Raw genomic sequence first — 252,490 nt, forward strand, 5'->3', positions numbered from 1 at the left:
TGGTGGGCTGACCCAGAAGATTGTTCTGTACAGCAGAACAATACGGTGGACACTGATATATGAATTAGCTAGAGTTCCTCCTGACGGAATACTATGAACTTTTAGGGAGGTCGGGTTTTAAAGATTGGATTAACTAATATAATTACTGCAGCATTTTCTTGTGCTTGTTATTCCAATTAATGTAACTAACTGATAAAATACGGCAACACACTTTTCTTTAAAAAATTAACTCAAAATGATGTGTCATTAATTTGGCAACCTTAAGTGGTAAATTGCTATTTTATAAACATTTATCATGAAAAAGTCCTTACATTGAGATTTAGTGCATTGGAACATGTTGATCTTATTTTCTTTTTTTTAAACTTTTTATTTTATATTGGAGTATAGTTGATTAACAATGTTATGTTAGTTTCAGGTGTACAACAAAGTGATTCAGTTATACATATAAATGTATCTATTCTTTTTAGCTTTGGGAGCCAGCTATGAGAGGCAGATTCTTTTTTAACTTTCTACAACACATGTATTCTTACTTCTACGTTTATGAATTTGAAATTCAGTTTTATAGTATTTTTTGCTTTTATATTTTTTTCCTCACTTCAAACTACGTTACCATTGGAATGAAGATGACCAACCACTAACTTCTGAATATCATTCTGATATGGTTATCTTTTGGTCAGTTGCAATAACTATTTACAAATCGCTACAATTTTTTTAAAATTATAAAATTATTTTGGGGGTGACGTTGTGAGAACTACAACTTTCTAGAATAAAATATGTCTTAATATTTCCTTTTTGATTATTATCACCCTGGAAATCAAGAACCCAGAGCCATAACTTTTGCCTGCCTTCTTCCTTTACACTCAAGAATTTCTTTCTTACATAGTAGAGTTCCTAGCTTTGAAATGAGTAGAAATTTTTCACGATGAAAAGAAATATTAGAACCGTATTGTCTACGATTTATACTTTTACTGCAATAAAATAACATATATATAAAATAAATAAAATACCATATAACATACCAATACCAATAAAATACCATATAAATAGAATACTATATATATATATATATATACACATACACACACACACACACACACACATATATATATATACACACACACACATATGGTGTGGGTAAGTGGAGGCTAGAAACAGGATTTATTCTGAGTGCTAAAAAATTGTAATAGTACTTTTCAAAACATGAATGGCATTCCTGATACATATCCAAAAGATTATAATGCCAGCTTTCAAGACCCCATGTGAGTTTGGTCATCCCCATTGCCAATGATGTATGCAGAAGGAATGCATATCTGGCAATGTAAATATTAACCATACCTGGGTGGGAGATTAGTATGAATTTAATTTAGTGCTTGTTGCTTCACTGTGAATCAAAGGAAATGAACAACTTTTTCTTTCTATAACACCTGCCTTATTAGGAACACATGCAAATAACTAGCCTGATAAATTAGTTCCATGTAATTACAAATATCAAATAAATATAAGCTGAAAGTTTCACTATAATTTAAAATAATGGCCCCCTCAGTCCAAGAATGAGAATGAATATGTAGAAAAAGAATTCATGCTATTTGTCTGTATAGAGTGCAGTATTTATTAGGAAGGAAGAAAGGAAGGAAGGGAGAGAAAAAAGCTGACACAGAATATATTTTGTGTTGGAAATTAGTCACATTCTTCCTACTATTCTGTTTTCCATATAGACAACAGAAATTCAGGGATACTGGAAATCTACAAAATCTATCAAGCCCTACTTATTTCCTTTTTTTTCTACATACATTATCAAACCTTCATAAAGATTAAAAAATATTATATATAAATTATATATATGATCCAGAGTCCCATATGATATGTCTAAGTCCCTTAAAGCACAAGAAATGAATGAAATTTTTCTTGTGATAAAATAGGTACCTCTAAGACATCTGATGTGAAAGCAAAAAAGTAAAGTCTATGGAAATTGACATTAATAAATAAGAATATCTTAAGAAAAGTCAAATTACTAAAAATAAACTTAACAATGAGAAAATTCAGTGAATAGTGGATGTGAAATAGAGTATGGCCATTCTATGTTTCACAATGCAATCACCAATTTAATCCATCCCATAATTTAACAACTTAGCAAAAATATCTCACTCTTGTTGTTCTTTTTCTCTGTCATGTCAGCTAACATGTTCTTATACTCAGAAATCCTCAAATATAGTTACATGTGAGCTCATTCAAATTCAAAACATCAACTTTTAAAAAGTGCTGTCTTCGAGATACTCTTTGGAAACAGACGAGATACATGCCACTCCTAGAACCTTAAAATGCTGCAGATAGAGGCTTGCAGAATGGCTAGTATGCCCTTCAACAACTGAAGATTTTTCTGGTTATTTCAGAAATTCAGTGGAACAAATAACCTTTCAAATGGCTACACTGCAAGTAAATATCAACATCTAAATCCCAATAATGCGATTGGATTTATCAAGAAGATGAACAATATTCACAGTTCTTAGAATATTGGAACTGAAAAAGTATATAGATCATCTAATCCAAACCTCCTGATGTTATAAATGGGGAAATTGTAGGCCAGAAATGTATTTTTTATTGTATGCTTTTTTCCAAATATAAAATATATAATTGTGAGAGTCTTTTCAAATACCTAGTTTCCAAACAAAGTTTTTAAAAATTGTGACTAAAGAAAAAGATAGATAATTATATTTTATGTAAACTCTACTATGTGTAAATTTAATTTAAAATACCAGCAGATAAAGGGAAACTTTATAATTAAATAAGAATAGCAAATATAATATAAAATCTTAAAAATTTAGATGGCTCATTTATTTGGTCAGATCCTACCACTGACCAGCTGAATTTCCCTGTGGAATTTCCTGAAACTGTCTATATTTCAGTGTCCTTATATGTAAGAATGGTCGTAACGATAGTGTCTAACAGTTATTTTGATGTGAATGTGATGCATAATTATCCATGTAAAATACATAGCACAGTGCCAGGAAACTGGCTAATAATACTAGTGTAAGCCACTTAGTGAGGTTTTACTGTTTTCACCTCCTCTATTCTCTTTCCCCCAAGAAGTTGAATTATAGCTCTTGTAATGAAAAGTTTAAAGGAATGAACTAATGCTGCTAAAAGGGATCGTAAAGTTGGTCTATCCCAACATTTCTCAACCTTGGCTCTAGTGACATTTTGGGCCAGATAATTCTCTGTTGTGAGGGGATGCACATGGCAGGATGTTTAGCAGCATCCCTGTCTTCTACCCACTAGATGCCAGTATCACCCACCCATCCCCAGTTGTGACAGCCAAAATGTCTCCAGACATTGCCCCCCCAAGAAAAACAATCAGTTGAAAACCATTAGCGTAAATATCAGTTGAGAACCACTGATCTAAGCTGATCAATGATGTTTAATAGATGAAGAAACATCAAGGTCCAAATTAGTCATGTCCTTAAAGCACCACCTGAGAGTTGGAACTAGACCCCGGGTACTGTGACTTTAGACTAGATCTCTTCTGAAATATCACATTGATTTCTCAAATAAAGCTTTAGTCTGCACTGCTAACCAGTTGCAAAGAATAAGACTCAGTATTAATGGAAGACAAGAGGAAAGCAAAATTCTTCAACCCTGATTTTATTTCAAGCTTCTCTTTCAGAGAAACGATATTCAGCCTGAAACATTATTAAGAAAGAACTGAAGACCAGTAAAGGTGAAGATATTGTTAGAGAACATTCAGAAATGAGGTCGAATCTCTTGGAGATCTTAAAACACTAAGAGAACTTGTAAATGAAACACAATTAATGAAACACAAATCATAACTTCAAAGGCAAAGGAGTTATGAAAACTACAAAGACCATGTAGCTTTGCGTTAATTGTTTTTAGAACCTAGATCAGATTATTAAAGTGTATTTTGAGAGCACTTAGAAAGGAAGCAGTAACCTCTAGGAGGTGAGATAAGTTCTCAAGAATTAGTTACAAGACAAATTTTATTTTCTTAGAGGACAGAGAAATCAGGTACCCCAGTATCAATAGTGTTTTTAACAAGAGATTTGACAAGCTCTTGTTAATTTCTACACTTCTATCCTATATTGAATTATGATCTGAATATAATGGTACAGCTTTGATTCCCACCTGAGGGGTCCCAATCAATGGAGAAATGCTCAATAACCTAGGATCGGGTAAGGAGTCAAACGTTACTAGAAGAGTGAGAAAAAAACTAAAACTATAGTAGTTACTAGAAGAAAACTTTAGTCCAAAAATCCAATTATAGAAAGCTAGAATGTGAGTGATAACAGACGTGAAAAAAGTCATAAAGATTTTATTTCATGAACCAACAATATGATATAGGCCATATCAACTCTTGCAATTATAGCTGATCACATCAATAGAATTTTGGTTTCTAGAACCAAAGAAATATTAGCCTCACTCTAATAGACAACACACTTCAGGAATGAAATAAGCAAAATAGATTGTGTTCAGAGATGAACAACCAAGAAGGCAAAAGGAGTTAAAATTCCTTAATATGACAAATGGTTGAAATAAGTGCCCAGGATTACCTGGGAAATAGAAGGCTCAAACAGTACCAGATAGTTATCTTCATATACTTAAAGGGACGTGAGCAGGGAACTGGACTTACCAATACAACTCCAATAATTAAAGCCAACAGGTGGAAGCTACAGGGAAAGGGACTGCAACACAACCAAAGAAAGGCTTTTCTAAGCTTTGAGACACTAGGATTCCCTTGTCACTGGAAGTCTTGAATGTCCAAACATCAGCATTTTGCCTACATAAAAGGGGATGTTACAAGAACTCAAGCGTTAAGATTTGATGTTTAGGGATTCAGAACAAATGACTCTTTCATAAGCTTTTTACAAGTTCTACTGAGTTCCTATAGAAAGTGCTAATATGTGGTCCATTAAAAAATAGCTTTTAGACAAATGTTCGGAAATGTTGCATATCTTATTTTGGTCATGGGGACTGATACTTGGATTAGCATTTTAAAGGCTTTGAAAAGCCCTATTGTATTCATGTGTGTGTGTGTGTGTGTGTGTGTGTGTGTGTGCGCGCGTGTGTGTGTGTGTGTGTGTGTGCTGCATTTAGTCCTGTATATATACTTGCATCTAGTCCTTTAAGCTAAAGTTCTCAAATTTATCTGAGCACCGTCTCAGTTTTTCAAGAGACACGTTGTAACATCTCACAGAATGGTTTCCGCTAAGCATTTCAAAAAGCCCACTGTAGATCATTAGTCCCAGTTATGGACAAATCTGTTCCAAATCCAATGCTTTACTAGAATAAATGGCAATGTCCCATAATTTCAGGCATTAACCAGGGTTCTAAAATTGATTATCAATCTCTTATTCTCACTCATTCAAAATATATGGTCTAAATAAAAACAAGATATTGAAACTTCATATCTCTGAAAATAGAACAGGTTGTGTTTTGTTTGGGTTTTCACTTTTGTTTGGCTTTGTTTTGAAGCCTGTCACTTTCTGGTTACAATCCTAAAGGAGGAAATCTTTTAAAAGTGATCAATTGTCAACTGTGAGAAGCGTGCCAAAGGTTAACTAATTACAATCTTTCTTGTGAAAGAATGCAAGATAGAAGCCAAGCCACCTGGGTTCTGGTGCCAGGCTGCTGATAACCAGCTGTGTGGACTTGGCATCCCATGCTAATGGCTGCCAAGGGGATCTCTTCATAAGCAGGACTTTCCCAGCTTCTGTCGACGGCCAGTGAGTTAGGGCTCATCTCTGGGCTTGATTAATTACCCCTATTCAGAATCTGGGGGCTAGCTTCTCGTAGTAAACAACAAAAGTAACCACCAAAGCTTCCTTTTGTGAAAGAACTTATTATATTGAACAAAAAATTCATATTAAAAGCAGAAGGAAGCATATGGCATATTGAGTCTGGATCCTTTGAACTTCCAGATTATTCCACCTCTCCTTGAATTCTCCTTCACTGAAGTGTGACCCCTTGTTATACTCTAGATCCCAATATGTTTGATTCTGGCAATGGAACTTGGAAGAAGGGACGAGTTTTCCATTATTTAGGTCAATGGAGATCTTTACCTATGAGTCATCCACTCCCAAAGTTTTTTTGTGTGGCTCTGTTATTATGGCTTCTGTAATGAATGGGAATTTGAAGTCTATTACTGGCTGAAACACTAATCGGCTTCGGAAGTACCCAAGTCTGGTACCGGCTTCACCTGTAACTTTGGATGGCATCACAAATAGGACAGAGAAAATGGAAGTGGGAGAGAGTGCTGCAAAGAGCAAAACTAAAAATATTCAACGGGCTTTTCTCAACGGATACTCTTGGGCCTGTCACTTCCCCTCTCAAGACCTCTATTTCCTCCCATAGATTAATGAAATTGGAAAAAGCAATCTTTTAAACTCCTTCGAGGGATAGGAATCACATGTCAATCATTGTATGGATAGAGATTAAAAGTGCTTTAAATAAGCTTCAGTTTGAACCTTAAAGCTTTTCAAAACTTTATTTTTCAAAATAGGCTAAAAAATAGCCCAAGGGGGATTTACTAGTTGACTTTCTGGAAAAAATAACAGTTTAAGAAGCTCTTGAAAAAATTGGAAAGCTGATGGTAGATGAAAATATTTTATCTATGTCAAATGTTAAATTTACTGAATCTATAATGGTACTGTGGTACTGTCAGGAAAGAAGCCCAGTCTTAGAAAATGGCAGGGAGTAGCAAGTTTGCAAAAGAGTTATCTCAGCAACTAAGCAGTTCAGCTTGTTATGACTCTCTGGATGCCAAAAATAGACAATGTGACCCAGTGGTTCAGAGAAAACAGTTTACTACTCACAGCACAGCAAACAGTAGGAGCATCAACACAGGAGTGCTTGTTCCCTTGCCCCCATGTCCCGTGGAGTGACACAGTAGACCCTGATCGTCACTATGCACACAGTTGATTGCACCACACCTGACAAGCCCAGAGCTAGTGCTTCACCACCTTTTGTAGGAAGCAGTAAACAAAGCAACCTTCCTCCTGTAAGAGCAAGGAATCTCAAATTGGTCCTACTGTGGTCCTTATGTGGTTTGGCAGTGAAGGGTCTTACTTGACTATGTGGCTATAGAAAGTACTTGGAGTCAGAAGATAGTAAGGCCTTGCAGCTCAGCTCCGTCAGCAAGAATGTACAGGGATGCCTGATGAGCTGCCTCCCACAGCAATGCACCTGTCAGCTCCACTTATTCTTGGCTCAATTCAGTTTTCCTAGGATTATGCCACCCCATCAGCAATTTGGATTAGACATACGGATAGAGGCTAGGACCAAATCTGTCTCGTTTATCTCAATAAATACGTGATTAGGGTTATTGTCCGTAGGATCCCTATCAACAGGATCAGGTCAACCTGCACTTTTGACCTCAGCCATGTACTCCCAGACCACAGACTGCATTGATTAAGTCCCAGAGAGGGCGAACAGGTCTCCCTGCCGATACTCACGTAGCTTCTTTCTCGTGATGTGCTTGGATTGCACCACAATATTGTTATTGATAGCGTGGATGCCAACACAACAGGCGTGGTTGGCAACCATACTTACCGGAATGTAGTCAAAGGCCAATCAGTGACTCATTTACAGTCAGGGAGTTTAGCCTGGCCTGTTGATTTCCTATGGCATATTCCACCTCATTGGCTATGGTAGCTAAAGTCAAGGGTGAGTGCCTGGCCTACCTCTGGAAAGTGGACTCCGATACCAGGGAACAATACTCACAGTACTGTATGGCACAGGGATTCATGTATCCTTTGGGTAGCACAGTCTTCTTTATTTGAGGGCCTAGCGAAAGGAATGTGATCCAAGGAGTGGTGTCATTGCCAATAATTGCGGGGGGTCAAAGAGGCACTAAGCCTCCCGTCCCCACGACTAGTAGAGAGGTATCCTGTAGCACTCTCTCTCCCGTGTAACGAACATATAACTGAAGGGGGCAGGTTATTCCAATTCTAGATTTGTTGCTGAACGTGATTTGGATCCCAATTACATTGATCTGGATAATCCATAGGAGCAGGGTCACCAAATAGTTGTGGCCTTGATAGCCACACATGGCATGACCCAAGGGCACTCAGGTATCTGGAGAAGCTTATGAATTGGTATGAGCTTAAATGAAACAAGATTGCCTCTATCTGTGTGTGTTTGTACACGTACAAGGTTTTCACATTTAGGAGCTGCATTAGGCATAGCGCAAGACCAGCCAAACCCACATGAGTTCCTCTGACCTCACAGCACACAGACCGGGGTGATAAACCCCGCAGTAGGTCAGTTCGGCAATCAGAGCTGTTTCGTGGCCAGTGGACCATGTGATTGCTTTGCCAGTCTGCGGGGCTGGAATCTGGAGACAGAGAGAGCATTAATCATTTCCCCCTCCCAGCAACACCAAAGCCTAAGATATTCCTGCCGCAGCTGAAGTGGGGAATGGTGCCAGGAAGACTCCTAGGGATACCCCTCATGGAGGCTGCCTCCTCTTACAGAAATCTGTGGTTCAAAAAGCTCCAGGGCTGGGCTGCTCTTGCAGTGCCTCCAGTGCCGCATGCTGCTTAGGTCCTCAGCCAAATTTGACAGATTATCTGATGAACCTGCAGACAACTAAATGCGTACATAGACAAGGCACACATTGTCTCCAACAGCTAGACAGTGAAATGAAGTGCTGAGCTATGTTTCTTGTAATGGAGAGTCATAGTGCAAATTTCTTTATTGCCTCTGGAAGCCACTTTCGAGTCATAGCCCACCCAAGGTTTTGACAGCCGAGGTGCTTCATTCACCCTCTAAGAGCATAACCTTCCTCACTCCTTCGTCAGCTCTGGGTCTAACAGTTGCTCTGTCTGTTGATTGAAATGCCCCTGGGCTGGCTTCCTTTCCCTCTCACTAAGGGTCTGTAAGTTGGTGTTCACTGTAGGGACATATCGACCTCTGGATGTTCCTGGTTGTGACTTAAGACTGAATGCATTTGTGCTTTCCTCCATGGCGGGGCCTAGGGTGCTCTCCGAGTCCCCTAGTCCACAGGAGAGCAAGCAGCAACCATGGCACCACTTGGGAAGCTGCTTAGATTTTTTTCCCGCACCACTCAGCCTCCATCCATCAACTCAACTCATGTTTAACAACAGGTAGGACAGGGTGGACCATTCACTCCCTGTCTCTGCACCACATGGGCCAGAACATTTGCCACTAGCTCCCAAGGAGTTTCTTCACCTCCTCAAATCTCATCCATGAGCCCTTGTCTTTTCTCTTTCAATAAGTCATCATCCATCTTGACACACTGTTTGTTGTACAGTTTGGGAAGAATCTCATCCTCTTAGAAGATGACAAGAAGTAACGAGACTCCAAAGGAGATGACTGAGCAAGCAAACAGGTTGTCTTGCCACAAGTCCATAGGGGCCCAAAGTAGATTAAAATACTTAGGTTATTATAGCACAGTGAGCTGTAGAAGCTTTAGCTTGGTAGATTCTCCCTGCTCCCAAGTCCCACGGGGTGATGCGATGGGACCAGATGGTGGCTGCACACACAATGGGTTGAGTCACAGTCAAGGAACCCATAGCTAAAATCTCAGTCCCTTTGGCAGCAAGCAATAAACCAACCTCCCAGGAGTAAGCAGTCCACAGTGATCAATGCTGTGGTCACCTTGACCTACTTAATCGCCTAAGTTACCACTGTAGGAACCGTTCAGGGTCAGAGATTGGTTAGCCTTACAGTTTGGCACGATCAGCAAGGATGAGCAGGGGCATCCAGGGCTCCTACTGCCTCTTCCACAGTGATCACATAGTGATCACTCTATTCCCTATTCTTAGGAAATATATATTGAAATATTGAGGGATCAGTTTAGCATCAAATGGTTCAATAAGATAATGTGTGTGTGTGTGTGTGTGTGTGTCTTTGTTTCTGTTTGGAAGGAGAAAAAAAGAAGAGAAAGCAAATGGTATAGTGAAAGGGGTACAATCTTAACAGTAGGTGAATCTGGGTAAAGGGTACACATGTGTTCTTTGTACCATTCTAATTCTTACACTTTTCCTGAAGTTCGAAAGTTACCAAAATAAAGTTAAAGGAAAACAATTCTCATCCCTTTACACTTACTATACAAACACCTCCTTTCTTCTCAACAAAAATGTTAAAAACCAGGACACAGCAATTATCTGTTAATTATAAAACTTGTTTCACGTTTATAATCCTCCTCCCTTATTTGAAAATATCAAGCCATAATTTTGCGTGTGAACAAATGTCCCATTTTTGCTCAACAGATACGCTAGCTTTACAGCAGAGGTGGGGACGGGGAAACCTCTGAACTTCAAACCAGTTGCTTCAGAAAAAAGAATCCACTGATTTGGAGAATTTGGTGAAATATAAAATTTCTTTACCTAGAAATAAAGAATGTAAACAGTACTACAAAAAGAGATGTTGCTTTTCTTTTGAAAGTTTGGTCAAATCATGAACAATTTGAAGACAAGGAGGGAAGAGAGTCAAGGACAGAGGGAAACAGAGTTTGGGTTAAAATATATTTTTTCAAGAACCCATCAATAACATCTCTTTCATGACTAGTGTATAATTCCTATTCATTTGTGTGTACAAATGCAATAGCATATTCATAATGACCCAGGAGATTAAATAACGTCTTGATATTTAGGAAAAACTCTGAAAGTTGCAGGTGAAAGTATACATGAAGGTTCTCAATATAATTCTGCCACATAGAAGATGCCCAATAAATGTGCACTGCAACCCTATCTGAAACATTCACTGTCTTTGCTCTTTCTCGACTTTCAGCTAGAAAATCTGGAAGCAGAAACCGCTCCACTACCTTAACTGGGTCTCATGCCATTCAGACCCTCACTGAGCTTAGAAGCCACCATCTATGTGGAAGCAGGTCACAGCAAGAATGTTGGAAAGCTCTGGTTTCCTAGGAAAGTGCCTGCTCTGAGTCATCAAAACTCCTTCCTCTCTGGCCACTCCATTCTGCACATGAGAGGGACAACCAAACTAAATCAAGCACTAGGAAGGAAAGAACCAAACCACACTGAGTTTGCTTGTGTACATAATCACAAGGAAGATGCCCAAAGGGACCGAAACGTGCTGTGGTATGTGCATTGAGGTTACCATCGAAGATGGCCCTTCTGCATGTAATATTGTTTTCAAGCAAACATTTACAGTCTCATCAAAGAAAAACCATTAATTACTAAATTCACTGTAGTAACATGTAAAGTAAACGCTACCTCTGATCAAAGCAACTGTTGTGGAATTCCAAGACTTTCCAGTCTTCTGTAAGAGAATACTTTGCTCTATCTTGACCTTTAATGTTAACCTTAAAATTATCTTCAGTTAAGACATAACTTCCACCTTCATGTCTTGTTTTGTATTTTTTTTTTAAATAACATCTCTTACCTAGCTCCATTATTGCAAGGGAAGAAATTAACATGAAAGGTAATCTGAAACCCAGTAACGTGTCCACTGCAGAAAGGTTGGTTCTTGTGCACTGTGAGTCCTTCCCGAGAGTCATAATGGGAGATTTTCCACTCTTAGGCTTTCAGTGGTTTTCTCCCCAGTTTTAACTGTGCGGTTTCTTTGCTCCCATCCAAGTGTTCGAAAAGGTAATAGTGGGTCGATGAGCTCATCACTTTATCCCTGCAGGAAGTCAAGCACTAAAATGTACTCTTTATTTCTCAATAATTTCTCCTTACTACATGCTCCCTTTACATCGTATTTTCTTTTTTTAAAACTCTGCTCAGAATACTTATGCCTTTTGAATCAGCAAGATAAAATGACAGATGTTTTTAGTTGATTTTCAGAACAGTTTAAACTTTTTTAAAAAAATATGGATCCAGTCAGCTTAATCTCAAAATAGAAAGATTCAAATGACCGTGGAGAAAAATCGGTGATCTACTTTTCACTCCTCTGTAGTTACCTGGTCATGAAATGTTAACAATGACCCAAGAATATTTTCCTGAATATTATGTTTCTATAATGTCATCACCAATATGTTGGTCTTTTTGATCTTTGCTACATGTCAAGGTTTCCTTTGTAAAATGTCAGTCTTCTAAGTAGTTTCTCTAAGACAATTCGTCTCTTTGGTTTTCTTTGGCATGAAATACAGTTAGAGATTTGGCAATCACCCATTTTATTTGATCTATATAGACAATCAAATTAGATGGCCCATGACCTAAAGCTCTCCACTTTGAACTTTTGTCTGCATTGATTAAATGAATCAAGTACACTGTAGTTTCCTTTGAAGACACAGTAGAAAACAGGGTGCCAGCTTCCCTTATAAGAATATTCCTGAATCTACAATCTGCCAGTAGTCTCAACCTTACAATCTGCATTCATTCTTCAATCTAACAAGGCACAAATATGCACCAGATATACAAGGGCAATGTTTCAGGAAGACAGCTGTTGTGGATTGGAATAAATGAATTTACTATCTCAGATCCTATAGGTTGTAGTCATGTGGATCCAGCCCACATCTCTGTTGGATGAGAAAAAAAAAACAAAACAAAGGATAAGTGTTTTAGTGTTTCCTTCTGATGAAGTCTTATATTTGCCTCTAACAATCACCATTTCTCAACTATAATGTCCCAGAATGGATATGCATTATTTTTAAATTTTTTACATTTCCTGATCAAAATAATTAAAACCAGGACTGTGAAAAGATTTAGAAAGTCAAATAAATGCATTTGTTTATATACATTATATACATATATACACTACTAGAGCTTCCACAAGTAAAAGGGGTGATTCAAACGAAGCACAATAAGGGAGAATGAAATATTTGTACATAAGTCATTGGGGAGGAAAGTTCTTATTTTTAATGGGCCATAATAACATGAGTTTTCTCAAGGGATTACATAGTACAGCTTTCTGCTCATAAGGCTGTTTCTCAATGATCATTATTTCTGCCTAATGACCAGCTCTTAGTTAAGACATTCTAAAGTGAATAATACAGTAGTGTGTTTTTTATATTTTTCATTCAAAATCATTTTTTTATTTTCATGGAAACATTTCTCCTGTTCTTTTTTTTAAAATTTTTATTGGCATATAGTTGATTTATAATGTTGTGTTAGTTTCAGGTGTACAGCAAAGTGAATCAGTTATACATGTACATATAACTACTCCTTTTTATCGTAAATTTGCTAGAACTACATTGCAATTCCGTGGCAAATAGAGAAGTAACAGCCCGGACTCGGTTGGATGAACTAAAGCTTCTTAGAAATCAAGATTAAGAAAATGTAAAGTTCTGCTTTGTTCTTTGTTCTTTTATTCTTTTATTTCACCCTTGTCCTTATGCATGGAATTTCTTCCTCATTGGGCATTTCAGTAATGCCGACTCTAGATACCAAATGGAAGTTTTGCTTCTTCACCTGATTTCTTGCTGTGGAATTTCTCATCTCTAGTACGTAGTGGCCTTTCCTCTTTGGTCTCTACCTTCACTGTTATTTTGCTCTGGCATCCTTCTCTCCCTGGAGGGAGGTGAGGCTCAGCTGGAGCAAAAGTGAGTCACCAGGACTTTACTGCCAATACCCCTATTCAGGGGAGGGGATCCTCGGAAGGGGATTTGATCACACGTTTGTTTTAAACTTTTGCTGTAATATTCTGGATCCACCCTAACAATCTGATGATGTCAAATAAAAGAGTTTAGTGGAGAAGCTAAAAGGTTGAGCTTCAAGGTCATCAAGATCCACGTCTGAAAACATATTGTGGCATTTTTTGGCTTTGTGGCTTTGAGCAACATATTTCAGCTCTTTTACCTTCAGCCTTCTCTTAAAAGTAAGGCCTTTGGTAGCACCCTTATGGGGTTATGGTCAGGATCAAGTGAGGTAACGTATATAAAAATCTAGACCTACCATGTAGCAAATGCTCCCTATGTGGAATGAAAATTATAAATGAAAACTATCCATGTAAAAAAAAAAAAGAGAGGGAGTAACTTGGTGAATTCATTGGGAATCACCTCTAATCACCTTTGGCACAAAACCCTGAGAGGGATCTCTTTTAAGAAAACAGGAAGCACCTCAAGCAGAATTTCCTGTGATAGAAGAGCATCCCAACTGTGCCATCAGAAGAACAAGACTCTTAGTTTGGCCACTTGAAATACTTCTCAACGTTGAAATAGACAGTTGGCAGTTTTAAAATAAGGTCATCAAAAAAACAGCTTTGAGTTGGTAAGAGAATATTCATTTCCTTAGATAATATGACATGTTTTGCTAAAACTGATATCCATTCACTTGCAAATTTCATTATTGAAAAAGCACACTTAGCTTATTTAATATTACCCCCCAAAAAAGATGCTAATAAAGTTCTATTTTCAGCGTTATCACAGCGGGCCTTTTATGTCTCAAGATACAGGCAAAAGTTGAAATTCAGAAGCACAGATTCTAAACCTAGTAGAGAAATGTAACTAAGGTACAAAGAAAGTACCTCTGAAAAGATTCTCTCTGACCACATTTATTACAAAGACCCCAAAGCTTTCAGAGTCCTTACTTAAGTCAAGTATATTTTTTTTGAATTTTATTTTATTCAGTTTTTTATACAGCAGGTTCTTGTTAGTCATCAATTTTATACACATCAGTGTACACATGTCAATCCCAATCGCCCAGTTCATCCCACCACGACCCCCACCCACGGCCGCTTTCCCCCCTTGGTGTCCATACATTTGCTCTCTACATCTGTATCTCAATTTCTGCCCTGCAAACCTGTTCATCTGTACCATTTTTCTAGGTTCCACATATATGCATTAATATACGATGTTTGTTTTTCTCTTTCTGACTTACTTCACTCAGTATGACAGTCTCTAGATCCATCCACGTCTCTACAAATGACCCAATTTTGTTCTTTTTTATGGCTGAGTAATATTCCATTGTATATATGTGCCACATCTTCTTTATCCATTCATCTGTCGATGGGCATTTAGGTTGCTTCCATGACCTGGCTATTGTAAATAGAGCTGCAATGAACACTGGGGTGCATGTGTCTTTTTGAATTATGGTTTTCTCAGGGTATATGCCCAGTAGTGGGATTGATGGATCATACAGTAATTCTATTTTTAGTTTTTGAAGGAACCTCCCTACTGTTCTCCATAGTGGCTGTATCAATTTACATTCCCACCAACAGTGCAAGAGGGTTCCCTTTTCTCCACACCCTCTCCAGCATTTGTTGTTTGTAGATTTTCTGATGATGCCCATTCTAACTGGTGTGAGGTGATACCTCATTGTAGATTTGATTTGCATTTCTGTAATAATTAGTGATGTTGAGCAGCTTTTCATGTGCTTTTTGGCCATCTGTATGTCTTCCTTGGAAAAATATCTATTTAGGTCTTCTGTCCATTTTTTGATTGGACTGTTTGTTTTTTCAATATTGAGCTACATGAGCTGTTTATATATCTTGGAGATTAATCCTTTGTCCGTTGAATCGTTTGCAAATATTTTCTCCCATTCTGAGGGTTTCCTTTTTGCCTTGTTTATGGTTTCCTTTGCTGTGCAAAAGCTTTGAAGTTCATTAGGTCCCATTTGTTTATTTTTATTTCCATTACTCTAGGAGGTGGGTCAAAAAAGATCTTGCTGTGATTTATGTCAAAGAGTGTTTTTCCTATGTTTTCCTCTAAGAGTTTTATAATGTCCAGTCTTACATTTAGTTCTCTAATCCATTTTGAGTTTATTTTTGTGTATGGTGTTAGGGAGTGTTCTAATTTCATTCTTTTACATGTAGCTGTCCAGTTTCCCAGCACCACTTATTGAAGAGACTGTCTTTTCTCCATCCTATATCCTTGCCTCGTTTGTCATAGATTAGTTGACCATAGATGGGTGTGTTTAACTCTGGGCTTTCTATCCCATTCCATTCATCTATATTTCTGTTTTTGTGCCACTACCATATTGTCTTGATTACTGTAGCTTTGTAGTATAGTCTGATGTCAGGGAGTCTAATTCCTCTAGCTCTGTTTTTTTCCTTCAAGGCTGCTCTGGCTATTCGGGGTCTTTTGTGTCTCCATACAAATTTTAAGATTTTTTGTTCTAGTTCTGTAAAGAATGCATTGGTAATTTGATAGGAATTGCATTGAATCTGTAGATTGCTTTGGGTAGTATAGTCATTTTCACAATATTGATTCTTCCAATCCAAGAACATGGTATATCTCTCCATCTGTTGGTATCATCTTTAATTTCTTTCATCAGTGTCTTATAGTTTTCTGCATACAGGTCTTTTGTCTCCCTAGGTAGGTTTATTCCTAGGTATTTTATTCTTTTTGTTGCAATGGTAAATGGGAGTGTTTCCTTAATTTCTCTTTCAGATTTTTCATCATTAGTGTACAGGAATGCAAGAGATTTCTGTGCATTAATTTTGTATCCTGCATCTTTACCAAATTCATTGATTAGCTCTAGTAGTTTTCTGGTGGCATCGTTAGGATTATCTATGTATAGTATCATGTCATCTGCAAACAGTGACAGTTTTACTTCTTCTTTTCCAATTTGTATTCCTTTTATTTCTTTTTCTTCTCTGATTGCCATGGCTAGGACTTCCAAAATTATGTTGAATAATACTAGTGAGAGTGGACATCCTTGTCTTGTTCCTGATCTTAGAGGAAATGCTTTCAATTCTTCACCATTGAGAATGATGTTTGCTGTGGCTTTGATGTATTTGGCCTTTATTATGTAAATAAAGTATATTTATATGTTCAAAAGTGAAAAAAAGATCCTCGTGATAAAGCTTGGACTAAATGTTTCATTCAAAATGCATTGAAATGATAAGATGTCTGCTGCATCTCATTTAATAGAAGTAATCAGTTTATACAGACCTCTTCTCTGTATACTGGCAATTACCAAGATGAGGTGGCCCACAGGTGACTTTTCCAGCTTCAGCCATGAATACTGCAGGAGGTGATATTATCCCTTGGGGTTTTCCAAGCTCTGCAGTGTTCTAGCCAGAGCAGACTTAGGATAGGACATGGTAGCCTCAGCTTCTTGGCTTCTTTACTGACCACATATGTCTCTGCTATGGCTGTGCAACTGCAGAAGTTGGTCATAATCAAAAACACTATCCTCTTCATAGGCTATCCACCAACAGGAAATGAGTGCCTTTAGGAATCCTTACTGCCATTATAGAAGCAACAAAATTCTTGCCTAGATTCTCAACATAATTCTTTTTTCAAGGGCCATATTGTTTGGGTTAGGCAGGAGATGGGAACAAGCATGAATCTTCATCAATGTCTTGGCTTAATCACTGTATTTTCCCTGGTGTGAGACGCTTCAGGATTCATAGTCACAGAACACGGCACCCAGATTATACTTAAGACCACTGTCGTTAGTTGCAGGAAAACAAGCTCAGGGCTCCCGCTGATTCTGCATTATGGTGAGTTGTATAATTATTTCATTATATATTACAATGTAATATTAATGGAACTAAAGTGCACAATAAATGCAATGCACTTGAATCATCCTGAAACCATCCCTTCCCCCCAACCCCGGTCCGTGGAAAAATTGTCTTCCACGAAACCGGTCCCTGGTACCAAAAAGTTGGGGACTGCTGCTATCTATCAGACCAGAAGCAAGACCCACTGAAACCACATCTGAGTGCAGACAGCTGCACTAGATAGTTTTACAGCTCTGTGTTTCTGGAAAACCTCTGCACTTGTGGCAATAGCACAAACAGCCCTATGTTAGTGTAAAAATTTCCCAGTGTTAAACATAGCAGCTCCCAATTTTTCAATGGAAGCATAAATATATTTATATTTTTCAGATAGTATGTCTTCTTCAGTTTTGGCTTTGAAAGAATGGTTCTTGACACATGAGTTACAAGTATATATCTTATGAAAGGAGATACAGTTTTCACAGTAACTAAATTTGCCTCTGTCTGTACATCTCAATGATTGCACTTCTAATGATTTGCTGTCACTCAAATCTACCTCATGAATCAAATATGCTTTGCTTTTCACCCCACAGTCATGTGCATGAAGTCTAGATCAGTGCAATCAAAAAAGGGGGTGCCTATTACTTATGTTCGAACTAATAGTATCCCATTCTTAGCAAGTCTTTATAGACTTACATTGTCTATAAAGAAAAATGCATATTTGTTTAATGGTTTCAGAGAAGGAACACAGGGGTCCTTTTGGAGACAGTGAGGAAAATTCACCTTAGTATTGTCACATGCCCTGTAATAAGAATGTTTAGCAGCAAAAAATCTCCTGGGACAAGGTGGTTTTAAACATTACCTGCAAGTTCCTTCTTCTTACCTTGCAATTTGATTTTTAAAAGAACCTAAATCTTGAGAACAGGCTATCATATTTGTTGTCAAGTCTCTTTTAAAAAATTTTTGTTGTTTTACTTAAAATACATAAATGTCTTATTTAATTAGCATTACCCACTAATGTTAGAAATTTTTCAGTGAATCAACAAGATTACAAAACACCAAATGGAAATGAGAGGAGAAGTAATCCAAGCTGAGGGAGATATAAGAAGGGGATAGGAGAGAATAAAGGAGGCAACTCTTTTCCTAAGAGTCTGGGTGAAACTGAGCATACTCACATACACTGGACAACATGACTGAGCTTCAGAAATTTAACACAGTAAAAATGTTTTAATTAATGAACACCAGAGAAAAGGGAGAGGAGATTACATTTGTGTGACCTGATGATTGTGATTTCACCATCCTCAGTGGAGGACAAAGCAGATAAATCTCTGGGAAGAACAGCAATTATTTTTTTCCCATTTCGAGGAGGGCAGAAGTATCCCAACCCTATGTGATATTTGCGAGATCCATATGTCTCCTGGGCGCTCCTTTCTCTGGTTCCCTCGGAGATGGAGGGAAGCTCCTAGATGGAGCTTTGGGGTTGCAGAGATACTTTTCATATTCCATACCCGGCTGTGGCCATCATGTCACCACCCCACACTGCCATGACACCCAAACAACCAAGCCTAGAGATCGTGGCTTTTCTGGGCTGCAAGAAAAGCCTGGGTGGATTTGGCTTCCAGTTCTGATTAGGAAAGCCTAGTTACAAGCAGAAGGTCTTCATTAAGACCTCAGAGGATCTCCAATCACAGGTAAACCCATGGATCCTCCCAGTTTTTGAGTGACAGATTAGAGTTCTTACTTTTTCCAAGTAAGGAAATGTAATTTGCATGAAATTTCCATTATAGAACGCAATACTGAAATGCAGTATCAAATTCTATAGCTTTCCTGGTAGAGTAGTACATGTGGCTTTTCTCTCGCTGTGGTCAAGATATCATGCTCTGATGTCCTGACCACGTGCACGTTATTGTCTAAGCTTTTTGACAACCAGAGACTTCCAAAAGAGAAGAGTTCCCATTTATAAAGTGAATTTGAATAAAATGGTCAGTTAGGTGTTTCAGAATGCCTGCTCCTCATTTGTTGACCCTCGGAGACTTTTTTGTTAGTTGGCTGGTTAGCTAGATGGTTAGGGGGTTTTTGCTGCTGCTGTTCAAGATTTTTCAGGTCTCTCTGGAATGCTTGTCACCACACAGATACATACTCCTCTATTCTCTCTACTGAATGGATTTCCCTATGCAATGACCAGTGTAGGAGGTCAGCATCACAGGAATAAAGTGGAAAATTGCGATTACCTTTGCTGATGGCTTGACATCATAGAGGAGCCACCTACATCCATTTCACGAAACAGTGGCCCCCTCCTCTACATAATTTTGATTTTAGAACTAGTCAGAATTCAATCTCCAATATCCTGTCTAACACAGGAAACCCATCTTCTGAATCTCTTCTGCATCTCTGCAGGTGATTCCTATCGCCTGCTCCGGGGCCTCCGCAGGGGACCATTCAGAAACAGAAAAATAAAAATGTCTTCCTGTTACTCTCTTTGGCTGTGAGACAATTTGTTCCCATCTGCCCCCAGGCTCACCTAGCACTCTGACTCAGCTGGAAGCTGCTACCGATCACTGCTGTATTAACTAATTTGCTTTATGGAAATTCATGGCCCTTATTTCTCAAGGGAATGGAAAAACCAGTAGACCTCCTACCAGCTGGGTACTTTCCGTGCAAGCTCCTGCATCTACATAAATTAAGTTCAAATAAATTATTTCAGGGTTTACAAATTCAATATTGCAGATAGTAGAACCTGGCAGATGTTCTCAGGATCCCCTTGCTACCTGTGAACCAATCATATAACTTCTACGTGGACTGGGGAAAAATAACAACAGTAAGGAAAACTTGGGTTTACATGAAAAACTGACCGATGATTTTGCTTGTTTGTTGTTTTAATAAACTCCATCCATTTACTAGTGCGGGTGGGGGGCGGGGAGTAAACCCTGATTACATGATTCCTTTTTCACTTTTATTATGAAATCCCTCCTTCTCCAAGAATGCACTAAATCTTATCATAACCATTTCACATACCAATTTCAGTAGGAAATTGGGAGATCGATTTGGTTAGTTTTCTTATTGATCCTGAAGATCTTTGAAGCAATTCTGCCAGTTGCTTTCTAACTGGCTGGTTTCTCACTTAGAGACAAGTGAACACTGAGCAATTAAAGACACCATGAGAAAGAAAAAAAAAAAAAGGCTGCCTTATACTTCCTGCAGAGCTGAGGGAGAAGAGAGGGGAATGCCTGTAACAGCCATGCTATCTCTGACATAAATTGGAAAACCAGAAGTGTTTCCTCTAGCCCTGTTTTTGCGTAGCACACAGATATCTTTGTAAATAATAGGAAATTAATGTTAGGTTGGATCTATAAACTAAGTCAATTTGACTCTGTTATGTTAAAAGAGCATAGTTTCAGCCTGTATCCATATTTCAAAGTATTTGAAATCTAAGAAGTTCATGTCAACATGATATAATATTGGAGATGTCCACATACAAATATTATTTGAATTTGAGTGCCCCTGTTTGAGGAAATGCCTAATGGAAAAACTAAAACATCAATCATACTTTTAGATTGTATTTTATTTCTTGTAAGAATATCCACATACATTTGAAAGATAGTTCTACGTATATTCTCAAACATATTTATTTAGTTCATGGCCTGATAACATGTGACTCCCTAACTGTTAGGAATAGCTCTGCAGCCTCTCGAGGATCAGAGAACCCTGTGATTTTTTAAATGGCTAGTTTGGATGAAGTTTCTGTTATCAATCAGGTACTTTACAGTATAACTACAATATAACCTTTAAAATAGCTATCATTGGCACACACACACCCCATAGCAAAATGAAGCCTTGGAAATTATATGGTAATTGTAATCAAAATAGAAAGCAATTAATAAAATGAAATTTATCAAAAATGTAGCTCCTTATTTGAAAGTCTAGATTCAATAAACTACTTGTAAACTTAAAATGAAAATTAGAAAATGCTTTCAACTACACATTCTCTATTTAAATCTTAAGTTGAACTTTAAATGATGCTATGGTCTCCACCCAAACCATCAATTTCAATGAAAAGCTTGAATGGTCATCAATTCTGAATCCATAAAATTCAATGCTGCTGTTTATAATTTAATACTCCCACCATAAAAAATTTCTGCTCTATGAATATCAGAATATAAATTCCCATTAATTTAATGAGAAACAAATTAGGAATATTGGCATATATATTTTCCATTATATGTCCCATTAAATGTGAATATATATCTCATATAAGTGGAATATATATATTTATATAAACTTACCTATATATTTATATTGGCATATAAATTCCCATTAGTTTAATGGGAATTAAAGAAGAAATGCCAGTTTCCACTAACTCATCCTTCCCTTCGTAAAACATTTTCTGAACTTTTCATCTACTGACGTAATTCTGGAAACTTAAAATAACAAGTTTCTTGTTTTCATTTTGTTCTGTTAAATGAAAAAAAGAAACCACTTTGCAAGTGGTGCTTTAAAAGAAAAAAGAAATTGAAAAATCTGCTCTATCAAATGGAGAAAAAAGACAAGTTTAAAAAAAGTCTGAATCAATATTAGGTGCTCTGTCACTTGTTATTCAATTTTTTGTAACATTATTGACACATTTTTGCTTTCTAAAGGTAATTTCCATTAGAAAAGAGAAGATGTATGCCGTATGTTTTCAATTACATTTGAAATTCAGGTAACTAAAAACATTTAGTTTATAAAAGTAACCATAATGTTTCTGTGGGAAAAATATCATAAAGGAATATGTTTCATTAAATGAGATTCTCTGTAGTTGACTTAGTTCAAATATTTTTAAACAAGTCCTTGCCCACAAACTGCTTTTCTCCCCAGCAATAGAAATGGTAGCAGAATTGTTACTTCCTGTTTCTATAGCTTAAAGTCAAACCTAACATAAGCAATCAACTCAATGCATGGATCTCATTCAAGTGGCTCCCATCCAGGGTCTGAGAGAAGAGCAGAGTTGATCATTTTCCTTGAAAGTGTTGGGAGTAAAAGAAAAGAAACAGATCTGCTGTTCTGCCTATGGATTCAGCTTTCCTGCAGCAATTAATTGTCTAAAGAGCAAGTAGAAGAAATGCCAACTAGTAACATAAAAAGACAGTCTAGAATAGTTCATGTTTTACAGATTTTTGTATCCAAGTAATGAAACCATAACCACATCTTTTGAAACATACCATGAAATCCATAAATTTAACAATGAATACAACATGCTTCCTGTATTTATTTTTCAGATCTTCCTCCCGTATCTGTCTTCATCACAATAAGACAAAAGTATTGCCTGGTATCTGTACTTCACCTATGTGACCCTGCCAGGAAAATAGAGAGATATAAATATACTGTTGGTTACGGTAACACACACAAGAGAACGTTTTAAAAATATACAGCATTCTTTTCATTTTGATGGTCTGGTAGTTTCTCTTTAGCTTTTTGTTTATGTTTTGGTTTTAATTAGTGTGTTAGTCCCATCAGAATGTCCTTTTCACTGTTGAAAAACAAATATTTTCACTTGCAGTAAAGACCAAGCTATCATTTAATGCACATTTCCGAGTAGGATAGGATGATCAGCTGTAGCTTTCAAAAGAATGATCTGTCACATCACAATGGTCTCATATGCAGATCAAAATGTTGACCCGTACATCAAACAGTGAGCATATCGCTAAATTAATTTTACATTATTCCTATCTGACAGTTTAAGATAATTGTGTGTAAAAACATAAACTTTTGCATTGTATTACTCTTGTGACGGAATATATATATACATTTTGGTCTATATTGTGATTTTTTTGCATGTAATGTGTGATGATATATATGACCAATAAAGAAAACCTGATAATAACAGAAATCTAGAATTTCCTCTTGTTTTTCTCATTCACACATAATAACTGGCCTGTTTAAAAAGAATATTCTCCAGGTAAATGTTCCAATGTACGTAAAGAGCCTAAGAATCAGACTAACAGATGACTTTGATACTGAATAGGCACTTAGAAATGAATGAAAGAAGTGGGCTTTTTCTCTTCACGAATTACTTCTATTTTTAGAACTAAAGTGTCCCTAATCTTAACTTCATGACTCCTTCAGCTAGAACTGCCAACCAAACTGTACAAAGAGAAAAAAACCCTCTGCTGTAAAGTCCATAGTTGAAAATAAACAAAGTTTCATTCACTTCTAGTCCATTCTTTGAAATGAATTCAACGTCTTAAGCAACGAAATTCTTTACAAGAAACAAAAAGTTCAACGGGGTGAAATTTAAAGCATACTTTAATTTGTTAGGTATGATCTTTTGAATGTAGAAGCAATCTTGACATGAAAACACTTTATGGTAAGAAAAAAGTATTTCAAAATAACATTGGATCACTCCAGATTATATATTAAAAAAGAGTTGTAGGGCTTCCCTGGTGGCGCAGTGGTTGAGAGTCCGCCGGCCGATGCGGGGGACACGGGTTCGAGCCCCGGTCCGGGAAGATCCCACATGCCGTGGAGCGGCTGGGCCCGTGAGCCATGGCCGCTGAGCCTGCGCGTCCAGAGCCTGTGCTCCGCAATGGGAGAGGCCACAACGGTGAGAGGCCCACGTACCGCAAAAATTAAAAATAAAATAAAATAAAATAAAGAGTTGTAAACCTGAACATTTTGAAAAGAAAAACCCATGTCCAAATCCCAATATGTGCAAACATCTTCTCTGCATAGCATGACCAGATGCAACTTCTTCATTCACAACTCTGTTCTCTGCTGAACACCTCTGAATGGTGTCCTATTACCTAACAATTAAAGTCCAATCCCTTTGCGTGACATCCAAGGGACTCCGTACTTTGTGTGAATATACCACAATTTATTCATCCATTCACTTATTGATGGACAGTCAGGTTGTTTCCAGTCTGAGACTATCATAAACAATACTAGTATATACATATCTTCTGGTGCACATATATCAATATATGCGTTTCTCCTGGGTACGTACCTGGGGATGGAATTATTTGGTAAATGAACACCAAATGGTTTTCTCAGGTGACTTCACAAATTTACTCTCCCTCAAGCAGTGTGTGAGAGAGTTCCACTGCTACACAGCCTTGCCAATGTTTCATTTTGTCAGTTTTTAACAAATGTATTTATTAATTTATTTATACGTATTAAGCGAAGAAGGAACAGTAGGCACAGTATTCACTGTTGTTTCCATATGGACATCCAACTGGTCCACCACCACTGACTGAAAAGACTATTTCCCCTCTGCACCGCAGCATACCTATGCTGTAATTCAGGTAACCTTATATGTGTGGGTCTGTTTACGTTTACTCTGGGCCATTGGTCTATTTTAGATACCATAACTTTACAATGATTCTTGATTATCTAATAGCATATGGCCTCCTTTGTTCTTCATCCTCAAGATTGACTTTGCTATTCTTGGCCCTTTAAGTTCCCATACAAAGTTTTGAGACAGCTTGTTGATTTCTACAGGAAAGGCCAAAGGCATTTTGATTAGTATAAAGTGTTGCCTACTGGAAATGGCTTATGACTGGGGCATAGGGTTTGAGAGCTGAATGATGGAAGAAGCTTTAACTTTGGCTAAAGCCAAATTTTAAGGGACTTGGATGTTACGTAAGAAATGTATACTTTATTAAGTCAGATGACTAGACTGGCATTTTTGAAAGATCACCAGGAAGCAGCATCCATACCCAACTCCATCCACCGAAATTCCCAGACGCCTACCTTGAAAGTAGGGTTATGTTCATACCCAGGTGCTGAGAACCCGAAAGCAGAGAAGTTGTTTCATGCCTAGTGGTGGCGGGGGAATGTCGTCCCCTTTTAGAGTAAACACAGCCAGCAATGTGCTCCTTTCCAATGCGCCAACATTCAGTCCGAATTTTGGCCTGAGAGGCAGGAGAGGCAGGCTACCCTCTCTGAACCACTTTATATCTGCAGGGAAGACATGGAGTTCTCTGGGATGTTGAGGTGATGAGAGCAGATACAATGGCTCTGGTACTTCAGCTGTGCCCAAATTACCCATCCTCTTCTCCACCCATCCCTTCCCCTTCATCTAACTCCCAGACTGAGGCAGGGAACATTCTCAGCACTAAAAGGGCTGGACATAATACATCCAGAAGCCACATTGTGTGCAGTAAAATGCACACAAAACAGCAACTCGTTAAAAGATATTCAACCATGACTCAGGTTTCTTCCCCTCCAACTTATTGACCCAGATAGCAGGAGCAGTCAGGCAGTCCTACAAAAGTACAGACAGTTCTCTCTTCCAGAAACTGCCTGGCTGAGCAGCTCATTTAAAAATTCGTACGCATTTTTAGGACAAGAGTCAAAGGAAAACACTCTTTGAGAAGAGGAAATGGGAATAGTAGCTAAACCACTTATCAAAAATAGATGGCAGGAACTATCTACCTAAATTAAATTTTATGTTGAAAAGAGAAGACCTCTGAGCTCTTCTTTATTTCCCACCCATCCCCTACGGGATCATGGGACTTCCAGGGGCAGTTTGATGGCAGACTGAACCTTAGATCATTTCTTTAGGTCAAATCTGTACTCCACCTCTTGACAAAGCTTTGTTCACTGTGTGTATCATGGAATTGATTGTAGATGTCTTTTGCAAAACCAAAATAGACCATAATAACTAGAAGTCTATGAGAACAGATGTTTTCCCTTATCAATTCTGTGTATCCATCCTAAGGGATATTGATAGCCTGAATCTTTGTCCGGATCTAAGGAGAACTTTAGTTCTCTTTTAATTTCTGTCTTCTCCCTTGACATGTGCAAATTTTCCACATTACAGCAGTTACCTGATGAATTTAATCCACCTCCATTTCCGTGAGTAGGACCGACAGACACACAGACGGACACCCGAGGGCCACTTGTAACCCTGACGGAAAGAGCTGCACTTACCCGTTTCTCTTTCTTGCTACTTTTTGTTGTTTGTTTCTTTGTGTTGACTTTGTCCCTGGCATAATTTTCCACTCTAAGTCAAACAAGTCTCCTACGTATTGTGTATGTTTAAAACGACAGAACTATTGCTTCTTCATTTGGAAAAAAGAAAAGATTCAATCTTTTATCACACACCCTTTTCAAACAAACGTCACAGATCTCTCCGTGGCACGATCGCTATTTTGGGTACCATCACCAGCTCTCGGCATCGTCCGACCAGCCGGCAGCCCAGTGATGCTGCGGTTCGCCCCCCTCAAGCCAGGAGCAGCGGCTGGGACGGAGCAGAAGCTGCCTGTTAACGCCAGAGCCTTGGAAGCAGGAGCCCTCCGTCCGGGTTAGCACTGGAAACACCCAGCTTTGCAACGGGAAATGCTCCTCAACCTTTTAGAACCGAGTCCGGTACTAAGGCTGACGTCTCTCCTACAACAAATAAAAGTGAGACGAAAGGAAACAAAGGTGAGAGAAGGAGAAGTAGGAGGCCCGCACGGCCTCAGCCCATGCTCCTCCGGAAGAAAGCCACTCACCTTTCCAGAGGGTTCTGCGGGTCAGAGCTGAGCGGCATGCAAACAGAAAGAGGGCTTTGGCCTTACTGTGAATTTTTAAATGTCATCGTCATAACACTATTTATTTACAGGTAGTTATTTTGGTATTTAATTTTTTGTTTAAAGAGAGGAAAAACCCCTGTGTTTTCCTAGTGGAATGAGATGGCTCAGAATGGTAGATTTAGGCAATTTTAAAACATTTATTAGTTCCCTAAAGACCAAATATGATAAGTCTTCTAAGTATTGTGTGTCAGTCCACGGTATGGAGCTGTCACAATGTTATTACAGATAATGCATATTAAAAATTATGACATTTAGGGCTTCCCTGGTGGTGCAGTGGTTGAGAGTCCGCCTGCCGATGCAGGGGACACGGGTTCGTGTCCCGGTCCGGGAAGATCCCACATGCCGCGGAGCGGCTGGGCCCGTGGGCCATGGCCGCTGAGCCTGCGCGTCTGGAGCCTGTGCTCCGCAACGGGAGAGGCCACAGCAGTGAGAGGCCCGCGTTATGACATTTAAATAAATAAATAAATTCTGTCTTCTCCCTAGTGACAGGCTCCATGGTGGCATATGAAAGGCTTGGACCAGCCACAGTGCCCAATGTTTCTGAGCCACCTGGGCCTCATATCCAGGCCTCCAGTGCCTCTCAGCTTTGGCAGGGACACACGGATGCTCCAAGACAATGAAAGCAGTAGTTGGAGCCCCATTCAAACTCTTCCTATTACAGCCTGATACTGGAGCAGTGCCAAGCTTCCTCACTGAATCTAGACATGCCCTTTCTTAGAGGAAAATCAAAGCAGGTGTATTAAAAACACCAGGATAGAGGGAAAATTGAAAGAATTTGATATTTAATATTCCCTAAGGAAGAACCAATATAATCATAATAGAAAAATTCAAGCTCACTGGACTTTCTTTTTTTAGTGTTGAGTATTTTCACTATTTTAATTTACATATGGAAGGTGGGGATCCACTATCTTTTGCATGTTTAGAACCTATAAAGACATAATTCAGTTCTGCCCATGCAGAAAGCCTGAGACGTTACACCCAGAGAGACGTGGTTGGTCACATGGGAGTGACTGAATGAATTTGTTGGGACCTGGTTATCATTAAAGAGTGAGAAGCCATATCAAAGGGATCCTATGCACAATCTTACCTGTGTCACAACCTGTCACCAGTGCTGTTTTCCTGGGATCCTGCTTCTCCATCTCTCTGTCACCACTCCCCCCTGCCTTCCCCATTCCTGACTGCACCAGAGTTCCATTCTGAGGCTGAATATTTAATGTGAAAAATACTCTGCCCAAGGTAGAAGGACAGAAGTAGAAATGAGAGAAACCTCTATAGGAATTTATGACATTCGCCTATCCTTGACTCTTCTAGTAAAACAATGGTATCAAATTTCAGCTGAATAATGTAGAAAGAGATGCTACATATGTAGCCAAGTGATTCTGCAGACTAAGCTCATCTAAATCTCTCATGCTGACCTTTTGCTCCCTCTTTAGAATGGCTAGGGGACCTCATGTCCCACCTAAACCTTCAGCCACTCAGCCCCTTTCCTGAGTCCTCTTCCCCCACTGGCCCAGCATCCCCATAGACAGAGGCCAAGCCACATTCTGAAATGTAGGCACAACACAAAGGTACAGCTCCTTAGATTCCAATATGTGGGGAGTGCAATGAAAACCGCTACTGCTTTTCGGGATCCACCCATGCGATGTGAATGGAGTGAGCTTTGAAGGGGTTCCAACCTGTTCGCTCACGATAGGAAGGCAAAAGAGTGAGGCAAGCAGAGTAGTAGGTAGCTGCCCTCACCTACCTGCTGAAAAAAGTCCCCACGACTAGTTGGGAATATAAAGGGCACTCGTTTTAAAACTCTTATAATGATAATAAAGATATAATATGGATATCGTGAACATTCACCAAGTGCAAACTACAGTTGTTCCACTAAGTGCTTTATAATTATTATTTCATTTAACCTTGACAACAACCTTCTCAGGCAATACCACTGCTATCCCATTTTGCAGATGCGGAAATCAAGACTGAGAGATTATATTCTCCTTAGTAAACCAGGGAGTGAATGATCTCAAAAGGATGCTCTTAACTTTCACATTATACTACTTCTTTCAAAAATTATTTCCCAAGCATATAGGTAACATTCAAATGAAATATAAATAAAAGCCCATGATTGGAAAAATAAAGCTAGAGGTGAGCTGATGGTAAGGAGAAGAATTACAGCTATCTACAGTGATAAAAAGAATTAGATAAGAGTATATTTACTATTTAGAAACGTATCTGTCGCTGAATATGTTTATTTTCTGTGGCAGGTCTTGTGCAAGATTAATGAATTATTTTATGGTTAAATAAAGAGATAAACCTTTATATATTCAGTTCTTTATGCCAATAATTTTATTTTCTAATGTTAGAAATACTTTTTTCTGTAATTTGGACAGACTAATTTAAACACACATTAATTAGCAAGTGCTCTATAGCTGGAGTATTGGGGGTTATTGGAAATTCAAAACAGAAGATTCTGGTCTGTTTACAGTCTTACTCCAATTATCTTACAAATCCAAATGGGAGTATATGGTCTTTATACATACAACACAGAATGGTACAGATTTAGTCATAAACCAAATAATATAATACATGTGTTAAGTGCCATGAGAGGTCAAAGAAAGAAAAACCATTTCAGCCAAGTTAGCCTGGAAAAGTAAGTAGGAAAATGTGGGTAAGATAAAGCAAATAAGTGTGATGTGGAGATCAATGGATAGGATAATGTATGACATTGGAGGCAGAGGGATTCGCAGGAGCCAGGTGCAAAAGAAGAAATGACTAAGGCTTCCCTGGTAGCGCAGTGGTTGGGAGTCCGCCTGCCGATACAGGGGACGTGGGTTCGTGCCCCGGTCCGGGAAGATCCCACATGCCGCGGAGCGGCTGGGCCCGTGAGCCATGGCCGCTGAGCCTGCGCGTCCGGAGCCTGTGCTCCTCAAAGGGAGAGGCCACAACAGTGAGAGGCCCGCGTACGCCCAAAAAAAGAAACAAGGCAAAAGGCTCAAAATGGAGTCGCTTGTGCTAAGCCACATGTCACCCAACCAAGACTGAAATACAGATTCTGCTCTCCCAGAAATGGAATCTTAAACCAGTCACTTAGGAATCACCTGATCAGCATTAATAGGTAATCTCCCTGACAAATCCCCGCTCTCCCCTGTAAGGAAGGTAACCTTGCAATAACCAACCCACTTTTCTGCCTAGTACAACTTACTTGTCCTGCTCCCCTCTGCCTACAACATCTCTTGTCTTGTATAGCTCTTTGGAGCTCCTCTCTATATGCTAGGTTGGATGCTGCCCGACTCATGAATAAAGCCATTAGGATCTTTGAAATGTATTCAGCTGAATTTTGGTTTTGAACTCTCTGAAGACCCAGAAGTCAGTGCCAAGACCCATCTCGCTACTGAAAGGCCCTGGAATTCTTGAACAACATATAGTATTCATCGTGTCCAGCTATCATCAGGCATAGTGCCGAGCGCTAGAAAGAGAGGCATAAAAAGACTTCATCTTCTCCTTCAAGGGGCTCAGATCCCAGTGTAAAAGTAAATTAAAGCAGTAATGGTAATGCAATGGTGTAGTAATTAAAATTCTGAGCTTTCGAGTCACGGACCAGGTTTAACCCCTCACCCCTTCTACTCACTAGCATTTCCTTAACCTCCCTGAGCCTGTTTCTGCCAGGGCAAAATCATTAGTAACTGACATGAGGATTAAATTAGATGATATGCAGAAAGTTGTCAGTAAAAAAAAAAAAAAATGACAGTTACGTGGCTTTTGATAGTGTTAATATTTTAGAGTGCCTTCATAAAGAAGTGATTCTCATCCCAGTTATTCATTTAAATCGTCTGATTGCTTTCAAATAAAAACTACCAATGCCTGGGCCCTGCTCCAGATGAATTATATCTGTTAACTGTCTGGAGGTGGGGCCTGGTCACCAGGACACTTTAGAAGTCCCCAGGTAATTCTCACACGCATGCCTTCCAGGCTGAACACACGGAAGAGACCTTTGGGAGCTTTGCCCATGTGCTTGGAGGGCAGGGAGACAGCGAAGGTGGGCATCCCAGAATTGATGAGTCCTGCCTTGTGCAGCAAGTATCAGAATCCCGCAGAAAAGATGGGAAACATATCAGATGTGTAACAGACATTGGAGAGATCACGAGCAAGGTTATACTTCTCCCTTAGGGGACATAAAAATGTGTCCCCTTCATGGTACATCTCAAAGTCATTGAGTTCTCCCCTTGCAATCTCTTGCCTCTGACTTTTCTTCCAACTAGGAGCAAACTACAAACCAGAAAATACACAGAGGTCAGCAGCTGCAATGGAAAAGGACAGCAATCAATAACAGTGGCCCCTTGAGCAGCCCCCTGGCCATCTTCGCTCTGACCACGTTCCCTCTCCCTCATCTGGCCACTGGAGTGTCAGAAAGAGCCCCTAAAGTGGAGGGCGGGGTATACACTGGGAACATGCTTTTTATTTAGTTAGTTATTTATTTATTTACATCTTTATTGGGGTATAATTGCTTTACAATGGTGTGTTAGTTTCTGCTGTATAACAAAGTGAATCAGCTATACATATACATATAGCCCCGTATCCCCTCCCTCTTGCGTCTCCCTCCCACCCTCCCTATCCCACCCCTCTAGGTGGTCACCAAGACCAAGCTGATCTCCCCGGGCTATGCGGCTGCTTCCCACTAGCTATCTGTTTTACATTTGGTAGTGTACGTGCGTCGATGCTACTCTCTCACTTCATCCCAGCTTACCCTTCCCCCTCCCCGTGTCGGAGCACGCTTTTTAGTTTAGAATTGTCCTGAAGGAAAGAAGGGGTGTCATCATGGCTGCAGCTGTGTCTAACACAGCCATCAGTCTGTAGTAGGCTAATACATTTTCAGAGAAGCAGTCAGAGTAGAAAACACTGAAGGACCCCAGCAAGTGTGGGTAGCCACTTACATCAGCTCTTAACGCCTAGCTTGCTAGAAATTTAATCAAAAGCTTTTCATTTTCTCCAGTGTATATAAAATGAAAAACATGATGTGCAGACTGAAATGGCCAGCAACAAGGAACACTGATCCCACGTGTTACATTTCCCGGTAAGGATATCTCTTGGCCAAAGTCACACTTGAACCGGTCCTAACCTGCAGGAAGTTGGAGAAACCAGTGTGCAGACTCCAGTAAGGACACTCCAGCTCTCAAAGAAAACCAGCACAAGGGGCCTGAAACATTGATATGCAAGTCACTCTCCGGCTATGAGTCAGTTTCTTCTTGAAGCAATTAGCAGTTACCAGCATTTAGTCAGTGAGCAGGGCTCAGGCAGACAGACACTGACAGTCTGTCATTATCACAACAAAAGAACTACAGCTTTTATCCTCCCCAGAGGAAGTAAGATTTTTAAGAACTCCAACTTTCCATCTCACACTCTTCCCAGACCTATGATTTATTTCATCATCAACCTTAAAAATAAAGTTCAGCCATTTATTTATGAGGGGCTGCTCACAGAAGGGCCTCCGGAGAATTACATTCAGCCTCAGAAAACTCTAGAAAACTGCTGGACACAGAAACAGAGGTTTAATAGGTCAACTCCCAGGAGGCGCCATCTCTACCTTCGCCCCAATTGACTACAGTCTGGGAAAGGGCACCCTTTCTTCAAACTTCCTGCAGACCGCTTCCCTTTCATTACACCCTAATGACTCAGCTGCTGTGCTGGTGTGGTCAAAGCAATCGTTATTTGCCACATTCTGATTACAGGCCAATATTAGACCCTGTAGAAGCACGAATGAACAAATGAGCCATTTATGCTCTCGGCTCTTGAGTAGTAGAACCTACGGTTTTGTCGGAGCTTCAGTAATGGAGCCAAAGTCAAACTGGAGTCACACTAAATCCACCTCCAGCTACAGCTTAGTGGGCATCAATTGGCTGACTCATCCGTCTACTTGGTTGCTTAGTGCTTCTTCTGAAGTGGATGCTCTCTGATGGGTATGAACATTCAATACAAAGATCAGGTTCTCACATCTTATGCCCTCTCCCATGGGTAGATCCTCAAGCTTCTCCCCCAGGCCTCTTTGTCCTCAGTGTCACTTGGGCCACCCCTCTCTCCACGCAAACTGGATAACCAGTCGCACTGCCTGAAGCTCTGACTCCTCGGTGGTTTGCTGCTCACCACCGGCTTTCAGAGTCACCCGTAAGTGAGACGGTAGGGCAGCTGAACAGTTCATTTTCGGCTTGAAGTAACATATAAAGTCAACCCACCAATTACCTAGGTTCAGGCATTTTCCTCTTCTGTCTGACAATGAAAACTTCCCATGGGGTCAACGTTACACTAAGGGAGATGACTGCGCGACAGTGACAGGTGGCCGAGATGTCCGATTCACCTGTTTATGCCATTTCCTTGTGCCCTCTCGAGCTGCTTAAGCCCAGCCTTGGATGTGCCACTTCCATTTTACAATAAATTACTTCTGGGCCACCCTGAAGTTATGTCTAACAGTACTCACCTCTTGATGGTTAGTTCTGGCTGCAAAGCCAGCAGATACGCCATGGCAGGACCTTGGTCCAGAATCCTAGGGATCTGTGCCATGACTCTCATGTTGAAAGCTGTCATAGACTCCACATTATTTCTTTCTGTGTTGTATAAATCTCTACTACCATGGGAGCTGCCAAGTCGTATAGCCCAAGCAAGAGAAGGACTACTTGCACCACAGCCTATTCTCACTGTAGAGCCCATTCTTGTTCTGGGCTCTGAAAGCTTCCCCTGTCACTCAGTGGATAAAGTCAGAACAATCCTCCCAATTACAGGATGTGTTGCCTTCAAAACTTGAACAGTCTCACCAAGCATAACGCTTCATTCTTATTGGTAGTAGTCTAAGGTATGATGTTACCCTTTGCTTGAGATGTCCTGGTTTTCCCCAAGCAATTGGACCCCTAGATATTTCACGTATTTAAAAAGATAATGAATCTTTGTAGGGTTTATCTATCACGCTCTGGAGTTCCTGTGTCAAATCATAGCCTCTGAAGCACCTGCCACTTCTTGTTCATCAAGTTTTTATTGTTTATTACATGATGTCATCGATATGGTAAATCAATGTGATTTTCTGTGGAATGTTCCAATGGTCTGGTTCCATTTTAACTATTTTGTGACAATAGCAAGAGAATAAACATAGACCTGGGGCAAGACCATAAATATGTATTGTCATCCATCTCCTATAAATGTAAAATGAAGGATATTGAAGAGAATCCCCTTACCCAGCCAAGGTCTATGTACTTGAGGCTGTAATCTGCTCTAGTAAAGGGACCACATCCAACACCACAGCTACAGTTGGGGTTATAACTTGGTTAAGTTTGCAAGGATCCACCATAATTTGCCATGATTTATCTTGGTTTTTCAGGAGACAAACTTGTAAATTGAATAGGTATGAGTGGGAACCACTTACCCCTGTACCTTAAAGTCTTTTAGGGTGGCACCAGTCTCTGCCATTCCCCTTGGATGCAATGTTGATTTTCATTTACTATCTTTCCTGAAGAAGGCAGCTTCAGGGACTTCTATTTGGCCTTTTTTTTTTTACTACAGTAGCTATTACTGGTCAAAGAACTGACATGAGAAGTCTTCCAGCTGCTAAGCATGGCATTTCCAATTGTACATTTAGAAATAAGAGGGAGTTCCCTGGTGGTCCAGTGGTTAAGACTCCGCGCTTCTACTGCAAGGGGTGTGGGTTCAATCCCAGGTCAGGGAGCTAAGATCCCACATGTCACATGGTGTGGCCAAAAATTTTTTTAAAAGAAAGAAGAAAGAAAGAAAGAAAGAAAGAAAGAAAGAGAGAGAGAGAGAGAGAGAAAGAAAGAAAGAAAGAAAGAAAGAAAATAAGAAAGAAAGAAAGAAAGAAAGAAATTAGAGGACATAGGCTATTTATCACTTGGTGTGTATATGCCCCACCCCTCCCGTAACCCATTGGCCATATTATTTGGGGGTGGTTCCTGAGAATTTGTACCCTGTATCCAATTTCCCTTGAAGGTATTTCTACATGTTGTTGGCTTCCCATGTATTTTTGTCTCTGGGGTACCATTTTCTATTAGCAGTCTCCAAAGATCCGTATGGTCAGCAGCAGACCCAGGCTGTCACTATGTCCATTACAGTAATTCTGACTACATTGCTTGTGATTCTCAAGTGCTGCCATCTGGCCTCGGCGGTCATTGGCCACGGCCACCCTGGTTGAGAATGAGGGACATGCATGACGTCCTGGCTAAGTGGCTCTCACTTAGCTGAGGACGGTTTTCTGGAAATGGGGGACGCAGCTAAGTGCAAATCCTGAGGCATGAAAGCTCTGGCCAAGTGAAGGGGTATGGGCGGGCATCCACGGTGTCCACGACAACAACCTTTGGTGCTAGGATAAGAACTGGCAAAACAGCCAGGCACCCTGCTTGCCTGGGAATCTTGTCCCTTCCCCACACCACCTGCTCTGGACAGAACTGCCGACACACACTCAGCAGAGACTTCGGTGTAGGCAGAGTGCGTATGGCTTCCTAAACCATGAGACCGGATAAACAGGCAGACCAGCATCCAGGAATTACCTGTAAAGACAGGCTTGTTTGGGTGTTTTAAGAGAAAAGGAAAATATAATACTCGGATTGTGATTTATGAGGACCAGGGCCTATCGAAATTCTATGCCTGTCAGTACATTTGAACACCATCACGCTCTCACCAGAGTCTCTGCGACTCTTTCATGGGAGAGGAAGCTGGGACTCGTCCAGAGCGCTCAGCCAGTCTGACGTGGCCCAGAGCAGCTCATGAACCTAAGATTCTGAGGCTACTCAGTTCTCAAAGGTGACATTCTCATGCTTTGTCTTTAAATGCAGGCATTATTAAAACTTGATCTGATGGTGAAACTACCGTACCTGTCAAACCTGTGTATGTGTGACTTTAAAACCTAGAAAAGTCTTCCCCTTTCTCCTCGTAAAGATGGAATTACTTTCCCTGCGGTGAACATACTTTGATGAAACCAAATTCAAGCCACATGGTATGACAAAGGATTTCATGCTTGTCATGAAAATTTAGACGTCCTGGAATTTCTGGAAGAAATTGATGGTTCAGGGGGACTAAGCAGGATATTTGAAATGGAGGTTTACAGTCAGCAGAATGATGACCATGACTCACTGGACCTGAGTCTATGTTACAAAGGGGAATAAGGGTTGCAGGTTGTATTCAGGTTGCTGAAACAGAGAAGCAACCTGTTGCTACATTATCCAGGTGGGCCCAATGTAATCATAGGGTCCTTAAAAGAGTCAGTCTGATACACTACCAAACGTAAGGTAGATAGCTAGTGGGAAGCAGCCGCATAGCACAGGGAGATCAGCTCGGTGCTTTGTGACCACCTAGAGGGGAGGGATAGGGAGGGTGGGAGGGAGGGAGACACAAGAGGGAAGAGATATGGGGATATATGTATATGTATAACTGATTCACTTCGTTATAAAGCAGAAACTAACACACCATTGTAAAGCAATTATACTCCAAAAAAGATGTTTAAAAAAAAAAAAAAGAGTCAGTCCGGGGAAGGTGTGACTAGAGAGAAAAGGTATAGGGAGTTACCTTGCTGCCTTTGAAGATGGAGAAAGAGGCAAAGAATGTGGGTGACCTGGAGAGGGCAAGGAAATGGATTCTTCCTTGGAGGTTCCCGAAGGAACACAGTTCTGACCACACCTTGATCTTAGCTCAAGGAAACCGGTGTCAGACTTCTGAATCCACAACTGGAAGAAAACACAATTTTCAAGCTACTGCATTTGTGATGATTTGGTACAGCAGCAATGGAAACTAATGCAAGATTGTTCTAGAAATCAAGAACGTACTGTATCAATGCCTTTTGCTAATCTCTTTGGTCTAGAATAATTTTTACTGCTTCCGTGTGGGAGCCTGGACAGATTTGGTGGTGGCAGATGGAGGAAAAAGAGGATGGGCCTCAGCATGTAAAGTGAACATTTGGAGAGAGAGAGGAAACAAAATAACACTTTGTGTAGACAGCAAACAAGGAGGTGTGAATCAAGTTCAGTGCAGGCTAACTTCCTCTCATCAGTGGATCCAGAATAAAGGCAATTTATTATGCTACTTCAATATTTTCTTTGTTCCTTTTTCACAGAGATATCTTATGTATCTTAAGGAACTTATGTGTTACTGGTTGTAACTTTTATAATCTTCAAATTTTTAAGATTCTCTAAACAAAATGTGGGTGCCTAGTAACGAGTCAAATTGTGTGCACCGACAATTGTGAAAAATATAAATATCTCGGTACGAAGAAATCTGTAAGCTGAAGACCATTGGAGGAGGCCACATCAGTTGTTGTGGAAACAGATTTCCCAACATAATTAAATCTCTCATTTAATAAAAACATCGATCGTCTCGAATCAATTATTTTGAGGCTGCCACCAGAGGGCGCTATAACCCTTTGTAGACGATAAAAGCCCAGCCATGCCACACTTCCCAAGGAGTTTTTATTCTGAGGAAGCAACATTGCAGGGCAGAAAACGAACACCACTGGAACATTTCCAATGTTTTCCAGGTCATTTTACTAGATCTATTTTCTCCTGTTTTTATTTTTATCTTACAAGTCATCCTCAAACACACAGAGCAGGAGAAATGAGTCATGCCTCTTTTTTCAGTTCAGTCAAAGAGGGTAGAAGACAGAACAAAGTACAGTGAGATTGAACGTATCATTCCTACATTAACATCTTGCCCCCAAACACCATGCAGTGCAAAACGTCACATCCCCATCATGCAAGGGCGTTAAAATGGTGGTTTAAAATCCTGGGCTTAAACGTAAAATAGGTAGCTAGTGGGAAGCAGCCCGCATAGCACAGGGAGATCAGCTCGGGGCTTTGTGACCACCTAGAGGGGTGGGATAGGGAGGGTGGGAGGGAGGGAGACGCAAGAGGGAAGAGATATGGGAACATATGTATAACTGCTTCACTTTGTTATAAAGCAGAAACTAACACACCATTGTAAAGCAATTCTACTCCAATAAAGATGTTAAAAAATAAATAAATAAATAAAATCCTCGGCTTTATTAACAGATGCTCGACGTCTCCCTGGGGCATGCTTCCCCTTTGGGCTCAAAAGAAATATCAAAACAGGGCAGTGAAGTCTTCTCACAGCAGGAGAAATTGAACTATTTTTTAAAATATCTATAAATATCTTTTTTTCTTCTTCGTTTTCGCTGTGGTCTGTGGTGATGTGAGGAAGAATAGAGATGTGCAGAGGAGGTAAGAACATCACTTCCTGTCTCACAACATAGAGAAACATGTAGAGGTTCATTATCTTGTTTGCTGAGACGAGCAGCTCTCAGTGCTGGGTGGAAGGATGGCCCATCCCCAGTCCATTTCCTATGAGTGGCTAAAATCTAGTTTCAGGGGCTTCCATTTTTAGTGACATATTACAAAACCATAGGCAGGACAGTCACCTCACATTTCTAGGATTCCATTCCTCTTATAAGTGTACAAAAAAAAATTGAAAGGTGAAATACATTGGAAAACCCCAATCAAATATCAAATTCTATTAGACGAAGAAGAGATGCATCCTAAAACTTCATTTGGACACGGCAGCTTTGCAACATAGAGTGACTGTTGGATGGGCACCTTGTGTGCCTAAATTACTCACTCAATCTTCTGTGTGGCCTCATCAAAATATTATCTTTCAATCAGAGTATCGTACAAAGAGGTACGTGTCCATGAATTTAAATATGGCTGGAATTGGTATAGCACCTCTCTTCAAAAGACTTAAAAGTATCTGGATCGTCTCTATGATATTGTTTGTGGCTTAGAGGCTGTCTGACGAAATTAGCATAATTACATGAAAAGGAATTGAGAGGAAAGTTAAGGTCCTAACTCTTAATCACTAAGCTCAGTCTCTGGCATCTCCTGACACATTTTAAAAGGAAAACAAAATAAATGGATCCCTTTCATCCAAGGATCTCACAGCTCCTAACAAGCAGTGTACTTTACAGAAGGAAGGAAAGGAAGCAGAGTGATGTTACACCCCAACCCACAGCCAGCCCAGCAGCAGGTCACTGCAGGAGGGACAGTAACCTTTCAGGCCATGAGGAAGAGACTGTACTCAAGGAAAAGGGGCCTTTGGGTTTCCAGTGGATGACCTCGCAAAAGCTACCACGGCCCTGTGCCCATTGCAGCGCGATGGCACGTACAGTCCAAGTCCAGCTGCTGCGTCCCCACAGCCACCGCACAAGGCAGAGGCACACGGAGGAGGGAGACTCACAGCAGCCGTGCCCCTACTTCCTAGCACAACGTAACACAGAGTGAAAGCATCCTCAGAAGGGAAGTCACAAGTGAGCAGGTGAGTTTGGTCTAGAAGAGCCGGGTGCGAAATCGTGCATCTCAGTTTAACTTTCGTTTGGGAGGTTCTGCATAGTAACTGTTCTAACTAAAACAGCAAAACCATCTCGACGAACTTGACTTTGAAAAGTAACTGAAAAGCTAGACTGAGTAATCTCACGGATCTGTTTTGCCTTTAAGTTGGAGCGGTACCAATGGACTTTAAAAGGTCAGTTAAATATGTATTCATGAAAAGTCAAAGTAAAGCGTTAGAATATATTTGCAAGCCCTGGCCAAAAGCTTTCGAAGCACTTCACTTTAGGAAAAACTGGTTTAACGTTTATAGGTTGGTGCTGGAAACCAAAGAGAAAAAGGTAGAAGAATGCCTTATCATTCCATCCTTCCCTCTGCAATTATTTCTCCTTTTCTCACCACTTTGGTTACTTTGTGAATCCTAAACAGTCCACCTAATTATGGGAAGAATTAGATGCTGCTAATTACAGAAAGAATCAATGCTGATTTCTAGAGTAAAGAGATTAAAGCACTGGCCTTCAAACCAGAAACTTCAGGGTCCAGTCTGAGGACCTAGATGTTTGCTTCTTTCTGTGCCAACAGTAAACTCACAGAGAGCCAGGTTCCCTCTTCTGCAGGGTCTGAGCCCTGCCCAGTACGCTCCAACTGTTGCAGGAGCACCTAAATGTTTACTGGGCCAAACTGACTTGCATGGCCTTTCAGAAGCTTCTAGTATTACAACTTGCTTCCTGGGTTTTTTTTTTTTTTTTTTTCTTAATGCTAAGGTTGTTTTTTGTTTACAAAGTATTAAGACTTCTTAGTAAAGCTTAGGGAAAATTTCAACAACTATTTCCATTTAGTTCGCAGATAAAATTCAGGGGGTTATTTCCATTTGAATGTCAAGCCACACACTTTGACACTATAAAGCCAACGATGTTGTGTTGACAACTTGCTAGGGGTTAGGCCAAAATGGGTCTTTGATGGGTTGTGGTTATTCTTATGGTGAAGTATTCACGGTGATTAGTGGGTGAAAACTTTCCTATTGTTTCTCTAATAAAATGAGTTCTCTTAAACGGTAAACCCCAAAATTTCTATTAGTCTTCCATCAAAAGACTGCATTAATTGTGCTTCATCTGGTTTAGGATACGTAGGCATAAATGGCATAAAACTTAAAGTATATTTACTAGAAGGGATAATGTAAGAGGAAAGTCCTTTTCTGGTTAGGAGGATGGTTTACAACAGATAGAAATCTAAGCATTCTGGAGAGAGAGAGAAAAAAGAGAGAAAGAAGCAGAGAGAAAAGCCAGAAAATAAAGATTATTAATGCATGCCCTACATTTATCCCACAAGATTTCCTGAGCATTCCTCAGACATTATAGTGCAACATAATAACTCCAGTGAATCAATAGTATTCCTATTTTTCTCAAGCAAAAAGTATATACTTTGAAACATATACTGAATAAAACATATAATATCATCTTTTAAGACACTAGTAATTTGAACTTCTATAAATATTCTTAAATAACAAATATATTTAGCTATTCACATAGGACACAAAGTGACACATAAACATACAAAAATAAAACAGTCATGTTTTAACTCTTTTGTTGTTTCTGTTGGGTTGATTTTTTTTAGACACTAAAGATACTAAAACAATTCAGACACCAGAATCATCTTGTCAATATTGATCCTGGGGAATCTGGATGTACATTTATTTATTTATTTATTTATTTATTTATTTATTTATTTATTTATTTATTTATTTTAGGCCATGCTGCACTGCCTGGGGGAATCTTAGTTCCCCAACCAGGAATTGAACCCAGCCCCTTGGCAGTGAGACCGCGGAGTCCTAACCACTGGACTGCCAGGGAAGTCCCTGGTTGTACATTTATACTGTGCATAGCTACCACACCCAAGGGCAAAGGCAGTAAACATTCCTCGCTGGACATATTACTATGTCCTACAGTGGTTTAGAAAATCTCAGAGGGAATAGAGGTGTCCAAGTGTAATGAGAGAGTTTTCTTTAGCTGTTCTGTGGAAAGGAAACATTAATCAGATCCCTTACCCAAACTGGATAAAGTCTGAAAATATTAAGCTGTCCTTTGAGCGAGTGGAATATAGGACACGCCTCCTCCTTGGGCATTCCCGCACACCATTTGCTATGAAGTATTTCTCAACACGTGGAAAAGGCACCACCATTCTGGACCAAAGGCAAGCGATTTGGGTTCCACAATACCACATCTGTCCTGCCCCGGTTACTGCTGTAGATAGCATTCCTCCACTCAAAAGATGACTTGGGGAACTCAGCTACCCAACCAGATGGAATATATACATTCTTCTTTTGGAAAACAGAGTATTTCTATGAAGAAGCATCCCTGGTAAAAAGTGATCTTTTGTCCATGGAATGTTGTCATTCTCTTGAGAGCAACAAACAGAGGTGACAGTTCTCACATCCCATCTAGAACTTAGCATGGCCGGGGGCTCCCAGAAGGAACACAGAGACCATTTGCTCATCTGGACTCCATCCCTCCAGCTGGAATGGAAGCACTGAAACTGGTGATGCAGCATCAGTGTTTGTCTTCACCCCAGTTGCATCCCTAGAGGAGGAGCTGGTGCTTCCAGGAACTGGCTTTCAGTTTTCCTTTATAAGGAAAAATGTTAAGCTACTACAACATCTTGAAGAGTTGCTTTGGGGTAAGATGCGGGGGGGAGAGCATCCTGGCTTGTTCTCAAATAGAATTTTCAATGCAGGCAGAGGAAGGTGGTTTCTCGAGTCCCTGGAGGGAGACTTCGGGGGTAGACGTAGGGGTCCTCTGCTGTTGATGCTGCTGGTAGATATCCTGGATGAGCAGGGTGTTCATGACCTTCCACTCCCTGTACTTTCTGGCTGTCAGCTTCGGATCATCCAGCAGCTGGTTAATCATGGCCAGGTCATGTTCTTTACACTATCCAAGTAGAAAAAAGAGAGAGAGAGAGAGAGAGAGAGAAGAGGGTGAGATGTGGTGACTATCTTAATTTCAATAAACCATCTTCAGCCCTTTTAGAAATAAACGCACATATATCTTGACCGTAAAATTATCAAAGTGTTTTTACATATTAATATTCAAGTCCCTACAACAACCTAAGAGATACGGCAAGACATCCATTTACATAGTCTGACCACAAAGAAGGTAGGCATCCCACCCAAGACTTAGGGGAAGAACTAGGCATATAACCAAGGTCTCCTGTGTCGCTCTTCCCTGATCAATCCACTATTCCACACTACAGTCATATTTCTATCTCGGTGTGAGCTTTATTCCTCCTGGAATGGCTAATTGTATAATCATGCCGTTAACCATCCAAGCTTCACTAAGTAAAGCTGGGACATAGTACTTTTCCTAAGACATAAGTCAGTACAAAAATATATCTTTTTAGAGACAGAGATAGAGATAGAGATAGAAATAGAGATAGAGATAGAGATATATATTGGATCCGGCCCAACACTGAAATAGCCCACTTAAAAACTCATTAGTTGCCTTATGCTTTGCATATATCTTACCCTTTTTCCTTAAGAAAATCCCTTTATCAGGGAGCTCATTATATTGGGATAATCCTATTCCTTATGCCTTGATCCCAATACATTCTACCCTTACATAATGAAATATATATATATATATATATATATATATATATATATATATTTTTTTTTTTTTTTTAGGGATTTCCTTGGTGGCACAATGGTTAAGAATCCACCTGCCAATGCAGGGGATACGGGTTTGAGCCCTGGTCCGGGAAGATCCCACATGCCACGGAGCAACTAAGCTCATGAGCCACAACTACTGAGCCCGTGGGCCACAACTACTGAAGCCCATGCGCCTAGAGCCCGTGCTCTGCAATGAGAAGCTACCGCAATGAGAAGCCCGTGCACCGCAACGAAGAGTAGTCCCCGCTCGCCACAACTAGAGAAAGCCCATGCACAGCAATGAAGACCCGATGCAGCCAAAAATAAATAAATTTATTTTAAAAATATATATATCTTTTTATTTATTAAATTATACCATTTTTAATAAATTTCACACATTTAATATATACAGAATAAATATGTAGGCTATCATTTTATTCAAAGAAAAGACTATTAAACTTCCATCCAAATAGTGCATATTTCAGTGATGCTAGTAGACAATCTATTCATATTACTTCACCTGCCTCCTCTGTAACCAATGACACATTTCCGAAATGTCTGTCTCAGGTTAGGGGATTTTTCTGTAGTCAAGGAATGGAGTGAAACATAAGATGTATCAGCCACCACATTCAAAAAAAGATCTCTCAACCTGACACATTTATCTCAAATCTATTCCTGTTCCCTTCATCCCTGTGCACATAACCCACTTTCGGATACAAAGTCCACTATATCACACTTGATCTGCTGCTACAGCCTCCCAAGTGAGGTTCCTGCCTCCAGTCCCCACTTTGTATCCACCCTCTGCCCGACAGTGCAAGGGGTCCCCCTCAAATTCCAAGTATTCTTAATAGTTCCCCTTCATGCCCAAGGTTCCGTGGACATGAGCCCATCCTCCACTCCCTTCTTCCTTTCCTCTCTAAGAGTGTTGATGTGGATTTTCTCCCCGACATGCTGCTACTTCATACCCCCGGGATGTGCCACACAGAGGACCTTCTTCACCTTCCTTCACCTGGGGGACTCTAATTCCTTGAGGGACCTTCACATGGAACATTTCCCAGTTGTTTTTTTTTTACTGGATTTTACTACAACTCATAAAGATATACTCACTTCAGGCATCATGCTCTCCAAAAAAACCTCTGAACCCCCAGACTGAACTGAGAAGCTTTTTGTATGTTCACGTGCCTTCCAATGCTGGGATCCAGCCCTCTTAGAACTTACCATGTTACGCTGAGATGTTCATGGCTCTGTCACGCCACCTATTCTAAAGCTTCTTAAGGAAGGTGACAGGGAACATATTTTATTCATTCCTGTATTCCCTGTACCTAACACAGTCATGAATGACAGGTAGACATTCAATGCCTGTTCATTACTGAACTAATCTCTCTGCCTAGATCCAGGTCAGCATGTGCTAAATATTCACAACTGTGCTCACTGGTCAAAGTTCAAATTCATGGCCACTGCCATTAAATGGACTTTCACTACTATCCAATAATTGTGTTTTCTTATCCCTTTTCTCTTCCCCTCTCCCAAATGACTATTTCAAAACTTCTCATTTCTACTCAAATCTCCTCCCCAATCCTCCCTTGTAGCTGATGACCCTGCTCTTTATTTTTTTGGGGAAATGGAAACCATCAGAAAAGTAGTTCTCCCAAGCTCCTAGCACCTTCTACTACATCAGCACCAATATAAGCTGCCTTCCTTCCTGTTCATTTGGGTGAAATATCTGTGCTCCTAGCGAAGACCGATCTCTCTACTTGTACAAGTGCGTCCTCTCTCACATTCAAGAAATTCACTTCAGCAATTCTCCCCTCTTTCCTGTGACTCGTCAATTTCCTGTCTCCATGCGATCATTCTCACGGGCGTACAAGCATGCTCTCATTCCTCCCATCGTAAAAGCCCTCCCTTGAGCCCACTTCACTATTCCTGCTAACGTTCAGCTCTTCTCTGCCTCCAACGTCCTTGTGCCCGTTCTTTCACAGAATGTCTCCAATCAGGCTTCTGCCCCCATCCTTCCACCAAAACTGCTCTGGTTAGGGCCGTCTATGACCACCACGCTGCTAAGTCCGATGATCAATTAGTCATCGTCTACTTACCAACAGCATCTAAAACTGTTGACTACTCCTTCTTGAACACCTTCATCATGTTGCTTCTGTGACACATTTTCCTGAATCTTCTCATCCCAGAGTGACCGCTTATTCTCAGCCTCCTTTGCTGGTTCCACCCAATCTCTTAACACTGGTATGCCCCAGAGCTCCAGATTTAGTCTATTCTCTGTTTTATTTACATTCATGCTCTTGGAAATTTCACATACTCTCTTCCCCTCTCCCTACACACTGAGGGTCCCAAATCTACCTTGCCAGCCTTACCATCGCCCTGAACACCATACCTGTTGATCCCTTCAGCAGCTCCACTTGGGCGTCTCCAATATAACGTATCCAAAACTTACTTCCTGTTATTCTCAATACCCCCATCTACTCCCAATACGTACTGAAACCTGCTCCTACCATAGTCATCCTCAAAGCACCTCATAGCAACTCCATCTTGCCAGTTGCTCAGGCCAGACACTGGAGTTGTCCTTGACTCCTTCTCTTACTCCCAACGTAGCAGAAAATTCGGACGGTTATACCTTTGAAATACGTCAAGCCATGGCACAGCTCTGTTGAGAACTTTCCAAAGGCTTCCTATCGCACTGAGTTGAAGCCAAGGTGTTTCCAATGTCAGTGAGGCATTACAGGCTATGATCCCCTGCTGCCCCTTGGACCCACGGCTCTGCTCCCCGTCTCGCCTCCCCACCCCATTCCAGCCACACTGACCTCCTTACCCGTCCTTAAATGGACCAGGCACACCCCCATCCCAAGGAATGTGCGTTTTTGTCCCTGTTACTCGAAACATTCTGCCTCAGGTAGACTGAAGGCTCACTCCCTTTCCTTTTTCAGATTTTACTCAAATTCTATCTTTTAAAGAGGCTTCTCATGCTTATCCTAGTTACAAATCAGTCCCTCAACATTCCTTATTCCCCTTCTCTTCTATTTGCTACCAAATGTATCATCACCTAGCACACTACAAATTTAATGTATTTATTTTGTTTATTTTTTTCTCCACCTAAATGTAAGCTTCATGAGGTCAAGCACTTTTGTCTGATATATAGCCAGGTGTCTGAAAGAATGACTGACACATAGTAGACTTTCACTAAATACCTGTTGAAAAAAATGAATATATCAAATAAGAAGTGAATGAAAGAACTAGTCACCCATTTGCCTTCTAACCTCTTTTGCATCATGAACCCTATTTAGAGTCTGAGGAAATCCTCTCCATAAACGGACAAACAAACAAATATATATATAATTATATATATGATATACGTATTATTGAATATATCTGTATTATATCTACATAATATATAATATGTTATATAGATATATATTACAGATATATAGGTAGATACAGGCATAGGCATAGACATAGACATAGATATAGATATAGATATATCCACACATTTGCATATAGTTTTAGGGATTCTAAGAATTGGCAGCATGTATTTTATCCAAATGAGGTATCTGCTCATGCATGATCCCAAACATTAGTGGCACACAAATGTATTTTCTGTACTCTACAATTAGCTTTAACTTACATTTTATTTGGGGTGTTTTATTACATTTTCTTGTTTTCTTCTTTTCCTATTTCTAGATTGGTCAGAGTAATATTGATTTCGAGGGAAAAGTACCATACATATAGTAATCTGAGTGGTGAGATTTATAATTTTAAAGCAAGAGAGCAAGGGTGTGGTGATAAATGGAGATCAAAAGATATATTTGGGTTTCAGGAAGGAGAGAAAATTGTGCAGTAGGAAAGTAACCAAAGTGGGATATGAAGCAGGTTGGCCAGGACCCAGAAGCAGAGGGAAGAAAGGTTAGTTAATAAGGGGGTAACTAGGAAGGATTGCTGGTAGAAAGTCAAGCAGGACCAAGAGAGTTTTCTTTCTTCTCTCTGAGTTCTCCACATCTCTACTTCTTTTCCAAAAAAAAAAAAAAAAAAAAATGCTTTCATTCTATAATATTACCATAGTACTGTTCCTATGAAGATACTTAAGGGGTGTTACTTTGTTCTTAAGAAATTTTGACATCTGTGCAGAGAGAGATCCTAATATTTTATTGAAAAAAACTAAATAAGATCTTTGCAGATCAACCAAATTTGGAAAATTGATTTTTTTAAGGCAAAAATGAATTCACCACCACTTCTAAAGGGGATAAAAGGTTTTAGGAAAGGGTCTCTTCAACTAACACTTCTCAAATGGTTTTTAGCTCTAAAAAATTCAAATTTCTTACCATTCAGCTCAAGTCCATGTTAGTTCTTTTATGGATAAAAGAAAAAACTGTAGATAAGAATAGAGAGGAAGGAAATTAATGAAACAACTTAACCCTCTGCACTCCTTCCTTGACTCGGCACCCTGGGGTCAACAGGCATCACGCAAAGGCCCTGCTTCTCCCCTATAGAGCAGCAGGCTCACTGGATGCTTTGAACCACTTTGACAACATACTCCTGGCTTTCTGGCAGGCGGGCAGGGTCTGGTAGGGGTTCTGAAAAATAACGTACTTCCATTCTTCACTCCAAATATTCAGTACATGGCTTGCTTAAGACCTAAGCACTGGAAATGTGTTCTACCAGAGCAGGTGGGAAAGAAGTGTTCGTTCCTCTTTTGACACAGGCAAGAGGAATCTTGGGAGAAAGTTTCAGTTGGACCCATTAATCATTCATTTAAAAATAAATACAGGCTTAGCCAAAAGTCCGGGGATGTGGAGCTATCAGGAACTCCTAAAGGTCTAATCTAAAGGCCTTTAGTGTGTGACATGATAGTTTGCTCAACTTTCTAAAAGAATTTCCATGAGGAGCATTCATTCCAATACAGTCCCAGTGAGAGGATTTTTCTTCATTTCTGGAATGTGCCTATTACTAATACAAACATTATTATTCAAACAGTTTCCTTGCTTCTGCATGAAACTGTTCTTTTTGCTTGTCCACACTCCGGCTTTGAAGTATTTTTTAAGTAAACATTTATATTGCAACGTAACACACATAGAGAAAAACGCGCATATAAGGTTTGTGCTTGATGAAATTATCACAAAATGAACACATCTGTGTAGCCACCATCAAAGTCAAAAAAGACTCTTACCTGGAATCTCAGAAGCTTTACTTGTGGCCTCTCCCAGTGCATATCCTCCCCTCCCCCTCAAAGGCAACCACTATCCTGACTGCTTTGAGTTTTAAAGACAGTTAAAATAATTCTGATAGCTTTGTGACATGAATGAACATGATGTACCAGATAATCTTTCTCTAATGAATAGGTTGATGTGCTTTTCTCTTTTTTTTCAACAAGGTCAATTTCCACATCATCATGTCCTCCTCGGAGGTTCACAGGAATACGTAACATGGGGTGCATTTCATCAGCCCCAGCGTAAGGGATCTGTGGAAAGGTCTTCTTTCCAGAAATGTTCAGAGAGTGCAGTTCTTCAGCTGGGTGGGGTAGAGAGCCCCTGAGATGGCCCCAATGTTCCTTGCTCCCCAGTACTCATGCCCTTCTGTAATTCCCCTCCTTGACTGCAGGAAGGCTGACCTAGCGACTTGCTTCTAATGAACAGAATACTGTAAATGCGATGTGATGTCACTCCTGAGATTGGGGTATAACCCACCCTGCTCGCTCACTCTCGCAGCTTTACTGCTCTGCAGGCAGCCAGCTTCTATTTTGGGAACTGCCCTATGAAGAGACTCACATGGGAAGGAACTGGGGGTGGCCTCCAGCCAACAGACAGTGAACAACTGAGACCCTCAGTCCAACAACCTGCGAGGAACTGAATCCTGCCAACAACCACGTGAGAGAGCTTGGAAGCACACCCTCCCCCAGTGGAGGAATGAATGCAGTCCCAGCTGATGCCTGGATTACAGCCTTATAAGAGACTTTGAAGCAGAAGCACCTAACCAAGCCACACCCAAATGCCTGACTCACAGAAACTGTGAAATGATGAATGTCTATTGCCTGTAGCTGCTAAGTTTGTGGGTATTTTGTTGCCTAGCAATAGATAACTAATACCTGGGAAGAAAAGAAAAAGATGCTGAGTTCCTCAAGCCTGTGGCCATAGTGCATGGAGAACAAGACGTCACAGAGAACCAGCTGCGTCGGTAAAACCTTTGAATTCTTTGTACAAACCTGCGCTCCCAGTTTCCAAGCCCCTGGCCATGGTTGGGTGAAGGTCCAGAATCCTGAGTTTCCTGCTCTTTGGAAAGCTGAGACCACCGTCTTTCTCCTTCTAGAAGTAGCCGAACTGTCCAGGCTCTCCTTAGCCTCTATTCCCTACTTCTCCCAATGTGGGCTGCAACATCTCATCCACTGATATGCATCTGCCTAGGCCAGCTCCTCCTCCTTGAACGCACTTCCTTCTCTTCCTGATTTTCTTCATCTCTTATGATGGGCCAGTTTCAGCATCTCCATGGCATTGTCCCTAATGGCCTCAGGTAGGCAGCTGTTTCCCTCCTCTGGGCTACCAAAGCTGATATCAACTATAGCACTTATCACATCTCATAGCAATTGTTTTCCTTTATGTTTCCATTGTCCAGTGGGGTCTTCTCAGTGGTCCCAGTGTCCTAGAGTAGTGCCTCATACATAGTAAGAGTCGGGAAGTATTTGTTCAATAAAAAATGTATTCACTCGTATCAGTTATCACAAATAAGACAGTAAAATCCCAACACAGTATGGCATATTACACTGGATGACCAAACACATTTAGCAACTCTGTAAATACTATGGAATACAACATATATGACTTTGAAATGAGTGCTAGTGATGTCTTTCATCATTAAATGCTAGGCAATTTCCTCTACGTTTGGGTTTTCTTTGTATAAATAAAATACACCTTTGCCTTTTATTTTTCAGCCTTATTTTTACAAGGCTCACTGGGACATCTGACTGAGAGTCACTCCACCATCTTTTGTAGCCTTGTCCTTTTGATTGCTGATATTTCTTCCTGGAGAGCGATTCAAATTCATGATGCAAAAGGACACGTACAAAACAGCATTAAATTGCGGGTCTACAAGGCTTTCCAAAATCTATAAATCTTCTGCTAATTCAGGACTGTTTTACAAAGCATTCTGGCCTCTACTTGTTTGTGCTATAATCTAAACGTGAAAGCAGGATGCTTTTGTTATAAAGAACCATTTTAGTTATGGGAGGCCATGAACGTAGCTTCAGTACATCCTGTGCCCTGTCCCTTATTCTCACTGTGGAAACATCTGCTCGTCTGCTACCGTGAAGTGTCTGTTTCCCACTGCCCAGCTCTCATGGTGTTCTTGGCTCCAGACTCAAGAGCTTAGCATCACGTAAGTCTGCTATATCTGAAATGTAGAAAGTTTCTTCTGGATATAGTATAAAAGAACAGCACCGTTTAATGAATCAGGCAAAATCCCAAGATCTTATTAAATTTTACTGTGTATTCTCACCAGTTGACTATCTCAGGCTCTCAGCAACATTTATTATTCCAGGTAGTAGGGCACAAAAACAAATTACACATGATCCTTGCCATCTAGGAGCTTAGTATTTGAAATTTTACACCAGAGTGAATGCAAAAATCAAGGCCTATTGTAAAAACAAAACAAAACAAAACAAACAAACAAAAAAAACTGCATTGGGTGCTACTGCGTGAATTTCCTACTGTTTTAAGAAGGTCAAGGGTCAACTCACCCTATTGAGACTGTATTGGCTTTTACTGCCTTTCCCTACCCTCCACCCACACATGTGGTTAGCATAAATCATTCTACAGAACCAGCATCTTCTCACGCCACATCCACAGAGTTCATCCACAGTCCGAAATTTCTTACCTTTAATGTGCTATTCAAAGTTCGGATTTTGTGGAGCTTCTCATTTATGGATGGATTTTTGCACCGCTTGACAAAGGACTTTCTCAACTCCTTTTTGGTTGAAGGTCGCCGGTCCCCAAGAGGAGATAGACTAGCTTGCTCTAACGATTTGTAGAGCTTCTCCATTTCATCATCTTCAGACACTTTTGTCTCTTCTATTAAAATAAATAAATAACAATAAACCCAGTTAATCAAGGACAGAACATTTGACATGGTCCTAAAACAAGGCCCTCCTGATACCTTGATCTTAGACTTCCAGCCTCCAAAACTGTGAGACATAAATTTTTATTGTCTAAGCCGCTCAGTTGGTGGTACTTTGTCATACCAGGGCCATGTTCCCTTTGAAGGCTGTAGGGAAGGATCTGTTCCAGGCCTCTCTTCCAGCTTCTGGTGGTTCCTTGGCTTGTGGCAGCATAACTCTAATCTTCACATGGTGTTTTACAGTGTGCATGTCTCTGTGCCCAAATTTCCCCCTTTTATAGACACCAGTCATATGGATTAGGGGCTCACCCTATTGACCTCTTAACTAATTACACCTGCAAAAAATAACCATTTCCTAATAAGGTCACATTCTGAGGTCTCAGTGGTTATGACTTCAACACAGGAACTTTGGAAGGACACAATTGAACCCATAATAGTACACAGTCTAACCTCCCAAAATTTATGTCCCTCTCACATGCAAAATACATTCACTCATCCCAACATCTCCGAAAGTCTTAATCCATTCAAACATCAACTCTAAGTCTCAAATCTCACCCAAATATCATCTAAATCAGAGACTGGTGGGACTCAGGGAATGATTCATCCTGGGGCAAAGTTCCTCTCCACCTATAAACCTGTGAAACCAAGTAAGTTCTCTGTTTCTAAAATACAGTGGTGGGGCAGGATAACCTTACAAACCAGTACACACTCTAAAGCTTGAGAACCATTGTCCCAGATCACGTTTTAATGTCCTTCCTAGAACTGTGCTTTGAATGAAGGAATCCACCTGTGGTCTGTGGCTTTCAGCAGATAATAATAGTTCCTCATGCCACACACCTCCATTCTCTTTGTTAACCACACCTTGCCAGCCTCAGCTCAAATGCTTCCAGGAAAGTGACTCCACCCAGGATCCGGGGGGACCCCGGATGTGCTAGGCTAAGCCAGCGGCAGTTCCGTCATGCTAGCCACAGTCATTCATCCAGGGATGAGCACGTGTCTCAGATCAGGCCCACTGGGGCCAAAGAGACTCAATTCTGAGACTTTGGTTTGGGGCATCAGGGAATCAATTTCTCTGTTTTCCTAAACTGAGTGGTGTGATTCCAGAAATCATGCCAAGAATCATGAGAATGGAGCCAATCCATAGGATCCAACTGACACATGGATTTTGGTGATACCATTACTGCCCTCTTAGCTTATGGGAGCCAGTACATTGCCTTTGTTAAGATATTCTGAGTGTCGTTTTCAAGCATATGCAGCTGAAAGAGTCTCAAATGATATAGAAAGTTACTCAAAGAAAACCATCTCTTGATGCTGCTTTAATTTCTTACTAAAAACTTCAGTCCTTTATTCACTTCAGTCTGAAAATAATGTTGGGAAGGATAGACAATAAGATTGTTTTCTACCAGGTACTTCCTAGTGTCTATGCATTTTAGCTCCCATCCTGAGAACAAGCTTGATAGAGGATCATATAGGAAGTATGGCCTTAGAAGAACTAGAGAAAAGGTCTCACCAAAGAGAAAAGCACATAACAGTAGTCTAGGAGCATCAAAATTAAGCACACTCACTTACTTTACAGTTTACTCTTATAAGATTAAGTGCCTTTAGCCAATAGTTTTCCCCCTTCTACTACCAGAAAGTCCACAGGTGTGCCCAATACTCTTTCATAAAATGAAGAGCAAAGATGTTGGGCTAACTTTGCAACTAAATTAAAGTATTGGTCAGTAAACTTCTTTGTTCACTACCACAGTATTATCAAAAAAGGAGAAAATATTCAAAACACAATTAGACTTTTTGGCTCAGTCTGTGCAGACATCAAAAGTAGGTTTTTGTCAATAAGCACGTGAAAAGATGCTCAATATATCAGTCATTAGAGAAATGCAAGTCAAAACCACAATGAGATACTATTTCACACTCACCAGGATGGCTAAAATCAAAAAGGCACAATAAGAAGTGTGGCCAAGGATGTGGAGAAACTGGAACCCTTAAAGTTGCTGGTGGGAATATAAAATGGAGCCACCACTTTAGGAAACCGTTTGGTAGTTCCTCAAAATGCTAAATGTAGCATTTTAAGTTACCATATGACCCACCCATTCCATTTCTAGTTATATACTCAAGAAAATTAAAAACACGTTAACACAAAACTTGTGCATGAATGTCATGAATGATATAGACAAAAGGTGCGAACAGCCTAAATGCTCACCAGCTGAGTGGGGTAACAGATTGTGGTACACGCATGCAATGGAGTATTAGTCATTAAAAGAAATGAAGTACTGACACATACTAAAACATGGATGAAACTTGAAAAATTCTTTGAAGTAAAAAAAGCCAGTCACAAAAGACACATACTGTATCGTCCATTTATAATGAAATGTCCAGAATAAACAAATCCATGGAGACAGAAAGTAGATTAGTGGTTGCCTGGGGCTGAGGAAGGGACAAGTAGGAATGGGGAGTGACTGCTAATATGTATGGGGTTTTTCCTGTGTGTGGTGCTAAAATGTCCTCAAATTAGATTGTGGATCTAGTTGCACCACTCTATGAATATACTAAAAATCACTGAACTGTATGTTTTTATGTGTGAATTTTATGGTATGTGAAGCATATGTCAATAGAGCTATTAAAAAGTAGACTTTTATAAGATTATCATGATAACTGATGACACTTGCATAGGAGAAATACTAAGCATGGCAACAGTCCTGGAGTTAAGCTGGAGACATCAGAAAGTCTTAAGAAATCTAAATAAAAAGACATCTGACTCTTAGAGCGGAACATTAGCATTGGCGGCTCTGGGAGTTTTCAGTCCCACAAGAACACAATAATTGTACACATCATTTTTTTACAGATAGGCAGGTGGGGACTCTACCTCAAATAAAGCCTGAATACATAGCTTTTAATACCACAGTATTTTTACAGTAATATATATTTAACAAACCTCAAGAAACAAACCAAACAAGTATACAACAACAGAATGACTTCTTCACTTCCTCTGTGTTCACCAAGCTGCTCAGTTGTGCTGCTAAAGATTGCGATAGAAAATAAAAATACTTTCGACTAACACATTAATTTGTAATTATGTCAGAGTAAAATGATTATATTAAGATCTTATATCTAATTCAACAATATTAAATCAGTAAAGATGAAAATAAACTTTAGAATCTTGAAATAACATGGCATAAAGTACATTCCCTAAATGAAAAATAAAGAGGACCGCCTCTTTGGATAATTTTATTATTATTTAATATATTTATATCAATATATATTACCTTTAAGTTAAAAATATCAGAGATTATCGCCCTTCCACACACATATTCCTGTCCCTATTTGCCTTTTTTGTATCATAATCTGAGAGATATACCACATATTGCTAGATACTCATGGGAAAGACCTGTGATCTAACCTCATCCATGACCTAAATGGGGATTTTATACTGTTTTACTGTTACTAATGGCTGGTGCCTAGGTCTTCACAGGACAATAAAATGAACATCCAGTAATAATGGAAGCGGATGATAACAGGATCATAGGACAAAAAAAAGACCCAAAGGGTACAAGCACACAAGAAAACACAGCTTGCACCTGACCCCAAAGCCGAGGTGAACCGAGTCCTTCCTAACGGTTGTATGGAAGACTAGCGCTGGCTGGCTAATCCTACAGGGCTATCCCTGTACCTTTCAAAGGCTTCTCAATAGATTAATATTTTAAAAATCTCCATTTCACCTTTTTTATGTAAATATTTTTCTAAATTCTAACATCATATTGGGAAACACTACATTGTTCCCTTATCTGAGCAGATTATAAAAAGAGCAAAAAAAAAAAAAAAAGATTGGCAGAAAAGACCACTGGTCTCTCTCCCTCTGGAAACAGAAACCAAGTTAATTATTTCTATCTCCCTTGTGTTCTGTGGCAAAATGAAAGACTTTTGTCTGACAATCAAGTGTTTTCAACGCAACTGTTATCCTTCCTCTCAAGTGCATATTTTAGTCTCTTACATAAAATAACAGGACTTTAATTTCCTTCTCCACATAAGGCATCACGCCTCACGAGTTCTTTGCCAAGGAAGATGAAAACTATTTTTATTTTATAGATGAGAAAAAATGTGGAGATTCTTGGAAAACAGTAAGTGATCTTTCCAAAATGTAAAGCAGTGTGGAATGAGGAATAAAAGTTTGCTTCCACACTCTGCAGGCCCAGGCACTTCGGGAGCAGTCTTCTCCAACTTTAATAAGCAAACAACCACCTAGGGATCTTGGTAAAATACAGTTTCTGATTCATTCAGTCTGGGATGGCGGGCACTGAGATGCTAAATTTTTAAGGAGCTCCTAGGTGACGTCTGAAGTGCTGGTCCATGGACATACTCTGAGTAGGAAGGCTAGACTGCTTCCCAGCAATTAGTCATGCAGAAACAGCCTCAGCTCACCAGAAGAGAAAAGGACTGAAATTACAGCTAGAAAGTTGAGACCTGTCCAGAAAGCAGCATCTATTTTCTCTGTGCCATATCACAGCTTTTTTAAAAATCTGGCTTGCTCAAGGGAGGGTTCGAGAATCCCTGCTCTAAAGCATCAGTATCTCAATATTGTTGAGTTGGTAGGAATTTGAGGTAAATGTTAGTGACCCTTTACTTCTGTTAGACTGGCTCAGAATGTCTGGAGGGGTCAGTCTAGAAAACGTTCTCCAAACTTAGGTCAATAATCTAATGATTTAGACTCAATAAAGGGATGATATATTTTTAAGAAGATCTTTCTTGTTGACATTAGCAAAAGACAAAACACGGAAGATTCAGAAGGAGGGGAAAGATATGAGGGGCACTTCATGCCAAGAGCAGTGAGGCAAGAGGAAGAAGAAGTTACCCCAATACAATTTCACAAGCAGAAAATGAAGGTTTGGAGCAGATAAATGCCCTTACCTTTTCAAGATGGTGCTCTCTTGTCCTTATGTCTATGGTTATAATCTAGTGTGATCTATAATTACTTGCAAGACATCCTTATTTTTGCCTTATAGGAAATCCTCAGTGTATGCATTTAGAGTTACATATTTCAACATGGCCATTAAATCCCTACTAATAAACCTTTTCCCAGGAAGTGATAAAAATGCTATACAGTTGAGATTATATTTCATTCCACAGAGGACTGAATGTTCTGGAAAACTTATGACTCATCCTTGATTCCTCTCTTTCCCTCACACGTTTGATCCCTTTATTAAGTTCATCCATCACATATCTTTGAATGTCCACTGTGTACTCAGGCAGTGCAGCTGAAAGACTAGGGATAGACTAAACCAGGCAACAATCCTTTATGAATCTTACATTCTTACATTGTATGTTTATAATATATCCCAAATATGTGTATTTTTTCTGCTCCCCACCCCATTGCTACCACCATTTCATTGTTGGTCTATTCTGACAGCTACATTCCTAATATCCATTTTTCATACAGTGAAGTGATCTTTTAAAAATGTAAACCACACCAAAACATTCCTCAGCTTCAGTTCCTCCAAAAATAGCTCATTGCACTTAGAACAAAATCCAAATACCTTAAAGGACCCACTGGTTGCCACATAGCCAGCTGCTACTGAATTCTCCAGTATCTTGCTATGATGCCCCTACCCACTGCTCCAGCCATGCTGGATTTATTTCTGTTTCCTGAACCGCAAAATTTGTGCCAGTCCTATAGCATTTATACTCTACTTTCTCTTTGTCTAGGGCATTTTGCCTACTATTGTTTATATGTGTAGGTTTCCTTGAGAAATTCAGGTCCCAGATCAAACATTGCCTCCTCATGGAGATCCTCCCCCAACCAGTCATCTAAATAAAGGTCCTTCTTCCTACCTCCATTATTATATACCCTTACCTAATTTCCCTTATGGAACTTACTCACTACCAGAAATTATCCTGTTCTTCTACTTACCTGCTAATTGTCTCCAAACCCTGCCAAAACAGACATACGCACCAGACTGTAAGTTCTATGCAAGAGGGCTATTGCCTTTGTTATCTTCAAAAAGCATCTCCAAATGCCAACAATTGAGCCAGAAATATAATACCTCCTCAAAACATATTTGTTAAACCTTCACTGTTTGGTCAAAATTTCCATACTTAATCTCATTCTCACCTCCTTCATATATCCATACATAATAAACACAGCAAGCTAATTCTGGATTTGGATTCTTTAAAAACTCAGTAAGTAAACTATTCTTACTAAATGTCAAGTGTCTAGATAGAGTAAAAGTAAAAATTAAAATTTGTTTTTGGTTAGAGAAAAAGGGAAAGGACACAAATTACTAACATCAGAAATGAAAAAGAGGGTTATCACTACAGATCCCGTGGGACATTAAAAGGATAGTAAGAAAATGCTATGAGCTACTCTGTGCCCACAAATTTAATAACCTAGCTGAAACAGACCAATTCTTTAAAAGAAACAAAACTCACACAGAAGAAATAAATGATTTGAATAGGCCTATATCCAATCAATAATTGAAAAACTTTCTGATTGAATCAATAATTAATAACCTTCTAAAACAAAGCACCAGTGCCATATGGGTTCACTGATGAATTCTACCAAACATTTAAAGAAAAAATTATACCAATTCTCTACACTCTCTTTCAGAAGATAGAAGCAGAGGGAATACTTCCTCTGACTCATTCTATGAGGCCAGCATTACCCTAATCATCAAATCCAGACAAATACATTTCATTGCTGAAAACCAATATACCTCATGAACATAGATGCAAAATTCCTCAGCAAAATATTAGCAAATTGGAGAATAAAAAAATTTTACACCATGACCGAGTGGGAATTATCCCAGATATGCAAGGCTGGCTCAACATTAGAAAATAAATTAATGTAGTCGATCACATCAATAGGCTTAAGAGGAAGAAGGAAAAAAAGACATGATAATATCAATAGACACAGAAAAAGCATTTAACAAAACCCAATACTCATTTGTGGTTAAAAAAAAACTTCTCAGTAAACAAGGAATAAAAAAAAAAATTCCTGGCGGCTTCCCTGGTGGCGCAGTGGTTAAGAATCTGCCTGCCAATGCAGGAGACACGGGTTCGAGGCCTGGTCCAGGAAGATCCCACATGCTGCAGAGCAACTAAGCCCGTGTGCCACAACTACTGAGCCTGTGCTCTAGAGCCTTTGAGCCACAGCTACTGAAGCCCGTAGGCGCCTGTGGTCTGCAACAAGAGAAGCCACCGCAATGAGAAGCCCGGCACCACAACGAAGAGTAGCCCCCACTCGCTGCAACTAGAGAAAGCCCGTGCACAGCAACGAAGACCCAACGTAGCCAAAAATAAATAAAATTAATTAATTAATTTAAAAAAGAAAGAAAGAAAATTCCTCAACTCAATACAGAATATCTACAAAGAACCTACAGCTAACTTCATACTTAATGGTGAGAAACTAGAAGCTTTCCCACTAAGATCAGTAATAAGGCAAGGATGCCCCCTCCCACTACTCCTCTTCAACATTGTACTGAAAGTCCTAGCCAACACAATAACACAAGAAAAGGAGATAAAAGTATACAGATTGGGAAGGAATAAATAAAACTATCTTTGTTCATATATGACATGAATTTGCATCTGGAAAAGGCAAAACTATGGAGATAATAAAACGATCAGTAGGCATTGGGGAAGGGAAGGATTAAAAGGTGGGGTACAGAGAATTTGTAGGACAATGAAAATACTCTATATGATACAGTATTAATGGATACACGTTGTTATACATTTGTCCAAACCCACAGAATGTAGAACACTAAGGGTGAACCCTAAGTTAAACTATGGACTTTGGGTAATTTTGATGTGTCAGTGTAAGTTCATCAGTTTTAAAAAATATACTACTTTAGTGGGAGGAATATTGATAATGGAAAAGGCTATTATGCGTAGGGGCAGGGGTAGACAGGAAATCTCTGTACCTGCCTCTCAATTTTGCTGTGAACCTAAAATTGCTCTAAAAATTCAAATCTACTTTGAAATATTTGTCAATTGGCTGCTTACTATAGTTTTGTAGTTTGAGGCAAATAGAACCTTATTTGCCTTGGCTTTAATTAAGAAGAAATAAAATTGTAGGGAGAGAAATTAAAAATTAACAACCAAAGGGTAGTGCAGGAAAAGATGGCAAAGGCTTATGGTGTTGTCTAGATAAGAAGGATCTACCTGTAAAAACTGATCTCATAGTTTCCATTTCTAGTTGAAAATTCAGACACGTGCTCATATCATTCTAGTTCCTTGCTCTTGATGCATAGGGTGACATATATTCAGGAGTCTCCGGAACAGCCAGGAAGGGCCAGGAGGGTATAATCAAAGAGACAAACAAATGAATCTGAGACCATTAGGTTGGGAGCATCTCAAAGGACTGCACAAGATTCTTCACAGAAGTAAAGTGTAAACTGCAGGTGTATGCGTTCAAGAAGACTTGCAGATCAGGGACGTCATTCTCAGACCAGGGGCACACAGAATATTCCCCAGCTTTGTGTAAAAATACCTGGAGACAAATGAAAATGGAAATACACCAATCCAAAGTCTATGGGAATAACAAAAGCAGTTCTAAGAAGGAAGTTTATAGTAATATAAGCTTACCTTGAGAAACAAACAAACAAACAAAAATCTCAAATAAACAATCTAACCCTGTACCTAAAGGAACTAAAAAAAGAACAAACAAACCCCAAAGTTAGTAGAAAGAAATAGTAAAGATCAAAGCGTAAATAAATAAGAGACTAAGGAGTAGAAAAGATCAGTGAAACTAAGATCTGATTCTTTGAAAAGTAAACAAAACTACTAAGCCGTTAGGCAGATTCATCAAGAAAAAAAGGACTCAAATAAAAACAGAAATGAAAGACAGGTTACAACCAACACTACATGAATACAAAGGCTCATAAGAGATTACTACTACAAACAAATATACACCAATAAAATGAACCTAGAAGAAATGAATAAATTCCTAGAACATGCAAACTCCCAAGACTGAATCGGGAAGAAATAGAAAATATGAAGAGATTGATCATCAACAATGAAATTGAATCAGTAATTTAAAAACTCACAACAAACAAAAGTCCAGGACCACACAACTTCAAAGGTGAATTCTACCAAACATTTAAAGAAGAGTTAACACCTATTCTTCTGAAACTATTCCAAAAAAATTGAAGAGGACAGAACAGTTCTGAACTCATTCTATGAGGCTAGCATCACCCTGACACTAAAACCAGACAAAGATACTATAAAAGAAGAAAATCACAGGCCAATATCACTGATGAATACAGATGTAAAAATCCTCAACAAAATATTAGCAAACCAAATTCAACAATACGTTAGAAGGATCATACATCGCGATCAAGTGGGATTTATCCCAGGGATACAAGCAAGGCTGGTTCAGTAACTGCAACTATAAGCAATGTGATACACCACATCAACAAATTGAAGAATAAAAACCATATGATCATCTCAATAGATGCAGAAAAGGTTTTGACAAGATTCAACATCCATTTATAATAAAAACTCTCAACAATGTGGCTATAGAGGGAACATTCCTCAACATAATAAAGGTCATACATGAGAAAACTACAGTCAACATCATACTGAACAGTGAAAAGCTGAAAGCATTTCTTCTAAGATCAGGAACAAGACAAGGATGTCTACTCTCACCACTTTTATTCAACATAGTATTGAAATCCCAGCCACAGCAGACGAGAAAAAGGAATCCAAATTGAAAAGGAAGAAGTAAACTGTCACTGTTTGCGGATGACATGATACTATAGGTAGAAAATCCTAAAGATGCCACCAAAAAACTACTGACCTCAGTTATATGTGGAATCTAAAAAATAAAACAGGGACTTCCCTGATGGTGCAGTGGTTAAGAATCCACCTGCCAATGCAGGGGACACGGGTTCAAACCCTGGTCCGGGAAGATCCCACATGCTGTGGAGCAACTAAGCCCGCGTGCCACAACTACTGAAGCCTGCACACCTACAGCCCACGCTCCGCAACAAGAGAAGCCACCGCAATGAGAAGCATGCACACCGTAACGAAAAGTAGCCCCTGCTCGCCACAACTAGAGAAAGCCCGCGTGCAGCAACGAAAACCCAATGCAGCCAAAAATAAATAAATAACTTTATTTAAAAAAGAAAAAGGTTTAAAAAACAAAACAAAAACAGACTCATAGATACAGAGAACAAATAGGTGGTTGCCTGAAAGGAGGGCAGGGTGCGGGGGGGGGGAGGGTTAAATAAATAAATGAAAAGGATTAAGAGGTACAAACCCCAGTTAATATAACAATTAAATCATGGGGAAGTAACATATAGCATAAGGAATATGGTCAATAATATTGTAATAACTTTGTACAGAGACAGATGGTCACTAGACTTATCGTGGTAATCATTTCTAATGTACACAAATGTTAAATCACTATATAGAATACCTGAACTAACATAATATTGTTCATCAACTGTATTTCCCAAAAAATGAGATTAAGGTCTGAGGACTACAGTTGACCTAGTTATATTGCATAAATTTGCAGGTAACCTAATCAGCATTATTTCATGACATCATCCAGGGATTCTTGGCCACTTGACATGAAGCAGAGAAAGCAGGTAGTGAGTCACCCGTGCTTGAGATTAATGCCATTGAGGTCAAGAATTATAGATTCAAGATTTTTCCAGTAGTAAATATTTACTCCCATTTTCAAATCACTTCTCAAATTATAGTTCAAAAAATAGGATCACTAGGAAATTTTCTAGGGACTAAATTAAGTAGCAGAGATACAAAAACCAAGATTGGTCTTCACCTTGATAGACATGCTATAGAACCCCTCAAGTAAACCTCTCCTTTGTTTCTTATTCCCACTGCCACCCCAGCTATTACACAAGCTTCCTAACTCTTCTAATTTCCTTTGTCCCCTTACACGTTTCTACCCCCGAATTCTTAAGCTCATGTAATTTTTCTAAAGTACACCTGCAATTACATGATTACCCCGATTAGAAATCGTCATCTATTATCTATTGAAATAAACTAACAACGAGCCCAGTATTCAACATCATCCAAATTTATTTTCCATTCCTCTTTTCCATGGCTCACCTCTCTACCTGCAGACCTTCCCACTCAGATCTTAGATCAGCTTAGATCACTTAGATACGATCTTCCGTATTTTGAGTTCCTGCTCTCTTTCAAATCCCTCGAGTACTTTGTATGTCTCTGTGGCACTTATTTTACTCTGCTTTCTTTTGTTAAATGAGTCTTATTCTTCCCACTCTCCCCATTACACATTAAAATATTTTAGACCAGAAATTGTATCTTGCTTGTTTTTGTATTCCTATTAGCACAAAGTACATGAGTACATGTTAGGTACTCAATAATAATAATAATAATGCTTAATTGAATGGAGTTCATTAATCAACTTTTTCTTTTATTATTATCTTGCTTCCTAAAGAGACATACCTCATAATTCCTACAGCATCATCTGAGGTAGCTAGCTAAAATAATGTAGCATCTGTACTGTTTGCCCTAAAATTGTGTAAAATTTTTGGTAATTGTTAAATCCTAAAATCTGGCTCATTCATGTTACTTTCCTGAGATGTCATGCATGAGCTAGTATGTATATATCTTCATTAAAAATGCATTTTTTTCAACGTGATTCCCAGGTCCATTCTGTCTGTACTTGTACTTAACAATTTATTTGCATAAATTGGGTATTAGTCTTGTTAGTGGTTATTCAGCTTGTCAGCACCCAGGGTAGGGTCACCCCATTCATGGAGTAAGTATAAGTCAAACTGTCTCCACATTGCCAGCATAATGTAAGTAGAGAAATACAATGTGAGTCATCATCACACAGGCATGAATCATGGGTCAAATAACCTTTCATTAAAGAAAGAAACGGTATAGAGTAAAACTGAGCTGAGATGAATATTCCATTTAACCCCATCACCTCTTACCCCATTACACTTTGTGGAAAGACTCAGTGAAGAGTCTGAAGAGCTCTGAACTCCCAATGTCGAAAGGCAATAGAATGCAATTAACACCCTGCATTGTTTAAATAGCTTACTTTGCAGGGGAAAAATGTCTAAAAAGGTTTAAATTCGGTATAAAATTCTAGCAACCACGATTTTAATCTCATACCAACTGCAAAATATTTCTCTCATTGTCTAAATAAAAAGAAGGCTATAATACATTCTGTCTGCTTGTTTCAGGGCTCAGTTATTAACCTTTAAGAATTTTTTCTAGGATAAAAGCCTCTTTCTCCAGCAAACACATCTTGAAACTAGGACTTAATCTAAAATCCTAACTCCTGTCATGGACCATGTCGGAACTTCAATCCCTATTATAAAAAATGCTGAACAATATTTCAAACACAGGAATTTCAGCACTTTTCTTTTTTTTTTAATTGGCAGCTAAAATAATAATAATTTTTAGAAGTCACAAAAATGAAACACTACCTTCTTTTCCAACACACAAACACACGTTAAAAAAAAAAAAGAAAGCACAGTACTCAATCTGATTACTCAACAGCACGTCATCGCAAACGCAAGCGAAAACTGGGTTGCTGTTTCCATAGCAATGACTTTACGTGGTTTAACTCTGCTGGGAATTTAACCAAATCCCCAGCAGCGGGAGAAAATCATCAGCAAAAATTTTGTAACATATGGCAAGTGCCAACAGATCAGTGAGGGGAAAAATAGTTTTATTTTCTCTTCCTTTCTACTCCAAGGAATACCTTTATGTCAAGCTGTTTGAAGAAGCATACAGATATTGTTGGTCACTCTGCACCTAACTCAAAATTTTAAAATACCTGGTTTCTTCCTTCTTAGATTAAAAGAGCTGTTGGTACTCAGCCAGGCTCTGCAGCACACTCGTGCCCAGAATGACATTAGACATGGACAAGAATTGTGTGCATCTTCCCATGACTATCAGGTCACTCGTCCTAAAGGAAAACTCAATCCGCGGCGTTATCTCTTGAGAACGAATGCAAATGGAATTTTATTCTCTATTTTGCTTTTGAAGCCATCCTCATCCCGGGGTGCTGTGTGTGTATGCGCACGTGAGTGTATGTGTATTTGTGCATGCATGAAACAAACATTTTAGTTCTACCAATGGCCCAATAATTAAAGCCAGAGTTTTTAGCAGGAAAATAATAGATATGGTCCTCTTCATTATTTTCTTTAGTTCCACCAGGCCTATATCTGGAAGGATCTTCTAAGTATCAAGTTAGAGGCCATCTAGTTCAAGGTACTTAAATTCCCTCTTCAGTGTATCTTCATAAGAGAAAAAATTGTAATCGACACACAACATGCAATTAATACCCAGTGAAAATGGTTGTCTCAGAATGAGTAAACACCTTCAATGACGAGGAACACATTACTTTCTAAGGAGCCTATTCAATTTTGAACAGTTCTCAATGTTAAAAAGAAGTTTCTTATGCTGAACCTAAAATTATCTCCTTTTTACTTGCACCACGGGCCTCAAAATTTGCATCAATTTCATACTTCCACAGAGGTACAAATTAAGCCCAATATCTTCATATCAAAACACTTCACAAAGCTGAGGCCAGCTTGAGTCTACTGCCTTCCATTCTGTACAGTCCAATATTGATCCCCCTGCCCCTACCTCATTCACCTCTAAAAGTAGGTTATTTTGGCAATGCCTTCATTTACTCCATTTTTTCTAACTGTAAAGTAGATAATTGGCCTAAATTAGGGGTATCAAACAAAAATGACATCAGAGGCCAGGCAGGTAACTCAACTTATGTTGAGTTGCCTTATGTAAAGCATCTTCACATAAGGTCACAGGGAGCAGTGACAACGGACACACGCGTCTGTAGTCTATGTAATCCTTGGCCTAAATTACTCTGATACCAAATATCAAATTAATAGGGTAACTATGAAAATCTGAGAACTTAAAGAAACTTTCCCTGATTAGGCTGGGGGAGAGGGGACAGCTGTCACCTACGTCATCAGGCCACCCAGACTGGCGATCATGGGACTTTAGCCAGTCAGCTTCCCCTCAATGGTGCACTGAAAGAATACAGATCAAACTCGTCATTCTCTCATTTTTAAGTATCTGCTATCAGGTAAACTTGTTTTACACTGGAATGAGTAAGGCACGGACCATCAGGAAAGACCCATCATGACTGAAAACTAATCATTTTTTAAAAGTTAGTCTGAATAAAAGACAAGGACCAACAATCATGGAGTATTAAGAAAGCTCACACTCTTCATTTCTATACTCCAATAAACTCTTTAATTTGCTAAGACTTAACATCCTTTTCTTCAAACACATAAGCTGTGCTCTCCTTCGGTTCTAAAGTCCTCGTGCTGCCCCACAAAGTGCACGTAGACTGTCTGTCCTCCTGCTCACCACGTAGGAAGGCCCCTCAGGAGCTGACCTGTGAGGACCCAGACCTCATCTGTGCTTAAAGCCCAGGGAAGGTGGTAGCTCTGCGTATGTTTGGAACCATGGTGGTGATGTCATCTACAAAATGTCGATCTAATCACCACAAGCTCCGGAGCACAGCACATGGGACCAATAAAAACCAAAACAAAACAAAACAAAAAACTCAAGTTTTACCTCAGATTGGTGAAAATGTATCATTCTTTTCTGAACACGTCTCATAGTTGCAAGCATGTGCTTGGTGACACTTACAGCGGGTAATAAATGGTCCTGAAGCTGGAGTTTTCTACATGCGATCTCCTCTCCTCTACAGAAGTAGCCCCTGGACTTAGCCCCACTTGACCATTTAATTATTGAATCATTCGTGACTTTAAACATTCTTTTTACAAGCGACGTTAGCATTCCACATCCACATACAAATATTCATCCTCGAAAAAGAGTAAATTGTTTCTTGGTTTACCTCTATCTGTCATCTCTGATCCAGCCGGCTTGTCTGGGGCACAAAGATGATCTAGGTTGCTACTCAATGAAGAAGCGTCATCACTGGATAAAGAGTTCAAAACTCCACTTTCTGATGTGGCGAAGCCGGTTTCCAGGGCCCTGCGACCATTTGCCTCCGAGGGTGCAGGTGAGCGGGCCTGCACAGCGCGTGTCACAGACCGTCCCACATCTTCAGCGGCAGACGAGATGTCAATCACGTCCATCCAGGGCAGTCTTTCTCTAGATATGGGGGAAGACAAACTGCTGGGTGTCTTTTTTATGTTTTCCATGGAAGAGAAAGAACGCGATGTTTCATTCAATTTGGGTGAAGACGAAGATGCCCGCTGGGCAGCCTGTTTTTCACAAATAAAAGCAAAAGAGAATAAAATAAATCATGATTAAGTCAGCATTCTCTACTTTTCATTTTCAAGGAAGGTATTCCAGCGTTTCAAAAAGTTGCCAATAATAAAGGAATCAAAAGAAAAAGAGATGGTATTTATACCAGTATTACAGACACTATGATCCCATTTTCCAAAACCAATCTGTATAACTTTGAATTCACTGCTCTAGGATCTGAAAAATCTCCATGTCATGAATTACCCTACTCTTCAATGCTCTCCAGGTAACTAAAAGACTCCTTTGAGGAATTCATTGGAACACTGAAGGACGCTTTGAGCAAAAAGTAGATTGCAATCTCTCACTGAATTCTTACCAATTGAGCAAAAAATCTTGAGAAAGGTGATTAAGAGAGGGAAAGCAAAAGCTGGAGCCAGACGGGAAGCAAAATAATATTAACTGAGTGGAAGACCAGTGATGTGGGTACAACACATACATTTACACCCTCAAATATTTGTCACAGTTCCTTAGCACATGACCAGTATAAGCTCATAACTGCAGGGTTAAGTGAAATAATGTTAACTCATTCACTCTTCAATAATTTTAAAATATCAATAAACTTTCACCAAAGAAGACGGGAATACATATGCAGTCTCCTCATTCATTAAAGGGAAACCAAAAACTATGAGAAGTGGGTTGATGGTGGGTGTAGGATCTTCTGAAAGCAGCTCCTGACATACAATCCAAGGGTGAATGCCAATCCTTGGCAAAATTTTCACCAGTCCATGGAGAAAACATCAATGCAACATCACCAATGTCCTCTCTGGGTAAGGACTTCATTTATTCTGAGATTTTATCCTTGTTACATTTTGATGTTAAAATATATGCCTTCATTTGGAAAATGGTAATGGTAGCTATTAGCTTTTGTCTTTTGGAGATTTTTTTTAATGTTCTCCATAGCAAAATAAAGATTTGGCAACTATATGTTGTTCCTCCATTTTTAATTTCATTGGTCAATAAAAATCCAAAAAATCTAAACACCAGTGCTCTAGGGGTCACCCTATATCTCCAATGGCAGAGAAGGCTTTTTCTGGTTTGGTTTCATTATGTCACCCTATGAGATACTCCTGTCAATTTCAAGCATTCAGATCTCCAAGGAAGCGGAGGAACTGGTAGGGAGGAGATTGTTAGAGGGAAGAAGCCAAAGAGCAAAGTAGGCTCCTTTCCCCAAAACCTCAGCATCACTGCAACTAACTCACGATAGTTGACTTTGTTCCAAATTAATATGTACCCAAGAATTTTGCAGGTTCTAAGCTCTGAGTTCTGATGGAAAAAGTCAGGAAGTGTCCGATGAGTGCCTAGCTGGCTGCATGCTAGAAATGGGTTGTCAAATAAGCAATAAATCCACTTTTTAGTAGCATGACACTAAAACATCTAGTTAAGATACTAACTCATCACACACATCTTCTTAAAAATAATATATTTGGCATGACATGAAAACTTTCCTTTCAGGAATGTGTCAAAAATCTTTCAAACCAGCTGCCTTCAATCACCCAGACCACTTAACTAGGAGATCCAGATCTGTAATTTACTAAATAAAACCCTAGCTACCCAGAGGAGGTAATGCACCCCCTACCAAACTGTCCAAATAAAGCCAAGACTTGTTTACTCGTTAGCAGGATCAAAGGAATAAATGTTAACAAAAATACCCATTCAGGCCCAGTCCTGACACAGTTCCCTATTGTGAGCTATTTTAGTAAAACTTGGCTTCAGCGGGATCAGCTTCCTTTTCTGAAAAGAGACCAAACACGAGCTTTTCCTGTTTCTCCTGCTGATACTACTGTAATTTGATTATAGCAAAATGGGCTATTTGTGCCAAAAAGCTGTTGCTGCAGCACTTTCCATAAGCCTTTTTAAACCTCAAAACTCTGCTTAAAAGAATGAGGAAAGACACATTCAATGAGCATCAGAAATTTCAGGGGAGTGTATTTCTGCTTGTGGTACTCCTCAAACACACAGCCAATGCTTCCAGCCCACTTTCTCTAGCACCACGTAGCACGTATAAAGTTGGTTTTCAAACGGAGAAAAGAAGAGCGAGGGGTGGAAAAAGGCATAAGGAAAAGAACCAGAGAGAAGGAAAAACAACATGAGAAAAGGATGGTGTGTACCAGGTCAGAGGGAGTTTTCGTTAGAAGAGAGATTGACACAAATTAAAGGTTACCTGGAGTGCAGTTACAGAGGATCGATAGGGGAATGTGCTTTATAAACCCTGTGGTTTAATAAAGCTAAATCCTGCTTTATTATTTCTACCATTCTCTAGCTATTCATAGCCATAAGGCAAACAGAGAACCTTTAGCTCAGTGCCTCTAGGAACCATCCAAATTACACACCCAGAAAACTCCCCACTGCAAATCACATGAAGGTAGAAAGGAGCAACAGTCTCTCCTCTCCAGCCCACTCCTGCATGGCTCACACAACCCCAACCTTCAAGGGTCAGTTCAAGGGCCACCTCCTCCAGGAAGCCTTCTCCAGTGGCCTCAGGGCGAGGTAGGTATCTTTTCCCCGTGCTCCTGGGCTTACTTCTATCACACCAGGTAGAGTATCATTTTATTTGTCAACTAATACTGTAATTGCTGATGGATTTGTTCCTCTTTTTCGGTGAGTTACTTGAGAGCAGGCTGCTTTTAATCATTTTTGCATCTCCATTTTTTTGCATTTGTGCCTGACCTTAGTAAATTAATAAATTAATAGCTAGTTGGTAATAAATTAATGCTACAAAGACTGGTCTAGAAAACCAGCTATGTGAAGGCAAACAGCCCAGAGCAGTTCAGTCTCTTACTCAGGAGCACCCTGAAGTTCTCTGTGAAGTTGCTATGGATGACTTATCCTAACCCTGGGACCCAGGGGTGACCATTACTGACTGCAATGCAACTACTCCTGCAAAGTATTCTCAGAATCTCAAATAAAATTATTTTATTTATCGGACATTAATAATTGTATGTGGTTTCATTTATTTCAGAACATTTGGGCTTCAAATTTTTATTTTTTTAATGAGAAAATGAAAGACATTTAAAAAATCTTAGTTTTAATGAGGAGAGTATGTACATGATTAAATAAAAGAATCAATATTGCTTTTCTCCATCTTCTGTATAAGAGATTTTTATTCATCGAAGAAGCTTAGCTCAAAAGCTGATTAGCTCTAAAATTCTTTTCTCTGAATTATTTTTAAAACACAAGTTTAACATGGGGAAAAAAAGAGTTGAAAATGGCCACCAAAAGTCTGTAATTAGAAAGGAGTGAGTCAGCATAGAAATCTTAAGCAACATTAGTCAAAGAATATGAAAAAATAAAAGACTAAACAAAATACAACCAAATGAGAAAAAAAGGAAAGTACACAGCTGTTCTTTCCTTCCATTGGCCATATTAATGAAAACAAACTAACCAATTGCTGTTAAGCCCTAGGAGGTATTGTGTTTATAATTCCACCATATGCTAGTAGAAACATTCTGAAAACCCGAAGACTTTGTATGGTATACTGCCCCCTCTGTCACTGGCCTTCTGCATGACCTTGGGCAATGAGCTGCAGACCATCCATTCCTCACTCCAGTCTTTAGTATCCAAGCGGCCTTGGAGAAACCGCTTTACTTCCAGGTCCTAGCTTACTGACTTCCTGCCTCTACCATTACCCAACCCCTCCCTACCCCAGTCCACCCACCAAACAATAGCTAGAGTACTTCTAAAGCAGAAAATGCATCACAGTATTGTCCTGCTGAAAATCCTCCAGTGACTGTCCATCATGAGTAGAATATCCATAGTCATCATTATAGCCAAGACAACCCACATGGACCCCTACCTACCTCTCCAGCAGCATCTCCTTCAACCTCCCCTTCCCTCTCCTTTCCAACCACATGGTCTTCTTTCTGTTCCTTGAGCACATCTCTGGTTCCTTCTGCCTGAAAAGCTCACTCTGTGGATTTGGGGCTGGCTGACTCCTTCCCATCACTTCATTCTCAAGGCAAATATCACCTCCTTAGCAGGCTCTTCCCTGACAGTCGTAAGCAAAGCAATATCCTCCCCAACCTCAACCCCAGCCACTCCCTAGAACACTGCCCCAGTTAACGCTTCTTCATAGCATTTATCAGTACTTAGACTGTTTGAATTACAAATTATTGTGACTTTTCTTCAACTTAGAACTTAAGATGCTCCAAGGAAGAGACTGTCCAGCTCAGTTCAGCATCCCCTTCTTTGAAAAATACCTGGCACGTGGTTGATACAGAAAAAAAAATTTGTCAGTGGTTTGTCTGTCTTAGATTATCAGAAAGAGCAAATGAGAGAACATAAAAGATATTCGTAATAAAAGGTAAACTTAAGCTTGCAAAGGTTACTTAAGACAGTTCTATTTACTTCTCTGGCACTTGACTTCATTTGTAAAAGACGGGACTTCTATGAGTCGAATGAAGTCATCCTTCTGAAAGCCAAGTGAAATCACTAGACAAGTGTCAAGTAACTTTCTAATTCACATGGGGGAATATTTGTATAGCTGCAGATCTGTGGAGGAAGTGGAGGAAGTGACAATCATCACCCACGCGCCCATTTATCAATCCATTAAATAAATATTTAATTAGGTTCAAATATGTGTTAGACAAGGTCATAGACGTTGCGGGTAAAGAAAAAGATATTGGACACTGCCTCTAGCCTTAAGAATTTAATCATTAGATAAATAAACCAGATACACAAAATCTATAATTCAAGGCAGAGACTAACACCATGAAAAAAGTATCCCAGAAAATGCACTATAGAAATATAAAGAGTTTAGAAGAAGGAAAGATCCTCCTGTCTCAGAGGACCAGGGAAGGTTTAATGAAAGAAGTCACATTTAAACCAGTCTTGAAAGATATTTAGAAGGTGGAATTGGGGTGAGAGTGAATGGTTCCTGCAAGTGGAGAAACTTTGTAAATATAGGTACAGGAGCAGAAACGTCTGGAAAGCTTTGGGGAAATAGGGGGCAGTTTACTGGGCTGATGAAAAAGGAGGAATCAGCAACAAGACTGTCATGGCAGTTAGAAGTAAGCCCAAGGGCCTGAAATACCAAGCCAATGAATTGAGGATTAATTTGATAAGCAATGAGGATTCACTGAAAGGTCTTTTGTTGTTGAATCAATTTATCAGAGCTGCACATTAGGAAGACTAATTCGGAAGTGGTTTTATTAAGAGGAAAGAGAGATTAGAGACAAAAAAATAAAAAAAGAGGCTGCTATTTCAAAATAGCCTGGGCAAGAGCTAGTGCAAACCCCAACTGGGGCAGGGGCAAACAACATGGAGGCCCAGGAGAGGTTGCCGGACAGCCCCTCTGCCTGTGACTGACGGCCAGAAGATGAACTGTTAAAGCAAGAGGCGAAATGTAAAATCTAATTTTAGAAAAATCTTAAAATCAGTTAAGTACTCAACCATAGAGCTTAAGAAAATGTTTTGCATCTTGAGGACAGAGGGTGAATTTTTCTTTCTACCTTTTCTTTGTAAGTATATGTACTCACTAACAACTTTTCATCCAACTATCTCACCTGAAAGCACTTCTATTATTTTATCATAGTGCACGTATCGAAAGAACATGTCTTTTAGTAAACAACTGTGCAAGAGCCATCCTACTAAGATTAAATTTGAATTTCTAAAATTGATTTTACCCCTTTTTGTGTTTAATCTTTGACCTCTGGCCAATGGGCCAGAGTACACAGGGTTTTTTTCCCATCCTTTGGATATAAAGGAATTGTACTTCTGAAAAAGCATCAAAATATAAGGACTAGGGCTTCCCTGGTGGCGCAGTGGTTGAGAGTCCGCCTGCCGATGCAGGCGACACGGGTTTGTGCCCCGGTCCGGGAAGATCCCACATGCCGCGGAGTGGCTGGGCCCGTGAGCCATGGCCGCTGAGCCTGCGTGTCCGGAGCCTGTGCTCCGCAATGGGAGAGGCCACAACAGTGAGAGGCCTGCGTACCGCAAAAAAAAATAAAAAATAAAAAAAATAGAAATAAAAAAATATATATATATATAAGGACTCTCATGTTAAAATAATCTGCATGAGCTGCTTAAAACTGGGATATTTATCTTCTCTCATATCTGATCCATCTGTAGGTCTACCTTCCAACTACATTCAAAATCCAACCATTCCATTTCTCAACTATGACCTCATCCCAGTCATCACATTCACTACACTAGATTACTGCACACTCCCCCTTAGACTTCTTTGCTTCTATACTTTCCCCCTATGCCACGGGGTCTCTCCCCACAGCAGCATGAGTGGCCCTTTTAAAATGGAGATCCAGTCACATCACTCTTCTGATCAAAACTTCCAAAGGCTAAGGAACTCAAAACATCAAAGTCCTTAATGGTCCACAGGCCCCATACATATGGACACAATTATCCTCCAACCTCATCTCCTGCAACTCTCACCTTGGTTCACCCTGTTCCAGCCATACTGTCCTCTTTGCATTGTCATCTATGCACCAGGGAGATCTGGACTCTAACTGCTCCCTTTGCTTGGAAAACACCTTCCCTGAATATCCACCTGGCTGACTCTTACACCACCTTTCAAGAGTTTTGCTCAGATTTCAACTCTCACTCAGGCCTATCCTGGTTCCCCTATTCATTGTCACAAACTGTCCTGACCCCTTCAGCTCCACTTCTTCTACTGACCTAGCAGACAATTTACTTATGTTGATTGTTTATTTTCAGTCTCCCTCAACCAGAAGTTTGGCTACATGAAGAAATGAATCTTTGTTCATTTACTGTTGCGTCCCAAGTACTATTTAGAATAGTAGCTCTCAATAAATATTTGTTAAATGAATGAATAAGCATATAAGCACAGCTCAAGTTATCAGACACTTTTTAAAAATTAAACTTAGGGGGAAAATATCTGTAACAAATTTTTAATGATCTTTGATCTCTTAAATCACTTTATAACATATAAAATTAATGAGCTGGAAATGTAATTGAAGTCAGTTCCTTTTTTGCTCTTTTGTGAGTTTCAAGGAATCACAGGTAGTGATTTCCACAAAGGATCTTCCAAAGTGAAACCTACAGAGTTCCATCTGTTTTGAGCCTGTGGAAAAACTCTCCATTTTTAATTTCTCTGTAAATAAATGGATGTTCTTTTCACTATCCATCCTGTGGAGCTTTCTCAAGAAGGAAAGACATAAAGAGAAATCTGTTGTTCACTCAAAGGAGACCCTGTAATGTTCTTTATTCTCTGCAGAATGTGGTCCCACCCATTAGAAACAGGTCCAAATTGGTCTGGTGCTGAAGTCTTACTGTTTATCTTTAGAGCAATCAAAATGACTGCACACAGAATTAAACTTTTAGTTCGAGATTTTATAATTTTCCAGAATAGTATGATCTTATACTTTTGAATTCATCACTCCAAAATGAAAGTTCATTACCCAAAAATTTTTTTAAAAGCAAGAACTTGGGAAAGGTTTGGGTGTTTTTGGTTTTTGTTTTGTTTTGTTTTGTTTTCTTGCCTAGGCTTGTATAGCTCAGTCATGGCTAGCCTATGCCAGATTGAGCCAAAACAATAAGCTGCTTCATGCTCTGGATAAAAGTCAGCACGATTTTTAAAATTTCATCTGTTTAGATAAAAAAGCTTAAATGTTGTTTTAACCAAGTGTCTGGCATGTCTGTTTTTCAGAAACAAGAGAAAACAAAATCTGCCTGGGAAATACATGAGCGGGAACAACATACTCTGTTTCTAAGGAAAATAAAATCTAACTGTTCAACATTTATCTATTTCTAATACATTTCTTCAGAAAGAATAATGTTAGCCTTAGTGGTCTTCAAAAAAATGCTTAACTTCTTAGAACTTTAAGGAATAACATTTGATTGACGTTTAGAATGACATTCTAAAGAATGCTCCCAATTCAATGACCTAACCTACTGGTCTCACATCCATCCCTTCATTTATTTGTTTGGAAACAAGCATTCTCTGGGCTCCTACTCTAACATTATGTAAGACTATCATTGTATAATGCAACTGAGCCATGATCCTTCATCTAAGAAGACAACTTTGTTGCTTTTACTTTCATCCAGTAGAGTTCTAGATGGCCTGACAATGTTCTTTGTAATCTGTGATATAGTTTGCCATTATAAAACTGAAAATCACAGTATTTTAGAACAAAACTAAATCATATAAGAGACAGACAAAAATGGAGAGACACAGAGAAACAGAGATGAAGGCAAAAAGAAACTAAACAGAAACACAGGGTTCTCTATTAAGCCAGCAAGGCACATCTATTTCATTTTTTCCAAATGCAGAAACTGATTTTAAAAGAAGAGGTAGACTACTTCAAGGGAAAACTATATTAAGAGAGGCTATACTGTAAATCTAGTGCACAAATTGGTCGACATTTTACCAAAGTTTAATTTTATTTATGTCTTGCTTAACTTTGGCTAATCCTATTTAATAGATTTTTAATAAATATTCATTCAATAACTATTTATTTCTGGTCTCAGCTGCTTGCCAAATAAATTAGAAAAGTGACCACAATTCCCCACTGGCAGCAGATAAAAACAGTAGAAGTCATTATTTAAATGATATTAACACCTTAAACCCAGGAACTGGCAAATAAAGATTGAAAACCTTATCACACAAAACAGAAAATTCTGGCAGAAGAGGTCTGGTAAGTGAAGGAGTTTCAGTAACCTATTAGAACTTATAGTTATTCGGGTCCATGGATGAACGAGTGTCATAGTAGAATGGAAGGAGCATATGCTATAAAGCTAGACAGACCGGGGTTCCCATCTCAGGTGCTCCATTTACTGGGGGTATGACTAGGCCATTCTACCTCTCTGAACCTCTGTTTCCTAATCCATGAAATGAGATAGTAATATCTATGTCCTCATGAGCTGGGAATAGGAAACAATATGTAAGCCAGAAACAAAGACACCAACCACAACGGACGTGATGGATAAACCTGACACATAGAAATCAAGAGCATCTGTCAACAAAAAGAAACAGAGTTTAAAAAATATAAAAGCCATAGACTGGGAAAGAAGATCTGCCTCATTTTTAACTGACAAAGGACTAATGTCCAGATTAATAAAGAAATCCTATAAATCCAAAATAATGGTAGTAAGACAGCTAAAAATGTACAAAAGACTTGAGACACTTAGCAGAACAGAAAATCCAAATATCAAAAAAAAACATGAAAAGATGCTTGACCTCATTAGTAATCAGGGAAATGCAGATTAAATAATACTGCATTTCAGGGTTATCTGAGGGAAGTAAATGATTATATATTTAAAGTACCTATATAAGTGCTGGTATATGGTAGGTATAAAAGCCATAAATCAACCTCGCCAAAGATCTCTGCTTGACTCCTTCTACATGCCGTCGCTATAATGTCCATGAACATCCAAATATAAAGCAACTCTCCATAGTCTTAACGTCCATTAATAACCTGAACTTACACTGGATGCTTCCAAAGCTTAGACTCAAGCTTGGACTTCTCTCTAGTAAATAGACTGAATCATTCCATACCCAGATTTAATGCACCAACCCCACTCCTGGCTTCCTGCTCTCTTTCTGATTCTAATTTTCTCTTCATGTTATTGCCTTCATCCCCTTTACATTCATTTTACATCGTTAGAGTGCATGCACCTAGGCAAGGTATTTTCAATTCTTTCTGAGAACAAGTAGGATATAAATAAACGTTATAAAACAAATCTTCGCAAGCACTGGCCCATTACCTAGAAGTCCTTTGCATTACCATGAACCCTCTGAGCATAATACATCCGTGGGTCACACATAAATGCACCGAATTTGTCATATAAATGGGTTGCTATGGAGAAGGCTCAAAATCAGCGCCCTGAGAACTGCACTTGCTCTTTGGCGAGTACCTTAACTTAGCGTCCTCTAAAAATGTATTAGTCAAGGTAGTTTCTACCCAACTGGAAGGAACGACATCCACACACTTGATCGATGACCAACAGACCAATTACGACGGTACGTACCAAAGGAGAGAGAGTCTCCGCAGAGTAATGAGGGGGTCGTGTCTCGACAGCTATCTCGGGATCTTCCTGTTCACTCTCACTGTAGCATTCTATAACAAAAAGGAAAGCGCTGAATGTTTCAGCACGGTCATCACTTATTCCATAATGCATGAGCAGAGGTTCTTCTCCATCTGGCTATTGCATTTCCAACCCAATTCAGAAAGCACTTATCTAGTGAGCTACCTGATACATAAGACTTTCCCTCTGTGAGGGTTTCTGCCCTCAAAGAGTGTCCAATAAGCAGAAAGACGACTAACCATAGCTCAGGGAAAATGAAACTAATTCCTCAAAAGAGGTGTGAGTCATACACTAAGGGAGCATAAGATCAGTAGTGATTAATTTTGAGCATAGGAATCTTAATGAGCTGAAAATGGCAGGATAAGTAAACCATCAATGGTGCACACAGAGTAATGGGAGTACCAGGCTGAGGACACAGACTGAGCCAAGTATTCGGAGTCCCCTACGGGACAGGGTGGAAAACAAAGCCGAAAGGTTGCTTGAGGCCATATCATAGAAGGCCTTACATACCAGGAAAAGGAGAAGGGTTTTGTGTAGTTACTTTTTGCTCACAATCTATAAATATACTTCAAATATATAATGGGTGTTTATTTTATGGAAAAGAAGACCAAGGAGATGATCAGGACACTGGTTTCACAGTATTGCATTACGCTTCTTTATTGTTTTAAATCAAGTTGCCACTTTTTCATTTCTAAATTTAAGATTTTATGATTTTGTTCTCCAAAGATATAACTCCCTACTTACAATTTCCAAGTTTTATGTAGTCTGAGCATTTCAGAAATAGTGTCAGCTCTGTGACCCTGGCACCTAAATCCTCTTTCTTCTCAATATTAAGGAGTAACTTCATCATTAAGAAGAATTAGACTCTTGTAGCTTTTGAACCCTGAAAGCTAAAGACTGAGCTAAAAATACAGCCTCTGTCCCAATCTGACATTCAGGCTCCTGGTACAAACTTAGGGTAATTAGTCTCAGCACACACCTGGTGGAAATACTAAAATATCAGAGAGGAAACAGTGGGCTGAAAGTTATCTGTCTCGAACATGACGAGATCATGTCTATGAGTAAGAATTCAGTAAGTGGGGCAATAAAACATTTGCATTGGCAATTGGTTGAGATCCCAGTGAAGCCTACAGCTGCTAATGTGTGGGTGAAGTGTGAAAAGCGTTCTTAGCCAGCATGGGAAGCTCTATTCCATGTTGGTGAGCCTGTGTGTCTATGTCTGTCTATACATATTTTCAGATAATTTTAAATAACAAAGTATGGTTCATTAGAACAAGACTACATAGAACATGACATTGTATTTTCACCCTATTCTACTATTCTTGCTAAATTTTCAGAAATTGAAAATAGAACATACCTTCATCCTTTGTAGTGGATTCAAGATGGATTATAGCTGATCCAAATTTGTTTAACCACCTAAAATTCAAGTAGAAAATAAATGTTTGACCAGAGACACTGGTTCCCAACATATTCACCTTTACGCTAGACCCTAAAGGAAGGTCTTGTACCAGACTTTATAACAAAATTAAGTCATAGTGCTATGGTCAGTCTAAACATTTCTAGAAACAGCCTAAGTTTGTGGTATGGAAACCTAAGACCTCTGGTTTCACAATACTGTCCGTACTTAGGGCATTCTTTGTCAGGTAAGAAATGAGGTGGCCCATTATACAGCCAGTTAAAGTGGGCAACTACATTAGATATTCTAAATATACGAATAAATATACATTTTGTAATTGTGTATTTGAAATTCTCGTCAACCATCAAAATGAATTTCTTAACTTGACCTTTAAAGTTCTATCTCTTTAATTCTTAAAATGTAAGCTTATTTCACACACACACACAAAATGAAGATGATCTATTTTTAAACCACAATCTTTATATCAATCAGTAAAAAGATCTGGCCAGAGCTTCACAGTTATTCCTAAGCTGGGGAAAATTTCAATTTCTTGAAAAATTTTATGTAAGGTAAAAATTGACAATGTCTCATCTTCCACTGATTTACCATTTATTGGCAATGAATTTCAACTACCCATCAATAATGAAAAAAGAATTAGACAAACCTTAAGGAACACAAACTTGGCTTATGACTTCAGGCCACTGTAGTTCCTTTTCAAGGGTTCAATTAGAAACTTATTTAAATACACAAAAGACACAAAACGTATCTATTTCATATGTTCCTAGCTATATAACCTTCTATTTAAAGGGAAAATATCATTTTGGGGTAGAGATAATCTAAGTGATTTATTTCCCACTTCTTTCTAGTTTTCTTTATTTTTAAAAAATATCCCATAATGTGTATTCATCTTGTTTTGAAACATAAGTAGCCTAAGTCAATCAATATCAACAAAATGATAATAATGCTATGCATTTATTGATTCACCTATATGGTTTATTTTTTCTAGTCCTGTAATTCCTGGTAAATTACCCAGCTACACCCCTACCATAGCACAAATATTGCACATTCCCAAGTCTGCAATTGTCAACAAATTAGGAACCCTTACCCAACCCTCATTTTGCCATGGTCTTGCTGTATTGATTATTTTTTAACAGGAAATATGTAATAAATTTTATTTTTAAAAATAAATAAAATAGAACTGCCTACAAGACGGAAGATGAGCTCCAGCCTCATTTAGAAAGTCCCCTTTTGCACCATGATAAACATGAGTCCTCATGGCCACTTAAAACTGGACCAATACCTGGGCCCAGATCATGCCATAGGAACTGAAAAATGCTCATCAAGACTCAGTAGAAAAATAAACAAAACTAAGAAACAGAAAATGACCAAAAAAGTACAAATGGCTCAGGCTCAGTAGTATTTTGGGAAATGCACAGGAAAATATTTTCCACCACTAGATTGGCAAAAATTTTAAATATTGCTGATTTCTATTAGATTTTAGGAAAAACATTCTCATCCTTTGTTGAGTCGACCATGAAAAACTGGAACAGCCAATATTAAGCAGGTAATTTGATGATACTATTCAAAACATAAATTTTCATCCCCTTCGCCCAATAATCCTAGTTATAAATATCTATCCTACAAAACACACCTTCATGTACATAAATAAATGTGGAAGAATATTAATTCAATAAGGCTTGCAAAGGCAAAAAGAAAAAACTGATACAATATAATTGTCCATTAACAGGAAAACAGATAAAGTATGGTACCAATTCCAAAAGTACCATGTTATTAAGAAGCTAATAAAAAGACTGAGATGGGGTGGGGGGCCTTGTAATGGCCTGGAAAAATCCTAACATACTATTAAGTGAAAAAAGCAAGTACAAAACAAAGTGTTTATCCTGATTCAATGTGCTTCTAAAACTATATATTTGCATATGTATTATACAAGACTTGGTATGCAAAGAAAAGCCTCAGAAAGGACATAGTCATATTGTGAAAAGTGGCTTTATCTTAGGGAAAGAAGTAGAACGGGAAGGTAAAGTTGGGGGAATGGGAAGGTTTTCACTTTACATACTTCTGTATTACATGGTTCTTTACAAGAATATGTTTTATGCATTACTCAACTAAAAGAAACACTTAAAAGTACATTTCTAAAAACTGATCAGGTAAAGCACAATGAATTTAATGGCTCACTAATTCCTAGTTTATTCCTGATTTCATAATTGTATAAGCTGACCCTGCCCGCAAAACAATCATCTCAAAGTGAAATAGACAAACTTCTTTTTTTTAACATAACAAGACAAAAAAATAGATGAATTGAGAATGCCTGAAATAAGAAAAGACGTTTCTAAGTTCCTTTCCAGATATAGCAGAAGAGTATTGAACAGTAAAGCAGATTCCTCTCAGCCCTTACCCAAAACTCATATACCTTTAATTGCCACCATCAGTTACCTGCTGGGAAAAACTAGCGATTGTTCAGAATCTTGTTTGTTTTCTTTCTAGAACCCACGGGGTTGGAGTACCTCCTTTGCTAAGCACTTTTTTAAAAAAACATCCAGGCAGTAGCAAACTTTCTATTTGTGTCTAAATAGATGGATGCACAAAAAGACATATTTACATAAAAGAAGATGACAGATGTTTCCTGGGAGTTTGTTGTATGTTAACTGGATGAGAATGTGTGTGTTGAAGAAGCACAAGTGTTAAGAAACTGATGTAGAAATGACATTTTTCCCACAAACACCGTCTGAGAAAGGCAGCTACCACCAGTCTTTGTTTAGAAACCAACCCTTTCATTACCTTTAATTACTCACCCCTATACTTGTAAGTTGAGGGTCCCTGCAGAACACACAGTGCTTCTATTAAACTTAACTACCTTTTCCTTCATCATCACTGAGAGAAACGTCACCACCCAAAAAGGCAGTTTCCCAAGGAGGCGAAATTCTGAAACAGGATCCATCTCTCCAAATTCTACTCCCTCCTTCCCTAGCACCTCTGCATCTCACTAAGAAATACCCAGATGCACTCCGTCCTAGCTTAAACAGACCTCATCAGTAAGAAAGGAAGCTCTTCAGGGGCTACTGCAGAATAAAGCTTTAGGGCTTCCCTGGTGGCGCAGTGGTTCAGAATCTGCCTGCTAATGCAGGGGACAAGGGTTCGAGCCCTGGTCTGGGAGAATCCCACATGCCGCAGAGCAACTAGGCCCGTGAGCCACAACTACTGAGCCTGCACGACTGGAGCCTGTGTTCCGCAACAAGAGGCCGTGATAGTGAGAGGCCCACGCACAGCGATGAAGAGCGGCCCCCGCTTGCCGCAACTAGAGAAAGCCCACACACAGAAACGAAGACCCAACACAGCCAAAAATAAAAATTAAGTAATTAATTAAAAAAAAAAAAAGCTTTAAACCCTCCCCCCACCCCTGCGCCTACTCTTGTGGGAGAAGTTAACTTTTGGGATTCTGCATTGTTGGCTATTAGAAAAACCATCTTCAGAATAACAAAGCTTAATAATGACATTATAAATGAAAAATTATGATACATTAATTGTGATACATTCAGGCACAGACAAAATGGGCCATTTATTTATGAGTAGCCAGACGGACAATTTTTGAGTATAAAGGTCACTGAGAGATTCAAATATATGGGTCATGACACCTCACATTCAAATTTCAATTTTACATCTTGTTTGTAAGCTGGAAAGATAAACAAATACTAAAATAATTTCAAGTAAAATTAACAGATCTTCACAGCATAGACAGGCCATGAGATCTTGGCTTTCATGACTATAAAAGGCTTTGGTTTAACAGTCAAATAGGCAGAGTGTGTAGCTAATAATCATGCAACTGTACTTGCCATTAGATAGAGCTCTGCAAAGGGAGTATGTTGAAAAGTGAAGATAAATGGACCAGAAATGTAAACAAAAACTGGAGGACTGGGTGGGCAGGGAGCTAAATAACTCTGATGTGTGATTTAGAAAGCACATCTGCCTGAAATAGAGCTGACTCAGATAATCTTGTAAGGGTCTCACACTTTTACTGGCTTAAAATGTGTTTCACCGTGTAGGTAGAGAAATTCTCTCGGTAACAAAACCCTTCGCAGTCATTGTTTTTCTGGTAAACTCAGTCTTACTCTGCCCTTGTTGGAGAGAACAGAACGACTCTGAAAGAACCAGTCCCAGAACAGGATGGGAAGGATGTGGACCGGAAGAAAGTTGGAGATACAAGAAGCTGTTTGGGAGAAGCCAGGCACCAAGGGAGCCTATGGGGGTGGGGAGAGGTTGCTGACGGGCAGCCCTGTTTCACCACCATTAAAGCTTAGAAAGAACCACTTGGGATTGATGGATGGCTCGGCTCCGGACTGGCACTCACTACTATATGATTCCAAGGACCGCTGGGCAAGACATTAAGCTTTCCACGCACCTAGACCTTGCTAGTCAATAGGACTTAGCGTTACCAACGCAAATAAAAAGAGAAATAAAGAGCTTTGACTGAGAAGTTTTTATCTCCTCCTTTTGTGTATCTGCTATTATTTTTCTCAGATGCTTGAGAAAGCTGGTGGGGGGTGGGGGGGGAGTTAAAAGTCAAAAGGAGGATAGAAACAACTTCTTTCCTTGTCCAAGTAAATTAAAGACTTGTTTGGAAGACGCCGTTGTCAGTACCTTGCTTTGTCATTTCTAACGCAGGGTTCTCTAACTTTCTCTGGTAAAGAGCAATTCCGCCCTCATCTAAAGGTTTGTGGTGGCGAGATAAACGCAGGGAACAGATGAGAATGTTTCTAGGGAGAAAAGGCTTCCCTGGGGATATGGTGTAAGGCATTCTGTGTGTGTGTGTGTGTGTGTGTGTGTGTGTGTGTGTGTGTGTGTACTCCTGCTCACACATGTTTAGTAAAAAGCAGCTTTTTTTTCCTTTACATTTCTAAAGCAAGAGGCCAAAGAGAAATTACAGAGAACAGATAGATAAGAAAATCATTATGTCTAAATAAATTAATATGAGGGGTGGGATAAGGAGGATGAGAGGGAGGCTCAGGAGGGAGGGGATATGGGGACACGTGTGTGCACATGGCTGATTCGCTTTGCTGTACAACAGACACTAACATGGTATTGTGATGCAATTATACTCCAATAAGGATCTATTAAAAGATAAACTGATTAATTAATAGATATAAATATATAATTAAATATAAAAATATAAATAGATTAAACGATAAGCTCTGTGAATGGAGGGATTATGTCTATATTTTTCAGGTCTAGAGCCTGGGATCTGCTGCAAGGAAGCGCATAATAGTTATTCCATACATATATATTTTTTTTCATACATATATTTTTAATTAATTAAGTGAAAGTAATAAGAAACACTGAATCCTGAGACTAGGACTTAAATAGAATGCCCTCTGATGCCTCAAGCACCTTAAATATATAGAGCCTCATCCAAATAAGAGCCACTGCGATCACACTGTAATCTAAACCAGCAGGGGATGTCGCAAGACGAGTAATACGCTACCAGTGTATTCCACTTACTTAAACTGAGCAAACAGGAAATGGAGTTAGGGATATGTATTTATATTAGAGGTACTCTAAACAAAGATGTTTTGCAAAATTTGGGGATAGAACATGGAGAGATGATAACCATGAATCATCATGATAATCACACAGCACCTATGAAATGTTGCAGAGATATTTTTCGCGTAGAATTCTGAAAGCTGTGAGATTGGTTACACAATTCTTTCAAGCCTTTCTCCCTGTGATGCTGATTCTCATATTAACATTTTCTTATAATGTCTTCTATTCCTTTCTCAACTTAGTGGTTCCCTCAGAAGAATCTTATTACTTCTTCCTAAAATAGCCATTTTGATCTGTGTAGCTCTCCAAAATGCTTCTAAATACTAGAAAAGAAAGCAAGAAGACTTTATAACTGCTAAGGAGATTAATCCTTAAAGCAGCAGAAATAAAAACATAATAATTGATATGCACATGTGCTTAAAATTCAGACACCTGACCAAAGTAATCTATTCCCATAAAGATTGGATTTAGTGATGTTTCTCTACTTACAGGTTCATTTCCTGCACATTCTCAGCTGCAAAATAAAAGGTCTTGATCTGTGGATGGCTGATCTTAAAAGCACTTGAAGGGGGAAAAGCACAGACACATAAGAAATTAGAAGTTAGTGTAGTCAACAATGTAGTCGAAAGTGAAACAGTCAAATATAAGTATGGTAACTTCATCTGCTTTCTTTGTTAATTTACAAAAACAGAAGTTTTAGTTACGTTAAATACCCACTGTCTAATCTCTATTTTATGTAGAGAGCAGAGGGGTAATTCATCATGTCAGGACATCCAGACCAGGACTGAGTCGTGGCTGATCAATAGTTTCTATTTAAAACATATGGATATATTCTTTTATTTTCATTTGCTGTTTTGCTATAAACAGACAATAAATTAAAATATAAAGTGATAGATGTATCACTTCAAAATACTCAGATCAATTCCTTCAAGCAAAGTATTCATTCAAATTCAATCAAGCATATACAATAATTGTATTTACAGAAAAACAATCAAGCATAAAACTTCTACACTGTGAAAACACATCAAAAACTTTATCCAAGCTATTCTCTATTAGTAAAGGAAAAATATAAGGCAGATTTTTCGTTTAAAAGAAAAGTATAGAACATTGAAGATAACAGAGTATTTCCCTTTTACCATTTAGACAGGAAGTCCTGCTGTATGGGCCAGAGATTTTGTAAATGACCAGTGTGGTCAAAACCACAGCCTCGTGTATCACTAAAGATAGGAAGCTATATCAGAATGGCAAAGACCTAAAGCCAACACCAGTTTATTCATTAAAACTAAATTAATCAATTTTTGCCACTAGGAACACAGGTCAATAGGGAACTGCCCCACGCTAATAAAACAGGAAAAGATGTCAAAAGCAGAATAAAGAATAAGTGAAAGGTGAAGAGGACTCATATGCAAAATGCAGCTGGATCCTATCATGGGAAGAGCACTTCACTGGGAGTCTGGATAGCTGGTCTAGAGTCATGGGCTGGTGACTCTTGGTTCCTGTCCGCTCTCAAATCTTTTGGACTTCAGTTATATCAGGGGGCTAATCCCCAAGTCTAAGACATCTCATAGAATTCAATTTTCAAGGATGTTACTGACAATTTCATGAACTAAGAAAAAGAAACTGGTTTTGTATCATATCTGCAGCTCTGGTGACTCCTATGTAGTCATCCTCTTTACAAGGACACAGCCTTGACATCTCGTCACCCTGCCAGTCCTGGATGGCAGCTTGCTTTTCACTGGATCACAGACACCATCATTAACAGCACGCCCTGCCAGGGCTCCGTGGGGTTTTAAAATCCATCTGCTCCACAAAATGAAATTCCAGAAAACAAGAGGTTAAAAGCTTCTATTATTGTTTGGGGTTCCAACCCATAAAGTCAAAATTCTCAGGCATTTGAAGTCACCATCATTAACTTCCAAATCACCTTATCACCTGAGGAACATTATAAAGAGATGTTATCCTGGCTCCATATTTTGTGGAAAATGATAGACAACTTACTGCTTTTTCTTGCATTCAGATGCTCTCTCTACAGTGAAATCAGGCAGGTTGATAAATCCATCAGCTTTCTCTGCCTGAAACAGATACATACACAAATATGAATAAAAGTGTCCATCTTAGCAGTTCACTTATTGGGATCATATATGTTGAATAGAGATAGAGTAAGTGAAATGGAGGTTTGTCAAAAGATACCCCTCTGGGCTTCCCTGGTGGCACAGTAGTTGGGAGTCCGCCTGCCGATGCAGGGGACACGGGTTCGTGCCCCGGTCCGGGAAGATCCCACATGCTGCAGAGCGGCTAGGCCCGTGAGCCATGGCCGCTGAGCCTGAGCGTCCGGAGCCTGTGCTCCGCAACGGGAGAGGCCACAGCAGTGAGAGGCCCGCGTACCACGAAAAAAAAAAAAAAGATACCCCTCTGAATCAGCATTGGACTTATCCTAGATACATATTTTTAAGAGGAATTAATATTCCTCTGATAAATCATCCAGAATCTTTCCCTGAGAAGTAACATGGCACAGTTTAGGGACAACCAATGTGTGGCACAAGTAGGACCTGCCCGACCCCTTTTTGTCTTCCTAGAAAACATCAGAGCTCACCTATCAGAGCTCCACTTCCTGCTATCCTCAGCATCTTTCTCATCCTACTTCTCTCACAAGCCACAAGCACATAAGAAGGAACCTAATTAGCACGCTATTATATGGTGAGCAGAGGCCTGACTTTGGAGTTAGTAAATTGAGGTTCATATCATGGATCTACCACCTACTGGTTGTAATAGGACTTAAGTGAGCTCAGACAAATAAAACACTTAACAGATACTGAACAAACATTTTTCCTCTCCCAAGTCTTTAGGAAGTTCCTTGGGGGTTAAATCACAGAGCCATGTCTTGGAAAATCTCAGTTCCATAATCAATTCCCAGGAGTTTTTTCTATAAAGGAAAGACAGCAGAGGAAAATGACACTTTTAAGGATGTAGAATGAATGCCACTTTAAAACACCAAGAATTTTACAGGAGATGTAATCATTGTTCCACCTCTAAAAATGTCTTAATCTTTACTTTATGAATAAAATTTAACTGAACCATAGGAGGCTAGATTGCTTATCATAGACAGAACTCAAATCTTCCATCTACACTGGTGTCTCTGAATGGAGAATTACAATCCACAAAATTAAACATAAAAAGAGTCAGTTATTGGGAGATGAGTAAAAATTGGTTTTAAAAATACAATCTTAATTTTTAGAGTCAGCTAGCTATGAAATCAGCACCATGGGTGCTCTTCATCTGTGTTTCTTTCCCTTATCACCAAATAGGGTGCAACTTGCACTCTTTCTTCAGAAGTATTAAACTGTGAAACTTCCAACCTTAGCCCTGTCCTGTCTTCTCTCTCCTGCACGAGTCAACTTATCCAAACTCTTCACCTGAAGTGCTTTCTTCTTATGAAACTCAAAACTCAATTCGAAAGGGCACTTCCTTCTTTAAAAATTATACGTTTTTTTCACTCCACTTATCTCTCTTTTGATGTGTTAGTTAATTACTGAATGGTGGTTTCACCAATCCTATCTCAAAGAGAATGTAAAGAACTTGAAAAGAGACTGGGTACATCAACTTTTTCTACAATGCACAATGCTTCTTGTGAACTCTCAGTTAGCATTATATAAAAGTATAGTGTTTAGGGCTTCCCTGGTGGCACAGTGGTTGGGAGTCCACCTGCTGATGCAGGGGACACGGGTTCATTCCCCAGTCTGGGAGGATCCCACATGCCGCGGAGCGGCTAGGCCCGTGAGCCATGGCCGCTGAGCCTACGCTCCGCAAAGGGAGAGACCACAACAGTGAGAGGCCCACGTACTGCAAAAAAAAAAAAAGTATAGCGTTTAAAATTTATTTTATTGAAGTATGGTTGATTTACAATGTTGTGTTGATTTCTGCTATACAGCAAAGTGATTCAGTTATACATATATATTGATACCCTCTTTTTCATATTCTTTTCCATTATTGTTTATCACAGGATATTGAATATAGTTCCCTGTGCTCTACAGTAGGATCTTGTTGTTTATCCATTCTACAGATAATAGTTTGCATCTGCCAATCCCAAACTCCCAAGCCATCCCTCCCCCACCCACACTAAAAGTATAGTTTTAAAAAACGATGTTAGGCTCCAGCAATTTCTCTTTTAGATATATACTCAAAAGAAGTGAAAACAGGTACTCAAATAAATACATGTACATGCGTGTTCATAGCAGTATTATTCACAATAGTCAAAAGGTGGAAACAGTCCAAGTGCCCATCAACAGAGGAACAGATAAAAAAATGGTGGTCTATCCATACAATGGAATGTTATTCAGCCATAAAAACAAATGAAGTACTGATACATACTCTAACGTGGAGGAACCTCAAGAACATTATGCAAAGGGGAAGAAGCTAGACACAAAACATCACATATTGCATGCTTCATTTACATGAAATATCCAGAATAGGTAAGTTTATAGACAGAACACAGATTAGTGGCTGCCAGGGGCTGGGGTGGGGGTAGGGAATAGGGAGCCACTGCTTAAAGGGTATGGGTTTTCCTTTGGGTTGATGAAAATGCTTTGGAACTAGACAGAGGTAGTGGTTGCACAATACTGCCAGTGTACTAAATACCACGGAATTGTTCATTAAGGGATGGACAATCTCATGTAAATCTCACCTTGATTAAAACAACCCTATGATAGGCTAGGGTATTTTAGTGTAAATTCCTGCAATTATTTTAGAAAGAGTAAAACAATTTATATTCATCATTTGTTTCTACTTCCTCCCCTCATTCATTTCTATGCCCACAATTCCACAGAAGGGGTAGTTACCATGAACCCCAGTGATTTTCATGCTGCTAAATCCCACTACCCTCTTAAGCCCTCATTTAATTGAAGTCTAGGAACGGACACTCCAGCCCACTTCCTCCCTCTTGAAATGCCTCTTAACAACACATTCTGCTTCCCCCTTTCTCCTCTAACTACTCCTTGCTTTCTTTCATAGGGTCTTCTTCCCCGTCTGTTTCTTAAATGTCAGTATTTCCCAGATTTCTAACCACAGACCTACTCTCTTCTCATTCCAGTACTCTCCACAGGGAATCATACACACACCCATGACTGCATGTATAACCATTGTACACACATATCCAAAACCTATACTTCAAAATACTTCATTTCAATCCTGGTGCTTCTGTCCCAAGATACAACTGCCTAGTGTACCTATTCAATGGGTGTTCCACAGACCCAATATTTGTGCCCCCCCGTCCCAAATTCATATGTTGAAGCCCTAAACCCTAAAGTGACGGTATTTGGAGGTGGGACCTTTGGGAGGTAATTAGGTTTATTAATTTATTTTACTTTTGCTGTGTTGGGTCTTCATTTCTGTGTCAAGGCTTTCTCTAGCTGTGGCAAGCAGGGGCCACTCTTCATCACGGTGCAAGGGCCTCTCACTATCGCGGCCTCTCTTGTTGCGGAGCACAGGCTCCAGACGCGCAGGCTCAGCAGTCGTGGCTTATGGGCCTAGATGATCCGCATGTGGGATCCTCCCAGACCAGGGCTCAAACCCGTGTCCCCTGCATTAGCAGGCAGATTCTCAACCACTGCGCCACCAGGGAAGCCTGGTAATTAGGTGTAGATGAAGTCATAAAGGTGAAGCCCTTACTAATCCTACGATGGGATTAGTGCCTTTATAAGAAGAGGAAGAGACCAGTGGTTCCCCCTCTTCTCCCTACTCCTCCTCCATCTAAGGATATGGCAAGAAAGCAGCTGTCTGCCAACCAGAAAGAATCCCCTCAGCAGACATGGAATCTGCCAGAACTTGATCTTGGACATCCCAGCCTCCAGAACTGGAAGGAACAAATAGTTGTTGTTGGAGGCACCCAGACTATGGTATTTTGTTATGTGACAGCACAAACTAAAACTCTCCCTACGAGTGGAAAATCCAAAACCAAACTCATCATTTTACTCCATGAAATGCCTGCTCCTCTTTGTCCTGTGCTCTCCTCTTCAGTGAAAGATACCACTTTCTATCCAGGTGTCCAAGAATAAAAGGAAATATGGAAGACACCTTTGATGCTTCAATCTCCTTCTCAGCTTCTGTGCAAATAACCACTAAGTTGTATCATTGCTGCATCTGCCACAGCTCTTTAATGCATCCCTTATCCACCACCTCCTTCAGACCACCATTAACATTCACCTGAATTACTGTAAAAGTCTTCTAAACCATTATCCCTCTCTCTAGTTCTGTCCTTTCCTCTGATTTAGTGTCCAAATCACAATCACAGCAAATCTTCACTCCATGAACTTCTTCTTTCATTAAAATCCTGTATGGTTCCCAACTGCTCTTAGACAAAGTCTAAGTGCTTTAGCAGAGTATAAAAGGTGCTTCATGATCAAGCCCTGCTTAATAACACAATTTCATTTCCTCCAGGGTCCCTACCCCTTATTCAACCAAAATAAACAAAAAAATTAAAACACAGAGAAAAATACTTCCATTGAGCTGAATTACAATTAACACCCAATTTATAGCATTATTAGTCTCTAGACAATTTTTTTTCAGTGCAAGAAGTCCATATTAAATGATAACAACACAAAAGCCAATCAACAAAAAACTAAATACAGATATATGTAAAAGATAAATTGTAAGTCTTCATCTGGGTGGATTCCTTTCCTGCAAAACAGAGATGGCTGAGATTCCTTCAAACAAGAGCCAAAATGAATATGAGTAAAAGATGCTTTAGGATTTCCCCAGTAATGTTTCCTTTATGAGCAAAGGCATTTTTCATTGTACCTAAGACATTCAAGGTGTATTCAAAATCACAACTGTGTCAAAAATTGTCTTTGCTTATTTGACTTGCAAAAAGTGCCTCAAAAATGACAATCACAGTGGGAAAATCCTAAGGAAATGACAGTTTTCTCCTCTTCTTCCTCCTTTCCCTCCTCCACCCCCTCAGATTCCTTGTTCCTTATTGTATTAATTAAATAACTTTCTCAAACGGAATCCTTTCTCTTCAATCATTCCTAAATTTCTGAAAAGTTACTTGAAATTTCTGCATCGGTACCTGCAATTTTTTCTCTGGATTCTAATGTAATAAAAATCTTGTTCTCTTACCAGAAGTATCAAACCATCCTTTGGTCACTGGGCAAACTTGTCTTACCAAATCTAGTCTTAAATTCTGAAACAAGACACTGCTCTTCACTTTGTGATGTGATGTTCTACAATCTTAAAGGTGTTGCTCCTCATGTACCCATCCATCCACTTTACCCAGCAACTCTGATTTTGTTCAACTCAGTGAAGTTTCATCTGTAGCTGGTGCATTATGCAGCATTAAACACATATGTTTATCAAAACCTACTAGAGAACGGACTTGAGGATATGGGGAGGGGGAAGGGTAAGCTGTGACAAAGCAAGAGAGTGGCATGGACATATATACACTACCAGACGTAAGGTAGATGGCTGGTGGGAAGCAGCCGCACAGCACAGGGAGATCAGCTCTGTGCTTTGTGACCGCCTAGAGGGGTAGGATAGGGAGACGCAAGAGGGAAGAGAGATGGGAACATATGTATATATATAACTGATTCATTTTGTTGTAAAGCAGAAACTAACACCATTGTAAAGCAATTATACTCCAATAAAGATGTTAAAAAAATAAAAATAAATAAATAAAAACTGTTTGTGGTTATACATTCATTTATTCAATGAATATTTATTGAGTACCATTTCTTTGTGTCAGGTACCATGTCAGATACCGTGTCAGATATTTGGGCTTTATCAGTGGACAAAACAGAGATCTCTACTTTCAAGGAGAAAAGAGACAATAGCTCAACAAATGAACACATAAATTACATAGCACACGGTAGGCAATAATTGCTATGAAGAAAAGTAAAGGTGATCTGGGTAAAGGGGTTCTGACTGCAATCAGGGCTGGATTCCTTCTGCTCCTAGGCTTATAATGCCCTTCCTCCCTCACTCCCCTAGATATGTCTCCACAAATCAACTTCGGTGTGACCTTCTCCAAAACTTTTTCCTGCTCCTCCAAGCCTGGAACTGTGCCCTCTTCTTTGCACCTCAACCCCAGCGGTGGACTTTGCTTACCATACTTCTCTTAACTGTATTTAGTTATCTAGGTATTCCTCTGGTTCTCCAGCAGATGGTGAGCACTTTGGAGGAAACAATTTTGTGTTTATGGTTATATCATTAATTCTTGGGACAAGGTACGTGTTCAACACATGCAAAATAAAGAAATGAGTTTTGTGAATGAATGAATGAATGACAGAAACATGGTTTTTTTCCTCTGACAAGAAAGAAAGTGCTAAAATGAGATGCAGAAGCCACTTTGGAAAAACACTGGGCAGTTTCTAAAAAATATAAACATACAATTACCATACAAGCCAGCAATTCCATTCCTAGGTACCTACCCAAGAGAAATGAAAGCATATGCCCACGCAAAGATTTGCATGCAAATATTCATAGCAGTACTATTCATAATAGCCAAAAATGGGAAACAATCTAAATATCCATCAACTAGTAAATAGTGTGGTATATTCATACAATGGAATACTGTTTAGTGAACAACTGACACGTGCTAAAACATGGAAGGGTCTTGAAAACATAATGCTAAGTAAAAGACAGACACAAGAAATCATGTAATACTGTATGATTCCTTTATATAAAATGTAGAGAAAAGGCAAATCTACAGAGACAGAAAATAGAATAGTGGTTGCCTGGAGTTGGGGGTGGAAATGGAGATTCACTGTAAATCAGCATAAAGGATTTTATAGATATGATTGAAATGATTTAAAGCTGATGTATTATGATGTCTCATCACTCAGTAAATTTACCAGAAATTACTGAATTGTAAATTTGAATAGGGTAATTTTATGATATGTAAAACATATTTCAATAAAGCTGTTTTTAAAAACATGAGATGCAGGAAAAGTTTGGGGAGTAAAAAACAATGAATGAAATCCCTCCTGTTTGGCTATCAGTAAGACTTAAATGAAGGTAAAATATGAGGTCTCTGACGATCCTGCTGATGACTCAACATGATTTGTTCAAACTTTAGACACAAAAGTAGGTTAATATTTCTTACTTGCTTCAATTTTGGACTACAGGAATTTTAGAGTCAAAATATTTTACATAGAATTTGCCACACTCAGACATATTTTTAAAAATTAATTAAGATAGGATATCAAATTTTAATATTTAAATGCAAAATAAGTGTTCATTGCCATCAGTAAAGTTTGGCTTTTTCATACTACAAACCTTGCAAAATAGATAAAATCACTTCTTAAGGGACTACATATGTCAGAAAGGTAGAGACGAGACCTAGAAAAATAAGAATGATATATATATTCCAGAGGATAAGTAGGTCAAAGAAGACCAAACCAGAAGCAAATGAAGTATAATACAGGAAATTATGTATTTCATGGTGAAAAACAAAGAGTATAATTATCGCTCTATTCTCAGTGGAACTCTATTTCCTTGATTCTGAGAAATCTGATTTTTTACATTTCAATAGTTCTGAAATCAAGAGGCACGTTAGAATCTAGATGAATTTTCATTGTACCATTTCCCCCAAAACCCTGTTATTAAATAAAGTATGTGTTTAAGTGAATAGAATCTTCAGTTCAAGGAAAAAATTAGTTTAGAAAACAAAATATAGATTTCTTTGTAATATGCTTTTGCATTTATGTGTGAATATGGATTTGACAGTTTTGGAATTACTTTAAATAAATTTAAGGGAAGTTACCCAATGAATATCAGAATTAGGAGCTTTGCAAAGCTCCAGTTCTCCATATAAATCCGTGGTTTGCTCAGTTCTGCCCTGAAACCCCCAGTATGTTGGAAACGAGCAAAATCTAAACTCTAAGCAGAGCTGTCCATTCTCATGTCACTCTGGAACAGTTGTCACTAAATTCTAATGGCCTATAATTTTCTTTTTTTTGCAGTGTCTTTGTCTGGTTTTGGTATCAGGGTAAAATGTTGGCCTTATAGAATGAGTTAGGATATTCCCTCCTCTTCAATTTTTTGGAATAGTTTAGAAGGATTAACTCTTCTTTAAATGTTTGGCAGAATACCCCTGTGAAGCCATCTGGTCCTGGAGTTTTGTCTGTTGGGAGTTTTTTGATTACTGATTCAATTTCAATACCAGGAATTGGTCTATTCAGATTTTCTATTCCTTCCTAATTCAATCTTGGAAGATCGTATGTTTCTAGGAATTAATCATTTCTTCTAGATTGTCCAATTTGTTGGCATGTAACTGTTTGTGGTATTCACTTATGATTGTATTTCTATGACATTGGTTATAACTTCTCCTCTTTCATTTCTAATTTTGTTTATTTGGGCCCACTCTCTTTTTTTTCTTAATGAGTCTGGCTAAAGGTTTATCAATTTTATCAATATCTTCTAAAGATACAACTCAGTTTCTTTCAATGATCTTTTCTACTGTTTTTTTAGTCTCTATTTCCTCTCTAATCTTTATTATTTCCTTCCTTCTGATGACTTTGGGTTTTGTTTGTTCTTCTTTTTCTAATTCCTTTAGATGGGAAGTTAGGTTGTTTATTTGAGATTTTTCTTCTTTTTGAGGTAGGCTTACATTGCTAAAAAACATCTCTTAGAACTTCTTTTGCTGCATCCCATATATTTTGAAAAGTTGTGTTTCTATTTTTATTTGTCTCAAGGTATTTTCTGATTTCCTCTTTGATTTCTTCATTAACCCATGGGGTTTCTTTTAGTAGCATGTTGTTTAGTCTGCATGTGTTTGTGGTTTTTCCAGTTTTATTCCTGTAATTGATTTCTAGTTTCATACCATCGTGGTCAGAAAAAATATTTGAAATAATTTCAATCTTTTTAAATTTATTGAAACTTGTTTTGTGGTTTAGCATGTGATCAATCCTGGACAAAGTTTCACGTGAATTTGAAAAGAATGTGTATTCTGCTGATTTTGGAAAGAAGGTTCTGTGAATATCTATTAAGTCTATCTGATCTAATGTGTCTTTTAAGGTCACTGCTTTCTTATTGATTTTCTGTCTGGATGATCTGTCCATTGATATAGGTGGGCGGTTAAAGTCCCCTTGCATTATTATATTAGTGTCAATTTCTCCCTTTATATCTGTTAATGTTTGCTTTCTATATTTAGGTGCTCCTGTATTAGCTGCATAAATGTTTACAAATGTTATAACCTCTTCTTGGATTGACCTGTTTATCAATACATAATGTCCTTCTTTGTCTTTTGTTATAGATTTTGTTTTAAAGTCGCCTTTTTCTGATATGGGTATTGCTACCCAGTTTTCTTGTCCATCAACAGATGAATGGATAAAGAAGATGTGGTATATATATATATGTGTGTGTGTGTGTATATATATACACACACACACACACAATGGAATATTGTATATATTGTGTATATACATATATATACAATGGAATATTACCCAGCCATAAAAAATAATTAAATTTTGCTATTTGCAACAACATGGATGGACCTGGAGGGTATTATGCTTTGTGAGTTAAGTAAGACAGGGAGATACAAATACTGTATGCTTTCACTTATATGTGGAATCTAAAAAATAAAACAAATGAACAAACATAGCAAGGCAGAAACAGACTCACATATACAGAGAACAAACTGGTGGTTGCCAGTGGAAAGAGGGGTGGGGGAAGGAGCAAAATGGGTGAGGGGGATTAAGAAGTACAAACTACCTGGTATAAAATAGATAAATTACAGGGATATATTGTACAACACAGAGAATATAGCCAATATTTTATAACAACTTTCTATGGAGTATAATCTATAAAAATATCAAATTACTAAACCATACACCTGAAATTAATATAATATTATAAATCAACTGTAGTTTAATAAAAATGAAAAATAAATAAATAAGTAAATTCTATTGGTACACAGACTCATGACACTAAAGAAATTTGAATTATATCCTCTAAAATACAAGGTAAAAATAAACTGAGGTGAAAGAAAAGGTAAAATCAATTTTTAAAGTTCTAGCTCTATGGAGAAACAGTCATTCTCATTACACTGTTAGTGGTAATGCAAAATGAAACCCCGTAGAAGGAAACTGAGCAGTAACTAACAAAAATGCATTTACCCTTTGACCCAGAAATCCCACTTCTGAGATCTGTCCTCAATATAAATATGTTAAATGGCATATGTATTGCAACATTATTTGCAAGAACAAAAGACTGTAAAGAATTCAAATGTCTATCATCAGGGGACATTTGAATAAACTATGGCATCTACATATAATGAATAACTATGAAAAATGACATATATACATATAATCTCCAGGACAAAGCAAGAGAAAAAGTAGGGTACAGTACAATAGATACAGTATGCTAATTTCATGTAAGAAAAGAGAGACAGGATACCCCTCAGTATACATACTTGCCTATATTAGTAAAAAGAAACAGTAGAAAAAAAATTTTTAAAGAAACATAAAAGGAAGGAGGAAAGTAGGTAGAGGAACGGGATGAAAGCAAGGCTTACCTGGTTGTAATTTGTAAATAGTTTTGACTTTGGAATTGAGTAAATGATTTATATTAAAAAAAATAAATAAACCAAAAACAAACAAACAAAAAAGAAGCAGTTCCAAAAATTTAAAACAAATAGAAACAAATGAGCCTAACTGAACACAAACATGGTGACATAACCCCACACAAATAATAATAGAGCACAGAATTTTGAGTATACATATTTAGTGGAATGCGGTCTAAGAACGTTTAGTAGTGACATTGTTACTATTTTTAGATAGTTTTAGTAGTGTTTCTTCCCCTCAAAAAACTGCATGAAATCTAAAGCTTCCCTCCTTCTCTTCAGATGACAGATTATGTGATGCTGCTTTGTTCTGATAAGCAACTCGACTCCCTCTTCCTTTCAGGAAAGGAACTAGGAAGATTATACACCAAGGCAATCTCCATTTTACGAGTATTACCTGGGCCTGCAGGCAGAGAGCTGAGCGTATTAGCACTGGGCTATGACAAGCACTGCAAGGGAAGAAGAAAAAATAATTTTTTGTTTTGTTTTGTTTTGTTTTTAGATATCAGAAGCAGGCCTGGCAGTGAGAATGCTTGAAACCCTTTTAAGAAATATAATAATTATAATAACCTTGAGTAATATCTAATAAAACCTTAACATTTACTGAGTGCTAAGCATATGCCATCTAGGTACTATTAGCCTTTAGAGAACAATTAATCATATTCAAGTGCCAGAATTTAAGAAATGGATCAGTTTTTAACCTAGACATCAAACTAGATTGGCATTATACAATAGGAAAGTTATGTGATGTCATTAAAGTGACAAAACTCAGACCAGAAGCCAGAACTCAGTTAAATAATTCTAGACAAAAATTTCTTCAGTCTCAGACAAGAGCTGAAATAGAAGAGAATCTGCAGTTGACGGATTGCATGGAAGGAAGAATCCTGGATTTGAATCAGAGTATCTTGAAGCAAGCCACTTAATGTGTAATTTTAGGCCGAGCAACTTAACCTCTCGGGCCAGCACCACATGGTGGATCTAACCAGAGTCTTCAGGCTAACTAGAGTTAACATGAATCTATGTAATACTGTAAAATTGTCAGGGCAATACATAATTTAAGATTTTATTATTAATGATAAGAATTGGGAAAAGGCATGGAAAGAAAATAAGAGGAGGAATGACCCAAAAAGGCAAAAGTGAAGTAAAATAAGTTTTTCACTCTGTCCACTGTCAGCCGAGCCCTCTGAGTAGCTCTTTCTGTGTCTAAGCTCCCTGTTTCCTCTGTGTCAGATTAATTGCTGTAAAAAGTATTTTAAATTCTTTGGAGAACAATAATGTTAGCAAGCTCTCTGTATCCTTCATACCTTATCTGGGGTATGCTTTTATTAAAATGTTATTGCATTGGGGTTTATCTAGCATTACATTATGAATATAATGAGATTTTCACCCAGAAAGTCTTTCTTCTTACAAAGAGACGTTCTACATAGAAAACATTCGGTAAGTGTTCTTGGTTAATAAACAGAAAGACCTGATTTCCTACAGAACCCACAGATTCCTGGCATTCATCATAAAAAGGGACTGAAGGTGTTGATGGTGATAATCATGATGGTTCTGAAAGGCTGACGCTTCAGCAAGGGGGATAGAAGAGAACTCTTAAGGAAGCAGACCGCTTGCAGCCGATGCTGCTAGTGACCCAGCCACATGGATCACCTGGGGCACACTGGCCAGACTTCACTGCCAGTCCTTGCATCTCTTTGTGGGAGGACTTCTCTGGCTGCCAGATTCCAGTTCCCCACCTGTGCAGAGAGGCATTGCCCCCAGGACAAGCCCTCAACCAATGACCACTGGGGCTGGGTATATAAATATTCCAGTGCCCCTGTCCCTTGGGAGGAAAACTTAGAAGCGCATGTTTTTCTCAGGCTCTCGGAGTTCCCCAGCAAAATTAAGTTACCTACAGTCATAATTTGCTTGCTCAAGACAGCTTTTTGGTTTTTTTTTTCTTTTCTTTTTTTTTTTTTTGCGGTACGCGGGCCTCTCACGGTTGTGGCCTCTCCCGTTGCAGAGCACAGGCTCCGGACGCGCAGGCTCAGCGACCTGACTAACAGGCCCAGCCGCTCCGCGGCATGTGGGATCCTCCCGGACCGGGGCACGAACCCGTGTCCCCTGCATCAGCAGGCGGACTCTCAACCACTGCGCCACCAGGGAAGCCCTCAAGACAGCTTTATCAGCTAACTTTCCACCCTTTCTCACTTCCTTATTCCCTTTCCAAGTATTTATGGTATCACTACCCAAATAAGTTACTTGAACCCAAATTCTCTTCTCAGGGTCTGCTTCTGGGAAATCTAAACCGAGATGCTATTCCTCTCACTGAAAATGTCCTTACTCGTGGTTCCTGCTCAGGAACAGCCCATCTGCTTGACGCCATAATCCCTCTTCATTATTGCCTTTTAAAAATCACCCAAGAATGGGACTACTTCATTATCATATTAGGTCATATTTAAGTGGTGACCAAGAAGTGACTGGCATCTTACTGTATGATTTATAAATCAGCTCCTCTAGCTAGCCATTCTTACTTACATTCTTCCATTCTCTCCCTATGAAATCATATTTTAAATGAAATTAAGTTACTAGTGAACTTTCTGGTAGTCTGACATAAAAGATAGTCATTATCTTCTGAAATATTTTCAGAAACAATTAAGATGGAAATCTTAGCTCAGAACAATCTTGTGTTGTTTTTCTCTGTAATATAATATCCTCACCACAGGGCACAAGCCTTAGTACATGAGGCCATTCGTGATCTGCCCCATGCAGCTTCAACTCTCAATAGTCTTTTAGAAGCCTGAAGACCCTAGAGATGCTATCACTTTCCCCTACGTAGAGTTGGTCTTTTCAGCAACATGGTCAGAAAAAAAAGAAAGAAAGCACTAAAAAGGAAGGAAAAGTTTTTAATGAATAGGAAGACATTTGATTAAATTTCGCTATTACAGAATAAATTGTATCTCTTGCTTCCCAGTAAATTTCATCTACCATCCATGGTTAGAGCAGGAATGAGGGAGGAGTAAATAAAGGAACATCATTTAAGAAAACTTGAGATCTGGTGCATTTGCTTTCAATATTAGAAATTCAAGAGAAATAAAAAATAAGGTTAGTTCTTTGAAAATCACAGTTAGTATAGCACATAATTGTGCCTTCACGCAATGCATATTAAATCTTCGAATACTTCAGAAACTTTCAAATCTCTTCAAACTGTTTTCATAAGTTTCATGAGTGCCAGTAAGTTACTACTGAGCCACAACAAAACAACTCCAAATGGGAAAAGATAGTTTTCCAAAGAAGATATATAAATGACCAAAAGGCACATGAAAAGATGCTCAAGGTGATTAATCATTAGGGAAATGCAAATCAAAACCACAGTGAGGGCTTCCCTGGTGGCGCAGTGGTTGGGAATCCGCCTGCCAATGCAGGGGACACGGGTTCGCAACCCGGTCCGGGAAGATCCCACATGCCGCGGAGCGGCTGAGCCCATGAGCCATGGCCGCTGAGCCTGCATGTCCAGAGCCTGTGCTCCGCAACGGGAGAGGCCACAACAGTGAGAGGCCTGCGTACCGCAAATAAAAACAAAAAAAACCAAAACCACAGTGAGACACCACCTCACACCAACTAGTATGGCTACTATCCAAAAACAAGAACAAACAAAAAACCAGAAAATAACAAGTGTTGGTGAAGATGTGGAGAAAAGAGAACACTTGTGCACCAGTTGTGGGAATGTAAAATGGCCACCATAAAAAAAATAGTATGGCAGTTCCTCAAAGAATTAAAAATAGAATTATCATATGATCCAGCAATTCCACTGCTGGATATATAACCAAAAGAATTGAAAGAAGGGTCTCAAAAAGACATTTGTGCACCCATATTCATGTCAACATTATTCACAATATCCAAAATGTGGATACAACCCAAGTGCCTGTCAACAGATATGAATGGATAAAAAAATATGGTATACACATACAATGGAATATTATTCAGCCTTAAAAAGGAAGGAAATTCTAACACATGCTACAATACGATGCAATGAACCTTGAAGACATTATGTTTAGTGAAATAAGCCAGTCACAAAAGGACAAACACCTTATGATTCCAGTTATACAGGGGACCGAGAGCAGTCAAACTCGTAAAGACAGAAAGTAGAATGGTAGTTGCCAGGGATGGAGGAAGGAAGGAATGCGGAGTTATTGTTTAGTGAATACAGCGTTGCCATTCTGTAAGATGATAAGACTTCCGGAGATCGTTGCACAATGATGTGAATGTACTTAATGCCACTGAACTGTACCCTTCAAAATGGTTAAGATGGGAAATTTCACGTTATGTGCAGTGTACCACAATTTTTCAAAAGTAAACTCTAAAAAATGTTAAGTTACTCCTCTGAAAATCTTTGTCAGTAAAGGATGAGAATGCATTTGCCACAGTAAGTTTCCTAAGATTCAAAATAGGAAAATATCAGTGGTTACTATGCTGTTCGTGAGACCACCTCTTTCCCAGGGAACAGCCAGCTATTCATGTTCCTATTTCACAGGTAAGGAAGAAAGCCCAGAGAGGGTTGGGGATTGGCCTAAGTTGTTAAGTGGCTGCAGCGTCACGGTGGGACCCATCGTCCTGATTCTGAACCCAGGGACATCTTCGACTATAGCACGTCATTTCCTTGTGTCCTTATTGAAGACATTGTTTCAAACATGTTTTAAGTGCTGACTCCTTTAAAAAAATATTATATATATATATATATATATATATATATATATATTTCATTTCCACTGCATAGCTTCCTTTCCAAATGTTCCTGAAACACGTTTTATGGGAAACGAAACACAGCAGCACAATGACAGACGAGTTTATCAGCTAGCTTGTCGGTAGAAGAAGCTGGGCCCTTGGTCCTTAAGAAGCTTGCTCCAGGGGGATGATAAATGTTCACATAATGATTTCTCAGGAAAATCCTCAAATCTAACCAAAAGTTCAGCTCATCCCATGGGGCACTTCTCATTCTATTGCTCCGGAAATGCGCAAACAGCCCGTATCACTAAATCACGTATTACCTAAACTCTTCCTCCAGGTTAGGAACTACTGTGCTGAAGAATCCCCCAGGGCCTCCTAGTTCACTGTCCTGTTTTATGGCTTAAAATCACCCTTGACACAGGGTCAGTAAGCGTATTTTTAGAATCTCCAGCACACGATAGCCATTGTCACCAAGAAAACAAAACACAAAAACAAACAAACATTTCTGGTGTCTGAAAATCCTTAGCACAATTCTTCTGCATACTAAAATCACAATATTATGTAAGCACATCTCATCTAAAGAATATATATAATTGTCTTTCTTTATATGATTTTTTTTATCACTTTAAGATGCATTTGATTTTCTCAAATAACACTCTGAATTACGTAGGGACAGCATTCTTGGTCAAAGTGTACTTGTAAGAAAATGGATGCATACAGAGTTACATCACTGACCTAGGATGACACAACTTAGTACGAAAGGGCAGGACTAGAGTCCTGGTGACGTTTGTCCTTCCTACCCATGCTGGCGAAACTCACCTTCCTGCCTGCTTGCTTAAAAGAATAACTGAGTTATACACACACACACACCTATCAATATATTTATACACATATTAGTAATTATATAAACACATATATTAAACATACATAACTATAAATACATACTGCTTTATATTCAATTTAGCATATGTGTGCTTGTATATTCTATTTTCTGTTAGGTATTTTAAATGATTTTAAAATAACGGGATTTCTGATTTCAAATTCTATGGATTGATAAACTGTGATATATCCATATGTAATACAGCCATTAGAAATGATGTTGTGGATATATATGCATATTGACATGAAAATATGTTTGTAATATATTGCTTAGTGAGAAAATCAAGTTATAATTTTATTTTTGGAAAACACAGAAAAATGTTTGGAAACAGATACATTAAAATGTTTACAGTGATCGCAGCAAGGTGGTGGGATCCTAATTCATTTAAATAAATAAATGATCTTAATTCATTTATTTCTTTCTGTCTGCCTCCATATCTGTCTGATATTTTAAAGCATTTTCTTAATTATTTAAGGCATTTTAAAAATTATTTAAATTTTCAAGAAGGAAGAAGCTGGATCCTACCAAAAAAAAGATAAAGTAATTTAAAAGAGAAAGGTTGTGGAAACACCAGAAACAGCACTATGCACTGCCTACCAGACGAGAGAAGATAATGCTGCATCCCCCTGACTGGGCATTTCAGTCACTGTTGTGAGCTAAGAAGATTATCCTCTGATACAGCCCAACCTATGTCATTAACCCTGGCGTCCTCTTCCAAATCAGCAGTGCCCGAGCATACCACAGCCTCATGAGAACAAGACAGCAAATGAAACATTTCACAGCCTTGGTGTTTCACAATTGCTTTTGCAAAGTTTGGGAAGAATTGAAAGGAAAATAATATTGGCAACATAAGCAATTGTTCCCACACTGTGTGAATTTAGCAACAAGAAGTTATTAAAAAAAAAAAAAAAAGCCTGCCTCAGCTATTGACTGCCCTGGTCATAAAGATATGGGTGGGGAACCATTATTGTAGAAATACATTCTGGAACCTACCAAGGAAAATAAATGTTAGGACATGGTGATAACATCATAAACAACAAATAAATTAAGCCAAAACCAAACATACTACGATGAGGTATCACCTCACACTGGTCAGAATAGCTATCATCAAAAAATCTACAAACGATAAATGCTGGAGAGGGTGTGGAGAAAAGGGAACCCTCTTGCACTGTTGGTGAGAACATAAATTGATACAGCCACTATGGAGAACAGTATGGAAGTTCCTTAAAAAACTAAAAATAGAACTACCATATGACCCAGCAATCCAACTCCGGGACATATACCCAGAGAAAACCATAATTCAAAAAGATACATGCACCTCAATGTTCATTGCAGAACTATTTACAATATCCAGGGCATGGAAGCAACCTAAATGTCCATCAACAGAGGAATGGATAAAGAAGATGTGATACATATATCCAATGGAATATTACTCAGCCCTAAAAAAAGGAACGAAATTGTGTCATTTGCAGAGATGTGGATGGACCTAGAGACTGTCATACAGAGTGAAGTAAGTCAGAAAGAGAAAAACAAATATCATATAATATCTCTTGTATGTGGAATCTAGAAAAATGGTATAGATGATCTTATTTGCAAAGCAGAAATAGAGACACAGATATAGAGAACAACGTAAGGACACCAAGGGAGAAAACGGGGGTGGAGGGGGCAGGTGGGATGAATTGGAAGATCGGGATTGACATATATACACCCCTATGTATAAAATATATAACTAATGAAAACCTACTGTATAGCACAGGGAACTGTACTCAGTGCTCTGTGGTGACCTAAATGGGAAGGAAATCCAAAAAAGAGGGGATATGTATACATATGGATGGTTTTCTTTGTTGTAGAGCAGAAACTGACATGGCAGTGTAAAGCAACTATACTCCAATTTTAAAAAAACGTCCATTTTAAAGATCTTTTCACTCACCTGAAATTATGAGGGAAGTGACAGAATTCAAAAAGTCCTCAATAATTCCTATGTTCAGGTTTTCAAATGGTACCTAAACTGTCCCATTTACCCCTTTCACCCATGTGGTCATCTTGAAGTAAACTGCTCACTTACAGCTGCTGAAACATCTTTTGCCCTGTGTGGATCTGTCATCATTTCACTTTCTCATATTCCTTTCCCATACAAACTCTAGAAACACAGGCTGGCAAAGAGTATATCAGTTTTACTTAATTGGTTTGAATTGTCTTCACTGAAGAAACTTTTCTAAATATTGGAATTTTGTTCGGGATACACACAGAAGCTGGTTGTTAGCCGAAACAATGAATATGGATATCAAACACATTAGAAGCCCATAATTCATAAAGCATCTCATTTTGTAGAACTCTCAGAATATATTAAGTGTTCAAAATGCTTTGATTAATTGATTTATATAATTAGTTGATAAGTAATGTAATAAGCAATTTTCTCAAAAAAGGACTGGTGCCTACCCTGTGCCTACTGGTTCTAGGCTCTACGGACACAGTTTAAACCTGAGAGGTAAAGAATACGCCCTCAGGTGTTTCCATTATAATGGGAAAAGAAAACAAGAATAAGCTCTGATTGCACTATAAATTCCTACAGATTCTTTTTATTTAATCTACTTTTTTAATTATTAATTTTATTTAGTTTTTGGCTGCATTGGGTCTTAGTTGTTGTGCGCCAGCTTTCTCTAGTTGTGGCGAGCGGGGGCCACTCTTCGTTGCGGTGCGCGGGCTTCTCATTGTGGTGGTTTCTCTTGTTGCAGAGCACGTGCTCTAGGCGCGTGGGCTTCAGTAGTTGTGGCTCAAGGGCTTAGTTGCTCCGTGGCATGTGGGATCTTCCCAGAGCAGGGTTCAAACCCGTGTCCCCTGTATTGGCAGGCAAATTCTTAATCACTGCACCACCAGGGAAGTCCCAGATTGTTTTTTCAACCTATGCTAAACTTGCTGAGACACTTTTCCCAAAATCTATGCTGATAGGTGATTAATAATGAAAATTAAGAAAACTTAAATGTCTCTTTCAAAGGGAGAATTAACCCATTTCTTATTTTTCTTATGCTGAAAAAAAAAAGGTGCTCTATATTTACTGAAACTTTTAGAACAGTTGTCTCATGAAAAGAGAAATTCTGGCTTTCAAGTAACATTTTCTGCAGAGGTATATTCAGTTCAGTCTAAAAACTGATTAGGTTTTCTCTATAGAGATTCTCATAAAACCGATTCCAAGAAAAATCTCTTCCAAATCTAAGATCCTCCAAAATTCATATGACCTGCATATACAGCTAAATACTAAAAACATCTGATATAGTCCCGGTTACTTGAACCTGCAGACTCGTGGAATCATTCAGACGGTGAGGGGGAAAGACAATCACATTAGGGCAGGCAGGTTGAATTCTCAAAGAACTGAAAAGTCTGCATAATATGTATTAAACCACATAGTAACCCACAAACCTCACCAGTTTACCAAAAGTTTTTATGAAATAAAGAGTTGGTGATTCACCTTTTCTATAAGAGACCCAGGGCTCCCTTGAACCACTGATGCAATAGCACAAATGGCATCAATAAATGGTTACTTCACTACTAAAGAACATGGCTTTCTAGTAATTTTATCCAAAGAAAGAGTGTACAAAGCTAAAATAGACCAGAAAAGTCAATGACATTGAATCTAAATGGAACTCCACACTTTTAGCCACGAACTTGTCCTTCCTCAATTTTCATATTATTTTCCCAGTCTCCCCAGGCTCCAAAACTTGGAGTCATTCTTATTTTAGCTTCAAATGTTTTGTGTCCTATATCAAGTGCTCAACATACCTTGCCCTTTCATATTGCGTAGTGTGTCCCAAATTTTCAGTTTCCCCTCTACTCTAGGAGTTCATGTCTCAATACTTGCATTCTGTCACCATCTCTTAACTGACCCTCTGGAAAACTCCTTTATTCTCCAATACATCCCCTTTATTACTGCTTGGTTAGTATTTTCACATTCCAATTTCATGAGATCAACTTCTCAAGAATCTGCAGTGGCTCCCTACTGCCTACTGGATCAAATCCACATTCCTGCCCTGTGCATTTGAGACCCCATTTACCAGCCCTGGCTCACCTCTAAATGGAGAAGCCATGCAGCCCAGGAAATAGCCTGGCTTTGGTGTTGGTGGATCTTGTTTTTAATCCCAGCCCTGTCATATACTCTTTATGCAACTTTGAGCAAGTTACTTAAATTCCCTGAGCTTCATTAAACTCCCTTGAAAAATGGGAATAATACAATCTATCTTGCCAGGTTATTATGAGAATTCAATATAATACCTAAAACAATGGGTTGGCACAGCTCATGTATATTTTCATTCCTTTGTTCACATTAGTCCCCAGACAGGAATGCCCACACACTACCTCTATCCTTACAACAAACAAACAAAACTGCCTTCCAAGGCTGATCTTAAGAGAATCTTCTCCATGAAGACTTTCTACAGCCACTGCAACCCACAGGAATACTGTTTTTTGATTGGTGAAAATTATGTTTATCTAGTAAAGAAGGCTGGCCTCTTTGACCAAGGAAATGATGCAGCTTTGGAAAATGATAAGAAAAGAAAAAACACACCTTCCTAGGTAGAAAGGAGAAAGAATCTTCCAGGAATAAAAGTTGCTTGGCAGAACTCTCTCACATTCGACCCAAAATATTTTCCTTACCCCTGGAATCTCCAGAATTCATCTGTATTGCTCAATCTCAGAGCCATATTTTTCACCAACTTTTCTTTGATCATGTCACTTACATAGGTCTTTTCCTCTCCACCAGTCTTATAAGTTCTTAAGAGAGAAGAATTGTAGTCTCTCATTTATTTTTAATTCTACGTTTACAACAGTTAGCCCAAATTATTTTTAAGTCCTCGATAAATACTGGTGGAAGGATATGTAGGTGGGTGGGTAGGTGGATGAATGGATGGATAGATGATAAACTTTTCATGTTGGGCTCACTTAAGAAGAGACTTTTAATATCTGTTATCTGTAACTAATATTAAACTGTGCTTTGTAATTAAAGCCTAAATTGTTCAGGCAATGCCTCCAAATTGTATACCAGCATAATGCATTTGTTCCCTTGATGTATTTTGATCGCTCACATGTGCTCTTGGATAAAGTAAGAAAATACACCACTAAGATGAGTAAATGCTCCTTGAGTAGAAATATTTAAGAACCTCACTGATTTTAAGTGGGTTGTATAACATAATATATATAATATTTACTATATGATTGGTCTTGGGTATAAATAAAATCCACAATATATTTCCCAAGGAACTATGCTAAATTTTAATTAAGAATTCTTAGAAAAGAAAAATAAGAAGTTATAGCAAAAGAGGGAAATCTAAAAACTGAAAGATATAAGATAGTTTTAACAAGTAAGTAATCACATCTTAAGGACCTATACTGTCACTATTTCATAGCAACATGCCTGAAGGAAAACAATAATTCAGAACTTTGCTTCTCCTTCTCCAGAGAGAAGATATTGATCCCAAACATCAGTCTCCAGCTGTGCCTGAAATCCAGGTGAGATGCTAGAGTGGAGGGAATTCCCTGGGAAACCTTTCTCTCTTTCAACGTTTCTGCCCCCAGCCTGGTGATCTGGATGAATGAACCCTTGTCTTCAGCCAGAGGCCATGGCTAGAAAGAATCTAATAAAATAAACTCTGATAAGATGTTAGCAAAACGGGAACTGCTGTGTGGGACCTATTTGGGACCGTGAAGCCCTTCTACCAAATCTCAAATTGGACCTTTTCCTGTATTTTTAAGAACAGACGTGACTATACGTGACTATTTTTAAAAGAGACATAGTTTTGCTGGAAAATTATTTTCCAGCAAAAGCAGTCCTGGGGCATTCTCTGGCACTGAGACAAAGCGGCTGTCTGCAATCCAAGAAGAGAGCCCTCACTAGGAATCAACCATGCTGGCACCCTAACCCTGGGACTTCCAAGCCTTCAGAACTGTGAGGGGAAAAAAACTGTTATTTAATCCACCCAGTTTACGGTAGATTCTTCTGGCATTCAGATCTTAAAAGGGAGAAGGTCTTGAGCTTCTGTAAGACTCACTGGTTATAACTGTCTCTTGCTGGAAAAGATGATCTTTCACTAGAGAACTGCAAGTATCATCTTCACCTGCTTAATGGGAACAATCCCCAACCCATTTGTTGCCTGAATGTAAAAAACAACAACAAAATAAGATACCTTCACTCTAACAAGAATTTAGCAAATCATACCAAGGATTGTGCTGTGTGATACGAGGGATCGAAGAAGGAAGACAGTAAGTAGTCCACATAATTTTAAAACAGATTTTTTTCCCCTCCATATAATTTGAAAGCTTCTTCATTCGACTCTGAGAAAGACAGGGGAGATTGGTTCAAGATGGTGGAGTAGAAGGACGTGCTCTCACTCCCTTTGCAGGAACACGAGAATCACAACTAACTGCTGAACAATCATCGACAGGAAGACACTGGAACTCACCAAAAAGATACTCACATCCAAAGACAAAGGAGAAGCCACAATGAGATGGTAGGAGGGGCACAATCACAATGAAGTCAAGTCCCATAACTGCTGGGTGGGTGACTCACAAACTGGAGAACACTTATACCACAGAGGTCCACCCACTGGGGTGAAGGTTCTGAGCCCCACGCCAGGCTTTCCAATCTGGGGGTCCGGGAACGGGAGGAGGAATTCCTAGAGAATTAGACTTTGAAGGCTAGCGGGATTTGATTGCAGGACTTCGACAGGACTGTGGGAAGCAGAGACTCCACTCTTGGGGGGAACCCACAAAGTAGTGTGCGCATCAGGACCCAGGGGAAGGAGCAGTGACCCCAGGGGAGACTGAACCAGACCTGCCTGCTAGTGTTGGAGGGTCTCCTGCAGAGGCAGAGGGTGGATGTGTGTTACTGTGAGGACCAGGACACTGGCAGCAGAAGTTCCAGGAAGTACTCCATGGCATGACCCCTCCCAGACTCTGCCATTAGCCCCACCAAAGAGCCTGGGTAGGCTCCAGTGTTGCGTCGCCTCAGGCCAAACAACCAACAGGGAGGGAACCCAGCCCCACCCATCAGCAGACAAGTGGATTAAAGTTTTACTGAGCTCTGCCCACCAAAGCAACAGCCAGTTCTACCCACCACCAGTCCCTCGCATCAGGAAGCTTGCACAAGCCTCTTAGATAGCCTCAACCACCAGAGGGCAGACAGCAGAAGCAAGAACTACAATCCTGTAGCCTGTGGAACAAAAACCACATTCACAGAAAGATAGACAAGATGAAAAGGCAGAGGGCTATGTACCAGATGAAGGAATAAGATAAAACCACAGAAAAACAACTAAATGAAGTGGAGATAGGCAAGCTTCCAGAAAAAGAATTCAGAATAATGATAGTGAAGATGATCCAGGACCTCAGAAAAAGAATGGAGGCAAAGAGTGAGAAGATGCAAGAAATGTTTAACAAAGATCTAGAAGAATTAAAGAACAAACAAACAGAGATGAACAACACAATAACTGAAATGAAAAATACACTAGAAGGAATCAATAGCAGAATAACTGAGGGAGAAGAATGGATACGTGACCTGGAAGACAGAATGGTGGAATTCACTGCTGTGGAACAGAATAAAGAAAAGAGAATGAAAGGAAATGAAGACAGCCTAAGAAACCTCTGGGACAACATTAAACGCAACAACATTCACATTACAGGGGTCCCAGAAGGAGAAGAGAAAAAGAAAGGGTCTGAGAAAAAATTTGAAGAGGTTATAGTTGAAAACTTCCCTAACATGGGAAAGAAAACAGCCATCCAAGTCCAGGAAGCACAGCGAGTGCCATACAGGATAAACCCAAGGAGAAACATGCCGAGACACATAGTAATCAAATTAGCAAAAATTAAAGAAAAAGAAAAATTATTGAAAGCAGGAAGGGAAAAACTACAAAAAACATACAAGGGAACTCCCGTAACAGCTGATTTCTCAGCAGAAACTCTACAAGCCAGAAGGGAGTGGCATGATATACTTAAAGTGATGAAAGGGAAGAACCTACAACCAAAATTACTCTACTTGCAAGGATCTCATTCAGATTCGATGGAGAAATCAAAAGCTTTACAGACAAGCAAAGCTAAGAGAATTCAGCACCACCAAACCAGTCCTACAACAAATGCTAAAGGAACTTCTCTAAATGGGAAACACAAGAAGAGACAAGGACCTACAAAAACAAACCCAAAACAGTTAAGAAAATGGTCATAGGAACATACGTATCGATAATTACCTTAAATGTGAATGCATTAAATGCTCCAACCAAAAGACACAGGCTTGTTGAATGGATACAAAAACAAGATCCATATATACGCTATCTAAAAGACACCCACTTCAGACCTAGGGACACATTCAGACTGAAAGTGAGGGGATGGAAAAAGATATTCCATGCAAATGGAAATCAAAAGTAAGCTGTAGTAGCAATACTCATATCAGATAAAATAGATTTTAAAATAAACAATGTTACAGGAGACAAGGAAGGACACTACATAATGATCAAGGGATCAACTGAAGAAGAAGATATCACAATTATAAATATATATGCACCCAACATAGGAGCACTTCAATACATAAGGCAAGTGCTAACAGCTATAAAAGAGGAAATCGACAGTAACACAATAATAGTGGGGGACCTTAACACCTCACTTACACCAATGGACAGATCATCCAAACAGAAAATTAACGAGGAAAAACAAGCTTTAAATGATACAATAGACCAGATACATTTAATTGATACTTACAGGACATTCCATCCAAAAACACCAGATTACACTTTTTTCTCAAATGCACACAGAACATCCTCCAGAATAGATCACAAATCTTGATCACAAGATTGTGATCTATCTTGGGTCACAAATCAAGCCTCAGTAAATTTAAGAAAATTGAAATCATATCAAGTATCTTTTCTGACCACAATGCTGTGAGATTAGAAATCAATTACAGGGAAAAAAAAGTACAAAACACATGGAGGCTAAACAATACGTTACTAAATAACCAAAAGATCACTGAAGAAATCAAAGAGGAAATAAAAAAATACCTGGAGACAAATGACAATGAAAACATGATGATCCAAAACCTATGGTATGCAGAGAAAGCAGTTCTAAGAGGGAAGCTTATAGCTATACAAGCCTACCTCAAGAAATAAGAAAAATCTCAAATAAACAATCTAACCTTACACCAGAAGGAACTAGAGAGAGAAGAACAAACAAAACCCGAAGTTAGCAGAAGGAAAGAAATAAAGATCACAGCAGAAATAAATGAAACAGAAACAAAGAAAACAATAGCAAAGATAAATAAAAGTAAAAGCTGGTTCTTTGAGAAGATAAACAAAATTGATAAACCATTAGTCAGACTCATCAAGAAAAAGAGGGAGAGGACTCAAATCAATAAAATTAGAAATGAAAAAGAAGTTACAACAGACACTGCAGAAATACAAAGCATCCTAAGAGACTACTACAAGCAACTCTATGCCAATAAAATGGACAACCTGGAAGAAATGGACAAATTCTTAGAAAGGTATAACCTTCCAAGACTGAACCAGGAAGAAATAGAAAATATGAACAGACCAATCACAAGTAACGAAATTGAAACTGTGATTAAAAATCTTCCAACAAACAAAAGTCCAGGACCAGATGGCTTCACAGGTGAATTCTATCAAACATTTAGAGAAGAGCTAACACCCATCCTTCTCAAACTCTTCCAAAAACTTGCAGAGGAAGGAATACTCCCAAACTCATTCTATGAGGTCACCATCACCCTGACACCAAGACCAGACAAAGATACTACAAAAAAAGACCCAATATCACTGATGAATATAGATGCAAAAATCCTCAACAAAATGCTAGCAAACAGAATCCAACAACACATTAAAAGGATCATACACCATGATCAAGTGAGATTTATCCCAGGAATGCAAGGATTCTTCAATATATGCAAATCAATCAATGTGATAAATCATATTAACAAACTGAAGGAGAAAAACCATATGATCATCTCAATAGATGAAGAAAAAGCTTTTGACAAAATTCAACACCCATTTATGATAAAAACTCTCCAGAAAGTGGGCATAGAGGGAACCTACCTCAACATAATAAAGGCCATTTACAACAAACCCACAGCAAACATCATTCTCAATGGTGAAAAACTGAAAGCATTTCCTCTAAGATCAGTAACAAGACAAGGATGTCCACTCTCACCACTCTTATTCAACAAAGTTTGGGAAGTCCTAGCTACAGCAATCAGAGAAGAAAAAGAAATAAAAGGAATGCAAATTGGAAAAGAAGAAGTAAAACTGTCCCTGTTTGTAGATGACATGATACTATACATACAGAATCCTAAAGATGCCACCAGAAAACTACTAGAGCTAATCAATGAATTTGGTAAACTAGCAGGATACAAAATTAATACACAGAAATCTCTTGCATTTCTATATACTAATGATGAAAAATCTGAAAGAGAAATTAAGGAAACACTCCCATTTACCATTGCAACAAAAAGAATAAAATACCTAGGAATAAACCTACTTAGGGAGCCATAGATCTGTATGCAGAAAACTATAAGATACTGCAGAAAGAAATTAAAAATGATACCAACAGATGGAGAGATATACCATGTTCTTGGATTGGAAGAATCAATATTGTGAAAAAGACTATACTACCCAAAGCAATTTACAGATTCAATGTAATCCCTATCAAATTACCAATGGAATCTTTTACAGAACTAGAACAAAAAAATCTTAAAATTTGTATGGAGACACAAAAGACCCTGAATAGCCAAAGCAGTCTTGAGGGAAAGAAACAGAGCCGGAGGAATCAGACTCCCTGACTTCAGACTATACTACAAAGCCACAGTAATCAAGACAATATCGTACTGGCACAAAAACAGAAATGTAGATCAATGGAACAAGATAGAAAGCCCAGAGGTAAACCCATGCACCTATGGTCAACTAATCTATGACAAAGTAAGCAATGATATGCAATGGAGAAAAGACAGTCTCTTCAATAAGTGGTGCTGGGAAAACTGGACAGCTACATGTAAAAGAATGAAATTAGAACACTCCTTAACACCATATATAAAAATAAACTCAAAATGGATTAGAGGGGCTTCCCTGGTGGCGCAGTGGTTGGGAGTCCGCCTGCCGATGCAGGGGACGCGGGTTCGTGCCCCGGTCCGGGAGGATCCCACATGCAGCGGAGCGGCTGGGCCCATGAGTCATGGCCGCTGAGCCTGCGCGTCCGGAGCCTGTGCTCCGCAACGGGAGAGGCCGCAACAGTGAGAGGCCTGCATACCGCAAAGAAAAAAAAAATAATGGATTAGAGAACTAAATGTAAGACTGGACACTATAAAACTCTTAGAGGAAAACACAGGAAGAACACTCTGACATAAATCACAGCAAGATCTTTTTTGATCCACCTCCTAGAGTAATGGAAATAGAAACAAAAATAAACAGATGGGACCTAATGAAACTTAAAAGCTTTTGCAAAGCAAAGGAAACTACAAACAAGACGAAAAGACAACCTCAGAATGGGAAAAAATATTTGCAAATGAATCAATGGACAAAGGATTAATCTCCAAAATATATAAACAGCTCATGCAGCTCAATATTAAAAAAACAAACAGTCCAGTCGAAAAATGGGCAGAAGACCTAAATAGACACTTCTGCAAAGAAGACATACAGATGACCAAGAAGCACATGAAAATCTGCTCAACATCACTAATTATCAGAGAAGTGCAAATCAAAACTACAATGAGGTATCACCTCACACCAGTTAGAATGGGCATCATCAGAAAATCTACAAACAACAAATGCTGGAGAAGGTGTGGAGAAAACGGAACCCTCTTGCACTGTTTTTGGGAATGTAAATTGATACAGCCACTATCAACAGTAGGGAGGTTCCTAAAAAAACTAAAAATAGAACTACCATATGTCCCAGCAATCCCACTACTGGGCATATACCCTGAGAAAACCATAATTCAAAAAGACACTTGCACCCCAATGTTCACTGCTGTGCTATTTACAATAGCCAGGTCATGGAAGCAACCTAAATGCCCATTGACAGACGAATGGGTAAAGAAGATGTGGTACATATATACAATGGAATATTACTCAGCCAAAAAAAGGAACGAAATTGGGTCATTTGTAGAGACTAGATGAATCTAGAGACTGTCATACAGAGTGAAATAAGTCAGAAAGGGAAAAACAAATATCATATATTAACACGTATATGTGGAACCTAGAAAAATGGTACAGATGAACCGGTTTGCAGGGCAGAAATAGAGACACAGATGGAGAGAACAAACGTATGGACACCAAGGGGGGAAAGTGGAGGGGTGGGGGTGGTAGTGTGATGAACTGGGAGATTGGGATTGACATGTATACACTGATGTGTATAAAATGGATGACTAATAAGAACCTGCTGTATAAAAATAAAGAAAATAAAATTTAAAAAAAAAAGCAGTCCTTATTCACCATCCCATTTCTCAAAATTCCCATGGATAAGGTAAATGCTGATGATTCCTAAATCTGATTTATTTATGAAATCAACAAATATTACTTGAGTGCCTAGGAAGTATCAGACACTACCTAAGGCGCTAAAGATATACTACGGTCTTTCTCTACAGAGATTATTATCAATTATGGAAAACAGCAAGTCTAACAACATGTACGAAAGAGGAAGATAAGTGTAATAAGTATAGGTTGCTATGGGAGAAGAAGAGGCAGCCTAATTTGGGTCAGGGGAAAGGTAAGAACACCTCGAGGATGCGCTATTTAAACTAAAATTTGACTTACGAGGAGGAATAAGCTTGATGGAATTGGGTGGGAGAAAGACTGTACAGCATGAAGGCAAAGAGTTTGCTGAGCTGAAAAACAGCATATGCAAAGGCTTAAAGAGACAGCCAGCATATAGGACATTAATAAGGAATTAAAAGCAGTTCTGTAGTTGAAGCTTGGGTGGAGGTGGGGAAGCTGGGGAAGTAAGATAGGTACAGGTCAGGAGACGCCCAGGAGCCAGGAAATGAATTGGTACTAGAGGCAAAGGAAAACAACTGTGTGGATTTCAATCCAGGATTTTAAACAGCCTGGATTTTTAAGGCTGTTCAACTTGAATATGGTTTTGTAAGACATGGCATAAATTCTTGTGTGCTGCATCACATTTTATGCACATAATATGGGGTGTGAAAAATGGTAGATGAGTGTCTGGACTTGACCTTTCTCAAGGAAATCTGCGTAGTACTTTTTAAAGCAGCAAAGAGTGATGGAAGAAGGCAGTACACCATGCGTCAGTTACTAGGTAACAACAATGACAAAATGCTGAGAGAGGTGAGGATGATGTCTCCTCGGGTAGTGTCAGGGAACAAGAGAGACAAGCAAAGGGATCCCATGAGCTCACTTGTACTTGCACAAAAGAACGGCCCCACGTTTCACTTCTAGAGTTGTTCTCTCCAAACCCCATTGAACGCAGACAATAGGGGAGTTGAACCACATCGTTTATCCTGGTCCCCGCATGGGGTCAGGTTGGCATATGACAACAACCGGGGGCTGAAGAGTCAAAGGGGCTAAAGAGGATCTATTGTACCCCTCCCCTTAGGACTTGGGTCACTTGAAGAATGTACACAAGTTCTATGAGTCTCAGCCTTCCCAACTTTCTAAACGTGGTGACAACTGCTACCTTGGAGGGTATTTTGGAGAAGTTAAAAAGAGTGTGTACGAAAGGTGCCTCGACTCTCCCTTGACATACGGTAGGCATTCGATAAGAGGTGGCTCTGGCTGTGATGCTATCAGCTCCATTACCATATGAGAAAGCATGGGGAACAGGGAAGGTAGAAGAAACAGAAGTTTGTTCTTAAGACATTGGTGCCTTGGGAGCTACTCTGTTGAATCTGAATTCCTTGAGTGGCAGAAAGTAAATAAATATTCTCAGCCTGAGGGTATGTGTTCGGCAATTATTTCACAGTTGATATTCACACAGATAGCAGGACTATGACCGTTAATTAAGTATTCACTGAGTAGCCTTTTCTCCCCCAAACAAACATGTAATTAAGATGTCAGGGTGTGGGTGCGTGCGCGCGCTCGCGTGTGTGTGTGCGCGCGCGCGCGTGTGTGTGTGTAGTGATTATTCCTCTGTAACACAGAGTCATAGAATTAGGAAGTTGAAAGGGTCCTTCTGTTACATACCACAAGTTTAATAGAATAATTCTGTGGCCAAATAACAGTCAATTTATTCTCCATTCAATGTTGCTAATCTAATTCTATTCGAGTACGTGAGATTCCTAATGCCTAAAATAGGTAATTCATTGCTCTTCTAAGAGAAACTTAAGCCAGATGAACTTATGAAGCCAAATAAGCCAAATCTGTAAGTATGTGTGGTTCCGAGGGGGCTCGATCCTATGAAGACAGGAGCAGTACCAGAACATACGTGCAGAATAATGTGACTGAATGAGAAAATTAATGCCATGCTTATATCTGAGTTTTGTTACTTCCCACAGATGTGTCATGCTCCATCAGCACCCAATCCTTCCAACAGCCTCAGAAAATTCCTAGAGAGCTATTAAAAGGTAAATCAGTAAGCCCTCTCATTTCATAGAAGATGCAAACTACCACTTGCACAACTAACCAAAAGCAAGAGCCTAAAATATTATAAATGAGAGGGAGAAAGTTATATTAACCATAATTAATTAACCTTTGTTAAGAAGGAAGCTGTATTTGTTCAGGAAAAATCCCTTAGGATAGAAGGTGAGACCCCAGCTCCAGTTTGCCTTAATTTGGGTAAAATTATTCCATGGTATTCCTGGTAAATGTATCCAGGAGGGGAGAAGAAAAGAGAGAAAAAGAAGATAGTGGAAGACTGCATACTCTGCAAGGTGTTTCTTTCTTGTGAAGCTCCCAAATATTTGATAAAATTGTTAAAACTCACCAAAAGCTCAAAAATATATATTTTTATAAAACTCAGTGAAGAATTTTGTTCCATGTTTTGGGTGAAACCAAATCTGTAAGCTTAGGAACAGGGGACAGGGGAGGGGGAGTACAGAGAAAAGCACAGGGGAGGATGCTTATTCCAGGGCACTGGAATTGGATTTGGGTCCAGTTTAATCAAATCCTTACAGGACAGGTGCCTTGGATTATGTGGGTACACAACTTTTTGATTAGTGGCCAGTGAATGTAAATTTATTGACTAAAAATTTCAGCCACAAACTACACGGGGCACTTATTTTACATTTATAAAGTTATTTGCCCTAAAGCTCTGTTGCTTGAGAGATGGGCATACACAAGTCATTTTAAAATAATGGTATCACGTAAAAAGAATTCTTCTGGCTTGTGGTCAATTTTTAAATGATTTTCCCTTAATGGATTAAAGGACATCCATTGCTGACCTTCACTCTACCACAAAGAGAAACTCAGGCTCTCCTGAGATCAGCAAATGGCTACTCGGTGTTCATGGAGAGAGTTCCTTTGTGAAAGGTCTCTACTCAGTATTCGACAAATATCTTTGTTTTCAGAATGCTTCAAGCCAGGAAAGATCAGTACACATTTTAACAGTAACTTTATTTGCAGCCCTTTCCAACAGAAAACTCGCCTGCAAAGCAGACCACGAAAGTGAAGTGCCTATTACAAGATAAATGAGGCAGCTTTCTTATCAAGTGTTGTCCAAGCATCATTAGTTTAATGCCTTCACTGTACATGCCAAAGAACGAGAGATGACAGTCACCAACACAATGCCGGCACACAGGTTAGCGATTCCAAAACCAACCCACCTAATAGAGAAGGTCAGAGGAAAAGAAGATAATAAAGGAGGAGAAAAGAAAATAGCTTCCTGTGGACTGAATCAATTTACACCCCAATAGGTCTTAAAGTTGAGTCCCTTTTTTTTAAGTAGAGATCTTAACAATGTCAAGTTCCCATATCAAGGGCTGTCCAAGGAAATCCTGAAATGATTAGCATCTACCATGGAAGAGTAACATTAACAGGCCCTGAAATCCTCCTTCAATAAGGATATATATTTGGATGCCCCTCTTCAACCAAAGATTAGTCAAGCAGGATGGTTTTCTCCTCCATCAAGTATAATAGAATAACCTACATACCTACAGAAACAGTTTCTAGAACTTATTTGTTTCTTTGCCCTGTTCCAAGTCCCAGAAATAAAAATGATCTTTCCCATGGGGTTCACCTGCTCCACAATGATCTTTGACCCACCCTTTGTGAAAGGGTCCTGGGACAGGAGGAAGACAGCGGACTCACCATTTGATTGCTGTACCAGTACAGTGATGATCCCTTCAGGACCACCCAGAACTTTTTCCATTTGTTGCCTAGGAAAGTTCCTTTTTCCTTTTTCTTACATAGCCACCCTTGGCAGTCAGCGTGCCCCAGGTCTTTACATGATATCCTCCTCCGACTCATGGTGAAAAAACCTGCAACAATTATGTGAAAAGGTAGGTAACATCGTACCCTGATCTATGTGTTCGCTGTTTACCTCCAGGGAGTTGGATTTTTGTACCAAGATTTATGCAAAGCAAATGCAAAAAGAAAGTAATTTATCGATTTTATTTTTAACCATTCATTTGGTGCTTAGAAGGTACAAGATATGATCAAGGAAACAGTGAGACTCACATGCAAGTCTTAGTCTAAGAATATTCTTCAATGGAATAAGCTGAAAACATGAAAATCATGAGTCTGGCAGGCACATCACTGCACTAACACAGCTCGTTTCAACAATAATAGCAGTAGTTATGCAAGAGATGCCAAAGGGTTAATGCCCACCTAGAAACACGGCCACTTCCCCGACTCAGTGCCAGTCTTTCTAAGCTCTATTGACATACCACGGGGGATTAATCCAAATGAACAGCATGCCGTCATTTCTTAAAATCGATCCAAAAGAACCCCAAATTAATCTGCCATCCACCTTCTGATATTAGCATTAAGACAGACAAAAATCAGATCCTAAAGAAGGCATCCAGGAGAAAAGGACTCTCACACACACACAAACGGGATAAAGAAACAAAAGATCTAATTACCTTTAGTTTTCTTTCTCTGCTTCTGACGCAAGGGAACCTGCTGGAAATGCAGGAAGGAAAGAAAAGAGGAAATTTCTGATTGTGTTGTAACATTTGTAACGAGAGAAAGAGGGAGGAGGTGGCAGTATGTATGAGCAGGATGGAAGCTAAAAAAAAAAACTCTCCAAGCAGAGCTAAAGGGGAGCTACTAGCTGAGGCACAAAATGTGCTAATTAGAATCAATAGACATGGAGCTGCACCTGAAAAAAATACGTAACAGCATTTATCACTAATGTTTCCTGTTTCCACCCACAGGCATCTTTCTCACTACCGCTTTAGTTATGACAGGACACCGTTCACTCAAGTTCTTAAAAATAATAAAAATATTTCCCTTTTTATTTTTTGTGAGAGAAGACAAAATTATGTTGTGCTTCTTTTTGTGCCATTTCTAAATAACAGCAGTTTAAATAAACCTGCAAGATAACCATTGCAATGTCACAATACTACAGGTTCACATCAGATTGTTAAATTCATGGTCCTGCTAATACCATGGGGTTGCATCTAAGCCACATGAAGTAAACATCCCAGAAAAAAGAAGTTCCACAACCTCTTTTGGTGAGATCTAAGTACCTATCAACCCTCCTTATCAGGAAATTCTTATTTACATCTAGATTTAAATTACATATTGCCTTAAGTATCTCTGAATGTTTCTCGTATGTTTTATGGAAGATAAATTAATTGCCAATTTCTATTTGATACTAGCTCTTCAGATATTCAAATCAGACAAAAGACAATCTGAAATACATGTTTTTCACAATACATTTTAAACAATTCATGTAAAATCATCAGACTATCAGCAAAAATAGAAAACAGAAAAAAAATGCTTTCAACGGCTCTGTGTGTGTGTGCAGAGAGAGAAACATTTTAGATTAAAGAAGTTTCATTTTTTCCTCCACAATATCTAAACCGAATTTAGTCAAGTTTAATTGACTTAATCTTTTCTGGTAACAAGTGGAGAATTTGAAAAACATTGTACATAATTGAAAAGCAGTTCTAAAAATTGGTATGCAATCTTATTACAAGATTTTATAATGTTATTTTCGATGTACCTGGCTAGTATTCTCCATATCTAACTATTGATCTAATAGCTACAATGGTTCTATGATATGTTTGAAGAGGGAATATGACAGAGCGGAAATAAAATGGGATTTTAAAATCCAGAGGCCTGAAATCAACTCACGGTTGTCATATGTAGTAGCTGTGTTACTCATGGAAAAATCTGTTTATTACTCGAAACCAACTTCCTCATTCGTAAAATCAAGATATTTATAATAATTCCAATCCTGTAGGTCTCAAAAATATTTAACAGGATTGTACCTGAAAATGCACTAAAAACTAAAAATACTTTATGTGACTATGTACTATAATACATGATTATAGATATAAACAAGTACTTCATATCTAATAAATAAAAATTTCCTAGTAATTTTCAAGATAGGTAGGATTTGTATTTCCTTCAGCAACAATGATGAAGTTAAAGTGCTTAAATTGTATTTCCTGGGAAATCCCATACCGACTTTTTATTTTACAAATGTTAGAAGAAAATTTTATTCCTTAAGAAATTAATCAGCCTTGTGAAAAACGGACATGACAAACGCAATAACTGCTCTAAATTTTAGTCAAGAGTAGACATGCTAGAGTCATGACACACAACTAAAATTTAGGCATTTTTGACCAAGTTCTAGTCTCAGCTCCGCTTCATAAGATATCTCCCACACTGACCTGCATCTTGGTCTAAAATTCCCACCATTCCTTCAAATGGTCTCCTGGAGTCTTTTCTATAGGCAATTATCTGAGGTCAGCAAAACCTATTAACAAAATATATTAGCCCAAATATCTTATTTGCATAATGTATACTATTTGGATAGCTAGAACTTAGTTGAGAGCCAGGACTAAAGGTGAAGAAGAGAGTAAGTCAATTTAGATAGTAGGAACACTTTTAGAAAATCTGGGCTACAGGAGACCCCAGGAAGCACTCAAGACAAACTAAGAACCAGGGGAATAGGGAGAAAAGGGAGTTGTAGACAGAGGCATTCCTAGAACGTTCTGGCCCCATGTGAACAAGGTAAATCACATTAGCTCATACAAAAAGAGCAGCTCTGATAAGAAGAGAGAGAAGTAGGAGAGGACAGCTGTAGGATCTGTAAAGGGAAGCATCACCCACTCCAAGCCTCCTGACTGGGAGCCAGTGAATCTCCGCCATCCATCGCTTATGGGCTCCCAGTGCAGCAAGGGCTCTCCAGCTCTACCACCCAACCTTATGGCTGGTTCTAGAGAAAGCCCCCTATCAAACTGTAGGCTCTGTCTCAACTTTGCCCCAAACCAGGCCTCTGTCTACGCTAGATTCTTGCACCTGGGCTGGATGAGAAGTGGGGCTCTAAGCAGGACAATACCTCAAGCAATGTGAGCACCCAACACCGAGAGGACTTTATTCAGACTTTTTTAAAGGGGGGCTGGGAGTTTAGTCATCGAGTCAGCCCTCCTCAGACAGTACTTCTCCTAAGGCAAATTATTGTAGAATCTATATAACTGTTCAAACTGTTTCCCCCCAACCAGAAGCAGAACTGCATATTATAGAAATGATAAATTAGAGAGAATTTCAGTTTCACTTGAAATATACGAATTTGAAACCTAAATTGGTTTACATGAAAGAATGAAAACAATCTTGAGAACTTTAGTGAGTTTGAGATACATCTAACCCCTCACAACAGGAAATGGAACCCACGAACTAGTCAGTTTCATAAAGATCTTACATGTGGTTTATTTCACTAGGTGAGTGACAAAAAGCCAAGCAAGCAGTGTGCAGTTTATGAGACAGTTTTTCCATAGGGAATTATAACAATCATAACAAATATCCGAAGCCTAATAAGATATTTTTCTCACACAATTTTCTTCCCATTGGCATGTTGTAGGTAAAACTGAAGAATTACCCCAAATTCTGAATTTGCCCTAACTTGGTTCTAAAACTTGAGAAAATTTTCTCTTTTAAATAAATATTTCCTTTTTTATTGAAAAAGACTATTTTTCTTTTACTTTTTAAGGTGGTTAAAAAAATTCACTTGGCCATTAATCACTCAAAATCACACGCTGTATAAACTTAAAAAGGAACCAGTGTAAAATATACAAATGGACCTCCTCTGATATTGAATGATGGCGCTCACAACCAAGATCAGGGTAATTATTATATTGACTTCTAATATATATAGTAACTATTAACTCTTACAGGTACAATTTACCCCCCATGATATATTAAAATTCACCATAAAGTGGTTTGTCATTACATCAAACTTCACAATGGTCCTGGTATTAAGCAAAATTATATAGTGTTATGCTAGTCTTGATTTGTGGCATTTACCCAAGTTCCATGGTGTAAAACTTCACGATTGCCAATTTTAGCACTACTTTAACGAAGCCACAACAATTCCTAAATATTTTAGATCCAAGCCAGCTCCAGCTGATAAAGCTATTAGGCATGTTTCTCCACAAACACCTTTGCCCCACAAACATCTTTCCTCCTTCCTGGCAAATTAAACTCAACTTTGTAAAGAGAATTTTAAAGCTTTTATACATTAAAATTTTACCTGTAAAAATACATGAAAAACTTGCTTAGTTTTTTTCAGAAGACTAACCACTTTAATATTACTTAATAAGTGAATATGAAAAGGAAATCTCTAATAGTGAAAAATGAAGACAGATAAGAGACTTTATAATAACAATAGACAGTAATTGAAAACAATGATAGCTAAGAAATATATATAAAGCTTATACTCATATAATGTTTGCCATAGGCCAGTCACTGCTCTGAGTCTTTTCATAAATACCTGGATTGGATTCTCACATTTATGGCTTAGGTGCTATTATAATGCACATTTTACAGATGAGGAAATTGAAGCAAACAGAGGTTCAGTATTGTGCCCAAAGTCACAAGAGTAAATGGTAAAATGCAAATATTTGTTTCAAGAGTAAAATTCACAAAGTAGTAGCCTTTAAGGTATTTGCTTTGGTTGTTGATGTTGTATAACGGAGGAGGACAGAGAAGCAAGGACTAGAGTCTGAGGGGAAGCTGGAAGCAATGGCACTTTCTACACAGAAGAGAAATTCGAGAAATATTATAAAAGAAGGACTAGGGGGCTTCCCTGGTGGCGCAGTGGTTGAGAGTCCGCCTGCCGATGCAGGGGACACGGGTTCGTGCCCCGGTCCGGCAGGATCCCACATGCCGCGGAGCGGCTGGGCCCGTGAGCCGTGGCCGCCGAGCCTGCGCGTCCGGAGCCTGTGCTCCGCAACGGGAGAGGCCACAACAGTGAGAGGCCCGCGTACCGCCAAAAAAAAGGAAAAAAAAAAAGACTAGGGCGAAGGGGAAGAAGAAAGAGAGAGGAGAAAAAGAAGGACGGACAGGGAGCTGTGGGGGAAGAGGAGGAGGAATTTAGAACATGGTAAGTGAGGGAGAGCAATGTGTCAGGGAAAGAGTTTCTAGCTTAAGCAATGGGATAAATGACATCAATATAGAGGACACAGTCATATATACTGAATTATAATATAGTCAGTAATAAACATACTGAGTTTGATGTACATAAGAGGTATCTGATGGAAACAGTCAGTATATATAGTACTTAAGGGTTTAAGGATTTGGAGGAAATCTGGAATAAAGACAAAATTAGGAATCATCAGGGTACAGAGAGTGGAAGTCTTCAGTTTGGATAAGATAACCCAGATGTGCAGAATGTCAAAGGGTTGAAGTCAGAATCCGAAGGAAGACCAGTATGTTTACACGGAAGCAGCAGGAAAGGTCTAGGAGACTAAGCAGAACAGCACAGGACAAAAGAAAACCAGCAGAGGAGCTGCCACGGAAGTGAGGGACAGATTGAAGGGAAAGGTGAGCCCAAACCATTAAATACTACCAGTGTCAAAGAGAAAGAAAAAGTTACTGGAGACCTTGGCAAAACAGTTTCATTGTCGTGTTGGCTGGAAAACAAATTCCAGTGGGTTGGGGAGGAATGGGAATTAAAGAAGTCAACACAGCACTGAAGACTAGTCTCACCAGAACCTTGATTGAAAAGAGGAGACATGATAGTAACAGGAGGGCCTAGGGCCAAAAGAGAGATCGTCACGTGTTTTTTCAAAACCACACTCCTGTGCTTATAATCTCTCCTGCGGTAAATTCCAGATACACACTTACTCACTGATAGTGGAATGTGGAAATTGAAAAGCAATTTAACAACATGGTATCAAGAGGCTCAACTCTATCATATCAAGAGGCTCAACTCTATCATATCAAGAGGCTCAACTCATTGAGCACACATCTCTTCCTTCCTTCCTTTCTTTCTTACTCTTTGATTTTACTTTTAAGGTAATGAAATCTAAATACACTCATGTCTCCCTACGTACAACTTCCCTTTTCCATTTCCCTCTCACTCACCCCAGGTTACACTAAGCTGAATGTGATTTTTATCATTCCAATGCAATTTTAGTATTTAAGCAACATTCACAATACTATAAATAATAGCATTAATGGAGATACTTAATTTTTAGTATTGTGTTTTTGAGATTTTTTTCCATGTTGAGACAAGTAGCTCTAATTCTAATATAGCACTGTAGTGAATGAAAATGACACAATTTATTTATCCATTCACTTATTGACCCACATTTAATTTACTATCACAACACTGTTGCAATTAACAACTTTGTATAACTGCACTGTGCACCTCGACACGTGTTCCTCTGGGCTAGAGTATTTATCTGAGAGTGGACTTCGTGGTCATAGGATACGTGCATCTTTAATATTGCAGGTATCCCCAAATTGCTTTCAAAGTGTCCTACTTATAATCCCTCCTGCAATATATAAAACCTTTAGTTCTCTACAACCTGGAATATGTTTTGGTCTTTTCTTTCAAAATTTCAGCAATCTTTCTACCTGTTTCTTTTTTTTTTAACTATTCCATTATTTTCTGCTCTTAATTTTCTGTCTTAATTTTTAATCTGTTTATCTCCCTGTGCCATACGTGTCCTGCATAAATTTTTCAATTTACTAACACTCTTTTAGAAAGTATCCAACGTGGAATGTATGCCATTTACTGAGCTTTCTATTTCAAACATATGGTTTCTTTTCCAATACCTCAGTTTTTTCAAAGCCCACTTGCATTTTATACTTTTTCATTTGTGCCTGCTTTTCTTTCAAAATTGTACAAAAGATTCTTTGAGCTTCATATTTAAAAATTTTTGTCAGGCTTTAAAATGTTGTTTTTATGTAAAATAAAGTTATACTTGAATTTTGTATTTGAGAGTCTATCTTTCTTAGCATTTCTCAAATCTGTTTTGGACTTTTAAGTTTGCAGAATTGTGAGTGGAAGGGCCTTATGTTCTCTCCCCCTCCCTCTCTCTCTCAGTCTCTCCCTCCCTCTCTGCTCCCCTTTCCCCCATTATGGCCGCACCTCCCTCCTTATCCATTTGGACGTTGCCTCCACCTGATGTGGAATTGGTCCTACAATCAGGTCCTGACGCCGTCATGGGAACTCCTGCCTATCCAGTTGCTGGTCTGGCTGGTGACTAAGTTTAGCTCCTGATTTTGATACGTGTCCCTATTCCTCCCTTCTTAGGCTCTCAGGTAGCTTGTGGAATTGTGTAACCCCAGGCAGTGCTTCAACAACTGTTTTCTCTTCTCATCTTTAGCCCCTTTCACAAGTGGGGGAGCCGCCATTTACCACTGTCATTGAGAAGTGAGCGTAGGGGCTTCCCTGGTGGCACAGCAGTTAAGAATCCACCTGCCAGTGCAGGGGACACAGGTTCCAGCCCTGGTCAGGGAAGATCCCACATGCCGCGGAGCAACTAAGCCCGTGCGCCACAACTACTGAGCCTGCGCTCTAGAGCCTGCAAGCCACAACTACTGAGCTCGAGAGCCACAACTACTGAAGCCTGCAAGCCACAACTACTGAAGCCCATGCTCCTAGAGCCCATGCTCCACAACAAGAGAAGCCACCGCAATGAGAAGCCCGTGCACTGCAAGGAAGAGTAGCCCCTGCTCACCGCAACTAAAGGCCGTGTGCAGCAACCAAGACCCAACACAGCCAAAAATAAATAAATAAATTAAATTAAAAAAAAGAAGTGACCATAGCTCCCTCATATTTAGCGGAGCGTTTTCCCACCTCCCTAACCTGGACCAGGAGGCAAACTGCTTCCTGCCTCCAGATGAGGTAGGTGCCCAGCAGGCCGTAGCTTCAGTCATGTTGCCACTTTTTAATTTCTGATCCATAGAGATGATTACTGTGTTTTTGAGCCTAACTGTGCTTTCCCTGTTTTCTGTGTTTCTCTTTGTCTATCATTGCTCTGTATTTACAGCAGAGTGGAGTGTCTACGTGTGAACCTGCAGAACCATTATTGAATGGAAGCCAGTCATTTCATGTATGAGATTCCATCTTGAAATCACAGTTTAAGTGACAAGCAAGTCCTTTCCCACAGTAGCTTCAATATCCCACCAAGACATCTGTCCAATTCCGCTCCTGGCACCTTAGACTTTTTTCTATCCTAGAGAAATGTCAGGCACTTTAACAACTCCATACTTCTGAATGCTTTATTCTCTTCCCCCATTTTTTCATCTGCTTAATGCTTACTCATCCTTTCAGATCGAGGTCAAATGCCACCTCCACCATAAAGCCCTTTCTGACTTTAGAAGGCATGAGCTCTTATAAAAATCTTACATTCACCCAGTGTTATTTATTTGTAGTCACTGTAACAATTGATTTATATTATTTCCCAAAGATCTTCATGGTAGGTACTATTTTTACCTTCCTTTTCACAAAAGGAACTTCATCTCGGTGTGCTTAAGTAACTTCCCCTCAGATCACACATAGCTAGTAGCAGAGCCAAGACTAGAACCCAGGCCAGTCAGGCTCCTACGCCTATTGTTTAACTCAGTGTTACTACTTCTTCTTTTATATTCCACAATGCTTTGCTGATGCCTCTTAAATGGATATTATAATCTATCTGTTTATATATCTGAGTGGTACATACATGGTAGTAACACAATCCATATAATAGTCCAACCCTCTATCCCACACAGCTACTCAATCACTTCCCCTGTTAATGTTGCTTTTTATCAAATCTCTTTTATCAGCTCTGTAGTTGAATGACGACTTTGCTTAGAGTCAATGATTGGCCAAGCATTCAAGACAGAATTGAGATTCTTGAACACGTCATGACTTCAAAATCTAGCACCTAGAGTGATGCCTGACACATAGGAAGCATTCAATAAATATTTACCAAAAGATTAACTGGGTCTTGTATTAAATTTTACTTCCTATAATGCCTTAATAATAGTGCCTGGTACAAGTGGAGATTTAACAAATATCTGGAAAGCCATCTCTACTGTTTGATTACTCAGAGCTGAAAAATACCTCTGCTAACATCAGCAGAGAAAAGCAACATAAAAGTTGCTCCAACATCTTTCTTCCCCCAGAGAGGCACATACATAGAGAAAAGCCCCTGGGATCAGCTGACACTAAGTTTGAACCCACCTGGAGAGATGACCCTTGGCGTTTCCTTGAAGGTAAAATACTATTTCCTCAAAAAACACAGTAGCTCTCCAGCATCCTGTTTTAACCATATCCACCAAATACTAAGAATCAGGAACCCAAGAAATAGGAAGGCATGGGGTGGAGGAGAGGCGCTGGGAGGAGGGACACAAGTTTTCCAGTGGTAGCTAACAAGCCCTCACCCAGTCATCTGTTCCCCAGATAGCTGTCATGCACTTCTCCACTCGAAGTCCTACTTGGGACAGAAAATATGCAAAACAGTCTCCTGTGTCCAAGGCAGCATTGGCACAGCCAATTCAACATAGAGTTCTGTTGATGGAGCCTAAAAAAACAAGCTGCCAACATTTCAGCTCTTTCTAGTTGATCAAAAAGGTGGAAAATAGATTCCTCACTTCATCCCTGAATATCACCACATCCCTGAGACACACACCATGAGCACAGGGATGGAGTGCGGGGCAGAGCAGGTTCCCATGGGGGCTGGAATCGTATCTGGGCTGCTCACAGCACACAGTACACATAAAGACCAGGCAATACATGTTCTGTGAACAACGAATGGAGAGCTCTCTCTTGTGAAGCAAACGCATCGGGGCCCATTCTGCTGTTAGATCACCACACAGATGACAGTCCAGGCAACAGCAGATAACCCAGACCTCAGGGCCAGAAGCAAATGTCCATTCACATTCAGTGAGCTTGTCCTAAGCAGCAGAAAATTGAGCAATGTAACCATGATTTATATGCAGAGACTTTCGTTCCAGGAAAAAGTTTTCACTTGACCTTTTTTCCAGGCAATATTTACTGAAGGAAATTTATTTTAAACAATTTTCGGGAAAACACTGTCATAAAGTTTTGATCTAAGATGATTCTGACATTTCTTCCCCACTAGAGCAATCCCTGAAAGTAAACCCTGAAAGCTTTAGGTAAAAGAATTATGTACGATGGTAAAAGAGATGATGTGTACATTCCCTCTGAGCCTTGTCATCATTAAATTAAGGCTGTTTTCCTTCTCTAGGTAGAATGTTGTTACTAAAATCTGAGACCAGAGAAGTTTCTTAACCAAGCCTTAAGATTCACATGCTGGTCGTTATTATTTATTTACCTATCTATTTATTTTAATAAGAAACTAATCATAACCATATGACCCAGCAATCCCACTCCTGGGCATATACCCTGAGAAAACCATAATTCAAAAAGAGTCATGCACCACAATGTTCATTGCAGCTCTATTTACAATAGCCAGGAGATGGAAACAACCTAAGTGTCCATCATTGGATGAATGGATAAAGAAGACGTGGCACATATATACAATGGAATATTACTCAGCCATAAAAAGAAACGAAACTGAGCTATTTGTAAGGAGGTGGATGGACCTAGAGTCTGTCATACAGAGTGAAGTAAGTCAGAAAGAGAAAGACAAATACCGTATGCTAACACATATATATGGAATTTAAGGGGGAAAAAATGTCATGAAGAACCTAGGGGTAAGACAGGAATAAAGACACAGACCTACTAGAGAATGGACTTGAGGATATGGGGAGGGGGAAGGGTAAGCTGTGACAAAGTGAGAGAGTGGCATGGACATATACACACTACCAAACGTAAAATAGATAGCTAGTGGGAAGCAGCCGCATAGCACAGGGAGATCAGCTCGGTGCTTTGTGACCACCTAGAGGGGTGGGATAGGGAGGGTGGGAGGGAGGGAGATGCAAGAGGGAAGAGATATGGAGACATATGTATATGTATAACTGATTCATTTTGTCATAAAGTAGAAACTAACACACCATTGTAAAGCAATTATACTCCAATAAAGATGTAAAAAAAAAAAAAGAAACTAATCATAAAAGAAAACTAAGCCATACTGATTTGGTGTATAATGCTTAATCACCACAGTATAATGTACGGAAAGCCTTATAAACATCAAGAATTACACAAATGGATGTTTAGCGATTGTACCAAATTTAATCATTTATGTTAAAAATTTCCCAAAAAGCTACAGGTGACCCGGATCCTATAGGTGATTACCACCACTTACTGCACAACTACTAAGTGCCAAGGACCAGAGATTCAATGGCAAGCAAGTTCTAACACAGCTTCCAGTGAAACCCAGACGAAAGAGAGCTGAACAAGGATAATGAGGTCTGCACACCATTACAGTGCTTACCTAGAACTGGGGAGTCAGGGCAGGCCCTCCAGATAAGGACCTGCGCCTAAGAGGATGTGATACAGAGATGCAGGTACAAGCCAGAAGGCATTGACCACCGAGTGCAGGTAGGTTTTGGACGTGGTCACCACATTCAGAGTGGCCAAGCCACGTCATGTAAGTTATGTTTGAAAGTATGAAGTTCATCTGAGAGCCAAGGGAAGCCACTGAACAGACAGAAGCAGGGGGGTGGCAAAATCACATCTGCAGTTAGGAAAATCCACCCTGGCTGTTGTGAGGCGGCAGATAGAAGTCGGGGGTGGGGTAGTTGAGAGCAGGTGCAGAGAGAGGCAAAGAGCCCAGTGAACAGAAGGAAGGGCAAGCGTTGCATCTGCGAAGACGGAGAAATATTTAGGAGGGAAGACAGACAGAACTTGGTGAGTTAATACTTTTTGATTCTGTGTTGAAGCTTTAGCTTTGAAAATTCTGCTCTTTCCCTTCAGAGGAGAGAAAACCGGAGGAAAGAAAAGAATACCAGCAGATAACAGCAACTCAGCTTAACAAAAAAAGAGCAATGCTTTTTGACTATGCTATACTATAATACACTATAATGAGATTTCAGATGCTTAGAATCTACTTTCTTGAACAGTTTTATTAGCACCACTTCACCATTATCACCCTGCCCCGACCAGGTGGTCGGCTTCTCCTCTTCGTACCCCAGCACCAAGCAGAGAGCTCAGCACATGTAGCTCAATACATGCTAGTTTAGTGGAAATGAGGTGTAATTCGGGATGCGATTAGGCCAAATGTGTCACGCCTACCAAAACTACCTAGCATAAAAATAGGTCTCCTGTGCTACATTTTATTTAGAGAACAAATGACAGCAGAAAACTGAACTAATGTTCTGAATGGAAAGATAAAGTAGGGTAACCACTGAAAAGCAGCTGGAAGAAATGCTTAAGAGAGACATTAAGCAGTACTGCCCAGATGTTGATGGCTGTGAGATAAAAATAACAGGTAAATAGACACACAAGGAGAGCTGAGCTGATTGCGTCTAGGAGTGGAGAATGGCTCATGAAATGAGAAAGACCCATAAAGAGCCAGAGTTCCCACCAAGAAGAACAGAATCCACTTGTGCCCAGGACCAAGGGGAAGCAGGTTACCTATTACAGCAGTAATAGCTATAGATTGGGGGCTACAGAATGATATGTTAGTCCTTTGGTAATCACATCTGCCATCTTTGTTCCAAAACCCAAGGCTGTACTTTTTTTTATAAGATGTGGAGATTTTAACTTGTTTCAAGTCACAATTAAATCTCCAATTCCCACCTATTACAGTGGTTGACACTTGATAAACTCAGGAGAGGTAATCAGTGAGCATTAAATGAATGTCTCAATGAATGAATGAACGAACTTATTCATTTAACGTCCTTAGGTGGTCTCTTATTATCTTAATTTCCATTCTCTTAAACATATAAGATGAACTCCTTCCAGCTGGAAGACTACATTTTTTCTTCAGAAAAAGCAAAGCAGTGTAATAATTAAACCCTCCATTACCTTTCTCAAGGATCCAACAGTCCTAATTCTTTCTTTTCATATCTTTGTTCCACATAATACATACACATGACACATATGCTTATAATCCCGTGCATTTTCTTCTTTTTAAAACTTTTCATAAACTTTGGATATTCTGAACCTTAGTCTTCCTGACTCTATCTTTACAGATCTCTGACATCCATTTGCTTTTGCCCTTGACCAAACCACAGTGAGGGCTTCCCTGGTGGCACAGTGGTTGGGAATCTGCCTGCCAATGCAGGGGAAACGGGTTCGTGCCCCGGTCTGGGAAGATCCCACGTGCCGCAGAGTAGCTGGGCCCGTGAACCATGGCCGCTGAGCCTGCGCGTCCGGAGCGTGTGCTCCGCGACGGGAGAGGCCACAGCAGTGAGAGGCCCGCGTACCGCAAAAAAAAAAAAAAAAAAAAAGTAAATAGCTAGGAGTCTTAAACAAATGCTTGGTGATCATAAGAAACCCTCAGACTCTAACAAGAGGATCATTTAATTCCATTGTGACTAACCAAATGGAGGACAATAAATAGCTAGCCAAACTTAAAATCGGCCTAATTTTTTACTCATTCATCAAACTGACAATTAATATTTCAAGTCTGAAGTATTCCAAAGGGTACTTACAAGATCACTGCCATCAGTAGCCATGTATGATGTCAAATTGATAGAAACAAAAACTAGAAGAAAAGAAAGATTTTCAGTTAAATGTGGGATTAAATTGTTCATAAAAGCGTATATCTCTTTGACGGGAAGAAGGGCATTTCTATTTTGATTGATGAATTTCACAATAAAAGTGATTCATTACATTACCTTTTAATCCAGAATAAGCCAACTGTTTAAAACTGAGTTCATAAAATAAGCCAGAATTTCATCTGCACATTTGTCAGTGTTTTTTTCAAGTCTACAGCAAGATGTATCTATTTTTTATCTACTTAATATTGTATAATACATAAACGTATATCTTTGAAAAGTGAAAATATTTTCATCTTCATGATGAACAACATAATGTAAGATGCAGAAATATTTGATCCATTACTATTATTCTGATTGTATTAATTTAACAATTTCAAAAATGTAACTAATCCCTCTGCCTCAGAAGTCTCAACTTTAATATAAAGATGAGCCCCTTTTGATGTACTGCACTTTGTAGTGGATTACCTGAAAAACAAGACACTCTGGTTTCAAGAAAAGGAGATGAAAACAAAAAGAAAAAAAATCTCATATCTTCAGACTTTGACAAGCGAGAAACTTGGTAAACATCCACAAGCCACTGAAACTCTCCCCAAAGCAAAGAGCTTTTCAGTTCTTCCCAGTGACACCATAAATGCAGATCCATACCCCATGTGACTTTATTTCTTATACCAATGGTTCCCAAGTTCTGAAAGATGTATACCGCTTTTTTATGTCAAAGATGCCATATTTATATTACATAAATATGAATAAAACATTTATTTGTAAAATGCCAAAGAGAAAAACCACAATAAAAAGACCGACCAATTTAATTACTTAATTTTTAAATTACTTGTTTAAAAAATATACTAAAATATAAATAGAAAATCAAACCACAAGCTGACGAAAATATCTGCAATATACATTTAATACATGAGAATCATAACATAAAGAGTCCTTACTCACCAATAAGAAAATAATAAGCAGACTGGGAGATGAAGATGGTGAAATAGAAGGACGTGGAGCTCACCTCCTCCCACAGATACATCAAAACTACATCACATGTGGAGCAGTTCTCACAGAACACCCACTGAGTGCTGGCTGAAGGTCTCATACAGCCACAGCTGCAAGAAAGACCACCACATGACTGGGTAGGATGAAAGGGGGAGAAAAGGAAGCAGGGCAGGACCTGTACCCCTGGAGGGAGTTGTGAAAAGTTCCCTCACCATGGGAACCGCCCTCACCGGCTGGGAGATCAGCCAGGACAGACAGGAAGCTTCACGGGCTCAGAGGTGAGGGCAGCAGCCAGCTTGTAGAAGGCAGGACAAAGAGAGACCTGCACAGAAGGTCCTGGCCACCTCACTGCGTGCCCCAGCCTGAAACGCATACCTGCTGGAGTGCTCACCGGTGGCAGCTGGGTTCTGATACTCGGGCTTCAGCAGACAAACCCAGGGAGAAGATTCAGTTAGGCCACGCAGAGACAGCCACAAGGGCCTCAGGAGTGGTCCAGGTCACAGCTGGCGGTGTGTGAGGGCAAATAGGAGCCCTATTGTCACTGCTAGTGCAAAGGGAGGGGCATGGTCCTGTCACAGCAGCCTCATTCTCAGCCTGCTCACAGAGGATGCAGCCCCAACTCTGGGCACACACAAACACCTGCAGGTTGCCCACACACAGAAGTGGGGCTGAAATCTGAACTGATTCCTGGTGGGTGCGTGACTTCCACGGATTTACGCCACTGGCAGATTTGTGAGCACAGCGCCTGAGAGACTTGCAGCCTGATTGCCAGCTTTTCCTCTGCTGAGATGGGGCAAAGGGCAGTTTCAACAGTGCACTTTGTAAGCACGCACAAGGGTGAGAGGCAACATCACAGAGCACACGTCTCAGTGGACAGCTCCTGCGGGGGAATACCCAGTGGCTCCTTTCCCAGCGAGAGTGCGCCAGTCCCTTTCCCAGTGGGAGTGCACCACAGCTTAGAACCAGATCTGAGGGCTTCTATTCCAATAAGTGGGGATCAGGCCCTGCCCCCGACAGGGCTATGACAACCATGGAGCAAAGAGGAGACCCCTCTAACATCCAGTGCAGGCTTTGGCCACCACAACATCAATCACACCCTCTATCAAGGGGATAATGGCCAGCACACACTGAGGAAAGATGTGGCAGGCATCCATACCGAAAACAGCCCTAGCACGAAAAATATTAGACTCATACAGGACGCTAAAAATATTAGATTCAAATAAAAACAGCCCTTCAAGACCACGATAGATAACTGTTTCTCCTAAATTAATAGAGTCAGAGAAATATAAGTAAAATGAAGGAGAAACCATTCCCAATTAAAAGAAATCCCCAGAAAAAACAAACAATGAGACAGACCTCTCCAGTTTACTAGACCCCAAGTTCAAAAAGGAAGTAATAAAAATCCTGAAGAAATTAAGAAAGACTATGGATAGAAGTGTGGATCACTGTAATGAGGAAATAGAAACTATAAAGAGGACAATTAAAATTAGACACCTCAATTGCCAAGATGAAAACTGAGCTAAATGCAACAAATAGCAAACTAAATAATGCAGAAGAGAGAAGAAGTGATCTGGAAGATAGAATAATGGAAATCACTCAATCAGAATAGCAGACAGAAAGAAAAATGAAGAAAATGAAAGCAACATAAGACCTATGGGATAATACAAAGCGTGCCACAGGAAGATCAGCTCAGTGCTTTGTGACCACCTAGAGGGCTGGGATAGGGAGGGTGGGAGCGAGACGCAGAGGGATGAGATATGGGGATATAGGTATATGTATAGCTGATTCACTTTGTTATAAAGCAGAAACTAACACACCAATGTAAAGCAATTATGCTCCAATAAAGATGTTTAAAAAAACAAAAGCATGCCAATCTACACATAACAGGGATCCCAGAAGGAGAAAAAAGAGAAAAGGGGACCAAAAAAGTATTTGAAGAAATTATGGCTGAAAACTTCCAAAACCTAAAGAAGGAAACATATTCAGGTACAGGAAACACAGAAATGAAATGAACTGTCAGAAAAAAAAAAAAAAACTCTTTTAAAATCATGTCAAAAAAAAAAAAATACCTAGGAATAAACTTGACCAAGGAGGTGAAAGACATACACTGAGAACTATAAAACACTGATAAAGGAAATTGAAGATGATTCAAAGAAATGGAAAGATACCCCATGCTCTTGGATTGGAAGAATTAATATTGTTAAAATGACCATATTACCCAAAGCAATCTACAGATTTAATGCAATGCACCCTATCAAATTACCCATGACATTTTTCACAGAACTAGAACGAATAATCCTAAAATTTATATGGAACCACAAAAGACCCAGAATTGCTAAAGCAATCCTGAGGAAAAGGAAAAAAGCTAGAGGCATGACACTCCCAGACTTCAGACAATGCTACAAAACTACATAATCAAAATAGCATGGTATTAGCACAAAACAGACATATGGATCAATGAAACAGAATAGAGAGCCCAGAAATAAACCCACACACCTATGGTCAATTAATCTTCGACAAAGGAAGCAAGAATATACAATGGAGAAAAGACAGTCTCTTCAGCAAGTATTGTTGGGAAAGCTGGACAGCTGCATGTAAATCAATGAAGTTAGAACACTCCCTCACAACATACACAAAAATAAACGCAAAATGACTTAAAGACTTAAATATAAGACAGGACACCTTAAAACTCCTAGAAGAGAACATAGGCAGAACATCCTCCACCATAAACTGAGCTTGGTATTAACAGATACACACTACTACATATAAAACAGATAAGCAACAAGGTCCTACTGTATAGCATAGGGAACTAGATTCAATACCTTATAATAACCTACAATGGAAAAGAATCTGAAAAACTATATATACATATGTGTATATACATATATATGTATAACTGTATCACTTTTCTGTACACCAGAAACTAACACAACGTTGTAAATCAAATATACTTCAAGAAAAAAAACCTAAAAATTAAAAAAATAAAATAGAGAACTAATAAAATAGCAAGTGAAGGAAAATTCAAAACATAAAAATAAAAATGACTAATGTTTAACCTCATTAGTAATAAAATATGTGCAGAGTAAAACAACAGCCTAATTCCATTTTCATTCTTCAAGATTGGCATACACAAAAGAATGATCAGAAGCCAAGTTTGCTGGAGGTGTGTTGAAAAGAATAATTTGTTGTTGGGATGTCAAATTATTACAGCCTTACTGGAGGGCAAGATGATGTTGATGACAGTGGTGACAACCTCAATGGCTGCCGACATTTGCTGAATCTTTACTATGTGCCATCAACCATGCTTAGTACTACTTAGTTTTCAATATATTCTTAATGAAAAAGTAGGGTAAAATATGTCCTATTTAACTTCATTCAATTTTTATTATAAAAATGTGGGTTTACATACATACAACTCAAACATCAATGCATTGGGGAAAAAAGTCTGAAGAAATCCACAGCAAAATGTGTATAGTAATTATGAGTTATAATAATAAGTTATTTTTTATTCCCATACCTATTTATTTTCCTACAATAAGTATTTATTTATAAAATGAAGATGTTCAGGTAAAATACTACGAATATTTTTTGATTCTGTATACTAATGTATTTTTAGTATCAATCAACTGAACAAATACATAATAAGTAAAAGCTAGTTTTAATTCAGCAGCGCTTTTAGGCAAAGAGGCTTGCAGAACTTGTAGAAGTTAAAAGCGAAGCTTGGAATTGGTCTGGACTGAACTTAAATCCCAGCTTAAATACAGTTTACTCTGTAATCGTGGGCAAATAACTGATGCTTTGAGACCTCAGGACTCCCATCTGTGAAATGTGGGTAAGAATTGTATTTTCTTCTTAGGATCAGATAAGAATTAAATGAGAAAATATCTTTATAAGGCTCACATGGGGCTTAACATAGAATAAATGCTCAATAAATTATTTTATTGTCATAAAACATACTCATTCCCTAAGCAAGCATTTATTAAAGGTCAATTATATATACTCTTTAAATAAGTTGTAAGGGATCACAGTGTAACCTTTCCTGACTCTATGCAGATAGCTAATTGGCCCCTCCCCTATAATAACATAAATTGATTGCATTTATTAAGCAGTTACTATGTGCCTGGCCAATTGATGATTTCATATATCATGCTATACTATTGTTAGAACCACTTTATGAATAATATACTATTATTAGTCCCATCTCTTAGATAAGGCAATTTAGAGGAGGAAGTTAATAAATAGGTATTTCCAAATTCAAACCCAGACTCCAGAGCCTGCTCTCTTAACCACCACAATATTATCCTGGCTCCCTCAAAGTCTCCCACTAACTCCTAATGGCCTTGGTATTGTACCATGATGCTCTGGACAGGTCTCCCTGGTTTGACAATGACAATGTCAAAAAGGCAGAGGCCAAGACCCAGTCTTCTTTATGCCCCATGTTCTAGCCCAGTAAGGCACACAGCTTAGACTGTACCCTCAGGCAACTTTATTTTTTCAGTGGAAACCTAAACCCCTTCACTCAGCCAGTTTTCTAGTAGTAAAACAAGCACAGAATTGACAGGAGATGATGGAAGACAAAGGGAAAAATTCACCTCTAATTCTTCTCCTAAGCATTGGGATAGGTAGACAATATACTTCTTCAGTCACTGATATTAAGCCTTCTTTGGAACTCGAGGAATATTTCCCTTGTACATATTGTACCTCTTTACCACTTGACTATCTCTTAAATGCATCCATTCTGTCTATACCCATTGCTACCATCCTAGCAATTGGACCACTTTTGGACCACTGCAGGAACATCCTAGCTGATGGCCTGGCTTTCCTTCTTGCCCAGAGTCATGTTTTTTCAATGCACATCTTAACTATTCATCTCTTTCCTTACACTTCTACAACAGCTGTTGAGTCTTGAGATAAAGACCAAAATTATGAAAGGAAGGCTTTGTACTACCAGGCCTTTGCTTCCTTCTTCAACTCCAACTTGGATCATTCCCATGTCTCTTTCTTTCCATCTCCCTGACTCACTAGATATGTTTTAAATTCCTTAAACATGTTTCTACCAATCTCAGAACCTTTGTGCATGCTCTTCAACAGTCACCAGCCAAGATGACTTATACCATCTAATCTTTCAACACTCAGACCAAATATCATTTAGTCAAGAAAGCTTTCCATGATCCTTATTAGAGATCAATCTCCTTTTGTTTGCTCTCATAGTACCTTATCTTTTACTTATAGAAGGTCTCATAGTTGTACACAATTATTAATTTTGCAATTAGTTCTTTAACATCTGACCTCCCACTATAGTATACCTTGTCTAAGGGCAGGCACTCTGTCTTACCTTTTCTGTTTACTGCTGTATCCACAGTCATTGTATACCAGGTGATTAAATACACATTTGTTGAGCAAATGAATTAAAAATACAAAAAATGAAAGTACTAAACTATAGATGAGTTTCCATAAAGAAAACATATGAATTACAAATTTTTTCATTTAGTGAAATAGTACTGTCATGAATATCCCATGAGAAATCTTCCCAATCTGCAGAATATGGAAATGAAACTGTGTTAATTGATGTCAAACCTCCCAAATCAAAGAGCAAGAGGGTAGAAATAATATGCAATCACTGGTGCAAGGAAGCATAGGTGAGGGGACCTAGGAATGAATGTACCTTTGTGAAGGCTATGGGAGTGTTTACTTAATGATTTTGGAGTTTTGGTACTTTGTTCCCTGAGGTAGTTGACATATATAAAATCTAAAATTTCGCCAAAATGATTCAAAGATAAATAATATGTAGCTCCAAGATTTGATAAAAATATTTATAAAGCACACCATAAAAGTAACTCATGAAAAATAATAATAATGCTGGCAAAAGTGCTCCGGAAGTAATAATTTTTCCATTTTCCCAAACTTTCTGAGAATGTCAGTTTGAGCAAGGTGCCCATGAGTGAAAGAGTTAAAGGAAGAAGTAGTAGTTATCTGATATGTCTTGATAAAGAATTTTTGTATAGTTCCCAGGAATTAAAAACATATAAGAGCCTAACGACAGGGTAACAAATAACATTGTAAATCAAGTTCTTTGCTTTCAACAAAATTGAAGAAAAATCTACTTTAAGTCTCTTAATCATTAAAAGTAGTTGTTGTGGGTTTCCCTGGTGGCGCAGTGGTTGAGAGTCCACCTGCCAATGCAGGGGACACGGGTTCGTGCCCTGGTCCAGGAGGATCCCACATGCCACGGAGCGGCTGGGCCCATGAGCCATGGCCACTGGGCCTGCGTGTCCGGAGCCTGTGCTCTGCAACAGGAGAGGCCACAACAGTGAGAGGCCTGCGTATCGAAAAAAAAAAAAAAAAAAGTAGTTGTTGTGATAAATCACCATAATATTTGGCATATCCTTGGAAGGAGTCCAAAAAGTGCTCCATTCCCATCTATTTATTTATGTGAAAAATAGTTTTAAGTGCTCAGCATACATAAAAAACAATACTAGGATTAAAATTGGTTCTGAACTCTCATTCTAGAAGTAAATAATATTCATGGGTATGTTACATAATTAGAAGGAAAGCTTCATCTATGTCATTCAACAATGCATTTTCAATAAAAAATATTTACCTCTTGGGCTTCCGGGAAGATGGCGGAAGAGTAAGACGCGGAGATCACCTTCCTCCCCACAGATACACCAGAAATACATCTACACGTGGAAGAACTCCTACAGAACACCTACTGAACGCTGGCAGAAGACTTCAGACCTCCCAAAAGTCAAGAAACCCCCCACGTACCTGGGTAGGGCAAAAGAAAAAAGAATAAACAGAGACAAAAGGATAGGGACGGTACCCGCACCAGTGGGAGGGAGCTGTGAAGGAGGAAAGGTTTCAACACACTAGGAAGTCCCTTCGCAGGCGGAGACTGCGGATGGCGGAGGGGGGAAGAAGCTTCGAAGCCGCAGAGGAGAGCGTAGCAACAGGGGTGTGGGAGGCAAAGCGGAGAGATTCCCACACAGAGGATCAGGGCCGACCTGCACTCACCAGGCTGAGAGGCGTGTCTGCTCACCCGCCGGGGCGGGCGGGGCCTGGAGCTGAGGCTCGGGCTTCGGTCGGAGCGCCGGGAGAGGACTGGGGTTGGCGGCGTGAACACAGCCTGCAGGGGGTCGGTGCACCACAGCTAGCCGGGAGGGAGTTCGGGGAAAAGTCTGGAGCTGCCGAAGAGGCAAGAGACTTTTTCTTCCCTCTTTGTTTCCTGACGCGCGAGGAGAGGGGACTAAGAGCGCTGCTTAAAGGAGCTCCAGAGACGAGCGCGAGCCGCGGCTAAAAGCGCGGACCCCAGAGACGGACCTAAGACTAAGGCTGTTGCTGCCGCCACCAAGAAGCCTGTGTGCGAGCACAGGTCACTGTCCACACCTCCCCTCCCGGGGAGCCTGTGCAGCCCGCCACTGCCAGGGTCCCGGGATCCAGGTACAACTCCCCCAGAAGAACGCACGGCGCACCTCAGGCTGGTGCAATGTGACGCTGGCCTCTGCCGCCGCAGGCCCGCCCCGCACTCTGTGCCCCTCCCTCCCACCCCGGCCTGAGTGAGCCAGAGCCCCCGAAGCAGCGGCTCCTTTAACCCCGTCCTGTCTGAGCGAAGAACAGACGCCCTCCGGCGACCTACACGCAGAGGCAGGGTCAAATCCAAAGCTGAGCCCCGGGAGCTGTGAGAACAAAGAAGAGAAAGGGAAATCTCTCCCAGCAGCCTCAGAAGCAGCGGATTAAATCTCCACAATCAACTTGATGAACCCTGCATCTGTGGAATACATGAATAGACAACGAATCATCCCAAATTGAGGAGGTGGACTTTGAGAGCAAGATTTATGATTTTTTCCCCTTTTCCTCTTTTTGTGAGTGTGTATGTGTATGCTTCTGTGTGAGATTTTGTCTGTATAGCTTTGCTTCCACGATTTGTCCTAGAGTTCTATCCGTCCGTTTTTTTTGTTTTGTTTTGTTTTGTTTTCTTAATAATTTTTTTTTATTTTAATAACTTTATTATATTTTATCTTACTTTATTTTACTTTATCTTCTTTCTTTTTTCTTCCTTCCCTCCTTCCTTCCTTCCTCCCTCCCTCCCTCCTTTCTTTCTTTCTACTTCTACTAATTCTTTCTTTCTACTTTTTCTGCCTTTTATTCTGAGCCATGTGGATGAAAGGCTCTTGGTGCTGCAGCCAGGAGTCAGCGCTGTGCCTCTGAGGTGGGAGAGCCAACTTCAGGACACTGGTCCACAAGAGACCTCCCAGCTCCACATAATATCAAACAGCGAAAATCTCCCAGAGACCTCCATCTCAACACCAGCACCCAGCTTCACTCAACGACCAGCAAGCTACAGTGCTGGACATCCTATGCCAAACAACTAGCAAGACAGGAACACAACCCCACCCATTAGCAGAGAGGCCGCCTAAAATCATAATAAGTCCACAGACACCCCAAAACACACCACCAGACGTGGACCTGCCCACCAGAGAGACAAGATCCAGCCTCATCCACCAGAACACAGTCACTAGTCCCCTCCACCAGGAAGCCTACACAACCCACTGAACCAACCTTAGCCACTGGTGACAGACACCAAAAACAACGGGAACTACGAACCTGCAGCCTGCAAAAAGGAGACCCCAAACACAGTAAGATAAGCAAAATGAGAAGACAGAAAAACACACAGCAGATGAAGGAGCAAGATAAAAACCCACCAGACCTAACAAATGAAGAGGAAATAGGCAGTCTACCTGAAAAAGAATTCAGAATAATGATAGTAAAGATGATCCAAAATCTTGGAAATAGAATAGACAAAATGCAAGAAACATTTAACAAGGACCTAGAAGAGCTAAAGATGAAACAAACAACGATGAACAACACAATAAATGAAATTAAAAATACTCTAGATGGGATCAATAGCAGAAAAACTGAGGCAGGAGAACGGATAAGTGACCTGGAAGATAAAATAGTGAAAATAACTACTGCAGAGCAGAGTAAAGAAAAAAGAATGAAAAGAACTGAGGACAGTCTCAGAGACCTCTGGGACAACATTAAACGCACCAACATTCGAATTATCGGGGTTCCAGAAGAAGAAGAGAAAAAGAAAGGGACTGAGAAAATATTTGAAGAGATTATAGTTGAAAACTTCCCTAATATGGGAAAGGAAATAGTTAATCAAGTCCAGGAAGCACAGGCAGTCACATACAGGATAAATCCAAGGAGAAATATGCCAAGACACATATTAATCAAACTATCAAAAATTAAAAACAAAGAAAACATATTAAAAGCAGCAAGGGAAAAACAACAAATAACACACAAGGGAATCCCCATAAGGTTAACAGCTGATCTTTCAGCAGAAACTCTGCAAGTCAGAAGGGACTGGCAGGACATATTTAAAGTGATGAAGGAGAAAAACCTGAAACCAAGATTACTCTACCCAGCAAGGATCTCATTCAGATTTGATGGAGAAATTAAAACCTTTACAGACAAGCAAAAGCTGAGAGAGTTCAGCACCACCAAACCAGCTTTACAACAACTGCTAAAGGAACTTCTCTAGGCAAGAAACACAAGAGAAGGAAAAGACCTACAATAACGAACCCAAAACAATTTAGAAAATGGGAATAGGAACATACATATTGATAATTACCTTAAATGTAAATGGACTAAATGCTCCCACCAAAATACACAGATTGGCTGAATGGATACAAAGACAAGACCCGTATATTTTCTGTCTACAAGAGACCCACTTCAGACCTAGAGACACATACAGACTGAAAGTAAGGGGATGGAAAAAGATATTTCATGCAAATGGAAACCAAAAGAAAGCTGGAGTAGCAATTCTCATATCAGAAAAAATAGACTTTAAAGACTATTAGAAGAGACAAACTGATTCACTTTGTTATAAAGCAGAAATTAACACACCATTGTAAAGCAATTATACCCCAATAAAGATATTAAAAAAAAAAAAGAAGAGACAAAGAAGGACACTACATAATGATCAAGGGATCGATCCAAGAAGAAGATATAACAATTGTAAATATTTATGCACCCAACATAGGAGCACCTCAATACATAAGGCAAATACTAACAGCCATAAAAGGGGAAATCGACAGTAACACATTCGTAGTAGGGGACTTTAACACCCCACTTTCACCAATGGACAGATCATCCAAAATGAAAATAAATAAGGAAACAGAGGCTTTAAATGATACATTAAACAAGATGGACTTAATTGATATTTATAGGACATTCCATCCAAAAACAACAGAATACACATTTTTCTCAAGTGCTCATGGAACATTCTCCAGGATAGATCATATCTTGGGTCACAAATCAAACCTTGGTAAATTTAAGAAAATTGAAATTGTATCCAGTATCTTTTCTGACCACAACGCTATGAGACTAGATATCAATTACAGGAAAAGATCTGTAAAAAATACAAACACATGGAGGCTAAACAATACACTACTTAATAACGAAGTGATCACTGAAGGAATCAAAGAGGAAATTAAAAAAATACCTAGAAACAAATGACAATGGAGACACGATGACCCAAAATCTATGGGATGCAGCAAAAGCAGTTCTAACAGGGAAGTTTATAGCAATACAATCCTACCTTAAGAAACAGGAAACATCTCGAATAAACAACCTAACCTTGCACCTAAAGCAGTTAGAGAAAGAAAAACAAAAATACCCCAAAGGTAGCAGAAAGAAAGAAATCATAAAAATCAGATCAGAAATAAATGAAAAAGAAATGAAGGAAATGATAGCAAAGATCGGTAAAACTAAAAGCTGGTTCTTTGAGAAGATAAACCAAATTGATAAGCCATTAGCCAGGCTCATCAAGAAAAAAAGGGAGAAGACTCCAATCAATAGAATTAGAAATGAAAAAGGAGAAGTAACAACTGACACTGCAGAAATACAAAAGATCATGAGAGATTACTACAAGCAACTCTATGCCAATAAAATGGACAACCTGGAAGAAATGGACAAATTCTTAGAAATGCACAACCTGCCAAACCTGAATCAGGAAGAAATAGAAAATATGAACAGACCAATCACAAGCACTGAAATTGAAACTGTGATTTAAAATATTCCAACAAACAAAAGCCCAGGACCAGATGGCTTCACAGGCGAATTCTATCAAACATTTAGAGAAGAGCTAACACCTGTCCTTCTCAAACTCTTCCAAAATATAGCAGAGGGAGGAACACTCCCAAACTCATTCTACGAGGCCACCATCACTCTGATACCAAAACCAGACAAGGATGTCACAAAGAAAGAAGACTATATGGGCTTCCCTGGTGGCGCAGTTGTTGAGAGTCCGCCTGCCTATGCAGGGGACGCGGGTTCATGCTCCCATCCGGGAAGATCCCACATGCCGCGGAGCAGCTGGGCCTGTGAGCCATGGCCGCTGAGCCTGTGCGTCTGGAGCCCGTGCTCCACAACGGGAGAGGCCACAACAGTGAGAGGCCCACGTACCGCAAAAAAAAAAAAAAAGAAGAAAAAGAAAACTATAGGCCAATATCACTGATGAACATAGATGCAAAAATCCTCAACAAAATACTAGCAAACAGAATCCAACATCACATTAAACGGATCATACATCATGATCAAGTGGGGTTTATTCCAGGAATGCAAGGATTCTTCAATATATGCAAATCAATCAACGTGATACACCATATTAACAAATTGAAGGAGAAAAACCATATGATCATCTCAATAGATGCAGAGAAAGCTTTTGACAAAATTCAACACCCATTTATGATAAAACCTTGCAGAAAGTAGGCATAGAGGGAACTTTCCTCAACATAATAAAGGCCATATATGACAGACCCACAGCAAACATAGTCCTCAATGGTGAAAAACTGAAAGCATTTCCACTAAGATCAGGAACAAGACAAGGTTGCTCACTCTCACCACTATTATCCAACATAGTTTTGGAAATTTTAGCCACAGAAATCAGAGAGGAAAAGGAAATAAAAGGAATCCAAACTGGAAAAGAAGTAAAGCTGTCACTGTTTGCAGATGACATGATACTATACATAGAGAATCCTAAAGATGCTACCAGAAAACTACTAGAGCTAATCAATGAATTTGGTAAAGTAGCAGGATACAAAATTAATGCACAGAAATCTGTGGCATTCCTATACACTAATGACGACAAATCTGAAAGTGAAATCAAGAAAACACTCCCATTTACCATTGCAACAAAAAGAATAAAATATCTAGGAATAAACCTACCTAAGGAGACAAAAGACCTGTATGCAGAAAATTATAAGACAGTGATGAAAGAAATTAAAGATGATACAAATAGATGGAGAGATATACCATGTTCTTGGATTGGAAGAATCAACATTGTGAAAATGACTCTACTACCCAAAGCAATGTACAGATTCAATGCAATCCCTATCAAACTACCACTGGCAATTTTTACAGAACTGGAACCAAAAATTTCACAATTTGTATGGAAACACAAAAGACCCCGAATAGCCAAAGCAATCTTGAGAAAGAAAAACGGAGCTGGAGGAATCAGGCTCCCTGACTTCAGACTATACTACAAAACTACATTAATCAAAACAGTATGGTACTGGCACAAAAACAGAGATATAGATCAATGGAACAGTATAGAAAGCCCAGAGATAAACCCACACACATATGGTCACATTATCTTTGATAAAGGAGGCAGGAATGTACAGTGGAGAAAGGACAGCCTCTTCAATAAGTGGTGCTGGGAAAACTGGACAGCTACATATAAAAGTATGAGATTAGATCACTCCCTAACGCCATACACAAAAATAAGCTCACAATGGATTAAAGACCTAAATGTAAGGCCAGACACTATCAAACTCTTAGAGGAAAACATAGGCAGAACACTCTATGACATAAATCACAGCAAGATCCTTTTTGACCCACCTCCTAGGGAAATGGAAATAAAAACAAAAATAAACAAATGGGACCTAATGAAACTTCAAAGTTTTTGCACAGCAAAGGAAACCATAAACAAAACCAAAAGACAACCCTCAGAATGGGAGAATATATTTGCAAATGAAGCAAATGACAAAGGATTAATCTCCAAAATTTATAAGCAGCTCATGCAGCTCAATAACAAAAAAACAAACGACCCAATCCAAAAATGGGCAGAAGACCTAAACAGACACTTCTCCAAAGAAGATATACAGACTGCCAACAAACACATGAAATAATGCTCAACATCATTAATCATTAGAGAAATGAAAATCAAAACTACAATGAGATATCATCTCACACCAGTCAGAATGGCCATCATCAAAAAATCTAGAAACAATAAATGCTGGAGAGGGTGTGGAGAAAAGGGAACCCTCTTGCACTGTTGGTGGGAATGTAAACTGATACAGCCACTGTGGAGAACAGTATGGAGGTTCCTTAAAAAACTACAAATAGAACTACCATATGACCCAGCAATCCCACTACTGGGCGTATACCCTGAGAAAACCATAATTCAAAAAGAGTCATGTACCAAAATGTTCATTGCAGCTCTATTTACAATAGCCCGGAGATGGAAACAACCTAAGTGTCCATCGACAGGTGAATGGGTAAAGAAGATGTGGTACATATATACAATGGAATATTACTCAGCCTTAAAAAGAAACGAAATTGAGCTATTTGTCAGGAGGTGGATAGACCTAGAGTCTGTCATACAGAGTGAAGTAAGTCAGAAAGAGAAAGACAAATACCGTATGCTAACACATATATATGGAATTTAAGGGAAAAAAATGTCATGAAGAACCTAGGGGTAAGACAGGAATAAAGACACAGACCTACTAGAGAATGGACTTTAGACTATGGGGAGGGGGAAGGGTAAGGTGTGACAAAGCGAGAGAGAGGCATGGACATATATACACTACCAAACCTAAGGTAGATAGCTAGTGGGAAGCAGCCACATAGCACAGGGAGATCAGCTCGGTGCTTTGTGACCGCCTGGAGGGGTGGGATAGGGAGGGTGGGAGGGAGGGAGATTGAAGAGGGAAGAGATATGGGGACATATGTATAACTGATTCACTTTGTTATAAAGCAGAAATAACACACCATTGTAAAGCAATTATACTCCAATAAAGATGTTTTAAAAAAATATCTCTTGTAGTTATCATTATCCGTAAAAATGTGTAACATTCATATTGTTTGTTATGTACCAATAAGAATTATAATAATAACTCATTCCAAATGAAATCATTTATGGCTTAAAGAATTATGTCACCTCAAATTTTTTAAATTAATTTAATTTTAAATATATATATAGTTGAAATGTATTACAGAATTATCAATTTTTAATAATAATTTTATTAATTATTATTAATAAGTATCAGTAAATTTTCATGCATAAAGATATTATATAATTGAACAAAAATCTATGGAGTACTGGAATCAGAAAATGAGCTCCGGGGGAAAAAATAAAAAAGAGCTATGTAAAATCTAAAACTTCAAATATTACTTTAAAAAAATAGCAAGACATGTCAGATTTCGGTTTATATTGCCTAAGTTATATTTAAAGAGAAATGTTACCTTTTTCGCTATGAAAATTTATAATATGCCAGAAATTACATCTTTCACATCTATTTAAACATATGATAAAAACTCTGAGTGACAATTTAAACTGTGAAGGAGCACATAGGGTTTCCATATTATTTTATGGGTACACAACCAAAAAAAAAAGCTTTAAAACTACTGCACACACATGGATTATGGTCAAACAGATTTCACTCTGCCACTTGCTAAATGTGGAAACTTAGGAAAATCACTTAACTTCTATAAATGGTAAGAGCTTCACCTCTTAAACAGAAATGATAATAACCAGCTGATAGGGTTTTTGTGAGAATTAAGTGAAATCTCATATGGGAAACACGTGGATGCTCAAAAAGAGGTAGCAATTACATAGAATGGGAGCAATTACCTAGAAACAGCTTTGTTATAGAAAACTATTCTTCCTAATGGACTTAGCACACAACTGAAGGGTCTGAGCCAGGGTGACAGCAGTTTTCATCAAATAAAATAGCGTTCACACTTGGAAGTGGATTAAACTCCCTAGCCTACTCTCCTCTAGACGTTTTTGGTACCGTATTTCAGAGTTTAAGGGAATAGTTTTCTCAGTCATATTTAGACAGTTACCTTCTTTAAAGAACAATTCCTTAACACACCACAACATGAGACTTAGCCAAAACACTGAGGTTATTAATACTTTTTCAGTTAGTACAATGACATAAAATGTATTTCTGATAAGCTCTGTAACTGAAAAGTAGAAACACATTTCATTACCAAATGCATAATAAAGCTAATTTCAAAGAAGAGATTTTTTTCCTTAATATATACTGGTTGTTATGGACTGAATGTTTGTGTCCCTGAAAAATTCGTATGTTGAAATCTAATTCCCAGTGTGGTAGTATTTGGAGGTGGGGCCTTGGGGAGGTAAATAGGTCATGATGGCAGGGGCCCTCATAAATGAGATTAGTGCCGTTTTAAGAAGGGGTCAGAGAGCCAGCTCACTCTTTCCACCATGTGAAGATACAAGAAGAAGAGTTAGCAATCTGCAACCCAGAAGAGGGCTCGTACCAGAACCTGACTGTGCTGGCACCATGATGCCAGTTCCAGACTCCAGAACTGTGAGAAATGAACTTCTGTTGCTGATAAGCCACCTAGTTTACAGTATTTTGTTATAGAGGCCCAAGATGACTAAGACACTGGTGAAGAATCAGTCCCTCTCATTTTACACAAACAAAAGTTCATTCTAGCAATTTATTTTAGAAACTGTTTGGTAAATCAGTAAGTCAGAAATATGGATTCTGGTCCTGTATCATCTTAAAACCAGAAAATAAACCAAGAATATCAATATGCAACAAAGGCACTATTGATAAAGCAGACAGTAGATAGTATAACTGGTATTTTTTTTAAAAACTCACTAAAGGCAGTTATAGGTTCAATTGATCCAAAAGTAACTGTCTTGATTATTCCTCAGTGAACATTATAATCTTTGGGATGATGCAGCAAAACAAGTACCATGCCTACTGTTTTAAAGATTTTTTAAAAGAATACAATTTATTGTGATTTTGAGATAATTTTCCAATTGAAAGAAACTATGAGCCAGGTTTATTCTCTTTTTCATAGAGCCTTAAGTGAAAACAACAAAACTGAACAAAAATTTAAAAAATCAACAGATTAATTCACATGCTTATCCTTTAACATTACAGTGTTAGCATTTGACAAGACATTCTCAGAACAGTGAATGGATTTATGGACAATCCATGAGGCAAACAATGTGCATTATCCTTAATCCAAAAACTAGAGCTCTTTGGAGCCAGAAGATGCAGGTCATTATAGAGGCAGAAGTCTCAATCATCGAAAAGCATGGAAAACATGTAACAACAAAGTGTAGACTTAACTAACAATGAGAACTGTCTGTAAGCATCTTCTGTTAAGTGATTGTCCATCGTAGTGATGCCACAGGAAGCAGGAGAGAAAATTCATCTTTGCTCAGATATGAAAGCAAAGGACATGAAACAATCCATTAGCTTTGCTACTTAGCAGGAAATCTCTTGTTACGGCAGAGCAGGAGAGAAGGGAGCAAAGTGCAAGATGACCTTCCTGTGAGTACACCTGCAGGGATGTATGGGGTGGGCTGGCCTGGGGTTGTTACTTTGTCCAGGAAATTTACGAAATGGAAATATTTATCCAAATTATTTCAAACTTTTTCCTTTTTAATTTTAGCTCTATTGTCATTCTGTTCCAATCCATCTCCTACACGCTTTAAAAGTCTCATTCTTCCTCTGTCATTTATTTTCTCTTTTTTATCTTTAACTTTTCCGCTCATTTCACTGCATTTCTTTTCTGCAGTCTCTCAACTTTGAGGATAATCTGACAGATGGTTTTAAGAGCTGCGACTTTTTTAAAACAGAAACTATAATAAAATTATTTTATTTTCAACACCACTGAAATGCCGTGATCCATCATCTGAGGAGATTGGCAGGGTTCTTCCTTACTCTCCTGCATTCCCACGTAAGCTGTCAGCCCTGACAATCAAGGTTTAGACATAAAAATCCACAAATCTAAGGGGGGGGGGGAAACCCCTTCTTTCAGCCAACAATGTCAATCTCTATTCCCAAAGGATCATTTTACCAAAGTAACAAGCAGGTGGCAAACTGTAAGCGATCAGCAACAATCTGCCTCTTCTACGTCCTGGAAGAACCTGCACCAAAACCAAACGGCTGCTGGACCTGCCCCTTAGGGAGGCACGAAGCTCCCTCGCATCTCTTGCGGCAGGCGTATATGCCCGTGTGCAGCCTCCAGAACCCGAAAGAGTCACAGATTATGGTCTGTGTCCCAGCATGCCCTTAGGGCTCTGGTAAGGGGGCAGGGCCCTGCCAATCCACCTCCGGGCAGTAGCCAGGCGCTGCCCATGTGCGCCCTGTGCCCATTGCTCCCAACCGAGGCGCTTTCCCTTCACCAGCTAGTGAGGTCGACCAGATGCCCAGAGACCACCAGAACTCATTTTTGTAGGGTTGGTTCTGTTTCCGCAATTGTCTTAAATTCCACAGCACCAGCCCAGTAAGTGATTGATCCCACCAGGCCTCCAGAATCGGCCCTCTTCAAATTATTTATAAAGGTAGGGGCCCTGCAAAATATGTTTTCACACCTCCCAACACACACACACACACACACACACACACACACACACACGCCATAGTAGCAGCTTCGTGCACCAATGCAGATAAAACCTGCAAGGCACCTGCCTCCTAGACCAGTGACAGATCCAAGGCACTTCTAGGAGGCAGTCATTCTAAGATCTAAACTAGCTGTGTGCTTAGGTTGGATTTAAAAGATTTGTGATGGAAACCCAAGGAACCTCTTCACCGATTCGTACTAGCCTCAGGATGCTCCATCAAGTGGGGACAAGGCCGCCAGGGCTGTGATGAGGCCACAGGCAGCGCTGGTAGCCCACAGGCAAAGCATCAGTTATTAGGGCAACAACAGTCTGTCCCATAAGCACACCCTGGTTGTCTACAATGGCAGCCCCTGAGTAACAACACCTGATTCATAAATTCACTTCACTCCAGCCTGTGTGGGGTGAGAGCAGATACAATGCACTAAGATGGGCCGGACAAGAATGGCAAATGATCACCCTTACCTTTCGGCCATTTGCAGCCCTAAATTTCTCCACATGAGTTAAATTCATATTTTTGCTTTCTGGAAGAGAGTACATGTTTCTGCCCATGAACTCCAGACTGTGTTCACACTGCTCCGAGGCAGCCCTTCACTTTAACTCAGCTTTGCCAAACAACCCTCCACTGAACCCTCTTTTCACTCAAAGGAATAGGTGTACCCCGTGCAGCAGTGGCCTCTGCTACAGGACCATTGCAGGCTAGAAGGAAGCCAGAAAAAGAACTATTACACAGCTGCCTGTTGCTTGCACCTATTGCTCTGCAGTTGGAGCAAAACTTCCCCTTTTGTCTGGCTAGCTCTTTCTTGGGAAATACCACTTTGATGGGCCTCATGATTTTGCAAAATGAGTGCCCGAGGCCCTGTCCGACAGGAGAAGTAGTGACCGTGAGGAACTAACCTGCTGTGCATCATAAGAGGAAAGGCTGCCTTTACCAAGAACAGGGAGACTTCTCCTGGAAGCTCTTACAATGATACTCGGCAGAATTATAGCAAATTATTTGCAGTCTTCACATCAACTCTGTAATTTTTTCCTTTTTTTTCTTTTTTTCTTTTTTTTTTTTTTTGGCCACACCGTGAGGCATGTGGGATCTTAGTTCCCCAACCAGGGAGCGAACCCTCACCCCCTGCATTGGAAGCATGGAGTCTTAACCACTGGACTGCCAGGGAAGTCCCAACTCTGTAAAGTAATATTACCTATACTTTTACAAGTAAAGAAACTGACATACAGAGCAGATAGACTAACTACCCTACAGAGCTAGCAAGTCATAAAGTCAGAACTCAAGCCTTCAGACCCCAAGCTCAGGGTCCTTTGGACATTAACAGTGTTGCCTCTTATAATAATGTTGCCTTTTCAAATTCTCCTTAGAAGCATGCTTAATTTTTCTGCAAACAGTAAGTCTCATCACATTCTTAGAGAATGAATTGAGTCCCAGAATTCTCGTAGACACTGCAGGCCAGGCATACAGTAGGCACCTAATAAATACCTGTTGATTTATATTGACCCTGCCTGTATTTTAGGACAAGTTAGAGAAGGTAAACAACTTGCCAAATTGGAACAATTCAGAGAAGCCTTATGTGACTCACCACAGTTGACATCTTTTACTCAAAGTGCTACATATGGGACCACAGATCAGCTGCCACTAGGTGATTTTGAAGGATCTGATCCACAAGGAATATAGTTTCTGGAAAGAGAGACATTGGAGAGCCAAATGCAGCTTGTTTTGGAATTGAGCACCCTTGCCAAGGCTTCATTTATAAATAATGTAGGGCTAACTTCCTGGTTGCAATCCTAAATGGGCAGGCTACCTGTATCAGGTTGCCGACAACCCTGATGCAAGTACCTGAATTCTGTGTCTGCTGACAATTCCTGGTTAATGTCTCCAAAATTTTTTTAAAGCAAGAATGAGAGCTCTAGCCAAGATGCCTCTATTTATTAAAGAAGACCTGTTAAATTAAAGCCATTCTTAAATACCCCAAAACTGAGACATTTGTTGACACAGTCCACGCAAACTATTGCCTGCAGAAATAGATTAGCTTTCTCTGGAATCATAACATGTATGCAAAGAGACACCTAGTGGACAAACACGTAAGTACACTGTTTAGCTTGAGACCAAAGACCGAAAGATCATTCTGAAAGATCATTCTCACTCCTGCTTTTGATTTCAATAGAGCATTTTTTAAAACTACTAGAATCATAAAGCTGGAAATCTAAGCTTTAAAAAAGACTATTTTGTGTTTATTTCTAAAGGAAATTTTTGCTTTTTACTGTTTTTTAATTAGATTATCATACTGCATAAAGTCTTGAGAAATAACACAAAAATTAGAGTAGAATGTAATTGGCCAGCCACTTGAGTTCACCTTTCTCTGAACTCGCGTGAGCTTATTTTTTTTGTTTCCATCTCTTTATAGACTTTGTGTATGAGATTTTCCATTTGTCTTTGGGTTGTTTTATTCTTGCTTTCAATTAAGTAAAGCCAAAGACGTTTTTTCCAGCCAGCTTCCTGTGGTCCGCCCAGCTTCCTGTGACCTGCCTGCTCTCTTCATTTTGCACTCTCTCACCCACACCTCACCTACACACTGTTTTATACCCATCTTCTCACATTCAGCTTACATCTGCACCTGCCACCCTCCCACTGCCCTAGATGACTTTAACCTCAAAAGTCTGTCATCACAAGGAAACAAGGAATTATTTATTTTTTCCTGACACCATTTTACTGAAATTTGGATTATGTCAAACGTTTAGAGGAGAAAGGTTTTTTTAATTAAACAGATAAGTTTAATTTCAATGGGTATGAACTCACAGACCCCAACCCATAGAATTTTAAATCTGAAAGAGAAACACTTGTTCTCAGGGAAGCCAGATTACATTTACAAAGTCCAGTCACTCTAAGACTTTTGGGCCAGGAAAAGCCAAGCCACGTGGAGAGTCCCAGAACAAAGTGCTAGGAAAAGGAGGACCTAAGGAACACAGACGTGTGGATGAAAAAGCGATCTTGGGGCTTCCCTGGTGGCGCAGTGGTTGAGAGTCCGCCTGCCTATGCAGGGGACACGGGTTCGTGCCCCGGTCCGGGAGGATCCCACATGCCGCGGAGCGGCTGGGCCCGTGAGCCATGGCCGCTGAGCCTGCGCGTCCGGAGCCTGTGCTCTGCAACGGGAGAGGCCACAACGGTGAGAGGCCCGCGTACCGCAAAAAAAAAAAAAGTGATCTTGGAAGAGGATCCTTCTGTCCCAACCACTCCCGCTAAAACCACATGAATCAGAGAAGAACTGCCAAGCCAAGCTCTTCTCAAATTCTGTCCTGGGCGAAACAAAGAGGTCCTCACTACCATTTTCAGTAAGTAAGGTGGTCCTTCTTTCTTCCATCACATATTTGATGGTAATATGTTGAAACCTTTTCTTGGATATTAGGAATAAACCAAAGATGCTGAACACTGTATCAGAAGAGCTCATTAAAAATTAGTAAGCATTACAATAATTTAAAAATAAGAAATTAAGATTGTCAATATTTTCAGATGATATGATTTTACATATGAAAAAGAATCTACATGTGAATTATTTAAACTAAAAAGTGGATATAGAAGGGTTGCTAGATACCTGCCCAATATGTAAAAATCAATAACTTTTCTACATGCCAGCAACAGATAGCATGAAAATAAAATTTATAAGAAGATACAAATATAACAACATAATTAAGTTCCAAATACATTAGAATGACTCTAACAAAAGACATGTAATACTTCTATGAAGAAATCTATAAAATATTATTGAAAGAAATTAAAGAAGATATAAACAAATGGAAGGATATGTCATATTCATTAATTAGAGGACTCAAGATTGCAAAGATGGAGCTTCCCTGGTGGCGCAGAGGTTAGGAATCTGCCTGTCAATGCAGGGGACACGGGTTCGAGCCCTGGTCCGGGAAGATCCCACAGGCCGTGGAGCAACTAAGCCCGTGCGCCACAACTACTGAGCCTGAGCTCTAGAGCCCACAAACCACAACTACTGAGCCCATGTGCCACAACTACTGAAGCCAACACTCCTAGAGCCCATGCTCCACAACAAGAGAGGCCACCACAATGAGGAGCCCACGCACCACAACAGAGTAGCCCCCACTCGCCACAACTAGAGAAAGCCTGCACACAGCAACGAAGACCCAACGCAGCCAAAAAATAAAATAATAAGTAAATTTTTTAAAAAAGATTGCAAAGACGACTATGGTTAGTGCTTTTTCTTTGTTGTTAATTTTATTATCCTATGGCCAAAAGGATATTATCTTACCTTTTCTTCTAGAACTTCTGTTGTTTTGCCTTTCATTTTAGATCTATAATCTACTTGCAATTGATCTTTGATTCTGGTTTCAAATAAGGGTTAATTTTCATTTTTAAAATTAATAACCAATTGTCTCAGTTTCATTTACTGAAAATACTGTCATTTCCCCATTGGTTCTAATCATAAAGGAAAAACTTGGTAAGTTGGAACCCACTAAAATTAAGAATTTCCGTTTACCAAAAGACAACAGTAGGGATTGTAAAAGCAAATAAATGAATGAGAAAAGATATGTGCAGTACATATAACCTATACAAGGCTATATACCAGAATGCATAAAGAATTTCTATAAATCAGTCAGAAACAGAAAAACCCAAGAGAAAAATGAGAAAAGACTTAAGAGCCGTTTCACAAATGAGGATATCAATTAGCCAATATATGTATGAAAAGGTGCTTAACCTCATTACCATTCAATGAAATACAAGGTAAAACTGTAAAGAAACATCATTAAACACTGGCCAAAATCATGAAATTTTAGAAGACTGACAATAACAAGTACATTGTAGAGCCAAAGAAAACACTCAAACAATGCTGTAGAGAGCGTAAATTAGGACAACCGTTTTGGAAAACTGTTTGGCAAAATCTGCTAAAGCTGACCACATGCATAGCCTATGACCCATAAATTTTACTCTTAAGTGTACATGCATCAGATATGCACGCACATGTACACTGAAAACATGTATAATAATGTTTCTAGAAGCTTTATTAATAATAGAGAAAATGTTAAAAAAATAATCCAAATGTTTATAAACAGGAAAGTGGATAGATTGTGGATTAGTCATACAATGGAATACTACTTAGCAATAAAAAAGGGGAAACTCCATATCTCACAGTCATATAATATTGAGAGAAAGAAACCAGACACCAAAGAATATACACTGTATAATTATGTTTATATAAAATAATAAAACTGGCAAAACTAGACCTCAGTGTTTAGCAAAGTACACCTGGGTCATTAAATTATACAGGAATGCAAGGCAGTAATTATCACAAATGGCAGGAGAGTGGTTACCTTTAAGGGAAGGCAGGGATTATTTATTAGAAGAGGCCAAGAGGTGATTCGGGGTATCCCAACAGTATCCTATTTCTTGACTCAAGTAGTAGTTACAAGAATTTTTGCTTTGTGATAAAGCATCAGGCTATTCAAATTAGTTTTGTGCAATCTATGAATATTATATTTAATATAATATATGTTATATTTCAAAATAAAATTTATTTTAAAAAGTAAGATTTAGCAGTATGTTATCTAAAAGAAGAAAAAAAGAAAACAAAAGAATATGAAATGTTAAAATTTAAAAGATGGAAACAAATCTACAGGCAAACATGAACAGAAAGAAAGCTGTGATGACAATTTTAATATCTGAAAATATAAAATTCATGGTAAATATACATATATATTTATAACAAAAATACAATCAGAAAATATAACCTTCATAGACATATAAATATATTGCCTCAAGCAACCACAACTCATAGAACTGGAAAGAGAAATATATAACTTGACAATTATAGTTGAAGATTATAGCACACATCTCTCAGATATCAATAGCTTAAGCAGACAATAAATAAACAGAAATGTAGATGACCCAAATGACACAAATTAGTAAATTTAGACACACAGAACTCTATACTTTCTATACTTGAGAAACAGAATAAACTCTCATTTTCAGCACACATGGTATATTGTCAAAAATTGACAAAAGTACTGTATTACGAAGGAGGTCTTGATAAATTTCACAGAACCAGTTTAACACAGATTATGTTCACTGGCTGTAATGCATTAATTATAGAAATTAATAATGAAAACATAGCTTTAAATAGTCTACGTGTCTGGAAACTAAATCTTGCACTACTAAAAAAATTGTATAGATAATCAACAAGGACCTGTGTATAGCACAGGGAACTCCACTTGATATTTTATAATAACCTCTGTGGGAAAATAATCTGAAAAAGAATAGATATATGTACATGTATAACTGAACCACTTTGCTGTACACCTGAAACTAACACAACATTGTAAATCAGCTATACCCCAATATAAAATAAAAATTAAATTTTAAAAAAGAATTAAGGAAATCAAATGGGAAATATTTAAAATTTATCACCATTGAAAACACTACCTATCAAAAAAGTTTTAGGAAACACAGCTAAAGCATTTTTCAAAGGAAAATTTATACTTTAAATGCATTTATCAAAAAAAGAAGGGTTAAAAAAAATAAGTTAAGAGCTTAACACATGAAACGAGAAAAATAGCAAAATAACAAACCCAAGATAGAAATAGTAAAAATAAAGGCAGAAATCAATAAAATAGAAAAATATAGAGAAGATTAATAAAACACAAAGTTAATTCTTTGAACAAAAATTAACAAAGTAGAACTCCAGCAAGACTGGTAAAGCAGGAAAAGCTAGATACAAAATAAAAACTTCTGAGTTATACCTCTTAACCTGCCAATTATTCAGCCTGAAACTGTTAACATCAAAAACTTTCATTTGGATGCAGGTAAATAGTTAAGAAAAAATCTAATATAGAGAGATTACCCAATTATCCATCTTGCAACCTGCTCTCCTGAAAGAAATAAAATATTCTTTGCCAAAGACTAACATTTTTTCACACATTGATCAGTGGGCGTAAAAATCTAACTGAAAATGAAATAAATTATTCATAAAATCAGAGAAAATTATTTTCCCCATATTTTTTTCCAGGCAAAATTACTTAACATTTAAAAACTAATTATAACATATCAGACTACTGTATACATGCAAAATTCAGAATCAAACAAATTGGAAAATTACTGTCAGGTTTCAGATCTGCTGCTTTCTTCCACCGATTAATCTTAGGCCCTTTTAATACAGACCCCCATTTCTCAAAGCTCACTAGAAGAATCTTTTATTGGTTATTTATTAATTTTTGTCAGACCAGCTCCTTTTACTTCAAGGAATTGCCTCTTCCCCTCCTTGAGGCACTGTCAATCATATGGTCCCACATTCCCCCAAACAGGAGCAAGCATATGGCTTAGGTTTGCCAATCATCCATTCATTCGTCAGATATGTATTGGCTGACAGTTTTATAGCCTGAAGATACAATATTGAACACAATAGATAAAACCTCCTGCCCTCATGGGGCCTACATTTCATGGGGATAGACAAATAATTAATAAGATAAGTAAGTAGAATAAATGGTATATTAGACTGAGATAAATGGGGAAAAATAAAATAGGGGAGAGTATTATAGAGGGTTGTGATTTTTAAATGGGTAGATAGAAATGGACTTACTAAATAGCCGATATTAGGGTAAAGACCTGAAAGAGGTGAAGAAATAGCCCATGGCTATCCAAGGGTGAAGCAGCCCAGCTTTGGGGAACGGCCAACGCAGTGGCCCCAGAGTGGGACTGGGAAGGTGTCTGGCATGTGTGCGGCATAACAAGGAGGCCAGCATGGCTGAGGCTGAGGGTGCAACGGAAGGAGAGTGGCAGCAGATGAGGTCAGAGGGGTCATGGGAAGTCAGATCATGCAGATCTGACTTGGTCTTGGTGGTCTTTTTTTTTTTGAGTTAGGAATTAATATTAATATTAATATTATTTTTATTTTAAAGTCAAGGAGAGATTTGAATTGAGAATTATGTAAATTATTTAAGGTCATACAGCTAGTAGGTGAGAGAGCCAGGTCTGAACTAAGGTCATGTAGAGTAACAAAGAGCAACTGATTCTCCTTTATTAACATCACTGATATAAATCTACCTCTCTTTCATTCTCACTGCTCCAAAGTGTAGTTCAGCCCATCATCAGTTGGCCTAGACCACTTTAGTGGATCTCCCTTATCTTGGTTTGTATGTCTCCATTTCATCTTTAATACTGCTACCAGATAAATCTTTCTAAGACCTGATCATGTCAATTAAAAACGCTTCAAAGGCATCTCATTAACTATATGACGTGCTACAAATTTGTCAGTGTGGCCTTCCATAAGCTGCATCCATCCTCTCTCTTGTATCCTCTCTTAGATCTTGGTGGTCTCTTAGGCAATGGTTGAAGACTCTAGCTTCCCTTGAATCTTTCCAGGCAAGCTTTGTAGGGTTTTGATCTGACAAACACATTAACAGCTCTGGCTCTAGCCAAAAGACTGATGGGAGCAAGGATATAAATTGAGAAACCAGTTAAGAGGCTCCCACAGTCATCCCGAGAAGATGTTAGAATGTCTTGAGCCAGAGTAGAAGCAGTAGAGGGGATAAGAAATAGATGAATCAAAGTACTTATCCTCTTTGACACAATGACCAGTTCAGAAAGGAGTACATGAACCTACTCAGGCTAATCAGGAAATTCTGCCCAGACAATTAGGAAAAAGACTTGTCCTTTTTTCTGGGATTTTAGTCATGAGTGCAATGCAAACCCAGAGTTAGCAGTAGCCATCTTGGTTACCTGGTGGAGAGAATAGAGAATGAAACCAAAATAGTGGGAATCAGAGCTCAGAGAGAGAGGGAAAATAATAACCTTCCTATGCCACAAAATGCTGAATCAGACATATTTTAAAAGATGTACACCTGAATATGTCTTGTGAAATTTCAGAATTCCGAAGGTATGCAGAGAGGATAAAAAGGTATTTATCTACAAAGAAACAAGAATAAGAATGACATCAGATTTCTCATATGCAACATGGAATGTCAAAGATGTTGGAGCAATGCCTTGAAAGTTCTAAACGAAAATAAATTTTCTACATAAAATTCAATATCCAGTCAGACACACAATCCATCATGAGATTAAAATATCTTCTCAGGGAGAGACCTGAAAGATGGCGGAGGAGTAAGACGTGGAGATCACCTTCCTCCCAACAAATACATCAGAAGTACATCTACACGTGGAACAACTCCTACAGAACACCTACTGAACGCTGGCAGAAGACCTCAGACTTCCCGAAACGCAAGAAACTCCCCACGTACCTGGGTAGGGCAAAAGAAAAAACAGAAATATAAGAATAGGGGCCATGGGCTTCCCTGGTGGCGCAGTGGTTGAGAGTCTGCTTGCCGATGCAGGGGACACGGGTTTGTGCCCCGGTCCGGGAAGATCCCACATGCCGCCGAGCAGCTGGGCCCATGAGTCATGGCCGCTGAGCCTGCGCGTCCGGAGCCTGTGCTCCGCAATGGGAGAGGCCCGTGTACCGCAAAAAAAAAAGAGAAAGAATAGGGACCAGACCTGCACCTCAGGGAGGGAACTGTGAAGAAGGAAAAGTTTCCACACACTAGGAAACCCCTTCACTGGCAGAGACGGGGGGTGGCAGGGGGGGAAGCATCGGAGCCACAGAGGAGAACACAGCAATAGGAGTGCAGAGAGATTCCTGCACAGAGGATCAGTGCCGACCAGCACTCACCAGCCTGAGAAGCTTGTCTGCTCACCAGCCAGGGCGGGTTGGGGGCTAGGAGCTGAGGTTCCAGCTTCAGAAGTCAGATCCCAGGGAGAGGACGGGGGTTGGTTGTGTGAACACAGCCTGAAGGGGGTCAGTGCACCACAGCTAGCTGAGAGGGAGTCCTGGAAAAAGTCTGGACCTGCCTAAGACGCAAGAGACCATTGCTTCGGGGTGCGCAAGGAGAGGGGATACAGAGCACCGCCTAAACAAGCTTCAGAGACGGACGCGAGCCGCGGCTATCTGCGTGGACAGCAGAGGCGGGCATGAGAATGCTAAGGCTGCTGCTGCAGCCACCAAGAAGCCTGTGTGCAAGCACAGGTCACTATCCACACCTCCCCTCCCGGGAGATTGTGCAGCCCGCCACTGCCAGGGTCCTGAGATCCAGGGAAAATTTCCCCAGGAAACACACGGTGCGCCTCAGGTTGGTGCAACATCACACTGGCCTCTGCTGCCACAGGTTCACCCCGCATTTGGTGCTTCTCCCTCCCCCCGGCCTGAGTGAGCCAGAGCCCCCTAATCAGCTGCTCTTTTAACCCCATCCTGTCGGAGGAGGAACAGATGCCCCCAGGCGGCCTACACGCAGAGATGGGGCCAAATCCAAAGCTGAATCCCAGGAGCTGTGCGAACAAAGAAGAGAAAGAAACTTTCAGCAGAAACTCTGCAAGCCAGCAGGGAGTGGCAGGACATATTTAAAGTGATGAAAGGGAAAAACGCACAACCAAGATTAATCTACCCAGCAAGGATCTCATTCAGATTCGACAGAGAAATTAAAACCTTTACAGAAAGCAAAAGCTAAGAGAATTCAGCACCACCAAACCAGCTCTACAATAAATGCTAAAGGAATTTCTCTAGGCAGGAAACACAAGAGAAGGAAAAGACCTACAATAACAAACCCAAAACAATTAAGAAAATGGTAATAGGAACATACATATTGATAACTACTTTAAATGTAAATGGATTAAATGTTCCAACCAAAAGACATAGACTGGCTGAATGGATACAAAAACAAGACCCGTATGTATGCTGTCTACAAGAGACCCACTTCAGACCTAGGGACACATGCAGACTGAAAGTGAGGGGATGGAAAAAGATATTCCATGCAAATGGAAATCAAGAGTGTTGGAGTAGGAATTCTCATAACACACAAAATAGACTTTAAAATAAAGACTATTACAATAGACAAAGAAGGACACTACATAATGATCAAGGAATCAATCCAAGAAGAAGATATAACAATGGTAAATATTTATGCACCCAATATAGGACACCTCAATACATAAGGCAAATGCTAACAGCCATAAAAAGGGAAATCGACAGTAACACACTCATAGTAGGGGACATTAACATCCCAATTTCACCAATGGACAGATCATCCAAAATGAAAATAAATAAGGAAACACACACTTTAAATGATACATTAAACAGGATGGACTTAATTTTTATTGATATTTATAGGACATTCCATTCAAAAAACAACAGAATACACTTTCTTCTCAAGTGCTCATGGAACATTCTCCAGGAGAGATCATATCTTGGGTCACAAATCAAGCCTTGGTAAATTTAATAAAATTAAAATCGTATCAAGTATCTTTTCTGACCACAACACTATGAGACTATACATCAATTACAGGAAAAAAATCTGTAAAAAATACAAACACATGGAGGCTAAACAATACACTACTAAATAGCCAAGAGATCACTGAAGAAATCAAAGAGGAAATCAGAAAATACTTAGAAACAAATGACACTGAAAACACGATGACCCAAAACTTATGTGATGCAGTAAAAGCAGTTCTAAGAAGGATGTTTATAGCAATACAAGCCTACCTCAAGAAACAAGAAACACCTCAAATAAACAACCTAACCTTACACCTAAAGCAATTAGAGAAAGGAGAACAAAGAAACCCCAAAGTTAGCAGAAGGAAAGAAATCATAAAGATCAGATCAGAAATAAATGAAAAAGAAATGAAAGAAACCATAGCAAAGATCAATAAAACTAAAAGCATGTTCTCTGAGAAGATAAACAAAATTGATAAACCATTAGCCAGACTCATCAAGAAAAAAACGGAGAAGACTCAAATCAATAGAATTAGAAATGAAAAAGGAGAAGTAATAAGTGACACTGCAGAAATACAAAGGATCATAAGAGATTACTACAATCAATTATGTGCCAATAAAATGGACAACCTGGAAGAAATGGACACATTCTTAGAAAAGCACAACCTTCCAAGACTGAACCAGGAAGAAATAGAAAATATGAACAGACCAATCACAAGCACTGAAATTGAGACTGTGATTTAAAATCTTCCAGCAAACAAAAGCCCAAGACCAGATGGCTTCACAGGCAAATTCTATCAAACATTTAAAGAAGAGCTAACACTTACCCTTCTCAAACTCTTCCAAAATATAGCAGAGGAGGGACACTCCCAAACTCATTCTACGAGGCCACCATCACCCTGATACCAAAACCAGACAAAGATGTCACAAAAAAAGAAAACTACAGGCTAATATCACTGATGAACATAGATGCAAAAGTCCTCAACAAAATACTAGCAAACAGAATCCAAAAGCACATTAAAAGGGTCATACGCCATGATCAAGGGGGTTTATCCCAGGAATGCAAGGATTCTTCAATATACGCAAATCAGTCAATGTGATAAACCATATTAACAAATTGAAGGAGAAAAACCATATGATCATCTCAATAGATGCAGAAAAAGCTTTCAACAAAATTCAACACCCATTTATGATAAAAAATCCTCCAGAAAGTAGGCATAGAGCGAACTGTTCTCAACATAATAAAGGCCATATATGACAAACCCACAGCCAACATCGTCCTCAATGGTGAAAGACTGAAAGCATTTCCACTAAGGTCAGGAAAAGACAAGGTTTCCCACTCTCACCACTATTACTCAACATTGATTTGGAAGTTTTAGCCACAGCAATCAGAGAAGAAAAAGAAATAAGAGGAATCCAAATCAGAAAAGAAGTAAAGCTGTCACTGTTTGCAGATGACATGATACTATACATAGAGAATCCTAAAGATGCTACCAGAAAACTACTAGAGCTAATCAATGAATTTGGTAAAGTAGCAGGATACAAAATTAATGCACAGAAATCTCTTGCATTCCTATGCAGTAATGATGAAAAATCTGAAAGAGAAATTAATGAAACACTCCCATTTACCACTGCAACAAAAAGAATAAAATACCTAGGAATAAACTACCTAAGGAGACAAAAGACAAAAGTTTTTGGTATGCAGAAAACCATAAGACACTTATGAAAAGAAAGATGATACAAACAGATGGAGAGATATACCACGTTCTTGGATTGGAAGAATCAACATTGTCAAAACGACTATACTACCCTAAGCAATCTACAGCTTCAATGCAATCCCTACCAAACTACCAAAGGCATTTTTCACAGAGTTAGAACAAAAGATTGCTCAATTTGTATGGAAACACAAATTTTCTTTCTTGAGAAAGAAAAACGGAGCTGGAGGAATCAGGCTCTTGGATTTCAGACTATACTACAAAGCTACAATAATCAAGACAGTATGGTACTGGCACAAAAACAGAAATGTAGATCAATGGAACAGGATAGAAAGCCCAGAGATAAACCCACACACATATGGTCACCTTATTTTTGATAAAGGAGGCAAGAATATACAATGGAGAAAAGATAGCCTCTTCAATAAGTGGTGCTTTGAAAACTGGACAGCTACATGTAAAAGAGTGAAATTAGAACACTCCCTAACACCATACACAAAAATAAACTAAAAATGGATTAAAGACCTAAATGTAAGGCCAGACACTATAAAACTCTTAGAGGAAAACATAGGCAGAACACTCTATGACATAAATCACAGCAAGATCCTTTTTGACCCACCTCCTAGAGTAATGGAAATAAAAACAAAAATAAACAAAGGGGACCTAATGAAACTTAAAAGTTTTGCACAGCAAGGGAAACCGTAACAAGACGAAAAGACAACCCTCAGAATGGGAGAAAACATTTGCAAATGAAGCAACTGACAAAGGATTCATCTCCAAAGTTTACAAGCAGCCCATACAGCTCAATATCAAAAAAAAAAAAATCAAAAAATGGGCAGAAGACCTAAACAGACATTTCTCCAAAGAAGATATACAGATTGCCAACAAACACATGAAAGGATGCTCAACATCACTAATCATTAAAGAAATGCAAATCAAAACTACAATGAGTTATCACCGCACACCAGTCAAAATGGCCTTCATCAAAACATCTACAAACAATAAATACTATAAAGGGTATGGAGAAAAGGGAACCCTCTTGCCTTGTTTGTGGGAATGTAAATTGATACAGCCACTATGGAGAACCATATGCAGGTTCCTTAAAAAACTAAAAATTGAACTACCATACGACCCCGCAATACCACTACTGGGTATATACCTTGAGAAAACCATAATTCAAAAAGAGTCAGGCTTCCCTGGTGGTGCAGTGGTTGAGAGTCCGCCTGCCAATGCAGGGGACATGGGTTCGTGCTCTGGTCTGGGAAGATCCCACATGCCGCAGAGCAGCTAGGCCCATGAGCCAGGGCCACTGACCCTGCGCGTCCGGAGCCTGTGCTCCACAATGGGAGAGGTCACAATGGTGAGCAGCCCGTGTACCGCAAAAAAAAAAAAAAAAAAAAAGAGTCATGTACCACAATGTTCATTACAGCTCTATTTACAATAGCCAGGACATGGAAGCAACCACAGTGTCCATCGACAGATAAATGGATAAAGAAGATGTGGCACATATATACAGTGGAATATTACTCAGCCATAAAAGGAAACAAAATTGAGTTTTTGTAGTGAGGTGGATGGACCTAGAGTCCATTATACAGAGCGAAGTAAGTCAGAAAGAGAAAAACAAATACCATATGCTCACACATATATATGGAATCTAAAAAAAAAAAAAAAGGTTCTGATGAACCTAGGGACAGGACAAGAATAAAGACTCAGACGTAGAGAGTGGACTTGAGGCCGTGGGGAAGGGGAAGGGGAAGCTGGGACGAAGTGAGAGAGTGGCATGGACATATATACACTACCAAATGTAAAACAGCTAGTGGGAAGCAGCCACATAGCACAGAGAGATCAGCTCAGTGCTTTGTGACCACCTAGAGGGGTGGGATAGGGAGGGTGGGAGGGAGATGCAAGAGGGAGGAGATATGGGGGTATATGTATATGTATAGCTGATTCACTTAGTTATAAAGCAGAAACTAACACACCATCGTAAAGCAATTATACTCCTATAAAGATATTAAAAAAAAATGATGGTGACTAATGGGTCATGAGTAACAATGTTTCAAAGGCAGTTGCTAGGTAATTGGAAGTGGTAGAAAGTACATACTGGGGAGAAAAGTGATTATTATTACTATTGTTTCTTTGCTTCATAGAAAAATAATAGCTCTTGAATTAATATACTAATATTTTCTGAAAAATTACTACTATTTCATTATACCCATGGAGTCACAAAAGAAGGTATTCTTGATAGATAGCTATGAAAAGAATGCTTCTCTTGTATTCTCTGGCAAGTTATAAGCAGAGTTAAACTAAACAAGTGATAGGTGTCCCAGTGAGGAACTAAGACATTCTTTTTGAAGCATTTTATAAACAGGAAATTAAAGGAATAATGAGAAAAATTAGATATATATTTGTAGAACTCCAGTCTTACCTAGATCATTAGGGATGAACTTTAAAGATGAGAACATCTTAAGATTATTTTACTTTTATATTGATATAATAATTACTAAATATAAATATTTCATTATAGTCCTTAGTAAATTTATATTAGTAAACGCCTCATTTCTAGAACTTTCAATTTACATATGGGCATCTAAACCCATAGTTGCTTATAAAATAGATTCTTCACATAATTATAGTTCTATGGTACTTTGACAGTTTGGTATGTCCCCAACCACTAAGGGGCTCAAACAAGATCATTCCATAAATACATTGCTTTACTAAGCGGCTCTCCTACTGAAATGTAATCGCCGTCAAGAATCCGTTTTCAAGGGAAATCCAGAGGACCAAATACAGTTGGTTATTTATGAATACCATTAGCTTCTCTCTGCATTAATCCTAGCCTCGGGGTAAATACACCTAGGCTATTATAATTTGGTTCACAAATTAGAATAACAAAGTGGAGTACGGGCTGTTCAGGTCATGAATATCACCAAAAGAAAGAATTAGTTTTGAAGAGTTCTCAATTACATACCAAAAAGTTATGCACTTCCTCGTTCCAGGTCTGTTGCTTCTGATCTGTACAAGAAAAAGACAAGAAAGAGGTCATCAGATTTCTGCCAGGACTCAACTGCCTGGGAGGAAGTCAGAGTCCTACCACATCAACCCCAAGAAGAGGCAGCAAAAGAGTAACTTTTGCTCATCATCATAATTACCCAGTGTCTCTCCTGGAGAATGAGACAGAAAGTTGTATCTCATAGAAAATAGGAAAACTTGGGTAGTAAGCTAGCAGGAAATCGTTAAACTGAGATTCCCCCAGAATTGAACGTTTTCTAAAAGATAAAATGAAAATAATATTCTAATCTCTTGAACATTCCTCAAAATACATTTCCACTTTTCCTTTTTTTTTAATTTTTATTTTTTTTTAAGTATAATTAATTTACAATGTTTCAGGCATACAGCAAAGAGATTGAGTTATAGTATAGATATATATTATGGTTTTTTATTGAAGTATAGTTGATTTACAATGTTGTGTTAGTTTCAGGTGTACAGCAAAGTGATTCAGTTATACCTATATAAATATCTATTCTTTTTTAGATTCTCTTCACACATAGGTTATTATAGAATATTGAGCGGAGTTCCCTGTGCTATACACTAGGTCCTTGTTGTTTATCTATTTTATATATAGTAATGTGCACATTTTAATCTGAAGCTCCTAATTAATTCCTCCCCCCCCTTTCCCTTTGGTAAACATAAGTTTGTTTTCTATGTCTGTGAGAATATTTCTGGTTTGTAAGTAAGTTCATATGTATCTTTTTTTTAGATTCCACATATAAGCATTATCATATGATATTTATCTTTCTCTGTCTGACTTCACTTAGTATGATCATCTCTAGGTCCATCCACATTGCTGCAAATGGCATTATTTCATTCGTTTTTATGGCTGAGTGAGGTAGGTATTTTTTTTAAGAGTTTTTGATATGGACCACTTTTAAAGTCTTTATTGAATTTGTTACAATATTGCTTCTGTTTTATGTTTTGGTTTTTTTGGTCACAAGGCATGTGAGATCTTAGCTCCCTGACCAGGGATCGAACCCGCAACCTCTGCATTGGAAGGTGAAGTCTTAACCACTGGACCACCAGGGAAGTCCCAAGGTAGGTGTTTTTAATCATCTTTTCTTTTTGGATGGAAATCTATCCAAGTGTATATAGCCAGTAAGACTACTTCTGTGGCCAAAATTTAAGTATAAAGATACTGTAAATATCATACTGCAGTAAAAAACCCTCTATTTTCATGTCAAATGCATCTAGACATCTTTTTTTCTCTCCTACAACCTGCACTCCACATTGTTCACACTGTGTGGCTTCAAGTTCCAGTTTTGTTATTTTAAATTGAAAAGTAATGTGACATTATGTTTTATCTAAATATTTTCCAACTATAATGATTTGAAATTATAATAGTTCACCAGAAACAATGTAAAAGTAGATGAATGTTAGCTGTATTGGATGCCAAGTCATCGACTTCTGTTCAAGTTTGTCTTTGCACTTAGCGTACCTAGTAATAAACCAGCTGTTTCTTTCTCCCCGGAACAAGATTTCTACTTCCCAAAACAGTGAAAACAGCATTGTTTCACATTGTAGTAATTAGCATTTGTACAAGAACTTCATAGTATATTAAATTCGTTTTAAAATTTTTCTTTTTACTGTTGGACCTCACAGTCCTGGTATTGTTTAGTTGAGGGCCAAATCAAGAAAATTTGGGGTATCAGTGTATGTAACTTGATCACAGCCAGCAGAATGAATCTCTAACTAGACATTCCAGCCAGAAAGAACACAAAGAAGTTTTCCCATCCTCTAAATCAAGAGAACTGATAGGGGTAAAAGCCAGACAACTTTTATAGTAATACTTAAATTTAAAAAGCAATGCCACCCACGTCCAGGTAAATGTGACTGCAGGTGCTTATCTGGGTGGTATTCAGACTCAGATTACTATCTAAATCATTTTGAGCTTGGGAAGATCTTGTAGAAATCGGGTGCTATTTTCCACTGATTAAAACCACTTTACCACCTCCAGAAAGCCTCATGCTGAGAGGACAGATCAAGATCCGTTTACTCTAACACCCATGCACAATTTCTCTAACACTCAATGATTTGAATATCTCATTTCAAAGGAAAAGAGTAATTTCAAATGCCTGAATAATGAGAGTGATATTCTTGTCCTTGCCTAGTGCACAGTTTCATAAGGAAGCAGAAGCAGAATCCTGAAAACACCCAAAGCAGGAACAAAATTCTCTTTTCAACTTTCACAGAGTTCTGCAAGTGTAACATCATTTTCTTTTGAGGAAAAAAAAAAACTATAGCCCCTCAAAAGAAAAATCTATATCTTAGCCCTAGGAAAAGCATTATTCTTCTCCTTCACTTGAATTCATTTTCTAGGCCAAATACAGTAAAGAAAGCTGCATGTGAAGACTAGGCCTTGAATACATAAATTGTAGCCAGACAAAAAGAGTGATGAAAAATGTTTCAGCAGTGAAGTCTTTACTAAAACATGTATCATTCATTTTGTGCCCCACCAATCCTCAACAGACTCCTATTGTCTTCAAAGAACAATAAGAGAAGCTGCCTGCAGCTAATCGTTGTAATTTCCTAAGAAATAAAGACTGACGTCTATTGAAAAGTATTCCAATGATGTCTTTAAAAATGAGTCCAAAACTGTTAAAATTACTACCTTAAATACTATATTAACCTCTACCAAGTGTTATTAGTTATTCCCACGATCTTCTTAGAGCAAAAAAAATGACATTCGTGCCTAATGTTTTTATTCAGTAAAAATTCAACTTGGAGATGCCACAATCATTTTTAAAACTTTGCTCAAGTTCAATGTACTTAAGGTGTAATCTAACCCTTTTCTATTACATCCCGAGAAGTAATTTCTCTGATTAAAAGCAAAAACACTGGCAAAATCCATTTTATTGCATCACATAAAATCAAACTATGCAACCACTTGAAAATAAGTAGGAGATAAGCAGAGAGAAGGGATCTCACAAAAGCAACGATGATGAAAATAACAATAGCCAAAATTTATTAAACCCTATTTATCACTTTGTTTGTGCTGGCATATGCTAAATGCTGTACACGCATTAATCATTTAGTTTTCACAACTCTGTGAAGTTGGTGCTGTCTTTATTCCCATTTTACAGATGAAGACGACTGCCCTGAAAGATGCAGCTCTGGCTGGCATCCTCTGCTCTGTGGACAGCTACCACCCCAATGCTCATCGGAGGCTGCCCGCACTACCCCCAACCTCCTCTAGACACGCCCCCCAACACACACACACACACACACACACACACACACACACACACACTCTCACACACACACACCTGTTTCTGATCAGTACTTTGATGAGCACTCTCCACAGTGACATATGCTTTTCTTTGACCGTATCTCTCTCCCTCCAGAACCCACAGACACCCTAGAAGAGTGATTGTGCAGGGAGGGGTAGAGAACAGGAAGGATCTGGGTCAGGAACCTCTGTACCCACAGCCCTGCTTCCTCCCATGCTGCCAGACTTCCCTCATCTTAGCTTTTGCCAGGCACCCAGGGCTCTCCCTCTAGTCCAGGTCCTTTTGGAAGCCTTCTGTCCATCAGTCAAGTCTGCCATGTCTAAACCAAAACTGCAGATAAGTTTAGCCCCTCTTTCGCAGGGTTCTTGGACCCCATGCAGTACACCTGGTCATGCCCCTGAGTCCTTTCTGAAGCTACTTGGCTGTTCACCAAATGCTCTCAGCCAGCCAGGAGTGACCCTGCTGTGACATGCACACGTGTATTAGCGGTTGGTTGGCTGCAGCCTAACTTTGCCAGTTGTGTTGGCCAACTCTCATCCTGACATGGTTCAAGAGACTACATTCCAAATGATTAGCTACATGAAGGAGGTAAAGTTCATGACTCTCAAACTTTCCCGTGCTTTGATTATTGATATGCTGTCAACTCTATGTACATTTGATGAGAATGAAGGGAAGCATGGGGAGAAAGAAAAGAAAGGGGAAGAGAGCAATTTGATGGTGTGTTATTTTAGGTCTCTGACCAGCCAGCGGGCGGCAGGAGGCCAGGCATGGGAGGCCAGGGAAAGAAGCTGCCACAGAAGCGGATATAAAGAAGACAGGCAAACACGAAACACAAAAGTCCCTTCTCGGCTTTACCATTCCCTATTCTGCTTCTCCCAGAAACCAAAACCACATATTTTACCTATGTCCGCCCTCCCTAAAGCACCATCACACTCCCCAGAAACTCCCATGACTGCAGGTTCATTTGTGTCACCTCCTGCACCTAGAAAGACTCCCCTTCTGTACCTCTCACTGACAAAAATGTGTATTCCACCTACAATGCTAATTCGTAAATATCAGCATCAGTGGTTTAAAGACAAAGGAACATTAACGGAGAAGAGGCTGCCAGGGACCTCCCACCCACCTCCCACCCACCTCTCGATGCTGGGAGGGAGGGGTGGAAGGATGGGATGCACATGCTAAATGCAGGTTATACAAGAAGCTTTCCCCTTCTCTTCCCTATTGGTCTAGAGTCACTACATTTCTAGTTGTTTGGTACTTCTTGCAAGAGCAGACTCCTGATTCACCGCCTCTACCATAAGCATATTTTTAAACCCAAAGTTGACAGGCACTTCTGACATGGTGCCTATTATTGAGTGTTGGAAGGAACAAGGTGTCTTCGGGACCCTTGTTCACCATGTCCTTACTCCAAGGTTGGCTCTGCCAATAACTACAGCATCTATTCTACTTTTCAGAAAATGAAGTTTTTGATATTAAAAAAATACATATTTGCATTGTTTTAAACTTTAAAATGCAAAAGAAAAAAAAGTTAATAAAAGGAAACAAAAATCACCCATAAGCCCAAACTCCAGAGATACCCGCTCTTAACTTGTGTATTCCTGCTCCATTTTCTTGTATCCATTTGGAAAATTTGTGATGTAACAAGGGATATTCTACATATGCAGCTTTGGGTCTACAAAGCCTAAAATTAGAACTCTGCGCGAATGGGGATTAGAGCTAATATTTGAGCTACTTGACAAGTCACATTTAGATCTTTTAATCACAGCAGAGACCCTGACATTCCACTAACTTTATCGGGCATATATGAGATTTTGGACAGCACCCTAATGCTCTCAAGAGCATTCTTTTCTTATCTCAGCTGTTGAGCAGGAGGTCCTAGGGTACAGAATAATGTAAAAGTCCACATGGACATTTTCACCATTTGAAACCAGCACATAAAGCACAGAAGTGCTTTCGAGAACAAGACCAGTAACTTATAAGGCTCAAGGATTGGTGCCATCTCAAATATGCATTGTTTAACATTTCTGTGTTCTTTGGGGAAAAAAGCTACATAATGACAGAAAGCAAAGATTGTTTCACTCGAAATTCACTGAAAAACGTGGGATTCAGGATCATCTGGCTCTATTTTAGAGAACTATAGAAAATTTTTCTTAGAAAAAACTTTGAGGTCATATTAGAAAACATATTACAATGATATTTCATATACACACCACTTTGATTTAACAATTTTGCAAATTGTCCCCAAAATATCTTTTTAAATTTGGTTTGTAGAGAACGTCTTATTACTAACAAAGCAAATTTAAGCCGGCAGCTTAACTTTAACTTCCCAAACATTTCATGAGTTATTATAGTCAATTATATCATCTCCAATCAAGAAGATATTTTTATTTGTTCATTCAAGAAACAGACTGTGCCCAGTTAATTCAACTGAAAAAATGATACAAACCCAAAGAGAGCAAAGGAAATACAGGGCGGCCTTCCTTTAAAGAATGAAGAACCATGAAGGGTCTCTTTTCCTTTCGATAGAAAATGAGTAATTCTTACTCAGGTTACCAGGGTCAGCCTCTCACAAACACACACATGTGTAATCTAAGGAAGAAAGATTGCCAGTGTTTCTATCTATTGCAGTATTCACCCCCAAAGTTCTCAGGAAATACTATTTCTTTCACAGTAAGGTTGTGAATCATCCCTGCCTTAAAATGCTATTGTCAGTGGTTCTCCTTCTGAAACCTTGAACAAGCAATCCTCCCATGAGAGCTTCATGAACTTGGGTACCTGCTCTATGCCCAAGAGCAGGCAGAGTTCTACGCAGGGAGGAGAGACTAAGGAGGATGCAGAGAGCCTGGGTGAGCTGAGCAAGTCCACACTTACTGGTTTCACCTTGAACTGCAGGCCATACTTTCACTCAAAGAAAAGGTTCCAAAAAAAAAAAAAAAAAGAAAAGGTTCCATGACTTTGAAAAAAATGTTTTTTAATTCTTTTGAAAATTGTGAATCTATACTATTCTCATTATTCTATGTCTGAATAATTTATAAAATTCATAGTTGGATTACTACATAAAAAATGAAAACCCGTTTCTAGAATTGTTATAAATCAGTTGAAGCTAATGCAGATGTATTACGCTTCTGGTCTACAACCTCACTGCTCATTTTCTAAGCCTCCATGCCTGGAGGAGGGCGTTCCTCCCACTATGATTTCTGGTGTTATGTATTCCTTCCCAGAAAGAAAGAACAGCTCCTCTGCATCTCCATTAAAAATAAAATGCAGCTGGGACTTCCCTGGTGGTCCAGCAGTTAAGACTCCGAGCTTCCACAGCACGGGACACGGGTTCGACCCCTGGTCGGAGAACTAAGTTCCCACGTGCCACGTGGTGTGGCCAAAAAGTAAAAAAAATTAAAAAATAAAATAAAATGCAGGTTTGGCCTCTTTGTGGGTAAAGTCCAAAGCAGAGGATATTTTAGGTTAAACATAAGCAACGTGTTCTTATTTATTCTGATTCTTCAACTGAGTCTCTGAAAATATTTATTTCCAACTTATTTGAACATAGGTATTGAGAGAAGTGGTTTTTTCTCTTAAACAAGCAAAGTAGATACTCCCCCAAAACTATAAAGTCAAAAACAAAAACATGGTGCTTCCCATAGGCTTTGAAGAAGCAGAAGTTTCATGCCTTTACAACTCACTCTTCTCTTGGATGAAATAGACACTTCCCTTCAAAATAAAATAAGAATTCTTGTATTCGAAACAATAGCTTTTATTGTTGCAAGCTAGGAGTGGCTTTAATGGAGAAGTTGCCTTGATACCTGACCCCTGAAAAGAAGACTACAGATCAACAATTCTAAACCCAAAGTGAGCATCTTTGTTAGACTTAGCTTCTCATGTAATCTGCTTATAGTCAATATATCTATAAAACAAGTTAACTCGACCAATTACCAAAGCCTATATTTTGTAGCTCATTATCTTGAGGCAGTCACCAGAAAATTACATCAGTGAATTAAAATAGTCCATGTGTGCTGAACTAAGAGTTTTAGCGTTGAAATGATCATATGGTTCTAGATCTTCCAGGTTAAAATCACTGAAGCCATATGCTATTGTCTATGTGTCTATGGCCTTAAACAACCTTTCATCTGTGAATTGAAATAAATCCCATACTATTCCAAGTGGCTTTTTCCCATTCTGATCTTAGGCTGGTGTGTTCTGAGATATTTGTCTTATTGGGGCCTATGGTAAGATCATACCCCTGCAACTGGGAATGAGATCTTCCCAGAAGAGGGCATATACTTCCCATGTCTACAAACTTGGAAAAATTGAGATTCTGAGATATGGTAAGAAAATTTTTCCTCCTCCTTCTTTTCTTGGCCTTGCTCTCTTGAGCTTGAACTCTAAGGAATCTTACTAGAAGGCTCTATGGAGGTGCTGCAAAGATAGCCACAGCCATATGTAGACAGCCCTTGGAGTAGGCTGTGAGAGAGGACAACAAAAAAGCTCTCACAAGGGTGAGCTGTGGCCTATGATTTCAAACAGCAGGCATATAAGGAGGGATATACCTGCTTTGTAGTTACTAGGATATATTTATGTTTCTTACAATCTCTTCTTTGTACAGTTAGATTATAGCCAGCTGTCAAGTGTGGTAATAACTTCCAGTGACACTCTACTTTCCATTGGCCAATTCACCTGGCCCAGTGATATGATGGCTCGGGACCAGAGATCATATTACAATGTAAACAGGTCATGTGTCTCCCTGTGCCTATGGGTAGTGGAGGGAAACAGGGTTTCTAATGAACAGAACCAGAAGTAATTTTGGGGGGAATTCTTCCTAATTTTGTAGGTCACAGGTGAAAGAAACTTGAAAGAGAAATCCTAAAATTTTACATTACCAGCAATAAACTGTGAAGGCAAAAGAGGTTTTTCTGAACAATCAATAAAAAACAATTCTGATCAACTTATGCTAGACAGACTGGATTACTTTTCTATGTTCTCTCAAGAAAAATGACTATAAAATCATTATCATGTGAAGAGGCAACAAAAAACATGCAGCTAAAAACGTAGGGGGAAAGGATTTTAGAGATATGTCAAGCAGCTAATTTTTAAATGGTCCTATTTTTCTGACTAATGTGCTATTTCTGGTATTTTGTCAGCTTTTTAAATTTTGAAATTTATTGTCATTTCTGTCATGTGTTTTAAATACTGAGTTTCTTTACAACTTTGTAAGTTTGTATCGCATTTCCTAAAAAGGACCCTCGAAATTGTATAAGCTTTGGGTCTTACAAAATCTGGGTCCACCCTGTTTATCTCTGATTTCTCACATTACAGCTTGGTCTCAACTGGGCTATGATACATGATGGGAGGAGGGGTTGAGGGGAGGAATTGGGGACTGTGACCATATTTGGGTCGTCATCCTGGGACCATGAAATGGTGGTAGCTAGAAATTTGTGATGTTTCCAAAGGGCATGAGAATCTTGGGTATAAGAATTCAGGCTATATGATCCAGGCATCCCTCCAACCTTGAAATATTAGCATTGTATTTAGCTAAATGTGCTTGCAGCTTTCCCGTTCTCCAAGTTATTAAAGCATTTGTTTAATCTGCATCATAGAATAGCTGCATTCCCATGCTTGCCAAGAGCGTTAAATCCAACTGGCTGGTTCTCAATCCATGTCAAATGCTCAGTTACAGTAAACAATATTTATATGATTAAAGGCGTATCTATTACTCTATATTGCAGAGTTATTTATTCTCAGAGTACTGAGAACTCAGGAGGTCTGTGATTCCCTGAAATTGAATGCAGAATTTAATGTGTGTCTGCATTTATAGCTTTCATCAGCGTCTCAAAGTGGTCCATGACATGTAAAAATTAATAATCACTAATCTACATTTCAAGAATAAGTACCTCCAAAGAGGTGGTACTAAAAGTAAATAAATAATACTTTATACCTCCAAAAGGTTAAAAAAATTTACACTAGATAGTTTAAAATCCATTTCTACATGTAGTTGGGCCAGTAGAAACATATGTTGGTAATTTACACTGAGAAATTATAAGAAATAGCCCAATAAAACAAGGGAAGTTTTCAAAAGTACTGTTAATTTCATTCCTCAGTGTATCATTGCTATGGACTGAATGGTGTTGCCCCCAAAATTCAGATGTTGAGACCCTAAACTCCAATGTAAAAGTATTTGGAGATGGGCCTTTCAAAGGTCATGAAGGTAGAAACCTCATGATGGGTTTAGTGTCCTTAGAGAAGAAGAGAAAAGAGAGAGATTGCTCTCTTTCCACCCTGTGAAGACACAGCAAGAAGGTGGCCGTCTGCAAACCAGGAAGAGAGCCCGCACCAGAACCCAGCCATGCTGGCACCTTGATTTGGGAATTCCCAGCCACCAGAACTGTGACAAATACTTGTCTGTATAAATACCTGTCTATATATAAATACAAATACCTGTCTATGGTATTTTGCCAAAACAGCTCAAGCTAAGACAGTCATTATGAGGCAAAGCATATAGAAGAATTTTTTCTCTAGTTTTAGTAGAGAAAGAGTTTGGCATCTCAGGAGATGTGATCATGAATCTATAACTGTTTTTTACTCATCGCATTGAATGTTAAACTTAGAACCAAATTTGCCATTGTACTCTAGTAAAGGTCTAGAACTTTCCCACATACACTTTGTATATTAACTTTACTCCAAAACACCTTTTACATTTCATACCAACCTTTTCTTTTTTCTCATCCACAATCTTGTAATTTTATTACATTTTGCTGTATGTATATATGCAATTTGCCTCAAATCCTTTCAAAAACAAGGCAGTTTATAAGGAAGAATATAAATGAATGAATGAATGACATTTCCATTTGAGAATTAAAAATATAAATGTTCAGGGCTTCCCTGGTGGCCCAGTGGTTGAGAGTCCGCCTGCCGATGCAGGGGACATGGGTTCGTGCCCTGGTCCGGGAAGATCCCACATGACGTGGAGCGGCTGGGCCTGTGAGCCATGGCCGCTGAGCCTGCGCGTCCGGAGCCTGTGCTCCGCAACGGGAGAGTCCACAACAGTGAGAGGCCTGTGTACCGCAAAAGAAAACAATAAAAAATAAAATAAAATAAATAAAAAATAAATGTTCATAGCTGTATTGGGAATTGTATACAAATATTTATTTGAAGAAATTTTATCTCAACAATGCTCATAATCCTATGAAAATGATTTTCCTATTCCAGGGGTCCTTCATTTGGGGGTCCAAGGGTCCTGTGAACAGAATTCAGGGAGTCTGTACACTTAAATGGGGAAAATATATCTTCATTTTCACTGATCTCTAACTCAAACTTAACATTTCCTTCTAATATAAATACTGGCAATAAACCACCAAAGTTTTATCGGCATCTGTGATTTTGTTTCCCATAGAAACAAAATGAGGTATTCTCATCGCCTGTATCATTGTTGAAGGTATCTGTAAATATCATTTATGCTCCTTATCAGTATTCAAATGTCACCAGACTTGCTGCTAGACTGTTATTTAATGCATTAATAAAGAAGCACATATATTACTATATCATACATTTTTTGATTATTATATTTTTATATATTTGGTTTCTTTGTCATCCTTTGTGTTTTGTTTTATACATTTAAAAACATTATTCTGAAAAGGAGTCCACAGGGCTTCTTCAGACTGCCAAGAGTGTGCCAGCCATTAAAGAAGTCAAAACTCTGAAAAACACAAAGTGTTTAGGCAGCATTTTACAGAGTGTTTGCAAATATCTTAGTGAGAGCTATACTATGACTAGAGAATGGTGGTTTCTCTTAATTAAAGAACAGTGGCATTCTCTTTTAAATAAGAGGGAATATTAGAAGCTGCACGAGTCTCATAGTCCCTTTGACAATAAAGGTCACAATCAGCCCCCATGCAATAAATCCATTCCTTAAGTCTGCATTTATAACTTCTGAAAAGACATTTTACATTTGTGAACCTTTGGGTCAGCATTTCTATGACTGAGAGAGACAGACAGTTGACTTAACATTTTGAACATCTCTTAAGAAGCAGTACATTTGACTCAGTCACATTAAGACATTATCCAAGCCCCTTCCTTTTTTTTTTTTTCCCTTGTGAGTCAGCCTTCTTTTGAATTTTTATCAGACCCTTTGGTACTTTTAGCACAACTGGAGTAGGGCAAGAATAAGGAACTAAAACAAAAGGCTGTCAGTTTGATTACTCCACACACACTTGAAAATTATTTAGTTACTGTTGTGACATTCACAACTAGGACCTGATACAATGGAGTGCATGTGATTGTGTGGGTGTGTTGGGGGGAAGAGTATACATGTGGTGACGCCACTCCACAAAGGCCACGGGCACGGGCCTTTGTTCCTGCTTCCCAAATTCATTTATCAGGTGAGGGAGTCAGGACCGACTGGGCAGATTTACTCTCACCCCCAGTACTCTGTACTGCAACTACCACCAGAAGTGGGGAGTGAGGCAGCATGGCGGGTCCTGCAATGGTGGAGTTTATCCTTTCTCTCTCTTTCAGGCCAACAGGAGGGTATTATACCTGGGCCACCTGCCCCTATTCCAGTGAAAGCTGTAGCTGGAAACTGAAGTTCATCGTTAAATGCTAAGGCACCAGCTCCTCTGAGTACGCATCACTTTGCATAACTAGTACGTTTTCCAGATGTCTGATTTCTTACCTTTTAAACAATGATACTTTTTTCATGTTAGTTATTTTACACAACCGAATGTATTATACTATATACCTCCTATGTACTTAGAAAAGTAGCCCCAAATTAGTTTAACCTTATATTGGTGACTCTGGGTCAACATTGAAAACATCCACTCTCTTGCATGAGCGTATTACAGGTGTGAACTAAGAATGCCGCCTGCCATATCAGTAAACAAAGGATGTTGCAGCCATCGAGCCATCACATTACAGCCTCCCCTACGGTGAGCCCTGAGGGAACTCAGGATGGAAACAGGATGCCCGCCATCTAACAGTCTGCTGCTGCAGCCACCCACGACGGTGAATGCTGAGGAGGCTCAGGATAAGGAAGAACAGGATACTGGCCCCCGAGAGCTGAGGTGCTTATCAAAGGAATGATTTCAGTGAGCCCAGACTCTTGCATCTCCCCATAAGTATAAAAGTGCTAAATTCCTTAATTTGAGATACCTGGTTTTCTTTAGTTAACAGTAAACTTTCAATGTTCCGACTACCTGGTCTTTGTTGCAAAAACTCCTATATATCCTGGCTCCCCACCTTGCCTCTTCGGAGCAATCCCTCAGAGTGATCTGAGAGTCCTGTCTCCTGAGCTTGAAGTCCTCAGAATGTCTGCTGAATAAAACATAACTCTCAACTTTTAAATCGTGCGTTTTTTTTCAGGTGACAAAGGGTAATCCCCAGGATCCACTGAGGGTCTCTGACCATAATTTGAATTGATGCCGAGATGTTTGAGTTCTTAACAGCTGCTTTTTCTATTTTTGGTCTAATCCTTTCTTGTCAGACATTATTTCTTCCTGTTTTCAGTAATCCTAATGAAGAAATTCTTGTATGCTCCAATAGATTTGGAAGCCAGATATGCAGTAATGAAGAGACTGAGGGCTTGAGGGCGTTTTGAATGTTATAAAACTACGGTGCATGAGATTTACTATTTGTTGTTTATGATATCTACTTGAGTATTCACAGAGTTTTACTTATTTGCTGATTCTTTGCTGTGTGTTGGATGTGTGAGTTTATGGTATAGATAATTTCCAAATAAATGAGGTTCAGCTACGTTTGGTTTTCTGTGTCAGTGATCCAGAGAGGCCACCTTGCTCTCATAGGTATGTCTATATACCAGCTCAAAGAAATGCTCATTGCAGTTTTTGGCTGACAGCAAGCTTCTGCTGTTGAGTTAAAATCTCCTTAATCTAGTAACTGAAATATTTACAGACCTTGACTACACAAACCGTGGGTCCTGCTGTCAGAAATCTCTGAGTCACTCACTCATTTTCACAGAGGCAGCAAAGCCCAGTTTTCCCACTTCCTCTTTCACCCATGCTTTATTTGTCTCATTTAGCTGTAACCACACCACATGGTGGAAGGACTCTGAACACGTATTGAAATCCTGCTTCTGCCTCCAGCTAGCTGTGTGGGACTTTGGGGAAACTACTGTTCATACCAACTCTCAATTCCTCCATCTGTTTAGTGATTACAATTTAGAACTCAGGGTGTTTGTGAGGATGAAGTGGCATAATTCTCATGAATTTACTCAGTTAGATGCCTAATAATCGTTTCCTCTCTTTCCCCATGTTCCTTTATTCTCCTGTTTGTTTAACTCTCAAACACCCAATTATATAGATCACCTTCAAAACACGTAGTTGTCATCTGCAGTCAGTGTTGATCAGCAAGCTAACAACTTTAGTCATTCTTAACAAGTCCCCATCAGGTTTTGAATGAAGCTGTGTGACAGCACTGTCACATTGTCTTAGGAGCATATACAAGTCCATGTTCATGTCTGTCAGCCCTTACCCAAGTGTTTCTTGAGGGGAAGGTTGGCATCTCATTTATCTTTTCCTTCCCAAGTCTTAGCCCATCACCTAGGACATTAGCAAACATTGAACAAATGAAAAAAAGAATGAAGAGGACTTCCCTGGTGGCACAGTGGTTGAGAATCCACCTGCTAATGCAAGGGATGCGGGTTCGAGCCCTGGTCCGGGAAGATCCCACATGCTGCGGAGCAACTAAGCCCGTGCGCTACAACTACTGAGCCTGTGCTCTAGAGCCCGTGAGCCACAACTACTGAAGCCCACACACCTAGAGCCCGTGCTCCACAACAAGAGAAGCCACCACAATGAGAAGCTCATGCAACGCAACGAAGAGCAGCCCCCGCTCACCACAACTAGAGAAAAGCCTGCGTGCAGCAACGAAGACCCAACACAGCCAAAATAAAATAAATAAATAAATAAATATTTTTTTTAAAAAACAGGTTCTCGGACCTCGTTGTTTCTGGAGATTCTGAGTTAGTACTTCTGGAGTGAGGCCCAGGTACTTTTCTTTAAAAAAAAAAAAAAAAAAAAAAAAGAATGAAGAACCATTTCGATATCTTGAATGAAGTTCTGTTTACATTAGGAGATTCCTAATCTGGTAGAGTCAGTAGCTGGAGATGAAGCCAGAGATCCTGAAAAACAAGAGGCCAAGTTGACCAAATCCATAGACAGTTACTTACCGATGGCTCTCTGCTAATCTCCTAGCACCACATAAGGTTATAACATTAACCTGGGAACTTGCCCACCGTATCTTCAATTTGGAAAAGAAAATTAAAACTCTTCATTTGCATTTCTAGACAGAGTCAGTCTATGCCTAAAATAGTCTTCTATTTTAAGTCATAAGAAAATTAATGAGAAGGCTGAAACTTCCTGGCTGTCTACTCAGCCCTTTCCATCTCAACATTTACCAAGACAGGTGTCTTTCTTAGGAGAAAAAACCAGCTGCCACCAAATAACCTGGTTTACCACCCTTGCTTTTCATGTCCTCGGGCTCCCTTGTCCTTCCCTTATTACCCCCACCCCTTGGTATTTTCTACCATGCACTATTCGCCGGACATTTTTCCATCTCCACAATTGCCAGGCCCATCTGTCTATGCTTCTCCCCGTCTCTCTACCTTCCTCCTCTTCCTGCATCTATCTATCTTGCACATCTTCAAAAAGTTCCACTTCTTAAGTGTAAATAGCTTTCTAGAAGCTTCAGCAATGTTTAGGGGGGGAGGAAAAGAAAAGGCAGTGAATTATAGAAAGAAATAAGAACAGAATGAGAAGAGGCCAAAAGGTATGATGAATGTGCTTATATTCCTTTCTGAAATATTTTAATGAGGGCTTCAAATTTTTAATTTTACCACTTAATTCATCTTTTTACCAAACTTATTCAGAAGTCAGCCTTCCTTCCCAAAGCAGTTTTTATATATAACAAAGAATAAAGCATACTTCATATTAATTTCAGACTTCCTAAGAAAAGACATTTGGAAAAGAATTATAAATATACCAGCCCCTATTGCAATACAATGGAAAGGTAATATGCGCTTGTAATTTCTAGATTATCCATAGGTGGTAATACTTCTGAAGGTTCTAATTTGTTGTTAAGTTTTACAGGATGAGAATATTTAGTTGTGATATCTGCAATTCAGGAACACAGTCCATTAAAAAATGAGTTACACAGTCCTTCACAGTTCCCATTTTTAAAGTGTAAATATGTATAATTATTTTAAAAACATAAGGAACTCCCTTACAAGTATGTCAAGACATCTTAGATGAGAAAAATTTTCTAATGGGACACATGGGGAAGAAGGTTAATGTATGCTAAAACATACCATTTCTTCTAAATATGATTTTCAAAAAAAGAAAAATTAACATTTATTAAATATTATGTATCTAGTGCTATCTCCTTTCCGTTCCCCAAAAATTTCTCTCAAGTAGAGCTCTTCTCTGAGCTCTCTGAGTTGAACTACCCAGGATTCCAAAAACCTCTTGTTCACAGCCCTGATCAATATCACAAATTTGTATTTATATGTGTGATGTAGATTAATTCTGCTCTATGGAAAACAGTATGGAGGTCCCTCAAAAAATTAAAAATAGAACTACCATATGATCCAACAATTCCACTTCTGGGTATTTACGCAAAAGAAATGAAGACACTAACTTGAAAAAGTATCTGCACACCCATGTTCATTGCAGCATTATTTACAATAGCCAAGATATGGAAACAAACTTAGTGTCCACTGATGGATGAATGGATAAAGAAAATGTGGTATACAGTTGTCCCTTGGTATCCGAGGGGGATTGGTTCCAGGACCTGCCGAGAATACCAAAATCTCCAGGTGCTCAGGTCTCGTAGTCAGCCCTCCGTATCCATCCCTCAGGTTCAACCAACCTTGGATCATGTAGTACTGCATGTACTTATTGAAAAACATGTGCATATAAGTGGACCTGTGCAGTTTAAATCCATGTTGTTCAAGGGTCGTCTCGTGTGTGTGTGTGTGTGTGTGTATACATACACACAATGGAATATTATTCAGCCATAAAAAATAAGAAAATCCTGCCATATGTGACAACATGGATGAACTTCAAGGGCATTTTGCTAAGCGAAATAAGTTAGACAGAGAAAGACAAATACTGTATGGTCTCACTTATATGTGGAATATAAAAAAACCTCATAGATACAGAGGACAGATTGATGGTTGCCAGAGGTGGGGAGGCAGGAAGGGGGCAGGGGAGGGCAGGGAAGGCAGCACCAGTGGAGGGGACGGGGGAATGGGTGAAGGTGGTCAAAAGGTACAAACCTCCATTTATAAGATAAATAAGTCCTGAAGATATAGTGTACAGCATGGTGACTATAGGTAATAATGCTGTACTGCATATTTGAAAGTTCCTAAGAGAGTACATCTTAAAAGTTCTCATCACAAGGAAAACAAAAATGGTAACTATGTGTGGAGATGGATGTTACCAAGACTTATTGTGGTGACCATTTTGCAGTATATACATCTATTGAATCATTATGTTGTACACCTGAAACTAACATAATGCTGTAAGTCAATTATATCTCAATTTTTTTTAATGAAACCCTAAAAACAAAAGAATAGACTATGTTTAGAATTTCAGATTTTAATCCTCAGCTACCCATGTTGTGGGTCTTGAATGCCTTTGAAAATACAATGAAGCTACAGACCTTCTTCCAGAAAAACACAAAACAAAACAAGAAAATGATTGTTTGTCCCGCTGCTCTATGGTGGCAGTGATCACATCTGTTTTGCTTCACCAGTTAAGCCTCATCACGGTACCTAAAATGTAACGGGACCTCAGGACTTGTGTTTAATGACTGCCTGACTGTTGGAAGAAACCAACAGTTTTTTCTACCTCCATACTCAACACTTCCTTCCTCCTTCCATCTCTCACTCAACCACCTTGCCTCCCATGTCTCAGAGGAATTAGAGACTATTCTTAGACACTTGCTGCCCTTCTCTTCCTATTGAATTTCTCCACCATGTTGGGGAGCCAACCCCTCCTAGTTCAGAGAAAGCATAACCTTTTTTTTTAACCGTGCCCTGTGGCTTGGAGGATCTTAGTTCCCAACCAGGGATAGAACCCAGGCCCCTAGAAGTGAAAGCACAGAGTCCTAACCACTGGACCGCCAGGGAATTCCCACGTAACCATTTTTAAATCCCACCAATCTCTAAAAAAGAAATCCCTTTCACTAAAGCCACACTTAGTCCCTGTTTGTTTTTTAACCTTCCCTTCATCAAGCTTCTTGAAAGAGATTTGTTTTTCTTGCTCCAATTCTCACCACACACTTGGTTCTCAAAGACCTGCAAGTGGACTGCAGGCTCACAGCTGCATCAGGATGCTCACAGGTGTATCAGGATGCTCACGCCAAAACTGGCAGGCATTTCCTCACTGAAGAATTCCATAGGCACTTTTCAATCCCTTGCTTACAAACCTCCCTACAGCATGGGATCCCGTCTTGATGTTCCCTTTCCCTTGGCTCTCAGGACTCTACTTTCTCCCATCTTCCTGTTAGCTTTCCTCAGATGCCTTGCTCGCCCTTGTCTCCTTTAATCCCTTAAATATTGATGCTCCCTGGGGTTCTTTTCACATCCCTACCTTCTCATGCTACATTCTATTTAACTGTCACCAATGCCAAAGGGTCTCAAAACCGTATTTCAAGCCAGAATTACATTCTGAGATCCAGAGACATCCATCTGATTGCCCACTGGCCATCCCCTATTTCCATGTACCAGTTTCCTAAACATGTAAAAAAAAAAAAAGAATTTATCATCTTTCCCTAAAAATGTGATCTTCACCCTCATCTTGATGAATGGCACCTGTCTCCTAATCTAGTATCTTCTTACTTTCTCTATTTTCACATTATCAATAAATTAATGGATATATTCATTTCTAAGTATAAAATAACTTATTGTTCAATTAAATTATGAAAATATTATTTATATTACTTTTACATACATATTTTTATTTACCTTATGACAACAAATCGATGTCATACTAATGTTTTAGAGAAGCTAAGGAATAGATAAAAGGTCTTTTAAATTAACACTATATAATTAGCCTCCAAAATGTCTTCAGGGGCTATAAAAGACTGTCCTATTTAATATTTGAAACATTTACCTTTATTATTTGTCTATACTATTATATCTATTCAGGGTAGGCATTTTGAGTTAAATCCAGTCCCTGTTAAGCTGAATCCTTATTCCAGTTAATAAGGTTTTTCTGTGTTATTATGTAAACAAATAAATTCCAAAATGATGTGTAGTTGTATGTATGCACTTATAAAAGAAACAGAAAGCCCTAAGGAGGCAGAACTTCATCTTCTGTTCCTGTTTCTGCCTCTGCTACACAAGATGGCCTCTGCTACATCACCTTGATATTTCCTCTGACATTAAGAAAGAAGTTAAGCCTGCTCTTTGGCTAATAAACATATCACTTACATTTGTATACTCTTTAAAATGTTAATCCAATTTCATTTTGACCATAAAAACAAATCCTTGGAGGGGCTTCCCTTGTGGCGCAGTGGTTAAGAATCCGCCTGCCAATGCAGGGGACACGGGTTTGATCCCCGGACGGGGACGATCCCACATGCCGTGGAGCAACTAAGCCCCGTGTGCCACAACTACTGAGCCTGTGCGCTAGGGCCCTCGTGCCGCAACTACTGATCCCGCATGCTGCAACTGCTGAAGTCCACGCACCTAGAGCCCATGCTTCACAACAAGAGAAGCCACTGCGATGAGAAGCCCGCGCACCACAACGAAGAGTAGCCCCTGCTTGCCGCAACTAGAGAAAGCCCACGCGCAGCAACGAAGACCCAACACAGCCAAAAATAAAATAAAATAAAAATCCCTGGAGTAGTAACAGCTTGTTTTAGATGGAGAAACTGAGCAGAGTCAGGAGAACTTGCCTAAGGTAAATGACAGCAGAAGAATCAAATGAGACATTATGATCCTGAGCCCAACCAACTTTCAAAAAACATGCCCAGCATATTGAAAAGATGAATGGGGTGATAATGTATATACAAGTTTGATCCAATCAATAGAAATACAAAGGTATATATAAATATACATATATACACACTATCAACAAAGATACTAAAGACAAACTAACCAAAGATCAGATCTATCTACCTGGAAAGCATTTCAACATCTTCTCACTTTTTTAAACCTCTCCTTTCTCTGGTATTTCTTTCTCTAGTCTTAGTATCCTAAGAATTCTTTTGCCTCTTTGAGCATTAAAGGAAAGCTCAAAAATGTATTAACTGCTGTGCTTCTAATTGAATTCTCATATGCTTTGATCATCTCATCAGCTGATCTCAAGGCTTTACATGAAAAATAAAACATTCTGAAAAGTTCTCAGGTTTGTAAAAGATAAAATGAAGTAAGATCAAGACCACAAAAGAAGGAGTTCTTGAAAATACCTTTTATCCCTAATGGTCTCAAGGATAAGCTCTCATTGAACAGGGTTCCTTTCCCATCGGGGTCCCATGGACTTTGTAATTATGCATTTATAGAGTGATTATTTGATTAATATCTGTCTCCACATTAGACTGAAAGCCTCAGGAGAACAGGAGCAGTGAATGTTTTTGTTTACCCTTGCACCCTAGTTTTGGTGTTCAGTCAATATTTATAAGTCACTTCTGTGGGACATAGGACCAAGCATTTTGTGCATATGACATTTCTATAGGGAAAGAGAGGGTCAGTGAAAAGCACAGAGATAAAGTAGGAAGAGTGGGAATATTTAAAAATCTGAAGATCTTCTAAATACTGTAAAGCCAAGATTTTCTCTAATAACAGCTTTTTATTAACATGAATAAACGGAGTTACAAGTAGCCCAGATCCCCAGTGTGAAGATCAATAAGATCCTTGCTTCATACATAGTCATGATATAAGATATAAGGTGGGAGGGAGGGAGATGCAAGAGGGAAGAGATATGGGAACATATGTATAACTGATTCACTTTGTTATAAAGCAGAAACTAACACACCATTGTAAAGCAACTACACCCCAATAAAGATGTTAAAAAAATTAAACATAGATTTATCATATTAAAAAAAAAGGTATAAGGCAAAGTGAAGAATGAGGGTCAGAGCTTAAGTCAATTTCCTTTGTGGCAAGGATCACAGAAGGGAATTGCCAGTATCCACCACTGGTTATGATAGTGTCCTAAGTCCCCTATTTTATCTGTCTCAGTCTTACAGATCCAAAACAAGCATGGGAGATGATAGTCTAGGCCCACTAGTGCCCCTGTATTTGGCCATGGGATACTGATTCTTTTTTTTTTTTTTTTTTTTTTTTTAGCTGTACACAAGCCTCTCACTGCTGTGGCCTCTCCCGTTGCGGAGCACAGGCTCCGGACGCGCAGGCTCAGCGGCCATGGCTCTCGGGCCCAGCCGCTCAGCGGCATGTGGGATCTTCCCGGACCGGGGCACGAACCCACGTCTCCTGCATCGACAGGCGGACTCTCAACCACTGCGCCACCAGGGAAGCCCATGATTCTCTTATCTGTCTTCAGATAGTGAAGACAAAGTCAATATAAAGTCTAAAATAAATATTTATTGGGAAATTAATGAAAATCAAAATACAGAAATAGAATCAAGATAAAAGTGTGTAAATTCTTAACGTTTGCTTTAGGGAACACTCAGTAAAATACTGATTGGGTTGCCCTCTCCTGTGCTTGGAGGGAAGCATCACCCATTTGCTCTTTGGCAGGTCACTTCCTCCTCCTTTTCCACTTTTGGACAGCTGTAGCCTTAGTCAGGTGAGCAAACATTGTTAACTGATTCAAAAGTGTCTCTACATATAGAAGGAAATAATTTCAGATTAATAAATATATATTTGCATTTCAGATGCCTATGTAAAAACACAATCCTCTCCTCCCCCCACCTACTTACCCTCTGTGAAAGCTACTCCACAATCGCTTACAAAATAATTTTTACTCCATTGAAACTAGGGTGTATTGCATGTCAAAATGGATAGATATATTGGCTTTCGAATAAAGTTTGACTTTAAGCATCACTTTTTGAAATAATAAGTATGATCCCAGAATATTTTCAGAAGACATGTATATAATCATATATATTCTAGCCATACAACTAGAATAAACTCAAATTTACAACAAGATTGAAGGAGGGGAGGAGTATAAGGCAGTATAATAATATGTTGGTGGATAATTACCATAAATTCCCCCATACATGGACCACCAATTTGAAGAGTTAGAATACATGTAAATATTAATAAAAATCCATATTGGAGATGTATTTGATATTTAAGAATGAACTTTGGATTTCATAATGGGTCTACTCATTATTATGAAGAAGCTCTATAAAAAGTAGACCATATCTGATTTATTTTTTTATTACCATGGAACCAAATATACTGTCTTCCAATTAAGCATACCAAATAACTAAATAAACGATGTTGCCACTAGCTTAGAAATGTCAGAATATATAATTTTGTTTACTAGAATGCTTACATGGTATATTAGTATAATATTAACAAAAATAAAATATGTTTGTGTGTACAATATATCACATATAAGTTTTTAAATTTTTAATATACATTTATGCAATCAATTCTCAAAATAACCCTGTGATGTAGAGAGGGTTACTAACTCTATTTTCCAGAGAAGAGTAGAGGAAACACTTTTAAACTAATTTTATGAGGTTAGAATAACTCTGTTACCAAAACAGAGAAGGAAATTGAGAAAAGAATAGTATACACAAATATTTCTAATGAACGCAGACACAAAAGTCTGTTTAAAACATTAGCACATAATATCCAGCAATATATAGAAAGTATAGCATATCCTGGGAATACAAGTTTTTTTTTCACTTTTGAAAACTCATCAATATAATTATTCATACTGACAAAATAAAAGCGAATAATTGCATGATCACATTAGTAGACTCAGAAATACCATTTGATGAAACTCAACACCCATTCATAACAAAATTTTTAAAGACTATCAGCAAATTATTAATAGAAAATTTTTTCAATCTGAAAATGACATGTACAAAAATCTACAGCTAATATCATAATTAATGGTGAAAGACTCACCACTCACCAATTAAGATCAGAAATAACACTGGAATATTCACTCAATATTTCTATTCAAAATCATTCTGGTAGGTTTAGCCAGTGTTGTAATGCAAGAAGATTAAACAGAAATTATAGAACTTAAAAAAGAAGAAATAAAACTATCTTTATTCACAAATGGTGTGATTATGTACACAGAAAAATCCAAAGAAATCTATAAAAAAAGAACTATTCAACTGATAAGTGAATTTAGCAAGGCCTTAGGAAACAAAGTCAATATACAAAGTAATAGTATTTCTATATAATAGTAATGAACAAATGGACATTATATTTAAAAATACTACCCATTACAAAAGCATCAAAAAGCAAAAAATATTTATAGATGAATCTAGCAAAAGATATCTAAAGTCTCTGCACTAAAAACTACAAAACATAGTTAATAAGAATTAAAAGAGATCTATGATGAAGCTATAGCAATCAAGACAGCATGACTCTGGTAAAAGTCTATACAAATTGACAGTAGAACAAAAATGGAAGTTAAGAAATAGATGCACATTTTTATGGTCAATTGATTTTCAAGAAAAGCACCATAGCAATGCAGGAAAAAAAAGACTTTTCAATAATACTGCTGGAACAAGTGGATATCTGTGTGAAAAAAAAACCCAAAAAACCTTCAATTCCTACCTCATAAGCCTAAACAAAAAAGTTAAAATTATAAAGCTTCCAGAAGAAAATATAATGGAATATTTTCAAAATCTTGAGTTAGGCAAAGATTTCTTACCCATGATACCGAAAGCACTAATTACAAAAAAAATTGAAATTTTCTGCTCCTTAAAAATGACATTAATAAAATAAACAAGTCACACTGGAAGAAAAAAATTCACAAAACATTAATCAGTCAAAGAACCTATATTCAGAATGTATAAAAAATTCTTCCAACTCAACAATAAAATGAAAAATAGACCAATTAAAAATGGGCAAATGTTGGGACTAACAGATACACACTGCTATATATAAAAGGTGTAAACAACAAGGACCTATCGTCTAGCACAGGGAACTACATTCAATATCTTGTAATAACCTATAACGAAAAAAATGTGAAAAAGAATATATATATTTATATGAATCACATTGCTATACACCTGAAACTAACAGAACATTGTAAATCAACTCTAATTTTTTTTTAATTGGCAAATGACCTGAACAGACACTTCACAAAAGATCTACAAAGGGCCAACAAGCACATGAAACAGCGCTCAACATAATGAACCATAAGGAAAGTGCAACAAAACCACAATGAGATACTCCCACAATGGCAAAAAATAAAAACAAGCTGGTGTAATGGGAACCACTAGAACTCTCAGACATTACTGATGGGAGTGTCAAAAGCTACAGCCACTTTACATAAATGTTTGGCAGTTTCTTATGAAGTTAAACAAAACATGACCTATGATCACCAGTTTAACTCTTTTGTATTTACCCAAGAGAAAGGAAAACATATATCCACACAAAGACTTGTACATGAATATTTATAGTGACTTTATTTGTAATAGCTTCAACCTAGAAACAACCCAAATGTCCAAAAACAGAAAAAGAGGTAAACAAATTGTGATATATTCATATGATGGAATAGACAGCAGTAAACGGAAATGAACTCTTACTGGTACATACAACAGCAAAAATTAATCTCACACACTTTATGCTGAACAAAAGAAGCCAGATTCCTAAGAGAACATGTCATGATGCCATTGATAAAAAGTTCTGGACCAGACAAAACTAATCGATGGAGAAAGAAATCAGAGCAATGGCTGCCTCTGGGGAGAGGAGAGCGTGGCGGGATTGACTGTAATGGGGTACAATGGAAATATTCCGTATCTTGGTAACAGTGTGAGTTACATGAAAACATGCATCTGTTAAAACTCACAGAACTCTAACACTTATGACCTGTGCATTTCACTACGCGGAGACCATACTTCCATCAAATAACTTAAAGCTCAGGAGGTAATTAGACAATATTATTTTGATGAGACGAAAATTAAATCTGAAAACAAAGTAATAAAATAGGGCAAATTCATTTCACTCTTCCACTCAAGGAGTATAAGTCCCAGATTATGGGTGGCATGGAAACTGCAAATCTGTTTTCATTTCTGCTTTTCCATACAACATGCTTCTGAAGTCAGTAATTACCTTCCCTCCAACCCTACCCCTACAATTTGGCCCATAAACTAAAGCCAACCTCATCACCTAGAACCTACAGAAATATGGGGATCTGTTCTAAAAGATCTACTAGCTGTGTTAGTAGAACTATCTGTTTCCAACAGGATGCCTTCCAGGGAGACTGTCGACAAAGGATAAGTCTGAACATATATGATTTTTGCCTTACACGCTGACTTTAGAAACTAACAGAGGATAAGCTGGGTCCACTGTAATTTTTCCTATGTAAGTTGGTAAGTAATATACCCTAGTTTCAGATACATAGCTGAATTCCTATCATATGATTCTTAGTGCTCTGGTTATAATTAAATGTACTGATTGTACTGGAAGTATATTAAAATTCTCCCTAATCCTTTCTCTTCCCTTCCCCTACCAAAAAAACACGAACTATTTATAAAACTTTCTGTCTCTTCATTTGGTTTTACTTATCTGGACTCCTAAGCCATGCATGGTAAATTTCAGACCTATAATTTGTGGCTTCCTGCTTCCAAGATTTCTCCAGAGTCGTTCTCATGTGACTGTTTTTCTAGTTAAATATTTACACATATACACAGGGTACACAGGCAGTTCATATTTGACATGATTTAACAGCACTACATCTGTTTCTCATCATAACATAACTGGAAAATGTGCCTACTAAACATTTTTTAAATATATTTGCCCAAAACATTGAAGATGGCCTCTCTCTGTTTCCTTAATTTTCTTCCTCTGGCTTTGGGGTCCTCTCTTGCTACCAGTCATTACTTCCCAAGCCTAATCAAACAACGTATCATGTCTTTTTTTTAATCAGTGGGTGAGAAGCACAAAATTAAGTTGAGATGTGAAGGCAAAAATATCTTATTTAAATAAAAAGGCCCCCCCAGAACAACTGGCTTCATTGTTAACTCCAAGGTTAGCAAGACTTCATCTGAATAAAGTCCCTGATGATAAAAACATGTCTGAAGTCTGTTTCTTGCTCACAGTGCACAACTTCAAGCATGAGTTCTCCAAATTCAGAAAAAAAAAAAAGAAAGAAAGAAAATTCTTGGCCTTCAGGAGGTAATCATTCCTAGGTCCCCAAAATTTCAAATCGCAAAAAAAAATCTGTTCTAATTCTTCCCCTGTTTGCTTAACAAAATCAATCCTATTTTAAGTTCATATGCTTTTCCAGAAATATAAAGCAGAGTTAAATTACGAGAGTTTATTCCTCAGAACACTAATTTAGAATAAATCGATCCTATCTGACTTTCATTCTATTGTTTTGGGTTTTAATCCAGAAATCTGTTTGCTCGTTTTTATTCATATGTTATCATAAGCAATAAAAAAGAATGAAAACAAAAACTCCTGGGTGCATTATAAATCCTGGAAGCGGACCATAGTTCATACGTAGTCACAAAGCAAAAATAAAAGGAATGATTATTTTCGATTAATATCTTCTATTATTTTTTTGAGACCTATTTTTCCAATTTGTGTCTAACTCAAGATCTTGATTTTTTTCTTTTCTCTTCCCTGATTATCTTTTGGCCATTTCATAGCTCATTTCACTCTGGAGAGAAAGTGATTGGATTAAAAAAAGGAGATGAGACTAAAATGAGTGTAATTGACTTCAACAGCCCTGAGGAAAAGCTTTACTTTCAAGAAGCCTGGAACATCCGGCTCTAATAAAGCTTGTGGTGCATCTGAGAATTTAAATAATCCTTAATATTCTTAATTCCTGTCACACTGATTAAAAAGCATAACAGTAGATTTTTAGACATACTATTTTTAGACATTCTGTTATGAAATAATATGAAAAATTGCTCAAATCCAGAAATCACACTATATACTCAGAGGAGCACCTCCTAGGATACTATGTATTTTCTCAAACATATATATTTACAGAATATATATTAATAAAATAAAACATATAAACAAATATATATGTAAGTGTTAGCTTTGGTTTGCTGTTCTGACACTTCAAATGTCTATGCTAATTTTAGAAGAAGGTAAATAATTACAATATGTGGATAAATAAGACCTACAGATGATCCAAATTTTTTTATCTATGAACTTTCATTACATAGTAGATAAACGTTTCAGGAAAAAGGATACCACGGACATTAAAATTTTTTTTCTTAACTTTTGGAGAACTGAAACATAATAAGCATCAAAAAGACCCAAGGAACCTTATAAAATCTTTCAGGAGGTAGAAGAGGGACTATTTCCCAACTCTTTTTTATGACAACAGAACCCTGATACCAAAACCTGACAAAGACATTACAGGAAAAGAAAATTGTAGACCAGTATCCATCATGAACATAGGTGTAAAAATTCTTAACAAAATACTGGAGAGTTGAATTCATTTATATATAGAAAGGATATTATATTATGACTATGGGAAGTTTATCCCAGGCTTAACATTTGAAAAGCAATCAATATAAATCACCATATTAACAGAATAAAGGGAGAAAATCACATGATCATCTCAATAGATGCAGAAAGTGTATGTGCCAGGACCTCCAGCTCACATCGTGGAAAGATCAGGGACAAGGTGAGAGTAAATACACTCTCACCACTTCTCCTCATCTAGCCAGTGCAATGGGGCAAGAACAAATTTTAAAGAAGTCCTACAGAATGTAAAGGAAGAAGAAAAACTCGTCATTTGCAGATGACATGATCAGTTTAAAAGAAAATCCTGGGGAAACTAAAACAAACAAACAAAAACTTCTAGAATAAGTCAGTTATCAAAGGGTGAGATACAAGATAAGTACAACACATAAGTTTTATATCTATGTTCTAACAATGAACAACTGGAAATTGAAATAAATTATAAAATAAAGTTATTTATAATAGCATCAAAAATACAAAACAGGGATAAATCTAACAAAAGATGTGAAAGACCCTACACAGTAAAATGTAAAAAACATTGCTGACAGAATTAAAGACCTAAAGAAATGGAAAGATACACCTTTTCCACGAGTCAGAAGACTCAATACTGTTAAGATGTTAATTCTCTCCAAATTGATCTATCAATTCAAATCACTCTCAATCAAAATTCCAGCAGGATTTTTTAAGTTGACAAACTGACTCTAATATTTTTATTAAATACAAAGGAGCTAGTATAGACAAAACAACTTAAAAACAATAACAAGCAATGGAATTACACACCGAATTCTGCACTCATCATAAAGCTAAGGTAATCAAGATGATATGGTTTGACATGAAGAGTGTCCAAAAATAAACCCACAAATATATGGTCAATTAATTTTCGACAAAACTGCAAAAGCAGTTTCTCTCAGTAGAGAAAAGATAATCTTTTCAACAAATGGTGATGGAACAATTGAATATCTATGCACAAAAAAAAAAGAAAGAAAGAAAAAACCCGCATTTGATCCATACTTTGATACAAAATTAACTCAAAATGTATCATAGACCTAAATGTAAAACCTGAAACTATACAAGTTCTAGAAGAAAATATAGGAGATTTTATTAAAATTAAGAACTTCTATTCCTTGAAAGACATTTTTAAAAGAATGAAGTGGCAAGCTACATTCTGGGAATCACATATATAGATGATAAAGTGCTCATATCCCGAATATCTAAAGACCTCTCAATACTCAATAATAAGGAAACAAACAACCCAATAAAATATGGGCAAAAGATGTGAATAGAAACTTCACGAAAGAAGACAGATGTCAACTAAGCATTTGAAAAGGTGTTCAGTGCTATTAGTCATTAGGGAAATGAAAATTAAAAACACAGTGTTACCCCTACATACCTATTAAAATGGCTTAAGTTAAAAATATTGATCTCACCAAGCCTTGATGTAGATATGGAGCAAATGGAATGCTCATGTGTTACTGGTGGGAATATAAAATGGTCCAATCACTTTGGAAAACAATTTGGTAGTTTCTTAAAAAGTTAAACATACACCTATTAGAACCCAGCTATTCTATTCCTGGATATTTATCCAAGAGAAATCAAAGCATACGTATGTTCAAAGATTTGTACACAAATGTATATAGCAGCTTTATTTGAAATAGCCCAAAACTGGAAACAACCTAAGTATCTATCAATAAGTGAATGGATAAACAAATTGTGGTATACCCATACAATGAAATATTATGCCATTGTAAAAATAAATAAAATAGAATATCAATACATGGTAACAACAGGGATGAATCTCAAAATAATTATGAGTGAAATAAGTCAGACAAAAAAAGGTGTATAAAATCCTAGAAAATGTGAAATAATCTATAGTAGTATAAAGCAGTTCAGTGGTTACCTGAGGATATGGAAAACAGGGAAGTGTTGGCAAGAGGGATTACATTTCCTTGATTGTCATGATAGTTTCATGGATATAGATATACGTCAAAACTTATCAAACTGTACACTTTAAATTGTGCCATTTATTAAACATCAATTATACCCCAATAGAGCTGGGGTTTTTCCTAACATCCTAGTATGGAATTAGTGTCCATAAATTTAAGAAAGAAGGCCAGTGTGGCTAGAACAAGATGAGTGAGAAGGAGTTAAAAGGCCAAGTCAGAGGTAAGCGGAGCCAGACCACATGTGTCTTTATAGGCTCAGTCAGGTGTGTGAAATGTATTCAAGTGGAGGATTATAAACAGAGCAGTAACATGATCTCATTTATGTGAAATGCTCCTTGAGGCTTTTCCAGAACGTCATGTAGTTGGAACCGTATGGCATGTAACCTTCTCCGGTTGACTTCTTTCACTTAGTAATATTCACTTAAGAATCCTCCATGTCTTTTCACAGCTTGATAGCTCATTTCTTCTTAGTGCTGAATACTATTCCATTGTCTGGTTGAACCACAGTTTATGTATCCATTCCCCTGCTAACGGCCTCTTGGTCAATTCCAAGTTTTGGCAGTTGGGAATAAAGTTGCTATAAACATCTGTTGTGCACGGTTTTATGTGCATGTAAGTTTTCAACTCCTCTGGGTAAAAACCAAGGGGTGTAACTGAAGGATAGTATGGTAAGAATGTGTTTAGTTTTGTAAGAAACTGACAAACGGACTTCCAAAAATGGCTGTACTATTTTGCACTCCCACTGGCGATGTATTCCTCTTGCTCCACATACTCACTGGCATTTGGTATCGGCAGTGTTTTTGGATTTTGACAATTCTGATGGGTATGTAGCCGTATCCCCTTGTTTTAATTTGCATTTCCCTAGCAACATAAAATGTCGAGACTCTTCATACACTTATGTGTCATCTATATCTTTGGTAAGGTATATGTTCAGATCTTTTGCCCATTTTTTTGATCATGTTGTTTTCTTTTTGTTGAGTTTTAAGGGTTCCTTGTATATTTGGGGTTGCAGTACTTTATCAGATACGCCTTTTGCGTATATTTTCCCCAAGTCTGTGGCTTGTCTTCTCATTCTCTGACAATGATTATATTTTAATGCAACACATTTGATACTGGCTATGCCTTCAGTCCATCAAATCTAGCTAGGTGTATACAGAAAAATGGATGAGATAAAAATCAAAATATTGCCAGAAACACAAAATAGAAAAATATGCTAATGTGTACTGTTTCCCAAGTAATAGCTTCTATTCATAAATATACTGAAGGAAGATTAGAAATCCACTTAGACTCTAGGAAAACTGGTGCTATTCATTAGTAACTCAGATTTTTCCAGGTGATTGTAGGCATCCCCAAAATCATGTAGCACAGAGTAACAGAAAGATAGTAAGCATGGAAATAAAATTATACAGTATGGTTTGATATTTTGTTCCCTGCAACCATCCTGTTTCAGCATTTTAAAATTATGAAAAATTTTCCTAATTTCTTCCTAATGGAGATGGTTATTTTGTTTTATTTTCTTGTCAAAAATGTGGGGAATCAGTTTAAATAAAACATCATTGTTATTTCCAATGTATACAGCTGAAGTGGTTAGAGGAAAGAAATAAACATTTCCAGTCATATATGGCAAAAAGTGTCAAAATCTTGCCTATCATCTTCTTTACTATTCACTATATGCTTTTTCTTTTTTTTAACATCTTTATTGGAGTATAACTGCTCTACAATGTTGTGTTACTTTCTGCTTTACAACAAAGTGAATTAACTATATGTATACATATATGCCCATATCTCCTCCCTCTTGCGTCTCCCTCCCACCCTCCTTATCCCACCCCTCTAGGTGGTCACAAAGCACCAAGCTGATCTCCCTGTGCTTTGCAGCTGCTTGCCACTAGCTATCTATTTTACATTTAGTAGTGTATATATGTCAATGCTACTCTCTCACTTCGTCCCAGCTTACCCTTCCCCCTCCCTGTGTCCTCAAGTCCATTCTCTACCTCTGTGTCTTTATGGCTGCCCTGCCCCTAGGTTCATTAGAACCACTTTTTTTTTTTTAGATTCCATATATATGTGTTAGCATACAGTGTATGTTTTTCTCTTTCTGACTAACTTCACTCTGTTTGACAGTCTCTAGGTCCATCCACCTTGCTACAAATAACTCAATTTTGTTTCTTTTTATGGCTGAGTAATATTCCATTGTATATACGTGTCACATCTTCTTTATCCATTCATCTGTTGATGGACACTTAGGTAGCTTCCAGGTCCTGGCTATTGTAAATAGTGCTGCGATGAACATTGTGTACATGTCCCTTTTTGAATTATGGTTTTCTCAGGGTATATGACCAGTAGTGGGATTTCTGGGTCATATGGTAGTTCTATTTTTAGTTTTTTAAGAAACCTCCATACTGTTCTCCATAGTGGCTGTATGAATTTACATTCCCACCAATAGTGCAAGAGGGTTCCTTTTTCTCCATACCCTCTCCAGCATTTATTGTTTGTAGATTTTTTGATGATGGCCATTCTGACAGGTGTGAGGTGATACCTCACTGTAGTTTTGATTTGCATTTCTCTAATGATTAGTGATGTTGAGCATCCTTTCATGTGTTTGTTGGCCATCTGTATGTCCTCTTTGGAGAAATGTCTATTTAGGTCTTCCACCCACTTTTGGATTGGGTTGTTTATTTTTTTGATATTGAGCTGCTTGTATATTTTGGAGATTAATCCCTTGTTAGTTGCTTCATTTGCAAATATATTCTCCCATTCTGAGGGTTGTCTTTTCATCTTGTTTATGGTTTCCCTTTTTGTGCAAAAGCTTTTAATTTTCATTAGGTCCCATTTGTTTATTTTTGGTTTTATTTTCATTTCTCTAGGAGGTGGGTCAAAAAGGATCCTGCTGTGATTTATGTCAGGGAGTTCTGCCTAAGTTTTCCTCTAAGAGTTTCATAATGTCTGGCCTTACATTTAGGGCTTTAATCCATTTTGAGTTTATTTTTGTCTGTGGTGTTAAGAAGTGTTCTAATTTCATTCTTTACATATAACGGTACAGTTTTCCCAGCACCACTTATTGAAGAGGCTGTCTTTTCTCCATTGTATATTCTCACCTCCTTTGTCAAAGATAAGGTGACCATATGTGTGTGGGTTTCTCTCTGGGCTTTCTATCCTGTTCCATTGATCTATATTTCTGTTTTTGTGCCAGTACCATACTGTCTTGATTACTGTAGCTTCGTAGTATAGTCTGAAGTCTGGGAGCCTGATTCCTCCAGCTCCGTTTTTCTTTCTCAAGATTGCTTTGGCTATTCGGGGTCTTCTGTGTTTCCAGACAAATTGTAAAATTTTTTGTTCCAGTTTTGTGAAGAATGCCATTGGTTGTTTGATAGGGATTGCATTGAATCTGTAGATTGCTTTGGGTGGTAGAGTCATTTTCACAATGTTGATTCTTCCAATCCAAGAACATGGTATATCTCTCCATCTGTTTGTATCATCTTTAATTTCTTTCATCAGTTTCTTATAGTTTTTTGCATACAGGTCTTTTGTCTCCTAGGTAGGTTTATTCCTAGGTATTTTATTCTTTTTTTTGCCATGGTAAATGGGAGTGTTTCCTTAATTTCACTTTCAGGTTTTTCATCATTCGTGTATAGGAATGCAAGAGATTTCCATGCATTAATTTTGTATCCTGCTACTCCACTTAATTCATTGATTAGCTCTAGTAGTTTTCTGGTAGCATCTTTAGGATTCTCTATGTATAGTATCATGTCATCTGCAAACATTGACAGCTTTACTTCTTCTTTTCCTATTTGGATTCCTTTTATTTCTTTTACTTCTCTGATTTCTGCGGCTAAAACTTCCAAAACTATGTTGAATAATAATGGTGAGAGTGGGCATCCTTGTCTTGTACCTGATTTTAGAGAAAATGGTTTCAGATTTTCACCATTGAGAATGATGTTGTCTGTGGGTTTGTCATACATGGCTTTTATTATGTTGAGATAAGTTCCCTCTATGCCTATTTTCTGGAGAGTTTTTATTATAAATGGGTGTTGAATTTTGTTGAAAGCTTTTTCTGCATCTATTGAAATGATCATATGGTTTTTATCCTTCAGTTTGTTAATATGGTGTATCACACTGATTGATTTGCGTACATTGAAGAATCCATGCATTCCTGGGATAAACCCTACTTATCATGGTGTATGATCTTTTTAATGTGTTGTTGGATTCTGTTTGCTAATATGTTGTTGAGGATTTGCATCTATGTTCATCAGTGATGTTGGCCTATAGTTTTCTTTATTTGTGACATCTTTGTCTGGTTTTAGTATCAGGGTGATGGTGACCTCTTAGAATGAATTTGGGAGTGTAACACCCTCTGCTATATTTTGGACAAGTTTGTGAAGGATAGCTGTTAGCTCTTCTCTAAATGTTTGATAGAATTCACTGTGAAACCATCTGGTCCTGGGCTTTTTACTGTTGGAAGATTTTTAATCACAGTTTCAATTTCAGTGCTTGTGATTGGTCTCTTTATATTTTCTATTTCTTCCTGGTTCAGTCTTGGAAGTTTGTACCTTTCCAAGAATTCATCCATTTCTTCCACGTTGTCCATTTTATTGGCATATAGTTGCTTGTATTAGTCTCCCATGATCCTTTTTATTTCCGCAGTGTCAGTTGTTACTTCTTTTTCAATTCTAATTCTGTTGATTTGAGTCTTCTCCCTTTTTTTCTCGATGAGTCTAATGGTTTATCAATTTTGTTTATCTTCTCAAAGAACATGCTTTTAGGTTTATTGATCATTGCTATTTTTTCCTTCATTTCTTTTTCATTAATTTCTGATCTAATCTTTATGATTTCTTTCCTTCTGCTAACTTTGGGGCTTTTTTTGTTTGTTTGTTCTTCTTTCTCTAATTGTTTTAGGTGTAAGGTTAGGCTGTTTATTTGAGATGTTTCTTGTTTCTTGAGGTAGGATAGTATTGCTATAAACTTCCCTCTTAGAAGTGCTTTTGCTGCATCGGATAGGTTTGGGGCCATCATGTTTTCATTGTTATTTGTTTCTAGGTATTTTTTGATTTTCTCTCTTTGATTTCTTCAGTGATCTCTTGGTTATTTAGTAGTGTATTGTTTAGCCTCCATGTGTTTGTATTTTTTACAATTTTTTTTCCTGTAATTGCTATCTAGCCTCATAGTATTGTGGTCAGAAAGGATACTTGATACGATTTCAACTTTCTTAAATTTACCGAGGCTTGATTTGTGACCCAAGATATGATCTATCCTGGAGAATGTTCCATGAGCTCTTGAGAAGAAAGTGTATTCTGTTATTTTTGGATGGAATGTCCTATAAATATCAATTAAGTCCATCCAGTCTAATGTGCCTTTTAAAGCTTGTGTTTCCTTATTTATTTTCATTTTTGGATGATCTGTCCATTGGTGAAAGTGAGGTGCTAAAGTCCCCTACTATATTGTGTTACTGTCAATTTCCCATTTTATGGCTGTTAGCATTTGCCTTATGTATTGAGGTACTCCTATGTTGGGTGCATAAATATTTACAATTGTTATAGCTTCTTCTCGGATTGATTCCCCTTGATCATTAGGTAATGTCCTTCTTTGTCTCTTGTAATAGTATTTTTTTAAGTCTATTTTGTGTGATATGAGAATTGCTACTCCAACTTTATTTTGATTTCCATTTGCATGGAATATCTTTTTCCATTCCCTCAGTTTCAGTCTGTATGTGTCCCTAGGTCTGAAGTGGGTCTCTTGTAGACAACATATATGTGGGTCTTGTTTTTGTATCCATTCAGCCAGTCTATATCTTTTGGTTGGAGCATTTAATCCATTTACATTTAAGGTAAGTGTTGCTATGTATGTTCCGATTACTATTTTCTTAATTGTTTTGGGTTTGTTATTGTAGGTCTTTTCTTCTCCTGTGTTTCCCGCCTAGAGAAGTTCCTTTAGCATTTGTTGCAGAGCTGGTTTGGTGGTGCTGAATTCTCTTAACTTTTGCTTGTCTGTAAAGGTTTTAATTTCTCTCAAATCTGAATGAGATCCTTACTACTTAGAGTAATCTTGGTTGTAGGTTTTTCCCTTTCATCACTTTAAATATGTCCTGCCAGTCCCTTCTGGCTTGCAGAGTTTCTGCTGAAAGATCAGCTGTTAACCTTATGGGGTTTCCCTTGTATGTTATTTGTTGCTTTTCCCTTGCTGCTTTTAATATTTTTTATTTGAATTTACTTTTTGATAGCTTGATTAATATGTGTCTTGCCGTGTTTCTCCTTGGATTTACCCTGTATGGGATTCTCTGTGCTTCATGGACTTGATTGACTGTTTCCTTTCCCATTTTAGTGAAGTTTTCAACTATAATCTCTTCAAATATTTTCTCAGACCCTTTCTTTCTCTCTTCTTTTCTCGGACTCCTATAATTCGAATGTTGGTGCACTTAATATTGTCCCAGAGTTCTCTGAGACTGTCCTCAATTCTTTTCATTCTTTCTTCTTATTCTGTTCTGCAGCAGTTATTTCCACTATTTTATCTTCCAGGTCACTTATCAATACCTCTGCCTCAGTTATTCTGCTATTGATTCCTTCCAGAGTATTTTTAATTTCATTTTTTATGTTGTTCACCATGGTTTCTTTACTCTTTAGTTCTTCTAGGTCCTTGTTAAATGTTTCTTGTATTTTCTCCATTCTATTTCCAAGATTTTGAATCATCTTTACTATCATTAATCTGAATTCTTTTTCAGGTAGACTGCCTATTTCCTCTTCATTTGTTTGTTCTGGTGGATTTTTACCTTGCTCCTTCGTATCCTGTGTATTTTCCTTTCTCTGTTTTCTCATTTTGTTTATCTTACTGTTTTGGGGGGGTCTCCTTTTCACTGGCTGCAGGTTCATAGTTCCCATTATTTTTGGTATCTGCCCACAGTGGGTGAGGTTGGTTCAGTGGCTTGTGTCAGCTTCCTGGTGGAGGGAACTGGTGCCTGTGTTCTGGTGTGTGGGGCTGGATCTTGTCCTTTTGGTGGGCAGTGCCGCATCCAGTGGTGTGTTTTGGAGTGTCAGTGAACTTAGTATGACATTAGGCAGCCTCTCTGCTAATGGGTGAGGTTGTGTTCCTGTCTTGCTAGTTGTTTGGCATGGGGAGTCCAGCACTGGAACTTGCTGACCTTTGGGTGGAGCTGGGTCTTGGTGTTGAGACGAAGATCTCTGGGAGAGCTCTCGCTGATTGATATTATGTGGGGCCAGGTTTCTGGTGGTCCAATTTCCTGGACTCAGCCCTCCCACCTCAAAGGCTCAGGCCCAACACCTGGTCAGAGCACAAAGACCCTGCCAGCCACACAGCTGAGAATAAAAGGAAGAGAGAAAACAAAAACAAACAGACAGAACCCTAGGACAAATGGTAAAAGCAAACCTATACAGACAAAATCTCACAAAGAAGCATACATATACACACTCACAAAAAGAGAAAAAGAAAAAAAATATATATATATATAAAAGGAAGATAGCAACCAAGCCAATAAGCAAATCCACCAATGACAATATGCACTAAATACTATACTAAGATAAAAATAAAACCAGAAACATATTAGACGCAGAAGGCAAACCCCAAGTCTACTGTTGCTCCCAAAGTCCACCACCTCAATTTTGGGAACATTCGTTATCTATTCAGGTATCCTTCAGATGCAGGGTTTATCAAGTTGACTGTGGGGATTTAATCTGCTGCTCTTGAGGCTGCACAGAGAAATTTCCCTTTCTCTCTTTGTTTGCACAGCCCCGGGGTTCAGTTTTAGTTTTGGCCCTGTCTCTGCCTGTAGGTCGCCCTCCAGCGTCTGTTCCCGCCCAGACAGGAGGGGGTTAAAGCAGAGGCTGATTAGGGCCCTCTTGCTCACTCGGGCCAGAGGAGGGAGGGGTACAGTTATCATGATTGGAATGTGAGGTGAGCCTGCGGCAGCAGAGGCCAGCATGACATTACAACAGCCTGAGGCGTGCCATGTGTTCTCCCAGGGAAGCTGTCCCTGGATCTCAGAACCGTGCCAGTGGCGGGCTGCACAGGCTCCCGGGAGGGGAGGTGTGGATACTGACCTGTGCTCGCACACAGGCTTCTTGGTGGCGGCAGCAGCAGCCTTAGCGTTTCATGCCCATCTCTGGGGTCCAAGATGATGGCCGTAGTTTGCACCCATCTCTGGAGCTCACTTAGGTGGTGTTCTGCCTTCTGTGGGCACACATGGAAGGAATACCCTCTCCTTGCGCACCCCGAAGAAAAGGTATCTTGCCTCTCTGGCAGGTCCAGACTTTTTCCCGGACTCTGTCCCAGCTAGCTGTGGCGCACTAGCCCCCTTCAGTCTGTCTTCATGCAGCCAACCCCTGTCCTCTCCCTGAGGTCTGACCTCCGAAGCCTGAGCCTCAGCTCCCAGCCCCGCCCGCCCCGGCGGGTGAGCAGACAAGCCTCTCGGGCTGGTGAGTGCTGGTCGGCACCGATCCTCTGTGCGGGAATCTCTCCGCTTTGCCCTCTTCACACCTGTTGCTGTGCTCTCCTCCGTGGCTCCGAAGCTTCCCCTCCACCCACCACCCCCGTCTCCACCAGTGAAGGGGCTTCCTAGTGTGTGGAAACTTTTCCTCCTTCGCAGCTCCCTCCCAGAGGTACGGGTCTCATCCCTATTCTTTTGTCCTTGTTTTTTCTTTTTTCTTTTTCCCTACCCAGGTACGTGGAGAGTTTCTTGCCTTTGGGGAAGTCTGAGATCTTCTACCAATGTTCAGCAGGTGTTCTGTAGGAGTTGTTCTACATGTACATGTATTTTTGATGTATTTATGAGGAGGAAGGTGATCTCCACGTCTTACTCCTCTGCCATCTTGAAGGTCCTACACTTTTATATGTTGGGAATTTTCCATAATAAAAAAGTTAATTTTTTTTTAATGAATGTTACATACCCTGAAATTTAGCAATGTGGCATTGTCAACTAACTAGCCGTGTAGAAAACATCTAAAAAGTTATGTTTCACTAAATTAACTTGAAGGTAAATTAAAAGTTTGAATATATAAAATAAAATAACCAATATGTTAGAAGTATATATAGGAGAATTTATTTCTTTTTGGAGATAAGAAAGCTTCTCTAAGCAATACTCAAAACCCAGATTCCAAAATCATTAGTGAATGTGATGACATAAAAGTTTTTTTCTGCACAGAAAAAAATACCAACAAAGTCAAAAGACAAATGATCAACTGGGAAAAATATTTCAACACATATGACAATGAGCTCATTTCCTTAATATAAAAAGACCTCTTACAAATCAGTTATAAAAGACCATTAAACCAATAGAAAAACTGACAAAGAACTTTGAGGCGGTTCATAGAAAACAAACACTAATGGTTTGTAACATATGAAGAGACAGTCAACCTCAATCATAAAGAAATGAAAAGTAAAATGTCAATGTTATATGACTATTCATTTATTGGAAGTCATTTCTTAAAATATATGTCATTAAGAATATTTAAATGAAAAAATCAAGATGTAGAACAATCTATATGGTACGCCTCTACCTGTGTAAAGATAACTGTGTACATATCTACATGCATATCTATATATATGCATATATGCATTATGCTTCAACACACACAGAGCATTCTAGAAGAACCTTGTATAAGCTGGTTACAGTGGTTGCTTCTATAGTGGGAGCCTGGAAGTCTTGAGTGAGATGTAAACACCACTCTCCATCCTGTGTGCTTTTTATAACATTTAAATGTTTAAATGTATGTCTGTCTTACCTTTTCAATGAAAAATAACTAGTTGATAAAAAAAAAAACTAAGTTAATGTGTTCAACAAGCATTTCTTTGTGCAAATCACTGTTGAAGTACTGAGAATACAGGCGATGGAAAACCAACATAATTCTCTGTCTCCAGCTCTACATTGCTCCTGGGGGGAGAATAATAAAAGTCTCTAATGAATTGTGTTCAGTACAGTAATTTTTTGACTGCAACTTTACAAATGTTTTCTTTGGATACGTGTCCTTTTTAATGTAAGTGAATATATTGAGTCTTACATACAATAGTAACTATAGAAACACGTTCTTTGGAACTGACACAACTGTCGTCATCATAACTTGGATAGGCTTTGTCAAGTTAGAAGAAGCAAGAAGAGATTTATCGTTCATGGCTCCATGTGTATCCATACCACTTAAAAACCTCATTGTCCTTGCAACACAGCATTTCTAATCTCTGCCTTCATTTTATGGTTTATCTATGGAGAGTTTAGAAGCCTCTCACTCCCTTACTACTTAATTCATTATTTTAGAATTCAAATCTAAGTTATGTCCTGAAGATTCAGGACAAAAACAATCCCAAAGACTTTTACTGTCACCCATATACATAAAATTCCCATCAGTGTCCTAAGTTCTCATTTCCATTGCATCTCTACATCTTTTTCTCTGGATATAGAACAACTATGCTAACAAATGTAAAATTACAGCTGTTAAGACTTTGTTTCATCTATTAAAAGAATTTATTTATATTTTGGTTAAAGGATGGGGTAAGCTAAAAAACAATATTCTAAAGTACAGTGGATGAACACGAGACTTCCTCAGTGCTCTGTCATAAAGGGATTTCTTGGCCAATAAATTGGAAAAAGATGCTTAGTAAGTTTCCCCACAGTTAAAAATTTTCCCCATACTGCAGATTGACAACTATGTTAGCATATTAGTCCCCTAAAAAAATCCTTCAATGAAGAAGTTTGCTTAACTTTGAGCCTCTGTTTCTTTCTCCCTTCTCTGTGCTAATTAAGAGATCTCCTGACATCAGAGAAAATTTTCATCTAACCTCAAATCAGGACTAGTCTCAGTTTTGAATCTTTGCTTTCTTCTCAGCAAACTCCACCAGAGTACTTCCTGGTCCTACTCTGAAATCCATGCTGTCAAATTTCTTATTAGCTCACAGCTAACCTGAATCTTCCATCTGTAAGAAATACAGAACAGCACACCTCTGTCACAAGCAGCGCACTCTTGGTTCCCTGGCAAGAAGAAAGTGAAAAGACTAAATATGTGTGGGCTTAGAACAAATGAAATTCAATATTACCTACCAAATGGCTTCCTCATGAGGATAATCCTCTCTGAGAGAACACAGCAATAACCAATAACAACAAATGCAAAATCCATTTTTTTAAAGTATAGAAAAGAGATCCAGTATAAGCCACTCCCCCGAAACAAAATGTGATGGGAAACAACCTTCTTGTTAACAGAATACCAACAGAACTTCTTTTTTTTTTTGGTTGCGTGGACTCTCTAGTTGTAGCACATGGGAGTAGTTGCCCCACGGCATGTGGGATCTTAGTTCCCCGACTAGGGTTCGAACCCGCGTCCCCTGCACTGGAAGGCAGATTCTTAACCACTGGACCACCAGGGAAGTCCCAGGACTTCTAAAATTATAGCCTCTCTTTCAACTAACACTCTGCCCAAGAAAGTTTTATTGGATGAAATGTTAAAACCAATCCAAGAATTTTCTCTTACAGTGTCTCTCCCAAGTATGTTCAGACATGAAACCGGGCCTTCCTAAGTTCTGATTAGCTCTTGACTTTTATCAGTACACCTTGCTTCCAAAGCTTCCTGGGCCAAAATAGTCTATGAGTTAAAGGTGAACCTTAATAAAGGAATCATTTGTTTCCATTTTTTAAAGGTGCAGTTCCCACCAAGAAAACCCTGCTACAATTTCATTAATTCACATGTAGGACGAACACAACTGAGAAATCAGGGACCATGACATTTTCATCTTTATACCCCATGAGACATTTGACCCATTGATAACTTTTTATGAGGAAAATTCACCTTCCGGTGAAAGCCTGTGAGTGACAAATACTTATCTGACAATCTAAGCTTAATATATCAAGAAGCTAAAACTCGTCAGTTTGTTTTACTGTGTGTTTAAAAACATTTTGATTAAAAAAAAAATCTTGCGAACTTTGAAGAGCTTCTTTCCTTCGGCAAATGGAACTGGAGACTCAAGTATTTTGTGTCCAGTTCTGCTTGAATTTCCACGTCCTCTATGCCAACTGGGTACCCTCCCTCCCCCAGCCCCATCTGTGCAGATTTCTAAATCACTGGAGAAACCACCAGGCAGAAAGTCAGCACAAATGCCTTCCAAGCCCAAGGAAGTTTTCACTTAATGAGAGAGGCTCAGGAGGGAAAGGGAGACTGAGTAGGGGCTCTGTTTAAAATAAGCACATCACAAGGTAAAGAAAAATTATCAGTAAAGATAACGTGTCATCAGGAGGTTCCCCAAAGACCTTACAAGTATCTCGATGCTCAGCTGATCTTAAAGCAGGTCTGGTGGGGACCCTGGAGGGGATCGTGGTGGGAGAGACTTGAAAGAAATTTCATCTAATGGGAAAGCCAGCATTAGCTCCTGCCTTGTGGAAATACAGGCTTGTCTCTTATCCAAAGCCCCCAAAGCTATGTCGACTTCATTTTCTGATGGTCTTTGGAGTGTTATTGAAACTGAAGTCATAGGTTGGATCCTCAAATAAGCCAACTTGTTTAGATGCTTCCTCAGTCACAGACTCAACCCTAGTGCCTTATACATGCAAAGCCTTGACAGAAATGATTATTAGGAGAGAGGAAGGATGAAATGAAGGAAATCTACCATCTTCACACACAAAGGACAATACTGCATTATATTGAAAGACATTTTAAATGAGAAAAGCTGAAAGAATCTTCAAAAATAAATGGTGCAGTCTTTGTTGTTGGGTAGTTGACATTTAGACTAGGCATTTATCAGCTCAGAGTTGTGGGACAGGTGAGCCAGGTGGTTTGGCAACCCAAATTAGCTCCCAGTCAGAAGGATCTGATTAGCTAATTCACACAGTGGTGTTAGTGACTCATAACAACTGAAAGACCTTTCCTTTCCAAGAACGTGTTCATTTTAACCCAGATTTAACAGTGGAGAGTCTAGGAGTCTAGGAAATCTGGGCAGTGAAGTGAGCATTACCTCTAAAAAGCGGTTCACGTTTGGGAAATCACAAAATCTCTTTGGACCTCAGTTCCTTATCCATAAACTGGTAAATGGAGAGTAAATGGAGTCCATAGTGCCTCTGAGCTAAAATAAGTTTGGTGCCTGATTCTATGCAGTAAGCACCGACATCAGGCATCCAACACAGGTGGGTAGAGGCCTCTACCCACCCAAGTATAAGGCTAAGAATACATGCCCGATGGGATGATCCAGGCTGGGACACCCTGAGGAGGAGAAGGTGATTAGGCTTGAACTCAAACTTTACCTAGATGATAAATCAGTAGAGACCGCTCACTGATAAAGGTCAGGCAATAGAATGCTCCAGAGCGGGAAACCTCCTGTAGGAAACAGCAAACTAGAGTCGAGCCTCAGATCAGCCATTCATTAGTACTACAACCTTGGACAAGTCATTTCACCATTCTGAGCCTCGGTTTCTTCCATGGGGGCGTTACTATCTGCCCTGCACACAGACAGCAAAAGTCAGTCTAAGAAAACGTGCACAAACGCACATTTTCGGGGGATTGTAAAGCAGTCATAGCTCAGAGGCTCCACACAAACAGGCATTCAGGATTTAGAGGGAGGTCTCCTTCCCAAAGAATAAGACAAAAACAGACAAAGGCTAGAAAAACAGAAAACTTTTGAGTAAACAGCTTTCTATTTGCCCACTCGGAAAATATAGACACTGAAATGTCAATACATGAAACTTCTCTAGGCTCTCCAGGAGAACAGAAAGCAGGCTTTCAGTGGAAATGACTGCATAATGAAAAGAGTGCTAAACCCAAGTCTTTGTCATACTTACTCAAAGTCCTGGACCATGTAAGACATTCAAGTAAGAAAAAGAATCAGAGAATCTCTGCTTTACACCAGGGAACAGGACACATGCTGAGAGGGAAGGCAAAGGATAGGGCTCAGCGGAGGGATTAGTCCAACATGCCCAGGTAATCGTGAAGAAGAGGTACAGAAACCTGGGGGTAGAGGTAGAGAAAAGAGATTTGGCCACAACCAAGATTCCCTGGGGGCTATTGATTGGGGTGAACAGGTAGGGAAAAAGAAGACAATTTTTCTTCCCCGAATGACTAGGTCATCTAGGGAGAGAAGTATTAGACAACAAAGCTACCTTGACCCTGGAACAAGTAGACAATATCAATGCAAGTGTGACTGGATAAAGCAAAATGAACCCTTAAATGAGGGAGTAAGAGAGCTTATGATTTTCTAAAATTATACCCAAGTTCATTTGTTTTGCTCGACTCGCCAAGAAACTCTCCAAGAACTCTCTGTATACTCTGGAGAGTATAAGGAGAACAACCAGAGAATATAGGGCAATAGTTCAATTCTAAACATATGTGAGTTGCAACAACGCCAGTGCATATGAGCAAAAAACCCTGCTAGTAAGAGGAAACTGAGTGGGGAACCAGAGTTGGATCAAGACTGGAAAGGTGGGGGTTTCAAATAATATTGTGGAATAATAGTTGAAGAGAATTGAGATCAGAGAACTTCCCGAGAACCTCCACAGATAACAAGACAGGGAACCAAGACGTAAATCAAATAAGATGCTATAGTTGAATGGCTTAAGGAGAAATCTGAGAGATGGAGTATATGTCCTTAAGGCAGACAAGGTCTACGTGAGTCTTGAAGTCTATAGATGCTGAATCCAAGAGGATGAGAGCTGAGAAAGGCCCTAGATTTGACCATAAGAGCAGTGTGAATAGAGTATAATGAACAAAAATAGGCAGGCAATTTGCCAGATTAAGTCAGTTCAGGAGCCTCTTATAGAGTGTGTGAATTCTCCAACCTCTCTGTTTTTTCTTCTCCTACTTGCTACACATCTTTTGGTTTTTGCTTTGTGTCCACCAGAAGGTTCAATGCACAAGGAAGATGACATTAATTGTCAAAATCTATTAAATATTTAATAAAGGAATGACACAAGCACAAACGTTGAAATGTACCTTTATGGATTGTATGGAATCATTCATGCTTTATCTGATTCTCATGGTTATAACTCATTATGAGTTAATTATACAATATTTAGCCTTAATAATTTATAATAGCTCTATGACTTGATTTAAAAAGAGAAGTGTGATGCATAAGCCTAGAACTGCTGCCCAAGATCTAACTACTACCCACTTGGATTGATGAAAATATTTTTTCAAAACTATTTCAACTATTTGTTGAGAAGTGTGTCATGCTTCTAGGGATACAAAGGGAAAATAAGTGAAATAAGGAGAAAAGAAGAAATTTCCTTTTCCTCTCATTCAATTAGTGGGAAGAACATATTAAAAGATTTGACATGATGCATTGCCCACAATACTCAAGAAAGTACCGTTTTATTAGAAAAAATACAAATGTATGAAAACCCATCCTTATCATCAAACTTTCTCCAAAGCACTCCATTTCCCCATCAACCACTTTCCTCCTCATCTTCTCATTTCCCCTCATTTCTCCATGTCTCCAGAGGGGAATTATCAATGCCATCAACCTATCAACCCTCTGACTTCCCCTTTGCTCTTGCTACGTTTGACCCAATGATATACTCCCTCTGTCTTCAAAACACTCAACTTTGGCTTGGGGTATGTTACAACTACTTTATTGTCCTTTTGTTTTCTTCTTCTGTCTGTATTTCCAGTAAATCACCATCACAAGTGACACTTACAGCATGTGTATATACATCATCTCGTGCAAGACCCCAATAACTCTTTGAGGCATGTAGCCATATGATGCTACCCATTTCACAAATGGAGAAACTGAGACATGAAAAAGTTACAACCCAAAGTTCACCGACATAGCAACTGGCAGAACAAAGCATGTGGCTTGGGGTCCAAGATTCTTCCCATTATGTAGCTGCCTGATATACAGCAGCATGAGCGCCATCTTGTCTTGGCTCCAGGGGAAAAGCTCTGTTTGTATTTTTTCCCCCTGACTCCGTGGTCATCTCTCTTCTTTCCATCCGCCTGAAACTTACCCTTCCTTTCATATCCTGCTCAACTTCTTCCTCCACCATTAAATTCTCCTGGTTCATTCTCTAACTTTTACAGTACTCTCTACACTGTTCATTATGACACTCATGTATCACTTTCGTCTTTTCGTTTAATGTCTCGTGTTAGTTTTGTTGCCCCAGTAAATTAGTAAGATATTCTAGGGCCTAACTTTTAAAAAATATTTTGTTTATATTTTCCACAATGCCTGATACACAGAAAATTCTCAACAAATTTTTGGTGAATTTCTCAGGGACCATAAGAGAATTTCTATGTTTAAGAAATAATTTTCCAATACCATTTGTGGCCAAGTAACTCAAAAATTCATATGAGTGATGATGGTGACAGACTTAAAAACACATGGAGACTAGGGTCCTACACCAGTCTTCAGGACCACCAGACACCACAACAAGATTGCAAAAAGACAAGTCAGCCGAGGAAAACCCTTTTTCCAAAAGACAGCCGCTGCCACCTGCTATGACACCCCAAAACTTGCCTATTCAGATTCATGCTGGGGTCTTCCCTCTACCGCATTTTGCTCTCTTGTTATTTTCTGTTTTGTTTTATATGACAACTAGCCACTTTTGGGATTAAAACTTGTTAAACTTGCCACTTCTTTGCAGTATTTGCAAATTCTCAATACCTGAACTTTTCTATGGTCAGTTATTATGAAGAAAAAGCTCTTCACTTATCCATCATGACCCATTCAAAAAGTTTGGTAACTGCACTCTTATTTGGTAAATTATTATATCTAAAATATGTAATGTGATAGGAATATGATTTTAATATGTCAGAGTACAGTTTTATCTCATTTTTGTCAAATACACTCATATATAAAGAAAAAAGACAAAATATTGAAGTTTTTGCACCAAAATGTTAGCTATGATTAGTTCAATATGGTAGGATCATGGGAAATATTTATCTTGTGTATGTGCATTTTTGGCAATAAACATACATTACATGTGTGCTACAGAAAAAAAAATTATTTTAAAAACTTAAGAAGTAAATAGCAAGATAGTTGATAACATAAATTTAGTACGAGGTTGAATGCAAAGTACTTGCCTAAAGAGCTCCTTCTTTCCTCTCCTTTTATCTAATTTGCTATTTACTAACCTTTTCTTTTTCTGAAGAACTTTTCCTGGTCTTATAATAAATAGAAATCATGAATGGAAACTATTCAAACACATCTTCTCAAAATCCTGCCTTCCTAACTTTTAATATCCATTTTTCTTCCCCTTTTCATTCTGAATTCTTAGAAGCAAATGTCCTGTCTCTTTGTCCCAAGCCTCCTCAGCTGTGATCTGGAAATGTCTTTAGGAAGGAGATTTTCCTTAAGGCTCAGGTGAATCTGTGACAAGCACTCTTAGCATTATATTCTTCACCCAAACACATTTCCTCTGGCCCAAATGGGGTCAGATTACATACATTCCCAGCCTGGGGAATGAATGGAAAGGTGAACAAGCACAAAGCAGCCTTATCTAAAAATAAGAAATCACGTGGCATCCTTTTCCCTCTGCCCTCAAAGCGGCCATATGTTACTGGACTCTCAGGTCCAGCAGACCCAGTTCAACTTCTGACTCCAGAAGCAAATTGTTGAGGTTGGGATCCTGACTATACCACTTACTGTGTGACCTTGAGCCAGGTTCTTAACCTCTCTGAGCCTGTTTCTTCATCAGGAAAAGGGAAGCTAGTTAATAACAGCGCTTCCTAGAGTCATTTGGTTAAGAAAATTAGACAATGAATATACAGACTTTAACCCCTTCCCTGGCAGACAGCAAGTGGACAGTACACGTTAACTCTTAGCAATAACAGTAGCACTGACTACACAAGACATACAGCCGCTGGGCACATGGAAACAAATGCAGCCTGTTTGAGAAACTACAATCGTAAACAAGGAGCCCTCTTGAATGCTGTTTTCTGCCTTCATTCAAAGGCTTGCCTCAGTGGTGCTCACTGCCCAGAAAGTTCCAAGCAATATAGAGAACATCTCACTGGCCAGGGGCCTCCATCCACTGGCAAAAGGTGCACGTCCTTGGTAAAAGGTGCACGTCCTTGGTAAGAAACATGAGGCTGTGGGGGGCAGGCAGCAATGCTCAGTGTCTGAACTCAATTCAGGATTGAGAAGAGAATCTTGCTAATTTGCTCCCAGTGCAGAGCTCACAAAGTATTTAATGCAAAGTGGAAATGACCCTGAGTCTAGGACTCTGCTGTTACTGGGAACACCAAAGTGAAAAGCAAAGTCACTTCGGAAGAAATAGCCAAACCTATCACGCTCTGGTCACTTACTCTGCTTTGATGAATGCTCTGGGGTCTCTCATCTCGCGCTGGCTTCTGGGCCCAGAAGAGCTAGGGGTCTGGCGTTCCTCTCAAGGCAACTGATTTGTACATCACTTTGGAATGTTGATGAGCGTCTACAAAATAAAACAATTGCGCTCTAGTGCCTACCTCAAACCTTGCTCGACAACTCCCTCTAAGTCCCTGTTACCTACGCAAAAGGGCTCCAGCTGATTAATCAAGTTGAAAATTCAAGTGCAGGAGAGCTTGGTAGCCTCCAGGGTGAAATCCAGCTCTAGCTGGAAAACCCTGGACATATTTCACCAAGAGAGCTCAAGTTCAGAGCCTTCTCTTTGACAGAATGGCTGTAACTGAATCTAACCAAGAAAAGGCAGTGTTAATTCACACGATTATAAGGGAACTTAAAAGGTGATCTTGTCTGTTCTCTTACAATAAAACACATGGAAAACATGAGGTATCCAATAGGCATTTGGTGACTATTAAATGTTCAATAGTGGGTATTCATCCTACTGTATGATTAATATTCACACTCACGAGTGAGAACAATTCTTTGCCTATTTGTCAGGATCGTAAGGGAGGTTGGGATTTATGGTTCAATAAGGAACCAGCAAATAAGGCCTTTAGCATAATTTGCTTCAGGCTTTTAACAGGTGGAAAGAACAAAGTTGTTATAACTGACCTGTACTTCAAGTGAATTAATAAAATGTTCCTGTTGCGACCATTAGTTTGCTAAACTAGCAGAATCTTCAACACGTTCAAGAAATTAATGAGACAACAAACATGTGGTCATCAGACCAGAAAAATAGTGCAAACTTCCCCCATATTGTGTTATACTCTGAGCTATCCAAACAGAATAATCATAAACAAGTAGCCTGAAAAGTATGGTTTTCACATCTGCAGCCATTTTCTCAGTTTTTGAAAAGAATTAAAGGTTTCTTCCTTAAAATGTGACTTAGTATAAGTGCGGCCAAGTGTCTTCTGGCTGGGTCCTGACACCTTATAACGAATTATATCCTGTAGGAGTGGATAATGTTAAATTGAGACTCCTGGAAAGAATTTTGAGTCAGCTCCATTTCTTTCCTTTTTTCTGAGACGTCTTGTATTTTCCTATTTTAGACCAGTGTTTGGTATCAATATATAAATTTGCCTATAAATGGTTAAATGTTCTCGTCCTATGTGCTATTAGAGGTTACTACACAAGACTCCTAAGGAAGTATTTCCTTTCGTGAAAGTCAGGAAAATAAGGAAATTCTACCTTGTTCAAATGTGAAAGAATCTAACCAGTCACAACTTTCCACTGAGCATTTTGAAAGAAATTATATAAAATTAGTAACAAGTCTAAAGAAAATTGAATATAAATCAATGAAGGGGAGGAGCAAAAAGATATTTTTAGTTTTGAGTAGATTAAATGAATTAGCCTCTTACAATGATGTTTTCCTGCTAAAAGAATGTTGCTCTGCTAGGGATAATTATGGTAATAGGAATTAGAGTAATTTAAACTCGACTGAAAAGAGAAAGTAAGGGATTCTTATGTTGCAGAGAAACACAGAATATGCTTGAAATCCTGGCTATTTACGCTGTCATTAAAATAGCCATGCAGGTACCAAACTAACTTTATGTAACAAAGGGATCAACAATTATAGATGAAACCACTAAAATGACCCAACATCCATTAATTGGGGAGTTTCCATTTGCTATAGGTTTAGATCGGAGCCTTAGGTTTTATGTTTGGACCAAAGTGCTATCACATTACATCATTTTCCAATTCCAAATATTTGAACTTTTCTTTCACTATACAACTTGGAGAAGTAAATATCCTCCCAAAGAGACACTACTGTTCCATGTCTAGTAAATGACCACATCAGTATAATAGTCTGAAATCCCCAGCTAGACTCAATTTATGAAAGAACGCCCTTTTATAGATTTCACCATAGCCTGATTTCCATTTTGTAAATGTGTTCCATTGTTTAGTGTCTGTGTTCATTCCCATTCAATGATGTAGTAAATCTACTGTCTGAGGCCCAATGCCACAGGTTAAAGTCAGAGAAATGAGTCATATTGGATTTGGTCCCTAGAAGTGCTTGCCAGCAATTAGATCAGTTTATTACTAGCATTTACAATGGCTTTTATTCTTTAGTCCCTGTATTCGTTTCCTAGGGCTATAGTAACAAAAGACCACAAGTTGAGTGGCTTAAAACAACAGAAATGTACTCTCTCATAGCTCTGGAGACCAGAAATCTGAAATCAAGGTGTTGTCAGGGCCATGCTCCCTCTGAAACCCATAGGGGAGAATCCCTCCTTGACTTTTCCCAGGCATCTGGAGGGCCGGCGATTCCTTGGTGTCCATTGACCTACAGCTGCATCACTCCAGTCTCTGTTCTCCACATCACATGGTCTTCTCCCTGGGTATCTCTGTCTTCACAGGGCTTTCTTCTTATAAGGACATCAGTCTCATTGGATCATTAACCTTAATTTAATCACATCCACAACACCTCCATTTCCAAATATGGTCACACTCTGAAGTACTGGTGGTTAGGACTTCAGCATACTTTTTCTTGGGGGGGGGAGGAGGCACAGTTTAACCCATAACACCCCCTACTACCTTTCACCTAATCCTCTTATGCCAACAAAGCTCTTGCATGTCAACTGAGTCTCTACATGGTAAGAAAATAAAATCCGAGCCAAGACAGAAGGCCCCATTGGTTTATAACGTTTTTACTTTCTTCAAAGCGTTTCCACTTAATTGCATTTGGTCCACACAACAAAACAGACTGGTTAGGTATTTTTATCTCAGCTTTTATGGATGAGAAAACTGAAGCACGGAGAAGTTAAAGGCCTTGCTTGATAGCATATAACCTTTATATGCCACAGGCAGGGCACTCAGGCCTCCTAACCCCTCCATCTGTGCTGCTCCCACTAATAAATAGAGCCTAATGTGTAGCATTACCACTAAGGGTGCGGTGACACTCAAGAAAGGCACTGGATGTTTTCAAATTAAATAGGATGTTGTTATAAAAGGGCAACAGGAGGGACCCTTGTGAAGGGAGAATGTTATATATCTTGACTAAGGTTGTGGACTAACCAGGGATGGCTCTGAAAGCCATGGAACCCCCCTGGCTCTCCAGACCCCTTTGGTTCCTGCTGGTTCCTTACATAATACTTCAGGGCTGCCTAAGAAGCAGCTACATTGACAACCACATATGTGCAGTCATGTCAGGGCACAGGCAGCTCCCTGAAAAGAAAAGAAAAATTCCTTTCCAACCTCTTCAACCAAGAAATGGAAAGGAATGTCCCTTAAGGAGATTTCAAAGTAGAGCATGGATCTGTTCATACTCCCCCTTGGTCTCCCAATTCTTGGCCTCAGATAACTATCCTGTATAAGAAAATCTTTAATGCAAATGAAATCAACGTAGTGTCATGTACAATGGTAGTTAGGCCACAGGCTCAGAGACAAACAAAGATCTGGGTTTGAATCCTATGTCTGCCCCTGCCTAGCGGAGTGGTTTTAGGGTACTTTACCTCTCGAAACTTCAGCTTCGTGGAGATAACAGTAGTGCTATTTCCCAGGATTGTTTTGAAAAGTGATTGCTTTGACCAGTGTTCGTGTAAAAATGAAAGTCTTGATTACAGTGCCCTGAATATGGCAAGTGTTCAATAATATCATTGGTTTGTATTCAATGCTCCACACATGAAATACTCAGCAAATGCTATGGACCAACTGTTCCAAAGTCTACCATGCTGCTGCCTCTAGTTCAAATCATATTCCGTACTGGGTTTTCTGGCTTTTACAACTGGTCATGAGGTCCATTGTCTGTTTGATTAATTCTTTCATCTCTAATCTAAATTTCAGTTCTCACTGAAGATCTGGTCATTTTTTATTCAGAATTTTTTTAAGAGTTCATCCACACTCTAGTAATTTTGGGGTGAGTTTAAACTGGCTAACTGTTCACCTTTCAAGTCCTCCTATTTCAACACCCGTGTCAGTTTAGGAAATCTGTCTTTTGCTCACCTTTGTTCACTTTTTTGCCTCTCTGTCTGCCAATTATCTCTCACTCGATCATTTCTAAGTCAAGGACAGGAGATTTATTCCAATACCTATAAGCCAAAATACTTGATTTCGGTTAAGTCTCTGATAAGGGCCTCCTCCACAGTGACAGGCCAGCACTGGGAGGTGGGATGGCCGAGATCCTAACAAGAAATATTTCTTACTGCACAAAAATATTTTTCTGATTTCTCCCCAGGTACACCAAGATGAAAAACACAAGTCAACATTCCCTTAAAAACTAATTACTCTTATGGTGGCAAATCTAAACTTAATTTAGAACTATCAAATTGACGTTGAACGTGCTAGAAAAGCACCCAATACAGGTTTAGAGGCAGTTGTAAATCATATAGACAAAATTGCCCTTTTTCATGTGATTCTAGGAAGTAAGTAGACCAGTCAGCCCCAGAGGGGACCTTTTTCACTGTTCTGACTTTAGAACTGTCACACGATTCTGCACCAGTCTTAATCTCAAAGGAGACCCCCCCCATGAAAATTAAATAACATACATCGCGTTATTTCATCCATCGCAATGAACCACAAACTTCAGCACACTGTAACTAAAACACTACTTTTGTTTCACTTTTGGTGGAAGGTTAAGAGAGTTAAAATTTTGCTTATTTATTTTAATTCAACGTTTATTTTGTTTTCAGATTTTTAAGGCAGTCTCAATATGCTCCACTAACGAAAATTTTGAAAAAAAATAGAAAAGCACGAAGACAAATATAACTGTCAGCTATAAACCAACTTAATTGTATGTTCACGTTTTAACATATTTACCTCAATCCTGCTTCTCTGCAGTGTTTTTACATAGCTGAGAGTTATGTTTCTCCTTTTCGTTAACTTAGCCTTAATATAAGACATAAACATCATTTTACTGATAGTATTTTTATATAGATATACCACCATGTGCTTAACCATCTTGATAACTAGGTATATAACACTTATTTTTAATAAATAATTCTTTAAAAGAATCATACTCAATTTATGAAATTTAGAAAACAGCAAAAAACATGAAGAAAAGATAAATTGGTGGTTAAATCTGTAAGTGTGGCTATAGCGATTTAAAAACTGAAGAAAATATATTGGTAACTGCCATTTGGTGAAGATCCACGAGGTGGCAGGCACCGTGCAATCGTATTTCTAATCCTTATCGAACAACACAAAAAGGTCAGTTTATTATAGTCACCATTTTGCAGGTTCAGAGGTCACAGAGCTAGTAAGTGGTGCATATGGATTTTGAACAGCTGTGTCTAATCCCAAAACTATTTCTCCCGACTATGTCACACTGCCCGCCCATCATCACCTCCACTTCACCACTTCTGCCACAGCCACCGCCACCTCCACCACCACTTGTATCACCACCACTTCCAATCCCATTCTATCACTACCTCTACCACCTCCTCTGCCATCACCTCCACCCCCACCCCCAGTATCTCCACCACCATCTCCATCACCACCACTGTCACCTCCATAGTCCCCTCCACCAACTCCACCTCCACCTCCGCCATCACCTCAATCACCACCTCCAGTATCTCCATCATCACCTCCATCACCACCACTATCACCTCCACAGTCCCCCCCTCCACCACCAACTCCACCTCCACCTCCGCCACCACCTCTATCACCACCTGCAGTATCTCCATCACCTCCATCACTACTATCTCCATCACCTCCATCACTACCACTATCACCTCCACAGTCCCCTCCACCACCAACTCCACCTCCACCATCACCTCTATCACCACCTCCAGTATCTCCATCATCACCTCCACCCCCGGCCCCAGTATCTCCACCACCACCTTCATCACCACCACTCTACCACTCCTCCACCTCCACCTTCACCACCATATTGCCACCTTTAAGGCTTCTTATCATCTCCTTTCTACATACGCTTTCTTCTCTTCCCACCTTCATATTCTCCTCCTCTCCTGCTTCACTCTGACCTTTTCCAACCTGCAGTTCCTTATGTGCCTGGGTAATGGAGACAGGGCAAAGGCTACCCTACCACACTCATTTTATGAACAATCCCAATCAGTCATTCAGTCATTCAACAAACATTGACTGAGAGAATTTTATGGGTCAGGCACTGTCCAGAGCACTGAAGAGAGCAGTAATTCTCCCATTTGTAGGATTTTCTTCAATACCAAAGAGCTTATTTTTAAGGATTTTTCTGCACTCTCACACACCATTTACCCTATTCAACCTGCTTGCAAGTTATCAGCCTGTGCTTGGGTTCCCAGCTCACATTGCCTGGCCTCCATGCCGGATGGAAAGCAGAAGTGAGCTGCTTAAGAAGGATATGAGAGTAAAAAGGAAAGTCTCAGGCAATAGTCATGAAGTAATTTCTTATCTCTTATTGCCACAGCAAGCTACCGCAGGAAAGAACTTCCTATTTCCGTACTCAGATGATGTGTATTTGCTTAATGCAGCTTACCTGCAAGAGTTCACACATGGACCCTCTCCAGAGAAGACAGTTGATATATAAAGAGAGGAAAGGGACGTTTAAAAAATAAATTAAAGAATGAGAACACCATGAAATACACAAACTGAAGTCCTTTTTCTTCTCACTTGCATGATGTGATCAGAAAGAAACCTGTGTTCTTTCTGTTTCCATTTCCACATAAAATTTTAATTAGATGGAGAGGAATCAGACTCTGTGTATGACTATACAATGCCTAGGACAGTACTAAGAACACACAGGCCCCTACAGACTAATAAATTCCACTACCATAGTCAAAGATGCCTTGGCGGGTTATAACCCTGTCTCTTACAGTTAAATTTCCTTCACACATACACAAGCAAAGAAAACCAAATGCTTCAGATGCCCTGGGTAAAAACCTCTGAACCAACATCACATAAGTTCTCGTTTTCACACAGAGATATCTTGTCAAGCCTGTGATTTTATCTAAAAGTAAGATCCCCTCCAGCTGCCTGCATACAAAGGGGGATTCTCCACAAAGAACACACCTTCTCAAAAGAGGGTGGCCACAGAGTGTTTCCCCAAATGAACTCCTCAGGACCCACACACATGCTGAATTGTGCTTTTCTAAATCAAAGCCACGGTCTGAGGTCCCAGCAGCTATCAATACAACATCCACTTAAGAAACAGAGGAAAGCAGAGTACACAGCTCTCTCCTTCAAAGCTAAAGCGTGTCTTTAGCACTGGACTTGACAGCAGCAAGTTTATGAAGAGCTGAGCAAACGGTACATCCCAAGAGTCACATCTTAGTTACAACTCACTATGTTAAAGAGAGTACTAGGGTATCCACTGCTTTACCATCTTGAGATGCCAAGCAACGACTTCATATATCAGCCAAGGAGTGGTTTTACTTACATGCAATAAAAAGAGAGTAAATCCAAGCACTGGCTCTTTATCCCTGAATTCAGAAAATTCATAATACTCTGAGGCCAAGGTTGAGGATTCCACTGGAAGCGGCCACAGCTCAGGCGGCTCTGGCTACACCGGATGACCATTAGAGGCTGACCAGAGCGTAAGGCTCTTTCGAAAGAAGAGGAAGTGTCATCTCTACTTCCCCAATGTCATTGTTCTTCCTTCTTGTCATTTAATGAAACCTTCCTCAATTCTGAAACCCAGGACACGGTTCATGCAAATCAGTCGTGTCTCATCTGTCTGGCTCCACCGATCATTAAACACTACTCGGTGTGTTCATTTCCAGGACACGTGTGTGAAACACTGCATGGTTTGGCTGTGCTGATTTGGAGGCAAAGATGTTTATCTGCAGGCATGGAGGGCGAGGTCATCTGCAGGCACGGAGTACAAGGTCACCTGCAGAACTGTTCCCGGTGTATCTAGTTGAAGTGCCGCTTTTTTATCATCAGTCTTTTTTGGCTGAATGTTCTTTCACATTTCCCTTCTTTCTCCTCTCTTAACGGTTCATATTACTTATAAATAGAGGGCACAGATAAATTCATAAAAATGTATCTTAGGATAAGAACAAGGCTTAGCCTGCCATTCTTTTGTAGCATACTGAACGGACTAACTTCAAAACTTTTCCTTCACACACTAGAAAAGGAAAATGACAGGGAAAAGTTAGATTTGAATGCATCACCCAGGGAGTTCACAGGGGGTTACCCTACAGGTTTATTTAAATAAAGTATATAAAATTCCAGTCCTCCCACTTCTCCTTTTCGATACCAGTTTCCTTTATACCTTGCTGGGGAAAGAACACAATCTCATTATATTTATACTCCACTTTCAAAGAAAAGGAATCAAATCATTAGAAACAGGCTCATGACCATGCAGTTTCCCAAGATGTGGTCGCTAGATCGCTAGCACGTATATTTAGTTATCGATCACAACGTAACAGAAGACCCCAGGACTTAGAGGCTCTAAACAACAAACACCTATTACCTCTTAGTCTCTGAGTGTCAGGAATCTGGGCCCAGCTTAGCTGGGTTCTCCAGCTAAGGTCTCCCCCAAGGTTACTGCCAAGGTGCCAGCGGAGACTTCAGTCATCTCAAGGTTCGGCTGGGAAAGGAAATTCCTCCAAGCTCACCCACGTAGTCCTTGGCAGGATTCAGTTTCTCAAGGGCTACGGGACCGAGGGCCTCAGTTCAATGCTGGCTGTTGCCTGGAAGCCACTCTCTGTTCCTCACGCCGTGGGTCTCCCCTCGGGCAGCTCACAACATGGCGTCTGGCCTCATCAGAGCAAATAAGCAAGAGCGAAAGAGAATGGGAGCAAGGAGTCCAGCTCCTGGTTACACTGCCACGTGTCATCTTTCAGGCCTGACCATAGGTAATTGCGAGGGCTTTCCCTGGCAGGTCTCACAGGGACACTGCCCTCCCCGCAGCAGACTTGGTGACAGCAGGGCACGGCAGCGTCTGAGGGGAGCTGTGGTCAAGGTCTTGGCCCTCCCTGGTCAGTCTAGCTCTTTTGCATATTTATATCCCAGAGTCATTTTATCTGAGACCTTGGACCAAGGTCCTCTTCCGGTGTCTCTGCCGAGACCCCCTTATAAAGGGAGGTGTGAGAACCCCCGTTACGCAGCCAGGACTAGTCCATTCCCGGCCCCCTCTCACACACGTACACACACCTCGGGGGCCATCACACCGCTGGAGCCTTTTATTTGGGGTTCCCTCCCCAGTGAGAAGATCCCCACCTTGGTCCTGACCCCCGACAATGCACCTTTCCCTGGGGAAAATGGGACAGGGGGAGCGGGCCCTTCCTCCAGCTATACACTTGCCTGTGCGCTCACGGGCAGTGATCTCTCACCGTCGCCTTATGGCTTTAATCGGCTGCTCCGCCACCGACAGCTCAGCTCTCCCTGCCCAGCTCAGCTGACCTCCTGACAGAAAGCGAGTGTGAGTAAGGGAGAAGTCACAGGGCTTCCCTGGTGGCGCAGTGGTTGAGAGTCGGCCTGCCGGTACAGGGGACACGGGTTCGTGCCCCGGTTCAGGAAGATCCCACATGCCGCGGAGCGGCTGGGGCCGTGAGCCATGGCCGCTGAGCCTGCGCGTCCGGAGCCTGTGCTCCGCGACGGGAGGGGCCACAGCGGCTGAGCCTGCGCGTCCGGAGCCTGTGCTCCGCGACGGGAGGGGCCACAGCAGTGAGGGGCCCGCGTACCGCAAAAAAAAAAAAAAAGAGAGAAGTCACAGTCTTTTGTAACCTACTTTCAGAAGTGATATCCTAACACTTTTGCCTCATTCTGTTTGTTAGAAGCGAGTTACTTGTTCCAGTCTACACTCCGGAGGAGAGGACTCTAGAAAGTGTGCATTCTAGGAGGTGGGGATCACAGGGGGTTACCCTACAGGTTTATTTAAACAAAGTATATAAAATTTTATCCAAACGGAAGTTGTCCCTGTCCATTCAAATATTAACAAGAGGGAAGACTCAGGATAAAATCATCAATATGGTCATAGCACTAAGGGGAAATCTGAGGCTTTCATCCAAGCGGTAAATTAGCCTGCAGCCCACTCTAGTCATTACCAAGATCACACCGCCCAGACCTGAAAACCTAACGACCCTCATCATTCTATCTCTAAGAAACAAACTGACACATAAGCAAAAACCTAAATGACACTATAAAACTAGCCTAGAATCTGGAAGGTGGCTGAAGCAATTTCAGTAAAAAGAATACCTTTTCACCTAACCACAGGAATGAGAAAAACCTCAAAGCAAGCCCAGAGTTGGACTCTTCTATAAGCTTATATAGGTTTATACAGTCACCTTAATCACTTACCCCATGAGGATCAGAAATCCCTGAGACCTGGCCTTTCTCCTCTTAATGGTCAATGAATCTGCTCCTTCCTAAGGATGACAAGGCAGAGCTTCACTGCATGGGGCTCCCCCAACCCTACCAAGTACAAAAGCAGATCACTCCTTCCGTCTTCCTTTCTAAGCAGGAGCTGCTTAGATCAGGGCAAATAGAGGGTCTGTTTCCTGGCCCACAACCACTGGAGATAAGGAGAAAAGGGTCATTCTGGGTGGAGGAGTAAATAATTCTAAGATCTAAATTGACTTTAGATCTTCCTAATTTGAAGAGGTACTGATAACAGGTGACAGAAACCAGTGTCACTTGACTTGCAGTTTAACTGGCAATAGATTAAGGGCAACATTTTCAAAAGCAAAGTGGAAACCCTCTGTAAGGCATGGTTTACGTTTCTGCTTCTTCAGAAGTTTTTGAATTTATAGATTAAACCTGACATCCCCCATACCTCACAATCCAAATGTCAATAAAAACTGTTAAAAATAAATAACTGTTGAGGGAGCAAAGAAAGAGAATGTATAACAAAGTTGCTATCTTGTCAAAGCTTTGCCTTTGGGGATTAAATAATAGTTTGAAAACTAGTTCAGTCTCTGGTCTCAGCCATCTTTGATTTCTTTATGTTAGTTTCATGAGAAGATAAAAATTAAATCAAATCTGTGGAGGAGTGACAGGATTATAAAATGCTATACCTTTTTTTTTTTTTTTTTTTTTTTGCGGTACGCGGGCCTCATCACTGCTGCGGCCTCTCCCGTTGCGGAGCACAGGCTCCGGATGCGCAAGCTCAGCAGCCATGGCTCATGGGCCCAGCCGCTCCGCGGCATGTGGGATCCTCCCAGACCGGGGCACGAACCCGTGTCCCCTGCATCGGCAGGCGGACTCTCAACCACTGCGCCACCAGGGAAGCCCAAAATGCTATACCTTTTGACCAGGGATAAAATGAAAGTTCTCCCAGTGGCTTCTTGTTTGTAGAACTTCTCTTTCTGGGCAGTTCTGCCTCCTCTTATCCCTGTGTTGAGTTGTCCTCTAGTGGTTTGCGTTAGATAGCCCCCAAAAGTAATAGATGATATGAAAAGTATTTAGTGACATCAGTAGCAGGGCCTCGTTTCTCATCAGGCTTTTAGATGTCATCTTCAAAGACATCCTCAAAGGGCACATAATTTACAATTGTAGGGCTAGAATTGGAGCCACTTAAATTCTCTAAGCATAATCACCTGATTTATAGAAGTGGAATCCTCTTCAAGTCTCTCCAGTTCAAGATGGGCTGATCACAGATTTTTTTCCCCCTTCCCTCCCTCCTAAGATTTCATTAAAATGATAGGAAAAGTATAAAAAATATATAAACCGACAATAGCAAAAGTAAAAATGGAGGAAGCGCATTAGAGCTTGAGAGATCTCAACAGATTTCCGGCAGACGGGATGACAGAGGAGGGGTAAGAGATGAAGGAGGGCAGGGGAATCACAGCATCCCACCCATAAGAAGGACACTATGGGAGAAATGGACTGCCTGTGATGAGGAATCCCTGAGCAAATCAGGACTCAGAAAGCCAAGAGAAGCTTGAAAATCTAAATAAGTGAGGGGGCTGAAAATTGGAAGATTCACTGAAAGTCTGTAAGAACCTAGCCCTCCTCCCATACCCCTCTGTCAAACATCTCTATCAGCCCAGCCTTTACACAGCAAACACCCACAATCCTGCAGGCATCCATTTCACCCCACCCTGGGCAATATTACGGGGGATTCTTCTCTAAAAAGTTTGAAATTATACAGAGAATACAGGCAATGTATGTGCATATGGGTACTTCAGAGTGAGAACTCCGAATTCTGGTATGAGAGTGTCACTCAGCACGTGCTGGGGCATGACATCATCTCCTTTTTGGGTAACCACGAAATGTAGAAAAGTGGGAAAACAACCTTCTAATCAGTGTCCTTACACATATTTATGAAGATATTGTATCCATAAAAAAAGAACAGGGTGCTAAGAAAGATAAATAATCTGAGAACAAGAAAGAACCCTTGGATATTATAAATATGATTGCCAATTAAAGATTCTAATGGAAGCTTGGATGATAAATTCAAGTAAATCTTTCAGGAAATGTTACTCAATGATCTCATCAAAGAAATAACATGACAGAATTCCGTTAAGCGAGGTTCAAGAGTATTTGGATTAAAAAGTCTCACTGTGGGGCTTCCCCGGTGGCGGAGTGGTTGAGAGTCCGCCTGCCGATGCAGGGGACACGGGTTCGTGCCCCAGTCCGGGAAGATCCCACATGCCGTGGAGCGGCTGGGCCCGTGAGCCATGGCCGCTGAGCCTGCGCATCCGGAGCCTGTGCTCTGCAACGGGAGGGGCTGCAACAGTGAGAGGCCCGCGTAGCGCAAAAAAAAAAAAAAAGTCTCACTGAGTACCCAGGAGAAAGAATTTCAAGTTATGGTCAAATTCCCAAACACCAAAGACAAAGAGAAAATCCTAAAATCTCCCAAATAGAGAAAACAAGTCACTTCCACAGAAACAAGAAACTGAAAGTTTCCAGGTTTCTCTGGAAGTAGAATTGAGGGTTAGAAGGCAAGTGAGCAAAACCTCCCAAGTTCTGCAGGAGCTTGATTTCACACTAGAGTACAACATTCATTCATTCAGCAAACATCTTGGAGCACCATTTCAGGCCCTGGGGATACAGCAGAGGATGAACAATAAGGCAAACCCTGCCCTCAGGAGCCTTCTGTTCTTGCCCCAATCAGGATGGTGTGCTCTCTACACAAAACAAGCCACAGCTAATGTGTTAGGTAGTAATAAGTGCTAAGGAGGAAAAAAAATAAAGCAGTGTAAGAAATGCACAGAGTATAGGGAGAAAATTAGGCTAAAAATTAGATGGGGTATCCAGGGAAGGGCTCATAAAGAAGGTGATCCCAGAGAAAATATCTGAAAGAAGTGGAGTGAGCCAGCGGACATCAGAGGAAAGAGCGTGATCAGAAGAGGGATGAGCAAATGCAAAAGTCCGGAGGCTCCAGAGTCTGACTGGTAGGGTAGAAGAACAGCAAGGAGGCCAGTCTGGCCAGAGGAGAGGAGAAGTATTCAGGAAGGTAAAGGGAAGCCATACAGAGTTACGGTTGGGTTACATGGGGTCATGAAACCTGGGTTTTGGCTCTGATCACCTAAACCAGGAGTTGCCAAGCTTTTTCTGTAAAGGGTTAGATAGTAAATATTTAAAGAATAAGTAGTCACAGATCAGCTATTCACCTCTGCTGTTGCAATCTGAAAACAGCCATAGACAATATGTCAGTGAATGAACAAGACTGTGTTCCAATAAAACTTTATTTATGGTCACCAGAATTTGAATTGTGTATGATTTTTGTGCGTCACAAAATATTCTTCTTCTTCTGACTTTTTTTCATCCATTTAAAAATGTCAAAACTATCTTAACTTATGAACTGTACAGAAAACAGTCAGCAGCTAGATTTGGCCCATGGGCAGTAGCTCGTTGATCCTGAACTAAGCTATGAATGAAGTATGAAGGCAGAACATGCCTATTTTCAGGCACAAAAGAGCTGATGCAGAAAGATGACCTCCCACACACCCTGTCTTAGAAATTTACTTGGAAAAAAGGGAGTAAACCAGATAACGGAGGAGGTAGAATCCAGGAAAGAGAAGACCCAGCTTAGGAATGGAGTGAAAAGGTGCAATAAAGCTGCTGGCATAGACAGCAATGCAGCAGACTCAAGCATGAGGGGAAATGGCTCCAAAAGCAAAGTTTGGGGGAGAAACATGGGATCACAGAGTGTGGTACTATCCTTGAAAATATGGAGTAAGCTAAGGGTCGGTAGAGAATTAAAAAAGTAAATTGAGGGACTTCCTGGCAATCCAGTGGTTAAGACTTCGCCTTACACTGCAGGGGGTGTGGTCTTAGCTCCTGGTCAGGGAGCTAAGATTCCACATGCCTTGTAGCCAAAAAAACCAAAATATAAAACAGAAGCAATATTGTAACAAATTCAATAAAGACTTTGAAAATGGTCCACATCAAAAAAAAATCTTAAAAAAAAAACAAATTGTAAAAGTAGTTAGAATACCCCAAAATAAAAATAAAAACAGTAAAAGAACTAAAACTCAATTACTCTATATTACTTGGTGGTAAAATAAGTAATACTTATATAGGCATGACAATGCAATACTCACAACTGATTCCCAACTTTAAGAATCAAGGTATAGAGAAAATATAAAATTAGAAAAGACTGTAAATAAGCCTTGACAATATAAAAGTTAAAATATGCTGCACCATCCATCAACAGATGAATGGATGAAGAAGATGTGGTACATATATACAGTGGAATACTACTCAGCCATAAAAAGGAACAAAACTGAGTTATTTGTAGTGAGGTAGATGGACCCAGAGTCTGTCATACAGAGTGAAGTAAGTCAGAAACAGAAAAACAAATATCGTATATTAACGCATATATGTGGAATCTAGAAAAATGGTACAGATGAACCGGTTTGCAAGGCAGAAATAGAGACACAGGTGTAGAGAACAAACGTATGGACACCAAGGGAGGAAAGCGGGGGTGGGGTGGTGGTGGTGTGATGAATTGGGAGATTGGGATTGACATATATACACAAATATGTGTAAAATAGATAACTAATAAGAACCTGCTGTATAATTAATTAATTAATTTAAGTTAATTTTTTAAAAATATGCTGGGGTGTAAAACACGATAGCCACTAACCATTGAAATTTAAATGTTAGTTAATTAAGGTGAAATGAAGTTTAAAACTCCAGTTCCTAGGTCACGCTAGCTGCATTTCAAGTGCTCAAGACCACTTGTGTCCAGTGGCCACCATATTGCACATGGAACATCTCTACTAATGCAGGAATTTCCACTGGAGAGCACTGGAGAAGTGGGGAAGTGGATGGTGCTGGGGGCAGGGGCGGGCACAGTTTGAGGTGCTCACTGACAATGTGAGCAGTCAGGAGATGCTGTATAGGCAAGAAAGGAAGTGTAAGCATATTGTTCAGAAAGTCACCCAAGTAACCAACAGAAGCACTAAAAATAGAAATTTAATTATAATGGGAGGAGGAAAGAGATGATGAGGGTGTTTGTTCTCAAGTGAGCCAAACTCTCATTGCTTGTTCTCTGAGGTCAGTAGATAATGTCTGAAACTGACAAAACAAGAAGACCATGAATACAGTATAAAGAAATCACAAGAAGGATTCAAATCAGAAGAGCTAAGTGGAAAGCCTGTGATCAGGTTGGAGGGAAGAAGGTTGCAGCAGCGCAAAGATGCTTTTCCCTTAGCTCCCCTTGCCGGGATCACCCCAGCTACCCCAGCTGTCTGTCCTTCAAGGTGCAGCCCATGAGTCACTTCCTCGGGAAAGCATTCCCCATCCTCAGACTGCGCTATTTCCTCCTCTTTGCTCTCACAGTATTATATACAAAATCTCGAATTCTATTTTATTATGATTATGTTATGTGACATGTGCCTTCTCAAGTCCCTGAACTGGGCTTCCCTGGTGGCGCAGTGGTTGAGAGTCCGCCTGCCGATGCAGGGGACACGGGTTCGTGCCCCGGTCCGGGAGGATCCCACATGCTGCGGAGTGGCTGGGCCCGTGAGCCATGGCCGCTGAGCCTGCGCGTCCGGCGCCTGTGCTCCGCAGCGGGAGAGGCCACAACAGTGAGAGGCCCGCGTACCGCAAAAACAAAAAAAAAAAGAAAGACCCTGAACTTGGTTTAATGCTCTAATATCACCCTTTCAAAATTCCTAATAATCCATGGACAAGGGTTCCCCTATTTTCATTTTGAACTGGGACCTGCAAATTATGCAGCTGTCCTGCTTGGAAGTTTCGCTGCTAACTGGACGGTCAGCTCTTTGAAAGCAGGGACGGATTGTTTTTTAAATTTGTATCCCCATAGGCCCCTCGGTAAACTACCATGTGCCTAACTGATACTTACATATATTTTACTTGTGAGGGCTATAATTTTACACTCTAAGATCCAAAAACATAATCCATCTTTCAGGAAAACTATGATTTGTGCTATGCCAGGAGTCACCCTAACACCATCCATAAAGCATCTCTGACTCTTTCTCTGATTCGAAATGACATAATTACAGTTTTATTCCTTTCTTTTTAAGCCGTCTCCTTCTCTTGTGCTGTCAATCCCTCTGGGAGAGGCAGCCTTTAAGTTTCACTAGTGAACCATCACCAATATGAGCTTGTTAGATCCCTTCAGTTCAGACAGAATCAACCCTATCCCAAAAGCAGGCGAATCGTTTCAAGCTCACACTTTGAACACAGCACACAGCTGTGTTCCTGATTTGGGACGGTATTGGTAAAACATACATACAAATAACTCAGCTTCCTGAGCCTCAGCCACTGCAAATCAGTGAAGTGAAAATGTTAGTTATACATGAAAGTACATCAATACTCAAGATTTTTTTTAAAAAGAATATACATATGTCCAAAACATATGACATCCTCTCTAATTTCTGCCTGACCTGAAGCATCTTTTCAATATTTTCCACTAATCAGTATAATAACCTTCACCTTATTTACTATTTATTACTATTATTAATATTAAATACTATTCAATGTATTTATGGAATATGTGTTTTGGTGTTTTTTTTTGCGGTACGCAGGCCTCTCACTGTTGTGCCCTCTCCCGTTGCGGAGCACAGGCTCCGGACGCGCAGGCGCAGCGGCCATGGCTCACGGGCCCAGCCGCTCCGCGGCGTGTGGGATCTTCCCGGACCGGGGCACGAACCCGTGTCCCCTGCATCGGCAGGCGGACTCTCAACCACTGCGTCACCAGGGAAGCCCTGGAATATGTTTCTTGAGTGCTAGAACCTGAGGGTTCTGAAGCCTGGGCAGGAGGAGAACTCAGAGACTTAGGAGGAAAAGGAGGACAGGAGACAGCATAGGACTGGGGCCAAATAGAAGGACTATGAAAGGTCAGAGACGGAGGAAAAGAATCTGGTTGGATCTCCCTGAGCCAAATTCGCACAGGACACAGCATAGTCTCTGATCCTTGAGGCACAGATGAAGTATCAACAGGGGAGATGGGGCAGGGGATGACCATCTATGCAGAGAGAGAAGCTTCAGGAGGTTGGCACGTTGACGACCAGCTTGGTGGTTCTCACTGAGCTCCTACAGCCGCCTAAGGGACATTTTGGAGATTTATAAGGGCTTTTGTTTGTTACAGGGATTGAGAGTTGTTTCTGGCATTGAGTTGGGCTGGGGGTGGGTTTCATGGCAAGAGTTTGATGCTGCTCAAAACCAAAGCGAAGCCTCATAACAAAGAATTATCCTATGTCCCACCCAACTTCGTGTCCTGCCAGATATTCGTAAATATGAGTAGTATACAGGTTTTACCTTCCTGAGTCTAGAAGCAAAGAATTTTTTGCATGGCTTTAATATTAAAATATTAAATGTTTAACATTATATTAATATCTAATATTAATATTTGGATATTAATATTTAACATTAAAATATCATTACTTCCAAATTTATCTTGTAAATTTGTTTTGTTTGGAACTTTATGAAGAACCATTCACCATTTCAAAAAACCAAAATAGCACTGGAAGGCCTGCTTATGGAATCAGTCTTATATCCACCTGTATTAGTAGCTGTGACATTCACAGTGTTTTGACATATGTGTGTGAATATGGTTAGCTAGGTATTCTTCAAAAGCTAAATATCCTTTTAAAGTATCAACAGTATTTAGTTGAGTATCATCTTACTTAACTAAATCAAAACTTATTCCTTGGGAGACGCAAGAGGGAAGAGATATGGGAACATATGTATATGTATAACTGATTCACTTTGTTATAAAGCAGAAACTAACACACCATTGTAAAGCAATTATACTCCAATAAAGATGTAAAAAAAAAAAACTTATTCCTTATAAATTGGAGCAAGGGTCTGACTATTTCTTTTGTTTTCCTAGTATGATCATGTCTGAGCATTTATATATTAAAATACATATTATTTTATTGTAAACCACTTTTATTTCTTCTTCATATCTCATTTAGGACATGAAGAATTAATAGAGAGCTTATTGTGTGCCAGACGTATTCTATGAGCTGTGCAGATGACTCTCTCGATCCTCACAATAACTCCTTGAGACAGGTATTCTTACCCCCATCTCAGAGATGAGAAACTAAGGCACAGAGAGGTCAAGTAACTTGCCCAAGGTACCATGGCAGAGCCCGGTTTCAAACCTGGGCAAGCTGGCTCCAGGCCTCACGCCCTCAGCCAAATTACTGTACTGCATTATATTGGTTTTTTTTCTTTAAGTTTAAATGTAAGTAGGGTTTTTTAAGTTTATAAGTAGGTTATATTATTTGTGAATCTCATTTCGAGATAGTAAAGAGGGCATTTCAATATATATTTTATCAAGAAAAGGGAAGCATGGAGTTGGAAAAGGATGAGAATCATTGGCGTAGCTGAGAAATGAAGCTATGGGAGGGAGGAGTAGCAAGAAATAAAAATGAAAGGATGTCTGAGGCTGGGACTAAGGCACATCTCACCTGCCAAGCCAAGGAGTATAGAATGAGTTGTATAGAAGGACCCCAGCCCCCTTGAATAAAAAGCATCTTGGGGCTTCCCTGGTGGCGCAGTGGTTGAGAGTCCGCCTGCCAATGCAGGGGACACGGGTTCGTGCCCCGGTCCGGGAAGATCCCACATGCCGCGGAGCGGCTGGGCCCGTGAGCCATGGCCACCGAGCCTGCACGTCCGGAGCCTGTGCTCCGCAACGGGAGAGGCCACAACAGTGAGAGGCCCGCGTACCGCAGAAAAAGAAATAAAAACAAAAACAAAAAGCATCCTGGATATAATGTAGTTTCCTAACATTCTATCAGTTTTCTTTGCAGAAATCTTCTCCTTGTTAAAAGAAGCAAGATTTCCAAAGACAGGGATTTTTTTTTAAACTGTAAACCCCAAGGTACAGCGTCTGGCACATGATGGTCAAGTAATGTTTGTTGAATTAATTAAATTTTCCAGTATTAAAGACTAGAATGTAAAAGCTTGGTGCTTGGCTTCTCTCTGTCTCTCTTTCTCTCTCTCTCTTTCCTCTCCACCCTTCAGTCACTTGCTTAATTAGGAAAATCAATAGCTCCAACCTGATACCTTTGGGTCTTCCTCTTAACAAGCAAAGATCCCCGTATTAGTCTCACCAATGGGTTATTTTATCACTTTAAGAAACCCCTATGCCTAAGAATTGCAAAGTTTAAAATAATCATTCCCTGTTTCAGTAAATGAGTTAGTAACTGGGGCAATTTTAGCCTGGATTGTTTCTTAATAGCAAGCTGCTGACAAATCCCATGGAGCCTGCAATGCTGTTGGTTGAGAACCTTGTTTTACCATCTCTGAATCAAGCCTTAATCAATAATAATAGGAAGACCACGCCCAGGTGGGACACAGCATCTCAGCCTTACTTACCTCACTCGGTCTTGAGGACAGGACTAAACCAACATTCTGTAGGTAAGGCCAGGGCCCACCCAAGGCAGGTGAGCCCCCAGCCAGACTGTAGCTGGTTTCACGAAGCAGGCCTTTGGCAAGTGAGGGTCTCATCTCTCGGCCACAAAGTACTCCTTCTAGCACTCTTGAGCACTCTTTCCCCATCTCCTACATTTCCAGCCATGACCGTATCCATGGCCCTGGCCCAGGCAGAGGCTCAGCTCCCCTGGATCTTCCATGCCTGCCATCTATGAGCATCGTCCATCAGCAGACACTATGGAGCCTGAAACGATGGATCATGGTGGAGGCAAAATAAGAGAGTTTCACAAAATAGATGATCGAAGAATTGGACACACAAGTAATGGGGTAGCTGCTGGAAATGTTTTTAAATATATATCTGCCATAAGATTTCTAGCATACGTTACAGTAAGTCCCCTACATACAAACCTTCAAGTTGCGAACTTTCAAAGATGCGAACATGCGTTCCATCAACATCAGGCGTGAGTGAAACTGCAGCTTGGCCTCCGTCTCCTGTTGCTGGCGATCCTTCAGCTCTACCATCTCCCACCTCCCCTCCCTCCTCCACTCAGTAACTCTTCTTGCCTGTTCACTCGATGCCAGCCCCTGTGTGCCGGCTGTTGTACTGGACTACTGTCCTTTTCAAGGCACTGCACTGTAAGATTTAAAATGTTTTCTTTATTTTTTGTGTTTGTTTTTTATGTATTGTTTGTGTGAAAAGTATTCTAAACCTATTACATATAGTACTATGTAGCCGCTTGTGTTACTTGGGTACCTAGGCTAACTTAATTGGACTTCCAAACGCGATCTTAGAACAGAACTCATTTGTATGTAGGGGACTTACTATATTTGTTGAATTTTCAAGATGTTACTAGCAACTAGAGTCAGTAAAGAATGAAGACGGAAGTGTTGTAGAACAAGGATTCATCTATAAGTAAGGACTGATAGTTTCTTCAACATCTACAGGTCCAGAAATTCATGGTACTATAAATTGGAGTACTTCTATGATCATAATCCCCTCTACACTATAAACTCCTATAAGCCAGGGCCAGTATCTTGTTCATCGATGAACCTCACAGAGGTCAGCACATAGTAGGCACTCCATGAATATTTGTTGAGAAAGTGAAGGAAAGATGGAAGAAGTAGAGGAACAACGTAAGTGGATGTGCCAGTTTCTCACTGCTCTTGTAACAAATCACCACAAATCTGGTGACTTAAAGCATCACAGACCTATTATCTTATGGTTTTGAAGGTCAAAATTTCAAAATGGGCTGTCAGGGCTGTATTCCTTCAGAGAATCTAAGGGAGAACACCTTCTTTGCTTTTCCAACCTCTAAAGGTTACCCGAATTGCTTGACCCATTGCCCCACATCACTCCAATCTCGGCTTCTGTTGTCACATCACCTTCTCTTACTCTGACCTTCCTACCTCCCTCTTATAAGGACCCTGTGATTGCACCGGACCCACTAGGATAATCCAAAATACTCTCTCAGTCTCAAGATCTTTAATCACATCTGCAATGTCCCTTTGCCATGTGAAATGACAGATTCTGGGGATTAGCACAGGGACATAATTGGGGGGCTATTATTCAGCCTACCAACAGTCTACTGGGGTAGACTTTTTCCTTCACTTAATTCTAATAGTTTATAATACACACTGCTCGTGTATTCCGTTAGTGGCTAGATCTCACTTAGAATGTGAGCTATTATAATTTCCTTCCAAGCCCTAGCTCGGTTAATGAAACTAACTAAGCCAAAGCAAGAGAGACATTAGGTTTTTTCCAGACCCCTATCTCCCCTCATGAGTAAATCACCAAATTTTATCACTTTAACTTTCTTCCAACCCTACCTGCAACCTTACTCCACCTGCAGGCCTCATCTTCAGCAGAACTGCAATACTTTTCCAGCCAATCCCCTCACCTGCGATAGATCTCACCAAGTCATCCTCCGTGATTCCGAGTAATCCCTCAAACACACAGATCTGTCACTCCTCAGGAGCTGCACATAACCCCTCAAGAAATATTTGCTGAAACATAACTGGTGATAATGGATATTGATTTGAAAAAAAATTATTTGAAAAGCAGATCCTATAATCTAGGATCTGCTGCTTCCTGATTATTTTGATTAGATTTCACATATTTCGGTTCTGTAAGGAAGCCCATTACTGGTCCATTCGTCCACTGTAACTCACACGAGTGGATACCGCATATTTATAACATTAGATTTCCACGATTCAGAAGATAAATCACAGGAGTTTGTGATTGATTCCTTCGGCAGGTCTACACTGATCACTGCCACCCAGTGGCAAATGCTGTCATTGCAACGAGGGAACCCGGACAGCACCCTCTCTCACTCTTCCCATTAAGCCTTAGACGCGTAAGGAAGGCCATGGAATATATCTCAGACCTTCATTGGCCCAGTGATGGGCTGACACTTAGAATAGCAATTTGCGGGATTTTTATATCACAACAGGAAAGAAGAGGTAAAAATTCTTGTGAGCGTCACCATAGAAATCAGTTATTTTTTCCTTCTACTTTCCACATTCAACCTTGCAAAACACAATAATACATCCTTTACTTGACATTAAAGGGAATACAACAACCTGGAAGGTTATTTTCAAGGTAACTCAAGCTTATGTCTTTAAGGATTAAAACTTATTTTTACAATTTAGCCATCTATAGTTAAACGTCCCTGTGATAGAAGTTAGAACTGCATGGCGTGCCTGTTTCTCTTGGTGCAGCCATGAAAGGCCAGTAGTTGCCTAGAGGGTTGGCTCCTGCTGTCCAGGGTCGGGCCCATTCTTGAGGGCACGGAAACTCCACTTTGTCCCTGCCTTGGGGTTTCCTGGACACAAGGATGCTGATTTACCCTAACCTAGTCACACACAAAAACCTGAAAGCAGATCTATGTATGCATTTGAGATAAGAAATGCAGCACATTATACTTTGACATTAACCTGATTACTCTCTTCAGTACCTATAACAGGAGTTGGCGTCAAGGGCAGGAGGAAAGAGGTGGGGGAGACATCGATGCCCCCTAAGAGAGAGAAGCAGGGAGCTGGGTTCTGATGGCACTTCTGCTCCTATTCTAGTTCCTGTAGCTTAGCAACATGCTCCCCTTTTCCCGAGATAAATTACATGACTCTCTGTTCCTTGAGAACAAAAGAATGAGCTAAAAATACTATTAAACCTGAAAGTCATTAAGGATGATGTTTTGATTTGCTTTTTTGTTTGTTTTTGAGTTTGGAGCATTTGATTGTTTTTTATCATTGTTTAAAGTTTTGCTATTCGTTTCTATTTCTGTTACAAAATATAATAAGAGAATGTAAGGTGTATAATTTATGCTTTGTAAAATAGATTTGCATATTCTTATTATCCAAGTATACGATTGATTACTGTATTTGTTCTATGAACACCTTTTAAAAAAAAAGTCAATTCTCTGTATCGTAAATAATTTATATCTATTAATTCAACTTTCAAATTATATCCCTGCTCTTTAAATCCTTATTTACTTTGTCTACTTGATCTGTCAAAGACTGACGGAGGTTTGTTAACCTCTATGACATTTGGGTATTTGTCAATTTCTCCTTATGTTTCCAGCGGGAGTTGTTTTATATGTTTTACATTCATGTACTTGGGCTTACCCAGGTTTCTGACTGCTACATCTTCCTTGTAGATTGTATCTTTTATCTAAAATGACACTCTGTCTTATCTAATGCTTTTGCCTTGAAATTTATCTTATCTGAAATTAATATTGCCACTCCCTGTCTTCTTTTGTCTGCATGACTAATCTTTGCCCATCTTTTTTTTCTTACACCTTTAAGTAATTTCATTTTTGGTGTTTTTTGTTGTTTGTAGTATATTGTTTGGTACTTTGTAGAAACATATTTTAAGACTTTGTATTTGCTTGTGTTTCTCAAAACTGCTATATCTGCTCCTCTGTCAGCTTGTTTTATGCTTTCCGCTCATTTGTGTTTCATTGATGCTGCAGGGTCCAGGACTAGAGCACATGGCTAAGCCTAAGCCAATCAGAGACTTCCTTGTGATCTGAGCTGGTCCAATCAGCCCGATTCCAGCATTTGTAGAGGATCTCTTGGGCAGAGAATCTCTTTCATGTTGAACTTAAACTTGTTAAGAGGTGAGGTTACAGCTGCTATGGCCATCTTGCTGGACTGAGAATGGAGCCAACACAATAGAAAAAATAGTTGAAAGATAGAAAGAAGCAAGAGTCCCGAAGGCTTTGTTCAAACACCCAAATTCAGCTATACTTGAAAAGTATACCTCTAGGCCCAGCACTGTCCAACAGAATTTCCTGCAAAGATAGAAATGTTTCAGGATTTGCACTGTCCAATATGGCAGCCACTAGATACACCATGACTATTGAAATGTGACTGGTGCAACCAAGGAGTTGATAAAGACAGTGCATTATTAACAGATGGGAAAATGCAAATAAAGAAGAAGCATCTCGGGGAGTTCCCTGGTGGCCTAGTGGTTAGGATTCTGGGCTTCCACTGCCATGGCTGTGTTTCAATCCCTGGTCTGGGAACAGAGCTTCCACAAGCTGTGTGGCCAAAGAAAGAAGAAGCAGCATCTCAACTAAATCCACAGAATTAGTGGCAGAGTCAAACTAGTAGCCAGGTCTCCTAGAATCTATTCCTGTGCTCTGAATATATGAGCTGAGATTTGCAGTCATTAATTAACGAGGCAATAATGAGGAACTAAAAAATAAGATCTGTATTTGATGTGTGGATTTCTGACTATCTCTTTTCTGTTTTTCATTGGTTGTAGTCACTGGCACCAAATCTAAACAACAGTCTTTGGAGCTAAATTATCTCTAATTATGATGAATATAAACTAATTGGTCTTATTATGTTTTCACCCATAAAACTGGTATGCCAAATGTTTCTTACGATATGGTTAGGGATCCTGTTGAGAAAACTTTAAATAATTCTGATTCCATATTCTAACTCCTAGTTTACATCAAATACTTCTGACATTTAAAATTACAGGATGGAAAATGTGATTCTTGAAAAAAATAGTTCTGGAATAGCCTCTCAAAGCTACTTGGAAGGATCTGATGCAAAGGGCTGCTAATAGTGTACTAAAGGGCCCTAGTATCAGAATCACAACATGGCTCATTTTCCCTTTTATGCAGGCACTGTCCATTATCTTTTGCCTTTTGCCTTTCTCTTCTTTGGGTCTATTTAGAGATTTTTTAAATATTTATAATAATATTGTGGTATATTTAGATTATAATTCTTGGTAAAATGCCAGCCCTCAGTTTTGTTTGAGACAGAGCTGGTAACTCAGGACATATCTGAAGCCCAAATTATTCACCTATGACCTCTCAATGATTATGCTGTTACGGCCTCAAATATGTCCTAAATGGGTGCGCAAGCAGCAAGGAAATCTAGGTAGCCGCAAAACTTGAAACGAACTAAAATATAGCTGAGTTTGTTTTTTGTTTTTTTGTTTTTTGTTTTTTTTTGATGTGGCATTTTGGATTTAAATTTTTGCAGACCCAAGTAAAGTGGAGAAGATTTTCACATGTTGATAATAATCGGGGGAAAAAATTGAACATCAGAGCCAAACCAGGAAGATTTAGGGCCAAGGCTGCACCAGCCAGAGAGCAGAGAAGCAGGAGAAATCCCAAAGAGACTGGACTCTGGAAAGACTCTTTTCCCCTACAAGTGGGGCAAAAGAACACCCAGGACCTAACGTCATTCAACTCTCAAGTTAATTGTCAGCAATTTCTATAATGAAATCCCCCGTAGAAAAGTTCCTCCGTTTATCATCAACAGCCTTGCTATGGGACGGATCTAACCCTGTTTTCCTACAGAGTTGCCTGTGGCTCTAAGCTCTGCATTTCAAGGAGAAAAGAATTCCAGAGCACCTTCCTGAAGGCTCACTGCTCTTAGCCTTGCATGACCCCTGGGCTGTGCTGCTCTGACATCCTTCCAGAGAGCAAAGAGGGAGGGAGAAGGAACCAGATGCATGGTTAAGCGCATAAAACACAACCCAAGCATCACCACTGAGCAAGAGACTGAACTGTTCCCACCAAAGGCTGTGCGAGCTCCCCAGATCTGTGAGGCCAAACGGCAAACAGCCCGCCTGCAGGGTGGTCCAAGCATCTCTCACTGGAATCCTCATGTCTTGCTTCTGACGGGAGTTTACAGAGAGCCCTTGCAGGCACTGGGAGAAGGAAAACAAAGCCTGAAAACCCTGGCTCTGTTTGAAAGACTGAGTCCAAACTAAGATTATAACTAAAAGGCCGTGACTGGAAGCAAAATGCATTTAGGGATAAGTTAACATGAAGTTGAATGTGGAATTCGAGATCACATCGGTAAGCTTCACCTCAGTTTTTGAAATTAAGAGTATGGGGGGTGGGAAATGCTATTGGGATCATTTTTGACCCAGAGAAAGAAGAAGCCTGGGGAGAAATGGTGTCAGAGATTAATTAACTTATTAGCAGTGATAGCATTTTGCAAATAAACTTAAAATTTTATATTAGGATAATATAGGTGGCTTTATTGCATGATTGTCCTTATCAACAATTAAGAAATAAAACACATCCAAATATTGCACTCTTATATACAGATAGTCCACACTTTGCATAGTTCCAATATGCATGAATTTCAGTTACTACGGTTTGAACAACACCAGACATGCAACAACGTGGTGCAAACGGCAGTTACCGAGGTGTATTAACTGTGAGCAATTGCATAAAGTACAAACTTCGCTGCTAGCCTTTCAGTCCCCTAACCACTACGTAAATAGCAGGCGCACATCAAGGTCAGTGTCCAAAGACGGACAAACATGTAATAGCAAAAAGTGCAGCAAAGAAATAAAAAGTAATAACGCTGGAAGTCAATTTCCAACCAAATGTAAATGGGTTAGGGCCAAAGAAGGCAAGCAACTATTCTTGATAAAGTCTTTTACAAAGAAATAAAATGCTTTCAGTCTCAATCTTTCTAACATTTGAAATTACCAGGTACTAAATATATATATCAGTTTTACTAGTGTTTCATTTCCCTATACATTTATAACTGACAGAAAGGGAGCGTTTGAGGTTTTGACAAAAAAGTTTAAAAGTCACAGAAGAATTGTACCTTTGCCCATTGATTATTAAGATCACTTTGCAAGGTGTCCGTCTGCATGATCGTGCTCATGGTCCTGCGCTACTGTGCAAAGCGAGAACTGTCTACTCTATTTTAAATGGGAACGTAAATTCCGCTTTTTGCTCGACACTGATACGTACGCTCTTGATGAGAATTCCCAAGGCGACAGCACCTCCTGCCTACCTTGCACTGCCATGCGTCCCCCCCAAAAAGAGAAAATAAATTCCTCCAGATTAACATACACACTATTAAACTGGAAATCAGTGCTCTTTTTCTGGGGTCATCATTCTTATTTCACATATAAAGAAAACTATTTCAGTAACCACCCCCTTGGTGATTCTCGGCAATTCAAAGACAGATTTCTAAAACCTTGGGTTCTCCCCACACCAAGCGTCTTTCCCCATAAAAAGCTGAGTGTACCTGGAGTGTAGTTGCCATCTTCAGGCCAGTTTTCAGCCTCAAAATAAGGGATATGCAGGAGTTTCTCCCCTCAATCTAGTCTCACATATTACATTTTGCACATATTCTACTTCTATCCTGAATTACCAGCTACTCACTAGAAAGCCTCCTTCTCTGGCAGCCCTGATATTCACAGAGTCATTTCCCCTCTAGAATGCCTGCCCCGCCCCCCAGTGTCTGACTGCCTAACTCAGTGACCTGTCTGTTTATGTTTATAGCCTTAGTCTCTGCCACAGCCTATCAAATAGTAGGTGCTCAGTAAAATCAGTTTTGAATAAATGAATGAATGACTGAATCCTCAAGTCTCACCTCAGACAACACCTCCTTTAAGAAGCCTTCCCCTCCTCTACCATGTGGACCTCGGACCAGGCCCCTCACCTCTGCAGCTCATACTTCCCTATCTTTGTTCTCAACAACGCTTTGTTATCTTTCAAAAGTATGTTGCAATCACTGCCCTTCTTTAAAGAAAACAAACCCCTCCTGTGTCCTCAGTATCTCAGATAAAGTTCAAACTCCTTCGCTGACATTCGTTTATTCCATTCTTTCACTCAACAAGGATATATTAATTGAGTGTGTTACGAACAGGTTAAGGGCGCTCTTCTCAGAGTCAGCTGTTTGCACTGACAGATACACACACAGATCATTATGGCACAATGCAGGGAGTGCGGTGGCAGAGATGTGCACGGGGTATTTTAAAAGCAGAGGGGAGGGGCACCTAATCCATCTTGAGAATGAATGGGAAAGAAAGGTTTTTTCCTGAGAAGGCAATTGCTAGTACTCTCTTAAGGATGCGTAAGAATCCACTCACCAAAGAAAGGTGAAGAGGGAAGGGGGCGAGGCATACTTTGTTTTCATAGACTTAATGTATCAGGATACTGAACACACCAGGAGGTGACACCCGAGCAGCGGAGAGAGAACCGCACCACTTCTTACAGCTTGGGAGCACTCCATTATGTGGATGTCCTGTAGCTTGTTCAACCAGCCCTCTGCTGATGGGCATTAATGACTTTTCTACTTCTGTTATCTGCTATCATAAATAATGCTGCAATGAATGGCGCGGTATCTATTTGCTGCTTTTTGTGTTTTTACCCGGTTGTAACTTTGGAATCAATTCTTAGAAGTGCGATTGCTGGGCTTCCCTGGTGGCGCAGTGGTTAAGAATCCTCCTGCCAATGCAGGAGACACTGGTTCGAGCCCTGGTCCCGGAAGATCCCACATGCCGCAGAGCAACTAAGCCCGTGCGCCACAACTATTGAAGCCCACGTGCCTAGAGCCCGTGCTCCGCAACAAGAGAAGCCACCGCAAGGAGAAGCCCGCACACCACCTCAAAGAGTAGCCCCCACTCGCCGCAACTAGAGGAAGCCCACGCGCAGCAACGAAGACCCAACGCAGCCATAAATAAATAAATAAATTTCCAAAAAAAAAAAGAAGTGCGATTGCTGGACCAAAGGGTGAATGCAGGTGTAATTATGCTCAATATTGCCAAATAAACCCATGGGGGTTGTGTCATGTTGCATTCTCATTAGCAATGTATGAGACCAAAAGGCAACTCACAGAAAGATATTTTTAAAGGTGATGTAAAAATTCTGGTCTCAGAACTGTACTTTAGCAGCCTCCATGGGAAAGGGCAGAGTTAAAAACTGAAAAGCACTGGGAAGTCAGAGCTGTGGAGACTGAATCATAAAATCAGAAGGTTTATTTAAATGGAAACAAGATGCAGAAGAATAAACAAGGCTTCTGACTACCCTTTGTCCTGCAACAGAACAAAACAAATACCCAACCTGCCCTGAAAACCATGGGGAAGTGATAACCTATCTATCAAGCAAGAGCTAGTGGAAGGAATTAATAGACATTACACATTATTATTAATCCAACCTTCCTCTGTTCCCCAACTCCATTTTTCTACCAAGTAAATCTAACAACTACAAATGTTTTCTGTCCCAGAAGTTTCAAGATCTTCACCCTCGATGAGGGAGCGCTGTCATCCTCGTCCCTTCTCCTCCCAGACCCTGGAGTCCTCAATTTCCTTGGAAGGGACCTAGTCAGGTCAACAGCACTTTAAAGCTTGGCAATTTGAACTGCATGGCTGGACTCCTATCCCTGATCTCACTCTACTGAACTCCTAAATCTATCTTCTGGGTTCTTGCTTTGTGGGGACAGGTAAGGAAGGGAGATTGTGTTGTTTTATTTATTGATTTTCCTATATTTGGTTTAAATAAAAAATGCTACATATATATATATGCAAATTCTATGTAACTAATGATGCAAATACAAACACAGTCCATGCCACAATTTAAGAACTAGACTATCACAATATCCTTGAAGCTACCTGTGCGTTCTTGCTTGATCCTACCCGTCCCCTTTCTTTCCTTCTTGCCTCTGCCAGAGAGGATGTGTGTTTGCATTTGCTGAGAGTTGGATGACTACTGGGCCACCTTTGCCTCCTATGAGTCCTACTGGTGAGACTTGGTATTATTTGGACAAGGCTTAGGCTGCATCTCTCAGGACTGATGTAAGAGTTTGCCCTCAGGAACACTTTCGCGTCCCTTGCTGTCATTCTGAGCTCACTGGTAGAGGTCCCGTGCATTTACAAATCCAGCAATGCCTTATAAAATATCTTCACGGTGTTGAATGCAAGATTTATTTGTAGTGTAGCAGGAGGGTTCCTCATGGTAGCTAGTAGGCCAAACTACTATGAGTAGAAGTCTGTGGTTTCATAATTCTAGCCTCTGGTCTTGCGATAGTATCACTCTTCCTTGCTATACTATAAGGAAGGATTACAACAAATCCTATTTCAAATGCTACTACCCCTTAAGAGTTTTATTATCTACAACAGTTTCAAATAGTTGGTAGTGGTTACCTGACATTCTGTCTTGAAGGCCTTGAGATTTTTTTCTAAACTCTTCAGGAATGCATGCTCAACTTCTACTGTGAGCAGGCATGCGATGAGTGACAGCCTAACAAGAATTTAGCCTGGACAGCCCAAGTTCCAACCTCTGCATTTTTCAGATGAACGTATGTTTCCTGGTATTTCACTCTTCAGGGATTAGTCCTTGATTACCTAGATCTACCCTCAGAGCCTTGCTCGTTAATAAGATTGTAGGAATTTGAAAAACAAACATCTTCTCTCCCTACCCCATTTCTTATCTCATCCTTCACTCATTCAAGTGAGTGCTGTAACTTATGTACTGCTTACAAAGTGGACTCCTCAAACTAAAAGACCTCGCATTGCCTTGAGTTTTAAAACCCTGGTAAAAAGTACGCAACCAAAAAACACTTTTATCTGAACTTGTGCCTCATCTCGGTTCCTATTCTGATCATTCTTAATGACTAATTCTAATTCCTAGTTAATAATCATCACTTGGTATCTGTTATCTATTGCTGTGTAACAAATCCTATAAAATTGAACAGTTTGGAAAAGCAATAAACATTTATTTTCTGACCCCGTTTATGTTAATCAGAAATTGGGGGATGATTAGCTGAGGGACTCCAGATTTCATATGGGGTTTTACTGTCAGGGTGTCGGCTGGGGCTGCCGTCTTCTGAAGACTTGACTGATCAGAGGATCCACCTCCAAGGTGGCTCACTCACATGGCGGACGACTCAGTGCTAAGTGCTGCAGGGAAACTCACTTTCTCAGCACGTGGTCCTCTCCATAAAGGGCTGCTTGAGTGTCCTCACAACATGGCAGCTGGCTTCCCTCAGGATGAGTGATCCAAGAGAGAACAAGGTGGAAGCCTCCACATCTCCCATGACCTACCTCAAAAGTCACATGCTGTCCTTTCCACAGTATCACAATTGGTATCACAAGTCCTCTTTATTGGGTGTGGGAGGGAATTACACAGGGGGTTGAACACTTGGAAATGGAGATCATTGGAGGTCTTCCTTAGGCTGCTTACTAAGCCTGGCAAATCGTTTTCCTTTGAAAGGGATATAAAGCCAAAGATCCGCAGAGCCTGAAGCTCGATAGTTTGTAAGCTACTCCAACATGCTGAATAAAGAGCAGAAAGTGAACTTTTACATTTCCTGTGCAGACGATGGTGATTTCACATTTTTGCAAGAAATCTCCTATCTTTGGGGTTTATCACCTACATCTTTCCTGAGGTTCCAAAAATGAAATGACATTTCATGACTAAAGATTGAGAAGCAGCCAGGCTGATAGAAACAATGGGGTACGGTAGAAAGTTGTTACTGGAAGGTTCCTAAGTATGCCTCTCGAGAGTCTTTGGGGTTAGTTATTTTTCCACAGAATAATAAGCTCCATTTAATGGAAAAACGTCTTGCCCTTCTACTCCGGACAGTAAATGTCATCTTAACGAATAGTGGCAGACTCCATTTTTTTTTTGTTTTGGCAGAATAATGGCAGACTCCATTTTTTTGTTTTGCTTTGCTTTCGGGAATGCTTGATATGATAGCACCTGCAGAGTTTCTGGAATCTCCTTACAATCTTCTAAGGAGGCGGGAAGTCATAAGTCTAATTGTAAAACCATGGTAGCCTTGTCACTACTAGGTTAGCAAGCCAGAAAGCTGACAAAGTTCAACAAAGCAGTGGTTATAAAATATTTATATATAACTTTAATTGCCAAACCTCTGAAGAACTGGTGGATCTTTCCACAAGGTGCATCAACATCACAAAGTCATCTTTCTAAGCGCCCTCTTCCTCCTGAATAATCAAATTCAAGAGATGTTTATAAGAGAACCAACCACCAGAATGTGCCAGGCATTTTTCTAGACTTCCAGGAGACAATAAGAAAGCTAAGATCCTGCCCTTCGGCAACTAGGGCATCCCTGCTCAGTGCCAGAAACTTCTCCAACCTCATGGTGGGTTTTCATCATGTCCTCTCCCCATTATCAACTTGCAGGAAGACACAGAAGCTGGTGATACAGGAATTCAAGGAGGAAGCCTCTGCCTTACTCTTTTCCTTCTTCATCCCCCCCACTCCCCTCAGTTTTCCTGGGAACAGCACACCTGGAGAGGGCAGCCACCTAGCTCTAGGAATGATCTTCCCTCCAAATTTTAGATGTTTGGAATCTCCTTCTGTTTAAATCTTCCCCAAATCTACTCAACGTGGATTGTGAGCCTGCCCAGGCATTTTTCAGATTTTAGACTTTTCATCCTGTCAGCGTCGTGGTTTTATGATATAATAGCGTCCAGAAGCAAATCTCAGCCCCTGGTGATTTACACAGGACGGGTGGGTCCAGGGCTCCCCCAAAGCCTTGACTGCAAGGAACACTGCCTAAGTGACAGAGAATGACAAGCTTCCAAGGAAAGGAGAGTAGGAGTGCCAAGAGCAATGGCTTTTTCAACTAGACTCTTTAGAGCTTACATACATCCTAGGAACTTTCTCCTTTTCTAGAGGAAGAAAAAGTAATCCTACCCCATCCAAACTAAAGACTCACTCAAACGCATAATCCTATTTATATGCATCAACTTCCTTTTTCTTATCTATCAGAATCCTTTGAAAAGAAAACGGTGCAATGCAAAAGCAGCTAGGTTTATGGAGTAGAGCCCTGAGTCTATTCCATCTTGAAATATCTAAATTTCTTAAAGACAACATCTTCCTTTTTTGAGATATAATCGACATATACCCTTATATTAGTTTCAGGCGTACAACGTAATGAGTCGGTATTTGTATGTATTTTGAAATCATCACCACAGTAAGTCTAGTTAACACTCATCACCACACATAGATACATTTTTTTTCCTCAAGAACGCTTTTTTGTCTCGAGGACTTTTAAGATCTACTTTCTTAGCAACTTTTAAATATGCAACATGGTATTATTAACTGTAGCCGCCATGATGTATATTACATCCCAGGATTTATCTTGTAATTGGAAATTTGTGCCTTTTGACCCCCTTCACCCCTTTTGCTCACCCCCCACCTTCCACCTCTAGCAACCACCAATTGGTTCTTTGCATTTATGAGCTTGGGTTTTGTTTCTGTTTTTGTTTTTTGCAGATTCCACATATAAGTGATCATGCAGTATTGGCCAAAGACATCTTTCTACATTACAGATTAGCAATCCTAAAACCTTCCATTTAAAAGTAATTTTAAGGCACGTATGGATTACATAAATGCAAAGATTCATACGAAATTATTAGCATTCTGCCCTCCTGTGTCCCTCCTCCCTAACAAAGAGCATGTGTTTCTGACACCATCCTTCCACCTGTCCATCCCCAGGATCAAAAACGGTAACAGCCATCCCCCGCAATCCAAAGGCAAGTTTCCCCTGTAGAGTGCTTCACTTCTGAAATCGGACTAAGTCCGATTGAATTATTAAAAATGTATTTACCCCTGTAGGGCTTCCCTGGTGGCGCAGTGGTTGAGAGTCCGCCTGCCGATGCGGGGGACGCGGGTTCATGCCCCGGTCTGGGAGGATCCCACGTGCCGCGGAGCGGCTGGGCCCGTGAGCCATGGCCACTGAGCCTGTGCTTCCGGAGCCTGTGTTCCGCAACTGGAGAGGCCACAGCAGTGAGGCCCGCGTGCCGCAAAAAAAAAAAAAAAATGTATTTACCCCTGTAGAATTGCCCTGTGAGTGTACCAAATGCTTTCTGTTTGTCCCGTCAGAGCTACCCTTCATGCCCTCGAACCTCCCCCCTCCCCCGACCCTTGTTTTGGGCCAAGGATACTGCCCTCCATGGACACCCCATCAACGGGGCTCTTCAGCCCCTGGCTTCTGGTTGGGTCCTGCCAAGTGGCGGGTACTCACAGAAGGAGAGAAAGGTCAGAACACATATTCCCTCCTCTCTCTCTCTCTCTCTCTCTCTCTTTCTCTCTCTTCCTCCCTCCCTTCCTCCCTCTCCCTTCCCACCACCTCTTCTGCATTACCAGTGATCTTCTACCAAAGATCATGGCTACTGAAGGGCATCCCCTCCCCTCTCCAACTGCCACATTCTCCCTGGGTTCCCTGGACCTTTCCCTCCCCTAACCAGCCATCCTTCTTGCTGATCCTGGGATGCTTCACCACCCCTTGTGGAGTCTCTGCATCTCCTGACACTTTTGTAAACATGAGACTCTCATTAGGGTCCCCTGTGAGGGTGCCATGTGTTTCCTTCATTGACCATGACCAGTACTGTGCGCGACTGGCTTTTTTAGCCTTCGTATCAATATATCAAGTATTCCACTCTTTTCCAAATGAAAGTAAATTAGAAAAGAATAAGCCAACCACAGGGTGCACAACTTTACATAACTAAGAAAATAATTTAGGCACTGCTGCAAAGAAAATTAAAGAAAGCTGTTTCACTGTGTGCATTATTTAATCAAGGCAATAGGAAAGGAATGTTAAGAAAAGCTGGAATGTTTGTCACGTTCAGGGTCCCTGATACCATAGATTGCTGCTTGTTGCCGCCACATGAGTAATTCACAATGGACGTGAACATGCACATGCAAGAATTTTTCCACTTTTAATGAAACATAAGAAACTGGCAAGCCTTAGAAGTTAGAAACATATGTATTTAATTATTTTGTTAGGCTTTATTTAATAAGAAAGGTTTTCTATAATCAAATGTATTGTACATTATTTTTTAACATTTGAAATAATAGCTTATGAATAAAACTGGTCAAAGGCTTAATAGTTGAATTTTTACTGGAGATTTGATTCCTTCTGTCTTCAAAATAGGTTTAAATTAGCTTTTCAAAATAGCCAGCTAATTTCCTGGATGTAAGGAAGAGTAAGGGGTTCTCAGAATTGAAAAGCAGCCTCTATTCTCTTTTGCACAGAAAAACAAACACTCAGGAACACAGAATTGAATTACCCATAATTTAGTCTTTGATTCTTTATACATCATCATTACCGTCATTGGTCCATGCTTGTCCTTCTTTTACTTTTTAAATTTCATTTAAAAAATAATAAATGAATACCTACAGACCCACTATCCTAACCAAGGACTGGAATATTCCCGATTAGTCAAAAATCCAACTCACCTGGCTTCCCGGGTCCACGGTCCAGGGCAGATCAGCGCAGGGCATCTCCTTGACCACCGAGCATGCAGCCGGACCAACCTCCTGCATATCCAGCTCCTCCTGCCTTTTGCGGACTCAGGTGAAAAGCTACACTGCACAGCATGGGCGCTGGCATTTTGAGCAGCCATCAAAGAGGCTAGGTGACATGAAAAAGTACAGGGACTTTAACTTCTCATGGGCTGCCCTGACCTGGAAGATAAATCTCCCCTTCAGCTCCCTCCTTAGAGCTTCCAGAGGAGCCCCACGGAGTGGAACACCATTGCCCAGAGACCCACTCTGTGTCTTCCTGGTTCATCTCAGAAGTGACAGTAGATGAGGCCATGCATCTCTGTGTGTCTTAGTCTTCTCAGGATGCTGTAACCCAGTCCCACAGACTGGGTGGCTTAAAAAGCAGAAATTTATTGTCTCACAGTTCTGGAAACTAGAAGTCTGAGATCAGGGTGTCAGCAGGGTTGCTTTTTACTGAGGTCTCTCTCCTTGGCTTGTAGATGGCAGTCTTCTCCCTGTGTCTTCACATGGTCCTTCCTCTGTGCACACACATGTCTGTGTCCAAATTCCCTCTTATAAGGACACCATATCGAATTAAGGCCCATCCTAAAGACCTCATTACTTCTTTGAAGATCTTATCTCCAAATATGGTTACATTCTGAGATACTGGGGTTAGGACTTCAACACATGAATTTGTGGGGGACACAATTCAGCCCATAACACCATGTACCACTTCACATCTTCTTTTGCTTTACGTCTCTTTTTTTCTCATTCTAGTTGCCCTGAGTTTTAACTTGCAGATAAAGCATCAATACTTTTATCCTTGACTCTGGTGAGAACTGGACTAATACAAGAATCCATTACATACATCCACCTGTGGATTCCTCCCTTTCTTATGCTCTTGTCACCCCACCGGTAATCAACATCCTGAACTGGGTGTTTTCATCCCCTTTCTTTTCTCTTTTCACTTATGTGTTGTGTCTAAATAATATTTTCTTCAGTTTTACCTGTTTTAGAATGTTTAAAGAGTGTTATACTATATGCTGCATTGTGGCACTTACTTTTCCTGCTCAACATTACATTAATAAAACCCATCTCTTTGATGTGAACAGCTATAATTCATTCATTTTTCACTGGCTGCAGATTACTCCGTTTTAAGAATAAACCATAATATAAGCATTATTTTGCTGATGGACATTAGGTTGTGTTGTGCAAACAAAGGCAGAGAGCCAAGGAGCATAAACAGGCCTTTTAGAGACTATGTGCTGGGGACCCTCAGAAAAAGCAGCAGAAGGAGTGCAGCTCCTGTTGTCAGTTTCATCGAGGGCAGTAGATGGCAAGTCGACAGAGCCCAATCTCAGACCCTGGGACAGAGTCACTAGACCTGTGGGGATTTCAAGCTGCATCTTTAAGGAAGCAGCAGGCCCTCCCCTGGCATGATCAGGGGTCGTGATTGCAGCTGAGTGACACTGCCAACCAGCAGCAAGATTTGCTTCTTTAGCATCCATGGTCGGGAACAACCAGCCCTTTCCTCCCCTGGTAGCACCAGGAAAGTAGGTTCTAAGCCTTGCATTTGATCAGATTTTATTGCCCTAAATGATGGGTCATAGCCAGTTTCCATGGAGCTCTGCAGGAGCCCAACTCCTTTACTGGGATAACAGCTGATAGGGTATCAGTCTTTGACATGTTAGCATTTACATCTCAGGTAGTTATCATTTTATTCTCCAGAATATATTCCCAGGAGTGAAACTGCTGGGTCATACGGTATGAATATTCAGGGATAATTTAATCTCACACCAGCCAATGCATGTGAGGTCCCACTGATCCTCTGAGTACATCCTCCTAGTATTTTTCAGTTACTTCATTTCTGGTGATCAATTAGGTATGGAAGAATACCTCCCTGTGGTTTTGATTTCGATTCCTCTGATGACTAATGAGTAGCTTTTCATGTGCATATGGACCATTTGTGGTTTTTTTGTGTGAAATGCTTTTTGCTCATTTTTGTACTGGTTTATCTTTCTCTAACCAACCTGTAAGGATTATTTATATATTCTTGATGATTACCTTTAAGGTTTGTTATTCTTCCTCAATTTGTAGCCTTCCTTTTATTTTCTTTACAGTGTGTTTTGATGAACAGTTCTTAGCTTTAATGTAATTGAATTTATCAATCATCTTTTTAGTTGGCCTTTTTATTGTCTTGTATAAGAAATTCTTCCCTATTCCAATATCATAAAAATATATAAGCCTCAAAATGAAGCATGAACCAAGAATAAGTCATAATGGAAATTAAAAATTAGTTGGAATTGAACGATAATGAAAACACTACATACCAAACCTTGTGAAATATAGCAAAAGTAATGTTTTGGGGGAAATTTATAGCCTTAAGTGTTAATATTAGACAAGAAAAATTATATATTAATGAACTAAGTATCCAACTTAGAGAACATGGCAGAGACCATTAGCCCTCACCAATATCCCTTTCCCAACCTCCCTTGCAGTTAAGGTGGCCATGATCGTCATTTCTAGGCCAGGTTGGTTAACTACTCAGTTTCGCTTTCTCATCTCTCACACCCCAATCTACCAGATGGATAATGCCAGGGTAAGCTTGAAGCCCCAAGTTGGAGAAACCAGAAATAGGAGTGTGGCCTGTGTCCCTGAGTCACTGGTTGGAGCAGGGCCATCGTAGAGTATTGTCCATCCTGGAACACCCACAGTGGACTTTGCATGTGGAAAACGTAAACTCTTAGTGTGTTAAGTCACTGAGATACTGGGGTTGTTACAGCATGAGCCTAAAACAAGAAGTTTAAAAAAAAACAAAAAAACAATAACCCCAAAGGAAATAAAGGAGAAAATGAAAGAGCAAAGATCAATGAAATGGAAAACAAAGAAGCAGCAGACTCACCAGAGGGAGAGCTGTTCTTTCCTGAGCCTTAGAAAAGCCATCAGGTAACTGCCCAACTCTGGTCTTGGTCTCCTCGTCAAATGTGTTTTCATCTCTCCACACTGTTCCAAAGAACACATTGAGAGCCCACATATATAAAGCTGAATAGGCTGGAGTATTTGTTTCTTATTCTTCTGATTGCCAAATAAATGTGCTGTATTTTCTCAACGCAGGAAGCAAAAAGGTTGGAGATGGACTGAGCATAGATAGCAAATCTGAGGAACAGGGGTGACTGGGGTTTGAGCGGCATCAGGAAAACACAAAGGCAAAAGAGCAGAGCAAGAGGCCAAAAGTCAGAGACTGAAGGTGAAAAAGGGCAAGAGGAAGAAAAACAAGCAGAGCCGGAAGCAGGGTTTCCTGGAGCGCTCAGGGCAAAGGCTCCCTTGCGATGAGAAAAGACACAAACAGAATAGGTATTGTCATTTGAGTGCACCAAGTATTTTCCACTGCCAAGAAGAGGATCCAATCCTATTTCCCACATTTTCAGCTAATTCTACAAGAGCTCTTTTGATAAAAGTACAATACATGGCTGTATTTATTGGAAAATGCAGCCCCACAGAGACCCAGTAAAATCATCATTAACTTCAATTTGCAGTTTACTTAATCATCTGATATCTCTTCCTTTTAATCTTTTTATTGCTTGTTGAACTACATCCTAGTTGAATGTCTCCTGCTACTTATCTTTTTGGAGAGTCGGATTCCTGGGGGAGCAGAGTTTCTGCTTGTTTTCATACATCAACAAAGCAGAATTCCACAGACTCATGTGAGCCCAATGTAGCCTCAAGCAAAGGACATTATTTTAAAACTAGACATATTTCACACAGTATCAGCAGCATTGCTTGTTGTCTCTAAAACACAGCAACAATATTCTCGGTAATTCCTTCACTTGGATGAAGGTTCTTAATAATATTTCACTGTCTAGTCAACAGCTTTAGTATTTATACACTTGGCTTTCTCAGGTCCAAACTACTTCTCCTTCAGCCAAACGTCATACAACTGGAATTGTCCTCCATCTTGCTTAACTTTATAGGAATGTCCTTTTGCCAGTACTCCCCACTATTAATTTTCCTATGGCTAATTTAAAACTGCCTGTATGATTCTTAAATGAGTCCTTTGTAGACTTTGGAAAGTGCTTACATTCTCAGCAGTTACTGTAATCCTGTAACCAAAGAAGCTATGGTTGACAGCCAAGGTTTATTCTTCCTATAAATATGATTGAGTTCTGACACCTGGTATAATGTTTTTCTTTAGCATGTGAGCCAACGTAATGAAATTCTATATGTAGTTGTCTGCAAAAAAAACCCTTAATATAAAATCTTTTTTTCTCACATAAAACTTTAATAATTTCTTTCAATTTCTTTCTGACTGCAAGGTCATTAATTTTA

At 39.4% G+C, this 252,490-nt stretch overlaps 1 protein-coding gene across 13 annotated transcripts; it reads right to left on the reverse strand.

Moving 5' to 3' along the window:
* Positions 1–37,293: 37,293 nt before the first annotated feature.
* IPCEF1 (interaction protein for cytohesin exchange factors 1) lies at positions 37,294–233,184 on the reverse strand. 13 transcript variants are annotated; one of them, XM_030760274.2, is made up of 18 exons: positions 232,602–233,175; positions 223,158–223,225; positions 221,329–222,263; positions 220,291–220,980; positions 212,903–213,027; positions 180,095–180,276; positions 165,839–165,882; positions 132,158–132,315; positions 131,147–131,199; positions 118,261–118,300; positions 117,488–117,657; positions 85,114–85,187; positions 83,605–83,676; positions 77,521–77,579; positions 76,107–76,195; positions 65,752–66,124; positions 50,685–50,878; positions 37,294–42,102 (listed from the first exon to the last, which is right to left on the reverse strand). In XM_030760274.2, the coding sequence occupies exons 8-18, from the start codon at positions 132,303–132,305 to the stop codon at positions 41,887–41,889; spliced, it is 1,488 nt and encodes a 495-aa protein (XP_030616134.2). In that variant the 5' UTR covers positions 132,306–132,315; positions 165,839–165,882; positions 180,095–180,276; positions 212,903–213,027; positions 220,291–220,980; positions 221,329–222,263; positions 223,158–223,225; positions 232,602–233,175; the 3' UTR covers positions 37,294–41,886. The 13 variants fall into 13 exon arrangements, 12 of the variants coding, with proteins under 12 accessions (XP_030616134.2, XP_089778301.1, XP_030616133.2 ...); XR_016395259.1 differs by lacking the exon at positions 180,095–180,276 and adding an exon at positions 49,021–49,834 and having other exon boundaries at positions 41,997–42,102; positions 232,602–233,184; XM_089922176.1 differs by lacking the exon at positions 180,095–180,276 and adding an exon at positions 47,144–47,190 and having other exon boundaries at positions 42,026–42,102; positions 232,602–233,183.
* Positions 233,185–252,490: the final 19,306 nt, after the last annotated feature.

This window comes from Delphinapterus leucas, chromosome 12 (assembly GCF_059928025.1).
Source record: "Delphinapterus leucas isolate spDelLeu-1000000601 "Yukka" chromosome 12, BTC_Dleu_Yukka2, whole genome shotgun sequence".
Taxonomy (NCBI): domain Eukaryota; kingdom Metazoa; phylum Chordata; class Mammalia; order Artiodactyla; family Monodontidae; genus Delphinapterus; species Delphinapterus leucas.

Coding starts and splice junctions, on each gene's coding strand:
- IPCEF1 (XM_030760277.2), bottom strand. CDS start 132,305: ATGAGACCTTCAGCCAGCACTCAGTGGGTGTTCTGTGAGAACTGCTCC. Junction 117,658..118,260: donor GCAGAGAAAGAAAACTAAAG/GTAATTAGATCT, acceptor TAATTGTTGCAG/GTTTTTTCACCATGAGTCGG. Junction 42,103..50,684: donor CTTTGAATAGCACATTAAAG/GTAAGAAATTTC, acceptor CTACTTGGATAG/TGTAAAGAACATGACCTGGC.